General features: G+C 37.9%; 4 protein-coding genes across 55 annotated transcripts in view; 2 read left to right on the top strand and 2 right to left on the bottom strand.

Annotated features, from left to right (window-relative positions):
* ACOX3 (acyl-CoA oxidase 3, pristanoyl) overlaps nt 1-35,464 on the top strand; it is a 50,956-nt gene extending 15,492 nt beyond the window's left edge. For 4 of the 12 annotated variants that reach the window (XM_032444153.2, XM_015862691.3, XM_085547447.1 and 1 more), the window contains exons 8-18: nt 50-146; nt 539-721; nt 2,058-2,180; nt 3,702-3,822; nt 4,446-4,565; nt 5,195-5,308; nt 5,936-6,051; nt 8,759-8,933; nt 9,412-9,479; nt 9,931-10,017; nt 14,541-15,756. In XM_032444153.2, the coding sequence (XP_032300044.1) occupies nt 50-146; nt 539-721; nt 2,058-2,180; nt 3,702-3,822; nt 4,446-4,565; nt 5,195-5,308; nt 5,936-6,051; nt 8,759-8,933; nt 9,412-9,479; nt 9,931-10,017; nt 14,541-14,660 (1,324 nt within the window). In that variant the 3' untranslated portion in view covers nt 14,661-15,756. Of the gene's footprint in view, nt 1-49; nt 147-538; nt 722-2,057; nt 2,181-3,701; nt 3,823-4,445; nt 4,566-5,194; nt 5,309-5,935; nt 6,052-8,758; nt 8,934-9,411; nt 9,480-9,930; nt 10,018-12,104; nt 12,394-14,540; nt 15,757-20,955; nt 21,127-28,660; nt 30,097-30,822; nt 30,858-35,140; nt 35,174-35,193 lie in introns of those variants that run through there. The other 8 variants (XM_085547445.1, XM_085547446.1, XM_085547440.1 and 5 more) reach the window with 6 other exon arrangements.
* A 30,150-nt stretch (nt 35,465-65,614) lies between these two features.
* On the bottom strand, nt 65,615-87,165 carry HTRA3 (HtrA serine peptidase 3). Its single transcript, XM_015862900.3, has 9 exons — nt 86,425-87,165; nt 78,381-78,480; nt 76,939-77,161; nt 75,797-75,991; nt 73,110-73,142; nt 72,308-72,422; nt 68,323-68,371; nt 66,864-66,959; nt 65,615-66,634 (listed from the first exon to the last, which is right to left on the bottom strand). Exons 1-9 carry the CDS (start codon nt 86,840-86,842, stop codon nt 66,469-66,471), a joined length of 1,395 nt encoding a protein of 464 aa, XP_015718386.2. The 5' UTR covers nt 86,843-87,165; the 3' UTR covers nt 65,615-66,468.
* A 29,188-nt stretch (nt 87,166-116,353) lies between these two features.
* SH3TC1 (SH3 domain and tetratricopeptide repeats 1) lies at nt 116,354-142,063 on the bottom strand. 7 transcript variants are annotated; one of them, XM_015862922.3, is made up of 18 exons: nt 141,980-142,063; nt 137,504-137,773; nt 135,584-135,658; nt 133,768-133,895; nt 131,142-131,247; nt 130,485-130,628; nt 129,612-129,789; nt 129,189-129,262; nt 128,145-128,340; nt 127,173-127,300; nt 125,985-126,026; nt 122,898-124,589; nt 122,061-122,241; nt 120,044-120,194; nt 118,485-118,607; nt 118,058-118,208; nt 116,974-117,170; nt 116,354-116,754 (listed from the first exon to the last, which is right to left on the bottom strand). In XM_015862922.3, the coding sequence occupies exons 2-18, from the start codon at nt 137,727-137,729 to the stop codon at nt 116,524-116,526; spliced, it is 4,023 nt and encodes a 1,340-aa protein (XP_015718408.2). In that variant the 5' UTR covers nt 137,730-137,773; nt 141,980-142,063; the 3' UTR covers nt 116,354-116,523. The 7 variants fall into 7 exon arrangements, with proteins under 7 accessions (XP_015718408.2, XP_085403507.1, XP_015718409.2 ...); XM_085547381.1 differs by having other exon boundaries at nt 124,206-124,589; XM_015862923.3 differs by having other exon boundaries at nt 142,010-142,063.
* An 8,852-nt stretch (nt 142,064-150,915) lies between these two features.
* ABLIM2 (actin binding LIM protein family member 2) lies at nt 150,916-284,742 on the top strand. Of its 35 annotated transcripts, none has more exons than XM_015862871.3 (22): nt 150,916-151,148; nt 187,756-187,899; nt 202,860-203,043; nt 210,949-211,064; nt 215,248-215,374; nt 216,699-216,792; nt 228,967-229,054; nt 232,366-232,424; nt 236,652-236,729; nt 241,522-241,668; nt 243,422-243,454; nt 246,153-246,273; nt 247,951-248,049; nt 253,599-253,700; nt 254,721-254,774; nt 258,918-258,970; nt 259,419-259,566; nt 264,350-264,408; nt 266,788-266,842; nt 268,727-268,791; nt 269,012-269,092; nt 282,971-284,742. In XM_015862871.3, exons 1-22 carry the CDS (start codon nt 151,106-151,108, stop codon nt 283,082-283,084), a joined length of 2,064 nt encoding a protein of 687 aa, XP_015718357.2. In that variant the 5' UTR covers nt 150,916-151,105; the 3' UTR covers nt 283,085-284,742. The 35 variants fall into 35 exon arrangements, with proteins under 35 accessions (XP_015718357.2, XP_085403538.1, XP_085403534.1 ...); XM_085547405.1 differs by lacking the exon at nt 150,916-151,148 and adding an exon at nt 151,375-151,469; XM_085547406.1 differs by lacking the exon at nt 150,916-151,148 and adding an exon at nt 179,739-180,110.
* Nucleotides 284,743-288,358: the final 3,616 nt, after the last annotated feature.

Below are 288,358 nucleotides of genomic sequence, written 5' to 3'. Positions count from 1 at the left end.
ACTCTACTTCAAGGTAGATTTTACTTTATTTGCATACTTCTTTGACCAGGTTTGCCATGTTCCACAATGTCAGGATACCTAAGGAAAACATACTGAATATAAGTGGAGATGTCTCACCTGAAGGAAAATACTCAAGTTCTCTCAAGGTAGGGATCAGTTTTGTTTCATTAATGTAGTTCATTAAGTATACAGAGGTTGAGCATGTGGCCCTCAAAGGTTGGGATGTGCTTGATACCTCAACCTAAACAGCTGGTGAAGCAGTTTGATGTGAATGCTGATATTCAAATGGCCTTTCAGGGATGACTCAACTCACCTAGTTGGTTTTACTGATTTCCTGCTATTTAAACCTCCTTGGCAGTCCCATAGGAGCTTAGAGAAAAACTACTTTGGATTTGTTCTGAACAGCTTAACTGAATGTGTCCATAAATGAAAATTTCCCAGTCCACTGGGCTTCTGATCATCCTGTCAGAATTGTATCTTCGAGGCAGGCAATGAAGTATTAGCCTCACCATTTAGGCTGTGCCTTTTATTTGTTTAGGATGACAAGGAGCGTTTTAGTGCAGCTCTTGGATCCTTGTCCACTGGCAGAATTCTGATCACAGCAGTTTCTACGACCAATTTAAAGCTTGCCTTGTCAATAGCCATTCGCTTCTCAGCAACTCGCCATCAGTTTGGACCAACTGATGAAGAAGAAATACCTGTCATTGAATATCAAACACAGGTAAAAACTTTGCACTTCGCACCTATAGGCTTTTAAATAATGACACACAGATTTAGAGCTATTGGAAGTCACAATAATGAGGCTGGGGTTGGTGACATTAAAGTTGTCTTTCTCATCTGAAGTGTAGATCTTGGAATAGCTAAAATACAACAAAATATTCATATCTCTATGAAGTACATTGAAACATCTGTTTTGTGAAACAGTAAGCTTTTCTGTGAAATATTCTTCTTTATGTGCACAAAAAGGTATTGATGAAGAAAATAGCATAAATAATGTCAGTGCATCTTTTGCAATATCCTATTTTTCTCTTTTTTAGACTTTATTCTTTAAAAGTATACAAATCAATGCCGTTCATTGTGGTTATATCCCAAGCCATCACTAATTTCGAGAGGAATATAGCCAGTATTTTTTTCCAAAGAATATGTGGATGAAAAACACCATTTCATCTGAAAAAAAAAATACAACAAGAATAGTTATACTAAATTGGGAAATAGTGAGAGCTCAAATCAACTGAAACAGAAAGTTTACCACAAAAGAAATTTTAACAATAAACTTATCCAGTTTGTCCTTGCAAAGTGAATGTGTGTGTGTTTTCTTCCCCCCAGGCTTTCCAACTAGTCTTGCAACTTGGGAAGTTTCCAAAGCTTTCAATGAGCTTTAGCAAAATCTGCTTTCTTTCCACCTTACTTGAATGAACCTTGAGCAACATCTCACTTCCTTAAGCCTCTGGTTTGCTCAGGTTCATCCTATTCTGTAGGCTATGCTTGATGAACCTCCCCTTCTTGCTATACCACAAAAGCTTCCTTAAGCAGCTTCCCTTTTCCTTTATGGATTTCCGTCTGATTTGCACATTAAGATGTCATTTTCTCTTCTATCCAGACCTGAGTTTCTTTTTTCACAGAATGCAGCAAGGACGAACCTACATCAGCAATTAATAAAGAAGTAAAACAGTTACACCCTCCGTGGTGTTGATACTGAAGAAACATATGAATCATGACTGGCCCCTGGCATGCCAGACATTCTATAAACACAGAGAAAAAATATGTCATTGGTCCCCAAAGCTACAGTGAACTTTTGCACTGGTTTAACAGGATGTTTATCAGAAATTCATAAAATTCATGGACTGAAAAAGCATAACTGTAATTAAATTATAGACTAGTTACACTTAATTATGTTTATAAATAGTTACTGCTCAGCTGTCTTCACCATAAAATACAGTTCTTCAATTTGCACAAAGTAAAAATGAATGGTGTTTCAAAATTATAAGATATCTATGTGTATAAAACTGTAAAGTATATGTTTATCAATTAGTAATCAAATCTAATTATTGTTCCAGCAATGGCGTCTTCTTCCATATCTAGCTGCTGCATATGCATTAGATCATTTTTCTAAATCACTGTTTGAGAACTTCGTGGAATTTTATGCAGGCTTATTGACAAGGCAAAGGAGTCAGAGACAGGTGAGATATTTACACATTTCCTCTTAGCTGAGTTCTTACTACAACAGACTGGAAACTGTTAAAGTGAAGGACCTAGTTAGAAGTCATCTTATGATCAAGAATGACATCTCAGAAATGCGGTAACGCAAAGCGATGGATAAAGCTGCATTCAGAAGAGCACCCAGATGAGTTTTGATGGAGTGTTTAAAGTTTTATTGGCTTCACTGGTATTTGAGATTATGTTTCCTCACAGAACTGTTTATTGTAATTGTATGATAATATAAATTCAGTTTATGACTTTTGTGAATATGGTACTGCAGAAGGTATTTATCAAAAACTTTCCAAATTGATGCTATTATTAATTACTGTACAGACAATGTAAGTCTGGTTTGAATTTGCAATTCATATTCAAGCACTAAAAAATACTCTTTTGGAGAAAAACATTAAGATTTTTGAATCTTAATGCTGAATTTCTCAGCCACACTTAGTCCATCAAAAGTTACCCTTCATAAATGAAGTAGTTTGATGTATTGGTCTCTGTGCAAGGACTGATTCTCAGCCAAAATAACTGCAGAATGAATTTTTATAGCATATAAATTATATACATGTATTTAAATCTTGACAGTTTTAACTGTTAGGGCCTACACAGTGGCTGTGTATTGCTAAGATCATTTAAACATTCATATTTTTCCTGCTAAAATAAGGTCTGTGATGGATTTCTGTGCTCATGGTTAGATATTCTAACAGAAGAAGTGTCTTTTTGATTGTTTAATGTTATTTGATTGTTTAATGTTTTATCTGTAGAGATCTCCAGTGCAGTCACTAATGTTAGGCAAAATCCTGGCCTTCAGAGACAAACTGTAACAGAAAAAAAATCCATTTTTTGACAATTATAACAATTTAATCCATATGAATTCCTTCTGTTCTAGAGGAGATCAAAAGGAAAAAGAAAAGAAAAAGAAACAAACAAAAATGGAGAACTGCTCTCAAATTGCCTTTGGTATTCTTAACCCAACATCTCCAGAAACTCTTTGTAGTGTTGGACTTCCAAACATTCTTTCAAAGGAAGGCCATCATTAGTAGTGTAAATGCAGGCTACAATAATTCTTTGGAACTTTGGGGGGGACCATTGAAATTTTCAAATTCTTGGCAAAAGTGGTGCTTTAAAGATCAATGAAGACCATGGAAGGCAGTAAATAATGTAAATATCCCCTTGTTGACCTGAGTGAAAGGGATTGTTTATATCACAGAGGAGGCAGAAGCTTTCTCCGGATATGCTACCTTCAACCACCTGCCACTCCATCTCTGGGAGTTAATCAGGGAGTTATCCCATGCAATGCCATGTCAGCTAGCACATCCCAGCCACCTAACCGTATGTCCATTGCCTGGTGCAAATGTTTCCTGTCCCATATGAGAATGTTAGTATCCAAAAGCTTTTTGTGTCAGGCTACTCTGGGGGGAAGCAAAAGGAAAAAAAAATGCTCTGCACTTACATAGATCTCAGAAAAATTATCACTGACTTGTAACTTGATTTTCACAAAGGCTGATTTGGGACGTGAGATTCATGCCTTATCTGCTGCCAGCAAACCACTGTCTTCTTGGACTGCTCAGCAGGCAGCCCAGGAGTGTCGAGAAGCTTGTGGAGGACATGGTTACCTTGCCAGTAAGTCACAAACTGCTACATGCACTGATCAGAAGGTGAATGTTTACTTTCACATGTAATTTGACTGCTGTTCAGAGAGTCATAGAATTATTTGGGTTGAAGAGACTTTAAAATCATCTAGTTCCAAGCCCCCTGCTATATGCAGGGACACCACCTACTAGACAAGGTTGCTTATAGTCCCAACCAGCCTGTCCTTGAATGCTTCCAGGGAGGAGACGTTCACAGCCTTTCTGGGTAGCCTGTTCCAGTGTCTCACCATCCTCAGTAAAGAATTTTTCCTAATATCTAGTCTAAATCTGTGTCACGGTGTCTGAATTTTAGGAATATGTTTAAAAAGGCCTTTTTCCCCTCACATCTGTTTTTTAACATTTATTTTATACCTGACAGTACCAAAAAAAAAAAAAAGAAAAAAAGAAAAAATGTCGTTTATATTTCTTTTATATATCTTCGCAATATATTCATTTTCACAATCTGAATGGTGAAATTCCAAGCTCAAATGTTGGTAAGAACATCTGTACATACAGGAGCAGACAACTGTTTTACACTTTGTCACAGAACAATTATTTAATCCCTCATAGTTTAGACTGATTACGTATTAAAATGTGCACTTTTTTTTTATAAAGTGAATCGTCTGGGTGAAATCCGGAATGATAATGATCCAAACTGCACATATGAGGGAGATAACAATGTCCTGCTTCAGCAAACCAGCAACTACTTAATGAGCTGGATGAATTGCATTAGAGGTAAGTTTTCATTCTGGAATCATGTGTTGGACTCAGCAGTGAGTAGATAATGGAATTAAGAGGTATTTTCTGTCTGAAAGCAACTCATAATCATTTAATCATTTTGTAGAGCTTAAATAATGTGCTACAGACTCCATCATATGATACATTCACACATACACATATATGGGCTGCAAGAAATGTTCTGAGTCTTGCAGAAGCTGGTTAGATGTTTAGCAATCCCTAATTAAGTCAAGTAATATTTATTGGGAAGTGCAGTTTAGTTCAGTGAAACTACTCGTAACATTGCTATAAGCCATATCAGCTGACTTTGTAGCAGTCTCCTCTGGCAGTACATTTTGTAATTCTGTAGATAAATGATTTTGTTTCAGTTTTCTAGCAGTGTTTTTCACTGGCTAGAAAAGTTAGTGATAGGAATTGAATCTTACAGAGCTCATAGACAGAGATGTCAGTTTCTTCACCTCTTGTGCACCAGGTCACATCAGCCTGGGGTAGGCCATAATAAAATAAGTATTGTGTCTTAATTGCACATGACCTATCAAGAGGATGCATGGCTCTATAGTAGGCTTTTAGTTCCAAAGAGTGATTTGTTTTCTTGTAAGTAATTTTCATTTTCTTTGGTTTTTCAGATGAAGTGCCTTTTGAATCTCCTCTTGGAACAGTAAACTTTTTGCAAGACTACCACCATATCATTGGCTGGAAATTCAAAGCCAATAGTGTAGATGATTGCATGGACTCCTCAGGTAGCCTTTTGGTGTTGTTCAGCTCATAGTAGATCTTAAATTTCTTTCAGATTCAAAGATCTGAGATTATTAAGTATTTGTCAGAACACTATTTGATGACTTTCTTTGTATTAAGTGTATTAAAATGCATTTCCTTTTTAAATAACACTCTAGAATAGCATTTGTGATCTAGGCTTTTTGCCACTATACTATTGTTTTCAAGTGAAGGGGTAGGTTCACAAAATGTAGATCTATTTCTATTCCTGTATTTTTAGAAGAGACTAAGTAGCCTGTAGATCTAAGTCTTAATACAGGAGAGAATATAATAAGGTAAAAAGCTTCATGAAATCAGAAAATACTTGTCTCAGAACTGAACTGTGTATATACCTTGTCTTTTAGATTTGGTTCAGTTGGAACTAGTGTATGGACAGGCATGATATATCATCACTGTATCTTTACAATCTATCTTACTCAGCATTTATTTATTACAGCTGCAGTAATAGCCAAAGTGTTACATTAATGGATTAATTAGCAACACCTTCACATTTCATCTCAGATAACAAATGAGACTGCAGCAGAATCTGCATGTCAGTTGTAGCATTATAAATGTTAATGTTAACAATTCTGGCTTTCTTCCCTTATGCACAGTTCCTTTAGCAGCATATAAATGGCTGGTTTGCTACTTGCTCCGAGAAAGTGACCTAAAGCTGAGAAAGCAGAAGCAGTCTGGGTGCAGTGATTTTGAGGCAAAAAACAACTGTCAGGTAGTGCTTATTCAGCTTTCCTATTTTACTAGCTTATTTTCATCCACATTTGCCAGATCCTGTTGTTTTTTATCTTGTGTCATTAAGTAAAATTTCCTCAAGCACGAAGCAGTAAATCATCTAACTAATAATATATAATTCCCGTCCATTTGCATTGTACTGAACGTGATTGAAAGAGGACAGTTATGGTCAGCAGAAGTTTTCCAAGGTATATTTCCTTTCAGAAAAGCTGCAGGCATGTGCTGGGTGGTGTATGTAAGTATGGTATCACAACTTCTGAAAACTAAATCTACTACTATTAAATCTACTGCGGCATCTGATTATTACATCTCCATCTGCTCTTGTGGCCAAATACATACTATAGGAAAAAATCTTGCTCTGGCAGGTAGGTAAACTAGATGACCTAATAGGTCTTTTCCATCTCCAATTTCTATAGTGCAAAGTACTCATGAAAGATACCAGACTGACAGCATTGGAACCTGAAAAGGAAACATTGACAATCTACAAATAGCAGATCCACTCTCTCACAAGAGAGTTTTAACAGCTAGTAGTGGCTTAACTCCAAATTTCACTCTATATCCCTAAAGTCCCCAAATTCTTCTGTTACCTCCATGAGAAACTGGCTTGTATCCAAGAAAAGAAAACTTGCCATTTGTCACTGAACAGAGAAATCTGTTCCCTAAGATGGGCAGTGTGGCTTACCTTACCTGCAAAGCTCATTAAAAGTGGGAAGGAATATTCATCTCATCACCTATGAAAAGCCAACCTGCCTTCAAAAAGGGATGGTATGTACAAAACCAGCGGTGGAGGAAACCGTTCCTATTTTAGCCCTTGAAGCAACCTATTAGGGGTAACATTTAGGGTCAAATTCAGAGAGTTGCCTTCTTGTTGAATACAAAATAAGATTTAGAAATTCAAATCTGATTGCTTGTCACCTGGTCAACTCTTTTAAGGCTGATACCAGAGTCAGCATGTTAGAGAAGATGGCCTGCACAGCAGTATGAATGTTATTCACCACACTTCTCTTTTATGTGCATTGTGCTAAAATGTAAAGAAATGTAGGCACACAACTGTTTTTCAGATAAGCTTTGATATAGCTCCAGGTCATTGGGTTTTCTTTTTTGTCCTACAATTTGTCTCTGGGACAAGAGGATTTGTTATTTTAAACAACATACCTCAAAAACATCCAGAAACGATTTCCAATCTGTGCTTTAATTCATATTTGATTTTAAAGTTTCTGAGCATGAAGAAACACCTCTGTCAGCCCAGTGGCTGACTAATACACAGTGTTTTCTCTTGGTACGGTAGATCTGGAGGAGATTCCTAACCTATGTTCCAAGGCAGGAAGTGCTTTATATTACTTCTCTTTAATGTTTCACACTGGCTGGAAGATTGCCAATCTCAGAAAGTAGGAAGATCCATTTATTTTCAGCCAGGATATGGATAGAAACAATACAGAAATGTAAGTAAAGGTATAGGAGGAAACAGAATTTATAGGAGAGAAGAAAATTGAATTAATTCTTAATGCTTTATTTGGAATATTGAGACCTATTTCAATGTCATTAGAGAATTCATATTGCAACATTCTGATATAAATAAGTTCATCTAGTAAAGGGGAAGTCATCCCTAAACTTGCAGGGAGTAAACATTTTGCAATTCAAACTTGCATCTGAGATTGAACCAAAGTATGCCAGTGTACTGTTATCAAGAAAGAGACAGTGATCTTTGGAACATTCCTTTTAAAATCTAACAATAAATTTAAATGTAAAGGTGATGCAAGTATTTTTTAATAAAAATAAAAGGAAAACTAATTGAATAATTCTAAATGATACAAACTGAATAAATGAGCTAAAAAGCAAACATTGCTTCTTATCAATTCAACAGTCAGCCACAACGATTCCATATTCCACTTCTGTTCATCAGGTCATATGTTTTCAGTCAGTCTACTTTATCACAGGACATGCACCTTAAAGGTGAAGTATATAAAAGTAGACAAGTCTTTCTATGTGAGTACAATCACTTAAGGTTATATATTTCATATTAATAGTGACTATGAAGAATTGACTTGCCTTTCTGATCAGGTAGTTGTCAAGGATTAGTTGGATAGTTCCTTCAAAACATATTGCACTGAATCCACTTGTACTAACATGATCAGATTTTATTAATTGAATGAACTGTAGTAAGTTTTCAAGGGCTTACTAAACCCATTATCGTCTTTATAAATTTCTAGAAAAATGTAAGCCTGTTTTATTTATTGTAGAGTTGTGTAGGTTTATTGAAGACCTTAAACTGAGCAGATGTGATTTTTCCTGGTCTTCTCTCTAATATAGCTGCTTGCTCCTCTTCAGTCTGGGTGCAACAAGCACTGCCAAACTACTGTTTATGTTTGAGTTGTACAATATGTGTTCCCTTTAGATTGATAAGAAAATACCCAAAATGGAAAACAGTAGAAAATTAGGATCTCGTTTCTTAGGGATGTTTCACATGGCACTTTATGACTGAACTTTGTGGAGAAATTGTGGAAAGGCTTTACTCCTAGAGTTTCTTTTTGGACTTTAAAAAGAGACTTTAAAAAGTCTCAATCTGTATCAACAGATCTAAGTCAAGAAATCTCCATTGATATCACCACAGAAACACTATTTTGCAGCAGCTGGGAATTGTTTCCTTGTATTTTGTTGCTCAGTATCCTTCTCTGCTTTTTCCTAAGGTGTATTATTGTCGATCATTAGCCATTGCTTTTATTGAACAAACAGTCTTACAAAGATATCACGACTACACTCATGATCCCAACATACCATCTACTCTGCAGCCAGTGCTTAAGAACCTCTGTGCTCTCTATGGACTCTGGTCTTTAAGTAAACATCTGGCTGTGCTCTATCAAGGTGAGACAACTCCCTGAGTACACTGTGCATGCCTTTTTATAATAGCCTTAACTTAAAGTTTAGAAACTATTTCCCATGTTGTTTTTTAGCAAGGGGAGGGACACATTATTAGGATTTAGAGGATAGCATCTTCTTATTGCCCACATAATTTAAAACATTCATCCTGGACAAAATTTTCTGGAGCAAGAATCTGGAGCTAGAAATTAAAACAGAATACTCTCTCTTAGGTTAGAGATGATGGAGGGCTCACAAATTTCATCATGATTAAGTGTGTGGGGTAAAAGCAGAAGATCCAAATGTCTTAGCCTAACGGTTTTTGCAATCATCTCATTAATAAAAGGCAGTAAATGCAATTACGGAGGAGCATCTATTTAGTCACAAATACTAGATGGATAAACTCCTTAGTAAAAGGGTTTGATCAGTGTAATCTTAATTGCTGTAAGCTTTTTTGAAAACTTTATTGTGAATATATTTGCAGGTGGCTATGTTTCGGGTGAACAACCTGGTAGACTTATTCAAAATGCTATTCTGGAGCTTTGTAGCAGGGTAAGTATTTCAATATTGTTTGTTGTCCTTAAACAATAATATAGCATATAAAAGAGACACAACATTTATTCCATACTTGGAGGAGTAAGTTAGGAGGATATTGACTCAAGAGTTTCTGAATAACTGGATGTAAGAGATTAGTAACTGATTGACCCTAAATCAAGTCCTATTTCATTTACTAGAAAACGAGAAAAATATATAACTTAAAAAAATAAAGATCTTTAATTTGTTGCCATTGGAAAGACAGCAAAATGCTATTTATTTCAACTGTTGTGTTAACTCATGAATTGGTTTTGTCAACTAAAAAGCTTGTAAGACTGCATCATATTTTTCTTCTGTAAGTAAAAGTTAAATAATAATCTAGAAACCATCTTTATGCTGCTCTGTAGTTTACAGGTAAACATAGACTACTGCAGAAGTTGCCAAATTTGTGTGTTTTCTTTTTAAACAGTTGAAAGATGATGCAGTTGCCCTTGTTGATGTCTTTGCTCCTCCTGACTTCATTCTCAACTCTCCCATTGGTAAAGCTAGCGGGGAGGTAAGACTTTATGTGCTTTTATTCTTGTGTTATTCATAAAGGGAATGTGCACAAAAGGACAGAAGCAAATTTCCTGTTCCTCATTTTCTCTTTGTATTCTAATGCTACTAGAATTTTGCTGTCTGCTTCAGATGGGAAAATTTGGTCTACAGTGTTTTAACTATCTGACTTCTTTTGGTCCTGAAACGATTGTACCAGGTAGCCTTTCTTTTTCTCTTTTTCTTTTCTTTTTTTCTTTTTTTTTTTTCCTCTCTTTTCCCCCCATTATCTAATCTTTTTAAATAAACAGTGCAATTCCATCCACCTATGCTAAAGCCAAAATTCTCTCAGCCACTGATTGTTATGACTTTGCTTGGCTTTGAGGTGTATCCATGTAATAATGTTATTTATCTGAAGCATATTTTCTGCTCAGGAGAGCCTTGAGTTCCTAAAAAGAGTTCTGTTTCAGACTTCTACTTACCAGACTCTGGAAGAGTGAGGTCCAAATTCCATTTTTTTACCCAGGCAAATTTGTGAATCTGATCACAGAACACATAACATCTGAATGCACACTTAATTACTGAAAACAAACCATCTCATAAATGATGCTAGAATACACAGAGCTTCACAAAGGAATGTATAGGTATTTTGTACCTTCAGTGGAAGAAATCAGAATGTTCCCAGTGGTTCACACCTGTGGAATTTTAACTGAATCACTAGAGTGTTTTTCCCAAAACACCTCTACTTTCAGCCTAGGGCTTCTCCTCATAGTGTTGAACTGAAGGACAACTGAATCCTTTGACCTAAGGTCTTTTGGGAAATCTATTTAGCTGTTTATGTGCATTTTCAGGAGTCCAAAGTGCACATAGATTCCCAAAGAAAAACTATCTGTCTCATTTAATCTTGGGCACACCTGTAAATCCATCAAGAAATAGCACTTGTTCTATCAGAGCATTTGTAATTCTTTGGAACATGACTGTTTGAGGTGCTTACAAAACAGTGCTGTGAACATCCTGTCATCTTCCCTGAGCTGCCATTGCAGACTTCTGGTGTATAGGTTGCAATAAACAAGCAGTTCCCTAGTCACTGTCCATTTGTGACTTTGAAACGTACCTCCACTTGAAGAAGACACTGATTTAGAGTAACTGGAATGGTGATTGTGTGGTCAGGAACTCAAAGTACAGTGCTGTCTTTACAACAACAGTTCTCAGAGTGCCTTTGCTAAAATGCACTTTTCACATAGCAGCTTCCTTCCTGTCTTCTCAGTCATTCCACAACTGAAGGAAAATTGTAAATTAGCACAAACACGTTGCTCTTTGTACTCATGCCTTTGAGGAGAGGCAAGCTATAATCACACGAATTGCATAAAAACAGAAGAAAACAAAGCATAAATGAGAGTATTCGGGGTAGAAATGTTTCTACTGTGGACTGTGCATAATTCTGAAGAACTTCAGTTATGCATAAATAATTTTCTGTTTGGGGTGCAATAACTGAGCCTCTTAGTAGAGCAGGAAACATTAGTGGAGTGTTCCACCTCGGCATAGTGACTTACTGTGGCTTAGTTACTAGCCTATAGGAAGGAACATTTAATGATAGATCTATCCTTTCAATTATTCAATTATATTTAAATATTTAAAAATATAATTATTTTTCAAGACAAAAAGAAGTTGGTTCATTTGTTTGTTCGTTTTACTTGATTTGTGATGGATTCTATGAAGTCTGCATCTCTTCCTTACTCTCACTGTTCTACTCTGCTTTGACCATCCCAGAATTACCTGTCAGAAAGTGCTTCCCAAGTGCTATCCCATGCAGTATGTTGCAGTTTGGTACTAACCAGTACAAGGACCAACATTATTATAGGGATCTCTGATTTTAATACAAATTTGAATGAACATGTTTTGCCAGCAGCCCTCCTTACTTTAATGAGTGTATAACCTATCCTCTAGTTCTACCATATCCTTTCAGAGGTGTCATAACCAGACCTACGAGTAGAATTCAGGATGTGGTTGTACCATGGATTTGGCTTTGTGAGGTCATGGTGCCTCTCTGCTTTTTTTTTCTTTTCTTTTTTTCTCCTGACATATTTGAAGAGCTGTGTTTCATTGCAGAGCCTCAGCAAACCAACATTCTTGCTTACTGGCCAACCCTATTCAGCAGGCCAAGCTGTGGAATAACTGTTATGTAGAGACTGATGTCACAGTACAGCAGTTTCATTTAGCATGGAGAGACCCTGCAGAGAATCACTGCAGCCTGGGGAGACTGCCAGGAAGTTTGACAGGATTGCTGAGTCAAGTGTACACAATGCTTTTCAGTACTCTTTGTCTGTGTCTTTATGTCTAAAGTTGATCATTGTTCCCATGGTGATCAAGAAATAAAGAAGGCAGCCCAGATGTTAAAGAGACGCTGACCTAACAGAGTGATTACTCTGGTAACCCAGTCTCCACAAATAAAGGAGGAAGGGCTTGCTCTGTATATCAGGCCACCTCAACAAAAGGACTGTAATTATCACTGGGAACCTTTTTTTCCTTTCTGTAGATTTTTGAGGCTTAAATTAATGAACAGTCCCAAGGTAATTCTGAAAGAAGGACCATCATACAAAGACTCTAAAAACATCTGTATTGGCCAAAAGCCCATTTGTACCTAATAGTCTCTCTCATGTAGAAGTTGTGGATGCTATAGCCAAGAATATCAAATATGGAGTAAATACACAGTAATCTGATCCTGAGATACTACCCATTCTCTAACAGTCAGCTGGAGATTGCTTATCAGTAGCTGATAAAGCTGTCATGTAATGGATTTGGCTCGCCTCTCTTTGGGTTATTTTGTGCACTCTACCAAAAAAGTTTGGGTTGATTTCTTCCACTAACAAAAGCCATAGGGACTTATTACTGTTAGGGATTAGTATTAGGAATTTGGGACTGTTTTATTTCTACGTATATCACTGAAGTTAATACAATGTATACACTTCTTACAGAACTTCTTTATTTTATTAAATCAATTGTGAAAGAGTGATGTCAATTTATTCTATAGACAATGTATCTTCAGCTCAGCAGCATGGCATTTTGGGACTTCTGAAGCCATCAGACAGCCTTACCTGCATTAATTGCAGTACAGACTTTGAACAATGTGAGACAAGCAGATAGGACTGCAAACAGCACAGATTTCCTACTGTACTAAATACTTGCTAAAGTCTTTGCAAACTTATTAAGTCATACTGAGAAAGTAATTTCAAGCCGTGATATCCAACCCATCTTCTGTAGAATTCAGGAAGGATTTCTGAACTGTCTCTAAGTCCATGGCTTTTAACATGTGCAAATATTTTCAACTCTAATTTGAAAGAGGCTACCAGCCCTTCAGTCAAAGATAATACTTAATAAAACTTCTGTCTCCTAACTGTGTTAGTCCCTATTCACTGCTATCTTTGCAAGTTATCAAAAATGAATGCAATCATTTTAGTACAAGTTCTGGAGTGGTTTGTGCCACAAGCCACAGATAATAAACAGAAGAAAAGTTTCCAAATTTATAATGACCAGTTTTATTAATAAGAATTCAGATTTTATTTAAAAGAAACTTTAATAATCTGGACAACATTTCCCCATAGAAGCTTGGACAATCTCAGCTTAAATATGTTATCCCCATGTTTATTTCAAGTTTAAGTAAAAATTATTAAATAATGAGCTTGGAATGGATGAAATACTGAAATTTAGCCAATGGAATCACAGTGAGAATGTATTTAATATTTAAGTGACTTATGTTAATTTTTAAATAAATTACCACAAATGCACAGGGCCAAGCCTTCTTTTCAGGTAGGTGAGAAGCTTTCTACTTTATATCAGTGACCATGTTTATACTACATACACTAATATGGTATTGTACTGTACTCAGCCTTTCTGCTGAAGATACAGCCATCACCTTTCTTTAATGTTATTTAAAGTTTTAAGCCTAAGTGAATTATGACCTGCAAATATTTCTAAACTCACATCTCTGCAGAATTGACTTCCTGTGTACTTTTTATAACCATTCCACATTAAATTTCAAATTGATGAAGAGTGATGAGCTAACAATCTGCTTCGAAGAGAGGAATTTATGTTCAGACTGAGCAGTCCACATCTGGAAGATAAGTTATGTTACGTTTCAAAGATGTATTGAAGTAAAGGTAAAAGCAGACATGAGCGAGTGCTTTCAGTCTTCAGGTCTGGACAGAGCAAAGATTAGCTTAGTGTAACCTTGCTTACAGGATTCTACTCTTGATAATACAACTCATGTCAAATTGCAAATAAAAAGTTGTAAGGATTACTGTTCTTAATCCAAGGATGGTGGAAATGACTTATACCCGATTCTCACAGTACTTTGAAATCTTGAGCTTTATCTTTGCATTTACTCTTATCTGTGCATAATTATTCACACTGATTACCTAAGAAACAGCGGTTCAGCTACAGTCTTTTTTCAACCAGTGTGTTTGATAATCTATAATTCAGAAATTTCCCCGGTTTTATTTTCTGTGTAAGTTAGTCTTCTTTTTTGTTGTTTTGGATTTTTTCCAGTTATATAAAAATATGTGGGCCGAGATCCTTCAAGGCAACAAAGTTCTGAACAGACCTTCATGGTGGGCAGAATTTTGTGTTAATAAACCTGTTCCAGGAAGGCTGAGTTCAAGATTGTAAACCAAAGGACTTGAAAGAGGCTGGAGGATAGGCCTGAGATGGACACCATATTTCAGACATCAGGAGGAAATGTGTCTGTGTGTCAAACACTGATAGAGATTTTCATCAAGAAGTGCCAAGTCTTAAAGTAACTTTGAAATAAAGTCCAACTCTTCTCAAGGATTCTTAAAATAATAATGACAGGAGTGGGAGCAACACATCTGCAGGCTGTTCGTATTTACTCAAATGCAAAGAATGAAGATTCGTAGTGATTATTTCTTTGAAAAGTTTCTGTAAGTAAAATGTTCCAATCATTCCCTTCTCTTCACAGGCATATTATAGAAGTTAGATAATAAACATTTCCATTAGGGTTCATGAGCAAGCTGAATAAAGGATTCTATTATTCTAGGATAATATTATGAAAATGAATCTGAGGGAAGAAAGGAAAAAGGCATCAAGAACACCAACAGTGAAAACCCTTTAGAAGGGGATGGGAATCATTTCCCACAGCTGTATTAAGTCCTCGAGGCACTTCTGATTTACTTCATATGCTCTGCGTTAAACAAATGGATTGTCCTTTCAGTGCAGAAGAGGGCTGGATTTTTAGATAATCTGCCTTCATATCGTGTACATACAAGTAATTGAACGTGACTCATACATACATTTTAAAATGTATGATAATGCCAACAAAAAGCTCTTGAAGTTGTTCTTTGCTGATTGTAACATTTTCTGTACTGCAGAACTAATGTCAAGCTTGGGATACGGTGACAAACAGAAATTGCACGTATGTTTTGGGTCAGAATTTACTCAGATGGGTTGTAATAAATACAGTGTTAGATGAACACATGACAGTGATAGGCTTTATTGAATGTATTGGGATTTTTCTCTTTCAGCTATGCTTAGTCTAAGATAATTTTAACTATTAGACTTTTCTTCAGAAATTGAACAGACTAAGAAAATTTTGAAAATTTAAATATTTGATGCTGTGAAATATATTTAATATATGCTATGAAAACCTGGTTCCTGTTTTCCTTTATTATGTCTATGAAGTGATGTGGTTGTTTTACCCAAATTCTATTTTCCTTTTTTTAAGTAAACAATATCAATTCAAAGCAAATATTTATCATGTGCAAGTTGAGTATTACTTATGATTAATTATGGCTGATTTTTGGCTTGGGATGCTAAACAAGTGTGAGTTACTTGAGTGTTGAAGTTGACTTGAGCAGGATCAGACTCATGGAGTTTTACAGTGTCAGTATTTGAAAGTTTGTAAGGAAGTATTTACACACAGTGCAGTCAGGGAGTTCTGTAGGAACTTCTGCAGTTCCATCCAAATCTCACAGAGCAAAGGCAACATTTATTTCATAGAATCATGGAATTACCCAGGTTGGAAAAGACCTTGAAGATCAAGTCCAACTGCAGCCTAACCATAGTACTCTAACAACCCTTTGCTAAATCATATCCCTGAGCACCACACCCAAACGGCTCTTAAACACATCCAGGGATGGTGATTCAACCACCTCCCTGGGGAGCCTATTCCAGTGTTCAACTACCCTTTCTGTAAAGAAGTGTTTCCTAACATCCAACCTAAACTTACCTTGGTGCAACTTGAGGCCATTTCCCCTCATCTTGTCACCAGTGAGAAGAGACCTGCCCCATTCTCACTGTAAGCACCTTTGACGTACTGGAAGAGGACAATAAGGTCTCCCCTCAGCCTCCTTTTCCCCAGACTAAACAGCCCCAGCTTTCTTGGCCTCTCCTCATAGGGTCTTTGATGGAGAATGCATTGAAAGGACAGTGTTAGAATCTCTGAGTACCTGGAGGTGCTGTTTTCTCTGAAATATTTTGCTTTCCTAAGAAAATCCAATAGGTGGCATCTTCCATTGGGGAAAAAAAAAACTCTCAGCGCTCTGTAAGTGACACAGTCTCTTCCTGCCTCATTCCACATGGCTGGGAAGAAGGAAAATAAAGTGGCAGAGCTATATATAAACCTCCCAGAGCTGAATATAAACCTCACATACAGGCTAGAAGTCTATTTGTGAGGCCTTTGTAGCCCAGAATAAAAGGAGTGCTGGGTCCATTTTCTTAATCCAAAAAAAAAAAAAAGAAGAGAAATCAGCTGTGTTGCAATAGAACTGAAGACACAGCAAGCCCCACAAAACACAACAGGAGGAAGAATCATATCGTCTCTGTAGAAATATATCCCTAAACAGTTCCTGCTAACTTTATTTATTACTACTATTTAGTCAGCAACCATAAGACCTGATGAAAGCTGAGCTGTGCTGCGCTGATAAGGACTGTACAGAGTGACAGGGAAGTGTGCTGTTTGTACTGTAAAGCTCCTAACCTTGACTAGAGCAAGTACTGCATGGAGTCCATCAGCAAGAATATGATTATGGGCATTTAGAATTGCATACTCGCTAAAATGTGATGCTTATGGACACTAATATGAACTGTGCAAGTCTTCCACACAGCTTGCACCAAACTAAGGGCTTCAGCATGGTCCTTGAATATTCATACAGTTCACGGAAGGAGTTGGCCACCTGAACATTTTACTGCATTCTGGATCACAAAGTGCCAAAGCTGGAATAAGTAAGAGTGAAGCAGGTGTACAAGAAAACCATAAGAAAACCATAGGGAGCTGCTCTTTGTAACACCCCACATCTGTGTACCCCCACGCAGGGACTTTGCAAGCCAGGTGGTCAGCAGCTGCTGGGCTTTATATGCTGCCAGCAAAGGCTATCATCTCCATTTATTCACATTCAGTACAAAGCCATAGTGCAGCAAGAGGCAGGCTTATTCTGTGAGCTCAATAATTATTAAAGGCTTAATATATTTTAAATGAATGTCTACATGGAAAACATTCTTTAATCAGTGAATACTATGAATTTCTGACTTGTTATGTTAATTTAGGTCAACGAAAACAGATAAGAAAAATATCCTTTTCCTCTGAAATCAACTAATCCAAAAGTTCCAGAGGTCTCCTATATCAGCTTTTTCAAAGCAGATGAAATTGTGTGAACTTGCAGAGTTGCAGCATGGGGAAAGAAAGATGCAATGAAATTTGGCATCCAGTTCTCTTCTAAGTTGTAGGCCAATACTTCAACACCTACCACAAGATGTCATTATTATATGCAGTTTGTTCCTCTTTACAGGGCATTAAATAAGAGACCTCTGGCTGAACAGAAAAGTCATTTCCTTCCAAGTTCATGTGCCAGATAATATTGGATGTAACATTTTAACTTGGTTAGGGCACTGGGTCAAAGGCTGCCAAATAGCTTCAGCTCAGAACAATTTTGCTATGGGAATCTCTTCTTTCACGTGAAGGCAGGCAGCAAAGTCTGTCGCCAGAAAGCTGATGCCAAGCAGATAACTAAAGAAACCCTGAATTACAGTTATTAATGTGCCCATTGTAGCTTGTCTCCTGGATGGTGGCATTTCTTTTCCTTGTGACTCTGTCAAGCATCCTGCACTCCAAGAGTATTTCAAACTGGTTTCCACTGTGTTGTGATTTTTGTGCTGATGAGACTCAACTAAACCAAAATGTTGTTTCATATCAGAAAAAACCAAAGTGTTCTTGGGCAACAGGACACTGAATGCACACCCTTCCTTGCTGATGTGGCACAATACGTAGATGGACATTCCACATTACATTTTGCAGTAGCAGTGGTGTCAGAAGTGGTGATTAGGGAGTCAGATGGGATCGTACCAGCTTCAGAGCTGCAGATGTGTAGATTCAGCTTTCCACATGTGCCCGTTTTCTGCACAGAGGCATGAACACACACACTGCTGTTTCTGTCTGTAATCCTCATTCCCACAGTAGTAACTGTTTTATCTTGTGTTCTGCAGTATGGTAAGTTTCTCTGCTGTTTGTCTTTATTCGTGTATTTTCCTTTCTGACCTAATGTGTTTTCAGACCTGAGTTGTGATTTCACTCCAGTACATACTGCTGTCAGATGCATGAACATCCTCTTGGAGTACTGAATTCCACAAGTTTTGCTAGTGTTTTGTTATTCCTGAGTCTCATTAGGCTGAGATCAGACTAAAGCTCCGGATTGTTTTAGCTCGGTTCACTGGCCTAAGGAGAACTGTGAGCAGAGGGGAGATCACAGCTTGAGGCAACCATGTGATGCTATAATCTGAGGCAGATGGATCCAGCCAAGGGTAGGACAGCCATGATCACAGCAGGCTGCCCACAGCAGTGTCAGTGGGAACAGAAGCATCAAGCTTTACTCTTCCCCAAGCAAGTCAGGCCACTGGTTTATCAAACACAAGCAGAAAATTTCACATCATTTCCTTTCAGAGGCAGAAAGATAGAGAACTGCAATGTTTGATGAAAGCAACCTTTTTCTCTCCGAATTTTGTAGCAGGGCTGCACTTGTTCAGTCTTCCCACAGCTTGAATTTCCTTCTTGAACAAATGCAGCTTCTATCACAACTTCCTTCACTGTGTTTGTTAAAGAATAGGCTGGCGGGTGTGTGGCTAGAACAACTTCCAGTGGATTTCCTGAAACAGTTTACTGGTGTAAACTTTAGTATCCAGCACCTGCTGAGATTTGCAGAAGACTGCAAAGATGAGAGGCTGTGGTAGATCACTCCCTGCAGTCCCATGCTCTTCCTTCCTCCCACAGGGCACCTTCCCCAGCTCATGTCACCTACTTGTTACCTTCTCTGCGTTCATAGTTTTGCTGTAAACCCATTTTTTGCCAAATCATAACATATCCATCGTTATTCCTCCTTTTCTGCAAAGAACATCTTTAAGCAGCAGGTGATTTGACAGAGAAGATGCCTCGATCCATGATGATTTTGTTTAGAAGGGCAATTGCTTGCAAAGTACACAGAGAGGTAACCTGGAGTTAGAAAATAGCCTGGGTAAGGACCAACACAGAGCCCTAATTCTAGCGATACAATATATAGAGCAATACAATAAATATAAATTCCAAAGTTCATACCAAATAGGCTTTGTCAGGCAAAATTGGTATCATTGTTGGAGAAGTTTCTAGTGGTCTTCAAACTAATTTTTATTAAACGCATTTGAGAAGCAATATGCATACATACCTCTAAAGCACTATAATTGGTTTCACATTACATTGTGGTTTAAAAAAATCAGGATTCCATGCACAAGTAGCACACATAAATTGGATTAAGAACATCCTAACTGACAAGGTCTCAGAAAGCCGTCAGTGAGGACATTATTACATATATACAGAAAGCTGTAGGGACATTATTAAGGATAATTCTATACCTGTTACTGCTTATTATTTTCATAAGTGAGCTGGGAAGTATGTGTAAATTCTCTTGTATTAAAATGTGCATAATCGGTGTACTGATAAATAAAGCTTGAGATACAGCAGTGGTCTAATGAGATACAGTGGTCTAATAAGTTTAAATCAGCCTTTTTCTGCTGATCCCACTATTGCAACAGCTCCCTCAAAAAACAGGGGTAGAGATCGATTTTGTCACTCTAGGTCAGATAAGGCTAAGGTGAAGTTTTCCTCTCCACAGTGGCTGACTGCTTTCATCAGCAACTGCTCTGTATTAATGTATTTGGGAGCGAAGTTTGTGTTTACAACTTTTAAAGGTTACAGAAGTGTTGCAAGAAGAGTGAGAAAAGATCCTCACGTTTTTTCTTGTCCAGCCTATCACATCCAGACTTAGACCCATAAAAATGCTGGTCTGCCTGGAGAGTAGAAACTGCGTGGTGGATAATGAAGATTTATTTATAACAGCAACTCAGAGCAGTCAAGGTGGGCAAGCAACTTGGTGTGGTCTCCTCATGCGACGCAGTAGCAAAGACTCACATAACACATTTTAGACATGGCTAACATAGGAGAATGGTGTGGAGGAGGGTAATTTTGTCTCTGTCTGCGCTCACAGACACCAGATTCCAGACTTCTTCCTCAGTTCAAAAACCAGCAAAGGATGCAAAAAGGAGCAACAATATTGACTTCAAAGCTGGAAAAAAGTATAGTACAAGGGGAAGGAGGAGGAACTCAGTGTTTAGCATATCAAAGAGGAGATTAAAATATGATGCGATTACAACGTTAGTGGCTTGTCCAAAAGTGGAACAAAATGTTGGATGTCAAAACAAATCTAATTTGTGTCCAGCAACTAAGAAGAGGTTTAAGGAAATGGTTTACTTTGAAGGAAAGTGTGTGCATAATCACATACTATTTGGGACAACCAAACAATGGCCTATGGTTGCATGCTGTACAGAGTAAATCTTTTCAGAACAGCTGGTGCCATTTGAACTGCCGTCTCCAAATGTACTTCTGTGAGTGTCATTAAATAATGATTATTTTTTCTTTTCTTTTTAGCCCACACAAACCTTTGGCTTTTTCCATCTAGTTTATCAATGATGAGTGTTGGAAAAGTTCAAGACTGAGCACTGGCTGAATTACACTGTGTGATGGAGGAGCCAGAAAAAACATATCTCCTGAGGAGTATTCCCACTTGCAAATTTATTTTTGATACATAGAGGGTGGAATTGGGTTTTTGTGCTTGTTTTGATTTCTTTACAAATTGTTGTTGAAAGAATGTCTTCCAGTTTCAGAGGAACTGCATATTCCATTCCAGTGCAAAACTATGGACAAGCTCCACAGCCAGAAGCATGGAACAGGGGTAGCACAATTTTCACATAGTGTAGAAAAACTGCCTCCATCACCCAAGGAAGGGTAGTGCCATCCAATCTTTAATGGGATCATAAAAGGGAAGCAACACTCAAATGTGTAACAAAAACCAAGCAACCTGCAGCCCGGCTATTTGTTCAACAGAACTCTTGGGCTGAGCTGTGCAATGCAGCAAATAAAACCAAATATTGCTTTTAACAGCAGTTGCATGGAACATTGTTTATCTAAGGCACAACCAATAGGTATGGATTCATCCAGAGCTGCTATATGGTTTCACCTGTGGGCTTAGTTCCAGGGTAGCCCAGTGACAGTCATCAGATGGTGCACCACTGTACTACATGCTTCATGAGCGAGAAATTCTCTTAGGCCAGCAGGATGATAGTGAGAGCACAAGTTCAAGGACTGTCCTTCTGTGTTTTTGGCTCAGTTCTTGTTTTTGGGTTTCTTTAAGGTTTTTGTTTGAACCTTAAAGAGGATCAAAGAAAATTTTACCTTTCGATCTACCAGAATGTCTGTTTTGACAGGCAAAGAAATAGAGACAGCACTACTTAGCCATGTCCTATCATCCTCAGTCCATTTTTTTTCTGGTTTCTCTTCACTGTGAGTCCAGTTCTGCAGCAAAATTTGGACCATTTGCAGTTTCACTTCTGTTGCCAGTTCCCTGTTCATTGTGGGAGGATTCCATATGCAAGCAGAGGATGAGTTACCGTGTGTTAAGAAATAATCCTGGCACTCAACTGTTTGAGTCATCTCTCTGTTTGCTTGACTTCTCCCATAATACTTTAATCCAAATCTTGATTCACAAGCTAATCTCGCAAGACAGGATTTTAGACATTTTGAGAAAAAAAATGTTTTTTTTTCTTTCTGACCTGTAAATATTGCAGTTGAAAAAGAATATTTTACTTCAACTGAGATTAGAGAGCAAAAGCTTCCATAAAATATTTGTTTCTGAGATGTTTAACTTACAACATGAACAATTATTGCTTGTTTTATATGAGAGGGACACAGTAGCATTGTGGTTAATAATGAGGTGTGTTTTACCATTTCTCAGAGCCATCACATTACTTCTGCAGGACAGAATCTTTTTCTCCTATGCATTCAAATGCTCATTCACATATAACAGATTAAAAAGAATCTATTAAAAGTTCCCATAAAGATATTTATAGATGTTCCCTCATCACAGGACTTCAGGTGACGCAAGATCTTATCTGATCAAATGCTGTTCTTCAAGACAAGATTAACTGTATCTGTGTAAGTCTTTAAATTTGACCTTTTCTCAAGTACAGACTCAAAGTTAAGTTGTAATTAACATTCTGGAACAGTCTAGTGTGGTTATTGTTGAAGTGTAGTATTTTTTTCATCACATGTTTTTGTAGGATTCTTGGTGTAGAGAGAAGGAGGGCTTGCTGAAATGCTTGAAGTTACAAACCGGGGTCCCACCATCATAAATACTGTACAAAGCTCTCAGAAACAAACTGCCCATTATCTTCAGCCCATTGCAGTATAAATAGCGGGCAAGAAATAATGCATTATGAGCACATTAACATCAATACAGGATAGCAGTATATACAGCATTAGTATTCCAGTTCCCTATTTTGGCCACATCTTCCTTATATGCTCAGTGTCATGGGAGTTTAAAGGGGAGACTCTAAAAGTAGTTGTTGGGACAGATATCTGGAAGTTTTCAGAGACCTTCCTAATTCAGAAAGGAAGGTTATGAGAAAACAGGTAACCAGTACTTGTCATCAAGGATGGCATAATTGAGGGTGGAGTACATAAATTATCAGCGAATGAAAGATTTCAAAAGTAGGATTAGGCTTTGATGAACCTTGAGAGTGAAGACAAGAAGTCACATTTAATCTAGTATAGAAGACATTGGAAAGATATGAAGAACAGGGGACAGTGCCAAGTTCCTGTGCTAATAGAACGTGCAAATAATTTCTTGGATTTGGCATGGAAATTATATGGATAAAGCTTCATTTTTCAAGGCCAGAAGAAAAGAAATAATGGATTCATAGAAGATTGAGTAAGTTTTACTGTGTGAGAGACAAAAGTCAACAGTTATTGCATGAAACTCCTTAAAAAACTGTTGAATGCTTGGACATAAGGTCCATACTGTCTCACAGTAGGTTTTCATCCATAATGGAAATCTCTGCTTTAAGTAATTACATCTGTGACATTTGTTTTTCAGTTATTTTTTGCTTCCATATGTATCTAGGCAACACCTGGAATAATATTATTCTCTAAAAACATCTTAAAATCCAGCGGTTTGTTGCAGCATGTTGCAACATTTACAAGATACAGATCTCATAAACACATGGACACAGGCAGATACACCAACACACACATTTATTTACAAGCCAATCTGTGCACATGCGTACAGACTAAAAGTAAGTGGTTTTTAAGTGCTTGGATGAAACTGGCTTAGCCAAGTCATTTTCCCTCTAGGTGTTAACTCTTATTGTCAGAATTCAGCTAGAAATGAATGTGAAAGGTTAGGCACATGTGTATAACTGAACCAAGTGCTTTTTAACAAGGAGTCATAATATTATCAGAGCAATTAACACTTTATTAAAATGTTATGAATGGCAAAGAGGTAAGGAGCTATTTGTAAGGTGGTGTTAACTAGCCATGTTTAAAATTAAGGTTAATAAGACTATTATCTCAAGAGTAACACTGTAAAAATGGGAGAGGGAACTCTCTTATTACATTTAAGAATTGCAGCAGAATTGCAAGCATAGTTACATTTTAAGTTTATGAGAAAATTTTGGATCATTTCATTGGTCTAATGAAGTTGCAGTTACACTTTTGAGTAGTAAAGTCACAGAAGGGATTTAGTGTCGCTTTAACAAATGCATCCGACAGAAGATATTATACTTCTAATTATCTCAAGATGACTAGAGCTCAGAAACAAGCTATTTCATTTTAATTAAAAATCAGAGGACCTAATAGCAGTGGTATGCCTAAACAGCCTGGGGAAATCATTCGTTGTTTTGTGGTTGCTATGAGAAAACTCAGAACTATATAATGTCCATGGATTAACATATAGGGATGTAAATTCAAAATGCTTTTAAGAGCTTGAAGCTTTCATGCAAACTGCATTTTGATGCATACAGCTACTCTAATTGCTTAAGCACATTTCATTGTGTTTTAAATGATTACATTATACTGTTTCCATGTTTCAAATACAAACTCACTCTAAAATCCTTCCTTACCGCACAGGATACAAATTATGCTACAGTGTGCACCTATGCAAACTCTAATGTGTCTCATACAGATTACAGTGGTAAAGCAAACAAGTCAACATATAATAAAGAAAATGAGAAAAAGGGAAGGGAAAGAAGGGAAGGGAAGGGAAGGGAAGGGAAGGGAAGGGAAGGGAAGGGAAGGGAAGGGAAGGGAAGGGAAGGGAAGGGAAGGGAAGGGAAGGGAAGGGAAGGGAAGGGAAGGGAAGGGAAGGGAAGGGAAGGGAAGGGAAGGGAAGGGAAGGGAAGGGAAGGGAAGGGAAGGGAAGGGGAAGAAGGGGAAGAAGGGGAAGAAGGGGAAGAAGGGGAAGAAGGGGAAGAAGAAGGGGAAGAAGAAGGGGAAGAAGGGGAAGAAGAAGGGGAAGAAAGGGAAGAAGGGGAAGAAGGGGAAGAAGAGGAAGAAGGGGAAGGGGAAGTAAAAAGATGAAGGGACCAGACTGAGATTTTCAATTCCTTATTTATTTACCCTAAAACTGTTTAAATTGGACAAAAATCACATGCATGTGTTAATTCTTATCACACATGACATGAATTTTGGAAGAGGTGGGGGAAAGTGCTGAGAAGACAACCTGTGGTTTTTTTTTCCATGCAAGAACAAAGTGCAGGACATGAACTGAAAGCAGCATCTCTGGCAGTGTGCTGGGCCTGCACCTGCCCATCTCCAGTGGTCCAGACAATAACAGCATCTGTGGAGGCTCAGGCTGAAACATCTGCATTTTGCTGTTTACACAGTTCACCAAATGTTACCAAATTACTGAGGCAGTCTGTGATTCAGGAGAAGGGCTTCTGGTGAATGTATGGGAAAAACCTTTTTATCTGTGCTGAATAATGACCAGAAGCAGTTTTATGATTGCACTGGTTTGTTTATGCAGCAATGGAACAGCTGACACTGATGTTTTCTCCTCCCACACTGTTGAAATTCATTTTATTTCTGGTTATTTTAACATTTCCATTATTTTTATTAAATACATTTTACCATGCTGCATTCCTACCTTTTGGGGAGAGTCACTAAGTGCAGAAAGAAGGCTGTGTTCAGAGCTACCAATTTGCACAGCTAAGTCATGCCCTCCAAGGACATTACAGCAGTGGCTCAGTATGATGGACCTGGGCTCTGCCTTGTCTATCACCTCACCTAAAAATATTCCTATCTCCAGGAAACAACATCAGATAAACAGCCATCCATCTGCTGCCAGCTAGCATTTCAGTCTCAGTAGGAAAGCCAAAGGGCAGCCACTGTGGCTGGACAGCAAGATTTGTGTTTTGCATGCAGTTTTGGTCCAATTTGAACAATTACCATGTTTCTTTCTAATTTCCCACAAACTACTCCTCAGAAAATCAGCTGCAGAAACACTGTTATATGGTCTTCCAGGCACCACATTCCAGAATCCTCCTACTCCTTTGCAACTGGCCTATTCCTGTGTGAAAACATTTCAAAAGCTTTATCTCTGGGTAGAACATGCACATAATTGAAAATGATTTGGGCCTTCTCTTGTCTCTTCTGAGCATTTTTACACCTTCAGCTCTATACAAACTCACCTCACTTTCCCAGACAAGGCGGGTGGTAGGGCCACATCCATCACTGTCACCTGTAGCAGCACCAATAGCACTGTATTGGTGGGACAACCATTCATGACTTCTTTCAGCTGTGTTTCTCCTGTCATGACCTTATCCCAACCTGTAATGCGCCCTCCAATGCCTTAACTTCCCAACATGAGGCATTTGTACACAAAGTCACATAATGAGGCAGCATGGTGGGATTTTTATGCCTCAGATACAAATCTTAGGAGCCTATCTGGCACAGGAGGCCAAGAGATACTGACTTATTCAATGATGAAGCATTGCAACACAGTGCAATAGGTGCTGTATGTAGGCATCTCAGAGTGCACAATCTGCTTGCAACACTCTCAGGTCCCATGTTAGGGTGCAGAACTGGATTCAGTCAGCCTACAGATTTATGAACCACTATAGCATAGGGGTGGTAAAATATCTGTATTGCTGCACTGAGTGTGTCTGAGATGTGCTCAACAGGATGCAGGAATCTCCAGGGTAGTGTATCACTGGTTTCTGGTATTTCAACTTGTATTCTGCCTCAGCAGTTCTCACATCTGGCCTATCTGAGAAGGAAAAGCAGGAATTTAATTCACTAAGTTAAAGTTAAATTGATTCAGGCTTCATGTTGAAAGAACATGTGCTGATATCCCATAGCACCAAGAGCTGTGAGGTAGCCCATACCACCTCAGATACACTGCCCATGCCTCAGAGCAGCTTCTCTGGCATGGTAACATTAAGCTGTCTGCACCTCTTTGCTAAAACTGCATTTGATATAGCTTCCCTGAAGAGTCAGAATGAACAGTAGCATCATCTTGTTCACACAAGCAAATAATAAAAGAACAACCCATGAAGAAGCTGTCACCATTTTTCTTTCTCCTTCCACTCACTGTGAGTAGAGGAGGAAGAACTAAGAACCCCCTAAGTACCCCTTTGCATATTACAGATATTCCTCACACTAGAAGCCCTGGAGGCACAATGAGCTGAAATTATATCCCCATACTTGAAAATCTAAGCACTTGACTGTACTGCATGGCAATGAAAGCATAACCAACACAAGAGCACTTTTTCCAGCATCTTTAAGTAGCTGAACACTGGGCTAAGAGTACATAAATTGATAGTTTCTATGGCAAGATCTTTTTTTTCTCCAAGATAAAGGTCAAGCACATCTGGAAAACATAATAGCTGTGTCCTATAGAGACTACATCAACTATCGTGCTGCCAAAATCTACTATAAACAGGCACAAAGGGCCAATCTGCTGATTTTCCCAGCTGTCACTGGTTTATTTAAGAGGCTAAGTCAGTTTTCAATTATCATTCTGTTAAGAAAAATGAAATCTATTGTGGAAGATCTGTGCCAAATTAGCACTGCTGCATGCTACGTTTCCTTGAATCTTGAGTTCTTTTTCTGTTGTTCCATTTATCTCCTTGGATTGTTTATGATTATTAAATGGTCCCTAAAATCTTTAGCTGGTGTCACAGAAAAGGATCAAGTATCTCCTTGAAACAGTTGTAGCATGGAACTTGCTTTAAATGGGACAGAGAACATCTGTGCCAGTCTAAGCTGTCCAATGGATGTTTTGAACAAGTGAATATTCATCCTCACTGTAATTATGCTACTCAAAATTGATTAGCACAACTATGGGTGAAAAAGGTTGTTACATGCAAAAGAATAAACATAAGAAAATATGTATAAATATCTATTATATATATATATATATATATATACACACACACAAATATAAAAGCATGCTTCTATAATATATGTGTATATATTGTAAATTGGAATGAGACAATGCTATTTTAGGGGAACAACTTTTAAAAACAGTATTTGAAATCTGAGCAAAAAAGGTGAATTGGAGCCTTATCTGTCTGGTCATATATAATGGAACTGAAAATAGGAGAGGAGGAGTCAGAAGGGAAGATCATAAGCAACCATAAATGCACCTGAAGTTAATACTTGGCTGAAGCATGGTGTGAAAGAGACCAAGAATATGCCCAGGAAGAAACTGCCATTGCTTCTTTTGTCACTAGCAATATCATTTCCCTGAGGAAACAGAAGAGAAAAGGGGAGTCAAATTAACATTTGCTTGTAATTTCTTCCACACATTAAATGAAAAGATAACACTTGAAAAAGCTACCGTATGTGTTTGCTATGGATTTACAGCACAGCCCTGTGTAGTTGCTGCCCACATACTTCATCATGGCCTCAGCTAACTTTTAGACTGCTGTCTCACTAATTGGGCCCTTACTGGACTTTTCTTTGGCTCCAAATATATTTGATTTACTGGCAATGTAGACATACAGAATGCATGAACACACAGATGTATACATAAGGAACAAACTTTCTTCTGCTTATCAGTCAGCATCTCTATAGTCTCTGGTTGGCTACACTTTGTTATAAAGAGACAAAACAGACACATATAATGTCTTCATAAGATTCTTTTTATGTCTTTATTTAATAGACTAGAGAGAGTTAAAAGTTTGTGAAAATGATCAGCTCCTTCATTTACACAGAATCTTAGTAGATCAGTAGAGACAGAAAATGATTAAATGTCTGCCTTGTAAGGTGGCTGAGGAAGAGTGATTTGTTTTCCTAGGAACCCTGAGTTATTGAAGATGATGAAGTCTGGCCTCAGACCCAGGAGAAAGGGAAAGAGTGAACCAGAGTGCAAGGGGAGAGGCTTGGATGAATCAGCACATCTGGGACAACAGCAAAGTGATACCACAACCAATATGTTAACTGGAATCTGGTGGAGCAGCAGGTGCACGTTAGTCAGCATCTATCAGGAATATTCACAAACAAAAGTCTGGGCAGCTCCAGAATTAATGGGCTTCTCTGAACATGACTCTGTCTCCTGAAAAAGTGCCAAAATAGCCAATTTTATGGAAGGAAGGAGATCTTCCCGAAAGTTCCAGAAATACTAAGCTCTGTGGTGCAGTCAGCATGCCCAAGGGACAGGATGATATCCAGAGGGACCTAGAAAGGCTCGAGCAGTGGGCTCAGGTGAACCCCGAGCACAAATCCAGGTGTGATGCCTCGCTCCTGGGTCATGGCTATCCCTGCTATCAGTACAGGATGGGAGAGATCTGTAAATCTACATTTGCACTTCAATTTACATTTACATGTCTCCAGATCTGAAGCCAGCCAGCCTCAGTGAGACCTAGAAAGTAGCCTCTGATATCCATCTAGGGCCTTTGTCCTTTACAGCCATCACAGGGAGAAAGAGTGAGGCATTCCACTGATGGAGATTTCCTCTGCTCCCAAACTGCTGTTTCTGAGCAAAAATATGCACATAAGCCAGAAAGAGGGGAAGAACATGGAAGCAATAGCATTTCAGATTAGTTCATTTTGAGTATGTCTCAATGCATGAAAATTTAGGTGACAACTAATATCATTTGGGGGGTTATTTATTTACTGAAGCTCTGTATTGGTTATTGGACTTTTTTAGCATTTTAAACTGCCAGTTCAGTAGGACACAATCTCTCATCCATAGTCCAACACAAGAGAGATGAACCAATTCCATTCCTCTCTAAGACTTCTTATCAACAGAAGATAAAAGCACACAAATCCAATCTGCAGCTGCCACTGAAAGGCACTGTTTCAGACCATGCTGTACCTCTGCTACTAAACCAAGCAAGTTCAGAGTGCTGTTATGCACCAGAGCCAGCTGGCACAGATGGATCTGTCTGCTCATAAGTTTGCATCATCTCCAGGATGGCGCAGCTGTGAGTAGGGAATGACCCCAGGAGGAGCTGGTACACTGCTGGGGAGCACTGCCTGGGGCGACAAACAGAGATTTCAGCAGTAATTTTCAGAAATGAGGTAGCCAATGGTATACGGACTCATTCTTTGGAAGCGGCCACATGGAGTGAAAATCTCTCTATTATACAATGAATTAATGCTATCAAATTCCCTGTGATCATCAGAAATGTGTGACAGTAAAGCGGACTGTCTTTCATAGTCTGTAAACATGCCTTGACTTTAGAGCTGGAAAAATATCCAGTGCTCCAGATGTGGAGCTAATTGAAAAACATTCTATGTTTGTATTTATTTATTCAATCTAGTGGTGTCCTTGGTTGCCCAGAGGAGCTACTGAGAGTAGTTTCTACTGTGCTGGTGGTTAGAGTTAGGTTACACACACTTTCAGAAATTCAGCTCTCTGCCACTAATGAATTGTTCAGCGTGGCTTCAGGGTAATGACACAGTTAGCAGAAGCAGGCCAAATCCGTCCCAGGTGAAAATCCACTGATGTCAGTGGTTTTATTCTCGATGATGCGCTTGTTCCAGTGCGTGTAGAAAACATGTAGAAAGAAAAGCCTTGCACAATGACTTACATGGATTTCCTTTGCCTTTTTCTAATAGTAATCCTACAGTACGCTGGGTGAAATGTAAAATGTGAAATGCATTCACAGCAACAGCTCATTTCTGTGGATCAACTCAAAAGTTCAGTCTATTAATAACTGTTATCTGTTTTTACCTGTGTCCTTTACAATTGCACCTATAGGTATATAAAACAGGAGCTGTTCCATTCCCTAACCACATGCTATTTTTTTTTTTTTTTTTGAATGACCAAAATCCAATTACTGTCTGTTTCATGCATGGATTTTCTTCAGCCAAACCCATGTCTAGGGCATGGCAGGCCAAAGAAAGGCGAATCTGGACTTCATTTCTGTCCTGAATGGGGCATTGTATATAACAACCTAATAGGCGTTTCATGCCCAAAAGACTCACACAGTCCCATCCATCGATTATTTACAGGCAGGCTTTTTGCAGTGATGCCACCACAGCTGCAAGACTTCTATCCTAAGAGGTAAGAAAGTATGTGCAGATCAAAATTAAAAGTACAGGACAGCTGTTTCACTCAGGAGATGTAAGGAGTCTGTGTCAGAGTTCCCAAAGCATTCTGATTCGGGGTTATGCCATTACTTCTTCCAGGCTTTCCAGAAGAATTGTATCGCTGTTGCCCTCATAGCAAGCAAACCTTGGTACTGGTCTTCCTAGGCAGACAGGCTGCCTGAAGCATCTCCTTGATTTAGTATCACCATCTGAGATGGGTAAAACCCAAGAAAATCATGGTCCTGGTCAAGATTTTTTCCAGAGGCCACTAGTGGGGGGTTAACATCATAAGTAAAGACATCTTTCCTATTCCTGTTGCTTTCTAAATCATAATGGCAATGCGGGCAAATTTATTACTATCTTTCTAATATACTTGATACTAATCCAAAAAGTACAACCTTCACTTTTATTATGTCCGGAAAAAAAAAACCAAAAACACACACACACACACAAAAAGTGTTTTTATAATGGTCTGCTTAAGTGTGACCTCTTAAATTATCTGTGCTAGTGGGTTGTAGCAACAGTTCCCCAGCTGTGCTGTTATTCATCAGTAACCATAGAAATTAAAGTGCTGCCAAGTATGTGCTCTTTGTTTTTTTCGAAGAGCTGGAAGATGATGCAGTGATGTCTTTGCCCCTCCTGACTTAATTGTGAACTCACCCACTGGCAGACCTGATGGAGAGGTAAAGGCTAAGCTTGCTTTCATTGGAAAGCTCAGTTACCAGCAGGCTCAGGCAGTAACACCATTTATGTTGGTGCATTTTTCAAAAAGCTTCCAGTTAGAAATAGGATGTGGTAGAAAGTCATATCCTGTTATTCAGTAATTGTAGTCTTTAATGAAAATCTTTGTTATTTGCTTATGTTTGTTTGTTTGTTTTCACTGGACTGAAACAGTGTTGGTATTTTTAGCCAACTGATTTATTTTGGAAATAGTTTGAAAATCAAGAAAATACCACAACACACCACACTGGTTCAAATAAAGAAATGAGTATAAACACCACAGTGAAATTGCCAACTCAAGATTCCCAACAAATTAAGAAGTCTTTATTTAGCTCCTACTCTTTCAATTATAAAACATTTCTTGTTTTACTTTTCTCAGAGATAAAGGAATGGCAAAGGACAGCAAGCAAATGATTCCGGCTGGTGCTTTTACAGGACCTACACAGTTGCTACTCAAGAGATTTCTCTCAAAGAGATCTCAGCGTGGGCTGATTTCCATCAAACAATTTATCCTACTAAGGTACCTGTCACAACTCAAGCAACTCTTCCCCAGCTTTTGGGGAGGGTGGAAGTAAAGGGCTCCTTTATAGAGAAGTAGTTTTTCTCAGTTGGCACCTGACTTCTTAGATGATACTTTGTGAACGGAAGAATCAAGTCGGTCACACCTTGAATGAGAGACACTGAACTTACACACCAGGCCTGAACATTAAGAGAGTATTAGTCTCTTGGAATCTTTATCCCAACTATTCAGATTTTCATGAAAAAATTGCAATTCCCTAACTGCACATTGGAAATAAAAGCATTTCCAACCGATCATAAACCTAAACTTCTTTGCAAAATGCTGGGCATATGGTGCATGCAGCCTGCTGAATGCCATAGAGGATTTCAAATTTACCTGTACTCGAGAAGCAAAACAATGTGTGGAAAAAGGAATAAAATTCAGTCCTCTTGGTGGTAAATGGAAATGGCTGCAATGGATAGAACAGTTTTTCTATTTGCTAAAAATGCAGTTCAGTTTTGTAAGTAGAAAAATAAATTTCTTAGCAGCTGGTATAAAGTGTAATTGAACTGATGGAAAGTTTGGCTGGATGATGGAGATATGGACACAAGCTGTGAGCTTTCACTCAGATTTAAGCCAAGATGTGAAGGTGTTTGGGCCTCAGAAAGCCAATTCAACACTACTAGAGTGTTTTAGTTTTACCACTCAGCCACGTGCATGGGGCTTTTCCAAGTTCAAGGGAAATTAGACTCATCAAACTTGAACTTAACCAGTCCAAATTTGGCCAGACTACGTTTGGCTCACTTGCCTGGTGTAATTAGATGAGCTCTCATAGGATGAAGTTAGGAAAATTTAAACTGGAATAACATTTCTACTGCTAGAATGAAATGGGATTCCTCTGTCCGAGGTCTTTCAAATATGGACCACACAAAATCCTAAGTACTTCTCCCAGGAACAATCATCCATTGGCAGGAATATGGAAGGGATGAGGTAATAGAGCATAGATATCAAAACCTCTCTTGAAGGTACAAAAAGGGAGTTATATATCCCCAGTACTGAGCAAAAGATAGGTGGGGAGGTTAAAGGATAGCTCCAAATAAAGTCAGATATAATTGAGTAATAAAATAAATTCATAGGTGTGATGTACAAAACTCTCATCCAGCTGCTGTTAATCCTGGCAACAGCAAAGTTTTGCTATTAGCTCAGCTTTTCTCTATAAATGCTTCCAAGTGCACATCCACGCTTTCCTCTCCACAGCAGCCCAGAGGCAAAGCCTGACAAGAAGCCCTCTAAGTTTGCAAGTAAATTTGAAAACCCTCAAAAAGTTGTAAGGAAAAGAAAAAAAAGAGGGGAAAATAAAAAGAGAGAGAGAAAAACAGTTCACTTGCCTCATTTCCTATCACATTATGTGGTCATTAGGAAATGACCGGTAAGGTTAGCATTGGGTCAGCTTTCTTTACCTCCATATAAACTTGAAACATCAACTCTGAAGTTGTGATTTTGAAAGACTGAGTTCAATCCTGTATGCTGAATATGGAAGTCCAGGTGATGCATCCTAGAGGGGTAAGAACACATCCCTTGGGCTCCAGTTAGGCTCTCAGAAAAGTCCATGTAAGGGCTCTGACACTCCATGGTTTCCAGTGCCTGTATGTGTTATATGTGTGCTTCACTTCTCACAAGCTTCATTCTGTGTTGCAAGACCAGTATGTGTCATCTCCAGCCCTGCCAAAGTTTAATAAATTCATTAAGAAGTTTGAATTTCAGTCTTAATTTAGCTACTCCATTAAATGGGGATTAAATCTCCTGTTAGAGCTGCAGACAGGATGAGAAAAAAAAGTGTTACTGTATATCCACATAGACATAGTGTTACTGTATATCCAAATTCAGTCCTAAGTATTAAACTACTTAACTATACTGGAGCATGTATATACAAGCTGTCTAGCAGTTAGAAGATAAATGCTAATGTCTTAATGTTTATATGAAAGTAACAACAGTTTCTTCAAGAGACTAAGAATAGTATAAAACTTATAATACAAAATGATTACTAGTGTATTTTGGAAAAGAATGATTTAAATCATATTTAAATTCTTCTTGATAAGAAGGCTAACAGTATTATTGGATGAATTAGGCATATTAGCAGCAGACAGTGAAGAGAGGTGATTCTTCCTCAGCATTGGTGAGGCCACATCGGGAGTTCTGGGCCCTCAGTACACAAGGGGCATGGATATAATGGAAAAGATCCAGTGTAACCAAGATGATGAAGGGACTGGAGCACATCTGCTATGAGGAAAGGCTGGGATCATTCAGCCCACAGAAGAGGAGGCTTGATGGAATCTCATCAATATCTATGAATATATAAAGACAAGGGGAAAAGAGTACGGTGCCAGGCTCTCTTCAGTCATGTGTTGTGGTAAGGTAAGAGGCAATGAGCACAAAGTGGAGTACAGGAGTTTCCTTTTGAACATCAGGAAAGACTTTACTGCATAAGAGATGGAGCACTGGCACAGGCTGTTCAGAGGTTGTGGAATCTCCTCCTTGAAGACCTTTAAAGGCTGTCTGGGCATGGGCCTGGGCACCTCGCTCTGGGTTGCCCTGTTGAAGTAAGGGATGTGTCAGAGGGACCCGGAGGTTCCTTCTAACCTCCATGATTCTGTCGTTCTGACTCTTTTCTAGTCAGTATTTAAACACACAATTATTTTTGAAACAATGTGAAAATTAAGAGGTCAGCACAGCAATACATTTGCAGCAGCACAACTCAAAAATAGCCAGAGAATGAAAAGAGTCTTTCAGGAATATGAAATATCTTTTTAATAAAAGAAACAAACATGGGGGGGGGGGGGAAAAAAAAAGAAAAAAAAAAAAAGAACAAAGAAAAACAAAACTGACAACTTTATTGTGACCACAGACTTTAACTGAATGCTGAATTTGCACTTGCAAAGATATTTGTTTTGTGAAATATAAAATTTACTGTGGTCTGTTCTGAACTACTTATGACTATCATAAGTACACTATTGTTTTCAGTGTTCAAATAGCATCTGATGTTGCTGATCCCTTGGAATATATTTGTTTTGTAGAGCTTATCCAAGTCCACACACCCAATGATATCCAGAAACTCCTTCTACTCATATGACAGACTGATTTTTCATGTGGTGCAACAAATTCCTGAAAACATACAGCAGACTGGAAATCATCCTAACTAAACTGCTGCTTCTCGGAATGACACGTACTGACTGACTGAATTATGAAGGCCTGAAAATATACAACCACATTTTGTAACATGTTGTCCCAAAACCATTTCTCCAACGATTTTTACTCTCCTCAAACTGATATCACATATTCATTTTATCTTGGGTTGAAAACGGAGCAATATAATGAACCATGGAAGCACAGGCACTGTGCATGCAGAGTTACTAAGAGGTTGAAGCCAAGACAATGAAAAGAAGAAGCATCACAATGAACTTTGAGGCTGATCTTGAAAATCTGACAACTATTACTGCTTTTTCGCACAATTTAAAAAGAAATTAATTGGGTTTACATCTAATGAATTCACTTCTGAGAGCAAAAGTAAGATCACTTGAGTCATTAGGAGTAAAATTCCCATTATTTTATGATTTTCTCTACTCATAGATGGATTCATGCCCAGCTTCTCTTATCTATTAGTTGGTTGTCTGAGTTGCAAATAATGCCATGGAAAGATAGGCAATGAATCCCAGTCATTATGGATTCTTTAGAGGCATCTTTGAGTCACATCTCTTCACTGATTCTCTTTACAGACATGACCTTGTTGATTCTGGTGCTCAACTAATTCCATGTGTTAGTGCAGAAGCACTGCTGGGTGAAAGCTGTGCTCTCACAGGATAGTACTGGCCTATGGTCCAGTTGTGCAAGAGTCAGTTCACATCCATGTGTTTCCTTTTTCATCTTTTAATGTCCTTGACATTCATTACCCTTCAGCCGTCTCTCTGGCTGCAAATGAAATAGAATAGAGTTTTATTGACTGAAGTTCATTGTTTTCTTTTCCCTAAAGAACTAAAGCATAAAAGATTCATCAAAGCATGGCTATGCTTGTTTTACCCAATATCAGATCACAAACAACACATCTGTAAGTGCTAGTGTCAGACTACCAACATCAAACACTTGGCACACTTGCTATAACTTGCCTTTGAAAGCACTGTGCAAGAATTGAAGGTTTCCAATGCCTCTTTTGGAAGAAAGTCATCTCTTGAAACATGTTCACTTAAGGATTGTTCCCCAAATGTAGGGAAGAAAAACTTGATTTATAATTTATTCACAAAAAATGTTCAGATTTCTAAACATTAAGGTATTTAGGCGGGTGTCATTTTGGTGTGCTCTGAAGAGATGAAAGACTTACACTTGCCTAGATGAAGCACTATCCATCTTCAGCTGTGCCTGGTAATGGTATAAACATATCTGTGCTTATATGTATACATTTACACTTGTATAGATGATTTTAGCCAGAGAAAGAATTACACATGCATAAAAAAAAACCCAACTTGTTATTAATATACATTTTTATCTCTCTCCAAACCAGCATTATGCCAGCATATATACATTGGAAAAATAATAACATTCTTAAGCAATCCCAGTCTCATGATTATAAGCATTGCCTGTTTCCTTTGGTGAGTATTCAAGCAAATTTTAATCTCTCCTTTTATTTCAAGGATGAAACATAAAAAGCGTATTGCTCTCTGTTTTCTGCAGAAAACAATGTATGGTATGATCCATTTAATGCCTTCTAATAACATTACATGAACAAAAAGAAGTTGGATTTGGCATGTGACACACTCAGCTTTTCATTGTATCAAATCTTCCATTATTTTTAACAGTAAGCTGATGTTGCAGCCCTTGCCTAAAGTCAAATAATCTTTTAAAATCATGTACCATTTCAAACAGATATCCACAGCAGGATCTGGTTTATTTTGCTACATTTGTTGTGCTTTAGAAGCTGAGAAAAGTCTTCATCAAATGCAAGCCAGCAAGAGAGTTCCCATAGAACTTCAGATGTGTTGGCAGCTATTCTACAGGGCAGGTGCAAGCAGGTGTGCATTGTCAGGTGACTTTCCAGGGCAGAGCAGTCAGAAAGGCCCATTCACCTTTCCTTGCTTTTTCCATCCTCAGAAATATCTTTGCATATTAAGATGTCTCCTAAATCATTTTTTTGCTGATTGTAAGAACTGCTTAAATTACTAAACAATAAAGCATGAGCATAATGATCAAACCTTCATTTGCTATTGTTAGGAAGGTTATTTTCTAGGATTTTTTGGCATCTTAGAAAATTTCTCTTGCAGCTGTGAGTACTTCTATTTGAACATCTGAAATTCCATAGCTATCAGCACATTAACTCAAGCCACAGTGACTCGTAAATCTTTCTCAGCATTTTATTTCAGGAGGTCTGAAGGTTCAAGCATTAGATGGAAATTACATTTTGCAAAGAATGGAGTGGCATGACTTAAGGAGAGGTAAATGGTTTTTTACTTTAGAAGCTTGTCCAGGTACATTCTAGGGACCATTCAGAAAAGCAAATATGTGTTTTTGCTAGACAGACTAGTACAGCAGGTCTTTAACAGAAAAAAAAGGCAGAGACATTTTTATCATCAGTAACGACATCAAACACCAGAGATATCCAGAGATCCAAGACAAGAACACATTGTCTAAAAATCCAAGCTTGAAGGCAGGCACAGGCCAGAAACAGCATTTACCTTGCCAAAAGCTGGTGACAAGCAGACCCACCCACCCAAAGAATGCTGTTTCAATTCCCACTTCTTCAGACTCACTTTAACACACCCTGCAGACAGTCAGATGGCTGCCTGCAGGAATTTTAGGCTGTGATGGTCTATATGAGCCTATGTAAGTGCTGTATAAACATCCATCCCAAGTTGACCTATGACATAGGCGGTCCCTGGACATTGAGAGCCATGAACTACTCATGCTTGTTTAGAGAGCCATGTTTGTTTTTTCTCCACATCACTATTGCATGAGAGCCTTAATTCATTCTAGCACAACCCCCGTGGGCATCGAACCTTTGGATCTGACACACTGAATGAAGAGGAATTGTCTTGGGCTGCATATGAAATGTTTAAAATAATTAATGCATATAAGTAATAAAGGTGCTTTTACTTTTATATTTTTAATTAAGATGTAGGGGGGTAAAAAAAAAAGAGGATAACAAAAACATAAAACTAACAGATTGGACATCTATATGACTATTGGTTAGGGATGCATGGACTTGAAACTTCCCAACTTTAGAGAATCTAGATCAAATCTTCTGCATCATCAGCCTATACATTAATTGCTACATTGTTATGTAGAGGTTTGATCCCCATAAGAATAATTTTTGCCTGGAATTAAGCTCAGGTAGGCCCATCACTCTTCTCACAAAGCACCTTAAATGAAGATGAAGCTGTCTCTCAATGACAAATATCAACACCACCAAGACACTCATCTGAATAGATAAGATAGTTACGTATTATCTCTACACTAGGTATCAGGTAATAAGAGACACATTTTCCACAGCTTTTCTCCACAGTCGAGTGATTTTTCAGTAGCTATGCACAATGCGGTACTCCATCACAAAACCCAATGGCTTTTCAAACCCAGTGGTTTGAATCCCTTCTGATGAGCCAACTTGCACTTCGATATGCACTTGCTCTTTGAAAGAAAGTCTTTGCAAAAGATTGAGGGAGCAGCGGATGGGAAAGGCTTCAATGTCCTCTGTGAGAATAGGTATGTATAAACAAGGATGGCTGAACTGGCGAAGCAGTGGAAGGATTTTTGTCCCTGGAGTACTCTGTCAAGGATTTAAAAGAGATTTCACCTCCTCCTTATGATTTGCTCTGCACAGAGTTGGAACGTGACTGGATCAAGAAGAACCACGGGACAGGGACCTCATGACAGAGACTTATAGAACTATTGGAGCCCGAGAGCCCTAAGAGAACTTAAATGCTGATCTGCAATCAGGATTTTGAAAAAAAAATCCTATTTTCAACTCTAGAAATGTCAACATCTAGAAATCTGCACTGATGGGAATCCAATTTCTGTGAAAGATATGGAGAAGCTCCAAGAATCTGTGTTTGGGATTTAAGTACCTTTTCAGGCTTTGTCCATTCCTTTTTTATCTCTGACACAGACATTATTCACAGCTTGCAGATTTTTACAGCAAAAGTGGCATAGTCTACTATGTACAGTCAATAAAAATTCTATCAGAACTACAAAAAGCAAAAGTCTTTTTGTTTTATTTGATCTTAAACTATGAACAGGAATTCTGTATTATATAATGGACTACCCAAAGGTGTAGGGAATTGCTTTTGGCGCAGGTAGAGGGGTCCCAAACTCCTGCATTTATTCAAAGCATATTGTTTCCAGACAGATACAAAGCTTTCAGAATCAGTAACAAAACTGATGTAGATAGGTAGCCTTTGGAGATATAAATTCTTCACCTCTGCTTCCTGAAAGTCATCTCTGGAGCTTTTATTGATGGTGGGACCACCCCCTACAGTAAACTTTGAGGGAAATGCAGCTGCCAGCACGTTATGCTTTTGAGAATAAGTGATAAAATGTCAGATGTGGGACACAGGTTGCATTTAGGTGCTTAACTCCAAAATGGTGGGCCTCTGGTGCCTCCATTTGCACCAGCAACTTACAAACCTGGTCAGTACACTCCATATATTCTCTAGCACTGACAATGCAGAAAAGTCCCAACACATCTGTTAACCCAGGAGATAACACATGTATACTTTTCTATCTCTTATAAATTAAAGACTTTTTACAGCACATCTACTGGACAAGGTTCTTCATTGAAATGCCAGTACAGGATTTGCCAGTTCTAGTGTTGGTCTGTCATCCATTAATATGGTGGACAGAGCACTCTCACAGACTATGAAACACCTCCTTCTAGTTGTTTTCTTAGCCTAAAGAATATCAAATACACGTGTCCCAGGAATGGGATCTAAACATTGAAATGCCTGAGAATGACTTCATGCACCACTCTAGCCAGCTGAAGTTATAAAAGAATCACTAGGCCAAGTGAATATTGTTATTTTTTTTAAGTTTAAAGAATTCCTTTGCAACACTGGACACTGGTTTCACTTCTAACTGTAAGCTGTTTAGGGATCTTGTCTAGTTTCTATGGATGTTGTAGAAATAGGACGCACAGTCCTCAAATGCAGTAAAGTTAGAAGTGTCTTCCCATCCTTTAGGGGAGGTACTCAACCACTAGATTAGTGTGTTAATTTCATTATGACTTCTGTCTTCCATTTTTCCTTGGGCAAGCCCAAATGTGATCAAAACTTACTACAGTACCATTCTGAAACACATATTATTTCTTTCATCTTTAGAGGGCCACATTCATATTTAATTTAATTTCTAATTTACCAATGCCACAGGCACAGTAAAGGACACAAACCACAGCGTGCTCTCATTTTTTTAAATAAAACTAGTTGAAAATAATGAAACTAAACAGATAATAAAAACGTCTGAGTTTACTGAACTTTCGTTCTCTCTCTTAGAAAATATTTCTTCCAAAGATGTTTATTGTTAAGCAATTCGTTTAATACTCAGCTCAAATTTATGCTGAGCTCATCCTCCTTACTCATGTCTGTTGGGCTATCACTCCCCATGTTGTTTTCATCTTTAAATAAGTGAGTTTTCTTTTTCCTCTTAGTCACCCTAAGGTCAAACTTAATTATCTTAACACTTTCAATATAATTTGTTGATCTAAACATTTGACTTCTCATTCAACAATGTTGCTCTTCAAATTCAGCATATTTTTAATTATTTTTGGAATTTAATACCTTGCTGATTTTTACATATGTAATCCTAATACATTTGATACTGTTAAAAGTTCATTTTCACATTTTGATCCTTGTTAAAACTTCATTATTAAAACTAAGATTTCAAAATGTTTTTCTCCAGCCAATTGTCACGGGACAAAGAAAATCAAATGGGAAATTTAATTTAACCCTTTACCAAATTTAATCTTCTTTATTCATTCTGTAAGCGGTTCAGTTATCAAAGTACTGCATTTGGTTGTGGTTTCTGTAATTCTATACAAAGTTGTCTCCAGACAGTCCATCCTTGCTCTTAGCCTGGTAATTTCTTGTTTGAGTTACCTCTTCTCTCCATTTTTATCAGGAGAATTTAGAATACTTTCACATTCTAAGGAAGCAGTGCCTAGATAGCTCAGTATCTGCAAGATGACTTCTCCATCTTCCTCAGGTTTTGGCAAATGCTTTGACTTCAGCGTTCTTCAGTTTCCATTAACATAAATAATGGCTTTTAGTAAAGCTGGGCCTAGCACCAATTTTCACAATACTCCTTATGTTCATCTTCCCTTCCAAATTGGTACATCGCCATTATCATTAACCTTGATTTATGGTCAGCTGTCTGCTTGCCAACCTACTTGAAAGTATAGTCATCCAAGTCATTTTTAATTCATTTCTAAAATAAGACTCCATGCCATGCTATTGTAGAGTCCAGATTCAGCACATATTCCAAATTCCTATTGTACAATAACCATGCCACTCCATTTTACCAGAGATGTCAGTTTGAGAAGAACACAAAGCCTAAGCAGTATTAAGAACCAGAATTCCCAGAACAGCAAGAATTTCCTGTCAGAAAAGCCTGACAGGTTGAAGGCATTACTCTAGCAATCAGGAATACTCATATGCCTTTTGTGTACATCAGTAGAGACCTCCTACTTTATTATTATGCCAAGAACCCAGCGCAAAATTGCCTTTATTCAATTTTCTCAAGAAATCACAATCCTAAGGTCCATTAATCTATGTTATTAAAAATGTAGTTCATTTCTATTGGTATTTGTCTTCTAAATACCTTCAGAAGAGTTGGCATTCTTAGAGTGGTTTAGTTTAGTATGCTTACTCTTGATTTATTCAGTACAGTTTTGTTGTGCTCTAAGGACTAAATCTTCCTCTTTTTCAAAGCATTCTTTTACAATAACAATTACTCTCAAAGGTCTTAAGATTACATTAAAGTTACCCCACACCACTACGCCTTTTTATTTTATTTTATATTACTCTTTAATAAGCAGTAAGATAGGTGGTTAAGCCTTATCCTTACTGAAAATCCATCTCTGCTTTGTCTATTTCTATCTTTGAGAAGAGGAGGTTATTGCAAAATCTAATTGATAAACAACAGAGTGCAAGAACTCTAAACCTGAGCAAAGAAAGGCATAACTCTGCAACAGGAGAAACTGAAAACACAACACCCCCACTGGAAAGTGTAAGAATGCACCCACTGGCAAACATCATCCACAGTTTGAATATCACTTTCTGGCTGATACCCGTCTAACAAAATAATAGCTCACTGACTGATGTCCTATCAGCAATACAACCACTCACCACCTAAGCCCTTACAATCCAACAGCTGGTTACATGTTAACGTAACCACTGCCCAAGCAACTCCCCACAGTTTTATGGTCTTCCACCTGGTAGGGAATAATCTTCTGCCTAATTCAGGCCAGTTGTCCTGGCTCCATCCCAAACCCTGCTGCCACACCATAAAGGCAATAGTTCTTCCCCACTGAATGGTCTGGCCTTAGATGTGCTTCCATTGCTCACCAATTACCAAAACACTGATGTGTGCTATTTGCAGCATCTCAGGTGAAACCAGGACTGGGGATTAGCTGAACTTGTTAGAAGAAACATGATTTGAGTACTTCAGGCCTGGGGCAATGAGTGGTAGGAAGGTGTCTTAGTTTCCTGGTTGATCTTGAAGTATGATGAGAAAGTTGTGGCAGCTCAGAATCATAGAATCATAGAATTACCCAGGTTGGAAAAGACCTTGAAGATCATCAAGTCCAACAAGAAATATGTCGATTTCAGGACATTTAATTATCTTTGACCAATCATTCTGAGAAAGTGGGAGAGAGACAGAGAGAGGCCCATTATTATGTTGTTGGTTTATCTATCAGCTTTGTCTATGAACGAAATCCTGGTTTGATCCCTAACTTTTTTTCCATTTTCCCTTTCTTTGTCCATCAGAGTTTCAGCATTCATTTTAGGAAACAGTGGTGGACCAATTTGTCTGAAGAAAACTGTTCTCATCTTTTTTTTTTTTTTTTTTTTTTTTCTTTTCATCCCTTTAACAGCTGCTTTCAAGTAACAGAGAAAAAAATTAGGCCTGTTAGATGTAACTTATTACACTACTCTCTTGTTCCAACCTCCACATGCACACCCTGATCCTGATCTCCCTTATCATATAAAACATAGAAATTATAGTACAAGGCTAAAGTTACAGTAAAAACATTTCTACATACAGAGGTTCTTATTCAGCTATTGCTCAATACTCTCTCAGGGAAGCTTGACTTCAGTGGGAGTTTGTCCACGTAATGGCTGAGCAGAGATTTCAGGGCATGAACTGCAGAGTGCAGGAACTCCCATGGAAATTTTGTTTAGGAGATCAAGGTAGTGAAGGTTAGCCAACAGGCTGTTGTGGGAATTAGAGAGACCACAAGTGAAATGCTTTGACTTCCTTCTCTTCTTAGGATGTATCGCCAGATCAGAATCTAAATTTACATATCACCTTATGTATGTAAAACTTTTTACAACATTTCAGATTCTATATAAAATGTTTGTTATTGTTTTAGTATTACTTTTACCATGATCTAATTTATAGACCTAATAGTAGATTTAAGATATATTATAGGTGGAGTTGGTAGCATTGCCTACTATTAAACTTTCCTAACACTTCCACTTATAAGACTCTTTATTCAACAGCTGATAATATTGCCAGGCCTGAACAATTTGTGCTGAAATTTTACACGTTGCATGGAAAATTTAGCCTTAGGCTGAATATAACTGGAAAGTATCAGCCAAAATTGTGTAACTGTTCAGATTTTTCCAAGAATAAAACTGAGAAAATAAAATATTCTTTGTGATGTTAAAAGTATACGGACATTTTCTCAGGGAGCTTGCAAACCGACAGTACAATACGTATTGGAAACATGGTGAAAAGGAGGCCTTCTTACAGAGAATGTTTTCACTGTTTTCCACCAAATCTAGACAAAGTTTTACAAGACATTTATTTCTATGAAATCACAGCTCAAATAGGCTAAGCTTCACTTTTAAAAGCTAAATAGCACCAACTTTCCTTTTAACTTTCTCATAATTATGGGCTTTCTGAACAAGAAACAGTGTTCCTGTCTACTCCAGATTTCCCCCTTTTTAGAGTACAGACATTTCAGTAGGGAAAAAAGGAAGTTATATGGGCGAGGAGGAAATATGAACTTGTATGTGAGGAAACAGAGAGGAGAAACTGTCTGCAGAGAATGGGAGACAAACAGACCTGGGAAGGGAAGGAAACTGAAAATGCTTGAACAAAGTTTTAAATCTTTGCTGGAGAATGAGAATCAAGACTGAATTACATGCACTAAGAAGCTCAGGAGAATTAATGCAGTCATCGGAACATGTTGGAGAAAGCGAGACACAAAGTGAGAAGCAAGGGGTCAAAATGTATTTCTTTTAGCTTGCAATAGTCACCCGGCTTCCCAAGTCTCATCCTTCTCTGTTGCCAGATAGTAGCTGTGAAACTCATTGGTAATCTATGTGTATTTTCCTCCTCTGCATCTGGTCTCTATGGATGATGTCAATTTACCTCTGCTATAAATTATTAATCCACTTGACAGCACCCTGCTGAGTTAAGCAGTGACATACAATGATATATCTGTATTTCTTTTACAAGAAAAGACATAGGAAGTCTGGCCTGTCCAGAAGTGGTTAAGGTAGTTTAAGATGGCACTGCCCACTCTGCCAAAAAGTTGATTATTTTTTATCTTGTGGTTTTATTTGTCACCACAGTTGAATCATCACTAGTTGAAGTGTCAAAAATTTTCTATTCCACGTTATTTCAAATTCTTGCTGAAAGCTGCTCAGACATGATTGATTTTATACTGAACATGGCAAAGAATCATCAAACAATCCATTCATGTCATTTATAACAGTAACCTCCAGCTAGGACATGGCCTTAAGCATAATGAATAACAAAATAATAGTACATAGACCAAAAACTCATAAGAAGGGGAAAAATTATAGGCCTTGTTAAATAATTTGGTTACATAATGTTGTAGTGGGCCTATGGGAAAACTGCATAGTTTCAGTAGAAGAAAGATGTTTGTGTGTAAAGAATAGTATCCTAGGATTTGAGAGCCTGATTTTGGTCTATATTTTTATCAGTAGCTTATTAACATATTCTGTGTGTATCTACACATATCATAGAATCACAAAATCATCACCTTCAGAATCAAGTCCAAACATCAACCTTACCTGTTGAGTCCCATCACTTAAACCATATCCTTTAGTGCCTCTAAGCACACAAATGAGGATTTGGAAGGAACAAAAGATGCAATTCCCAGAAGCCTCTGGAAGTTCAAAAGCACTAGTTCAGCTGGTGCTTGCTATCAGAGCACCACTTGATTCACCTCAGAAGTCTTCAAGCACTCAGAACTGTTAAAAGTGAGGCATCATACTGTCCAATGCCCATGTGGGATATAGAAACAAACAATTCCTGCCCACAGAGGTCCAGGCAGCTAATTCTGAGAGATTTCTATTTGCAAGAAAATCCTGATCCTATAAAAGGACAAATTACTCGTTGTGTAGTTTGTAGAAGTTATCTTCCTTTACTCTGTTAAAAGAACTTCTAGTACAAATTTTAGCTATACTGAAGTTCACCTCCACACTGAGCACAAGCTGTGTACCTCTCTGTCTTTGTTCCCTTCTGCACTGTGAATTTCTTCTGGCACAGTGGAAAAGGAAAGGGAAAGCTCCAGCTGTCCACAGCAGAGACCATTTATGAACAATATGGTTAAATACCTTACATTCAGTGCCTATGTGGACCAGTAGTCTCTCATATTCCCTGTAAGTCCTTAAAGCATATTATTATTCAGAAAAAGAGCACCACTTTCATCTTCATGACTCCTTATAAAAGAAAAGCAAAGTCTTATTCTTTCAAAAAACAGATGTAAGTGTCTAGCCATAGAAGACACTAGGCACTAAAATGAATGGATACACCATTCCATGGGCTGTAATCCAGGGCCTGTGCTCTGGAGGGGGATAGTATTCATAACATATAAAGACTCTGTTCTTAGTTTTTCCTATTGGTTAACATCAATCTTCTCTCTGCTCAACACACGTTATGCATTTTCCAACTTGTTTAATTTTCCCCTGCTGTTCAAAGGGGGCCTAGGTACTTCATATACATTTCTTTGTACTCATAAGGTCAGTGAACTAAGAATGCAGTATCTATAGGTACCAAAGTATTCATAGTATACCTACCTGAAAAATTCATAGCCCGAAGACTTATCCTCAAATATGACAACCAGAATATTTACAAAACATATTACACTATCCAAATACTCATCTTTTGGACACAAATGGGAGGCATAAAGGCCCTCTACAGCAGTCACAGCAAAGCACTGGCTGGAGCATTGGCCACTTTGCAGTTCGGATTAAACACTTTTCCATCCGCCTGCTGAAACCATCCAGCATACTCCACTGAAGCCTGTGCAACTGATTTGCTCAATACTGGCTAAACTAGCTCAATCTATTGTAGATTATCCTTAACACAAATGAGACTACAGAGACAAATACCATTACACTAGATCCATCCACATTTTCCAGTTATACTCCTGTTACAAATTCCTCACCAGAAGAAATGAAATTTCTATTTCAGCTTCTCTCAACAACATTAGATTTCATTCTAGAATCACAGAAATGTTGATTGTAAAGGAACTTTGAAGTACTCCTGTCCATCCTCCCACTGAAAGAAAGGTGGGTATCAATAATCAGGGTGCCTTCTCCAAATTTGTCTTGGAAGCCTCTGAGAATTAAGACTCTACAACTGTGATGTGAGTCAATCTAACCAAAGTTTGTCAGTTTATCACTGAGTGGAACTCATCATCCCACAGTGAGATCTGAGAATACTCTAAAGATTGAGAATACTTAGCTAAAAGCACCTTTATTCCTGTACCCTCTAATGCCATTATCTGGGTTCATTAATTAAACAACAGCCTGAAAACTGTGTTTGAATCATAATCTTTAATCTTATGCTATCAAGAAAGACAAATATTCCAAATTGAGATCTTAATCTCATGGATCAAGACAGAAAAGTAGGTTGAAACACTTACTAAGGATTTAATTAATGTTCATCTACTACATTGTTGGTTGTTCTGGGTATTCCTAAAAATTGTCCTATCTCTAAATATCTGCCTCTTCATTGGTAATATCACTGCTAAGATGCTCCAGTAATATTTACCCAATTTAAAGTTGAAATCTTCTTACGTCTTGCTAACAGAAGTCATTAATAACTACTCAGATTTAAAAAAAAATGAATTATACCATCACATACTTGAGGTACTTATATTAAAAACAATGGCTCTGAGCAATTTATACAGTAAAGAATTATAATAAATAAATAAATAAATACAATGCCTAATTTAACTATATCGTTTAAGTGGTGAAGTAATAGTTACTTTGCTTCCAAATCTTTGAAGAGCAGATAATAAAACTGGAAAACAGAATGCATGTAAAATTATGAAGGTAAAAAAATCTGGCAAAATCTCTTTTGCATCATTCTCCTCTTTCTGTGTCTGTATTGTTTATACACCCTTTGGTTCCTCCTTCCCTGACTCAGACATGCATCACCCCTATTTCTGGGAAAATATTATTGACATTTAGTCCTTGGTTGTCTGTCACTGGTGGGGGCAGGGTGAGACTATTTAATGCATGGAATGTAGGTCATGTAAAGCTGAGGGCATTCAAGATGTTTTGTTTTTGAACCAGAAAACAGCTCTTACTGGAATGGGAAAATAAGAAATTAGACAGCTTTTTATGATTTAATTTTAGATGCTTCATTGAAACATACAGCTGCTTCCCTGGTAATGTCTTCTCTGGAGACAATGAGCTGTATGTTCTTACAATGGCATACTGCTGGTAGGCAAATTGGGCAAAATTCAGTAATTAAGCATAATGCCTTTTCCTTTCTTTTTTTTCTTTTCTGCAGTGTTTTTTTGTTTTGTTTTGTTTTGTTTTGTTTTGTTTTGTTTTGTTTTTTGTGTGTGTGTGTGTTTTTGGTTTTGTTTTTCTTCCTTCCAGAAATATGGAGACTCATCTCTCATTTTCTCTGGTTCATCTTTAGTGCATATGAAATCTGCTAGAGACATGCTGAAGGTTAGACACTACCTCATCACCTCCAGCCCAATCCAAGGTGACAGATACAGAGTACTCCACTTTACTAATGAAGGAATTTGGGACAGTTGGAAAGTACTTCACAATTTTTTCCCATTCCAGTTCTTTCTGGGCAGTCCTTACCAGTGCCTGCTTTAGGCTTTGGCTCTTCTCTACCCAAAGATGGACAAAAAATCTCCAGTTACATAAAATTTGCCAGACACTTCTCTGTTCTTCAGACATGTTCTTCCTTTTCACCATGTTACCATAGATATCCTATATTCCCAATGGCATTTCCTCCCCTCTGTACTTCATCAAATTCACTCCTCATCTGTCATTATCTCTATGAGATCCTTAACATAATAACTGTGATTATTTTGCATCCTTAACTCTTGCTTCTGGACTCCAAGTTATAACAATATTGTTCTCTCCCTTATCAAACTCAAACAGGTACTTAACAAGTTACAAAGGAGATATTCATATCTTAACTGTCTGCACCTACCTTAGGAAACTCATTTTTCATACAGTCAGTGGAGAGTAACAATTTTTCAAACTTGGTTGTGTAGTGGGTACCCTTAAATAATCCAAAATAGGCGACACTGAAGCCTTAGAAACATTAATGTAGGAAATATAGTTTTCTTCTAGGAAAACAAAAACCTCTTTTCCTTGGTTCTGTATTCCTGTTAAATTTTTGAATAGTGAAAAGGAGTGATGACTTGTGATAAAGAAATGTAATGCTATTGATTCTTGCTAGTAGTCCTTCTGATGTTCTGATCCTGTCCCTCCACCCTTTTTGAGTGATGTGTGTAGAGCATCCCTCTGGCTGCCAGCTCAGGTGTTAGTCATAGCTTGGGCATGATCCCGAACCCACAGTTCCCAACAGTCACTCATGTCCTGAAGTTACACTTCTAATTTCTAACGGTAGCTAGGTGGTTACTGAGGATTTTGAAGACTTCTGAGCCTACTGATGTCCAAACCAATGTTTATACAAATGGGAGGCACAGGATGTTTAATGTCTGTCTGGTACACTTCAAGTGCAGCTGCCAGAAATCATGCAAAACCATGCAGTCCTCTATCATTATTTAATAGCTTATTTGAGAATAATAAGGTGATTCCCTTTTCAACTGTTGTGGCCCAGAAAGCATAAAATCACTTCATTCACCTATTGACAGTTTACAGGAGATTTAGGACTTTGGAGGTAGAAGATTCTGATTGCATAAGTCTAATTTTAAACCAAACTGCCTAAAACATCCTCAGGAAATAAGTGACATACTTCAGGAGTCACAGACAAATGTATATTGCAGGTAATTCCTCAGAAAAAAAAATAAAAATATTACAAATCTTCGAGTTAGTCTGCAAATGTAATAATGTTAAAGAGAGGAAACAATGCCGTAGATAAATGACACACAAGGATCTCTGTACTGGCAGTGAGGAAAATTATACCATTCAGTCATCCGAGGATATGCGTTGTTTGGCCATGTCATATTTAGTATAACGGAAAAGGATCAAGAAGAATAACTTTTAAAGTGGCAATTCATATTTACTATGTTATAGTAGATTAAATTACTTCTTACACGTACTGCAAGGATGAAGTAGATCAGTGTGTTATTAAAGAGGAGGAATAGAATTCACATACAAAAATCACTTCTGAAAATAGCATATCCAAGTCATACACATTTCAGATAACCTGTAATATTCAAAGATAAGTGAATGTATTAAGCTGACATTCAACCCAGGGGAAAAAAAATTGGGATAGAGGCAATGGTTCAACAGAATGTAGCTGCAAAGATGAGTGAGGCTGTCAGCGTTTTTCTGGATAATTAATCCACAGAGGAGAAAAACTTTGAGGTAAAGCAATTAGAAACGGCTGCAGCAAACTGGAGAGAGAAGTGAGGAAGGTAATATCAAATATTACAGTTACTGACATAATTATTTTTCATATATATTTTATCACTTGGGTTGGTACCAACAAATAATCTAGCAAATTAGATGTATTAAGGTCTGTACAAAATGTAAGATAGAGCTTAATTTAAAAAATAAGTAATTCCGATTTGGCTAAAATGTGATACTTAAAACTCTCCAATTGTTAACTTCTATCCCATTTGGTCTGCTGGAGCTTGAAATGGAACCTCTAAAAATTAACAGACACCCACAGGAATGAGGAATTTCAAACTACAGTGCTGTTGCACATCTTTTTCCACTCATCTACCTGATATAAAACTAATAGATTAAAGCAGGATTGCATAAGGGCTCAAGTTTTAAAAATCTGGAGATGTTATTAAATGTAGACAATAAGCAGTAGCAAGCAAAGGGGGAAAATTCTGCAATTCAAGCCACAGTTCTTCTTTTTAATAACATTTTTGCAGCTCTTCTCATTGCACAGACTGAGATCCCTCCATTTCAGGCTATTGTTTCTGTAACTCTCCAGCACTGTAGTCTGCAGGCATGCTAAGGGCCAAAGCCCGCAGTCATACATACCCATACTTGGAAACTAAGCCTCCTTCAGCTCTAGAAAGGAACAAGTGTGACAACACCAACTGCTCAGGCCTGAATAAGGATGCAAAAAGGATGCTCTGAAGCAAAACCCTTGAGCACTACAGTCATAATGAAACCATGGCAGATACACACGGTGGGACATCAGAGCTCGAACACCTCTAAATCGGTTTGTATTACATAGTTAATTGGCGACATCTTTCTTTAAACAACAAATCTGACATCTCTTTTACTTGGCTGAGTATCAGGCTATCCAGTTAAAGAAAATAAGTGCCTGCAAGACTGAAAATTCTCAAACTGATAAGGGGTTTACAAATAAAACAACTTCATGCCAGATTTCACTGCACAGAATGCACGCAATAGATCAATTGCACATCTGTTAATGGCATCCTTCAACTGTTTCACTGTGAATTATGCTTTTCTCTCAAGACAAAAATCACAGATTTTTAGAGTTTTATCTCTAGAAACTTCCCCCTTTCCAATTACTGATTTCTGAATAAAATAGAAAATTGCTAGCTGACAGGGGCATGTCAGTATGTATACCTGGCTCTAGAAAGTATGTAATCAATCTTACAAGTTCTTGCCTCTTTTTCTCCATTTTCACATATAGTTTCTCCATAATAAAGCTGGAAGGCACTGCGATTTCTCCCTGACTGCTTGCAGTGTCTGCACTACGGAATGAACGCAGTCACTGGAGCAGCAAGATTGGCCACGGCTTTCATGCTGAAACTAATGAGGTTCCTGGTATAATTTCCATACCCCCTCTAAGCTGATGCTATAAATAACAACCAGTGCAGCCTTACATGGCTTGGTCTTGATAAAGTTTCTGATGGTGCCAAAATATCACATTTCTCTGTGTTCCAGATGCTTATAATAAAGCAACTTCCATCAAATGGAACTCTGTTTGCATTACTCTCATCCCTCTGAGCTGCTTGCTTGATGGTTACTTTCAGGTCAGCTTTTATCTCCTTTCTTGCACTTTTATCTCTGTCTAAGCAACAGCATCATTACTCTCTGGAGCCACCCACAAAGCGTGTGTACATATAGCCTGTTCCTCAGCGCATTACTCATTGATTTAGGACTTTGTTCCATCAGTAGAGCCCACTAAGGGCTCACTTTAGGAAAAGCTCTTTAAAAATTTTCAGTAATTCAGTAAAATTTAAATAAATTGGGTGAAAAGTCACTAAAGCCAAAATTAACACAGGGATGTTGTATCCAAGTGACCTGCTGCAAAGTGCTGTTACCAGAGCAGAGTCCAGAACTCTGTGCTAGATCTCCAGAACCTGAGGAGCATCCCACTTACAACTATCTTTGGATAAAATTTATGCATTGTGATTTATGAAAACAATCTGAACTTAAAGGTCATCTGTTCTGAATTGAACTAAATCCATTTCCTATAAAGGAAGAAATCATAGAATTATGGAATTCTTAGAGTTAGAGGTCATCTAATCCAACTCTCCTGCAATGAACAGGGATATCCACTTCAGCTTGCCCAGAGCCCAATCCAGCCTCACCTTGAAATTCTCCAGGGATGAGGCACTCACCACCTCTCTGGGCAACCTCTTCCAGTGATTCACCACTCTCACTGCAGAAGGATTTTTCCTTATATTGAACCTAAATCTACCCTCTTTAATCTTGAAACCAATTTCAACAGAGAGGAGAGGAGAGGAGAGGAGAGGAGAGGAGAGGAGAGGAGAGGAGAGGAGAGGAGAGGAGAGGAGAGGAGAGGAGAGGAGAGGAGAGGAGAGGAGAGGAGAGGAGAGGAGAGGAGAGGAGAGGAGAGGAGAGGAGAGGAGAGGAGAGGAGAGGAGAGGAGAGGAGAGGAGAGGAGAGGAGAGGAGAGGAGAGGAGAGGAGAGGAGAAGAGAGGAGAGGAGAGAAAAAGGCAGCACAACAAAGCTTTTCCATGTTAGTTTTTCAAAAATCTTGGTTTTCCACAAAGTACAAAAGTGAGGCAAATGCTGTTCCTTCCTGCTCTTACTGAGTGAGGTTCAACCTGACTGTAGCACATTTGCTGTATGGGGTGCACTGACAGAAATTCCTGATAGCCCACACTGGGATAAGGTCTTCAGGGCAACATCAGGGAAGCTGAACTGGAGATGAGGGCCTGCATGAAAGTGGGAAGAACTATCCCATAACTGCTCAGTCCATGGCGTTTTATACTTATCAGCTTCTACCTCTGTGGCTCTGCAGTTACACTCTAGTCAGTTAAAAATCTTCATAGATTAAGCCTTTTACTACTGATAAACAAAAAGCAGAAAAAACACAACTGTATTCCTACACTGTTGCTTGTGCATTAAGCCATATGCTAGATCCACAATAATCTCAGATGGGATTCTCAGAAACTTCAGGAAATATATCAAACCACAAATCCAGGCTAAGTGTGTGTGTGAGAGTTAGTGCAGTTCTTCAGAAGTAGCTGGGTTTGGACCATGAGCTTCAGATTGCAAATGTACAGGGGGGTCAGCTGTCGCTCCAAAGAGATTCCAATAGGAAATAAAACATATTTCTTTGCCACATATTGTGTATGTAACTATGCCACATATGCAACAGTTACATGTCTAGTTGTTAAAAGTTGCATTTTTATTTTTGTCCTAGAAAGGAAAAAACTAACATTAGATATATCAGAACTATATCAACTTTATTTAGAACTGGAAAGTGGGGTTGTATAGGTTATTTTCTGATATCTGATAACTCTTTACTGAAGGATATAATTTTATTGCACGCTGCTGACAATCAGATTAAAGCTATTCTATGGGAGCCTTCTAAATCTTCCATTATTGGTTATATTACCTTCTGCATCACCATAAATGGATTTAGAAAAGTAAATGGAAAGAAAAAAAAAAAAAATCTGATCTCATTGCAGAAGAAAGCAAGCAGAGATTCAACATTCCAGGCAACAATAAATTGCTATGGGCTATTTTATTTTTTTTTTTCAGTTTTCAGCCAAAGATTTAAGAAACCTTTCTGAAAAAAGTCTTGTAAAAGGTCATCACTGATTGAGAGATTCTCCCAGGGGAACCAAACATCTGTTGTAAAGAAACAGTTGTCACTAATTTGTAGAGTTAAAAAATGTATTCATTCCATACTCAAATCCTATATGAACAATAACGCACTGTTGCAAGAGATGTCATGTAAATGATTTCAACATGTACAAAAACCATGTCTTCAGGCTCTATGAGACCAAGGGTTATCGCTGGAGTTAAATCTTGTTATTGGCATGTCCTACTGCACAAAAACCATTATGACATTGACTTTCCCACTGGCTCACATTTTATCTTGCTTCAGCATCAGTATTGGAAAACCAATTCTGTTAGTTCTATGTTTATTCATCTCAAGTAGACCGACAAACGCTCAGAGTACATGAGACTGGGATGAAAAGTTGCTATTGCACTTTATTCTAAATATTCATTTCATCTTGTATTTCAAGTAGAAGGGTAAAGGTTTTGATGTTTTTAGATATGCCTGAATCAGCCTTGGGGTGAAAAAAAGAAAATAAAAAAAGAAGATAATTAAATCTAGGCTATTTCCATGGGACAATACGTTCTGTTTCTCTTTCAAGTACTCCCAGTTGCATGTGCTTTTATGTTTCTAACTTCATCAGCAGCAATGGTGTTCTGTCTAAATACCTTCCTCCCTAAGGAAAAGTGCAAAATACCACATCCAATCAGTGACATCTTGGGTACAACACTGACTCCTCATGTATTGGAAAAGAAACTCAAGTCTCCACTTCCTTTCATCCATGATGGTCAATATCTGAGCTAAGTGTAAAATTCAGGTTACCTAAGCTCTTCCAGGATTCGGATTGTTCAGGGTAAAACTCTTCTGAGTTAATTTAGCTAAAAAACTACAAACCATTGTATAATCATGTTATGTTTTCAGACTGCATGTTCTCCCCGAGAAGAGTATCAGAATAACTAGTTATGACTGAACAGTCACACTTTCATTTCAGAGAAGAGAAGAGAACCAGCGCTCCACATTTTTTCTGATATATTTTCAATTTGATTCTTGCAATGTTTCAAAAGGATCTGAACACTTCTGACTTGCTTAGGAGTAGAAGTAATTATTTATATGGATCCTAAAATTGGCTGTATATTTTCCGTCTGGTCAGCTGGATCAAATCCAGGTCACCTCTTCACATAAAATTATAGCTAGTATGTGACAAAACTAAGAGTCCAGTTCTCAGCAGTTTATGATTGTAATCACAAAGAGTAGTACTTTGTCTGTATTTAAAAGAAAGAGGAAAGTGATAGATTGGTATCTGGATTTATTTTCTGCCTTCTTCATATTGCTTCTCTGGGTTACTTCTGGAAACAGTGTTCAGTAGTATCTATCAACTTACTTACCTCTACCCTGCCAAAAAAAAAAAAAGAAAAGAAAAAAAAAGCCTGTCTTGAGGAAGTTACTATTTTCCATGCTAAGATAAATCACTGCTCATGTGGTTTCATTCCACAAGTGCCAAATGAATAAAACTTGTCTTCCTTTCCCTCTGATTTACAGTATTGTACACAGGGAATAACAATGTTGGAACCCTTGACAAAAAGTACTAATTTCTCAGAATTTTCTGCTCTGAACTGCTCTCTTTATTTCTACGAGATTTTCCCATGCTTTTCTGCTGCAACTATTTGAGAACGATGGTTTGGCAAAGGGGAAATGTTGGGAGTGGAAAGTTAGGGTTTGTGAGGCTCGAAGCTATTCAACTTGACAGCCTAACTTAAGTGGCGAGGCACATGAAATACAGTTCCAGTATGATCTCTAATGGACCTTCTGAATGCTTTAGTAGCAGGAAGGCTGGATGCTTTCTTGCATCTTGAGGAATCGAGGAAATTGACATAAATCTTCCTCCTGAGCACCGACTTGCTCAGAACTTTTGCCAGTAACCAAATGGCTGCCTGACGAGTTTATACTATACAACGTGCACAAATTACTTGCCTTATATTAAAGTCACCTGCTGCTATATTATTTTGTGCATAAAAATAGCGAATGCCAGTCCATTTGTGCACGATCTGTTTCTCCCAGATTTACGAGGCGGCTGACAGGTGACTTGCAGTCGGCTGCTTCCAGCGCACCCTAAAGCTGTCAGCTGTTCCTCACAGCACAAACACCAGATCTCCAGGATTTCCAAACAGCTCCCAGATGTCTCCAACCTTCCAGAATAAAGTGCTTTGTTAACGTGAACAGATTTTTATGAGGATTTTTCCTGTTCATGGATGTTCACATGTTGAGTTACTTTGCAGCTGGGCCATAATGAAGGTTGCTTTCCAAAAAAAGCTGACCATTTCAGACAAAATCTGCTATTGTTGTGTGGATTGTTGTGTAGATAACATCTGTCAGCACAGTCATAACTTCGGCACAATAATGCTTCAGTCAGGCCTGCTTCCTACTGGCCATAGACAGTCTGCTTGGCTAAGAACAAGCTAGGTACACAGCATCTTTTAGGCAATGGATAGGCATGAGTAAAGCATGGACATCAAGAACCTCCCCTTTCATGCCACCATTTGCAAAGTTGTGGCAGATGATAATGGATAAAATTGATGGGCCTATGTATCTACATATTAATACAATCTTGTGTCATAAGTTACTTAAAATATTTCTTATCACATTGTATCTACATATTAATACAATCTTGTGTCATAAGTTACTTAAAATATTTCTTATCACATAGTACCAAGAGCAGCAGGCCACAAAATATCTCCCATTGGAAGGAAATTTCATTTAAGGAGTCTTTTCCTTCTAATCCTATAAAAGTGAGGGGCATATTTACCATATGGCTGCCTTCAGTTTTTATTCAATCACAGGACACTTCAGCTGAAAAGTTGCAACAGAGTGGTAGATCTACAGTCAAGGCTGAATTTATCTTGTTTTACATAATAGCTTTGGGTTTTTCCTGTGACCAGAAGTGTGGTATTGGTTTATAGGCTTAAAAAAACAAAACACAAAAGGGTTCATTGGATATTTTCATTTCCTTTTTTACAATTCTGTCTTTAAATTTGAAGAGCCTTAATACCCTGTTTGATTTTTTATTTTTATTTTTTTTAAGCTGAAAGTTGACATGTAAACCAAACTGAGATAAAAGAAAGAAAAGTAAAGCAAGAACCTTTCTTATAAAGGAAAAAGAGAGCATGATTTGGAGCCAGAAAAACAAAACCTGTTAGACAATGGATGGTGACTTGTCAAGATTAAAATAAAATAATCAATGAAATTTAAATTGTCAGCTGAAACATAGTCCAAAATAAATACTGTGAATCTTACAGACACCACCCTGGGCAACTGGGCGCGTTGCCTTTACCCTGCTGAGACACTGAATTCAGACATGTATAAATGCACACATTCACGATCATGAACTATGGTTTCAGTGAAGGAACTGAAAACCAGAAAGGAGGCAATGTCCATGTAGACATCTGTCTTATTGCAGACCACACAGGATCACTGAGTCTTTTTAATATCACAGAGACAGTGATTGCAGTTTGATAGTGCAATATTTGCCTGAGTGCTTCATGTTAGTAATAGTTATCAGTCACAGGTAAGAGACAGGACTGAAACAGAAGTGAACAACAAATCCAACATGACAGTCTATTCAAATGACTTGCAGAAAATATTTTCTCTGTACTATAATATAACCCTACCCACCTCCTCTTTAGCCATGCTTCCACGTGACTCATTTCTGTGGTCTCCACAAAATGAAATAAAAATCAGCCTTTTCTTCCAGGCATTCAGATCAGTTTATAATTTCCAATTTGAGCTTATGTCAGCTGATAAATTATTAGCATGACTTAAAAATCCTGTCACAATCCACTCTTTAATGCTTATTTATATCTTCCTCCATTAGAAGGCCTTAAAAATGTCAGAGATCTCTCAGTCTTTCTTGGAGCTATTGATGGAGTATCAGCACATTTTGAAGGTCTATAGGAAATTAACACAAACCATTAGATAGTTTTCAAATCAGCTGTCTACAGCTTTTTGGAAGCTGCTGATAAAATGAGAAAAGGAAAAAAGCCCCACAAAACACCTCTAGATGTAGTTATCTTCATCTTGATTTACTGTTAAATTGAAAAGTATTTCATCACTATCCTATGAACTGATTGCCACACTTGCCACTTGATAAAACTTCTGCACTACTCACAGAAGGAGATAAAGTCAGACAATGCATTTTCTGCACTAATGCCAATACGTTCAGCAGGGCTTTTTAACTGACAAAAGGGTCAGCAAGGACATCTCTTTCAAAGTATCAGGGTTTCTAACTACAGGTTTTATAACACAAGCCACAGAATTCATCTTTCTTCTTTACATTTACCTAATAAATATTTCTGCATTTTCTTGTATATGCATTTCCCTTTTTATGTGTTATACATGTATATATTCGCATGTGAAATTAATCTATGTGAATGCATTGTATATGTTTTACCATATACATGAGCTGGAGTTAATTAGATTCATGCACTATGTCATTGTCACCCATGAAATCAGTGCTACCATGAGCTTGCTACCAACAGCAGATGAAACACTTGTTGGACCAGCAAACTGTGATCATCCACTTGCACAAGTTTGGAGGGATGTTTTAATATTCACATCATTTGTTTGGTCCAGCACAGACCAAACATTTGTGTTCACCAACATATTAATCACGTGCTTAACTTCAAGTATATGTTTTGCATCACAGATTTTAGGATCTGGCCCTAGGTTTCTAAGGTGCACTTGTGCTGGACTCACAAACAGGTTGTTCATTAAGTAGACCCATCTCCAGTCACTGGAACTCTGAGTGAATGAGTATTTAATTTAATGGATAATTAACCTACACGTGTTTGTTTTTTTTCATTCAGTTTCGGAGTTGCACTATACCGACAATCATTCTTCCCTCTCAAATGAGCCGGCATGGTGTTTACCAAGGCTCTGGAGACTTCACAAGGAAAATGAGTAGTTATTTTGATTCATTGCTGTAACAGATTGTAAACCTCTCCTCTGTTTTTAGAAACATTTACCATAGCAGCTGAAAAATGATTTTTCAAAATACTATTGCTAGAGCCATGGGATTAAATCTTGGGTTTAATCCAAAGCAGGATTTTTGTTTTTTAGGGGAGATTTGCAAGTTAAACCAACCTTCCTGTGTAGCATGTTGCAATCAATATGACTTTCTGTTTGTTGATGTTGGCACAGGAACAGGTGAGGAATTATCAGTGAAAATGAGCTGAATCTTTTTTTTTTTTTTTTTTTTTTTGTACTAACAGCAGAAACATTTCTGCTTCACTTTGTTAATTTCACTTGTTTAATTTCATGCAGTTGTTTCCTATTCCGTGTAAATTTAAAAGCTGGAAATGAAGCAGATTCTTGGAATGGTGCAATTTTGGTTTAAGACTTTTGCTAGCGTGAAATTCCATTTTTTCCTTATTTTTAACATATTCCTTTCATAAAAACCTGACAATTTGTGTACAATATCAAAATATAATTGTGATAGCTGTCTTTTGTTTAATTATACAAGTGAAGCCAAATACAGGTAAGACCTACTACTCATATCTAGTGTGCGATTCAGGTTTATCATCTACTCAATAACAAACTTCTGTGCATTCCAATAACTGCCCATACACAATATAAAAATGCCTCTCCTTTACTTGTCTTGTTCATGTAATCTGTAGGCCCTGTGTTGTAAAGTATTCTTTCTGACTGAGCTAATGGGTTTTCAGGGAGATAAAAACACATTCAAATGTTTCACTGTGATTGGAAGTGTCAAGATGAAATGCTGGGAAATCATACCACCAAGAAAGATGTTTAAATTCTGACTTCTCCTCTAAATCAGAATGCAAAGCAGTGCTGTGGTGTCAGAAATTGCCACACGCATACAAATTTTGTCTTATGGTCAGTCTCTAGCAAATGTGGTACCCATGAGCCACACACAGTGAATTGCATAATCCATAAGGTATTCATGGCATACCACCTACATCTTTTGGAGAATTTGGACCTCAAAGGCCAAATGAATGGGTCTATAAAAGCACACACACAGGTAAAAATCTGCATCACCCAACCACTCTTAATCCCAGGAAGAGCCTGTTGACACTTTGGGCCATGATCACATTTCTTCATCTTCTTCACCCATGCTTATAAGCGTTAGAAAGAGCTCATAAGCTGGCTTTTAGGTGCCTTTTAGAAAGCCACTGTGCTTTCCTCTTCTATTTCAGAGCAAAATCCATGCCATTAGGTTTGACAGTGTTAGCAATCAGCTCTGTTGGGTCAGATTTCCTCAGTACTATGCAAAATAAATGTTGTGTACTGAAAACACTGCCTGTCAAAAAGAATAATCTTAGTCAAAATTCACACTTCTATTCAAAAAATACTGATTTTATTTAGTTACCTATTCTGTTCTTGGGGTAAAACAGTTCTAATAGTATGTTTATTGCTTCTGGTTAAAGCAAATTTGTAATGTCTAACAGTGTTTAATGTGTACAGATTCCTATTTTCCTTTTCAATACAAATATTAAATTACTTCAGTGGTATAACTAAGACAAAGAAAAGCTTGCTTTATTTTAAAGGGGTGGGAGTGATTTGCTGGAATAGCCAGGCTGCTTTCAAGGGCTGCTCTTTTTCAATTTGCCAGCATTTACTCATGTGTCTTTCTTGTTTCTGCAGCTGCTGTTACAGATGTGAGGCCAAAAAAACTGAATAAAGTAAGAAGTAAATAAGGAGATCCTTCAGCTTTCATAGAACGCTAGATTTCTGTTTGTGGTTGTTTAGCCTCACACCAATAACACTAATGATATTGGTTAGCAAGAAGTCAGAGAACTTTTCCTCTAAACAATCACACTAGCACTCAGACAACTTATTGCAACAAACCTAGCAAAAATACAGACAGTATGTACTGATATTCTGGTAAAAAAGAAATGTGGAACAACAGTTTGTGTTTATCGCTGCATCTCTCATTACTTTCTCACACTCTGTCCACTGTTTTCTCCTCTTTGTATAACATCTGACATCTCAAACCACTGAAAAGCTGTAAAGGGCTTTTCAAAACACCAGAACTCCTTTGACTTGCCACAAAATTTTTCCTGCTTTCCCCTAAATGTGAGATTTCATTGCGGGATTTATGGGCCACAACTGAAACATTTTAGCACACCAGAATGGCAATATTTAATCCCAGAGGAATAACATATTCCAAATGTTGAAATCTTTTTGTAGAGACATAGCTGCTCATGCCCTTAACATAAGCCATAGCTGGTTTTCCAGGGGGGTATACAGCTTGCAGTGGATGATCTCAACAACATGCAGTGTGAAACAGAGCGCTGGTGTCTAACCAAAAACTGTACAAGCATGATGGACTTTCAAGCTCAGATATTTTTATGTACATAAAAAAATTATTTTATTTGGTTTTTTTTGTGTGTGGCTTAAATGTGCTTTTCTTATGTTCCTTGCACCTGGACTTACAGATGGGAAAGAAACAGTTTTAGAGGTAGCAAGGCTAGAAAGATGGGTGTAATTAGTGCATTTCAAACTCTGATGAGATAACTTTTGTAGATAGCTGTGTTAGGCACATCACACTGTAATGACTTCAACACATGTGTAGGGCAGAAGCCATTATTTCATTACCTTCCATTACAAAATGTTTCCCATGCTCTTACAATACCATGAAATACTACTTATTACCACACTCTGCATTTGTTTTTCCTATTGCCCCAGAGCTTTATGAATTACTTCTGATGGACATGAGACAACATTCAGAACTTTTTACTTTTTGGAAATTAGGATTGAAATTGTGCCATGAATCAAAGGGAAAACATTAATTATTCTGAAACCTGCTGTAAGATCATTGGGTTAATCACCCTTCCTTGGGATTTGTAAAACATGGACACATACATAAGTTATAGTCATCTGAGGCATTCTTTACATAAAAGAGGCTTAATAGTTAAGTATTTTTTGGATGCAATATTGGGACCTGTTTTGCACTTCTAATTTTATTGCCCTGATGTTAAGGGACATCTAGACAGGTAGCTGGGATGAAACATCTGGCAGTAATGTTGGCATTGGTGCTGTATCTTTGTATCTTCATGGCCAACAGAGAAGCTAGAAGGTGATATTAAAAAGCACTGCCACTAGATTCTCCAGTTTTTCTGTCTCTCTTTGCCATTTAGAATCCCACTCATTGAAAGCTTCTTGCTTCTTGTTGTGTACTGGGTTAGTCATCAGGGTTTTGTTTGGTTATTTTTCCCAAGTCGCTCTAAGACTTCAAGCAGCAAATCATCATAGCTAGCTATTAATAGCTACAGAGGTAGAGGATCTCTTCATAGTGGAACACAGTTTCAGATGGAGGCAATCGAGAAGTCATTGAACTCAGCAGCTGTGCAACTGCGTCACCAAACCCCTCGTGCTGCCCCATTATTTTCCTTGGCGACTCCTTCCTTTAAGAACTTGTTTTTTCCTGACTGTTCATCAGTTGACTGTTTACAGAGGCCTGGCTGCTGTTTGTTGAAGAAAGAAAAAGTGAGCAGTTGTTTCTGTTATTCTCCAGAGAGTTTTGCAGGGAGAATGCTGTTAAATATTGATATATTCTCACAGTCTCCACAGGAGCCCTTTGACTGAGAGGAAGAGGAAGGGAGGCTGGGAAGACTTGCTCTGTCTGGCCTTATTGTCCAGAGCATAAGAATCAAAAGAGAAAGAATAAATATCCTTTTCTCCATTTTTTGTTTGTTTGCTTGTTTGTTTGTTGTTTTTGTTACTGTCATAGCCTGAAGCTCTGCTCACCTGTCCATCCTATGTGCTGCCCAAGCAGCAGTTCATAGAATCTTAAAATCATAGAACCACAGAATAACCTGATTTGAAAGGGACCCACAGGGATCAAGTTCAACTCCCAGCTCTACAGAGCACCACCTGAAAATCAGACCTTCTTTCTGACAGCAGTGTCCAAACACTCCATCTCTGGCAGCTCAGGGCTGTGCCCACTGCCCTGGGCAGCCCATTCTATGCAAACCACCCTCTGGTGCAGACCCTTTCTCTGACCCCCAACTGCCCCTCCCCTGGCACAGCTCTGTGCTGTTCCCTCAGGCCCTGTCGCTGTCACACAGAGCAGAGCTCAGAGCTGCCACTCCGCTCCCTGCGAGCAGCTATAGCTGCCATGAGGTCTCCCCTCAGCTCCTCTGCTCTGGGCTGAGCAAACGTAGGGATCCAAATGGAGGGACCTCAGCTGCTCTTCATACATCTTGTCCTTTCACCATTGATAGTGAATTCATACTTGAGGACTTTTTGACAGAAGAATGCAGTGTAAGGTTTTCCTGCTTGTTTGCCAACAGAGAGAGAACTGAGCCAGCCAGTAATGTCTTCTAAGCAACTCTGTGTACTTGCTCTTCTTCTGTCTAGGGAAACACCCCATTGAATGACCTTTATGGTTCTCTACCCACCAAGCCGCATCTGCTGCCTCAAGCACTGAGAAGGTCTGGATAAGAGACTTCTATTTGTGGAACACCGAAGTTTCAAAAATAATCTTTTACTGTGGGAAGAGGAATGGAAACAAACACAGAGCTGGATGTTTTCTCCAGTCTTCTTCAGATAAATAAAGATTACAGAAAACCAGGTAAATAAAGGCGATAAAATAAAGTAAACATTCTACACCACCATTCCTTTCCCTTTTTTAGGTCTTCTTTCTACTTCAAAGCAATCCAGAGACTGTAGTCTGAGATGTGGGTACAGAAAACATATCCAGACTATCCATGTATACAGCCTTTGGGATAAGCTCTTGATCTTGCATCTTTGAAAGCCAGTTCCAGGGTAGTGATGTCTAAACAGAGGCAGCATCACCTTCTATATCCAGCAATGACTTCATGTTAAACAATTTTTTCACCAACCTACTGCCCTCATATTATGGACTTGAAATGCTCAGCAAAGCACTCCAGACTTCAGAGCTTGGGAAGAAAAAACTCAGTCTCTTCCGGATTTCAAACCAAGAAAGCACTGAGAAAGAAACAAGCAGTCAAAACAAAATTAAAAGAGTGGGTGACTGATGTCTGAGATACATATGGTGGTGCAGAATAGCTGGTGCAAAACCACTGGAGAACAAACAGAGCAGCTGCAGAGAAGGGCAAAATGCAGACATGTAGAACAGCTGTGGTGGAAGAAGCTGTGCAGAAGAGCTTTGCAGAGAGCTGGTGTAGGATCAGTCAAATCAGACACACAGAAAGGAGAGACTGCTGGCTGGATATGTGCAGAACAACAAGCAGAGCAAAGGGGCCTTCAAATGCCTAGTTCAGGCAGCTGTACAGCAGTCTCAGCCAAATGTCATGCTTATGTAATTACATAAAATAAACCTTTTCTTTAAAAGATCTGTCTCCTGAGGGAAATATTCTTGATATTCTGTGTTGTTTTCCCCTCTTGTTTTCTATTTCATCCATAATTTGTCTTCCCAGCAGCCTCCATGCCCTTTTATGTGTTTGCATAGTTTCATCCCACTCCCGTCATCTAACACACATAAAACGTGAGAATTTGTCTTCCACTTTCTCAGCCCCACAGCAGCCACAGTTGGTACAAGGGGTGAATGAGAGCTCGGGGGCAGCAGTGAGCCTGCTCCAGTGCTGTGCAGCTTCCCTGTAGCATGGAAAGCTCCTGAAGTGCTCACATTCTTTGGAACATTATCACTGATGTCTTCCTTATGTTAGGGACATAGTTTACTGGGCAATATTGGCAGGAGGTGGCAAGTTAGACTAAATGAACTTAGAGGTCTTTTCCAACCTTAATGATTCTGTGATTCTACAGTTTTGCTGTCTCTGCCTTGTAGAAATAATGTTGTAGTTTTAGAAATTGTTCCTAATATTAAAAATATTAAAAGGTTCTTGGACAGATGACACACCAAAAATGTTCAACTTCTTGACTCAAACTCAGCTTAAAAAAGCTGAAAAGCTGAAGCTGCCTGTTTCTTTGAAAGACTGAAATAATACTTTAGTTGCCTTTTTTTTTTTTTTTTTTAATGAGTGACAGACAGTAATTACATACTCCAAAAAATCTGCCTGAACATTTCTTTTTGTAGAGACACAGACTGCCATTTTACGCTCTAGAGATCTTATCTAAGAAACAGATAACAAGCTTGTCTTAGGGACCTAATGTTAACTGGAATCAGTAGGTGCTGACTTTGTCTTCTAACAAAGCAACAGAACCACAGAATCACAGAATGACCTGGGTTGGAAGGGACCTCAAGGATCATGAAGCTCCAACCCCCTGCCTGGCAGGGCCACCAAACATCCACATTTACTAGATCAGGTTGCCCAGGGCCCCATCCAACCTGGCCTTGAACACCTCCAGGATGGGGCATCCACAACCTCCCTGGGCAGCCTGTTCCAGGACCTCACCACTCTTCCAGTAAAGAACTTCCCCCTAACATCCAACCTAAATCTTCCCTTTTTCAACTTAAAACCATTTCCCCTTGTTCTGCTATTATCGGCCCTTTCAAAGTGTTTACTCCCCCCCTGATTATAGGTTCCCTTCAGGTACTGAAAGGCTGCAATGAGGTCACCCCGCAGCCTTCTTTTCTCCAGGCTGAACAAGCCCACTAAACATTGCAGCACTGACCGGCATGAGGAGGCAAGGGGTACTAAAAATTTACTCTCCTATCTTAATGGTTAAATGACATAGACACTATTTAGCCCAAAGGAAATTGCTGCTGATCCTTGTTCCGTTGGAGTGAAGTCTTTGATGCAAGGGCACTAGAGACCACTAGATGTGTGTGCGCCAAGACTGTCAGAGAGAACTTAGAAAGAAAGGAAGTGTTGGTGAAAACACCAAAAAATTAGTAACATACTTTAACTAACTTGTTAAAGAAAGCACTTTTTTAAAAAAAGAAAGAGGTTTAGACCAGCATTTTATTTGTGTAAACTTTAATCTCCTTACAGTAGAAACTTATACAGTACAAGCCAAAAGTGGTATAACAATTTTACAGCAAAGCTTACCAGTAAAATGCAAAACTAATTTGTATAAAAAAGAAAACCAAACAAACAACTGTGCACTTTCTCAAACTTAACTTTGTTCAGCACATTGTTTTGATTTATATATAATAAGGCATTAATTCTATAAGAATCATTTACTATATTCCAAAATTGCATGACCTAGGTGTAACACTCTATAGCCTGATACCATTTTTGTTCCTTTCGATATTTACAGATTTAGTCTGCCTGCATTGGTATGTAGCATACAAGCACTAAGAACAAACACAAGCTTTGCCAATATTAGTTTCACATTGAAAAAGTTTTATATATATATATATATATATATATATATATATATATTTAAAGCTCACTTGCAATAGCATGATTCTGCATGACTAATTTATGACTATTTTCCTCTGTCAGCATATTTCCTCAACTCCAGTTGTATTTTGGTCTTTCCAAATGAGAAAAACTAAACCTGCCCTGAAGTCTGCTTAAAACTGGAAGTGGAACTCATTTCCTTCTGCTACCCAAACCTTGCTCTCTTCCCCCTCCCCAGAACACCAATCTTAATTTGCTTTGAAAGTTAATTCTGCAATACATGGTATAACTGAATTCACTCTAGCTACTATGTACAGAAATGGCTCAGGCAATTAAGTTAGTCCACCTTGTCATTAGTCAACACAAAGTATAATTACTGTAAGCTGTAAAGGAGGTATCTAGTGTTCCAGAGTAAGTGTGTTTAATTACGGTGGGTGTTTTCTCAGTTCTATTTACATGACAATTTCAGGCTCAATGTTAAATAGTAAGTCATCATTTCCTCTTCGAACTTCAAGTAGTAGAGGTGATTCATTCATCACAGCCTCCTGAAGGTCACTGGAAGTCAGCAAAGGACGCCCATTGACTTTAACAATGATATCTCCATCTTGGATACCTCCTCTGCAAAGAAGAAGGAAACAGACAGTAAAGAAAATGTACCAAGTCTATTTACCACCGCTTTGACTGTTGTGATAACTCTTGGCAACTTTGGGGATAACCCAAAGGCACAATTTTAAGTTGTTTAAACACAAATCATGGCATACTAGGATATGAACAGGAATACTACCCACTAGTATCCATTTGGAGATTTATTTATGAAGAATCATAGAAAATAAAGCGCTCTACACACCTGTGAGAAGGTGAATTTGGAACAACTTCATGTACGTAAATTCCACTCCTGACATCAGGAAAATCAGCATTATTGTGTTTCAATTCTTCCACCAAGCTAGAAGAAGAAATACAAAGCATTTCATTTCACTACAAAAGTAGAAGCATTCAGAAATTCATATTTACTCCCTAATATATTTATTCTTAAATTTTTGTGGTAAAAAAAAAATGAGCACAGCACAGTGATAATAGCACTCTCTGACCTATGTGCCAAAAGGACAAAAGACATTCCTGTCCCCCTGTCACCTTATAAATTTGCTGATGTTTTTACTTCTTTCATCTTGGAAAATATTTTTAATTTGTCTTTATCTAAAGCACTATTGCTTTTGGCAGCATCTGGCATCATATAGGAGATAAGAACTGTGAGTTTTCCAAGGAAACTACACCTTCCTCAATTTTTTTTCATATATAAAATTGCTTGTGCTCGCCTTTATAAAAAGGACAGGAACCAACTGCAAAATAGAGATTCTGAAAACATCCTCTCACTTCTGAAAAGATCACATCATTTCAAGTCTGTGTACAGTGTAGGCTAAGGCCCTCTTTGAGAGAGATTTAAACTAATGAATTGGTTTGCTGCCCATCATGAAAAGATGGGGACTCTCAAATGGAAAGAAAGCTGAAATGTCTGAATACAGTTTTGCTTCACTTTATTTTTTTATTGAGGAAGCTAATACAATTAAAAGACTTAAACAAACACAGTGGAAAAAAATAAAAATAGTTTTTCCTGAAAAAAAAAAAAAAAGGCATGGAGATCTTGCACTGCTTCATTGTACACCACAAAACCAGTGAAATCTTGCATTGTGTTCATATCATAGTTACACAGAGAACCATTCAGAACTCCTCTTTGTTGGTGGTGATCCAGAGATGTTAATACCCTTCCACTGATTTATTCCAGCTGAGGATCTGACCCTTTAGGGAGGACTGAACTCAATAAATAAAGAAGGCTTCACTACAACACCAGCTGGAAATTGTCTTGTTTTATTTTGTAGTCTACTGCCACTTTGGAAATATGCCTACTGCTCGGAATGAACACAAGTGTTAAAACCCTCATCTATAATTCCAGTATACATCCAGGTAGCAGCAAGATATGAAGCAATAAGAAAGAATATATAGAACTGGAGGAAGGCGTTCATATTCAGAGTTTGTTAGTATGGAAGCAAAAAGGTTTGAACTTTAGCAACTACTTTCCTTCCAGTTAGTGATTAGACAAGAAATCTCACATCATATGGGCACTACTGACACTGATAAAATAGCTATCAAACCCTCCAGAGTCACCTGAATACAGCAGCCTGTTTAAACAACACCTAAAACCTGCTATCACTCCAGACATGTTTGTCAAGAACCTAAAGAAGTACTCAGGCCCTTCCCAATTCTCTCCATATTTCACACGTTATGCACAATCACCTCTTTGAGATACTTACGCAGGTGTTATTGTCAGCATTCGGATACCAATGAAACGCTTTTTGCTATCTGAAAAGAACACAACAGGCATTTGAGAAATTATGGCAAACATGGACAAAATAGCTACTTTGTTGACCCAAATACCTGCCTATAGAAACAGGAAGTATCATGACAAAAGAAAACCAAACAACTAATCACAAATCATGCAGATCTACACTGAGGTCATTTATTTTGTTTAACCTTGGTGTATGGAATTACAGTCTTGCTCCCTGCCAATGAGAGTAAGAGAGAAGCTCATTTATTGTATGTAAGACTTTTTCCTCAGCAAGTTCAGGAACTATTTAATGAATTATTATCACTTGACTTCAGTAAATAGAAGATCTCATAACCAACTGCCAGTTCTTCTGAAACTGGTCAAAACAGAGTAATCATACATTGTTCTCATTATAACTGTAGAAAAGGGATTAAAAAAAATGAAAATTCCCAACTTTCAGAGAAAACAGTCTTATACAGAGAAAAAGGAAAGGCTCACACTGAGTTATGTTCCAATGAATGAAAAACAAGTTAAAAAAGCCCAAATGGACAGGCCTTATTCAGGACTTTACAGAAATTTAAATGGTAGAGATTCACTCCATCAGGAGGAGAGCCACATTTCTGAAGTTAGCTTTTAGTAGTCATGATACTACACAGCTGTTTAATGAACAAATGCAGTTTGATGACTTCCTGGAGTGCTTTGGTAGTTAGTTATGTCCGGTATGAAATAAAATTTCCCCTTACTTGTTCCAGCGTAACTATCCCACAATTTCTTTGAGTTTCTCCACGTTCTCGTGTGAGAAAAAATATTGTAAAGGAGATGTATAGTATCCTCTAACTTTTGTTCTTTCCAAGAAAAAATAGTCCCTAGTAAAAGAGTTAGGCCTAAATCTTAAGAATGTCCAGTACTCCCATTAGGGTCACCAAAAATGCTAAGTACTAAAAAGTTGTATTTTCTCCACTGGATAATCTTATGTCTGTATCTCATCTCTGCTTTTCCCTGTAAACTTTTGGCTCTTGTATTTTCTTGTATTAGTAAAATTACTGTGATCAAAATCAGCAATTAAAGTGCCAGTAGCACAATTACTTGAAAATGTAGTCTCAAAAGCATTGGGCACGGCCATGAACACCCATAATTCTTCTCAAATCTACATGGCAAATACAAACGCTCAAGTACGAATTTTCACTTTTATTTTAAAAAGCAAAACATGGTAACTCTGATAAATAAAAAACAATTCCCCCTTTCTGTGATGTTAGGCAGTTAATTGATGAAGTTGTCTCCCTGAGACCACAGTTTAACCACACAGATAAACACTCTGCAAGCAGTTTACTGTCTGTATTACGCATTTGCTGCTGGTCGTCACCTGTGGGATATTGAAGCATGAATACTCTGGGGGACTGAGTTCAAAATGTTTACATGGAAAGAAATGAAAATAAGAAAAGGGACAAGAGAAACTGATCTGGAAGAAACAAAACAACAAGGGAAAGACTGGACAACAGTGTAGAAATACTGTGTTAAGAATGCTGATCTAAAAGGGAATTATTTCCCCAGTGGCTAATAATATAAGCAAAAAAATAAGGCCTTGGAAAAAGTAATCTGGTAACTACATGCTCACTGTTAAATAAAGGTCTCAATTCACCTTCATCTTTCAGCAGTTTGATCTTATTATACCTTTGTTTATTCAAAACAACTTTCAGCCCTCCCTCTTCAACAAATTTGACACACTTCAAGTAGTGGTCCATACTTAACCAGTGAACTTAAACACTATTAAGTGGTTCACTTAGTACAGTCTATGGTATTAAGTGAAACTGTTAGCTGTGAGCTATGGGTTATTTTGACTGCAGAATCTTGATTCCTACCTTCCCCAGTCCACGTCATTTTGAACATCAGAAAGCTTCAGGTAAGAAACGTTAAGTAAAGAAACTTCCTTCCATTTAATTTAACTCATGACAAAAATGCTATACATAAAACATTGTTTTCATCAACAATAAGTGGAGGGATTAAAATTGATCACTTTTTTGGAAGTTCCAGCAGAGACTGAACGAGCAGTTGTACTATTTTAACACAAGGGGCCTCAGGGAGGACATGTTGGATGTCTTTACTCTTTTAATATTTTATCAAATTAATAACATGCTATCTTCTATCCTAGAGGATTTATGTTAAATACTTCCTGGTTTTATTGTTCTGTTCGTGTCTAAAATAACTAAAGGTATAGTTAACAGAGATAGGACTAAAGGTGAGAAATTCTTGCCCATTACCAGCAAAAGGCAGTGGTTAAAAAAGAATAAATCAAGATATAAATGGAGACACTTAATTTCATGTTCTGATTTAGGAATTCCTTGCTATAAAAGGAGTTTGATGTTATTACTTAAATTCAAAATTAGCTAAGAATTTCAGACCTTTCAAGCAGTAAGCATACATAATGTAGTAAACTGCTGGTCAAAAATACATTAGAAAATATTATTCATCACACATACTTAGGAAATACAGAATGTTTAGACAATAATTATCAATGTAAATAATTAATTCAAGCACCATTCTCTCCTTATATTTCCCCTTCCCTGTCTTATACTTAGTTAAATCATACTTGCAGTTCTTACATGTATGGGACTTCAAGAATGTACACCTCCTATATAAAATTGGCAGCTATCTGATCAGCTGAGATTTAAAAGACTAAAGTTCACGTTTATTTAATAATATCCTGATCATCTCCTATATGCTAGAGTTAATCTGGAAAGAGATTTTAGAATTTTATCATCTTCAGGCAATGTGATATTTAGAGCAAAATGGTAATACCCTTAAACTTACTTCTATGACCTAATTGTACCATAAGGGCGGATCCCACTGAAACTACTGAAATGCAGTTGAAGCAAAATAAAACATGATAAAAGCATCACAAAAATTTTGCTTACATAAATTCCTTATGACAAGAAATAAGGCCTGTACAACAAAAACGAAAACTACTGCTGAAGGTCTAAAAAAAAATGCAAAATTAATTTCAGATATTATGAAAATGTCTGCTAGAAGTCCTCTTCCTCTGTGCATCAAGAGCTCTAAATGACGAATCTTCTGCTCAAAGTTCTTTGGTGAGTTAAAAATAAATAAAGAAATAGCCTATGCAGAGAGCATGTCAAGCAGTGAAAGTCACTAATGTTAAGAGAAAGTGTGAAACCTTCACCTTTGATTACACAGTAATGAGAACGTTGAAAAAACAGGCAGTACATGGAAATCACTCTTCCACTTTTAAGAGCTGGATAGGCAGCATTGGTTAACAGGTTCATCGCTCTGTAGAAGCAGATGTGCCTGAGGGCGCCTAGGGGAACCAGATGGCTTGTATCAATGGTTACATACCCACCTTCTTAGCCCCAACTATCAAGAAGTTACTGACTGGTTCCACTGGTGCTGAAACTCCACTTGTGGACTTCCACTGGGTCTACTTGTAGGCATGGCCGTAGAGAAGCCATTACTCTGCCTTGTCTTGAAATGAGCAATCTGATTTTCTAGGTTATCATCACCACCACTACACACTGCCTCTCTCAGAAGCCAACAACAACAAACCTAAACATAAACAATTTTTGGACTTGCTGGCTGAAACAGAATCATGTCAGCTACCTTGAAACGTATAATTAACAAGTATTTCCATCAGCTTATTTTCTGAAATAAATAAGTGAAGACAACTTAATTTGAGGAATGTAGCAAAGACCACCCACGTCCGCAGAGGTCCTTCCTCACAGATTTTTTCTGGTAAAGTCTACTTTTTAGGGCTGTGAATAATAAAATGTCACTTCTATTTCTGTGAAGCTGTCTTCTGTTTTCACGTCCGAGGCATTCTATACTAATTAGAGTATTACTAAAGTAATACTGAGTTCTTTTCAGTAGTAGAATCCCAGACCCATGCCTTTTTGCATTTCATTGACAGGTTAAGGTAACGATTGGCAGATGACAGCATCACTGTTTCTTGCAGACTTTACCTTTATTTTGTTTGTCAAGCGACTCTGTGAGGAACTGCGTAATGCGGTCTGATGGAATAGCAAAGGAAATTCCAGCTGTAACCTTCAAGGTGTTAATTCCAATCACTTCTCCATCCTGTTGGGAAACAGTACTCAATTAATACGCTCCTAAGTGGCAAGGTTCAGCTCACTTCCTAGCATTTCATTTTAAAAGCTGGCGTAAGTAATTCTGGAGCGCTGTAATCACTCAAGAATTAAACATTACTTCTAAGGGAGGATCTGGGCTCTGATTCACAATCCTTCTCACATTTAACAGGGTTGATCAGAGAGATTACAGCACAGTTTGTTCATCCAAGACCTATCCAACCACTCTGTAAGATATTCCTTCTGCCAAGCAGGTGGTGGAGTCACATCTATCACTACAGCCAGAATTCAAACTGCAAAACCAGGCCTGGTTTTAAAATCAGTAACATAGATTGCCCAGATCTCATCTTAGCCCTTCATCCCAGCTTTCAGAGTGTGAAAGAATGTAACTTCTACCAGAACATATTTTCCTATTTGCTGTATAAAGTTTCCTGTACCCTATAATGCAACATTTCTCAAAGACATATGAACTAAAACCCAATTTGCATTGTTTCTATTAGCCTCAGGTTATCTGTCCATCATTAGCGTGAATGACTAGAAGCTGATATAATCAATGAACCTTTTCAAAGAAAAATCATCCCACTTATTTCAAGCTAGCTCTTAAAAACAAACAAACAAAAAAAAAAAAAACCAAAAAAAAACCACCACACAACAAAAAACACAAGTAATCTCAACTTACCAGATTAACTAGAGGTCCTCCAGAGTTGCCATACTGTAAAAATGACATAAAGGAAACAATAAACTGGTGCTTTACAACAGGAAATGAAAACTGTATTTGAAGCAGTATTTTATTTGTAAGCAAATGAAAGAGATCAAGGCATTTCTTATGCAGCACTGAAGGACACAGTTCTGATGACAGAAGATTACAAGTAGGTCCTACCATATTTGTTTACACCTCTTATGATTAGATTTCTCTTTTCAGTAGCAGGCCTTAAATTACCAGCAGCAGCTTAACACTCAAAATAGTTTTGCCTTAAAATTAACAAGAATCCCTAAGTAGTTAATACAAGCGTTTCAACTCTGCTAAATACTGTTAGAATGAGGTTTTAAAAAGTTTTAAAGCTATATTTCTCTAAGTTGCATTCAACATATGCACAGTTTTGAAACAGTTCTATTAATCACTTTGGTTTGTAACACTGTAACTCTTATTCTTGTGCTGGAAAAGAACGCAGTGCTTTGTTTAATCACAGCATTGCTATGAGGTTGGTACTATGTGACGTCTGATTTAATAAACAACGAGGTGCATACACCCCTAGGGAGAGCAAATTGCAATTCTGAGCAGTCTGAAATTACCTAATATTTAATGGCTTTCAAAAGGAACGTTGAACAGGACTACAGGAAGTGGGAGGTTGAGAAATTCCTTGTTCATCTTCATGTTGGCTCAATAAGTTTGTTTTTGAGTGAGGCCAGAGTTTTCAAGTAGATCTACTGAACAGCCAAAAGCAGCAACTTACCACTCAAAACAAACCAAAGCTAAGTGATGCATGATAGCAACATGAGCCATATAAACTGTTTACACTTAGATAGCACTGGGCAAAACTTACAGATTCTCTTAAGAATAAAACAGACATTAAAGTTCCAAAAACATCACTGAAGTTTGTTTAATAGAGACTGGTTTCTTATATTGCATCTTCTCAGCTATCAAAAGCCACACTCTCGATTTTTATATTACACATACAAAGGAATTGAAATTGTCTTTTCAGCCTTCCTCAGCTACCATCTCTCCTTCACTTTTCCTCAGTTTAAAGGATCTACTTATGGAAGGAACATTGGTATAAGCAATACAGCTCCACTTAGGAACTTATGGCTGTGCTTTCTCCTGCTCCACGTTCCTGCTGTCCTAGCATTTCTCAGAAGGCAGCTGTATGCACATTCCTACAGGAAAGTCTTGGCTGAGCCACAGGAATGCTCTGAGTAGACCAGCACACAAACTCCTCCCATTCTCAGGAGAAAACTAGCACATTAGCTAAGTACACAGCATCCCTATGCCAGTGACTGCATCCATATTTTGTGGTTTCATGTGACAAAGCAACTCATATGTGTTGTCATTTTCCTTACCTCCTTTACCATCAATATTCCATTTGCACTAGTATCATCCAAAACACTTTGCTAACCTAAACTTGCTCACTAGCTTTTGAGGGCAGTGAATGCCTAAGAATATGCAAGAAAACAGTTTGATCTTGAGGAATGTGCACAGGCGTGAAGTCAAGAATCCCATGTTCTAATTTCTTCTCTGCAACCAATTCGGAGTATGTTTCCAAGTAACACATTTATCTTGAATTTTGCAAACTTTTTTTTTTTTACATATTAAAAAACTAATTCCAAATCAATGTCTTCGGAGCTTCAGCTTCTGTATTGTTATTGGAACTTCTTGAAAAAGCAAATTTTTATGTCATATCTTAGCACAAAAAAGTATTTACCCTTGTTTGTTGTTTTTTCTTGCTCAAAATTTCTCTCAACAGGTCTGTGAGGATAAGCATGTGCCAAGAGCTTTGCATGTGTGAAATGCTAAGCATTATGAGTTTTCATGTGAAAACTGGTATTGAGCTCCAGCAAACAAATGCTCAATACATTTTTTTTTAAAGTGTAACAGATTTAAGATGTAAAATTTCATGCCATTTTCTACCTCAGATACACACACAGTACTCTTTTTAGACTTGCTACAAGTTATATGCACATCCAAGGATTTCACTGAAGCACTTTCAACATCTTCTGGCTGCTCTGAAGGATATTGTTTTCATGCATTTCTATACAACGTGCAGTGCTAGAGGGATGTGTAAGTCTATACAGGATTTCAAATTTTATATAATTTTAAATCTAGATTCTCATTTGAAGTGTGTGACACACAAAGGGAAACAACAGCCCCCCTATCTCCTTAAAAACACAAGAACAACCAAAAGCTCTCCCTAAGATCTTACCTAGCTGTCCTGACATTAAATTCAAGCAGATGCTATGAACTTGACTGCTCCATCTGCTTCTGGTGGATGGAGATGGAAGAAACTTTTGCTCTATTCTACAGCTTGCTGGACCAGACCAGCTGAACAAGCATGGAGAAAAATGTGTTGATTTACTGCTGGTCAATATAATCACATCTTACTGCACAAGAGTTACAGAATGAGAGGAGTCTGTCACACATCATTGCAGACAACAAGCTCATAGAGGTCCATTTTATTTAATATCCCTTTCACAACATTAATGCCTGAACAAAACTGACAGGCACTGTATAGTCTTCTACAAAAATAAGAGCCTATCACTGACTTCAAACAAAGCAGCTTTTATTTGGTGGATTCATCTCTCTGCTGAATATGTGGGTATTTCAAGGTCCCAGGACTGTGAAGCTCAGCTTCTCGCATACCTAGTACTTACATTGATAATAGCATCTGTCTGAATGTAATCCATATCCGAGTCCCGCAAGCCAAGTTCTTTGCCATCTCGCTGAGCAGTGCTGACAATACCTGTTGTCACAGTGTTCTGTAGGGCAAACGGGCTTCCAATCGCCACCACAAATTCTCCTGGTCTTAGATCAGCAGAGTGTCCCAGTAACAATACGGGTAATTTTTTCTTAAATAAAACAGAAGAAAAAAAGCAGTCATTAGTTTATAATGAAAATAACTAGAAAGATTTTTAAAAACTTGTTAGAAGTTAGGAACATATACTTTCCATTATATTAATGCATCTCCCTAGAATATGATCCCAGAATCATGCCTGATAACATTAATATACGGAAGGAGATTACTGCCTTAAACTATCAGAGACAAACTGCCATTGGCATTACCTTCCAATTTCATCCAGAAAATGCAAGCAAGATTCTGAACAAGATTTCCCTACTTTCCAGCAGATTCTTCTCTCCTCCTCCTAGCAATAACATACAAGCCTGCCACTTCTCCCACATTTTCTACCAGTAAATGTACTGAACATTAAAATACAATAAGTAATCAGAATGGTCTGTGTCTTCAGGGAAAGGTAGCCAAACCTGGCCATGTGTTAGCTGAGCTGCTTCTCTTTTATAACAGCTCCTTGAATCATTTGAATTAGAAGGGACCCTTAAAGGTCATCTAATCCAACTACCCTGCAATAGGTAGCTAGATCAGGCTGCTCAGAGCCTGGTCCAAACTCACTTTGAATGTTGCAAGGGATGGAGCATCCATCACCTGTCTGGCAAACCTGCACCAGGGCTTCACTATTCTTACTGTAAAAACTTACTTATATCCCATCTAGACCTCCTCTTTTTATTTGAAACCATTTCCCCTTATCCTATCACAACATGCCCTGCTAAAGTGCCTGCCCTCTTCTTTCTTATAGCCATCCCCTGCACAGAAGACAAAGTTATTCAGTTCTAAGATGCAACAAAAATTCCAGGCCTATAGAAACAGTTTGTTCAGTACGTTGTTATCTCCAGGCACATTTCCAAGGAATCCCTAAGCATATATTCCAGCCAGTACGTCTGTACTCAATGAAACTTAGACAAGGTTACCAAATTAAGTAATTCAGCTCTTTATACCACTCACCTTAGGGTGGATTTTTATTGTTGCAATGTCAGATTTCTTGTCAATGTCTCTGATGGTTGCTTCATATGTATCTCCATTCTGTAGCTGCACTTTCAACTGCTGTCTCCCTGATATAGCATTGGTACTTGACACCACATGTGCATTGGTCACAATTAAACCAGAATCAGACATAATAAACCCAGATCCACTGGAAAGTGGGACATTTCGACCAAACAGAGGGTGCCTAAACAAGAAGCAAGTAACTGTAACTCATAAGGCAAACATAATTTAAAGAAGATTGCATCAGAGATCATTTACCATCTTTCAGCCAATAACAAAGCATTTGATGACCAATGTTGAAATCTTCACAAAAAAAAAGAAATAAAATTAATTTCTTTCTGAAAACTGCACACTGATTTTAGTCAGGGAGATAGGAATTGGTTTTTATTTTATTTATTTATGTATTTTGAAGGCTTTTTCCTTTTTCTTTGATTTCCTTCTGGTTTCCTGCAGAACAGCTCAAAGATAAAAATGGAAGGAAGAGAAACCCATCTGACTCAGAAGCTGTTCCTTCCATATGAGAAAGAAAAAAAAAAAAAGGAAAAAAAAAAAAAAAAAAAGGATGATAGAAAATTGTAAAGCTGATAAATGGATAAATGGACTGATCCTCTAATGGGAAAAAGCTGATGAAGAACAAAGAAGAAACCTTGTAGCCGGGCAGAGGAGGAAACATAGAGGGGATGTCTCAGAGAATCATGAAGCACAAGGGCAGACTGTCAGAAAAAGATGTCTGGGGACTAAAAGGATTGGGAATGTCAAAGACAAAAGAAATGAAAAATACTAACAACAGGTACTTTTGGAAGGGAATTATGTTCACTGCACTACAGACAGGACTTTATAAACTGTTTAAAGTACTATGACTTTTCTCTGTGAACAATTACAATTGCTTAATGACCTTAGATTTGTTAGAGGAACAGAAAATGCTGCAGAAGATGAGAAAAAGTCCACAAATTCTTCCTTCTTTTAAGATGTGATCCTTATTAGGAAATTGTTTGAAAGTTCCGGGTTATTCAGCAGTAAAGAACTGGAGTCAATCCCAGGCAGAAGGCAGTATAACAATTAGCACCAAGGCTGCTGGAAAAACATTTTCTTATAAAGAAAAAAAAATACCAACAAAAAAGCCTTCATATAGAATGCAAATATCTTAAAAACATTCATTTGTAACGTTCTCTCAAAATACTAATCACAAATTGGTAACTGTAGCATTCAGGAGATATCTCAATTTCACAATCTTTGTATTTTCCTTCTCCAAATAAATGAGTTTGCTATAATGTTTCAGAGTATTCTATGAACATTAGAAACTCAAAGTCAGTATGTTCTGTTTAATTGGAAAGGGAAGAAAGAAAAATGTTTGTAGACTTTTGTAAAACAAAGCAATTACAACTGAAAGAATTAAAAGTTACCTGAGGAACAGTTCAATGTGCACAACTGCAGGTGCAATCTTCTCCACCACATCTGCTATGAAGTTGAATTTGTATCTCGGACTGCTGGACTGTAGGTGACCTATACTAGCAGAAAGAATTGGATATGTTAGTAAGACTATACCCTTTTCACCAAGCAGATAAGATAAAAATAATTTCAAATCTGTTTCTCCTACCAAGAGAGCTTTCAACTAGATACTGGAAAGTCTGTGGGTACTTGTCCCACTGCTCTGCTCACTCCCATGAGACAGAAGTTTCTTATACCCTGTCTGAATCTTTCTTGTAGAAATTCATGTTTCATCATGGATGGTCTCTCATCCTTTCACTACTTGCAGCTATGAAGAGCCTGGGTTCACTTTCTCAATAACTTCCTCACAAATACCAGAATGCTGCTGTTAGGTCCTCCTGAAGCTCTCTTCTCCAGGCTGAACCAGCCCCTGCAAACATCTTGGTGACATTCTGATGAACTCATTATAGTTTATCAAAGTCTTTCTTGTATGGAGAGGTCCAATAGGATGTGGTTTTCAATCTGTAGTCTAACAAGTACTCAGTAATATAGCTGCAGCATTTGGGAACTTCTTTTACAGCACAAGTTTGGAGTTTTTGAAGTAGATACACTAGAAATTTGCTGTAAACGATAACCTTTATACCTGGCAAGCTCACAATTAAGATTTAAGCTGTCACAAGTGGTTTAACACAGCAACAGTTTACCATATGATAAGTGTTTATCTGATAAAGCTATGTAGGTCAAACAGCATTATGTAGAGCAGTTAGAAGTACAGAATATAATTCTGTGGAATAGAGATCTTAGAGGAAAATAGCATCATGACTTCTAATGTCATAACATCACAAACAACAGTATTCTGGAAGAATGCCATGTTTATCTGCAGTCCTACTGCATGGATACACATCACCACATATCTTAAACATATGCTAGGAGACATATCACTACATTCAAATATCAGTGTTAACTATGGGATCCAGGGCAGAGAAGGTAGAGAAATTGTGATTGGATACAGCAATAGCATGTTTTGCTTTTTTCCAAATCTGGTGCTGCAGGATGCCATTTAGTCCAGGAGTTCAGATTCTATTTGGTGAAGAAGTGCGGAGTCTACACTTTAACTCCTATTTTTTAATGTCTAAATGACACCAACTATACAGAAGCAATGCTTTGTGCCAACATGATTTGCTCCAAGTTCAGCTCATGCAGAAGAATGAGCTCACAGTAGGTCTCATACTATTTTGTGTAATTCTCAGTTCAAAGGTTATTTTCACCACTGTAACTAAGGACGTGAAGCAAAGACAGTAGCTTTGCAACTTTTGGAACAGACACAACACAACTATGAATAAAAAGTATTAAAGAGATCAGACTAAGACAACTAGGTATTTCTCCATAAAAATCTGTGAGTACTTTTCCCCATTACTGGATATGAAATTTACTTTCAAGGGGAAAGAAATCATGCTTACATTTAGCAAGCTAAATTTATATGATACGGTATAAACAGATGGAACTTGGCAGGACTAGTTTCAGTCTATTATTTCTATGTACATTCTCACGCACTCTGAAAAATCACTCTAAACAATTGAATACATTTCTTTCAGTACTTGGCTTAAAAGAGATGATACAAGCAAGAATTAAAAAGTCAGACAAACGTAAGCACAATACACTATCATTTATTTTGCTTTCTGGGGCACTGAAGACTGATCTTAGCTTCAGCTCATTAGAAGCTTGCCTGATTACGCAGTATATCCTTTGAAGTCTACTAACATGACTTTAAATGCTTGCATACACAGCAGTGTTCACTGGTAGGATGCAACATTTTCATCAAGTGTGCCTTAACACAAATGACTGCACATGTATGAAACACAGCTGGACAGACCTTTGGTCACTGTACAAGAATTGAAGTGCATGTGGGAAAGGCACTATGAATGCAGGCATTCTGTTGGTGTACATCAGAGTGGCTCTGCATGACTAAGGGCAACTAAATCTCTTGGTATCTTCTGAGTGCTGAATTGTTCCAACCCATGCCACATTGTCACAGCACTGTACAAGGCCAAAAGCCAAGGAAGAAGCCTGCCAAAAGCTCAGCGTCACACTGCTCCTAACCCATCACGAGGCAAACATTATGAATGGCTTTCCAGGTATGATGTGGGGGTAAGTAGAAAGAAAATCTGAATAAGACAGCAGATGAACATAAATATTGAAAGAGTGAAAGAAAATAAAATGCAGTAAAATAGGGATGAAACTGTAAAACTGAAGCAAAGCTTCTCTTCTTCCCATATAATTGTTAGAGTATTTCTTGGTCTGAAAACAAATCCTGAGACTTGCTGCTGGGATCAGAAAATAGCAACTCTCAGACCTAAAGGTGAATCCAAATTGGCCTTCCCTAGTGGAAGGGGAAAATTAAAACAAAGGAGGATTAAGAATAATACACACATAAGCTCTGTAAGAAAGGTCTAGTTGAAAATTGTTGGGCTGATGAGAGATGAGCCGTCCTTATTAGAATCTGCTGATGGCTAAATACTGGTGAAAACTGACTTACAACCTTGATATACTTGCATAGAAACTCTTCAGTCCCATTCTGGAAGCTGGGGGTGACAAGAAGCTATGTGTCAGACCTTCAATCTATCCTTTGATTTGCATTACCTGGTAGAGAAATGCTACTGCGCCTACTAAAACATAGCATTAAATGTACCTTTTTCATTTTCCTCTCTCCCACCAGGCGTTCTTGCTGCCTTGCAGTTCCATGCAGCTCTCAGACCTCTGCTGGACTGTGACTGTAAAAGCTCTGAGTTTCATTTTTTTTGACCTATTGACCTACTGAGACCTGTCGCATGTTTTTCCAAAAGTTTCTCAATAGCACCCATTATTCTCCATGTTGTTACTCTGTGCTCAAAATCATTTCACATTAGCCAAAGCTAATTTATCTTGGCAAAAAGAAACAATGTAAGCCTATTAACTATCTATAAAAAAACCAAGACATTAAAAAGTGCTGCAAACCTGAAGCAAAATCAAATTTATAGTCCTAAGATTTCTGTATTTTTCTTATTAAAAGGACTAGATTTGTCCAATCCATGCCCTCAAATCAACCAGATTCAGCAAATCTCAACTCTCATTCCAGCACCTCTCACAGAGCACTTAAAATCCACACTTGGGAATAGGTGCATAAACTGCAGTTTAAATTGCTCAGTCTGTTTTGTTAAATTTGATCTCATGGTTCCAATTCTATGGGCTCTGACCACATTGGATTTATATATAGCTAAAGCTAAGTGACAGTCAGGTAGGAGTCACTTACTTTTAGCCAAAGACTTGGATAACAGCATTACCTACAGGATATGAGTTCATTTAATAGCTTTATGTTTACTTTCTTGCAGAGGCAGTAAACCCAGTCCAATCATATTAACACTGCTGTAAATCAGGAACAATAACGAATTTGTGGAGTTGAAAAAGAACTGGGGGTGGGGGGGAAGGGAAAGTGAAGAAAGAAAAAAAAAAAAAAAAAAGCAGAAATAAATTGTCATTATCCTTCTGAAGACAATAAAATTAGAACCATTTAGAATCTCAGAAGACTGGAAGTTTTTGAGCATCTGCCAACTTACCGTAGAATTGAATCAAATCACATTCAGTGCTTTCTTAAAGACAATACTTTGTGTTAAGAGCCACAATTTTAAATGCATTAGGAATTTGTGAGCCTGGGAGACTTATTCTTTTGAGACTGTTCTCTCATTCCTCTTCTAAAACCAACTTCAGAAAGGATCTGTATGTTCAGCAAAATTATTATGTCTAAGAAAAGACTGCAACCTGGCAGATCTGATCTCTGGGGATAAATATTGTCCTTACTGTGCTTTCATGGAAATAAATGAAAGACAAATAAAAGATTATAAAGTCTCTACTTAAAAAACAGAAACATCTGCTGGAAATGTAGGTTCATGGGCAGCTTTTCTGATGAATTCAGCATTAAGATCAAGTTGCATAGCTGTGCACTGACCATAAAGCCTTGATGGCTTTAATGCCACTCTATGGTTCAGGCAACTTGTTTATACAATGGATGTCTACCATGAACAGATGAAAACAATTTGGTAAACCAACACCAAAGTTGCTTTCTTGTGCAATACAGCAGTCACAATGACTAGACAGAAAAACTAGCACATGCCTTCCATCAAAGGTACTTAACCAGCTCACTGAATTCAGAAGCTTGTTATTCCACCTTCCCAAGTGACTCTCACTCTGAGACACTATGAGAACATCTCCTTTCTGATGGGTATGAAAGCAATAAAGCACTGTACTCTCAAATATACCAAGCAATGTACAGGATTCATCCTCACCTGCAGGAACTCAAAACAATATCAGACATAAGGAAAACAATCAGTAAAGAAATTTAATTGGACTTTATTTGTAGCCAACACCTTGCAGCACATTTCCCTAAATATAGCTGGAGTCAGTTGCAAAGCTTTGATGACAGCACTGCTGGTAGGAGACCTCAGTACATCTTAATTGGGCAATTTCTCAGAAATGAAAGCAATGACATACTTAGTCATTTACTCCTCTGTATCTTTATGGTTACACACTTGCACATTACAAATGCCTCAGGCAGAATTACCTGCATTTACACTCCTTAGGTTAACTGTATTTTCAACTGTGTTTTTTTTCAGGAATTTAACTTCTAGGCTCCTGTCAGCCAAACCTTTGCAAGACAAGGGTAAGGCTTTACATCACGCCCACTTCGCAACAGCAACTTCAGTTATACAAGGCAGAATCCTTTAAAAGACCAGTGTTAAAGCCAGATGGCCATGTTTCCTGGAATTCATTTTTTCAAAGGTTTTCTAATCAGTCTTTTGGATTTTGTCTCATAAGGCAACCCAAATCCTTTGACATTTGAGCTACCTTCCATAAGGAAAATAACGCTGCAAAGAATTATTAACTGTACCAATAATGCAGTATTGAGAGCTCATGAACATTCCTCTGTGTAAGAAAATATCTGAGATAAATTGGCCATAAATCACAGGTGATTTCATGAATACTTTGGGTGAGGATATTTTAATAGTAGATTATGTGACACTGTAAAATATTATATTTGTTACAGTGGGAAATAGAGCTGTGTAGGAACAGGTCTTTGACTACAGAGTTTGTCTTCCATAAACATTTATACCATTACATTAGTCTGTACAACTTTGTGCCATAAAGTGACAAAAGGAAGGAAAAAGCTAGCTGTTTCAGTAAATTACCATATAGTATGATATCTTGAGTTAAACAGGTGGGGAAAAAAAGCACCGTCACAATTATTTGTAACATACAATTTAAATATGTCCAGAAGTTCTGCATACCATTTATAGTAGTGTCTTTGATAAGTTTATGCATCTGCTTAGATGCATAAGGCTAACAACATAGGTAGTGGCTTTCAGGACACAGGCATATACTGAAGAATATCTCATTGCAGCCTTATAGTATTTAAAAGGAGATTATAAAAAGGAGGGAAAACAACTTTTTATGAGGTTGAGGGTAATAGGACAGGGGAAATGGTCTTAAGCTCAAGGAGGGAAGGTTTAGATTGGATGTCAGGGGGAAGTTCTTCACAGAGAGAGTGGTGAGGTGCTGGTACAGGCTGCCCAGAGCAGCTGCGGATGTTCCATTCCTGGAGGTGTTCAAGACCAGGTTAAATGTGGCCCCTGGCAACCTGGTCTAGTGCCAGATCTGGAGGTTGGTGACCCTGCCTGTGGCAGGGGGCTGGAACTTGATGATCCTTGAGGTCCCTTCCAACCCAAGCCATTCTATGATTCTGTGATAGAAGCAGAAGTATCTAGAGCTGCCCCTCAGAGACACTGAAGATTCTGAAAAGAACTAAGTCATGCTATGTAAGGCTACTATTACCCATGATTATTTTAATTTATGCATAGTTAAGTAAAACTGGATTGACTTTGTAACTAGATTAGGCCTCCAAACTCTGAGTCATCTGAGGCCAGATTTCTTTCACCAGTGGGGAAAATAGAGACACTCGACAGTAATTTTAAACTGTTGATTTTCTTCTAAAACCTTTCATTACAGACATTGCATGTTGTTGTTAAAGAAAAAAAAAGAAAGAAAAAAAATACAACGAAAAGAAGTACCATAACTGAGTTCTATTCCTGGCTCAGCCACCAGCTCAATATGACCTTGGGCAAGACACTTAGATTCTCTGAGCTTCAGTTTGTACAGCTGTAGAACTGAGTAAAAAAAAATTAGAACTTCACAGAGAACCAGATGCTTCAACTAAGCTGAGGTTAACCAGAACAAAACATAAAGCCAAAATAAAGTGAATACTAAAAAAGTTGCTTGAAAAAAAAGCATTACTTCTACCTCAACACTCTGAATTCCTAAGCCTATTAAACAGTAGGGTCAGGAGGATTTCTTAAAGAGAATGTCATACACGCCAACCCCCTGACAGTATGTTAGCCCCTAGATGCAGGCTAGTTCACTCATCTTGGGTAAACACTCTAGATATGTCGAGTGGATCAGTTCCAACCAACTACTAGGAGTACTAAAGCTGATGGATGCTTATGGGGAACACAAAGAAACAAACAGCAATTTATAACTGCAAAATACAGGAGAGACTGATCATCACATCTTCAGGTTAGCATCCGAGTAATTCTGGGCTCTGAAAAGATACATGCACTAATACATGGTTTAAAACCCTGCTACACATATGATTCTTCTTTCCAGGAACAGTATGCGAAAAGATGTATAAGTACAATCTTAAAATAATATACAAGGAAGTGTGTGAAAATAAACTAGAAATGTTAACACTTCCATGAAGTGACCAATTTTAGTAACATTGACAAAAAAATAAAATAAAAAAAGCAATGTAGGTGGTTACTAAGCTTTTTAAAGTTATACCATCCAGCCTGAGGTTATCACAAATTATTACAATAGCCTAGGACAAGCAGAGGCCGTAGTATCCTACTGATAAACAAAGGACTATCTGATCTGATTTTAAACCATAAGTAAAATTCATAGGCATCCATTCCTTTCAATTCCTCAAGACTACAGCTACAGGATTTCCTGTCAGAGGAAAATAAAACAGAACATGTGAAACATAGTCTTCTATCTGGTGCTTTTTCTGCATAGTTTGAGCAATACAGCCTTAACCTGCACTTCTTGCTAGAGATACTCATCTGGTAAATACAATTAACATCTGCTAACATCTCCAGGGAAGGTCTCAGAGCACACTTGCAGGCTGTGCTCTGTGTAGGATGTGCCATAATGGCTCTGCAGGGCAGCCCAGGCATGTAATGTCATTGAAACACATCAATAGCGAGTGCCAACCCTGGGATGGTTCAGTCTAGAGAAGAGGAGGTTCAGGAGAGACCTTATCGTTCTGTACTACTCCCTGAAAGGAGCATGTAGTGAGGTGGGGGTCAGCCTCTTTTCCCAGGTAAACAGCAATAAGAGAAGAGGTACTGGCTTTGAGATGTACCATGGGAGGTTCAGGTTGGATGTTAGAAAAACTTCTCAGGAAGAGTAAAGTATTAGAAAGGACAGCCCAGGGACGTGGTGGAGTCACCATCCGTGGAAGTTCTCATAAAAAAAAAGACTTGACAATGAGGGACATAGTCTAGAGACGTTGCAGGCATAGGTCCATGTTTGCTCTATATGACCTTAGTGGTCTTTCCAACCTTAATGACTTTATGGCTCCAAAACAAGAGTGATGTGAATGGTTTCAGGGCAAACTTGTAGCGCTGCCTAGATGATGACTGTGAAGGGTGTCAGTGCTGCACTGATCTGACAGCTGTGCCTGTGGTATCCACAGCCATGCCACCACCGTACAACCTTCCCAGCTTCCACCACAGGATCAAGAAGACGGATCTGTGCTGTTCACAGAGAACCCGATCCCCTTCACGTGCCCCTGATCCACACCACAGTGATAACCAGCAACAGGGTGAATTGCTTGGCCCTGGGGGAACCCCCAGCTCTCCTAACCAACCCAACCCTCACCTCTTCCCACCCCTGCATGAAGCCCTCGCCCCGCATCAGGCCCCGCCATGCTCCTACCCGATTCACAGGCTCCCTTCTGCACCTGGGCGACAGCGGGCAGCCCGTGCTGCAGCGCCTTGCGGCTCACAGCCTTCAGCTGGCAGATGTTATCGTAGGTGCGGCCGTCGCTGCCGCACACCTGAGCGCTGAGCTTGCACTGGCAGACCCCCTTGGCGAAGCGCTTGCCCATGGGGTAGCGGCAGTCCAGGCTGTCCCCGCAGGGAGGGTCTTCCTTGCGGCCACACGAGTCCCCCTCTCCAGCGGCGCAGATGAGGCAGCAGTTGCAGCGGTCGGGGACGTATCCGCTGGGGCAGCTGGGGCTGGGGCACTTGGAGACATCGCAGCGGGTCGGGCACTTGGCTCGGGCTGCCGGGAGCTCGGCGAAGCCGCGGCTGATGCAGAGAACGAGAAGCGAGCTGAGCAGCGACAGCCGCATCCTCGGCGGCAGGAGGGGAGCGAGGAAGAAAGGGGAAAAGTGCAGTCACGGTACAGTGAGGAACGGGAAAGTCGAATAGTGCACACACGGGTGGGGAAGTCCTTGCAGACAGCAGCAGACGGGAAGGCGGAGGCTGGAATACGAAGCTGCGGGACTAGCTGGCAGCGCTGAGGGGCCCGGCCATGGCCCAGCGGCCGCAGGAGGCAATGAGGACAAGCTGGGACGAGCGGAGCGATGAGGGTATATGTGGGACGAGCCCGGGGCCGCCGCCGCCTCCAGCAGCGGCCGTCGGAGCGCCGCCACCGCCAGGCCCCACCCCGGGCAGGGAGGGACCGCATGTTCCCCTCGGGCGGGGACGCCTGAGAACTGGCTGCCCAGGGGGAAGGGCCGAGGTCCCCGCTGCAGCAGTCTGGAGGTGTGAGGCAAGAGGATGCTCTAAAATAACGATATATATATGTTTGCGTGTGTGAAGGTGTATATCTGAAGTTGTAACTTATGGGAAAAGAGGGGTAGAAAACTATTCTGTCTCCCCACGTAGAATCATTTGAGTTGGAAGAGACTCAGAATGTTCATATAGTCCCCTGTAATGAACAGGAACAGCTACAGTTCAATCAGGTTGCTCAGAGCCCCGTCCAGCCTTGAGTGTCTCCAGGGATGGGACATCCACCACCTCTCTGGCCAATCTATTCCAGTGCCTCACCACACTGTCAAAAACTTTCCATATATATGATCTAGATCTCCTCTCTTTTAATTTGTAACCATTTCCCCTTGTCCTATTGCAACATTCACAGCTAAAGAGGCTGTCCCTTTCTTCCAGAAGCCTTACAATAACTTAAGAAGAGAGACCTCGGTCATAACTCATCCAAAGACCAAACGAGCATGGCAAACATTCCTTGCTGCATATGACTTACCCTTCACTTCTGCCCATAGTTCCCTTATCACATAAGAGATACTACTCGTTCAACTCTGAAAGGTAGTGCCTTGGGCTTCCTCTTGATACCATCCCACTGACTGGGTGTAAGTAGGCAGTGGATGGCTTTAATTTACTGACCAGCTGCACCTTGTTTCACAGTCATTTGAAGGGAGAAGTGAAGACACGTTAGTACTGTCTTCTAGTTAAGGACCTTGAGTAGAGTAGGGAGAATCCTCAGCTACAGAAAGCTGAGGGTATTTTTGTTTCTCATGTTATAAGGACAGGATTCGAGACTGGATTCTGCAGAGAGCTACAGTCCCTCTTAAAGAAAGTTATAGGTGACAGCTAAAGATATGTTGTGGCTTGAGATGAAAAATGCATAAATTTTGCTGCATCTCAGCAAAGGTAAGACAGGCTGTTTTGTTTGCAAAGCAATACATAAAGTATGAAAAAGAAGTCTATATTTTGATCCCAACTTGCTCTTTATGGAGACAGGAGATTCCTGAAATGTTCAGTCTGAAACATAGATCAGAAGGAAACAAGGGCTCTGTGTGTATAAAACATGAATGTTTTCATTATTTGTGATGACATTTACAAGGAAGAGCTCGGGGAAAGTATTTCAGATTATGAACAAATAGCAGTTTCTGTGTTATTGCTGTTAGAATACAGAATTTTTTCATAGCTCTACTGATATTCTTATTAGTTAGCTTCTTTTGTAATTGCACATGAAGATTTCCTACAGCATGTAGGAAGTACAAGATAAGTACAGAGATGAGTAGCAGGACAGGCTTCCCAGGGAGGTGGTTGAATCACCATCCCTGGATGTGTTTAAGAGCCATTTGGATCTGGTACTCAGGGATATGATTTAGTGGAGGGTTTTTAGAGTTTGCGTACTGGTGAGGCTGAGGTTGGACTTGATGATCTTCAAGGACTTTTCCAACCTGGGTAATTCTATGATTCTATGACATCATCTGAAGTGTTTGAAATCTAGGATATGTACAAGAAGTTTCACAGAATCTTTCATGGATAATTAATTTGAAATTTATTGAATAATAATAAGTCTGAAAGGTATTTTGATTGCTGGCTTGTAGCCAAAATAAAACATAATTTGTCTCTGATAAGCTGTTTAAGTGAATCACCAGTTATATTCTGAGGAGTACTCATCAGGGTCCTATTTATTACAAGAGACAAAACAAGAACTACAGGGGGTACATAAGTCTACACAACCACTTTTTATATTTTGTTTTTAATTTCATTATTCCCACTAAAAAAGAGTGACATGGAGATCAGGGCTAGGAAAAAAAATGAAAGGTGTCAAATATGGTGTGATCCTTTTTAGAACAGCAAGTAAGAGGTTTCATGGCTCAGTACTACTTGTTGAACTTCTTTCACTTCAATTTGAATTCATTTAAAAACCAATCAAACTGTAGCTAGTTCAATGAGAGTTCTCTGCTGCCTGGAAAAATGACTGTTTCATAGGTTCTGAATCACCTCCTGGTGAATATGATGCTTACTGCATAGCTGGAAGGGAGGTGTCTGAAGCAATGCAGGAAACGTTACTGGTGACTCAATGGGTATCTGTCCTCTTTCTTAAAGGCCAAATTGTGGTTTTATGCAAGCCCCAAAGGACAGAAAGTATGTAGCTCTCTTGATCCTCAGAGAATACTATGAGTTACTACAAAGCTCACCTACTGCGCTCTAAATCTTCTTCTGTATCTCAGAATAGGAAAAATATCCTTGCTGACTTTCTGTGGTATAAATCATGCTGTTGTGCCAGCTCACTTCCCCCCCTGGTGTATACATGAGACAGGTATGAGAGCCTTGTAGAGATTCTGGAGCCATGGATACTGGTCTCTTCTGGGCTGTGTAGTCCACATAGTTATGGCAAAAAGTCAGGGCATCGCATCCCTGTACAGAATTCACAATTAAATGATGTATCACCAAAGTGCTGCAATAGAGATCAATTTTGCTGCTGGTCAAGGGAGAGCCATTTGAATGATGTTTTAACACATGACCCAGTAAACAATAAAGTACATTTTGAATCATTGGAGTTTAAGAATATTTTCCACTTTGGCTTGTCCCAGTCCAAACTATATAGTTATGTATCAGCTAATTTAAACCTCTGTTTATTTGCCTGTCTGCTTGTCTCTCTTAGATTAAATTGCAGCATATTTTACATCGTGCATTGTTCTAAATCCTGTTATTCTAATTCATCTTTGTGTATTCATAGGTCTTATAAGCTTCTTTGGAAGCTTTCTTTTTTTGGTAATTAAAATTTGCTGTTATTGTTTCTTTAAGATAGTTATTGTTCAGGGACCTTCAATTGCATTACAGCCTCACTATACAAATCAAGTAAGTTAAAGACCACTATGACCTTGACACTGAGATCTCTAAATAGGAGCACATGTTTAATATTCATAGTCAATTCCTTGTAGGAGTATTTTGAAAAGAAATCCAAAGCACAGTTTAAGCTGGAGAAATAAACACTGTTTGTTTATCAGATTGTCTGCATTTCATTTCCTGAACTAAACAGCTAAAGTCTGTTTGCACTTCTGACGTTGCAAGTCTCACAAGCTGATCCAAGAGAACATCTGTCATTTTGTTTTCAAGACTGGACATTGCGGGAGAAAAGGAGTGGGTGAGGAAATTAGACATTAACAAACACATCAATCTGAGCATAGTGAGAACTTCCTTAGCTGCCTTCAGTGGCCAAGAAAGTTGTACCTTAGAAATGCACTTCTAAGGAGCTTTACCCATTCTCTAACAGCAGTTGTAGAGCAAGGAGTCATTTTTCTTCTTTATGTTCTGCTCAAACCAATGCCAATAAGTACTTTTTTTGAAGTGTTTGTGAGTCCTAAAATGTATTCCAGCAATACTTACTCAGTGTATACCAAAAGCTAATTTAAAAAAATCAGGAGCTCACTCTCCTTTAACATGAGCTACAACTATTCTGAACTCATTGTGTTTGGTGCAAGAAAAAATAGGTAGGATTTTGGTGCAGGCAAAGGATTATTTGAAGGAAATACCACAGCTTGCTCTATTCTTTGCTGCTTCTGGCCAAAAGAACAGTTTGTGTTAGTACATTTAAGGAGAGGAAATTCAGATTGTTAATAGCAGAACTGGCTTAGAAATCTGGCTTTAAATTCTTTCTCAGTTTTAATAGTTTTTTGTTTTTTATTTTCTAGCAGTTGAAGAGGGGATTCAGTCTTGAACTTTAATCATTAAAGGATCTGCAATGAGAGGTAACGTGCATTTCAACAGAAGTCTGGGATAAAACTGTTATTTTTTACTAGAAAATAGTGATTCATAAAAATGAAGGGTATTCAGAGGAACAAAACGTGTGCTCAGGAGAACTGTTTGATATGTGATGGTATGCATAAGTAAGGCGGGTAGATCTGGTCAAAGAGTGTGCTTGAAGAGGTGGGAATAGAGAATGAAAGACTGAAGGAAAAGACCTCCTTGCCTTTCCCCTCAAGGATATCCAAGAACCAAATTGTTGAGATTTTCTTCTGAAATGTAGAAGACTCAGACTCAATATTTTTTCCTTTGTAAACATGAAAAGGTAAAGAGGTAGGAGTTTAGTGTTCTTATGTTGCAGGGAAATATTCCATCTGCTGTGGAAGATATAGGTTTCTTACTTAAAGTGTAAGAAAAGCAAAACAAAAATATCAAGTGTTGCTCAGGGTTTATGCATTGCAACCCACCATCCTATGGGGACTTTCATGTTGTTCTGTTAATTGGGCACAGGTAGTGTATGGAGAGTCTCTTGAAAAGGGCCATTTTACTGTGCTTGGAAAGGTCTCAACCATCTGTAAGATTATAAAGATCTTGCATTAGGTGTGTGGGTGCAAAATGCAAGTTCAACTAGCTGCTGAGCGGGGTTGTGTGGTCTAGGCAGACCTAAGGACGAGCCATTGCTTAGCAGGTTATGTATGTTTGTAGTTCTCTAAAAATACCTCTGTACTGTTTCTTACTAATTCTCTCTTCAAAGATAGATAATGTGACACCAACTGCTATCAGTTTAGCATGCATGGGGATATGTGAAAGAATAAGAAATTTCCTTCAATTCAAACCACACTTTTGTGGGTTCTTCAGACAAGATGTGTCGCCAGAGCCCCACCACAGTCTGCTCCAGTACATAGATTTGTGTTTGTGTCTTGATTTTGTGGAATCAAGAGTTGCATGGAAATGATCATGAGTCATAGAAACTCCTTATTCTTCTAATAAACAGCTACAGTGAGGTGGAGGAAAACACAGACGTAAGTGAAATTTTGTTTCTTAGCTGCTGAGAAACTCCCTAGAATCATAAGGAACCTCATCCCTACTGATGTGTTTGTGGATACATATACCATGCAATACCATGCCACATGAAAAAGGACAGTGTATTAAAGAAAGAGGACTGAATATGAATAAAATGAGTTAAGGCAAACAGTCACTTTCAGATGTTTTCTACTCATCTGAGGAGAATTAAATTCACCTTAGGATGCTTTTAATATTCAGAAGCAACCTAGAAGTGCAATTCATAGTAGTTTGAAAAGAAACAAGCTCATAAGCCACCAGAAGACAATGCACAACAATTTATTAACAATTAATTTACTCAAGTAGGTTAAGAACATATAAAGGCTCAGCAACATAAATTCATCTGTAATAATAATTTAAAAAATGGAATTATTGAGAGGGTACAAGCTGTGTCATATAAATACATACATTAATATTTTTGATACTGCATTTGATAATGTCTTTGTAAGCCAAAAGTGAAATACAAATCTAGTGAAAATTCATGATGTATAATTTCTGCAAACTCTGTTGTTTGAAAATTCATATTTCCTTAATTGTCTACATGGAAGGATGTGTCAGGTGTTTCCACAAGGTCTGCAGAACAGTTTTTGAGCTTATGATAGACCATCAGCCTGCACGCTGAGTGTGGGTAAACATACCAAAACCAACAAAGCCTCTCCCCTCATTGAAATAAGTAGATACGTTGTGTGTTTTACTGAAAGGAAAAAAATAAATAAATCACCTTTCCCTTTATCCTGGTAAGGTCTCAGCTGGACCCCTGTGCCTAGTTGTGTATGTCCCACTTCCAAAGAGATGTGATTCAGTTGGAGAGAAACCCCAAGACTGTAAAATAAGTAGAGGTCTAAAAATGCACCAAAAGACTGAGGAAACTGAAATTGTTTAGTCTTAAAAAATAGAACTGCAGAAAGGGGGTATGACTTGAGTCCTCAAATATGTAAAAGGTTGCTGAAAAAAATGAGGGTAACAAGTTGTTCTCCATGTTCACTCTGATGGGACAGAAAAAAAGCTGAAAATGCTGCTAGGACTTTAGGACTGTTACTAGGAATGACTTTTTTAAATAGGAAGATAGAAAAGCTCTGGAACTGAGTTTTCAGGAGAAGATATAAAACATCAGTTTTCAAGGCCTTCTTTATAAAAAAACTTATTGTTCAGAAATTATTTAGTAAGAATTGGCCTTCCTTTGGGTAGGTGAAATCTTGAGTTCCCTTCTTACTTTCTTCTGATTTCGTGACATTAATTCATACAATCTGCCTAAGTGTATAAAATTAGACAGCAAAAGCTCTGCAAATAGATTAGGAAGCTAACTTGGAGATTCAAGATAAAAGGAAGAAAGAGTTGTGTTAGAATTGGAGATGAAGAAGGATTCAGTTGAGATGATTTCTGGTAAGCAGTTTCAGTAGTGTGATAAAACCGCAAGGCAAAACCTAGATGGAAATACAGTGAGATTGAAAGTGAAAATGATTGTATAGCTATGTGAATGAGCACACACAAGGGAGTTTGAGGTCTAGAGATGATCACAGGATAAAATGCTGGGGGTGGGGAAGATCAAAGAGAAATATATAACAGATGGAGGGTGGGGGAAAGAGAAACATTTCCTCCAGATGGCATGTATTATCTCCTTGAAAGATTGGCAAGATTATAGAATCTTGCCAAAAGGAGGATGTACTGTGAAGAAAGGTATAGCAAGTGTATTCTATTACATTCTATTCAGATAGCACTGAAAGAGTCTAAATATACAAATTCTTTGTCTTAATCAAACTTGCTCCCTGTGTGACTGTCATTATTGGTGTCACTTAGTATTTAGCATATAACTAGAGATATTATGTCACGTATCACAAAACCAGGCTCCTTCTGCCTTCCTTCTATTCCTTAATCTTTCTTGTTGGTACCACCCCATTTTCCATGACTGCTTTTTTCCTTCCCTGGCAGCGTAACAAGATTTAGGGGCCTGCAGATTTTATGAATCTTTTTATGGTGTCTTGGCATTGCAGAAGGATGGTGTGAATGTCACTGGATATCAGCCAATCCTTCTGTGAGAGGGTCTGCAAAATGGGTGCCAAGTGAGTTGAGGATCGGAAGGCTAAAATAGAAATATAGAAGCAATTGTACATTTGTTTCTGTAATTAATTATAGAGATCAGGGTAAACAGTTTAAGTTAAAGAAGAAAGCTTTATTCTACTTAATCCATGAATGGATAAATGATTCAGTCTTTGAAAAGACTATGAGTTTTACCAAGAGAATATTTCCTGGTGAGGGTATACAAAAAGGCAGTATATGACTAGATGCTTTTCTCATCAAATGTATCTAATTAATCAATGTAAAGGAAGATTGCTGAAGAAAAGCAGGCTTAGGAGTACTGCCAGTTTTAACTTTCCAAACTTCTGACCCTATTCAAAAAAGAAATGTTAAAATTAATAATCTATATTCTATTTCTTTTTATAAGCTCAGAAATTGTGTTTTTGAGCTCCATCAAACAAGAGCTGGAAAACTGTTTAACGTGAGACTCTCAGGTTACTACAAGAGCAAATGTTTTAAGAAAAACACTGCATTTTCGAGTTTCACAGTAAAACTATGAGTTGGAAAAACTGGTTTAAGTTAGAGAACTAGAACTTGAAGGTAAGTAGAACTACTTGTAAGGAGTTAAAGAAAAAGTCAACTTCTTAGGAAAATTATAGCAGTGCCTGAATTTTCACTGTGAAGGCTGAATGATGGCCAAAGAGAGCAGCTAGCAGAACTTCAAAGCTAAGGTAGCGAAGTTGATAGCATGGCAGAAACCATAAAGTGGAGAGTAATGATTCATGTGGGGAAGAGATAAGAACACAAATGTGGTATTAGATCAGTCTAAAGAGCTGATGTTTTCTCATTTATGATGATTTACAGCAGACCTCTAAAGAAGAACAGGGCAGGCCTGAGCTAACGTTTGCCCACCCTAGACAGTACTGATTAGAGTAGCAGCAGTTTGCTCATGTTCTGCCACAGTCCTCTAGTACCTCTGCTAAACTTTATACTGAAATTCTCCACTAATGCTGTGAGCCATGATAACTTTGAGTAAGTCAGTTATACTGCAAAGGAAGATGGTCATTAGAACATTTCACCTGACCTGTGTGCATTTTTCTCTGCTGAACCCTGTGAAATAATTGGCCAAAGCAGTTTAAGAGGACAGGTGTCACTGTTATATTAATCTGTTTGCCATAGGGTTTTATTTGCTTACCCTGGCACCATTTATATGATGTCAGCACACAAAGAATGCTTCTGCAGATAAAGCTAACAGCAAATGACTTCATGAGCGTGTTTGTGACAGATGTGTGCAGTGGGAAGAAACACTGTAGCACAAACTGCAGTACTCATCAAGATGGTGTTATTCCAGCTCATTAATCACATTTCTCTGGTTTGTCTCCATGGATGACTATCTGTGTAAACTCACTAGCAGTCATGACAAGGCTTTCTGCTTGCCACTCTCTCTACAAAGATCCCTGTTGGAATTCTGTGTATCACTGAGCCAGAATGAAAGACGAATGGGTGTTCCACATCTTTCACGTCTGCTTCACGCTCCTTTTGCATTCAAGGTCATGTTCTTTGCTGTATTTGACATCTTCCACAGTTTTTCATTACTAAGAAAAATGTTTTCATTGGTATTCTCAACAAACTCTTTTTCTTATGTTTGGTTAAAACACCTGTTAATCTGCAAAAATTTTGATGATGATTGGAGACAGAGCACTCTAGATAAAGTCGCCTTATGAAATTACTGAATCATATTACTGCAGTGAAATCAGAACATAAAGTGTATTTGTAGATGTGCAGAAAAAAAGAAGGATCTATTATGATATGAGGGAGGAAAATAGGAGATGCCTTCTTTCTCTCTCTTCACTCCAAAGAACCCAAGGGAATGAACGCCATCTCCCAGACTTCTGTGTTCTCCTGGCCCAGTCTTTGGAAAATTTTACTAGTCAAGTAGTCATGCATGCCTGTTTTCTCATCCCTTACTTGTCATGGTACAGCTGCATTTTGGAGTTGTGAGAAAAGGGCAGTGACTACATATGGAAGAAAACGGGATGGATATATCAGCATTTGCGGTGGAGATCATATCTGAAAAGAAATTTAAATAATGTCATATTAATGGTTGCAAGAGAAAACAAGGATTCAAAAATTCTATTTTTAGCAGTACACATATTCAAGAAGCTTTCAGATGTTTGGCAGGATGAGCCTCAGATGGAAGGACAGTTTCTTTTTCTCATATTGTCAATGTCATCTTCATTCAGCGACTACCACAATGAGCCAACATGGTCACAAATTGACTACATTTCTCTCCAGAAAGATTCCACTCACCTCCAAGTCTCAAAGTCTCTTTATGTTTTCTCAGGCTGCTGGCCTCTTTTACGAGAACTTATCTAAAATAAAAATAGGCTTTAAAATACCACTCAATATCTTTGTGTGTATAAGGGAGCTAGACAGTGTTCTAGTGGGTTTTGTTTGTTTCAAATTGAGCAAAAAAGTCAGAATTTAATTCTGTCAAATCTTAGTAAAGGGTTGATCCACAGCAAAATCCATGTTTGGGAGTGACTACTCAGACCACGAATTGCAAAGTAACCTGTATCAACAGTGGCTTAGTTTCATTTATTACTAAACATTAGGTGTTAAGGAGATCTTTTAGACTGTGTCCTCATAGTCAGTGGTACTTGCTGTTGGTGCAGAATTTTGCTGACTTTGTAGCATTACTACCTCAGCTCCCTATGAATTATTCTCAGGCACGCTTGACACTTCCCTACTGCTGGCCTCTCATTATACTCTCCTATTTCTTGTCCACACCTCTTAGTTTCTACTATAATCACTCATCTAAACACAATTAGCCATTCCAATATGTTCTTGTGAGGTTGCCTCACAAAAGCTACTTTAACCTCACTTTTATCTTCTTATCTTGGTTCTTGCAGAATCCTCCTCTCTCTCTCTGTCCCCTTCCCTCTTTTCCCACATTCAGAAAGTTTTCTTATCCCATGTATTTGACTTTGTTGCAGGGAACATTCAAGTAAAATACATTATTTGTTTAAGTTAAATCTGTTCTTTTTCAATCTTTAGCTATCTTTCCCCAGGTTTTTGTGCAATAATCTCATTTTATAGTGTTTCATATTAACCTGAAAAGTTTTTTGACTGGTAAAATCTCCATGCAATAATGAAAAAAATACTCCTACTGGTATGTCAGCTAAGGAACAAGTTGAACCTTTTAGGGCATATTCATGCTGGAATCTGAGATTCTTAGTGTGAGTATCCCAAAGATTTAGTTTGCCAGAATAATCCATCAAGTCTGACTGTTGCATCCAGAATACAATCAGTCAATTGAACTGTGACCATATTTGTCCCTAAATTTCATATTCAAGATATTAAGAAGCTTGGCTTGTTCAAATTAAGAGAGAGAGAGAGAGAGAGAAAGGGGAATGAAAGCCTTTATCATGTTGAAGTGTTTTAATCAGCAAATGGCAACTCATCTGGTATAAGTGTTTAGTAAGAAAATATGATTTAGCTGCACAAACCTAAAAAGTTTTTGTTTTGCTCCTACCTTCATGGTGCTCTTTTCTTGGAATACACTAAGTGTACACTAAGTGCCAGCAATCTGTTTTTTATTGTAAATGATGCTTTTTTGCACAGCCTTATTAATTGTGCTATTCTAAAACATCTGCTTACGGACACAGTCAACTGGGATTTAGCTGGCTTCTTGATTTCCACTTCTGTCTTTGGAGTTCAAATACCTCCCACTCAAATGACAACATTAAAACCAAAACAAGACAAAAAATGATCTGCTTCTGGTAAATTTCCCAGTGCCTTCTCACAGTTGATCTGAAAGGGAACTGATTCTAGAGCCAAATTCCATGCAGCTTTAATCCGGTGGAACTCATTTGAGTTCAAAAGACGCCAGGAGAGATCCAAGCACCCTGCTCTGAGCAAGGAATGCACAACTGGATCCAAAATGTTCGGGACTTGATTTTATTAATCTTGTCTAACTTGACCAAAAGGCAGAGGTTAATGTCTTTGCACGTGCGTAAGATTCCAAAGTCAGTAATAGTCAGGTTTATCTTTGTCATCAGTACAGGGTCTCTATGAAGCACACCAGGCACTGTTTTAATGCTGAACATAGAGGGAATCACAACCCTCCTTCTTTTTTGATAGAACAGCCACTCTTTTATTGGAGTGTCTGGAAGCTCCTTGAGATCACAACCTTCACTCAGTTTTTAGCCTCTCAAAGCCTGTGTTGTCTTACAAGATCTGGAAAGATCATAACTAGTATAGTGGCTCGCTTGAGCAATGTGCTTTAAAATTTAAGAAATCTTTAAATAGAAAACTGATAACTACATTCCTTATTATACAGATAGCTGGCTAAATTTTAGCCTATGTACAAATTCCACCAGCAAATATAGCTTTCAAGTTGCAAATGCAAAGATCAAACCGATCTATCTTGTCAAATGGCTAAATATACAGGTAACTTATATATCTTATTCCAAAGTCTGTCTCTTGAATCCAACCTCTCCCTTAGACAGCTAAATCTATACTTAAATTGACAGAAATTTACTCATTTGGATGCAGATACAGAAAATTATATGAGCTGGTGAGACATAACAGTTCCTAGGAGAGAAAATCTTTGTATTTTAGACTAGACACAATGAGCAGAGAAATGAAAACTTCAGTACAGTGTTGGTGGTCAGCCACAAAACCCAGGCTTTTTAGCTGCTTTTACTATTATGGACTATGAGTTACAGAATAAAAGAACTTTTAGTTCTTCTTATCAATATAGTCAATAGGGTATGAGATGCAACTGATTTGATCAGATCTGAGTGTCTACTGAAGGATTAGACAAAACATTCCTTGACCTTCAGCACTAAAGTTTTCTGCAGTCTCGTGCATGATTCCTGCTTTGACTGACCACAAAGTGCTTTATAGCTTCTCATTCCCTCTGTGATTTGACTGTATTGTTATTTCTTCACACATACTGTGATCAGCTGATGTCTATGGCTTTAATTTTATTGTGGGTGGAAGACAATAGTAAGAGTAACTGAAATAATTAACTGAAAGTTCCTTCAAACATTCTTTTGAAAAAGAGCTTATGTATGAACTAAACATTTTGCTTTTTCTCTTGTTCTTATAGAGTTGTTCACACAGGATAATATGGGCATTGTTCACATGGGAATTACAAGAGTTATAAATATCTATGATGTATGTGTATATATAAGGAATATGTATAGATCTGATAGTAAGCAAAAAACACTTGATGAATATAGTCAATGGAGTCTGGGGCACAATTAATTTGATCAAATTTGTCAACACGAGAACTGAACAAATATTTCTTAGTATTTAACTGATGCAGTAATTCTACTGATGGTGTAGGGAAGCCTAAGACACTTGAGATACCAGTAGATATGTGCTTTGCTACAAATTAAGACTCAATTCAATTGAACACATATGGATCAATGCCATTTTAGGTGCTTGAAAGTATTCTGCCCAGCCTCCAAAAGGACTCTGACACCCCAAAAGAACATATATCTGTCATATCTTCTTGTATCATGCAGCTCTGTGTAGGTGTCTTGAATAAATTACAATCTTAAAAATCACAGTTTTTTCCTGGTATTTCACAGAATTTGAGAATGGTTGGGGTTGGCAGAGACCTCTGGGTGAGCCAGCCCCTGCTCCAGCCAAGCCAAAAAGATCAGGGTGCCCAGGCCTGTGTTCAGGTAGTTTCTGAAGATCCCCAAGGAGGCCCCACAACCTCTTTGTGCCAGTGTTCCATCACCTGCACAGTAAAAATCAGCTGAAATGCAATAAGCCTTATTTTCTCATTAAAATATTTTATGTGTATAAGATTGTGTTGCCTGGGATGTGTATGATTGTGCTGTCCTGACCAAATTGCATCTCTGTCTCCCTGATAGAACCTCTTATGATTTGCAACACTTCATTCTAAATTTCTTTGATGCATATGTTAATAAACATGTTCTTATAGGTACAGACAGCAATGAGCACCAGCCATCATCACTTTCATTCATTAGTCCTAAATGCATGGGAAGACTCATAGAGAAGAATTTGGTTTTAGCAGCAAACCAATATCTCTTTTTCCTTTTGTTCTAACTGTATTTCAAATTTGGCTTCTCTTTGAAAGAAGAGAGTAGTAGAATACATAGGGTTTATGAATTGTACCTAGAAAACTCGTTTAATCATTTAGGTACATTTTTCACATTTGAAAATAACATCTGCTGCTTCCCCCTTACTCAGTAAGACTGTTTTAGAAGAAATTAAATGGAACAATTTTCTAAAAGCATAGTGTAGTGTGACAGTTGAATGAAAAGCTTAAAAGAAGGCAACTGAAAAAGAAATGTATTTCCAACCATGACTATAACTCATAGTTATATTTTTTAGGGAACTCTAAAAAGCTAATCCATCTGGTTTTGGTTTTCAGTCATAGATGAACTAATATCCTCTCATTTAAGTTACTGTATGAAACCAATGTGAGCTTAAGGAAGCATTAGACATTTTATTTGCATTCAAAGGGTTGGCTTTTTTGAGTGTGTAAGGAGTATCTCTTCCCTTAATAAAGAAGCATAGCTGGAATAGCAAGGATTACCAGAGAAGCTGGAAAATCTGCGTTAGCTAAAAATAATGATTACATAGACTCATTTGGTTTAGAAAAGGCTCCTACTGTGTCATCAATTCCATTCTACTGTACCAGTATGAAACTGATAATACCAGCTAGATTGTGGGACTAAAGAAAGCATGATTTCAGAAAGAATGAACCTAAATAATATAATATAATAATAATATATAATATAAATAATTTAAATGTATGTGTATAAAATTAATGACACTGAACTTTTCTGGTATCTCTCCTGCAGAAAACATTAGCAAGATTTGCACCACCTTTTCCATCTAATCCAGTAGGATACTCCCCAGTATCCTATTTTGATATTCAAATTCTACATTTTTAATCTGAATAACTGTCATCTCTTTTCTCATGATCTCCTTCAAGACTGTTAAAAGAAGCCCTTCAGTAAGCAGTTGACTAAATTGCTTGAGATGTAGGAGTTATGCATTTGCTACAGAGAAAAGGAGGTGATGTAGGATCTTCAATTTTTCTGCTTCATTAAGGTTCACAGCAATTAATGTTTCTTATGAGAACATTTTTTTTTATTATTTTATTTTTTTTACTTATTTGTCGACGTGTGCATTCATTCAAAGAAAGCCATACCTTAAGGAACAAGCTTTATTCACAACAGACTTCCTCCTTTAAGGACTATTCCAACTCTCCTTAATGGCTGTCCTAGTTTTTCCATTACTTCTATTGGTATTGAATCAGCCCTCTTCACTAATGAAAGAATATTTATTCTATGCAATAATAATTCCAAAAATTACCATGTTATGGTGGAGCATGAAGAAGAATTTTGCTGTCATAGGAATTCTGGTCCTTCATTTTGGTTTCGACCTAGAAATTATCTGACATGCTATAGACTAACAAATTGCTGCCAGTTTTTTTTTTTCTTTGTATATATGGTTTTAAATAGATCTCATGTTTACTTAAGCAGATGGTTTTTAATATGCTTTCTATTTTTTAATGTTAGCTTTATAATCCCTTAGTCCAGTGCTATCATTATAGATTTCATAGAAAGGCAGAAATTATCCTAAAAGTAATTTTCAAATGATGCTATCATAAACTTACCACTAATAGGTTCTTCATTTGAAAGAACGCTGTTTTCTCAGAGACAGATAGATCTGTACTCAGCTGGTCTCAGAAGTGTGTTATCTCTTAGTAAATACATACCTAAGTGAAAACATACCTTGCTTTCCCATGGACACAAAACCAATCAGATACATATACCTGGCAACCCACATTTTGTCTCCCAATCTGTTACACTGTAAGACTTTTCCAAGGAACTGTAGGAGATAACAGCTTTGATCTCAGTCAGCATTTTTAGGACATCATTATGCGAGGTCTCAGTGAAGACAATGTGTCTGTCCTCCCAAAGATCTCATGGAGAATGTTACCTTACGAATAATTTAAATCCTACATTCCCAGATTGCTGAGTGAAAGGGCAAAACCATTTTCTGTAGCCATAAACTTGTGAAATACTGATTTCTCTGGTACGTCATGGCACTTCTGGTGATCATTTCTTCCATTCTGTTGTTGTTTCCATAAGTTCCTTACAAATTTTGCTCAGTAGTGGCTCTGTGACTTTCTTAGAAGCTTTAGTACAGTGTGAATTCTTCTGTGGGTCGCATCTATCATCAGCTGCTATTTGTAATTCTTACTTAGTTGTTTCATATTTGCTACTATCTTACAACTCGTTGGAGCAGGGAATTGAGGTCTTCACTCTACAGAAATATTTTTTTGGATGGACCCAGAAGTGCACAGGCATCCATGTCAAGGAATTTATCTTAGAATTTCAAACATGACATTTCTGATTCTCTTTGCGGGCTTCAGGGATCTCTCATCTTTGTGGTGTCTAATCTGGTATAATCTGGTTAAAATTGGTAGAGATCCCAGAAACTGTTTATGTGGGAGGTAAGAAACTTGTTTACTTCTTCCCACAACCAATTTCATAGTTCTCTGTCACAGAATACATGTTTTGTTTTGCTTAGCTTTAAGCTTCATGACATAGGTCAATAATATCCCCAGACAAATATAATCAGCACTGGTATCATTTCAGTGCTTTAAATGACTCATAAATCCACAGAAAATTTCCATCAGAGAAACATCAAATCATTGTCAGAAATCCATATTTGTCAAATATGGATAAAATATTCTTGAAGGCATCTCATTTTCCATACAGGATAATAGCCATTTTATCTGTGTGTGTGTTTGGAATTTTCAGATTTTCAGGTTAGAACTTACTAGAAAATAATTAATTTCCAGTGAAAATGGAAGTGTGAACAAAGCAGTTCCTTGATTTTTGGTTCTCTGTCCTCATTAAGAGGCCAAATAGGAATATCCATTAAAATTAAAGGAGCTTAGTAGAAGTAATTAGAAAATAGTAATTAGGTTCAAAGGCTTCTGAAGGGCAAATTCTCTCTATAACAGCAAACAAAATAAAACTGTATCCAGTAATTAAAAAAAAAAAAAAGTCTAAATTAAGTCCAGCACCTGTGAAAGATAGCAGTCAGCAGCCCAGACTGTAAATTTACTACTTTTTTTTATCCACATAAGCAATTCTCAGTTCTTGAAGACTTGCTTCTTAGCTTTGCCATTACCTCACTGGGGATTTGTGCTCACGGGTGTGTTTGTGTAGCAGTGGAAATTTTTTTTTAACAAGTATGAAAATAAAGGCTGCATGTTTTTCAGTTTTGAAAATATTTTCCTTGGCAATGAAAGTGATAAACTCAGTGGCTAAAAACGGGTATATTTCTAGGGTAAATTTTTTGGTTTATACCTGAAATAGGATGCCACACTCACTGACAACAAATCTCTCAGCTGGCAAAATTAGTACAGCGCAATGGACTCTACCAATTAAACACAATAATGCTGACATTAGCCTCAATTTTTTGAGGTATTTAATGATACAGATGATTTATTGTTCCTATTGTTGATTTGATGGCATGGAATAGTTGATCATATCTTTGTAAACTTCATGATGTTACTGGCATAAATACCATAGCCACTGAACAAAACAGTCATTTTTTAGCCTTTAGAGTATTTGCCTGAATTTTCATCAGCACCAAACCACAATGCCCAAAGCTGAAATGCCAATCAACCATGCCAATTGGAGGTGTAATGGAAGTTTACAATACTAGCAATTGAGACATGGCAAGACTAAGTGTACAGTGACTACCTCACTGTTTTGCTGGTGTCCTTCCTCTTCCAAACTAAATCTTTTCTTCTGCAGTTTTGGAACTGCTAAGTCCACATACATTTGTCTGGGGTCTTGGGATAAGTACTAAGCTATTTAGTAGAGGTGATCATATTTTTATGCTAAAGGCATACTACTAAACCACAGAGACTCCACTCCACTTATTTCTCAGTCTTATTGGTCTTTCGGTGACATGCTTATCTCATTGTCTATTAGCTCTTCTCCAAAATTAACAGCGTTTGATTGTTACCGAGAGCAATCTCTTCTGATTATTCTTTTTGAAAGTAGTCATTTATTGAGCAAGTTTTAAACTGTGTTCTGGATTCTGTATTCTCAAACAAAATAGGCAAAAGAATGTCTTGCTAGCAGCTTCCAAAGGAGTTTAGGTAGTAGAAACTTTTTGAGTTCATCATGATGTAGGAATTATGTATGACAAGAAGAACATCTAGTCAAGAGAATGCAATGGTCAAACTTATGGATCTCATATCTATGGATTTCAGACTGTCTTAGTCAGCTCATAACCAAGAGTTTGGAGGACTGCATCTTTCATGTCTGGTGTCTAATATTCAATCTACTTATTATATCTAACACACTCTCTGGTACTTTGAAGTATTTTCACTGAGAATGACAGTTGGAAAAGAGGTGTGTTCCAGCAGAAATATGTAAGAAAAACTGTTGGATGAGCTGGTGTCATGTTTGACTTGCTATTTAATCTGATTATTCTTTATAAATACTGTAAAAATCTGGATCTGTATTTTTCAGTCAAAATTAGTTCCCTAAATTCTGTTGAAGTAAAACTGTGTGAATAAAATAATTCTGCTTATAAGATATGTGGATAATAAATTTCATAAAAAAACAGTAAGAGGCAATGGATGTTAGCTTCCTTTTCTAAATTATGGGCTTACATCTTGTCTGAGATGTCAGTGATAGCTGTTTAACCTACACTCCTTTCAATCTTATTTGTTAGTAGATGGATGCCCTTACCAGAATCATCCATTTCTCTAAGTAATTTCTGCTTCAATCTGAAGACTAAACTGTTCTCTCTTAAACTGAGAAAGTCTGTTAGCATTATTATTGCCACTGTAGTTCACACTGTGCTTTTGTTGATAAAGAAATCATGCCTGTATTTTCTGCTGTTATATCTGGTAATATTCACAAGCACTAATCTTGTCTGAGCACAGCAAAATCACAAGGATAATACAATGAATATGCTAAATCTCCCAAAATGATTTTGTATTGCTTAGCTTTAGTAGACCAAAACCCACTCAGTCACTCCAGGACACAAGATTCCTTACTAAGCATGTACCCAGTGTTTTCGTATAGCCAATATTCAAAATCTCAAGTCTTCAATCAAATCCTACTTACACTTACAATTTTTAGCACTGGTCATATGCACATCAGCTCTGATAGTGCCAAAGGAGCATCTGTATCTTTATAAATTGACAGAAAACAGTTTTCCTCTACCTGTCACTCCAGTGATGTAAGCATGGTTTACCTCTGCAGAACACAACCCAATGCTTTCTGCAGATAATGCCCTGATACCTAGAGGTTGAAGGACCAGACATGAAAGACTTTGAATCATCATCTCCTTTGGTTTATATCACTATGCTCCATGACTTTTACAGTTGGATATTTTTTAATCTCTTCATATTTGACACTGTTTTATTTTGTCAAAATAAATCTTAAAAGCATGTAAGTGTATGGGATCACAATGATCTCTTAAGGATACAGTGCAAATCTCTTGCACAGAGGCAGGAATAGGTATAATCAGGTTATCAAATAGCTGAAGATATTTACCTAATCTGTTTATAAAAGCTGTAAAGAAAGAAATCCTCATAACACAACAGATCCTAGTGCTTCATCACTCTATTATTATGAAAATGCACAACATGCATCTTATTTTTCTTCCTCTTGCAATTAAGAAGAGCTGTCTTTACAAGACACGTTTACACTGTGAGGACAGTTATATCTACACTCAGTCTGTTCTAGACTAAACAAACATAGTTCCTTCAACCCTTCTTCAAAGTTCATATTTTCTAAAGTTTGTATCAATGTTTTTGTTCCTCTTTGTGCTCAGATTTGTCAACATCCTTCTTGTAGTGTATTGTGCCAAAACCGGGCAGGATTCTTTATCCAAGGTCTTGAAGGACAGAGAATAATTTTCTTTGTTGTCCATGACACTTCTACTGATTGGAGTTTGCATTTTTTGTGCCATTACCCTTAATAGTGCACTTAATCTCTTCCAGTTTGCCATCTTCAGATATCTATAGACACTTAGATTTCTTTGAATAATTTGAAAAGCCCTTTTCTTTTTTCTATTTGATATATTTTTTTCTATTTTGCTACTGTGAAGTAATTTTGCAATTTTAGTATATCACTTGTTCAATTAATGGAAATTTTGAGACCACGTTCCATATACTCAAAGAGGAGAATGTGTGATGTGACACTGTTACGCCTAGTTTGGCATTTATAATGTAACTTTCATCCACTGTTCCATTAGATAAAACAGTTAGACTAAGTAAACTGGGGGAAAGAAGACGAGTGGGGATCTGATTAATGTTGATAAATATCTGAAGGGAGGAGGGAGGGAAGTAGATGAACCAGGTGCTTTTCAGTGGTGTGTAGTGATAAGGAGTAATGGCCTGAAACTTGTACAATGGGAGTTCTGTACAAACATGCGGAAAAACTTCTTTATGGTAAGACTGACAGACCACTGGAACAGGCTGCCCAGGGAGGTGGTGGAGTGTCCTTCTATGGAGATACTCAAGCCCAGTCTGGACATCTACCTGTGTAGGTAGATTGTAGGGTTCCTGCTTTAGCAGGGGAGTTGGACTCAATGATTTCTGGAGGTCCCTTTCAACCTCTGCAATTCTGTGATTCTGTGAAACAGAAAACACATCTTTTTTTTCTTTCTTCTTCTTTCTTTCTTTTTTTTCTTTCTTTCTTTTTTTTTTTTTTAATAAATAAATCCCACTTCTGAAGTCCTTGGGGTCCAAAGGAAGGGTGGCTACCTAAATTTCTACTACAAATTTCACAAGCTGCAAGAAATTAATTTAGAAATTGTAAAGTTGTTGTCAAATCCAAACTGTTTAGACTTTGTAGTTTTGTAGTGAGATACTTACAGTAATAGTTTGCCTAAGTTCAGGTTTCTGGGACTGAATCAGATTTGGAAATTCTCTGGAAAAGGGTGTGTGAAACAAATCTGTAACAAGATATTTTATTTTAATAAGTTCAATTGCTTAGAACTTAAAAATAAGTACATTCACTTATTTCTAAGTGATGATATAAGTATCTGTAATAGTGAAACATTTTATTTGCATAGTGAGTTTTTCCAGGAAATTTTATTAGTTTGTTTTTATTCATAAAAGATGAAGTTTGGGAATGAACATGATTTTAATGTGAAGTTCAGACTAAATGAAATGTGATATTTGACACCACCCAGTAAAGAAGAGCCATATCCTCTTAAAGGGTTGAGAATTTGAAAGAAAGAAAAATAGCTTCAGGTTATTTGCAGATGTTTTCTATAATTGCTTGAACTTTATCAATCATGTTCCTTGCCATTTATTCAAAAATAATGCCTGAGGATACAGATGATGGGCTACAACAACTAAGAATACTAGTAAAAACTCAAACATTGGCCAAGATTTATTCCATATCTGAGAAACTTAGCTGACTGAATGTGTGGACCTTGGCAGTTCACAGGATGTAACTCTGGTATTTCATTTTTGAGATAGAACAGTTATTTAGATTTTCATATATATTTTCCCTCAGTAATCCAGTCCTCCTTCTACTACTGAAAATAAAATCTGCACTCACTTAAGCAAAATTAAAATAGTGCTAAAAATCTTACTGTGAATTATATGTTTGTAGGAAAAAAAAAAAAAAGATTAAAAAAAGGGGGAAAAACGGTAAGCGAATATAAGTATCTAAGGTCTTGAAAACAAGTTGTCCCAAATCTTGGTTCTTCCATCTTCTTATGGTTACTTTTTGTACACGTATTTTTTACCCAAGTCTGTATTGGTGAATGTAGCTAGTAGACACTTGAGTTGGCCTACTCCAGTTAACAATTTGAACGACTTCCCTGCAGATAGATAGTGGTGTGAATGGCTTTATTCTTTTCTTGGTCTTACCTAAATAATAAAAAAAATGAGAAAAATTTTTACTTTTTTTTTTTTTTTTTTTTTTTTTTTTAAGATGAGATGAATATATAAAAAATACTTTGCCCTCCAGTGCTTGTCTAGTTCAAAATTTTAAACATTTTTTAGACTGAAGGGAACTGTTTTGAATAATTAATCCTAGACCTCTATGCTTGATTGAGAGAAAGAGAGAGAGAGGAAGGATCTCCAAGTGTCCTGAGATTGTTTTCCTTTTATTTGAGTTCTCCAAACTACTTTTACCACAATGGAAAAACACTGCTAAATATCCCACACACATTGTTACTTTAATAAAATACCAGACTAGACACATATTCTGCTTGATGCTTATAAGACCAACTGAGTGACTCAGAGAATATATGTACTGGCTTAATCTGAAACATTATATTAAGCTGCTTTAGCTAAAATTACAAAAGCAAACATGAAAATATGCCTTGATTGCACTTTTGAGAGAAGAAAATTATTCACAGTTTCCCTCCTATCCCAATTCAGGGGAACTGGAGGCTCGATTTTACAATTCCCTTCTTACAAATATTCAAAATTAAATGCAGGATAACTTTATGATCTCATTAATAGCATATCAGTTATTGACAAACTGAGCAAAGTTTCCGCACAATGTAACTAAAGAAGCAGAGAAGAATCAAAGTAGTTTTTTTTTTTTTAAATAAAAATATAGTCATATCAGCCATGTATCAGTTTAACAAAAATGGGAACAAAGCAGACAGTATCATGGCTTACAGTACATGGTATATATAGATATGACATTGAAGGGCTACAAACTTTTTCAGTGGATAAGACTAAAAAGTTCTGTAAGATCTCGAACAAGTAGGAAAGAGAGAGAATGATTTTAGAGCATGCACTTGTAGCCTTCTTTCAGAACTAGACCTTTCTAACAGGTCTTATAAACCAAATGCTGCAAAATGTGTTCTGCCATAGCCCTATTTCTAATAGAGCCTTTAATACTCTGCACAGCAGTGAAGAGGATAGAAGGGTCATGGAGAGAACAACCAAGGAGGAGGATTTGCAGCAATACGCCAAAACTTGGACATACTGTGTAGTCGTGCATGGCTCAATGCAGACATGATGTGGAGAAGTCTGTCCGCTTTGGCAGTACCCATACAAACTATTGCTCCAGACTCACATGGGAAAAGAGCCACACAGCAGAGCTGTTCTATGAGATGGGAGAAAGATCTGATGTCTCAGTCCACATCTAGTTAATATTTCCATGAGTCCATTCAACTTGGATCCTTATTCGCGACCTCAGCATTTCGCTCTAATCTCTTGTGGCAAGAGAATGTCATGTTAGATATGGCCCTTGAGCCAAATCTCAAATTGTTAACTTAACCCAGGACTGGAGCTTTATTTGAATGGAGCTTAGCTGATTTATGTGAACTGAGAAAGTGACCCATTGTCCAAATCAAAATTCCATGTCTCAGCAGCTGAGTGAAATAAAACCTTAAATTGTGAGTGCGGAGGTCCAAAGACAGCAATCTAAATATTTCTAAATGCTCAATCTAAGTTTATATTAGAATTAACTTGTTGTAAACCATATCCAGTACATTTTTAAACAGGGGCAAATAATGGATTATCAACATTTATTTAAAAAAATAGAAGAAAGTTCAGAAAACATGAACAAATACATTTGGGCAGTCCAGGTACAGCTTTAAAAGTAAAGTTCAGTAGTACTAAATAAGCAGTTTGAAAAATTGATGATATTTGCATGTTATAAAGACTAAGACCATGGAGAGGTATATTAAATGCACTGCTTTACATTTCACCTCTTGCCGACTCAAAAAGATGCATTTAGGGCTAAATTCTGAGGTTTCTAAGATGTAATTGTAGGAAACTGGATAAAATGCATCTCAAAAGTAGCATATTTAAATGTAGCTCCCTTCCCACTCAATCCTGGGATCTTCTACTTCAAAATTAATATCAGTTGGAATATAAGGGGAATGCTAGGTAACACTAACGTACTCAAATAAGTAAATATTTACGATATATCTATGGTCTATATATGCAATTATGAAGCAACATTAAGTACTTAGAAAATCCCCAAAATAACATAGCTTTTGCATGTTTACTATTGTTTAATGTTATTTGCACATTGTTTACTGCCAAGATACAGTTTTTGGCATCACAGTAAAATATTTTCCTCTGAAATTCTTCCATATTTTGGGTAGAGGTTAAGCATTATTCCTCTCTCAAAGTGAGTCACTTATGTATGGCAAGGCTCCCAGCTATATTCCCTTTACCCTTGAAACAGCTTGAAACATACACATGGCAGATCCTACTGAATTACTAAAGATGCAAATAGCTCCAGATTTCTTCTAAAATTTTGGTAGCACATCAGAACTTCTTTATTATACAAGTCATAATTCCAATAAAAGCTTATAACAGGGATACTTTTAGATGGGAGAAAGACCATCCCTAAAGAAACCCCACTTTGCTGGTAGATCCCTGCTTCTCATTGCCAAAGCTTTGTAGAGAACAGGTAACCAGACTTCACTTGGTTTAAAATAAACATTGACCAATTAGTGCACTTTTTTCCAGGCTAATTCTTAGTAATAGAAGTCATTTGTTTCCAGCTTTAACTGGTATGTGGCAGACACCCAGGATTCAGCAAGGGAGATGAAAAGTCTGTCAGACCTAAAAACAAGTAAAAATGGTTTCTAAAAAAAAAAAAAAAAAGTAAAGCAACAGAGCGAATGTAATTAGTAAAAGGTGTAACAAGGACAACTTCTCTCTACTTTAATAAGAAATTGTGATTCAGTGACCCAGAAAATCCCAGATGTGAACTTATATCAACTAGCAATAAAAGAAACATAATCACTTTGTTAGATTATCTCAAACGATTCCACATATCTAACAAAGAAGAAAAAATATGTTGGAAAGAAAATAATTAATTAAAATGTATTAGGACAAAATCTTAGGCTAAGATACTTGCTGACACACACCTCAATTTTCTTGAAACTTCTTGTAATTATGAGTCTTTCAAGATCTTAACAAACCTATAGCTGTCAACAAGTAAGATAATGTCAGAACCTTAGAAAAGAGTTTATGATCTGAGATACTTCAATATTGTTAACATCTTATCAATGTGGTTATCATTACTTCATGAATAACATTTACTCAGTTGTATGTTTGTGTAGAGACTATTGTTATCTCTGGCATGCAAGAAAAACAGAAAAATAAAGATATTTTTAATACAGTGTATAATTAGCAAACCTGTAGCAGAGCACAAAAGAAGATCATTTTTCAGATGACTTAGTAGGCACTGTACACATTTTTTCTTCAGTTTGATCCATCAGTATGAACGTGTACACATTTGAACTGCCTTTATGCCACGTAAATCTTAACCAATATGAGACACGACTTTGGGATTCAAGAAAATTGCAGCATGTATCACATTTAATCTACCAGAAAAATAAATGCAGAACTATGCCTTGAGTTATAAATGCAAGAAATAATAGTTTCTATTGTTCAATAGACAGTGGGTATATATTTATTTTTCCATCCTAATTCTTTATATGTTAGTTCATTCTGCCTGGTTAGTACTAAAACATGAGCTTTGAAAACATGAACAAAAAATTGTAGAATCACATTTTACAGTGATGCTCCATTCTTCAGATATGAATTGAGAATGAAATTACCACTGTAAACAGCAGGTTGTTCAAGGCTGAGGATGTTCTTTAAAAGGAAACTACAAATAATTAGAATTTACTTCAGAATGCAAAGCAAATATGGATAATTTGCTTCACTGACACTGAAAAACAGCAGTTAGATAAACTTCAGATAAACTTTAGAAAACATTCAGAAATAAAAGATATTTTACTTCTAAAGAAAGAGAAATGCTCCGTTTATCACACTTTTATTCCAACTTCCAAAAAGAATGAAATATTTTCCTTGCAATCATGAATTTCCCCTTCTGTTGACTTGGCAAAGAAAGAATTACTTGAGCAGATTTTGTACATGTGCCGCATCAGGAAAAGCACCTGCTGAAAATTTTCAAGGGTTTCCCAGCAAATAGCCATCTTAAAAAAGAAAGCCGCTAAATAACATACAAGTTTAATGTTAAGTCAGATTAATCTTATTTAGTTTGCATTTTCATGTGAAGATACAATCCATGTATTATGTCATTGCGCTACAAGAGAAACTTAACCTGCCTTTTCAGTGCCAAAGTGCTAGATAGAGAAAAATCTCCTGGGAAATTCAGTGTTATCTTTCCTCACTTCATTATCTGAAATAGCAAAATGAAAGCAGAAATATTTAGGGGCACATCTGCTTTGAACATCAGCTGAGAGTAACAACAGGGAAAAATATATAGTAAAACTTGATAACTGCTAATATTTTTTGTATGTTTTCAAGAAAAGTGGTATGTCTGGCTTCATATGTTAATTATGTTGAGTATCACGGCCTAGAGCACTATAACACCAGGCTCCTACAAAACAGTTCCTATGACTTTTGTCTTGGTACATGTCAGAAGTTTACCATTTCCAGGTAACACCAACGTTTGCAGTGTCTGCCTGCCTCTGGCATCCTTTTCTATGTTTTTTCTCCATCAGAGTATTCTGTATTTGCACTCCAGATGATAACTTTATCTAGGTTGGATGTAGATAAGAACTTTAAGTATTTTAGATGTTGCTTAATGTGATTACTTGCTCCTTCCAAGTGCCCCATTGCTTTCATGGAGCATACTTCTCTCATTGAAGAACAAGCTGATGCTTGTCTGGGGAAGGACAGTGTTTCTTTCTTCCTAGTAAGGAGACTTTATACCATAAAAGGACTCAGGCATAATTTTAAAAGGGTTTGGTTTGATTTTAGTTTGATTTCCTTTGCTTGGAGAGTAAGAATGAAGCATGCGCAACGTGATGATTTGTATTAAAAGCCAGAGAGCGCCACCGTGTGGCTGCAGGCGTTTAGACAGTCAATGGTTTGTGTGTTCGTCCTGGAAAAACTAAAGTCTTAAGAATGAATGGAATAGACCTCTCTAAGACCAGCGTGAACTTATCTAATGTGGCTAAAGTTGCTAATATAGGGGGATGAATAAAACGACGGAGCCCTTAGTCAAGTAAAAAAGAAATAAACAGATGACTGAACACCCAAAATCCAGCAATCCCACGTGCTTATTTCTAATCAAGAGGCTGTATTTTATGCAGTAGTGTTTAAACCAAGTCTTTCAGAGCACAGGTGATGTAGATCAACCTTCTTTTACACCCTGGTGAATCTCTTAGCCTAGAGAGAACAGTGTTGTTCTTCCTTTTTACACTTCCCCTGGGGGTACACATGATTTGGCATACCATTTTATCTAACCAGGAGAGATGGACCCAGCCTTCTGATATTGATTCTCTGTATTTTTCTCTTCAGCAATGGGAGCTTCTCCAGGCTGAGGAATGTATGGAGACATCAAGGAGATCTTTTTCCAGTAGTTAAATATTCTATACAATGGCAGTAATATCAAGGACAAATGAAAAACATTATGACTCCCTTCTCTCTAATCCTTCTTCCTAATTCCATTTTTAAAATGCAGGAAAGACACCAGGAAACATATGTCCTTCACGAATGAGAAAACACTAATGTATGGCTTGGCACCTGACAGGGTTTTAGGTATGCAGCCTGCTCACCAATCCATGCCTTCCTGTAAGCAGGAGCTTGTTCTTTTCTTAATTCAGGCAGAAATAACCTATGTGTCAGAGCCTGCAGAGCTTTTAACAACACATCAAGATTTTTTGGCTCATTAAATGAGTATCAAACTTTCTTTTCTATTCCATGGCTATATAACTGGTGCTAAGTATAAGCCCACTGAATCTATATCTCCTGTGTCTTTTTTCATATGACATCCACATGTTCTGTTTCTTGCTGTCTTTTTAACAAACACACTGCAGAGGTGTGTTTTTTATACCACATTTAAGGAGGCATCCGGATACCATGCTGTTCCACCTTTTTTGCTCCATTAAACTTGAAGAATGTTCTGCCAGTCACCTAGCCAAAACTGATCATTTACAAAACAGCTATGAGAAAACAGAGCAGAAATCTGATTATTAGAGACATTCTCTAGACTTGCACCAGGAAACATGCCAGGTGAGATTCATCTGACCCTCCTGTAGAATGTTTCATTGTAAGCTGCTGACCATTCCCTGAAGCTAGGAGGCAGTATGGCCTTCCGCCACGTGTCCTCCCAAAAGGAAGGTGAATCCTACCACTCCCAATCAAAGGGAACAAAACTTAGTAGTAAAACTCATTAGCCCAGATTCAGTTATTCCCAGAATATTCAGGTATCACATTTCTTACTGCAGAATTATAAAATGATGTTCTGTTTTTGAGGGACAAAGACATATTTGAAAATCAAACAGGTTTTGAAGCAACTTTTGGAAATCTAAATGCCATTTAGACATTAGGCAGAGATGCAGTTCTTTGAAGTTCTATACCTATTCCTTGCTTTAACCACATTAAGTAGGAAAAGTCATAATTTCTGTACCATCAAAGTAAGGAGGGCGTATTCAGGTGCTGCTTTTTGAAATCTGACTACATTTTTCATGCTACATACCTGGCTTGAAGGCAGTGCCCATGAAATCATGTGCTATAAACTGCACAAGCTCTATTTAATTTTAAAGCGTGAATTAGTGACAAAGAACTGTATTGCCTATGGAATTCTGTGGAATCAAGTCAAGAATATGAAGTAGCATTGCTAGAAAGAATGTAGGCTTTATCAGGAAAGTAGAATTGTGGATTAGGAAACACAGCTTCCCTTCCCAGCATACAAAGAGACTGCCTGTGATAACAGTAATCAGAACCAGAGACGCTGCCAAGCACTAAGAAGCAAGTTAATTAACAGAGAAAAATATCCACAGTTTTCCCAGCTCTACAGACAAAATACAAGACTTCCGTTGAATTTTCAGATCCAGGTAAGGAAGAAAACATGAAATTCCCCATACTTTTTGGGACAGCATGACACCAGTCTGAATCTAAGTTCCCAAGCTACCTGCACATTAAAACTTTCAACTTTAATGCTTAGGTCAAGTCTGTGTGTTCAGGAATACTGTGTGCAGAATTGCTTTCATCAATATACACTCCTGCAACCAAGATGTTAAGGATCATACTCACTCTTCAACTTAAAGCTTTTTCCTTTTTAAAATCAAAGTGCTGAGAAATATTTGACAAGTGCCACATATTTACAAACAACTGATTATCACATTCATAATTTTTAGCATCTAATACTCTGTGTGAAAGTGAAAACACAGGCAACATATAAGTTCAGCTGTCTGATATATTACTAGTTCTTGATGCTCTCAGGAAGAAGATACTCTTGCCACGTCTCTAGAAATTACCCTAAGTGTCAATCTATCCTCTTGTATTTAAGTATACTGTACTTCTTCCGTGAAATAAGTCAATAAACTGATAGAGAATTCACAAGGTCAGGGAGATGACAAATGCCAGAATGCATAAATAAGAAGAGTTCATTCAGCTGTGAATGATATTTTAGTAAATGAAAGACTCCTGGGCAAAGAACCAAGCTATTGAGAATATATAGCTACACAGACCAGAACATATAAGTTGTTTCAGTATGAACTTTTTCTTGCACCTTTCACTTTTCCCCATAAGTTTCCCCAGGTTTGACAGCATAATGTATATAGCCAGCAACTTCCAGCTGATTCCAACACCTCTTCCAGAGAAAATTCTGTTCTTCATAAAGTCTCTTAAAACCACAGTAAACTGTTTCTGTATGAAGTTGTTCTACAGACAGGAGAGATGATTTCAAAGTTTCTCAAAATGCATAATTATATCAGACTTGTTTTCCTAGACATGCATATTCAATACATGCAATATAATCTACTATGTCATTTCTCATATAGCTTTGATATGAAAGTGTTTTGAGGAACAAAGAATTCTAACTACTGTCCAAAATTAACAGTGTTGTATTTTTGCAATTAATGTGAAGGAGCGCATTTTTCTGGCAATAATGTAATGATATGTGATAAAAATTCTGTATTAAGTCATTGCAGACAATGCTGACAGCTCTGAAAAAAAAGGTAATTTTAAAATGTCTTTGAAAAGGGAAGGAGAGCCTACACACATCTGCTGTAATGAAGAGAATTACAACTTACATATATATTGCCAGAGACTTCATTTCTGGACACTAATTAGTATTTTCAGGAATTCTGGGATAATTAGATTCTGCAGTAGATGAGTTTGTTGAGAAATGAGGGATGATGGCTGAGGTACTTGATCAAACCAATTCTACATCATCAAGTAAACTAGATGAGATCTTTCAGAAGTATTTACAAAAGCATATTCCATAGTGAGACCATATATAAACAAGGTCATACAAGGAAAGTCAGTGCTGAATGTTTCTCTGCAATGCTTTATTAAATACTTTTCATTCATATATGTATTTATCATTTTCCAATATGCAACTAGACAAAACCAGATAGGTTTTCTTTACTAACAGTGAAAAAGAAAAGGCCTTTTTATTTTTCATACTAAGATGATAGTTTTCAAAGATGCTTATAAACTCTTATAACACTGATCAGGAGCTAGATTTATTCTTCTAACGTTCAGCTCTGTTGCAAAGGTTCTTGCCTTTTGATAGAAGAAGAGAGACATTTCCCGATCCACAAGGAAGTTGTGGTAGATTATTGCAAGTCTTGTGTAAATCTTCAGTTGAGCTTTCTTATTGCCCAAGTCCATGGCAGCAGCAAGTGCCAACTGATAATAGCCTGCTGCATCAAAGGGATCCTAGAATAAAAGAAAGATAGTACTCCCTGTAGTACAGTTGTGTAAGAGTACATCCATAGTCTGTTTGTAATGCACCAGAAAAATATAGTTACTGAACTTCAGAAAGTTCTCTCACCTTATTATTAATATTCTAAATGCATAACAATGATTGAGTAAAATGATACAAAAAAACATCACTGTGCGTAATGTCTTTCCACAGCAGTTTTTAGTATTTTTTACCTTAAGATCGTAGAATATGATGTCTCCTAAGTTCAAGTACACCTTGACGTAGTACAGAGTTTCCTCCTCAAACTCCAGAGGAGAGGAACAGAGGGACAAAGCCTTTAAATAAAAATGTTCAGCTAGTTCACAGTGACCCAAATGATGATGGATGGCAGCCAGGCGATGGTAAGCTATTCGTTCATTTAGCTGATTTCCTAATGAGATAAGAATTAGGACAAAACCAAAGAGACAAAGAAGTCAAATTATCTCAAGCCAGGAAATGTCTAGGGTATTTTGTTGTTTGTTTTATATCTACATGGTATTTTATTGTATATAACTATCTGACCCCAATAGATGCATGCCCTACAGCTATTCTTTCTTTTAAATAGAAATCCCACAAGAATTATGAATTTCAAACTTCTGTATTTCACCAACACTGGGATTTTCTTAAGAAATAACTACATCCATACCTTTTGTGTATAGATATATACACACAGTGCATATTTATAGAAATATAAGTAGATTATCTTGAAAATGTAGTAGATAATGGGATTAGAAACTCTCTTATCCTTGTCCGTAAAAACTTTCTATCAGAAATTATGTCACAAAAAACAGTGATCAGACTGATCAAAATGACACAACTCTGCGGGCACAGAGGAATTCGACCATTCTTAGTCAGTTGAACATTTCTCAAAACTTCAAAGACTATTGCTTTGGAAACAAGCCATGTTGTTTTTAATTACTTTTTCCTAGGTGTGCTTACTAGCAAGTCTACTAGCAAATCTGAAAAGAGCATATTGACATTTGAAAGCCTCTTGGCACAACATTCATGAGTATTACAGATTGTCTTTCAGCACGCACATTGAATTTGGACTTGGAATCCCAGGCTTAATTCTGTGCTGTACCAAAGATTCTCTGTACGATCTTAGAGTTTGAAGGCTAAGTTGTTCTTTTTTTTCGAAACGAAGCAAAAATATCAATGATAGGGTTATTATGAAATCCTGGCAGTAAATCAGAGAATTTGTAGAAGAAAATGTTTTTAGAATCCTGCCTTAAACTGAAGGTAATTGTAATATCTAGATGTAACCAAAACTGGTCTTACCTAAATTTACACTGAGCATGAGAGATGCTTTTGCATATTCCATACTTTCCTCGTAAACCTTGAGATTCACCAGCAACTCCGCCAGTTTATTGTATAATCTGAGTTCAGTGTTTTTGTTGCCAGCCTCAACAGCAAGGGGAAGAGCCCTGTCCTGAAATGCATAAGAGCAGCTTATGTATTGCAGAACCACAAGATGTGCACTGACAAATCTCTATTGATGGAATGCCAAGTGACTTCTGGTTTTGTTTTACTTTTTGAGTATTCTATGTCTTAAACCCAAAAGAAAGGTTCAAAACAGGTAAAATCTATTAACACCAGGGTGTTAGGTAAGTCTCAATAAGTTTGCTAAGAAGTTCAGGATTTCTAGAACACCTGCTAATGGAAAAAGCATGTAACTATCAGTAGAGGAAAAAAAAACTGCACAAACCCTGTAGAAAGGCACTGCTTTCTCCTTTTCCCGTTTACCATTAAAAAATATGTCTCCAGCTGCTTCAAACAATTCCATTGCTAAATTTGGGTCTCCTGTGCACTGAGCAGCATCTTGAGCAACCTGAAAATGGAATTAGATAAAAGAAAGTTTTGGTTACTTCTTTGTTTAAAATAAATGAGTATATACAAATATTAACAATTGGAAAAAAAAAAAAAAAAAAAAAAAAGATCTTGTTAACAACTCCTTTCTTGTTAAAATGTTGACACAATGTTTTGTTTTTCTTTCTGGTACATGCTCTTTTTAAGTAGCTCAGTGTTGAAAAAGTACGATAGGGACCAGGACACATACATGGGTATGGTCTCCCTTTCTCTGGCAATAGTCTTCTGCTAGATTGGTCACCACACAGACAAAACACAAAACAAAAACTAAAACAGAACACCAGTAGTGTTGTCAGTAACTGCAAAATATTAAATTTGAGATCAACTTTATCATAGGAATAAATTATAATTACAAGTTAGTTATAGCTAATAGAACAGTTTTAAAAGCCTGTGTATATTTTAAATAAACACAACTCCACTATTCTGCTGTTCTAAACTAAGTATATTTTGCATCAGTGTGAAGGATATCTGGAGAGGAAGCATGCATGCATTGGCTCCAAAGCAAATGAGTGTTGCAAGGACACTCCAGTACTGACATTGATAGGAAAGGGGACTTAGACACAAAGCACAATGATTCTTGCTTTGGCTTTGTGATTTCTGGTTTTAGAATTGTGTTACATAAATGTAAGTCCAGCTCCCTACTTCAGCTCAATATCAGTGATCCTTTTCAGCTTATTTTGGCTTCAGGTACCATAAGAACTGTTGTGTCATATTTTTGGAAGCTGTACATCTTAACAGTGGGTCTCAGTTTATTTTTATTTTATGACTGTATTTTTGTTACCTCTCAAACACCAGCCAAGATTCAGATCTTACTAAGGTCAAATTTACATACATGCTGTTCTACAAGCACTCTCCCTTGCATTGGAGAAGTATTTTACCAAATACCTACACAATTGGCTGGAAGCAATACAGACCATTTTAAGGCTCATATGTATGCTGCAGTGTGGCTCTGGTAGACACTAGATGATTCTGTTTCAGCAGTCACAAGGGCTAGATCAGACCAGCTTACAGTCTGCTAACACAGCAATAGAAGTAGCAACAGTTTTCCTGGGGATCTGGCCTACCAGCCTGTACACTGCACCTACTAGAATACAGCAAGCATGTACAGTTTGCTTGCTGTGCTCTTGTACACCTGGTAGGCAGTAATGTAATAAAATGAAGAATTGCACAGAACATAGAATTTGCATTGAAACAGGCAGTAAAGTTCACCTCTCAGAATCTTCATGGAGTGAGTCAAGCAACAGATCAGACTTTCAGCTGTTAAGCTTACTGCATAAATGGTGGTGTTGTGTTCCAAAGGTCAATTGGTAAAAGCTCTGGGAATGTTAAAATTACATGTTACCTTACCATGCCACCTGCAGCATGTCAATGACATGTGGAATGGTGTTGATAACGTACCTGAATATAGAGATCCACAAGCTCATTCTGCCTCAGAACATAATATATCTTTCCTGCCCGTAGCCAAGCATATGCCTCTCTTTCTTTTTTCTGGAGATCTATAAATATTCCAAGGCTTCTTTTGGTATATTCAAGAGCTGATCTGTAAGCCCTGAAACAGGGAGAAAAAAATAGGGTGACTCTTCAGAATCAAGAGTTTTTCTTCATAGTTAACAAAACTTAATGTTAATGTAAAGCAATATTTCCTACATTCAGCGTTCCTCCAGTCAATTTCCCAACTATCCTCTGCTAGCAACTAGCATCTCAGTCTTCTTCCTCTTTCATTTGGTCTATTAGACAGATAGTTATCACATGATGAGGGAAAAAAAAATCCTCATCTTAAACTCTTCTACAGTTTCTGTTTTTTTTTTTTCTTTTAAGACTCAGAAAGAAATAATGTCTGAAATACACTTTTTCTAAATATCACTTAGGCTCCAACTTGAGCACAGTTCAGACAATCTGCACTTGTAGACAATTTTGAGGTGAGATGTGGAGTGAAACACCCAAATTACAAGACCATTGGGCAATACAGTTTTCTTTAGCTGTAAGGGCACAGCATTTTTAGAAGTGCTCATGGTTCTTGTTGATAAGAGCTGCCAGATTGGCTGAACTCCAAATTTATTTATTAAATCCTTCCCTATCCATCTTGTCATAGACTCCCATTGCCTTGACCCATTGCATTTTCCTCCACTAGCACGATAAACATTTTAAAATGTACCATAAAAAGCAAAGTTGCTTTCACAGCAAGTGGAAGCATATAGTAATCCAAAATGCAGAACAGCAGATGGAACAGGTCAGGCTGCATCTAATGTCATATTGAATGCCTGCTATCATTCGGTAGTGTTCTCAAGCCACAGAACCAATGGTCTTTGGGAACCAGAGTCTTAGGGTGTGTAAATTCCTTACACTAGCTGAATACAAAGCAGCAATTTTTCCCACCTATTTTAAACCTTCTACACATTTCAGTTAGACTGAAATCTTAACCAGCTCCTTTGTATTCAGCCTTTCTGAAGTATTTATTTATTTATTTATTACCAACTATATAGTTCAGCCGCAGTCAATGAAGCAGAATATTTTGGACATCAATCTGAAAAATTAGAGGTTTCAACTACATCAAATAAGCACCTCCTCTCTCTCCCCACTAGTGGTAATTATTTTCCTTACCCATAATGAGGTATACCTAAAAATCTTCAAAGAAAAGGTGATTCTGTGATATAAAAAGTAAACACACAAACTTAACAAAATCTTTTTTTCTCTTTCTTTCTTTCTTTCTTTCTTTCTTTCTTTCTTTCTTTCTTTCTTTCTTTCTTTCTTTCTTTCTTTCTTTCTTTCTTTCTTTCTTTTTTTTTTTTTTCTTTTTAAATAAACTTCGGCATTTCTATAGCACTGTAGTTACTGTAGACCCCTGCAATCTGTTTTTTCTTTAATGATAAGGAAAAGATTGGTATAAACAAGAACAAGAGCAGAGTAGACACTTCTGTAGACTGATGTGTAGTTCCATAAATAGTCTTTCTGTTCACAGAAATTTTGATAACAATTTTCCTCAAAGAAAAACATCCCCATAGAGATACTGTAATGTCTCACGTGCTTGGAATATGTCATTTGGTTTCCCATAGAAAAGCTGTCATGTGAATACAAATGAGTAATTCTAAAGACGTTACAGTCATCCAGAGTTGCATAGCATATACATTTTTTCAGTCTTCTTCTTAAATTTTAAAAAATAATTTCTCTTTCAGAGTGGTGTTATAACCCCTACTTCATATCTTGGTTCCCTTAAGAGATTATAGTTCTTTAAAAAAAATATTTTAAAGCAAACCAGAAGTCTCCACTACCATATGAGTCTTTAAATATAGTGAAGTATGTTGGCAAAACAAAGTGAAAAATACTGCTCATATACTACTACTGCAAAGACTCAGAGTCTTGACATGATATAAAAGTTCAAATCAGGATAAAAACAAAGTTGTTCAGCATGTCTCACCTTTCTGTTCCTATAGACAAATAGAGCTGACTAATGGTTTCCAAAATTTGTCCCTCCAGGACTTTATTGGACATCTTTCTAGCTAAAGATAGTTGATATTCATTGTAGATGACACATTGAGGCTCATTGGGAATGACTGTACTGTAGAACTGACACAGCAGTTTAATTGCTTGAAGTTGACCTGGGGGAACAGACGCACAATACTACTATGAATCTCTATTTTAAAATAACTTGACTTTCATTTTAAAAACAATTCATTCCTATTGTTTCACACTTTCTGCACAGTCAATGAATAAAAATAGAAGCAATGACAAAAAGATTCCACCAGCAAGTTCTTCAACCTCTTCAGAATTAACAAAAGCTAGAAGTTACTTCATCTCCAGAATAAAATAAATCTTATCATTAATGTTTAGGCTGCCTAAATCACAGTAACAAAAATGAATATAGCATGGCTCTTCTACATAGAACTATTTTATGCAAAATTAATTCAGATCACCCATTGTTTCCAGATGTTTAAACCTGATTCTAGTTCTTTTTCTGCTACCAATTATATAGTTGTTATCAGTATTACTGAATATAAAAACGTATGAATTTTATTTTATTTATTTACTATTTAGTTCTTTCTTAACACATTTTCTACATCTCCTGATTTCTGACAAACCTAAGTACGAAAAGAGCAAATAAACATGCATTTATGTCTTCCCCATTATAGAATGGAACAAAAGTTCCAATCACTTTGATAGCTGTCAAACAACAGAAAATAAAACATCAATTAAAGAAAAACAAGTTGTAATATATCCCTATAACAAACACTCCCCCCAAAACCCCAGCACTTACTTTCCAGATGACTTATCTCCATTGCAACTAAAAATGCCCATTCATAATAAAACCTTCCTTTTTCTCTTTGAGTTCTACTAACATAGTAACATCCCAACTGAAGGAGGGTTTGGATAAACTCTTGACCACAGTCCATACTTGGAAGCCTGGCAAATAGCTTCACTGCTTTGATATAATAATGCTCTGCCAGCTTACGAGCTGCTGCATGCAGACAGAGCACCCCAAAATTAGCCAGGGATATAGCTTGGTTATGAGTCATGCTGGCTTCTTCAGAAAGACGCAGAGCTTTGTAGCAGCTTTCAGCAGCTTTCTTGGTATTATTTGTTCTTTTCAAAGCAATACCAAGCATGTTATAAGCAACACCCAGCTGTTGAGGATTGCTCCACGAGGAGTCCACAACGGCATTTAAAATGGTTGCTGCCACACTATATTGCCTGTAAAGAATGTATAACCAAGCAAGTGAAACCAAGTAGTTAATAGTTTCCTCTGGTTTAGCAGAAGTATCAGAGTCCAGGGCTTTCATCATGTAAACGATGGCTTTTCCATACTGTTTGTGGTGGCTATACAGTTTTGCTAAACTAAGATAGATGGTGCTGCATAGTCCTTGCTGTTCATTTGTAAATGCAGAGGAAAGTGCTTGTGTGAGGTAAGGAGCAATTTGGGATGGAAGTATTTGTCTGAGTTTTCTCAAGCCATAGAGTTTGGGAGCATTTTTGATGACTAAATCAATCCTTTTCAGGGAATCCATTAGAGTACTTGAGTTCTGGGAAGAGGAGACTTTTATGCAGCTTAACACAATGTGTGGCAAACACTTCTCATTGTAGGATTCTGCTAGTTTGAAATAACAGTTTTTAGATAAGTTGTTCTGTAAACCCAACTCATTAATCAACAGTTGCAGCCTTTCTAGGAAGGGAAGTGCCTCTTCATGTTGTTTGCGTGCAGTGTAGTGTTTTGCCAGTAAAAAACACGCCCTAGCCTCTGCATGCTTGTTCTGGCTCAAAATCGTCCTCTTCAAAGCATACTTTAGAATATCTGACTCCAGGTCAGCACTGCAAATGTGGTTGGGAATTCCCAGGAGAAGAGATGTAGCCTTGTCAAAAACATGAGAACATTTTTCTTTGTTCTTCTGTGTCAAGTAGATGACTGTTAGATTTGTGTAAAGAGCAATTACAAAGTACAAATCACTAAATCCTCCAGTTACTGCTCCCAGTGCTTCCTCAAAATAAACCCGAGCTTGGGAAAACTTGACTTTTTTGACACTCAGCCTGCCTAAGAGAAAGCAGAGCCTTGCCAGTGCCCATGACATACCTGCTTTCTTTGCTAATTCCCTTGCTAAACTAAAAAAATTGAGCAGTTCATCTTCCTCTGAAAAACCATAAAACATGCTATTAATGAATGTATAAGAGAAATCATACAGGTTTCTGAAATCACTCTCATACTCGTTGCTATTTAGGAAGAGTAACAATGACTCAAAGACATCAGATTCTTGACCATCATCTTGATATATGTAGAAGGAAGGTCCTTCAGGTGAAGGAAAGACTTCTTCATGTGAAGAACTGGCAGAATCCTTCCCTTCTGTAGCTGGTCTTTCTGCCTGAGTGACCTCTAGTTTCTTGAACTTCTCCACAAATTCTTCTATCTTGTCTTTCTTCTTGCAAATGGCTATCATGTCAGAATGTGGACATGGAATTTCTGAAATTCAAAAATAAATCACAGATCACTATTTAATGTGTATATACACACAAAGGTCTTTCTTAGACAAACAGGACTATCTGTCAGTAGGAGACTTTATAAAAACACTAGCTGTTAGGAAAGCAGTATGTTAGGGTGACAAATGAAAGGTAGAGAAAGAGAAATCAAGATGTGCCAGAGAGGAACAAGAATGGGAAGTGGAGGAATGGGGATAAGAGGAACCTGCCACATGTAAACAGGTTGATTATCAGTATGCTTGTTTCACCTACACCCCATCACCAAAATCTGATATATTTTATTAAACTGATCCAAAATTCTTCGTGTTTGAGTATATACTTAAAACATACACTTAAGATATATATCTTCTGTTTTCTCTGCTTATTTATGAGGGCGAGAGAAAAACCTGCCAGAGAGTTACAGTTCAGAGTAGGTGATAAGCAGGAGGATCACCAGAATCTGGAAATATTTAAGGTCTGAATTAGAGGTTGGATAATTGACCCAAGTCTGGGCATGAATTTAGGAAGGATTTAACGTCACAAGGAACCCTAAGTGTGGGCATGTGAGTAAAATTATCCTTAAATTGTTCTAGGAAACTAAGGCAGATTAGCCACAGATGGTAAAAATTGAACTAACTGTATTGTTGAAGTTTGAAGCAAGAGCTGTTTTGCGGGTAGAGATTTTGTGCATGGAATTACAATGTTTTATATCAATGTGGTCACTGATATAAATTCTACTAGAGTGTTATTGCTGATATTTTCCAAATACAAAACAACAAAAAAAACCAAAAAAACAAAACAACAACAACAAAAAAAAAAAAAAACAAAAAAACCACAAACCAACAAAAAAAACAAAACCATCATTTTTCAGTTTCCCCTTTGTTATGATGTTGTGATAATAATGTAAAGCTACCAGCTGAACACCAACAGTAGTTTATTGAAGGTACAGATTTATAGAGCTTTCCTTAGAACTCACCAGAATCAGATACAAAAACTGGCATTTAGAATAATGCAGTAATAGTAACAGCTTAGCAACTAAATAGCAGTTGGAAATAATTCTGCATTCTAAATGTATCTCCTTTGGGGAATACATTTATGGGATGTTTTCTAGCACACTGAAAATCAGCTCAAATTTAAACTATACTCTTTGTAGGTGTCTCATAAACAATGAAGTGTAGGGTAGTCATGGCAGTAAAAGTTGTACAGTTGACAACTTGATGGCAAGGTCAATTGGATAGAAAGGCATTTAAGCCTCTATAGCAAAACCTGGTGAAAACTTAGAGAAGCAATGGCAGAAAAAATAGGAATGTGGAAAGACAATACAAAGAGAAAAGCTGGCAAAGATAGCAAAAAATTGAGTAACATTAATTTACGTAGAAAGCGTATGCATATTTATTACCACATTCACACGTTTTCTGAAATTCTTGTTCTTCTAATTGGTCTGTAAGAAAGAAAAAAAAAACAAAAAAACAGGCCATGCAAGTTATGGTATCTTGTTTCTTTTTCAGCCTTAAATATTCTAAAATAAGACTTCAGTTCCTTACGATGGAAAATTTGGATATGTCCTGTAAATATTAAAAAGATGAATTTCCTAAGTCTGACCCAAAGCTAACACACTTGACCCCCTGTATGTAAAATTCACTGCTTTTTGCATGGTTATCATTGCACACAACTAACATTGCAAAGCATGTTGTGTAGATTTATGCATATAGCATTAGAATTAAATTGTCAAGTCTAATTGTTCAATTGTGGGACACATCACTGCTGCATTAAACCTGAATGCATATACTGTCTGTTTACGAAGGGGCAGTGTAGATACAGTTATTCCCTACATCTCCAAAATCAGGTACAAAAATACAAAATCCAGCTAGTGCGCGTCAAACCTTCAGCACTATCTCCTTTCATGTTGGGACCTATGGGCTCTTCAGAGCCATCTAATGGTGATAAACCCTGTAAGATATTTGGGAAGTGTACACATGACCACAGACTGACCTGTGGTTGGGTAAGAAATTGCTGCTCCTAGTCAGCTCAGTGAGACAGGTCTGTTACATTGCCTTACACTAAGCCCGTAAAGAGGAAATCCCAATTGTCTCAACTGTGTTATGTGAAGCATGAGAGAGAGGATACAACTAATATGTTATTTCTTTTGTTATGTCTTTGATAGTTAAATAAAACATGAAGAGGTGTATGTTTGCATTAGCTGTCAATAACATGCCACCTTTCCTAAGAGAAACATAAAGCAGACCATATTTATTTGAATGTGCTGTCTTGTCTAATACACCACTCTAATGTTTAAATGCTTGAAAATTTGTTCAGTTCAACAGCAGCATTTGAAAGTCCTATTGTTTGGTTCACTTAAAATGGACAAAAGAAGATTTGTAAATGCTCTGCAGGGAAGTCACACATCAGCAGGAAAGTAGCAAAGATTATTTAAATGCCATCTTGGTGATCAAACAGAACACCAGCATATTTCAAAGTAGCTGAATAGCTGGAATCTCATTACAAGAGAGATAAAGTCACCTATAGCACAGATAGAGGAACTTCATGTATAACTAGTGCAGTGAAAATGAGCAAAACTCGCACTTACCTATTCTATACACAGAACAAACATCTGTTATAGAGGTTTGTTTCAACAAATGTACCACTTCTTCCACATTTTTTTCTTTTGGAAAGAAAGATAACTCTTCTGCTTTAAGAAAATCCAAGTCTTCTGCTCTAACAAAGAAAGGAGCAAATTAGAAAGCAGATTTGGTCTGAGCAGCTCACTGTGGCACTGAAGTTTGATTTTGTTGGAGATACTAACACAGGATTTGCAGGTTCTGTTGTGTTCAAAATTGGCAACAGTTGTGCAAAAACTGATTATATGTATTCTTGCAGCTAACAGTTACTGTATCAGAGTAAATTTTGTCTGGCATTTTGTGAAAGAGTTTATTAAGAGCACAGATATTTAAAGACACTGTAGTGCTGATCATTTATTTATTTATTTTTTTAACAGGTCAAGGCTACATATTAAACAGAAGTGCTACTTAGCAACATCTGAGAACTCCTCATTTCAGCATTCAAGAAACCCAGACTTCTTAGTAGGGGCAGCCAATGTGTACTGCATATGGTGCCAACACATGCTGAAATACATATTTTACAGGTTTCTTTATGGGTTATTAGCAATTATTTGTAAAAGGAACCCCATGTGAAACAAATTGAGGCCCATAGTGAAGGTACTAGGAAAGAATGAATTTGGATATTTTAACATAGATCTTGAAATCAGAAAAGAAAAAGGAATCTTTTGAAATAGTAAATACCCTCCAATTTTGTGATCCAAGGAACAGAGTGTGAACTGGATATAAGCAACTACAGATACCTCCCTTGCCCACTAAGAAACTCAGGTTCCCAACACGTAAGCAGATTTCATATTCCAATTGCAATGAATTTGTTCCAACTGCTATATGCTATAGCAATTTTCATCAAAACTAAACAGAACCACCTAAATTGAACATTCAGTAATTTAAAGCTGAATATATTCTTCGTAAGACTATTTGGGTTTCCAAGTTATGCCACTTACTTATTTCCAGGTAAATCCAGCTTCACATGACTTGTCTTTACAAAGCCTACGTGGCCAGTAAACAAATGTCTTCCAACAAACCATTCCATGCATTCAATTAAATAGCCAAGGATCTCAATTTTGTCCCCTTCCTGGAAACTAATCTCTTCAGGCACAGCACTATCATAATTCATCACAGCTAGACAGGATCCTGTTGCTGTGTAATAAAGAGACAAGTAACATTTGCAGTAGAGACAGTAGTTAAACAATGACTCGAATAGAACAGCAACTTGTCAGAGAAATTCACATAGCAAAAAACATTCCTGTAATCCCTCAGTTGCACATCCAACACAGCAAGATGCAAAGCATCTAAAGATGATAAATTTTGAGTGATTAACATTGTGAAATGCACAACATAAAGCTCATGGTGGCCATTTCCCAGCTGTTTTAGATGGCAAGGTCTAAAATTAACATTGTAACCTATTCCAGTATGAAGAGACAGTTGGAATTTCTTGGAAGTCCCTATTCCCACTTCTTGAGAGAAGCATTAGCATCTGAACTGGCTTATAAAATTGATATTAGATAAAATGCAGTTACATACCAGTATTAAGACCAACATATATGGCAGAAAATAATCCATATTTACTTTCTAACCTGAGCCCACCTCCATGAGATTTATTTATCAGTATTAGATAAAGCACTACATGCGTGAAAAATAACAAAAATAATGTCAGTGAATATTCTGATTTTAAAGTTTATCTTCAAATCTATGGAGGCAAATTAATTATTCTTTTCTACTTTGCATGTCTGCTTTACACAATATTTAGGACAAAAAGAAAAGGAGAGAAGCCTTCAGAGTTTAAACTCAACATGTCCAGCCATATAGTTTGTAAAACTCCTTTGCCATAGGCAGAAATTCATGCCCTCACTAATTTGACTGCAATGCAGTTTGAAAGCTACCCTAATAAAATGGGAAAAGATTCTGAACACTTGAGAGGGTGTTATTCTGAAAGCATAGAATAAGTTAATTTTCTGAAATGTTGATATTTTATTGGAACATCTTACCAACTTGCCTGATGGATTTAGATTCAGTTTTGTATGTAACATCAATGGGATCAGAATACACTTTAAGAAACCACCTGAAAGTAGAAAGTGTAGTTTGTGTGTGAAACATTTAATTAGAAGTTGCAACAGCAGCATTGATATTTTAAATCCATTTATAAACAAAAATATTTACCTCTCCCAATCAGTATCTTTCAATTTCAACACCCTTCCTTAAATGCTGTACTACAGGCACATGGAATTCATTTCTGTTACTTAGTATGGAAGAAGTATGGAAGAGCATTTGTTCTATTGTTTTTCCATTAACTTATCTGTTAATAGAAAAGGGATGTTCCACAACAAGCTGCCATTAGAGACACCTCTGTCTCAAAGTAGGTGCATGCATATAAAACAGATATATATATAATAGCTGAGTCAGGTACCTACTGATGAAAAGGGATCAAGGGCTCCGGAGAAACATTTGACGGCATCGTCACATCACCATCCATGGATCCACTTGCTACACCAGCAGTAAAAGCCCCAGTCTCAAAGTAACTGTTTATTTCGCAGTCTGTAGCCATTATCTTTCTTACCAGATTGTCAGGACCTAGAACAAAAAATGCCCCTAAAAAGAAAGCGGTGTAGCAGATGCCATTTATGTAATGTTTTCATGTCATACATGCTTAAAAACTTGCTTTGAGCAGTATTCTGTATATTAGCAGTATATTAAAGTTTAAAAATCTGAGATTTCACAGGTATTTTTCTTTCTGATTACTTGAGAGATTTTCACGCATTTCTGTCTGGTTTCTGTTTTGGGATAACAACGTCCTATGAAGCATAGAATCCTCTACCACCTTCTTTTTGCAATATTTTGCAGAAGATTACCTGGATATATGCATTTATTTTCTCTAAGGGATACAAGAATTGTTCCTATTAATTTGATTGACAGCCCATCTACCCTAGCACGCTGCCTCACAGATGATGCTGTTTAGAAAAAGCACATGAGCCTGGCAACTAACTGTAATCTCTTTTATTTCTACAGGATCCACAAGGATATTAAGTAAATTGAAATCCCTACACACATCCCTATCCAATCCTTTGGACATCAATTTGTGGACCAGTTGTACACAATTTTCACTAATTCACCTTTGATTCTACTGAATTCTTTTTGCGTTTGTTCTTTTCTCTGTGTGTTTCTATTACATACATTAAAAAGATTTAAATTTCAACTTCAGTAAGTATCAAAGTGAGTTTTAAGATTTGCTTGTAGGATTTTAAAGGAAAATGTTTCTCTCAAATTAATCTTAGAATCCTCCTTACCTTCCTGTACTAGCAGACTTCTGTACATTAAATTTAATGATTTTTCATTTATACAGACTTCAATGCCTGCTTCTTCCTCCTCTTGAGAATACAGCCAGAAAGACTGATCTAGGAATAAGTTTTCCATGCAGTGATTTACAAAACCTAGGGAAAAAAACAAACAAACAAACAAACAAAAACTTAAGAGCTTGTTTTCCTTTCAGTATTTCTATATTATACAAGAAAAGATGATGTTGTATGTCAGAGTTAAGTAAATCACAACACAGCGCTTGATCTTGGATACTGGATCTTTGTACATTACGACTGAAGGTATTCAAAATTATATCACAGTTACAGGAACATATGGAATGGTTGTAATAATCAGCATGCTGTAGTTGGTAAATTATTTAAAGGATCTGAAACATTAGCTCATAGTTTGCGTATAAAGTAACAATGAATAGGGAGGGTGAGCAGTCATTGAAGTGCTATTCCGAAGTTCAGAAGATGACAATTGTTACCCCCTACCTTATCATCAGTAGCAAGTTCAAGTGCATTATTTACTGTTATTAGGAGTTAATATAATAAGAATCTTAAAATACTCTTCAGCAGGTTCCCAGTCAAGCAGAAATTCTGTGCCGAGGAATAAAAAGGCGTATCTATATGGGGAAATAGCTTTACCCAGTGAGTGGTAAGTTAGAAACTTCCATATTTCTTCAAAAGTTTTGAATGTCACCACTATTAGATCTTGATCACTGTGAATAGAGAGCAATCTAGCAGAGAGCTCCTAAAGAAAATATAACAAAAAACAACATTTTAATTATAGTTTTACCTGAGTTGAACACAATTTCTCACTAGTTAACACATTTACATACCATGTACTAAGAAGGACAGAAAAATCATCCAGAATTTTGCCTATATAAAATACCTGTTCTTCCTCACATACAGCAACAACATCCAGCCAGCCAAATTTTAATTAGATTTATTCTTAGCAGTTATACCAACAATTCCAGTGAGCTTAGTTTACAAAGAAATTAGGACTGACTGAGACTAAATGCCTCTCTGTTTCAGATCTGCCTCTGTACAGTGGCCAATATTCTCTATGTGGAGCATGAGAGCCAGGCAAGCATCCAGCGTTACTTTCCAAGAATACCCTCCTAGCCCAAAGCAATTTGCAGCCTAGGAATTACTTTTGTCAAAAGTAAGGGCATTAATAGTAAATAGCAGAAGGAATTTTTTGCTGTTGCTGTTATTATTGACAGTTTAAAACATCTCTAAGTCACCTGAGCTTATCATTTAGGCTTCATATAGTAAATTTTTAGATCTGAAGCATCCTTCTGCAGAAGAATGCCTCAGAGTTCTGTATGCATATTAAAACATGCTCTTTTTGTTATATCTTTGAACTTGCTACGTGTAGCACTGGTTCTGTGCTGCGGTAGACATGGAGCAGTCATACTCTAGTTCACTCTTTCTGTGTGTTAAGACTAAAGAAGTACATTTGAATATTACTTTTAAAAGCATACATTAACACCCCTTTCTCCTCAATTGTAAGAGTTCATGTTGCTAGGGAGACATTAAGTTATGACTTTAACTAAGATGAGAAATGATGATTGTTATAAAGTTGACTGTTACAAGGTGAGAACTAGATCAACATTCAAATAAGTGCAAGAAATGTATTTTCAAACATACATTCTAGACAAAGACTCTTAATATACAGGCAAGCTGCATATTAACTTCTTAAAAATGGGGCTCTGTTGATATTGGTCATTATCTTTCAGAAAAATACAACTGTTCAAATTTAACTCGAGTATCTGAAGCGACATCTTGGAAGTCGGATGCACAGCAGACCTGTGTCATTTTACTCTATCATTTTCCACTGCTGGACCTTTGATTTGGGCACATCATGGAACTGAAGTGCATCTTAAAAAAAATGATAATAATCCAGAAACTGATTTTAAACCTACAAAAAAAATTTTGTCAAACTCTTTCTGTAATCTGAAAAAAAAAACAAAACCAAAAAAACCCAAAAAAACAAAAAACCAAGAGAGCTTGATCCACTGTTTCTGACTTAAATAATTTTAAAGATTTTTAAAGGTCTCCAAATTAATTCTGATTTATCTGTGTATTTGTAATTCACACAACAAGAACAGATTAAAATAGTAACTCCTATTTGAAAATACATCTCCACCTCAAGCCTCTTCTGAAAGGCACATCTCATCACTGCTTTGATCTTGTGAATACTTCACCAGATTAAATATTAACGAGAGCCTGAAATCTATTAATAAATTGCCAACACATGCAAAAATATCTCAGCCGCAAGGGCTTCACGCACTGCTGAATATCAAAACAACGTTCTAAGGAAATTTATCATTATAAATCTTGTTTCCTTTAAAGTCCTTTTCCCAAGTCTCTTTTTAATATGGCCATGAGTCTAGTCTATTTGCATGCTCTTTCCTTCCCCTTCTTACCCCTCTTCCTCCATCTCTCCATCTCCTCCTTAACAAAAGCAGGAGCAGAGCAGCAGGAGCACAGACTGTTTTCACAACCACAAAATCAGCAGGCTGGTGACAGAGGGTTCATAGAAAATTGTGTAAAAACAAATACATCTAAGACAGTCATAAAGTCATAACTAATTAAGATGTCGGTGGTTGGCTTGCTAGAGATGGAGTCTAGGACAGGAAAAAAGAGCACCAAACGTCAGATTGTGTCAACCTACTTTTTCCATTGGGAGGAAAAAAGAGACTTTAAACTGTATTTCTAGCAAACCTCACTGGTAGTACACAACAGGGTTTCTATATAAAAACAAATCAAAGACAGTAATAAAAAATGCCTAACCCTTTTGTGTGCAGTTTCAACCCATAGTTTTCTAGCATTAGGAAGCCCAATATTTATACTATTCTCCTTCAGATTTCCTCTTTGGCTTAGCTGTGTTCTTTCCTGGTAAATTACATGCCAAATGACTGTATGCAACTGGAAACTGAAAAGTCAGTATGAGGTCAGATTAAGAAAGCAGACAAAAAACAGTTTCCAGTGATGCAACTCGAAGGAAAAAGAAAAAAAAAAAAAAAAAAGACCTTGAAATATCTTATTTAGCTTATTTTGCATAAATTCAGTGCTACCACCTCTTTCAGTGATTTGATATTTCTAATGATGATTTTGGGAACCAAGTGGAAACTCTGATCATTCAGATTCACTGTACATCAGTTGGACAGAAACTGAACCCAAGAATCTCACAGATGAGTTCAGCAGCATAGATCTATGCTCTCTGAATAAAAAACACCTGTTAGTTCCAAAGCACTTCACTTACACTGAAAACAGCTGTGACTTCCCTGCTGTCATTTTCCAGAAGACGGAGATGTCCTCTGAGCTGCTTTTGGAGTCTGGGATCAGGATGTCCACTCTTGCGTCTCACCATTGTTAGCTTCAAGGAGATATCTGGAGAAGAATAACCATTTAAAGTGCTAAAATTTGGTCACAAAGAGTCAGATTTGTAGAACCAGAAAATCTCTCAAAAATCAAGTAGTCTATGTTAAGGAACACTTTTATAATTTCAGAAACAGACACACAGAAAACTAAGCTGCTGTATGGGCTGACTTTTTTCGTCTTTTTTATCATCTAGCAGAAATAATGGCCTAGCACAAGGCATAAGATTTTTCTCAGTTTTGTATTAGAGGCCTCAACTACACAGAGGATCTGCAAGCCTTTAGAAAACTTGTAAAGCAACTGTCAAACTTGGAGATGCAGAAGAGAGAAGAGGAGAAAAAAAGTCAAGCAGATTGTTAATCTATCAAAAACAGACAGCTCTGTGGACATTAAGAACATGCCTAGATTTCCAAATTTTCTGTGCATATTTCTGAAGTCAAGGCACACCTACTAGAATCTCTGGAAAAGAAGAAAAAAATAAAGGTCACAGTATATTACAATAGATCTTAATGCTAATTTTAAATTCATGGCTATCAGACACATCACCCCTAATACTTCACAAGATAAACCAAACATAGGAAAAAGCTGTTTCTCAGCTAAACTTGATGAGTAGTACAAACCAAGATAAAGGAACAACTACATGCATCAGTACAGGCTAGATTCTGACTTGATGGAAAAGAGCTCTGCAGAAAAGGACCTGGGCCCTCTAGCGAACAGCAGGTTGGTCATAAGGTAGCAGTGTGTCTTTGCTGCAAAAAAATGCCAATGGTATCCTGGGAGGTACTAAAAAAGAAAGCGGCCAGCAGCATTAGGGTTGTGATCCTCACCCTATACTCTGCCCTGGTGAAGCCACATTTAGAATACTGCTTCCAGTTCTGGGTTACCCAGTTCAAGACAAACATGAATCTCCGTATGGGAAAGTGTTGATCGCAGTCTGAACCTCTGATTAACCACTTGAGGCAAGCAATGAGTCAGCTGTGGGAGCACAGGTGAAGATAATTCAGCTTGGCTCCACCTCTCCCAGATCTCATTTAAGGGCTGACTGCCACTAAGGCAGCATCTTTTTCTCTGGAGATTGCTCCTTTGTGGAGTTTACTGCAAGCCTTCTACACTGGTGAGCATTTTCCATTTATCATAGATTATCTTTCTATCATGATAATCTTTTATATGAAGCATCTGTTTAACTTCTGTTTATCTATTGACTGTGTAATTGTATGACTGTACCTTTCCCAGAAACAGCCCAATGAAGGGCAGTAAAGGTAATGAGGGGCCTGGAATATCTCCCATATGAGGTAATGCTGAGAGATCTGGGACTATTTAGCCTGGAGAAGACTGAGAGGGGATATTAAAAATGCTTATTCTTATGTGAAGTGCATGAGTCCAGGAGATGGGTTCAAGCTTTTTTTAGTAGCATCCAGCAACAGGTCAAGGAGGAACAGGCAAACTAGAACACAGGTGTTTTATCTGAACATGGGAATGATCATCTTTACTTCAAAGGTGGCAGAGCTGTTACTAAATACTTTTCTGTTTTTATGAGAACTTTTCAACAAATCTTATGTAGAAGTTTCGTACTTCATAGGTATTCGTGGATGTCCATGAAATGTCAAAGCTAGAGGAACAACAATGCTAGCACTGTTTATTTAGTTGTCTCAAGAAAAGCCATGAGAAAACATTGTAAGATGTAAAGGAAGATTTCTTACCAGTTGGAATATTCTCAGCTTGACTGAGAAGGGTTCTGGAACTGATGTTCATACATTTTTCATTTTGTGGATAATCTATTATGATAAATGAACAGTTAAGCGCACTTTCAAAACCCACATGCAAACAAATCACAGTGACATTTGATGTGTTGGAAAAGTACTAGCACAAACTAATTTTTTCTACTTCCTGCTGTGAAATTCCCTAAAGATATAAAAAGTATCTGAAGATCAGGTTGAGGTTGGACTTGAGGATGTTTTCCAACCTGAGCCATTCAATGATACTATGATCGTTTCTTGCATATCAGGTAATTAAATCTTGATTTCTATCATTTTAATGTGAAGTTTCAAGACAACAGAACTGATGGAAAGGAAAACCGACATCCAATTTGAGGAAGAACAAGATTCAGGTATCATTTTCTTTTCATTTACACCTATACCAAGTAGTGACCTCCATTTCAGCTTCAGTGCTATAAATAGGAAAAAAAGCATTACTTATAAGGAAATTTGTATATATCCTTAAATTTTCTACTCTGCTTTAAAAAAAATAAATAAATACTTGTAATATAGTTGGGTGCAAAAATATCTTCCCTTTTGGTGCATTTGCTGTTGTTATGTGGACAAAGACACAAAATAAGAACACATGCACAGCATTTTTTTGCTTCAGGGAAAAAAAGCCATAAAAGAGTCAAATTTAAGGATAATTATTGAATGATACTAACATTAGTGATTTCAATTCCCAATAATTTCATACTGAGGGGAGTACCAGATGTAGACTTCTTTTGTAACTGGTGAGATACTGAAACACAGTAGGTAATATTTTATGCAAAAACTAAACCTGGTGGAAGTGAACAGTACAAGCAAACATTTTATTACTCACAGGAGTCTAATTACAAATAATGGTTTACTATTAAATTTGAGTAAAAGCATGAGTTACTGCAAATATATTTTAAACATTTTCTGAAGTTCTATAGTCAGATTAAAAAGCTTAGCATGCTTTTCATTCTCCTTTCCTAATGAAAGGGATAACTTGCATGTTTCTTGGCAAGCCAAAGAGAATTTAAACTGCCCTGGGATGCTTGTATCTGGTATTCCCGGGTGTAGGCAGAGCAGAAACTGTGACAGAAAGAAATCATTTAAGTAATAGGACATATAATTTAGAATGAAACAGTTTCTCATAGGTTCTTAAAGCATCTTCATGTTCAGAATGTTGCATTCAGACCTCCTATTAACTAGTGACCATTGGCTTTGAAAAATCTATGCCACTCCACCAATCCACCCAAAAGTGTTTCTAACTTACACGTTTCCTCTGCATGCATCATGTTTTCATTTGCAGACAAGACAGTATTGTACAATGGAAGCATGAATTCTAACATCTTCGTTTCCAGCTCTTTGAGTTTATAGCAAAAAGTGCTACGCAAAGTTCCTATATTCTGCTATGTTTTTGCTCTTGGGTTCTGATGGGGGTTGGAACTAGATGGTCTTTTAGGTCCCTTCTAACTCAAGCCATCTTGATTGTATTTCATAATTTCCATCTTATCTTATCTTCCATAGATAGCTAGAACATAGACTGGATGTTGTGTTGAGGGATATGGTTTAGTGGGAGTTATTGGTAATAGGTGAACGGTTGGACTGGATGATCTTTTAGGTCTTCTCCAACCTTGGTGATTGTATGATTCCATTTGTCTGTCCAAACTGATTTTCATTATAGCTTGTTTAATATACCACCTTGTTCAGCATGGGGGAAATAGAATAATTTGTTTTGTTGCATTTCACAGCTGTAAATGTTCAGCAGAAAAGCATGACGGCTCCCTGCTTGCATAGAGCAAGGAATGTTTAAAAAAATAAATAAATAAATATCAATTTAAACACAAAGAAGAGTAAAGAGCAAAGTAACCAAACAGGGTAAGATTGAGATTTTACCCATTTGTTGTTGCAGTGTGTCTGTCTTGTCTCCACCCCCGGCAGCACTCACTGTTGCACTGGCTGCCTCACATATCCAACCATGCACATGCCTTCCCTGCTGCGTTTCTTTCCTCTCAAGGTTGTTGTCTTGCTTTCTTCCTAGACTAGGAGCAGGAACCCCCAACTCCATGGTGGCTTTAGAGTTGAGCACAGATGCAGTGCCTTCAGCTGCCAAACTTGACATTACTTGCAGTTCTTCACAGTGATCCAATAAACATTATCAGCAATCTGAGGAGTGGGGAAAAATAAGAAGAAAATCAGTACACGCATTAAAAACAGTCTCACTATACATGCACATATTCAGGAGCATTCCATCTCCTGGGGGAGTTATTTTTCATTATAATATATATTGTTGTTTCATGGCCCACCAGGAATGAAAACTCATCCTATTAAGTAATGGAGGGGAGAAAACAGAATAAAGGAAGGAAGATAAAGCAGAAAATGCGATTACTATAGCAACAGCAGCGTATTTTTGCTTTGTTGCAAGGGACAGTTGAGCTGGCTATTTGAGATAACAAGGAAGGAAAGAAATGCTTGGAAGTAGAAGCTGTCTGTGTAAAGCTCTTCTGCTGGTGCTCAAATCTGAAAGATACAGTAGTGATGGGAAAAAGAAAGGAGTGCTTCCCAAAGCCAGCTGTTAAGAAATACTTTGTGATAGATATCCAAGTTCCAGGTGTGGGCAATCTGAAGTGTATAGATGTCATATCCTCATTGTCATATCTTCATTTTAAACAGGACAAGATATTTTACCCTGTAAACACCTTGGAAGTAGGTTTTGACTAGCAACAACAATCCAAGCCCTGAAGTGAAATGTACTTGTGCCCAAGGCTAATTATTTATTCCTGTCTGGCTTTAAGGCAGAGCCTCCAAGGGGAGCATCATTCACATTAACAAAGGCAATGCAGGGGAAAAGCATCTAATGAATGGGCACTGCATGCTTGACTGAAATAAGCAGAGAGATTTTTATAAATCCAGTTAAAGAACGGGTCCTCTGGAGGAATTCAATGTAGGAAGTCTGGTGCACAAGCATATGAGTATTTCCTTGCAGTACATCAGCATCAATCCGCTGCAGCCCAAGGCTGCCTGGCAGCAACCCTGTTACTGGGACAAACGCTGAGAACAAGGAATAGAAATGAACATGCAACACTAGTTGCAAGCTTCACTGCTTCCTTCACAAGGCACTGACTTGAAACATAATCCAGGTCACGATTCTTGAGCGCAAGCTACTTTCATTTCAGAAAAGTGTAACTAGGCATCACTGAGTGCATCTACAAAGGCTTTGACTCTTCCAAACAGGGTCACCAACTGTCACATTGAAGTTCATTTTCTCAGTAGACGCTCCTGTACCTTTTTTGATTGATTTCATAAAGTCTCGGGATAGATTTTCTATTAGTGCTGTCACTCCAAATTGAACCCAAATTGCACTGTGCTTATTCCAGTTGTACTTGTTAACAACCTGCTGTCATAATAAGTGTACTGAGCTTGTAATCTTTGTGAAATTTCCACTGCTACTTGTTTTCCAGCAGAAATTGGTCAGAACTGAAGTTGATGATGGAAAGTTGCTTTTCCAGAACTCGGACCAGTAAGCTGAGCAATCTCGTCCTTCTATGATCTGCTCCTAGATCAGTCTGGAAATCTCCCCCTTCCCTTTCAGTGAGAATAATGACCTTGTTACTTTAGCTTTCTCTTTCAAACAAACGTCTTCCAACACTTCTATCCCTATCAAGTGTCGTAAGTCTCTTCACCTAAAGAAATGGATGGCCCATGTGACCAGTGGAACCAGCCTCCAGCTGTATGCCAAGACAGTCTGTTATGCAGGACAAGGCAGGGATGTGTTTGCACAGCTCTCACTCCATCCTACAGTAACTTATCCTGTCTTCTGTATGAGAGTCTGCATGTCAGTAAGGGTAACATAGGTTAATTCAGAATCCTGTTTATAGGGGACAGTGCTGCCAAAGTAAGAACAGGTGGGACTTTTGAATGAATCAAGATAGATATGATATGCTGAAGAAGTTATAGCATCTTAGACCTAATCCAAGGGAAAAAACAATAAACAAACAAAAGCAATAGCAGAAAGCAAAGCAAAAATGATGTGTTCTGAGCAATTTCCTCATGTCTTTTCCAAAATACCCAGAATAGAAATTAAGATCTCAGAAATATTTGACAGCTATATGCAGCTCTACAGTTTCTTTTTCAAACTTCAATGTTCACCTTAACCAGGGGCCACCCATACAAGTGCTGAGAACAAGCTAGTAAATAGCCTCCCTAAGGCTAGGCAATCTCTAAGCATCTTCATTTATCTTAAGGGATACAAATTTAGTTCTAAGTGAGAAAAATTTCATTGAACTTTCCATCACCTATCTGTCCTTTAACATGATAACACCAAGCACAGCTGGAAAAGCCTGCCTTCAGCTGTTCTCAAACGCACAGTTCTTCATTTCCCTACTGGAAGTTAAATAGAAGATTTGCATTATCATGCTCTCTTCCTCTGCTGCTGCTTCCTTTTCTTCGAATGCCTGTTAGCTGAAACATAGCTAAGCAGAAGAAAAAGCATATCTTGACCATTTCCGTTTCCCTAATTGTGTAAGTTGAGGGTTTTTCCTTCATTTTTGCTGTTCTAAGAGGAATTGTAGATGACAGAAATACCATTTATCACTCCAGTTATCTTCCAACTAAAGCAAGCTGAAGAACAAAACTAACATCTGCTGAAAATGTTCTGTTTATTTAAAGGTGTGTTTCTAAGTGTGAGAAAGGTACTAAGTATATGAATTAGGTGATCTTTGAACTTTTCCCCCAAACCCACACACTATGCAGTATTTCCTTTTCATTGATTCATTTTGATCTCCTGCCTTTTCAGAGGCTCAAGACAATTTTCTAACACCTAACTTCAGGTTGCTAGTAGTAACCGTAATCATTTTAATTTTACAGAGCTGAGAATCAGAGACTATTTGCTGGTATAGGGGAGTGCTGTAGAAGTAGTGAGGAGTTAGCTAAAGAATCCAGAAGTCAATGTGAAGTTGAATCAGTTTATCCCAAGAGGACACCTCAGGCACTCTGGGTACCTCATGGATGGTACACCATTGCTGTCATTGTTCCTCTTATGCATCTTTAAGTTAAAAGAGTAACTGCTACTACCTGTCCCTCCTCAGATCACCTGAGCTCCAGCTGTTCACAGGCAACTGTTCCACATTAAAAGTCTCCAGCCTCTTCTGCACCTGATGCAGTAGGACATCAGTGGCCATAATTTTTACTCCTCTCATGCTGTGCTGCATTCCTCTGACACTGCAGACCAAATGAGGCTGCTAGCAAAATCTGTATTATTCTCAAATGAAGCATATTTGACTGCATTTATGCTCTTGATCTTGTCGATCTACTTTGTCTCCTGTATGCCCTATGCATATGTTGCAAAGTGCCTCAGACTTGTAACAGTAATATGGTCCAACTACATAGTTTTTCAATCAAATGCCCAAGTAGTTATTTTAATATTCCTCCTTCTGTTTCTCCTAACCCACACTTGCCTCACATCTTCTCTATTAGGCTAGAAATATCATACAACTAACACCATTATGAACCTTGTCTTTGGAGTGAGACAGCCTTGATCTGCTTGAAATTCAGTCACGGGCATGAATTAAAAACAAAACTAATACTGTGGGCTGTAGAAGCAACATTTAAAACAGTGAGCTTTCTTCCTTCACTGTTACACAGAAAAGCAAAGCAGATCTGTAAAGTAGTCACATGGACTTAGGCATCTGAGTGGAAGACAGTCTTCTTTATCACCCAAGTAACTTTAGTTTACTAAGAATTGATAACTTACCTATGTTGCAAGTAGTATCATTGTTCGTGTTTAGACTACAAACAAGTTCCAGCAAGCTTCAAGTTTGAAAACAGATTTCCTCAGCAGGTTTTAACCCTCTCGTGATTCATTTCCCTCATACTCCAGTAGCACTGAAATATACTTTCCACCCACACTTCAGATTTGAATGCTCAATATATCCAAAATTCCTGAGTTTTGAAAGCATAGACTTAGAACTAATATTGCTGACTAAAAATACATGAGTTTTTGGATATTTCAAAAGAAAAATCAGTTTATTTTTAGAAAACTAAACATCTGTGAATCTCAGCACTTTGAATGATAGGTGGGACAGCTTGGCCTGTGGTAGCTAAAGCAGGAGGAACGCTTCCATCGCAGGACAAAAGCTCAGCTCATGAAGTCCTGCCCAGAACAGTGCAGGAGCCTCCAGTAGCTCCTCATAACCACGAGAGTTCACATACATACATCTTTCAGTCATTTCATTATTGGTACAAAGGAGGATTATCCCCCTTAAGTGGCCGCAATTCTAACACAATGACAGTAAACCAGCAATCAAACACTAGACAACAGTACCTATATGACAGCAAGACATACATGTAGACAGAACACTGGAGTTCTCCTACCTTTTCCACATCCAATTTGCTGTAACATACCCGTAAACAGCAGGCAGCTCCATGCATTCCTCAGCTCTGCTCAGCACCGACTCCAGCACAGCTCTTCCTGTTTGACCTTCTTATCTTTCCTGTTGATTGCACAGCCCAGCTGGGATGTGGTAAGTACAAAAAGTTGTCTATTAACTGATACTGTTAATTGAAAAGCTTGTTTGGGGGAGGAAAGACAACAACAACAAAAAAAAAAACTTTTTAATAAGCATGGAATTGAGCTACTAAAGTTCATTATACAAAACAAAAAATGTATCAAATGTGCTGGAAGGCTCATTCACTTACTCCTGCTTTTCAAAGCATTAAGTCATTTCTGGCATTTTGCATTAGCTACTAAAAGCTTTCATGGGACATATCCAAGCCATTGTGCTAAGCAAGCATTGTTCAGACAAAGCAACAAATAGACCTTCAAATGCAGCACAAGGTCTTGCTACCATTTGCTTTTGACCACAGATTTTGATTTTTTGTCATTATCCCACCTTGAAAAAGCCTTGTGAAGAATCCCAGACAGTGATCTTTATCACCAGACTTTGTCAATGATCCCCCACACCACAGAGACAAGGGAAGGAAAAAAGAACCCACTATAATCCAGATTTGTTGGATTTTTTGCCCTCCAGACTGAGAGGAAGATAACTTTGTTTCTACCCTTTTTTTCTGCCTTATGTACTGAAAGTTACACACACCGTTGTGTTGTGGGTAAGCACTGGGTACCTCAAATAGCTGTGGTATGGTCTGTCTTCAGTATCTCAGCAGAGGACAGAACAAATAGTGCCTGCCCACGACCTGGCTTCTCAGACATCTTTAGTCAGCAAAATTGCAGCATGCGCATAAGTTGCTTTTAGACTTTGTTTAAAAAAAAAAAGAAAGAAAGAAAAAGAAAAAAGAAAAAAGATTAATTACAGATCATACTCTCATTTACCTTACATCACCCTCTTGTGCTAAATTAACATGAATTATAAATGCAACTTCACATGGATCAGCCAATCTGTTCCTGCAGTGTGCTTGGGAACAGTTCATCCTTCAAGAAATTATCAAGTTGGAAGGTATTCAAATGATTGTACAAATCACACCTAACCAGCCATCCCGCATGGCTTTTCTCCCATTGGGACTGATTTGATATTGCTGTGTAACACAGTACACAAGCTTCTGTTCTAGTGCCAAATAATTTGTATAGTAGCTATGCCTAGAGCACAAAATATCATATTTCTGTAACTATTTTACAAACAAGTTTCTATTTCTTTTTCATATGTCTAAATCTTTTTGTCACATTTGTATCATTTTTATACTATAGAATAATCTTCAATCATGTTTTATAACTTCAGTTCTTCACTGGTATTCCTATCAATATCAGCCTTCCACCCTCTGTTTCTACAGTGACATCACTGCAGAATCTGTAGACATATACTCCTGTTTTGTGTGTCCCTAAAGATTACACAGTTCTTTTAGAAAAGTGAAATCAGGAGACAAATATCATCTTTAAGGAAACATACAAATATCAACAAATGTGCTCCAGTTACCTCATCTCTCTGTTAAATATTTTCTTCTTCAGCCATCCTCTGTGATTTTACTCTGCTGACACACAGACTACTACAGGAAAACAAAGTTTTCAGCTTCAGGATAACACTATCAAATATTTGTCCTTCTGCCCTCTGAAAAACAGAACCAACTTGCTTTACAGAAATGTAACTTGATAGCTTAACTGAAGTTATGCTCCATGAGACATATACACCATAGCAAACGGATAAAACAAAGGTATCAGGGCAGTTTCTGAATCAGTGATCACATCCAGTAGGCTACATTTTAATCACTCTGCGATTTGCTGCCTGTGAATTGTGCCACCTGCTCAGGTTTCCTTACCTGAAAGAGCAGGCTTCAAAATCTTCATTATCAAACTTAAAATTACAGGCTGACCTGATGGGCCTGTTTACACGTGTTTTCCCTGTTCTTTTCAGGATTATTAAAAGAAGCTGCCAAGAGGACATTGCATATGGGGAAAAAAAGGACTTCCTCTAATTGTCTCACTCTAGCACTGCTGTTCATCATCCTGTTTGTCTGTCCTTCTGCAGCTGCGTGTTTGTCTAACAGCTTTTCATCACAGCAGTCTGCACTGCGAAAAACAGCACATTTTAACATTCAGGCCAGGCTACACCTTCTATTGTAACTACTCTTCCATCACAGCTGCAGACACATGCATAAAGAAATATTTTGGCCCTTTACCAAAGGGACCGAGTTTAGCTCTTCAGGACATTGAAATGTAACATATTTAAACCCAAATTGCTAACTGATAGCAGAGAACAAATCTAGGCAGAAAAGAGTTTATCTGCTTCATTAAATTGCTGCCTGATAATCTTTCATCTCAAGCCCACTAAATGTCACAAAAGTCATTTTTCCTTGCTTAATGCTATAATAAAATGATCCTCTTCTATACAATGCTTTGCTCAGATTACTACTCTTTACTACCTATGGCTGGCATGACAAGCTTGGATGCATGCAAGATACTGCTTTCTTGCCTAAACCAACTTCTTGATTTCTGTTTCATCCAGCAGCCAAGATATACTCAGTTAAAAACAAACAACCAAACATACAAACAGTATAAACCAACAATGTAATGCAATCAGAATTACAATCTGAAGAGAAACACCAGCTGAGCACACAAATGTGAAATCTATACGCTTTGCAGTGTGAAATTACAGTACCAATCTTGCCAAAATAATTATATATATATATGTATATATATATTTATCAGGCTTATTGATATTCATGGATGTTATTGTGTTGATGTTTCACAGGTTACACAAAGCTTCCATAAAAATAGGTTTAGCCATATGTTTCCTTTTGATTAAGGCATTATCTCTCCATGGTGACTGCATGTGTAGTTGGGTAAGTAGTTAAAGTGTTTTATCCTGGAGTCCTGTCATCTTTTCCCCTGCCTGTTTGGAACTAAATAGTTTTACTTTCCTCAGGCCTTGAAAAAAAACACCATCCCAGCTCCACAGGCTGGGCTGGAAAGTTAAAACAGAAAACATGAAAAGAAAAATATACTTTCATCCATCTGCAAGGAAACACTGTCGCCTTGTAGTCTGCAGGAAAATGCTGAGTCAAAACATCCAGCTGTTGCACTGCTGAAGCACTTTTCCTCAGCTATTTACCTAGCTCACCAAACAGCAGTGCAGAGTACTTACAACTATCATATGCTAATAATAGATGTTATTAAGCTCACTATTCCTAGCCACAAGCCACAGTTTGTCACACACCTGGCAAAGCTTCTTCCTTAGTTTAACAACTCCTGAGAGTCACTGCTACCGGCTTGAGGGCATTTTTGGCCAAGGACCAAAAAGCCAACACTCTCCTCCTACCAGCAAAAACATTCAGGCTCCTGTCCCAGGCCAGAAGGTCACAACATGATAGGACTCCCTAGTCTATTTCAGACATGACATGGATTTTAAGCTTCCACACATCAGAGAGAGAAGAAATAATAATAATCACCACACCAAACCACATACTCCTTCTAGAATGGTCTCATCAGCTCATGATAAAAGAGGGCAATTCACCCTTACCACTTGGAAGATATAATGTCTCCTTCCTTTACTTTCTGGATTGCCATGATTCATTTTCCGACCTACAGGCACAACAACATACTGTTATTCACAACATTTTTAGTCACATGTACCACATAAAGCTTTTATCTCTGCCCCCAAACCAAAGCCATCAGTGTGTGTACCCACAAGCTCCAGGACAGGGAATGAGTTTTTCCTAATTTATCATTGCTGGCATTATTATTATTATTAATTATTATTATTATTATTATTATTATTATTATTAATTGAGTACCAGATATCTTGTCTTCACCAAGAGAATTAACAAGCCCTATTTAGGGCTATTATTTCCTTCTCATAGAACGTATATCATAGAACACATCATAGAATCACAAGGTTTGTATAAACAGGTGGACTGATTTTTCATTGACATTTCCAGCTGCTTGAAGTTTTCTCATAGAAATAAGAGTAAATTCTTATGGATAAAAGATAATAAAAGTAACCTTCTTGTAGTTACCCAAGAAATAGTTCTGTGATGATATGTTGATTTCAGTATATCTGAATGTATTTGTTGTGAAGACTGAAAACCAAAGTGGAAAAGGACATGGTTTTAACAAAAGATGAATATTATAGCAGAATGAGGAGTGGCAATGAATAATTGCTCTGCTTCAATTCCTTTCCCCTTCTAAGGATTCATATGGAAGTGTAACTTTTAATAAACTTTTTCATACTTCTCCCTATGAATGAAAACAAAGGTTTGGTTTGGGCTCTGCATGTGCTCTGTAAGAGAATATACCTGAGGAAATGCCTGGAGGACCCAAAGTGATGGGAAGCCACCATTCTAGTTATGGTGGTAAAACTGATTTATTATCACATGGTCTTTGTGCTACTCATGAGATGCAGTGTAGTTTAGTGTAGGTAACTTCTGTGTAGAATGGAATGAATGTGGATGGCATGCAACAGGAAGGTTTTCCCTTTGTTCAGGGTAGCACAAAGTAATAACTTCTTGGGATTAATGTCTCCTGTCCCTGAAAGATCTCCAAGACAGAGAATCCTACATTGACAATCCTGACTTTAACATATAACCATGAATTTCTGCACCCACGTAAAGCCAGCAGAGAAGTTTGGGATTTTTCCAAAATACTGCTGCCACCTAGTTGAGATCTGAATGAAGGGCTTGTGTGTGCAAATCAGTGCCCATTCGTGGTAGCTCTGTTCACAGATCTGAAGTTACAGCTTCTCCTAGGAACATTTTTCCTCTTATATGCATTTGGCCAAGGATCCCACAACTCAGAATTATGAAACAATGGTAACAAACATAACAAGGCCAATGCTTTCTGCTACTTCCATGTCTAACCTTGATGTGATTCATGTGGCATTTTCTGGAAATAGACTAAAATCTTTAAAGATACAGCACACCAAAAGTCTTGTGAACTACGAGTAAAGATATTCTATTTAATAGAGAAGATCTGAGGCACAGTGTATGACTTGGTGATGTGGATCTGAAAATCATCAGAACTTGAGGTGCTTCCAACATGGATTTCAGCTTTTGAACTACCTTATGGTTCTGTTTATGGACTTTGATTCAGTGAAAGATACTTTACATAAATATAAGGCTTTCAGTTTTGAGGGTGGAGGGGCTTATTATTTATCTCTGTTAGTGACATCATAAACCACAGTTATGTTAAGGTATGACTGTGTGGGACATGCTATGAACAGATTTTGACTAAATTTACTCTCATTCAAACAAAAAGAAGATTTATAATAAGCATTAACACATTCTGGGCTCACTACATTAAATATACACTATGTGTCTTATCATAATACATTATATTCAGTGATGTTTTTTCAATTTATTTCCTGTACCTGGGAATATGTACATATTATTTTTCTGTTCTTCCTTATTTTCCTGTGGATTTCTCTGCATACACTCTCCACCATTCTCAGCTGTGGCCCATAAGCAGTATTTCAGGTAAGCTTGGCTCGAGTCATTACCTACAGACCGGGAACTTCAGCTTGTATCATTGAACATGGGAAGCAGTACTGATAGCAGACGACAGCTCTGCTGCAGCAGGGGATATAGACAGAAGTGTTCTGTCACAGCAGCATTTTCTGTGGGCTGATGCTTTCAGGCCAGGTATATTCCCTGGCAGAGAGTGGTGAAAGCTTCTGTAAGCTGTCATGGATCTCTGGCAAAGCCTCACTTGCACATGGTTCTATGCAAGAATTTTGTCACCCAGTAAGAGCCTAAATTCTGCTGACATGGCTCAGCATTTCTTTTACAGTAGAACTGTTAGAGATGCAGTGTGAGATTAGCGGTGGGAAGCCAGCATATATCAGCCAGTACTGCAGAGTACAGAGTTATATTATCCCAAGGCCAGTGGACTGTACAATCATATATGTGGTGTGAGATGCTGTAGCTTCACATAAACAGCAATTTTATCGAGGAGTCACAGCTGCAAGAGATCACAGTATGCTTAAAGAGTGCTAACCTCTCTGCAACAGGCACAAAGGGGACAGTATAAGGCTTGTCACTTTGCTTGCTCCAGAAAGCACAAAGTTATTTACAAGGTTACAAGCAGGAAGACTGGTTCTGCTGGCTACGCTGATTGTGTAACGTTGCACTGGAATCCTTGCAGATTACATTTGCTGTTCTCAAATTCAATTTTCCTCAGTGTTTTTGCATGTGCAGTTGGGACTTTTCGATTATTCATGCCTTATCTTGGCTCTTCCTCAAACCATTCTTTGTTTTTATGTTTCTGCACATTTTATTTCTATAACCTATATGGTTGTCGTTCTCATGTATAAACTGCACAGTGATGCCAGCATTACCTGCTAGACTTCCTGTCACACACAGCAGTCTCCCACATCACAATTTATTTGTTCTGACCAACTTCCCAAAAGCTAACTGCTGACAAGAGAGAACAGTCCTTGATTGTCTCGTTGTAACAGAGATTTCTTTCATCCTCAGCCATTGCTCCCTTTGATGTTATTCCATTCTTTCTGTTTGCAAAGTTTGCCTTGGAGTTGTATTTCACCTACTGATCATAACGCATTTAGGTTTGCAATGGGTAATTGAATTCTAACTTAAAACTGCTGATGTAGTATTTTTATTCTGCCCACAGTGAGAGGAGCTCTACATAAAAGTTGTTACTGACATCTTGATATTGCAATACAGACAGCTCTATGTAGTGCTCTGTTATTATTTCATTACAGCAGCTTCACACTAATTCATTATTTCTAAACATGTGTACATCTAGCCTTGCAAATAGTCATACATTTATTTTCATAGCCAGAATCTCATTTGCAGATCCCAGCCTGCTACTCTTTGGAAACTTCAGCTTAAACTTCTGATTTATTTACTACAGATGCCCACAGCAGCACACGACAATCCCATGCACAAGATAGAGAGGTACCCACTGCCACAGGCACCCACAGATTGCAAACATGAGCCTGCAGATTTTGGCAGCTCTCCCACAGCCATTAATTTTCTCATAAAGCAGCCTGAATATGCTAGCCTGAATACAGAACAATTCATATCTTAGAATCATAGAACTGCTTGGGTTGGAAGGGACCTCAGAGATCATCCAGTTCCAACCTCCTTCTGTGGGCAAGAACTTGAATTGAAGATTAGACATGCAATTAGAGTTGCTGAGGTTGTAACCCAAAGCAGTCCAGTGCTGAATTCTTGAGAGACAAGACAGGAAATAAAAGCAGAAATATTTTTAACATACAGATATTTAGGGAGGTTTCTTCAAACAAAAGAGAGTTAGCAAAACCCAGTAGTAGGCATTTGCGAAGATTCCATAAGAGAACAGGGTAACACCTCTCATAGACCTGAGGTTCTCTCTGCAGTGAAAAAAGAAAGGCTTTAGTAGTCTCTTCCACTGAGCAGCAGTGCATGAAGAGTCAAACTTCAGTATCCCTAAAGCAGTTTTTTCTTGTTACATCCAATACTGACTGAATATCCACTGTCTTTGATACAGTAAGTTATACCTCATTGAGCTTTCAAAGCAACAATTCCACATAGCCACAGGCTTACCAGCATCACTCTGAGAATGCCTTGAACTCATGATGGTTATTATATGCAAAGATATTTCATGATCAAATTATTACACAAATTGCAGTGATGCTGGAAGCCAGATCTCATTAGCATGAATGCAGAACAAAGACAAGACGAATGCTGCACAGCCACAATTGAGATTCTTTACACATTTCTGCTAGTGTGATACAGAACATATATAAACACATGGATATTCATGTATGTTATGTAACTTCATGGGACTTTACAAGGCCAACAGCAACACAGCTGCTTCAGCACAGCTGGGCAGCCCAAGAAAGTTTTCCATGGCAAATGGGTGACAGATGGCTGGAGGATGGAAAACAGGTAATGAAAGCAGCAAGGAAAACATGCTGTTAAAGAGAATCAATGATTCAGTTAATGATAGGAAGTGACAGCAGCTGCTGAAGTTACAAAACAAGAGTTTTAAAGGAGGAGTTAATACATTAAAAGAGTGGAATCTGATAGAGCAAATCCATGAGTGGCACTGAGAAAGTGAACAGGGAACATTTGCTTTTTCTTCTAATGAAAATAGCAAAAAGCACGTTGAGCAAAAAGTAGATGGCTCTTCACAGCAATACATTTCAATGTGAAATTCCTCAAGCAGGATGCTGTGGCTGCTGTAAAGTGTGCATGGATTCAAAGAACAGCTGAATAAGATAATGGAAGAAAATGCATGGAAGTTTCTTTAACACAAAGAATGCACATCTGGCTCAGGAAGTCCCTTCTGTTGATATCCCCTGCTAGCAACTGCTATAAACAGGACACTGGATTCACAGAATCATAGCTTAGGTTGGAAAGAACTTCAGTCTAACAGTTCTAACACCCTGCTGTGGGCCACCCAGGCTGCCCAGGGCTCCATGCAACCGAGCCTTTAGCACCTCTGGGATGGGTCATCCATAACCTCTCTGAGAAACCTGGATTGTCCCATCCTCATTGTAGGTTCGTAGTCTCTGTGGTGGTACTGATTATCTCCAGGTGCACTCAATCCTAGATTTGCTTCATTTGAATGCAGAGCAACCTTACCCACAGTGCTGATTCCTTTCTCTGCAACACTGAGCTGCCCTGAACCCTGAGCTCCACATAAGAGGAGCTGTGCAAGGCTGTGTTATGTAATTGCAGCTGGACTTATCTAGGTTTCTTAAAATGGATTTATTATTATTTTAACATAGTTTCTACCAAAGCTATAGTAGTTAATTTTTAGACAGGTGGAATACTGGGTTGGCTGATGTCTATAAACCACTATGAATCTTCATTTCCAGTACGAAGGATGGGTGAGAATTCACCTGCTCCAGAAAGCACTGCCTTCCTCCTTAATAAACCAGCCGTGCTGCCAGACAGCTGTGGTGCAGCGCTGCCTGGAGTGCAGGCCGAGCGGAGGAACAACATAAACACCCTCATCTTCATTCTCCAGGCGTCGGGGGACATGCTAAAGCACCTGTGCGCTGACTTGCTTTGGCAAACGCATCAGCCGCGCACCAGTAGGGCAGGATGATGCAGAAGACGATCTCCCCCGCGGAGCAACGGGCAGCAGGTGGGAGCAGGCTGCGAGCAAGGTGGTTTTGGGTTGGGGGGGTGGGGGGGGGAAGATGCAGCAGCGCTGCCCGCAGGAGCAGCAAGGCACGGAGGGGGATGTAGTCCGTAGGGCTGCCTACACTTCCCAAGGTGCCCGCTGCGCCGAGGCCGTGTAGGGGGTGCGGGCACCTGGCGATGGGGCGGAGCCGCCTGCCCCGCTGCGGGCGGCGGGCGGGGATGGGCTCGGTGCCGCCCGCGGGGGCGCCGTGACGGCGGAACGGAGCGGAGCGGAGCGGAGCGGCGGGTGCGGCCCCTCTGCACGCCATGAGCACCGGCACAGGTAGGCGGCGAGCCCTCCACTAACCCTGCTTGGGGCTGGGGAGGGAGCTGGGGTCTGTCGCGGTGCGGGGGGAGCGAGCTGAGTATTGTCTATTTGGAAGATAAGAAAAATAAATGGGATGTCTGTGTATCTCCGGAGGGAGCTGTCGCAGCGCAGGGGAAGCTGCGGATGTCGGGAGAGATCGTGCTGAGCCGGGTGCTCCATTGGGGCTGCCGTCGCTCCGGTCGCCGCCCGCAGCCCCAGTGGGAGCCCCCCGGGTGGGCTCGGCAGCCGCTGCCCCCCGGTGGTGTGTGTGGCTGCGTTCTCCGCCTGCCCCTCCCGCATAACCGGGGCTATTTGGGTGGGGGTATTTGGGGTGACAGTTCGGCCTCTGCTCCTGGCCGAGCGTGTCGGCAGTGGAGGGGAAAATCACGGAGATTTCATCGGAACCTCGGGTAGGATTTCCACGCAGGAGATCCAGTTGCCTAGGGCGATGTGAAAGTAATTCATGCCGTGACACAAGCAGTATTTGAGAACTGGCTCAGAATTGTGTTTTCCAGCGATTCAGCATTTGTCTGCATCGGGTGGCACAGGGGGTGGTTGCTTCAGAGCGCAGCTGATGGCCAAATATTACAGTTTTTAAGGCAAATACAGGCTTATGCTTAGGGAAAGGGGAGGCTTTAAGAGCTGATTGTATATTTCATTTTTGAGCAGAACAGTAGAGGCTAAATATACCCTCTGCCACAACGACAAGGAGATGTGGAATAGCTGCAATTACGTGCTGACTCTGTATGTCAACACGCTTAATCACACCACATCCTCTCAACAAGCCAAATGGGAGCGCAGCACGAACAACGAAGGGCATTGCTCCCTGTTAGAGCAGTGAGAGACCTGGGGTCAAACACCTGCCAGAGACCTCAGATCATAATGTAACTTTCCATTTCCTCTATTGGAAGTATCAGTATTGTCCTGCTTTTCTGTCAGCTGTGCTCCTGTGTGGTCTATGTTTCCAGCCCTGGGGGAGAGCTATGGCTGGGGCAGGTGCATAGGGGGCACAGGTGGAAGCAGAGTAGGAATGGAAATCCTGAGCCTTTCCTCTGACTTTAAAGGAATCTGGATGGTTAACATAGATGGTGACATCTGCATTAGAAATTATTAAAGTCGCACACAGAATCATATCCTGTTACCAAGCTGTAATCTTCAGTGGAAGAATATGTAATACTATGAAACATTTAAATTCAGTAGCAGTTGAACTGAGGCTGGTAGAGGGAGTAGAAAATTCTAGAGTTGTATCTCAAGGATGTTTTAAACACAAATTCAATAGGTTGCAAAGTTATAAACCCAGAAGAAGAGTTAGCGGGTAACAGTACAGATGAGACTTGACACAGTTCTGTCTCTGTAATTGCACCAAACATGATGTAAAGAAATAGCAAAAATGAACAGTGCCAAGATAAAAATAACAGCCTGAGTATAAGGGTGGAAAAAACCCCCGAGAGTTCTTAGCTCTCATTTGAAAGTATAACTGGTAGTTTAGGCACACTGGTTTTCAGTATCACTTCAGCTTTGATGTTTCCATATTTCCCTTTTGCCTGTCTATGTGGACTGAGTAAACAACTTACAGTCAATTTCTACAATACATCAAATGTGAGGATCTCAGCCATTCTCTCTGAAGTTGGTTCAAATTTTCCATTTACATCAATGGGGCAAGTATCATACAACAGATTTAATGCCACAGCTTGCTTGAGTAGAATTACTGTTTACAAAAGTTTTCCACAAATATTACCCTGGAAAGGCTGTGATTCAAAACTTGGTGATGGCGCTGTAACAGGAGGATGTTTCTGTCTCTGCAAAGAAAATGAGGGTGAAATTTGGTAGCAAAAATCAGCCCCATGTAGGGCTTCAGGAATCCAGGGCAGATCTGAGTGAGATGAAGCCAATCTTTGTAGATCTGTGCTTGCTGCTCCAGAAACCTTTGCTCAGTCTATGTCTTCTGTATATATAACATTTGGCTTTAGATGTATAAATGTTTCTATTTGGTAATATGATAATAATGGCCCAAGAGGATATACTTTGAAATGTTATTCTGTATTAATGGACTACAGACTCATGGCGTAGTTTTAAGTCTAGAAAATATATGATCATGTGGCTTAGAAAAACTCAGCTCAAATATAGTATGTTTATGTCATAATTAGATGTTCTTACACATGATTTCTCCTCAGCTGAATTCCATGTACTTCCCCCTGATTTTGGCTGAAAATACGTCAAGCAAAGGCTCCCTCACAAGCCTTTTTACCTAGGAGAGTTGCATTGAATGATTGTATACTCAGGATTCTAAGTGTAACTCAAGAATTTATGATAATATGATCAGTCCGGTAGTTCAGTTCTTTGCTGTCTTGAAATCATAGCAAGATGAACAAAGTAGGTTAAAAATTTGGAATTCAGGAAAAACTAGGTTCTCATCAGGTCCCAGAAATAGGCTATTGTGGTGTCAATTATCTGAGTGCAAAAAGAATCAAAGCTAATTATGTACAATGTGTATTATCTTAGATTAATTTAATGTCATGACACAAATTCATGTGGATGTTTAGTCTCTAATCTACTCCATCAGTGGGGAAAATTTGGTTGTGTCAGAAAGCAGGTGAAGGGAGTTTCACAACCCAAATAGGGCAAGATTACAGTATTACTGGTTGCACAGGCTGATGCCACAGGTTTAGTGTTCTGGCAGGAGGTTTAATTCCTTTTCAAAGTTCACATGCAAATATGAACAGTACGAACAATAGCATGATTGTTTTAGGCTGTAGTATATTTTACAGTTAGATACACTGTTTTACTTTCTGCTCTTTGCTTTGAGCACTGGTAGAAGAGAGCATTAAATTACTGGATGGGAGAAGCAAGAGGTCTCCTTGCTTTAGAGTTCACCAGCTAATGAAATATGTATGTGTGTAGATCAAAATGCACAGTCCTTGATGTTTTGTAGTTAAAAAGAATTAGAACTACTTCATTTCGTTGCCATTTTAGCCATGGTACAATACTGCTGAAAAAATAAGCAGTGGCACATGTTTCCTGATGGTAATTCTTGACATGAAATTAAATTGCATGGAATATACAAGGAAGCTGTATCTTATGGTTCTAAAAGATACTTTTTTGGTTGAAAATTATTCTCTATAACATCATATTTTTAGCTGGTAAGAACACAGAGCAGTGTGCTACAAGAAGATGAAATAGGTTGGAAAAGGTTATCAGGGGATATCTACCTCAGCTGAAACTTCTGATTGCAGGATGTCCCAAGCACTGCTCAGACAGGAAAGGTAGCCAGTTCTGCTTCAGCAAACCTGGATGTATGACTCTGAGCCATCCTTGCTTCTTGCCTGTCTGCAGTGTAGTACCTGTGCAGAGCTGAGCCCCTTGTGTGGCTGCATGTCTGCCTGCAGCTGGCTGCTACTTCTGCACACTGGCAATGTACTTCTGCTTCTGTTTCTCAGGGCATTAATATCTTACATACGTAATGCTCAATATTCTACTTTCTCATTAAATGGAGAGCTAAGAAAAGTAAAGAGCTTAAAAAAGATGTTAAAATCAAATAAAGCATGGTTACTGAGATAACTTTCTCCCTCTTTTCCCTCATTCTGTGCTGTGGACTGGCCAATATCAGGGAAAGTTATGAAACTCTGGTTGCAGTTTTCCCTGCTTTGGCAAATCATTCCCCTTTTTACAGCTCACAGACCCCCCAAAATCCAGGCTGTGGAAATCTCCCTCCTTACTGTTGGTAACTGGAAGCTCAGTGCAGCATTTTCCAGTCTTGATGGGGGACATTTTTGAGCAAAGCAATCACTGTAGTGAATTAAGAAGTGGAATGCTGCTGCTCCTCCCTTGTTCATTCATGCAGGGGGGTGGAGAGGTCTCTGAGATTATTGGACAATTTGCTGGCTCATTATATGCATCCCTAATACATACTTTGGGCAAATGTTTCTGAATTTAGATGATTTCCCCATGTCAGGATCTATTAGTGGTGTGTCAAGGCCCTGAGCTGTTACCATCTGAAATGTTGGAGGGATTTATTCACAGCTGGTTAGCTGATGCTTGTACTGTGAAATTCAGATGGAGTCATCTTTTGCAAGAACCACAGTTATTTACTTCTCCATTTTGGAAAGGATTGTGGGAGGAATATAAGCTCCATTCAGTGTTCAGTTCTGTCTGCTTTAGGAGCTATTTTTCTCCCTTTCTCTGCAAAAACTGGCCTTAGTGAAATTGATCAATATCTCTGTTTTGGAGATTTTCCTCCAGCTGTAGTATGAGTTGATTTATCTATGGCGAAGGGGAAAAAAATCTAACTTCATTTAGCCATGAAAAGTAAACACTTCTGAATTATATCATTAGAGTTGTTTTTAAAATACTTTAATGTTCCCATAACATGGTGGGGTTTTTCTAAATAGAAACCATTATTTTTTAGGATTAAGTGATTTTATTTGTTTTTAATTCTTTTTTCTTCAGTAACAGAACAAATCTGGTCCTCATGACACATATAGGGAGCAAATGTGGCACCATAATTACACAAATACAGCACCCAGTTCCTTGTTCCACTCCTTTTCAAGAGTCCCTCCCTTCATGTCATTTCTAGCTCAGGTTGGTCCAATGAGGAGAGAGGATGAAACATGAATGTCTTGTGTTCTTCCCCTTCTCTCTTGTCAAGTGTTTTGTGGGACAAAGTATATACATACATATATAAAGGCCCTCACTCCTAGTGGCTTATAGAGTGAGATAACAGAATACAGAATAATTGTGGAGCAGTATGCACGCAACAATTGTTTTTCTTTGAGTCTGTTTCAAAGGATAACAAAGCAAATCCCTAAGATACAGTTCATATGGTGAAATCCTTAGGGAAAGAGGTAGGAGTTCAGATTTGCTATCTATCATATGCAGAAGAAGTCAAAGAACCTGTTCTACTTGGGTATGTCATGTGTGAGTTTTGCCACTTCAGAAAATAGGTCATTGTAGCTCATTCCCCTCTCAGGTATGTGGCTTGTGGATTCACAAGTAGCAGGAAGCCTCAGAGGTTTTAACTAGTTGCTCAGAGGCATTTAACTAGTTGATTTCTAAATAAGCACTGGGATCTTACCCTCTAAGCAACATTAAATGGGGTTAAATTATTAATAATAAATAATGATTTATATTAAATTAATATAATAACATATATAATATATATATATATATATATGCACTTGTTTATATATATATATGCAACATTTAATTCAGAGAGTTCTTGATCTAAGGACAGATTGTGTTTGATTTGTTGTTACTTTTGTCAAGAGTTCACTGAGGTGTGTTTATAAATCCCAGTTTAAAGTGATGTGAATGCTCTAGAAGTCATGAAAAATATTTTTCCAGTTTCATCTTTGTTTTCATCTCAGTTCCTTTTGTTTACTTTGCTCAGTTTACACATTCTCTACAGCCCTTTTCCTTTCCTGTTGGTGCAGACTTTTCTTGGATCTGCAAGTCATTTCTGTTCTTTACCTTGTAATGGAGCAGCAAGGGGCTTTAAGAGAGTTCAACTGACAAGTTCACTTTCCATAGCCTAGTAGTGTTTGCCTTGTTCCTGTGTTCTCTTGGCTTTGCAAACCAGCAGCACTAAAACAATCACTTGGTTATGATTTTGGATACAGTGCAGATACAGGGGATCTAATCTTTGAGGCTGCATGTGTATGATTGTGTAGGGCACAGAGACCAAAGTGAACCACAGAAGCTGGCTGTGTTGCTAGTGTTACCCTTGATGAGAGGAAGGCAGGAATAGAAAAGGATTTGCAGCCAAATCACATAAATGGAACACGAGGCAATCTGGAACAGCTGGAGCCTCGTCTGTCTGTGCTGCAGCCAATGTCTGGCAGCGATGGCAGCACCTTGCCCTGCAACTCGCACATATGCTATCTGTTCTGCTAACCGGGCCACACAGCAAGCTCTGAGTGCCAGTGCTAGGGATTATGCTTGTGGTCTGAGTTCCAGTGTGCTCAATGGTTCCTTCTCTACTCAGACTAAACTGAAAAAATACCATGCTCTGCCCTTGGAGTGGGACAGAACTGAGCCTGGGCTTGGGCTGTAGGTATGTGATATTGATAATTGGTTAACATGGAGCTGTGTGCCCCCTGAAGCCTACCCATGCTGGATGTGGCTTGGAATTAGACCTCTAAGCATCCTACTCAGCTGCAGATTTTCTGTGGTTATCTTAATGGATCCTACAGCAAGGCTTCAGAGCTCCTGTGGAGGTGCTGCAACAGGCAGGTTCATCCACGTACCTTGCTAATTGTCACTCCTGCCTCAGGAAGTTGAGTAAAGGAAGGCATAATGTAAGAGTATTTGCTACTTCTGCAACAAGAAGAGCATTTATGTACTGCAGACCTGTTGAGCAGTTGCCTAGAAGATGCAGACTTTCTCCCTTGGGCTACATATTCGTAGCTCCAGGGCCCCTCCACAACCAACACCAGCCTGGTTTGTTTGTGTGTTTTTGGTTTTTTTTTCTTTTTTTTTTTGTGAACATCTGGCTTCTCCAGAAGCACTGGGACTGGGAGAAGTGCTAAACATCTGTCACCTGTGGGTGAAATCAGTGTGAGATGCTGTGGTTGTTTTTTCCCCACCCTGCAGTAAGGCCATTTATTTCTGTGGTTGTATACAGAATTAGAAATTTCAAATATCTTTATTCAATATCTTTATTCAAATAGCCATAGCTGTCCATGATAAACTAAGATAACGTGTCAGATACTGCCTTAATATGTCATTGCCTATGTGTTTACTAGCACAAGACTTTAGTAATAAGCATTACTATTTTGTCTCACTGTATATCATATTCATTGACTTCAAGATCATAATGATGCCTGCATCAGCCTGGATTAACCATCTGGGGCCCTGTGTCTAGCAGTGCCCATTGCCCTGATTTGAGAACTGTGGGTAACAGATTTAGCAACATCTTACAACATGATCAAATTGTAAAAGACTGGGATGAGAATGAAGTGATACTTCACACAAAATACCCAATTTAATTGCTTTTTCAATAGCTGGGCCTAAATGTCATTGTCTGCAGAAAGCCAGCAAGGTAAAAAACTTTAGTATACATTTATGTCTTAATAGAGCTACCCTGAAAAGCAGATTGGACTTTGTCTGTATTATTAATTAGAATTGTCCTAAGATTGAAATCCAGCTTGTGCAGAAGACCCTTGATACACAGTTATTTCTGAACCTTGGAGTTCAAAAGAATTAAGTTATATACTGCATTTTCAGGAAAATCTGTGGAAGCAGGCACTTATTTCAAATTCAGATTTTCTTCCTTAGAGAAATTTCATTTTAATTTGTGATAAGCCACAGTTTTTTTCAAGGTCAGTGTTCATTTTCCATAGGAACAACGTGGTCAGTGTCGCATATGAGCAGGAGACTAACATGAGAGTGATGCTGCCAGCTTTGAAGAAATGCTCAGCTGGGTTTTCTGCATATTGTCTCTGAAGCACATAATGTCTATACAGATCTAGAAGCGTGCCATAGTCATGGCTATTTTGGAAAGCTGTGCACAGCTCTAACTGCAAATGGAAGTTGGCAGAATAAGCCTGGCTGTTAAGCTAGAGCTGTCAGAAGCTGCTATAATGTTGGTGGGATATGTGCTTGAATCACCCATTCTGGGAAAAAAAAAAAAAAAAAAAAATCTTAGTCTAGTTTCTTAGTCTACAAAGGTTCTTAATAGTTTTGGAAATACATAGGGGGCACTCCCAGCTTCAGCCCTGGTAATTATCTTGTACGTGTTTCCAGAGTGCTGCTGCAATCTGTTCAGCAGAGGGATGGGTGCTTGCAGCACAGCTATTTGCACTGTGGACATCAAACAGCTCACCAACTTCAAATCTGGAGTTTAGATCCATCTTTCTGTTTGATTCTAGTTATTTGTTTAAGCTATTTTAATGGCACTGTACAGTCTACAGATCAAATTCAGTTGCTTGATCACCTGCTACTTCTCTGTGTAACTTTTTGTTTGTGCTCACATATGTCACTACTGAGATGTCAGGATGAGCAGAGCTGTCTTCCCTAAAGACAGCAGAAGTTAACAGACTTATCACTTTACCTGAGAGTCCTTTTTTATACCAGTCAGTATTCTTGCTTAGAAAGTACCATTCTCTTTTATAGTTTCAGAAACACTGGATATCTTCTCTGTTTGCTTTAAATGGATCTGTGAAGGCATTGTGTGTCCAGCATTGCTTAGTGACTTCTTTGCGGTGGGTAAATAGCAAAATGTGATATGGCTGAGAAAGCTATTTGCCCCATGACTCCTTGCTGTGGTTCTGGAGGGCAGGATGGCTGTTGTTCTCTGGGCATATTGGAAGATGAAAGACTGCAGGTTAGCTGAAAACCTCTATGATTTCTTTAGAGAAATTTCAGTAATTATGGTATGGAACGAAAAAGTATGGTATGGAAACTATTTTTGCTGCATTGACACTGTGGTATTATGAAGAATCAGCAGTTACCAAAGATCCTATATTAGTCTCAGGCTATTTGACATTTCAGCTTGACAGCTATGTATAGCTCTTGAACGGCAGTGAGCAAGGGTTTGTGATGGACAGCGAGAGCTCCACGTGCAGGAGGGAGTGACTCAGACTGGTCGCTCTGTATGCTCCACTCTGTCTTGCCTATGGGCTGTGATCTCTTCAAGATTGCTATGCCTCAGATGACTACTATGTCTCACTGTTAGCTTACAAGGTTTCTTTTTATCAGCTTCCCCACACTGTTTGTTGCATACCTCAGTGTAAGCGTTCTGAGATATTATGCCCTAAGGAAGTCATTAATGCGATAAAACTTTGGAAAGCTTTTCTACATACAAATAGTGCAATCAAGAGGGTAATTAATGTTGTTACAAATTTTCCCTATATTTCATCTGGCTGTGATTTATTTAGCCTGCATGCTTTCGCAAGGAGGCTCTGTGTCATGTACTGCACAAACAGCTGTACTTTTTTTATTCCCAAAATGGAAGGAAACTCCAGAATTTTCTCCTGCGTTTTCTCTAGAATTCCTTCAGTTTTTGGATTGCATGGCTTGCTCTTCACATTTATAGTGTCAGGATTTCCTTTTGGTAGAATTTCATTATAGCAATGTTGATGTTGCATATTTTTATAAATGTAATTAGATTTTTAATAGTACACTTCATCATTTGGATGCAGAGCTCTCACAAGAGAAGTGAGTTGTTAATTCCTGTGTAGGGAGCTGTGGAAGGAGCTCCTCCTATATAGGGTAGCTGAGAATAGATTTGTGACTTGTTTGGTAAGACTGGTCAAGAGGAAAAGTATGAGGAATAGCAAAGCCTCACATCCATTGAATCACTTGGTCTTTCTATGTATAAGCTCAACATGTTTTGGGCTTTTTCTGGCACTGACATAAGTGACTGACGTTTCTCTTCAGAAGTAAGAAAAGAAAATTAACTCTTGTTTGTTGCTTTCCACCAAGTTCGGAAAATAAAATCCAGTTTTTAGGTTTTCCAGTGGCTTAAGGATGAACAAAGAAAAGAAAGAATTGGAGTTGAGTATAACTGACTGCAATTAGGCTGACTTCTGCTGTTAATGCCATGTCCTAGGCAGCCCCGATATTCTCTTTAAGTTTTGTTTCTATCTGGATCATATCCATGAGACTTCATTCCTATAAAGAAATCAGGATTACATCCAATGTCAGTTGTCAAATAAGACTGCACATAAACCAGTTAAGAAAAAAAGTTCCACAAAACAATTCCAACCCTGGAAAACGTGAGTTTGTTTTTTGCTTTATTTTACACGCAAAGGCTGCCTGCTCTGGCACCAGAGCTGCAGCTGTGCAGCCCCACCAAGGAATCTGCAGCTCGCAGCACACATTTCCCAGCAGAGCCCTGCCAGCAGCTGCCACTGTCACTTGCCTGTTGTTTCAAGCTGTTTAGAGGTGACATAACATCAAGGAGATAACATGCAGCTCTTTGCTCTAGGGGCAGGGTTAAGCTAATATTTTCCTCACGCTGAAGGTCAGTGCCTTTTGCAGAAAAAGGGCAAAGCCCCTGATGTGCTTATCCATTGCCATTTCCTAACCAGTAAGCCAGTATAGCAATAGGAGCAGGATGCAAACACTAGGCTGGGTCAGCAACTGAAACAAAATGATGCCTGTGCTTTGCTGAAGGGTGTCAGATGGCTGAAGATCTTCATAGTCCAACTGAAATAAGATGAAGAGCTAATTTCTTCAGTTTTCATCAGTTGTGCTCGCATTAATATAATAAGTAACTTGGAAAGTATTTTTGATTCAGACTGATAATACCTCTAAGCTTTTGACCTCCCCAGTGAGCTGAGAGCTTAGTTACTGGGGGGAGATTATTTCAGTCCTGAGGGCTTGTGCTGAGTCAAACTTGTTTACTGGGAAAATCTGTCTACATAAGGTGGACCTGCTCCAAGCCACACATAATGTTTCTGTTAGAAATTAGTTGAAGCAACCACAGGGTTTCAATGAAACCGTGACCCAGGTGCATCACACTGACTGTCACCTAACGTTTCCTACATAGGTGTGGCAACATCAAGATCCTGTATTCATGTGTTTGTCTTCAGGTTGTGATCACTTTGTATCTGTAAAGAAAATCAGGTATCTCCTGGGGACAGGAATGGTTTGGGTTGGAAGGGATTTTTAAATCCATCCAGTTCCACCCCTCTGCCATGGGCTGCTTATCCCCTCACCCATCCAGCTCAGGCTGCCCAGGGCCCATCCAACCTGGTGCTGAGCACCTCCAGGGATGGGGTACCCACAGCTCACCACCCTCTGAGTAAAGAATTTCTGCCTAACATCTAACTAAGGTCTCCCTTCTTCTAGCCATCCCCCTCGTCTTCCTATCTCTATTGCACTGTGTAAAGAGTTAGTCTTCCCTGTGTTTATAAACTCCCTTCAGGTACTGGGTGGCAGCAGTGAAGTCTTCCCAGATTGGATGGGGCACTGAGCAGCCTGACATATTAGGTGGCAACACTGCTGAACATGAGGGAGCTGGAGCTAGATGATCTTTAGGGTCCCTTCTGATTTAATCCACTCTGTGGTTTTTCACAGGGCACCCTTGGCATCATACACATAGTAAGCTTTAACTGGGCACAAAACAGGAATATATTGAAAGGTAAACTCCAAATTTTGTAGAATTTGCAGTTTGTTTTAAGAAATAACTTGGAGCTTATCTTCAGAGCTATTCTTGTGAAGCCCCAGATGAAACAAGAGGCAACCTTCAAGCTTTACAGCCCCCATAGGGAATGGCTGTCAAAATATGCTGTGGGAGAACATCAGAATAAGGCGCTAGAAGACTACATTTATCTTATGCATGTCCAGAGAGTCTCAAGAAAGCAAACATTCTAATGCTAGGGATGCTGACTTATCAAAGAAGTGCAGCTTTATTGAAGAGGATTAATTTTACTAATACATGCTTCAAGTTAATAGGGCTTCAGAATCTCTGCCAATCCACAAATGCATTAAATTTAGTAGGCATTTTATTGTGCCTTTGTTTTGGAATGGGCATTATTCTTGTTTACTGCTTGACCAAATTCCTCATTTTTAGTGCTCATTGTGATGCTTTAAAAGTTATTCATCTCAAAAATATTTGAAGAATCAATTTTAGAATAATTTTAAAATTCAAGACTGGTTGTGTTCTTTTTTGCTTATAGCCCTACTGAATTATGAGAAACTATGATAAATTCCGGCTTACAAACTGCTGTATTTATTAAAAACTGTTCCGTGTGTTAGACTTTAAAATTTGAAGAACCTTTTCTTTTTTTCTGAGAATGTTTGACTCAAGTATTTTAAATGTTGGAGACTTCAGTGTTACTCACAGACCATTGCTACATTGCTTTAAGTTCCTTCTGCAGGTGTAGATACCGAAATGTTATTCTTTACAACTGAGCCCCCTGCCCCTTTATTTATGAAGTACTCTGTTACAAATAATTAGCTGAATAACCTCTTCTGGAAGGATGCAGGTGTTTATGTCATTTAATGCAAGCAAATAGTAGATAAAATATGCTAGGACATTAAATATTTAAACATCGTTTTCAGATAATGGTTTTGTTTATTCATCTTGAGAAAACTACAGGGCACGTTAGAAGCACATAAAAAAAACTGTAGCTATGAAGCAAGAACAAAGTTTGATTATTACTCAGAATAAAATTAATAAGCAAATAAATCTACAATAAAGTATGTCACTACATTGGTATTTTAAAAAAGGAAACTATTTTGAGTGTGACACATTTTCCACATCATAATTAAACAGATAACCTAATGCACTATGTCATCTCAGTAACATCTGTTCTATCTGTTGCCTATGGGCTAGGAAATTAAGCATTGTGGCAAAAGCTGTGCAGGCAGACCCAGCAGCTCAGAATTTAATGCTCCAAGTAGATGGGGTCAGTTTTGGGTCTTTCTGTACCTGTCACGCTGATGAGATACTTCTGGCCCCTTGATCGCACCCAGGTTTGTGGATGTTTAGTGCTGGGCATGTTGCTGCTGCCCTGTTTCTCTTTCTCCTTGTAACGCTAAAGTTGATAAGTGGCATGAAATGGATTTTGCTGGTGTTTCTGGTGTGTGCCATTCTAAGTCATTACCAACCAGTAATAGGAATATGGTAATCTGTAAGTTTTCTTTCCTTAGATTATTCTTCCTTTAATATCCTGGAAAAGTGGCTGCATGGCAACATTAATGTGTTATTCTTCCTCTGAACAAGGTGTTTTAGTGTATCACTGGAATTTTAAATGGTTTTGTATTTTACTCTATGCTTACCCCTGAGATTGAGCTATCAAGTAGAGCATGTGCGCATGCAGGAAAATTGGAGGAGAATGCACACACAACATTATTTATGTTTGTAAAGTAAAATATGAAGTGGAGCCTCTTTTCTTTTGCTCTTAGGGCTTTGTGTTGCTCATACATGGAATGAGATGAGGAGATCTAAAAAATAGTGAAATTTTCTAACCACTTTCTGCAATTAAAACATCTACAACTAGATTAAATAAAAAAGAAAAAAGATTTATGCATCTTAGATCTCCCATTGATGGTACTTAATCTAAAACCTCAAGTATTTTGAAGCTGTTTCAAACTCCCACTTCCTATGTGGAAGAGTCAGCCAAATTTCAACACACAGGAGAGCAGTACTCCAAGCATCTGAGTTGAAAGGGAACTACTGTACTGTGTGAATAATAAAGCTTGTGCCTAAGATTATGCTCCATATCATATGTGGTTTAGTGGGGTCTGTAGTTACTGTCACAATAAAATTAATACTTTTCTAAGTTCTGGCCCCAGAAAGTGCATTGTCAAGTGTGTGACTTTTAAGCCAAATCAGTTTTTTCATATGTTTGGCATATGCATAAACTTAAAATGATGGCATTTCTCCCCTACTTCACTATGACACTGATAGCACTGTGAGATAAGAAAGTTATTTATGCATCTGAAAATAATAATCCATTTATTAGAGTGTACCCAAAGTTAGATTCTGCTTTATAAGAATCCAGAGGTTTAAAACTACAAGTTCAGAACAGAAATGTTGGCTTTCCCCTTCTCTGGAAATCCCAAGTACATTATGGCAGTTCCAGAGTAAAGTTTTACTTCATTAATTGTGTAGTAAAATGTTATGATGGAAAATGGCCTTGTAAAAACTGAGATGAGCAAAGATGCTGCCAAACACCTTTAACTTGGAGCACTGAATGCCAGGCTACTTTTCCATGGATGTTAAATATGAATTTGGGAGCCTGATTGCAGTCTCCTTGCTGTAAAGCATCGTCATGCACTTGTGGGGATGTTCATGTTAGTAGTTTGAGACAGAAGATTTATTTGTGGGGGATGTTGAAGCACTGTCTTCCACTCCTTCCTGGTGTTCTGGAAAGAAGATGGAGGCAGCCTCTTCCTATGACAGAAAAAACAAGAGTCAATCTGACAAGTCTGCAGTATTGGAAGTTCAGACTGGCATAAGAGGCGGGGGGGGAAGCCCCAAAAGTAAAGCACCAGAACAGGTTGTCAGGGGAAGTCGTGGCCTTCTGTCCTTCCGTCAGATCGGAACTAAGGAACCTGATCTAGGGGAATCTGTGGAACGGGAGGCTGGGCACAATGACATCCAGAGGTGCCTCCCAGCCTATGTGATTCTGTGGGTCTAAATATAGTCTCTGTGAGTGCTAAATTTGATTTTGGCATGATTAAATTTTTATTTAAAACTGGAGCAGAAGAACAAGGCAACACTTCTGAAATTCTATTGCATCACTTACAAAAAAAACCAAAACACCTGTAGACAGGCTTTCAATGGAAATAATTCTTCTGTAGCACAATGATATCTCAGCTGAGAGCTAACATGACTGTCTTAAAACTGTAGCCATGTCTCAGGATGTGTGTGTCCATGTTTTGTAAGGGGTCACACTTAATTTTGCACGTCATTAACTGAACAGCTGAGAGGATTCAAGAGTCGTATTTCCTGTTCTGCAACAGATAATTAAGAGATGTAATCTTACAAAGCTGACCTGGGGAAAAAAGTCAATATATTTCCAACGTTCTGTAATTTTTTTTCTGCAAAACAGAGTACCCAGCTTTTAAATTTTGATTTTATATGTTATTACTACAACTAGGCTGCTTTTAAGATCATGTATTGATTTCAAGTTGAATCTCGAGACCAGTGTTTTCCTGTGGAATGAATGTAAAACAAGTAAATTCTTAGGAATCTATCTAGGAGAGGTAGAATCTCATAAACATAAAAACCATCTGTGAAATGATTGTGAAAGATTATAGAGAAGATTATCAGTTTTAAATATATCAGATTTTTTAAAATTTTCTTCATAAAACTAATAACTGGATTTAATACATGACAGGATACAATACAGGATTAGCATATAGTCATACTGAAGTCTTTGAGTGGACCTGAGTGTATTTGAAAGGGTTTGGGTCATTTTTAAGCAAAATAAATCTTGCTGTGTAGGTAGACAAATGCGTTTTAAAGCAGTAGTTATAATGCTAGCTTTGCACATGTTACTGCTTTAAAACAGGATGTACATTGTGAATGAAAAAAATAATCTCAGTCAATTTCAGCTTAATTAAAAATAGTTTATTTTCAGTATCTTGCTAGTTTCCAGTAATTATTAATAGATCAAATACAGAAATGGGAAATGTGTGGCAATGTCATTTTGCTGGAGAATCCTTGGGGCATTGTTGTCATACTGCTTTAATAAAGGGCAGATTGGCTGCATATCTGGAGAAGAAACAATTATAAGCCTTGTTAAGTGGAACTCAGAACCAGGGTTGGCCCAATCACTTGGTAAATAAATGTTGAACTCTTGAACGCCATACTGAATTCCACTGTACTGCTGCAGTTATTAGTAAAATATTACCATACTTATAGGAAACCTCCAAGACACCACCTTTACGAAAGGACATTTTATCAACAAATTGTGGATTTTTAAAGTAGTAGCTATTCATCATAGAATGATACGACATTGATTTTTGGATTATCATTTTTTTTAATATATTTTTTACTGTTTGCAAATGATTAATCAGCATTTAGGCACTTCTTTTGGTTAGGAAGAATAATTAACAATATGTTAACATAATTAGCAATAATAATATACAACATAGTTAACGATAATTAACAATGTTAACAACTATTAACATAATAATGGTTGCAGGTGTTCCTTCTGAAATATTATTTTTTTAAGAAACAAACATGAAGAAAAAACATTTTTTGTTATGAATAGCAGGCTCGGAGATCTCCTGAGTCAGTCACTGCTTTCAGTTATTTCTTCATTGCAGGTAGCCTGTAAATCTTCTTTTCTCATGGAGATTAGACTTGGCGTGTTTTTCTTTCCCCTACCTCTTTCTCTCTGTCTTCTGGGTGATGTCTGTGTTTGCCAGCATCTTTGTTTTTTTTCCCCCTCCAATTAATCTATAAAGATTTCTTAAGAGTCTACATTAAAGACATGGTTTTCATGTGAATTAGCATTTACTTCTTGAATATTCAGAATGTGGAAATAAGAGTTTGTAACATTGTGGGAACATTTATTCAGAGAGAGACTTCCTTTTTCCATCACCTAATTTTAAAACTAAGAGATTAAAGATATTTCCTGTTCATTATATAATGCTAAGTATTGTTAGTTTCTGCTCAAGAGGGATGGATGCTTAAACCATTATAAAGAGTACCTTTTTTATAAATAAAATATTGTTACCTGGGGTGTTGTACACTGTGGTCTGGCTGAGTGCTTTTGTTTGTAAATTGCTATTTTTCTGAGTAAGCTTCCATTGCTACTGTCAGTATTATTTCAGCAAACAAAAACTGGCATCATATAGTTTATGTGAAGAAATCGAGCCTTTCTCCAAAAAGTTGGTAGTTTGACCTGCAAAATCCATTAGGATAGATATCTATTTGAAGGTCTTTGACTTTAAACATTGGATTATTTCAGTTGACTTCAATACAACTGAAATATTGCACTAAATTTTTTTTATTCATCACTCATGTTCATATTGCTGTGCACTCTATTGGTACAACCATCCAGAAACATGGAAGACTGTTGTTGGGTTCATGTTTGCAGAGGAAAATTAAATAGCCAGTAATTGAGATGATTTGTAATTAAAAGTTCATAATCATCTAGATGTATGTGAAGGGGAAAAATAGCACACAAGTCAGAAGGTGTTACAGTGCATTGATTCCCAGTACTCAGCACTGGTGAGACCTCACCTCAAATATGCCCTGTGGGTAGAGACTGAAGGAACTGGGTCTGTTTAGCCTTGGGAAAAGGAGGCTGAGTGGAGACCTTATTGCTCTCTTCCAGTATCTGAAAAGGTGCTTACAGTGAGAGCAGGGCTGGTCTCTTCTCTCACTGGTGGCAGGTGACAGGATGAGGGGAAATGGTCTCAAGTTGCACCAAGGTAAGTTTAAGTTGGATATCAGGAGAAACTTCTTTACAGAAAGGGTTGTTAAGCACTGGAATAGACTCCCCTGGGAGGTGGTTGAGTCACCATCCCTGGATGTGTTTAGAAACCATTTGGATGTGGTGCTCAGGGACATGATTTAGCAGAGGGTTGATAGTTAGGTTAGTTTGGTTAAGTCATGGTTGGACTCAATGACCTTTAAGGTCCAACCTGAGTGATTCTATGATTCTATGGTAAAGTGGTGGATAGAAAACTTGATACAGAGGTGTTGGCAACCTCCATAGGTTGTTGTAAAATCTACCTTCTGAAAGCCATGATATTGGTTTAATTGTTTATAGTTCTCAAATTTTTGTGTGGTTCAAAAGCTGTTTTTCTTTTCTTTATGGGGACTTTGGAATGGCAAAAAGCATGGAAGAGGAGGACCAGGATATGTTTGAATCATCAACATGGTTTACATTTGTAACAAAGGAATTCAGAGTCCCAACAATTCTAAACACACACAGAAAGCAAAGAGCACTTACACACTCTGGTATGGGTTTATCTCATAATTTGAGGTATGTCAGGCCTAAGCTGATCAAAAATTCTGTTGGAAGGAGGCACCTCCAAAGGGGCTTCTATAGCAGCTGATGGTTAGTTGGTGTCTGATGCTGGGGATCTGCTTGCATGCTGGGAAGCTTCTGTTGCTTGAATCATAGGAAGGCCTGGGTTGGTGGGATCTTTAAAAATCATCCAGTTCCATATCCCTGATATGGGTGGTATTACCACTCACTAGGTCAGGTTGTATGGGGTATTTTAATGCAAGCCCACTTTAACAGCTTTCCTAAGTCTTAGTTGCCTGAAGTTACATGAGAAGGCTCCTTATCCCAGCAGACAAGGGAAGACAGAAATTTCACCTTTTCATGGGGTGAAGAGCTGAAAACTCATTTTTTAATGGTTACAGTTGCGATTTGAAATATTAGTCTTTCTCGTAATGCTTTGGAAATATAACACTGTCTAAACCATTGACATTATGAAATCAGTGATATTCAGTATAGTATAAGCCTGTCTGACTTTGGTTGTCAGTGTGGTGTAGGCTGGAGAAGCTGTTACATGATGCGGGTAATTAAGCTGTATGGCTCGGGGCATAAGTGCATGTCATTCCCATCTTTGGCTGGGCACTTCAAGTCTACTTTAACTCAGTGCTAGAAGAGATACTGCAATTGAAATAGCACTGGGATTTCCAATGCTTAATGATATAGGAAAGTACTGCAGGTAGAGCAACTTAAAGAGAGGGGACTGATTTGTGACTGACAATATGAAAAATGTCAAGAGAATGACTGACTCTGGAAGTTAGTTCAAATTAAGGGTTTCTGCAAGTCACGATGACTAATTTAAAGATTTATGCTTTTGGCACCTAGCATCTCACTGGCTGAGAGCATGGTGGCTAATGAGCAGAGAGAAACACTTCCAGAAGATGGCTCATTTTGCACAGCATCAATGACAGCTGTCGCTAAATTATTAGAAATGTAAGAATTTGATTGGATTAAGGAATTGCTCCTAGTCCTGTGCTTATTTAACATGTTAGCCCCTTACTGTGTCCTTTTTCTAGCTTTTATATAAGGAACTGTATTTGCTGCGATAATTCAATCACATCCTATCATTTTTCATACCCTGAGGGCCTCGTCAGTCTTTTCAGAGTTAGATATCGTGCTTTGAATATGAAATTGATATTCACTTCTTCTAGCTTGATCAGATTAACTTCATTAGACCCTGTTTTTCTTAGGTAGTTCACATAGAACTATGTTCAAGTCCATTTTTTAAGGAAATTTTTGAAATTCATACCTGTTCCTAGAGAGATGCTATTAAAAATAAAAGGCTTTGAAAACTGATAGTGCTCAGCAGTGCAGAAAAGCAAATCATTCTAGAGTAAATGTTGATATTATTCATCACAAAGCAGATTTGTCTCTTAATTCTGTAGCTCTAAATGACAGAGAGAACTAGGATGCCATGGAATTGGTATTTACCATCTTAGTCATCATTTACTTTGGGTGTTTGGCTTGGGAGGTGAATTATCTTTGCCTATATTCTTTTTTGTGTGTGAAGTAAACACTAGAAATGTGCTGCAATAGTATGGATTACTTGATCTTTCTGGGATGCTCTCTTATTAAAACCTGTGTTTCTGTGTGATATCTGGGGAGTAGAGCAGATTGTGTCCTGATATGGGGCAGAGTAAAAAGAGCTCTTGTGTTCTGCAGTGCTGCAGGACAGTAAGGCTGTCAGGTCTCATTCTGCCAAATATAATCTCTCCAACTTTTCCAGAATACCAGCTGGCCAAGCATTAAGTATCAAGTGTCCCAAGCAGAGTCCTGACTGGCTATGTCAACGACAGCAAAACAGAGACTCCTTTCAGCAGAATATAGGTCAAGGAATAGCTACTTGTGTCCTACATAATCGTCGTCTTAGTACATTGTCATTACAGACTTCAGTCCTTGGGATTATTGGCAAGTAGAGCAGACTGTGAGCAGATGAAGCTGACTGTGCCTTCCTGCCGTGTGACCCACATCTGCTGGAGGGTTAGGTAGTGATCACCAGCCTCTGCTTGCAGGAAATCTTGGCTTCTCTTTGTTTGGGGATAGGCAGAAGGTGAGGGATCTCTTGAGACAGAGAAAAATAAAGGTTTGCTTGTACAGCTTGTGTTTACGAGGCCTTGGCTATGATCTTAGGTTCATCTTGAAAGAGGACTTCAGTTACAGCCAATTCATATTAGAAGTGTCTTAAAGTGGATTCCTCTGCTTTCTTTTGCTTTGAATAGAGAAGTGCACTTCAGTTCTGCCCTCCAACCATATTTTACAGTTTTCCCCTTGGTGAATAGAAACCAAATTTTGAATCCATCCTACAGTACTGCATTTTAATTTTCCTTTCCAGCAAGCTGTAGTAAGCTAATGCAGATAATGTGAGGACTGCAGGAGCTGGAGCTCAGCCAGCCCTAAACCAGACCTTTGTCACCAGTTTCCAGCACTTCCCCAAACAAGATCTCCCTGCAAAAGCAGCCAGGATGCACAGACTAGATGGAAATTTGCAGCTCCAGCATCTGCTGTCTGCATAATACAAGCACCTCTCTCTTGTTTCCTTGTCACAGTGAACATAGTGACATTTTCAAGGACTATTGTTGCAGCTCAAAAATGTGTCAGAAGGCAGCAGAAATGTTGGTTGCAGAGCTATGCAAGATGTAGTACGATGGCTCCAGGCTTAAGGTTGTGTTTACATGACACTTCTTCTATGAATGCAGTGCTGAAAGACAAGAGTCTGCAGAAATTGTGTAGCCTGAATGTGAAAATGGAGGCAATGTGATGCTGTTTCTGATGGGGATGAAGAACAGTTTGATTCATATCAATTTAATTCTATGCAAGATGTTCTCATGTGTGACTTTAGCTTCAATAATGTTAATACCAATATATATTTGAAATAACTATATCACTGCAATAAAATGGTAATTATGCCCTCTTAAAGCCAAATTAAGCATAGCAAATAAAACCAGGAAGAGTTCATTTTTATGTTGCAGCATTAATTATTCAAGACATTTTTATAGTCCTTGAAAATAATATATTAAAAAAAGAGAAACCTTTGGAAAAGTCCTTAAATTATTGTTTTAAATGCTTATAGAAGCTCAATTTCAGATAGTGTTAATGGAATGTTAATACATTGTAATGTAATTAATGATTGGTGGTAATTCATTGTGGCTTGACTAGCAAGATAAATTACTACTCTATGTTATTTTATTTTGCTTTTGCTTTTTGGTGTTGCTATAACAAATAGGCATGGTTGTTGTTACTCTAACAGGGAATGGGAAGAGAAATGAGCCATGGAAATTTGTTCTGAACTGTTTTTTTCTGGTTCCAAACACTTGTTCATTTTCTAGCCAGAGAACATACTTGTTCCTCTCCGCTCTGTGATGCAGATGGAAGCAAATATCAACATGAAAAGGGCAGGAAGGATGCAGGAACACTGCCTGGTTGGGGTTGCAGATCTGGTGGTGGGAGTCACAGCATCACAGAATTGTGGGGATTGGAAGGGACCTCCAGAGATCATCTAGTCTAACCCCCCTGCCAAAGCAGACTCCCTACAGCAGGTTGCAGAGGTAGGCGTCCAGGCAAGTCTTGAATATTTCCAGAGAAGGGACTCCACAACCTCCCTAGGGCATCTTTGGGTGGTTGGGTATAGAGCAGTTTCCCTAGGCTGGTGGTTATGGCCCCAGGCTGCCAGAGTTTGAGAAGTGTTTGAACAATGCTGTTGGACATAGGGCTTAAATTTTGGTTGCTCCTGTGTGGAGCCAGGACTGTCCCTGGAACAAAGGATGTTCTGCGCTGTTCTACTCTGTATTCTGTTCTAGCCGATGTTCTCTATGTTTTTATGCCCCAAGGACAAGGGGACAGGCAGAAATATGGCTCCACTAACTTCTGGATATACTAGAAATGATTATAGGACAATTAGGGAGCTCCAGCCTATTGTTTACTGCCCATCAATTGCACCCTGTGTTTGAATCTGTCTGACAGCACCTGCCTCCTCAGGGCACTTGTATTGCGAGACCTTTCCAGGTTACACATATAGAAAGCTGTGGAACTACTGAATAAATTTCCTCTAATGACAAATCAGTGTGTAGTATTTGAGTGTTCTGAGGTTTCTGGTTATCTCAGGTTCCTGCTGATACACTGATAATAGAGTCCTGGGATTCTTAATTATCTCTTGAAAAAATGAGGAAGTTGTGAATTACAGAGCTACTTAAGCTAAAATGGAACAATAAAGAATATGAGTTAAAGTATTAAAAGGAAAAAGCCTTTTGCTTTCTTTCTTGGTATTAAATGAGATCTCAGAGACATAATTGCATTTCAGATGCTGCTGGTGAGATGTTATAACCTTACACAAATAGCAGAAAGACTGAACTTTGATAACTGAATGGCTGAGATCAAAACTTAGCTGAGATCAGAAATTAATTCTTCCATCCAAATCAATAGCAGTTATAGTGGTGGGCATTACTTGGAGCAGGGTGAAGTCCAACAGTGTCAGATTCCCACTGATTACATGTTTTTGTTGTTTTTTTTTTTATTATTATTATTTTATTTTCTTTAATAGCAGCAGTTCATACTGTTGGCAAATTCCTCAGTGATGGTTATCCAAGATTTAATCTATTAAAGCAGGCTTTGGATCTGCCCTGCTACTTTGCAACTACATCCCTCTATAGAGCATGGGATTAGGAAAGCAGGCAAAAAATTCTTTTCTGGTATGGTCATTGTGAGCTAGTATCGTTGGGAGTTCAGTGCGGTGGGCATGGAGAGACTTTGTCCTGAGCATAGTGGCTGAAAGTGGGATGTTTCTCAAATCCCCTCTGTCCTCTGGGGCAGGTTTCTAATTTATGGCTTTATATTTGGAATTCACAAATTTTAGTACCTATGCTTGTCTTTGAAAACCTGAGCAGTGCTGTTCTTGCAACATCAGGTCATATGTCCAGCTGGAGATCTCATTTAGACCTATCAGGTTTAAACTCATCAATTTTTCAGATTGCCACAGTCAGGAGGCTATAGCTTCTTCTTTGCACAGTGTAGTTTCTGTGTTGCCATGGATGTCTGTCCTAGTGGTGCCATGCAGCAGGGATGCACTAAACTGCATGATCTTGCAGCAAATCCCCAAAAGAGCAGAACACCTGAAAAAGCTGTTAGTTTCTGTAGTCATATTTTCTTGGAGAACAAAGAAGTAAACTCTTGAAACAGAAGATGATCAGATCTGTTGGGTGATACAGAGTAAATGCCTTAAAAATGCTTTGAGTTGTTGCTCTACAAGTCTTCGTAGGGTTCGTGTCACTTATTCCAGTTGTATTCCTCTTCCAAGTGTTCGGGCTTCCCAAACAAGAATGTCTGTGTGGTCATCTCTGGGAAGCCCCCAGGTGTCCATCCAACTGGGTGTGCCTAAACACCCCCCAGAATCACCTAGTGTATTTGGGAGAGGAGATAATACAAGAAGGGGAAAGTCTCTTGCTGCCCACCCAACCTGAAATGCATCAGACTGGAAGCCTTTCTCCTATTTATGGCTAAGTTAGTAGGAACTAAAGTTGCTCCCTTGCATTTCCCAGCTGTCCGCAGTGAAAAGTCAGCTTGCAAGTCAGCCTGCTCTATTACTGGTCTCAGCAAGAAACAAGTGTAAGAAGGCTGCAAGGAGAGATTTTCAGCCTTGCAGATCTGGCCTTATATGTGTGATGTTTCAAGTACAAGAATCTTCCCTTCCCTTTAGTCCCAGCTCTCTCAACTCTCAAAATCAGTTGCTTCAGAGCGTGTGGGGTTTTCTTGGTCGGTCTGTCTGTCTATCTATCTATCTTTATCTTTTATACTTTTCTGAAATTAGTTTTCTATATTACAGTAACACGTGAAAAAGTTAAGCATTTTTTCTTTCCTACAGAACACTAAAACCACACTATTGTTTGATGATCCTGTACAATAGGTAGCTTATAAATGCAAAATCATGGAAATACTTATATAACTTTCCAGAAGAGAATGAAGAAATGAAGACCCTTTAAGTCTAGTTACTTAGTTAATAATTAATTTTATTCTCTACTTAAACACTGGAAATTTTCATGCATTAAAAAAAAATTGAACTATTTAAATGCCAGCTTTTTGTGTAAAACAATGATAAATTAATATTTAGTGATCATCTTCTACTTATGTATGTGTAGCATCAGCCCCCCCCCCCCCCCCCCCCAAAAAAAAAAAAAAAAAGTCCATAAAAAAAAGTATCTGTTCCATGCATTCATCTGCTCCCAGAAGAAATATCCCCAAATAATCTTGGCGTCTTTGCAGTGCCTGTCATTTTTCTTGCACTATTTGTGATCCTCACGATGTCACAGTTCTGTAGTTTGATTCCTCCTGTATCCATGGATATAAATTACCTCTTCTAACTTCCAAGGTTCCCTGAGAGTACTTTCTCATGATTGCTGTCATTTATTGCCTCACTCTGCTCCTGTGATCTCCCCTCCGTAAAGTTCTGCACTCAGATTCTGAATTTTATCTGGGCAATTCTTATTACAGCACCATGATGCCTGTCCTGAACACAGTGCATCCTCTTTTCCTGACTGCATTCCTTCTTAGTGCACTCAGCAGAGTGTTTGAGTTTGAGTTTCCTTCCCTCTTTCTCAAATCCTTGTAGTCCCCTGTAGTGTCCGACCTAGTAACTAACACCCTTTGTTAAATGTTTGCCTTGCACGTATATATTACACAGCACCTTTTCTGCTGTGTTGCCTTATAACCTCTACTTAAGCATCACATTTTTTTCTCTGATGTCTGCTCCATTCGTTGGTAGCCATCCCCATTGGTAGCACAAGGCTGGCAGATTCCCTGTACTGTGGGTCCATTTCTAAAATGTGTGATATAGAGTGGCATCTCCGTGGCTCTCTTTGTCACTTGCTGCTAACCAGAATGTTAAATGTCTGCTTTCACTCTGACCTTTATAACTAAGCAAACTAACTTCTGGATGTGTCAGTGTGTTATGGCTTCACTATGACACTGACCCACAGAAGTTGTGGATGCCCCATTCCTGGAGGTGCCCAAGGCCATGTTGGATGATACCCTGGGCAGCCTGATTGGGTGGGGGGCAACCAACCCATAGCAGGAAGTTGGAAATGCGTGGTCTTTAAGGTCCCTTCCAACCCAAGCCACTCTGTGATTCTATGAGATAGAAACAGGAATTTTGTTTGTTTCTTTTATTTTAGTTCTATAAAAAAATTTCTTTATACCACATTTATTTGTTTATTTATTTTCTTGTAGTACTTTGAGTCATTATGAAAGCTCTGTTACAGGCATTGCAGGCTGTGCTACTTTCCCTCACTGTTTTGAATGTCTTAGTATGTTTTTCTGGAGAATTCTGGAGCCTGGTGTAGTCAGGGCACTGAAAGGGGACAGCACATTGTTTATGGTCTTCTACAGGGGGACCCCTGTGAGAAAGCAGCTGACATAGGTGTTAGCTCGGTTTCCTTCATCTGATGGGCTGGCCAGCAGACAAGGGCTGTCAGCACCAATTTCAGGGATGAAGGACACTCTTTATTCTGAACAAATATCAGGAAGCAGAAAAGGACTCGTGACCCAGTTATCTCAGGGACATGCGCCGCTATGTGCCATCCTTTATGCAAAACTCAGAGTGGAATCTCAACCTCATCTCCCATTTGAAGCTTTTCTGCATTATAAATATGCAGCACATTCAATACCTTGTACTCCAGTGCCTTGTACTACAAAATAAGCCAACACAAAAATTGTTATTTTTCTCTGACTTGCTGCATGTGTTCTTCAATTAGAGATATTGGTGTCTACATCTCATTGCTATGCAGATGATTGATTGCTCATCCGTGGACTTGAGGACAGAAGTGCTGGATAGCCAGCAGTTTGAATTTAGGCTGCTTCTGAGCAGAACATATTTGGCAGGGTTGAACTGGTCCCAGTGGGTGTTTGATGGCATCAAGAAAGGATGGGCAGTAAGTTGGAAGACATGGGTGTAGCTGTAGATGCACTGCTTATCCTACTTTATCTCATTAAACCTTTACCCTCTTACTGTTTGTTTTTACTTCTGCCATATGTTTGTCCTCTTTGTTTGGATCTGTGTGTGTGCTCAAGGGCAAGGATTGTGCTACACTAGTGCCAACTTGGAGCACAACCACTGTGGATTGCTTCAATTCAGTTAATAGACAATGATAATTAAAAGGAAACTTAATTTACCTTAGTTCTAGTGATTGAGCATTACCAAATTCTGTATCGTTACACAAAGAGATATGCTTAGTTTTATCGCTTTTGTTGTCATTATTTGAGATCATTCTGTTCTTAATGGAAAATCAAACGTTGCCCTGGGTAGAGTTGCAGCCAGTGACTTAGGAAGAAAAATACCTTAAGACATGTTGAGAAAAATCTATGAAATATGATGCTTTATTGTATTTTTCCAGCATACTTAAAGCAAAATTTGTTAATTACAGATTGCTTATAAGAAGTAATTTTTTTATACGTGGTTTTTTTTTTTTTTCTAAATGTTTTCTAAGGCCATGGAAAAGAAGCTGAAATGGATAAAAAAGGAGCTCTGAGCATGGGAGAGCAAGAAGAGCATTAGATTGTATACTCCCTCCATTCTACTGCACTTCCCTTTCCTTGGGAAACGGGAAGCAAGTATAGGAAAAAAGCAAGTTAATCACGATCAGATCTGAAATCTTTAAAAAAATACCATTTACAACCAATGGCACCATAGGCTATAGAGAGCTTGCAGCCAGCTAATCCATTTCAGCATGGCCTGGATTTGTTCTTAAGCTGTCTGGTTGTCATTTGCAAAACCATCAGTAAAGGCACTGACCTCGGCTATGTACCTTTGTTGAAACAAAACCTAAAGCAGAAGGGTGGTGAGGATGCAGTGAGGGCATGGCTATGCCTTCCAAAATGGGACCTGAAATTGCATGAGGATTCAAGGGACTTTCCTATAGCAAGGACAATGAACTGTTGTTTGCATTATGGCAGGTGTTCAACTTTGAGATTTGAGAAGCCTATTATGTTTTATGGATCCTGTATACCAGCAGTTCTTATCTGCCTGGCTTGTGTTGCCATCACTGCGACTTCTTGCTATTGCCTTCCATTGTCAGTGGATTACAGAATTGTGAAGCACTGGTCTATTGGGTTGTGTCCATGAAGCCAGATCCTACTGTTGAAGTTTCACTGCAACACCATCAAAAACCTCACAGCTACTGATGTAGGAGTCTACCTCCTCCATAACCAAGTTATGAGACCTTAGGAGAGGCTCTAAGCTTACAAGCAGAACTGTAAATGCAAATTAGTGCACTGTTCAACTGTGTTATCACAGAGTCATTAAGGTTGGAAAAGACCTCAAAGATCATTTAGTCCAACCATCTACCACCAATGTTGTCCTTGTGTTATGATTTTACAGTACCAAAATGTGGGTTGCACAGTATTTAGCCTTGCAAAGAAGAGGGCTTGGCACACGAAGGGAAAGGCTGCAGTACAGCTCTGTAGCTTTTTCTGTCTATTAATTTACCTTCCTTCTGAGCAGTACTACTCAGCAAAGTGCCTTCTGTGTCTCTGCCAAGATGAGGTAGCCTCTGGGAAAAGCACAGGAAGTCAAATCCAAGTAGTTCATTGCATTGTTTGGAAGCTGGATTAGTTTCAGCGTGCAGAATTTGTGTTCAGGAGTGGAGATCTTTAGATGTGCTTTACGTCCATGTCAGGCAGCATCCCTGGGAAGCTCTGGACCATGTATCCCAGGGAGAGCATAGGGATCTCTAAGTCAGGGCTCTTTAGCTGTTGGTATAGACAGCCTATGCCTTTCCCAATTGTCAGCACAGGATGAACAAAAAAATGCTTTCTTATTTATCTCTTAAGAAATGTAAATATACTTAGTGTAAGGAAAAAAAAAATGAATAACATTCTGAAAATTTGGTAGACTTACTCATTTTTGCCTTTGTTGATGGGCCTTTCAGTAAGAACCATCTGACTCATCCTCGAGAAACTTTCAGATTTGATCGTAATTGCATGTTAATGCTTTAGAATCATTGATGGTTTTGTTGTTCGGTTGTTCGATTTTTTTTTTTTTTGAAAAAAGAATGGTTCTTCACTCACTTTGTCAGTAGATTTCAACAAGATTCAGTGCAAAATATCCTTTATTCTGCACAGTGAGGTGAACTTGCTATGCCTCTTGTGCAAAGTGCTGCATAATTTGCTGCTTCCCAGCCCTTCCTCAGCAGCAACACATGCTATTTTCACATTTACACCCCTGAGCTGTTTCTGTTTGCTGAAAGAAAGAAGCTGTTTCTTGGCTGCTTTGTAAGAGTAGAGAGGATGGGGGAAAGCGGGGGGGGGGGGGGGGGGGGGGGGGGAGAGTAATGTTTTGTTAATGACTGCAAGAGAAACTAAAATCTTCATGTAAAAGAGAGATGCAGCCCTGTTCTTGCCTCAGTACTTTCTTCCAAGTTTACCCAGGCTGCTCCCCAAGCTATTGGTCCCTTCCCAGTGCACGGTCTACCTTTCTGCCTTTACACAAAGTTAGTCAAAAGCAAAAGGTACAGATTTTTAACCCTCGCAGAACATTCACATGCTAACTGAGCAAGCAAGTATTGCTTTAAATAGCTCAATACATCACTGTTATTCCAGAGATGCACAGTCCCAGCTCCATATGAGGTAGCAGGGGACAAATCTTTGGCTGCCAGTTATGACAGTGACTGCCTTCTGGAGAGGGGTAACCTCTCAGCATCTCCTTCCGAAATCAGTGCCGTGCCCTCCTGCCCATGGTGATAGGGCATGGGGACAGCCTGTACCAAGGGGGACAGCTGGAGGTGCTTCTCCTCTGATGCCAGATTCCATATTTTTAGCTTATCAGCTGACTATGTTTTTCATTCCTGGCCTGACAGTTTGAAGTTTTTCCTTCTTTAAGCCTTTTTTCCGAAGTGCCACCCTACAGTGCTATTGAAAGGTGCTCCTTCCTTGTCCCTGCCAGAGGTGGACCACCACTGGATGCCCTGCGGACGTGCGAACCTTCAGCTTTCTGCCGGGTGCTATTTTTACATGAGGCTTTGGCTCGCCTCCCGACTGTGCGTGGGTGCTGCAGGAGTCATCTGAGCCCCAGCCGCACTTGTGCCGGAGAGGCTCATGACCGCACTGCCACAGAGCCCTCTCATCCCACTGCGTGCCCCCAAGACATTGAAGCACATGGTGGGATTGCTCGTGTCACTGTCCTGGTAGAGCTGGGTTAATACAGGCATGCCAGAGGATACAGGTATGGTGGGATGACTGCGGGTTCTGGGGAGCATAGATCTGAAATGAGTTGTTTTTCATCTGGAAGTGGCGTCACTAAATCACTGGTATTGACATGAGAATATTTATTTGAGGTTTACCTGGAAATGCTATAAAGAACGCTGTTTAAACATTTATTTTAGATTATGCTTTATGTTCATGTAATTATATTATATTAAGTTTGAAGTTATGATGATGATGGCATTTGTTAGGTAACAGCTCAATCTGAAAAATTAAGATTTTTAAAATATTAGTTAAGTACTTCATACTGGAAGACCTCATAATACTTTAGATTTAGTATTAGATTGTAATGAAAAAAAAGGCTCTATTCCTTTATGCAGATTTCTTACTGCAGTCTTACTAGAAGTCATACAAAAATAGCCTTTCTATTGCTGCAGTAGCAGTTCCTAAAATTCAGCAGAGATTTCTTTCTAGCTGCACTTGGATTTGGTAAATATTTTATTACAATGATGAGGACAGGAGGTTAGCTTGTTCTAAGCTTGTTTGTGTGATGTGAATTTTGCATTAAGCATATGGTAAGACTTGGAGTTCTGGTGTGCTGAGTGCTTGTGCTGTATTGCTTATCTTACATGTTTGCGTTGCTTTGCATTCTGCTGGATAACACTTCATCTCTGGTGCCATAAATTAGCAGAAAAATCATGGGTTATTTCACTCTTCCTGCTGTCCTGTATCAGCTATAGATTTTTTTATTTGATTTTGGATCCTTAGGAAGTGCTGGAAAAGGCATGTTGTCCTCTCCGTTGTGCCAAAGGCACTGTGCAAGCTGTTGTTTACAAATAATACCAGCAGGTTTGTGGTTCAAAAAGGAACACAAATCTCAAATGGTCCTACTTTAGCTTTTTAGACCGTGTTAGTGATTTTAACTAAATAGGGACCTACTGCATAAAGACAGATTGGATTTGCTGAATTGCTTGACCTATGGAATATGAACTTAAGAGGGGAGCAGTAATAGCCTGTTGCTGCAGGGCTGCAAGAAGCAGTGAGCACCTGTACCCAGCTGGTATAGCAAAGCCCTCTTGAGAGGGCAGCTCATTCTGGAGCTCTGGGTGGACACAGCTTAGCCATGAACAGCTTTCTAGAGCCATCGAGGGGCTACGTGATGGGGAAATGCAAGAGAAAGCTTCCTTGGCTTGGCTTTCTCTTTCCCCTTGTGAACTGTCCGTGTTGTTGTGATGTATGAAAGCAGGTGTGATAACAAGAAGGCATCGCTAAGCATGCAAAGGTGTTATCTTGAAAAAAGGGTTGTAACACAAACTGCTAATTGAAAAACGTGTTAAAGCAGGCTGCTTCCAGATACTTAATGTGCTGTTGAAGAACCATAAAGATCTCACGCCCCCACAGTGCTCTGTAATGAATCACAACTTGTTAGGGGAAAAAAAAACACCAACAAAGCAAAACTCTTTGTCTAAGAGAAATTTTTATCTCATGCACACATAGTTCTCCAAACACTGTGTATTACCTTATTACTCTCTTTTACTATCTCTGAGCCTATGCCAGTGCTACAGGTGCTCCTAGTCACTATATTTTACACTCAAACACAAGGCAGGGAGGCAGCGAGGCAGCTTCAGGCACCTAAAACCACAAATAGTGCCTAACAGGATATTTACATGCACTTCAATGCTTATTTCCTCACCTTTCATCTGGTGGTTTTACATCCAGCCCTGCATGCTTTCATTGAGGCAACACCAAAAATGCTTGACAAAATAACAACTTGAGCTCCAATCTCTAATTCTCATCTGATTCTCCTCTAATCCTGCTCAGAGAAGATTGCAAATTTAATTCCTCTCTAGGCTGTCCTGCACCACACCCTCCCCAAATTCTAAGAAACAGGATTTCAAGAATCAGTGCTTCTGTCCTGTTTCTCAAATATTTATTGAGTAAATCCTATTTTTTTTCTGCTATTTGTTTGATTTTCAGGAACAGTGTCTAGTTACAGATGTGACAAGTTTCTGTATCAAGTCTTTTGAGATAATTTTCTTTTAATCCAGTTGTGCGGAATAATATTCATTATTATTATGAATTCTTAATGATAATGTGTGCTTTTGGCTTGGAGTCCGAACATAGACTTAGGTTTTTTGTTTTGTTTTTTCACCAACTAAATAACTGATATTGATAATATAAGGCATTATTAACTCTCTAGATTTATTTTCTTTTGCTCATCCAAAAGGTTTCTTTTTCGTGAAATGAATGCAATGGGTTGCTGAATGTACTTAAGGAGTCAATCGTGCTGATAGTTTTTGTGGGAAAACTCTTGTAGATTGTCTTTGGATGGAGAATTGTTATATGGGCCCAAGGTGAAAGGATTGCCCCTTTTGTACCCAAACTAAAGAACAGGAGCTAAAATAAACAAACACCAAAACAGTATGAACACAATAAATCAAAAACAGGAGAGGGGAACCACCTCCACACCACAACAAATTCTTCCTGTTTCTCTTATTTTCCTTTTATCTACATCTTCTGGCTCTTGTCCTACACAATCCTTCAAAGAATCTTTTTGAAGAAATAGCATTTTCCCTGAATTGAGACGTAATTGTTGGAACTGCTGAAATCTGTTCTTTAGGAATATTTATTCCCATCAGTGTTGTCTATGTATTTAAATTGTTCTGTTTATTTCACAGTACTCTTTACAATGTCTGAATCAGAGAACAGCAAGCACCTGTCATACCACTTACTAAATTGTGTAATTAGGTCCTTTGTTATTTCAGGCTTCTATAGTGACCAAGAGCAGGAAGTCTCATACACTGGGGTTTTTTTTTGTTTGTTTGGAACCAGTTAGGTAATATGGAGTAAATGAGAGATGTAGCCTTATTTGTGTCCATATACTGATTAAAGCAGGTGAAAGTCTTTAAAAGATGAAGATTCATATCTGAGGTTGAATATATATTCCTAACCATAACCCTTTTTGACTGTTCAGGACTTGGTTTCTAGGCACAGTTATGGCTTCTGTGGTTTATTGTGCTATGTGAAAATGGAGGGTGTGAAACTGAAAAAAGCATTAGGGCTATGTCAGTTTGTGCAGTTTTGAGCCATATGTTTCTCCATAGGGTTTGCAATCTTCCATGCAGATTTCTATCATTTGGCTAAAAGATAGTCTGGTAGTGAAGTGGCTTGCTGTCATCTACATGGACCAGTCCTACAGGATGTTTTTGCCAAAGATTAGATTTCTCTGTTCTGGGCTCCAGGGCAGAGTATGACCTGGGGACTCATAATCTTCTTTTCTTCTGCTGCCATCAACTTCATTGGTGCTACTTCCAAAACACTCCTGTCTCAGCCAGATCTCTCTTTCATCCCTCGTACCACATCTGCAGTCCTCTCTGCTGCTGAATTCTAGTCCAGCAATGCTGAGTGAGATGGGTTTGTTCTGAGGGTTTCTTCTGACCTCATATTTGAGATTTTCATAGAGCTTTGTACCTGTCATGATGTTCATCCTCTTGACAGACTTCAGCCTTTACTCCTAAGTACTTCTGAAATCAAGATGCTGTTCTTCCTTTTTAACACTGACAAACAACTTGTTTTATCCTGTTCTACTTATGAAATGCTTAAGCAATTTGCCTGAAATTTTCCATAAAGAACTGAGCTTCAGAACATTAAGTGTGAAGAATGCAGATATAAATGAGTAAAGCTTGGCAAGGACATAAACACGCTGAAAACATGATTTTACAGTTGCACTAAGGTGTGTAATGTAGCTTTAATAACGTGTGATACCATTATCCTCTCTTTCTCATAGTGCATACAGCAAGTGCATTTGTCTAGAGCAAACAGAATGCTGTGAAAGGCAGTAATTGGAAATCAGGCATTCATTTGTATTTCCAGACAGAGACATTTAACATTTAGAAAGAAATTTGTTGTCGTTCAATTCTGCAAATCAAGGTGTAATGTACTGTTTTAATTTTTAATGAGCTCTTGTCAGTTGGGATCAGATGAGTTGTCTGAGATCATTTCACCATTAATTCACTATTTTACTCATTAAAGATGTTGATTGTAATGTCTCCTTATGAAGACTGATGTTGATACATAACGGCATGAAAACAGAATGGTAAAAATTACCATGTGAATATAGGGTAAATCACTCAAACTGCACAGAGTTTAAATTTCAAGGTGTTTAATACAGTTTCTCAAAGTTGTATCAGTCGTTGCTATTTGGACACAAAGCATAATACATTTAGAAAGAGTCTTCAAGTATAAAACAGATAATCATTTTTGTGTCATTTTCTTAGGAGAAAGAGCATTTATTTAAACAGTTTTCCTAAGTATAGAGCCTGATGGCCTTGTATTTCCTGTTGCTTGTATGGTTAGTTAGGTCTGAACTGAGAAGAAAGTAATTATTCACCTAAATTTTTTAACTTGTAATTTCTATCTGAGGGTTTTTTAAATTCTGTACCTTGATAAGGAAATATTCATAATGCAAAGTTCTTATGGTGTTTTTAAGAAGCACAGATGTGTAACATCAAACTGTCAGGTATGTGACAAGAGAGTGGGCAGGTAGCATTATGCTCTCGGTGCCAGAAGGATGCAGCCAACATTACACATACTAAGAACATCACCAGTGTGCCAATGTGGGGGTGTTCAGGGGCACCTTGGCAGAGGTTTGTAGTGATAACGTGGCACTCTGTGGACTTGGATTCTTCCACAATGACAGGTTGAGTGAGCTGGGCTTTTTCAGCCTGGAGGAGAGAAGGCTCTGAGGAGACTTGATGGCATCCCTTTGGTACCTAAATGAGGCCAACTGAAAACTGGGGGAGGGGACTCTCTATTAGTGTAGTGATAGGACAAGGGGTTATAGCTTTAAAGTAGAAGATTATATTAGATATTCGAAGGAGATTCTTCACTATGAGGGTAGCGAGGTAGTGAAACATGTTTGACATGAAAAAATGAGAGGAAAGGGTGCATGTGCATAGGCAGAATGTCTAAGCACTTTGAAGAAGAAAAGTAAAGTTTTCTCTGAAACAGTGACAATATATTGACTCCATTATTGGAGCAATAGGTTTGTCCTTGCAGACTGTGGCAGAGCTTCCTGCCAGTTTATCCACCACCTCTGGAACTCTCTTCTAGGCCAACACGATATGGGTGCAGTCAGCTCTTTTCAAGTCTAGTCTTTGAATTAAATGCTATAAATTCAATGCTTCTTTATAGTTTTGGAGGAAAAACCCTCTTTCTCCACAGCTGCAAGATGCTGCTGCACTATGTAGCTCAAGAAGATGCTTTGTTTCAATTTCTTACAGAAAATGTTCTTCCATTATTTCAGGGTGGATAGTTTGGGACAGGATGCATTAATGAGAAAATTTTTATGTCATAAATCGAATATTGTGAAGTTCAAAGTTTCATCATTATTCTCCTGAGGAATAATTATTAGCTTGAACTTTGCGCTGTTTATGTAAGATTGGGCATCTGCTTTTCTGTAAGCTCCTAATTGCTGACTGTGCTGTGTTGTTTCTATTGGATATGTGTTTAATTACAACCAGGGCTTCAGTAGTAGTTCCAAAATTCACATTGCCTTGAGCAGGACTTTTTGACAGTCAGGGAATGAGGAATTTCATCAGACAGGGAAGAATGCTAAAGGATGGTGGATACTGCTATAAGCAATTCAATTCTTTACATCTTCTTTGTATAAAAATTGAACGCATACCTCGTCTGCTTCTGGGAGTAGAGTCCTCCCAGTTTGGGAAAAACTGCCAGAAACTGCCACTGAAGACTGCATGAGGAGGCTGAACATCCTACTGAAACAGTGACTCTTTTAGGTTCATGGATAAGGAGGGGGGAATGGCTGTTTATGAGGTTGGGAATGGGTTAGGACAAGGGGGAATGGTTTTAAACTGGGACAGGGGAGGTTTAGGTTAGATATTAGGAGGAAGTTTTTCACACAGAGGGTGGTGACGCACTGGAACAGGTTGCCCAAGGAGCTTGTGGATGCCTCATCCCTGAAGGAGTTCAGTGCCAGACTGGATGTGTCTCTGGGCAGCCTGGTCTGGTGGTTGGCAGTCCTGCACATAGCAGGGTGGGTTGGAACTGGATGATCACTGTGGTCCTTTTCAGCCCGGGTCATTCTATGATTGTGGGTGGTGGAGTTGAGTGGTGTGAAAGAGCAGCAAGAACAGACATTCCTAAACAGAACTGAATGGGGTTTCATTACAGAAGTTGATATCATTTCTCATAGAATATGCTTATAGTGGCAGTACCATCAGAGCCTCTATTTGTCAACCCTACATATGGTGCAGATTCAGGCATTGCTTGGTTTTCTTAAATCATCTTTTTGTTAAAATAAATTGTGTCATTTTTCCTTCTTTTTTTTCTTTGGGAAGTCTTTTTCTTTCTTTTCTCCTGAAATACTTTGATGCTGCTGTAGTAATAGAATCTAAAGATAGTGACTAATCTGAGTTTAACTCAGCATTTTATAAATTTATTAATCAAGTGGCAGCACTCTTACAGAGAAATCTCATTCCAGATGGATTTTTCAGTATTAATGATAGAAAAGGATGGTCCAGCGGTATCATTGTCCTTTGATTAAATACTGAAAGGGAAATACAACTAATTCCTATTCACACTTTGTGTAATGGCCTATGGAAAATTACTTAATGTTGTTAAGTCTATTTTCAAGTAATTGCATAAAATATAAACAACAGGAAAAAAATCATGTGCGTATATATATTGATACAAATATATATATGTATATATAAATCACTTTGAAATGAGCAATCCAACCTTAGAATAAACTTGCTTCATTAAAGAATATGATTAACCATATAATTTACTGGCTGGATGTCTTAAATTATTCTGTTACTAGTTTTTGTTCATCTGCAGAAAAAAGGGCTGAGTTGTAGTTCAGCTTCATTAAAGTTAACAAACTTGATGTTGGCTCTCTAGATACTTGCTTAGTGCATTGCAGTTAAAAAAAAATCATGTGTACAGCAGCTGAATTGCAAGAATATGGTCATATCTCAATTGTTCTGCATAATACATTGGAATGCCAACTTATATGGTTAAATTAATGGTCCAATAAATGCAATTTCTAATTTGCATCACAAGATGGCAGCAAATTTTTAATTCATTTCATGTTTGATTAGTCTCGAGAAACATCATCTCTTGAAATCATTTTTCTTACAAAATAGATTATTTAATCATCATACACACATGTATTTATGGACATGTTAATGTTTTGAGGTAAAAATTCAAAACATTTGCAATATATTTCTGTCTTAACATCAATTAAAAAGGCATCGATTTGAATTGCAATAACTCACAGTGTAGTAGTTCTAAATCTAATTAACAGTATTTTGCATAAAAATAATAGCTTTCACCTATAATTTTTGACTTCCTGAAAAGAACATGCCACAGAGCATTTCTTGAAATGTAGGCAGAATCTCTCAAGACTTGAACATCTGGATTCTTTCTTCTGTTATTTTATGATTTAAATATTTGCAGGCATTAGATTTGACTGTTACAAGAATCTTGGCTTGTTTAGCTAACACTATAAGTTAAAACTGTTTGATTCACGTGACATGATTTGTTCTGTGTATTAGCTGCCATTATTTGTGAGTGTTAAAGATGTTTTTGTTGCAGTTATGAATCTCATGGCCTTTAAAACCTTCTACCTTTTGTCTTTCCCGCAGTTTCACAACCGCAGGCTGTACACAGCCAACTGGAGAAGCCATCAAGTACTGCAATTCTCTGCAATACCTGTGGAAAACCATGCAAAGGAGAAGTTTTGAGAGTTCAGAACAAATATTTCCATATTAAGTGCTTTGTTTGCAAAGGTAAGCTGTTACCATAAATAGTGTATTAAAGCTGGGAATATGACTTCATGGTACTGGAGACTTCACAAAAATATTTCTCAGTGCAATCCATGCCTGAAAGAATCTACTGTAAACTGTACAATTGCCTACTGTAAAACTGTAAACATGTTAAATCCAAAAAGTGAGGTATGTTTTGAATGGATGTAAAGCTATAGAGTTTACTGTGCAGTTGGGATCTGAATAAGAGCAGTTTGGTAGAAGTGATAGCAAAGCATAGTACTGGGCTTGGAGAAACTTGGAGATTAGCTCTCTTCCAGCTTTCTGTTGTATTCAGTGGGTAAGCTATTGCTTGACTTTTTCAGATGGTCTTATGTCACACTGATGCTTGAACCCTGTTGTAACTTGACTGTGCTTTTCCTTTCTGGGGGATTTGCACTTTGCTTATCCCAGAATGGTGCCTGGAAATGATCTAATCTTGGCATGTTGCAGATGGTAGAAGTAGTGAGTGTCTTGCAAAGAGACTGGGGATTAATAAATAGGCAAGCATTATATAGGTACATGGAAGATTACCTGGAAGTTCTATTTCTTTATTGAGTATACAAATGTTATCTGACATTTATTGGATACCTTACTTACATCATCACTAAACTGCACTTAAAATGGTATTTGTAAAATGGCATTTGTCCATTCTTTGAGCACCGCTTAGAAATACAAATGTGACTCGGCTTCTAGCTGTGCTGATACGGTTATTCCCAAGTGACTGTAACTCCTCAGGATAGAAACAGCCTAGGGGGGCAAACATAGGAGAACTGTGTGAGAAATGTGATGAAGTGATTTGCTAATGATGTCAGCTAGTAACTGCCAGATCAAAGTTTAGTAATTCCTACATTGCACATGTCTACCAAGTAGTTTCTCTTTAATGCTGCTGAAAATCTTATCAAAAGACTGGAGGTGGATATTAGAGGAACCAATCAGGAAAAAAATCATTCTGTCAACTACATGGAAATTTTTATACATACCATAGAACAAATTATATCACTTCCAATATCTGAGTCAGTTGTTTCTGAGTAAGATAGGTGGTATTAAATGTCCAGCTCCTTAATTGCATTCTTTGCAAAAATACACAGAAAGAAATGTAAGCATAGTGCGCTGTCTTAGCAAAAATATTTGGGTTGTCTATTCAGAACTAAAATGGTATTTAAAGCAGTACACAACCCATGCTTTTTTTTTTTTTTTTTTTTTTTTCTCTCTCTCTTTTAAGTCATCTGTCCTTTTGGCTAACTTTATTATCAAATTAGTTTTGCAGACCCAGCTCAGTAGGAGAACAGGTAATTTGCTATTCAGCAGCTTTGTTTTCTGCATAAAGTATAGTAACATACTGGTATGTGCTGCGTATAAGTACCTTAATGAGACACAAGCCCCCTTTTATACAGATATGACACAATAAACTGACAAGTCCTATGGAAGGAACCATAAAAAGAACTAGTTATTCATGTATTCGTTTCATTTTCATTTACTTTCATGGGCTGCCAGATCACCCACAAATGCAGCAAGCTGAGCCTGAAACTTTCACTGATTCCCAATCTGGACAGTGCTGAGGCTCTTTTTTTCAGTACATGATTAAAAAAAAAGAAAAGAAGAAGAAGGTTTTGTAGATGCTGTATTGCTCCTACCTACCTGACAGAAATAAATAGTAGTTTATTCACTTCAGGCAGACCTCCAATAAAATGAGAAATAAAAATCACCCCAATATATTAATAAGCAGTAAGTTGGGTAGCTTCTGTCAGCTGCACATCAAACTCCAAACTAGCATGGGAGATGATATAAGAGATGTATGGCTAGATAGCATCTTGGTATTAATTCTTTTGCTAAGCACAAATTTTGCACACGTGGATTTATATTTTATTTCTTCCCTCTCATTAGCAAAAAGTCATAATTTGTTTTAGCACTTTTTAGGGACTTCCAGCAATTAGCTAACATGCTTCTAGTATCTGTTCTTATTTGACTTCTGGTTTTATATGTTACTTGAGAACCTCAAGTTACTTTCTGGTATGAATTTATCTTGTTGTGTAAATGAGATTAGAAAAAGAACACATCACTGAACATACATTTTGCTATATAATGTAGAGGGAAAAAATGAGATTAAAGAAATATGATTTGGATGTTTAATCATATGCATAAATCAGTGGATGAATAAAATAGTTAATCTGCTAGGATTTGGCAAAAACAAAATGTGGTGATCAGCTCCCTTGATCAGTTGACCATTTACATGTTTCTAAACTTGAAGAATAGATTCATGCCACAATCCTTTTTATGAACCCCTCCTCTATCATGTCACTGGTCATAGAATCATAGAATTCTTAGAGTTGGATGGCACCTTTGAAGACCATCTAGTCCAACTCCCCTGCAATGAAAAGGAGTATCCACAGCTAGATCAGGTTGCCTAGGGCCTGTATGTGTGGACAGGGTAACTTCCTTGTGAGTGTATTTATGTTACAGTTGACTCCTCCCTGGGATGAATAATTTTGAAGGTATTCAGTAATGCAGTTGGCCCCCTTTAGCTTAATCTGCAACCTCAACAGGGCATAACTGTCCAGTGTAGCAGCAGAAGTGTCCCAGGACAAGGAATCCTGGGTGTGGTCTGGAAGAGCTGTGTGCCTTTTGTTCTTAGGTCAACTGCCTTCATATTTAACCACTCCATAGCCTTTGTCAGACAACCTTGCTCATGTTACATGTAGGCCTGCAGAAAATTGTGGGTTTTTTCACATGTGTAGATTTTGAAGATCATAAACTAACCAAGGGATCGTGAGGAAGTACAGTTAGGCATGTCCTGTGAGCTGACTAGAAGTACTGGAAGTGACTTTGTGTCATAAATGATATTACATAGAAAGAATTCGCATGTAATATTTTGAATGTGTGTAAACTGTGAAACCATTTATTGGATATTGTTGGAGTTCTGTATGGTAGATATTTAATTATTATTATATTTTTTTTTTGGATGTGAAAGGTAGTTTTCTATATTGCCATATTGTCATCTGATTATTCCTATAAGAATCATAGAATGGCCTGGGTTGCAAGGGACCTCAAAGATCATCTAGTTCTAACACCCCTAAATGGTTGTGAATTCCAAAAAATTATCAGAATGGTAATAGCATGTAGGTAGGCACCTTTCATATTTAAATTATGTAACCGTCCCAAACTAAGGAAGGTTAGTAAAAAAGGACTCATTTCCATCAATTTCTTTCTAATCTCCCCTGATAAAACTTCTAAAGAAGCCTAAGAGAAGCTGTCAAGTGATGATTGATTCTTGTGCTTATTCCAGAATGTGGGATACTCACCCAGATGAAAAATTCTGCTGGCAGTTCTGTGAAGATCTACTAGTTTTGCGCAGTCAGAAATAAGGCTTATCCTCATGTTTATTTATATACATTATTTATTGTTAAGATGCACAAGTAATCTGCTAGTAAAATGCTGTAGGGAATATGCCATCAAGTCTCGCATAAAATTTTTTAGCTCAGTCTTGAAATTTTTTTCCACTTTAATCAGGTCAATAAAAGCACAGTTACAATAGAAAAAAATGGCTTTGAAATACAAGGCAAATATTTTATTTGTTAGATTTCAAAAGCTTTGGTTCCTTTATTTGCTAATTCCCGTATTATTTCCTACTGCTGTAATGAAAGCAACGAGAAAAATAAAAAGAGTTGATAAAATATTGACAGTCAGTTCAGACTATCAAACTCAACCTAATTGAGACGTCTGCTTCGATCTGAAGGTGTCTTCCAGGGCTGCTTCTCGGACAGCATGTTGTATTAGGCAATTTCTCACCTGATGTTCATTTACAACAGCATAATTTAGCAAGCCCTTAGAGGCACTAACATTAAATTCTAGATGCAAGAGTTGAATAGCTAGAAATTTACATGTTCTATAAGTGTTTCTCAGTTGTTTTTTGTTGTGTTTTTTTTCCTATGGTGTAATAGCATCCTAGCATTCCCAAAGTAGCTTTAACCTTTGTCAAACACAGTATTTAGGAAATCTTGGAAGTCTGAATCAAAGCTAGGATAAGAAGTATGGATAATATGATTGTTATAGCTTTATATAAAAAGCTGAAAACATTTTACAGTATTTTATATAGTCACTCTAGCAGAACAAATAGCAGAAAATCCATAGTGTGTCTGCAAATTTTTTTACCTGCAATTATCCTGCAGCTTACACCTTCATTAAATGTGGAAATCCAGCAAAACTCATCTGTAAGATGAGCCATCACTCATATCTGTCCTTAACTGGTTCCATCTTCAGTGCAATGAAGTAAGCTTGATGTGGACACTGTGCTAGGTCAGCTTCACTATGAATGTCTTTGTAGCTCATGTTGCTCGACCTCTAATCAAAATTCCCTGGATTGCTGTCTTGATGTGCTTACAGTCTTTGACGGTAATCATGGCTGGTCAGGTTCAAGAGTATTTTTTTCCCCATGTATTTTTGTGTATTTGTTTAGTTAACCTGAATGTTTCATATCTTCAGCTGGAGTTGGATAGATGAGTCAATGTTTATCTTGAGACATAACAGCTTCCTGGGAATTGTGAAAGAACCCTGGGCTGGATTTTTATATCATCATTAAAGCCCTCACAGACATGCTGCTTTCATTAAAACATACAGTGCATTCTGAATTCAAATCATTTGTTCTGAAGCCATGTTAATCTGAAGGTCTAAAACAGGGTATTCAGTGAAAAGGTTAAAAACATCAAGTAACTTGGTAGTAGGAGTGATCTGTCTGTTAGATCAAACGCATCTGCTAGGATATAAATAAGTGCGCTGAAAACAGTGCTGTGTAATCTGAGGGACTGGTGTTTGGACATAGCAAACGGGTTTCACATTTCAGAATGGAAGTCATTTACGGGAAACTCACCAGTGAGATTTCTGAGTGCCAACTTTTGGCAAAGCAGTGGCGGTTCGTGGCATGTGTGGTATCTCGGGCACTGGGATGAAATGTGGTGGCTCTTGTTTGTCAGGTACTCGGCAACGTGCTCATGCTTCCCAGCTTCTTTAGGATCTTGTAATCCCAGATCACACTAACTTGGTATAATAAGAAAAACTTACATTTCCAACAGCATGGTAGGTATGGGGCTGACTTACCAACGTCATGCTATCCTTACATTTTATATCACTGAAAAAAAATATATATTTTTACACTTTTTATACTTCTGCTATTGTAAATGTGATGTGATGCAGTGGCCAGTTGTTCTCTATTGTGGTTCTGAGATTATTTTAATTTAATATTTAGCAATTTTTAAAGTTTAACTCCCTAAAAACAACTCAGTTATAAATTATGCTTATTAAATATGAAAAATAGTTATTGAACTCTCACTATCACAGAGTAATTGATAATTTTTCTGTTGTTTTAATCATATACTCATTAGTTGCAACCGTTCTTCATATTCATGAAGAACACTCACTAGCCCTGAATGCGTTGGTAGTACAGTTCACAACAGTGTTTCAGCAAAAGTTATGTTTCAAGGCATATATTAAATCTAGAAATTGGTGATTTATATTTTTAGGTATCATTCATGAATGTATCTAGTATTAGTAAAGCATGGTGAGAGAGACAAGGTTAAAAGTATCATGGTTGCAAGGACTGGAAAAGGAGTATCTTTAAAACATTTCAGTTGAGGTTATTTCACAGGAACCCAGAATCTTGTTATTTCCACTTTCCCTTCAATTCCTTTAAAGACAGTTTCTGAAGTTTTACATTTTTTTAGCATATAGTAAAACTTGCTTATTTGCTTGCAGTAGTGTTTACACCAAGGATATTATATTTTCACAAATAGTCAAATATATTTTACTTTAGTCTTTCTATTGGCTTTCTTTTGTCCTTAGTTTTATCTTGCAGTCCAAAGACTGAATGGTTATACTTGAAACTGTATCACAGAATGGCTTAGGTTAGAAGGGACTTCAAATATCAAGTTCCAAGACTCTTGCCATGGACAGCATTCCCAATAGCTCAATCAAGCCATTGCCCAGGGCACCATCCACTGGCCTTGAACATCTCCAGGGACACAGGGCCTCCACAACCTCACTGGGCACCTTGTTCCAACATCTCACCATCCTCTCAGAGAAGAATTTCCCCATGACATCTAAATCTTCTCTCTGTTAGTTTAAAATAATTCTCCCTCATCCTATCACTATTTACTCATGTAAAAAGTTGATTTCCCTCCTGTTTATAAACTCCCTTTAATTAATGGAAGGCTGTAAAGAGGTCTATCCCCACAGTCTTCTCTGGACAAGTCCAGCTCCTTCAGCCTGTCTTCATAGCGGAGGTTCTCCAGCCTTCTGATAATCTTTGTGGCCCTCCTCTGGACTGTCTGCAAAAGCTTAACATATTTCCTGTGTTGGAGGCCCCAGAGCTGGACGCAGTACTCTGGATGGGGCCTCACAGGGGCAAATTTGAGAAGGACAGTCAGCTCCCTTGCCCTGCTCGTCATTCCTCTTTTTGATGTTGCCCTGTTGATACTGTTAGCTTTTTTGGCTGTAAGTGCACACTGCTGGCTTATGTTAAATTTTTCATCTCCCAAGACAGACCCCTAAGCCTTCTTAGCAGGGCTGTGGTGGGAGACTATGCCAGAGACCTTTCAGAAGTCCAGGTACATGACATCAGTTGCCTTCCTTTCATCCACTGATGCCATCACTCCATTGTAGTAGGCCACCAGATTGCTCAGGCACAACCTTCCCTTGGTGAAGCTGTGCTGGCTGTCTCAGATCACTTGCTTTATCCCTCATATTCCATAACACATCTTCCAGGAGAAACTGCTCCATGACCTTCCTAGGCATAGAAGTGAGGCTCACCGACCTGTAGTTCCCCAGTTCCTCCTTTCTCCTTTTCTTATAAATGGGAGAGATGTTTTCTTTTTTTCCAGTTACCAGTGCTCATAAAGCATGGATGAGATTTTCAAAGAAGTAATTGCTGATACTTATGGGGGACGATCCAAACCACAGATACAGCCATGTGCAGAAATGCTCAACTGAACTCATTTAAAAATGATGCTTGATATTCATTACTTTAAGTGGTGGATGGAAACATAAACTTTGCAAGTGCTAAAGCTGTTGTTCAGATGAGGCAATTTTGAGCATACATAATTTCAGCCTACATTAGATATTGTCATCCCCATGAAGAGTTTGCAATTCTTTTGAATTCTTGAAATTCTCTTCTTAGGGTAGAGTTTCTACCCACACAAAAGATGTCACTGCAAATTTTTCATTTACAGAGGGGAACTTTCTGTCTGTAGCATACACTGTCTTAGGGGAGTACAGCAGGGACACAGACAATGCACTTAAGTACTCAATGGGCATTTCAGTGTACCAAGGTGAGGTGAAGATTGCAGGGAGACGTGAAAGCTGTTGCATAAGATTTGTCACTGGTGGTGTTATTCCACCTCCTGCTTTTTGCATGTCTCATTAACACCAGACCATCTGTGCATAGCCAGACTAAGCACTTTATTTGCAAACCTGTAACTGATACCCGAAGCATGATTATAGAAAATTAGAAAATATTGAATAGCTTTGTGTAAAGCACTACTATTGTGGGGGGTTTTTTTGAGACAAAAGAGAAGAACCAGCAATGACACAATGACTTAATTGGCCTGGCAAATGACAACAGTATTTTATTAGAGCAGCCAGAGCTGCTACGAGTTAGAAAATGACTGAAAGAGCATTATTCTGTTTCTTTATTCTGTTTCTTCAGTCTATTTAGTTTTCTTGTAAATTAAAAATGATCAGAATGATTCCTTAAAATAGTAAATCAATATAAAACAGACTAATGTTCTGATTTTCCTGGAGGTCGTTCTGGTAGCACTGAATATCTATGTGTATAGTGTTCTCTTTCACTGATGGCACCATGTAAGAGCTTTTATTGAGCTATTACACTGTCTTTAAGTTTATGTGAAACTGTTTTCCAAGAGGGAAATGGAAAATGGATGTGTACTTTCACAATTTTTTTTATATGTAGATATCAAATTACATAATGCACAGGAAAATCCCCACTCTCCTCCATTTAATTAGTGCACCTGAATCTTTAATGTTTTATTAGTCTCTCAAATTCATTCAGAATCTCTCAGGGTTTTCCTTTGCTGCACTGTGTGCCCACAAATTAGTTGATGAATATAATAGGCAGACTAGCCTGGGAGCCATGCTTTCTGTAATGCTACACACATAAGGGGGAACATTGCATGAGGGATATGATAAGTTCCCACAGTTCTATTTTATCTGCTCCAGAAAGTTCTGGTTTTACTCTTCAGAGCTGTCTGCCTGTGTGTTCCTGTTTGGAGGTTGGGGAAGGGTTCAGCACATTGGCAGTGTTTTTTGATGCTGCACCCTCCTTCTATTGCTTGCCAGATACTGTAAGAAAACGAATTGATATAATAGTTGGTATTTCAGGTATCATAGCTAAAACACTATAGGAGATTGGCAAGCTTGAGTATTCTTGATACTATGGACATCTACATGGAAAGTTTTAGATACAGTTACCTAGGAAGAGTGGCTGGATTATGGAGAATATATAGATTAAACATCATTCCTTCTGTCTTGCTTCTGCCTCACCTATAAGCAAAGAATTTAAGTTGGGAATTGACTAAAACAGCAAGTGGGATGATACTCACACACAAACTTTGTGTGGCCCTTAAGCTTACAGATGAAAGTCTTTCCATCAGCCTTTGTGGAAAGCTTACCTGGACTCATCAGCACCAGAGCAGAAAGACAGCATCTCAGGCAGTTGTCTTCTGGAAATTAGTCTGAATTGCTGCAAATTACTTGCAAGTGAGTTTGAAGTCAAAGTGGTAGCAGTGGAAGCTTGCCAGGTGATTGCTATTGTTTTTCATGGACAGAGTGTCCATGTGAAATACTCAAGAAATAACTGGCTTTTTGAAGAATAAGCTCCTAGATTGTGTCAATGCTATTTTCTGCCCACAATAAATGATGTCAGTAGCATACTCAGTGTTTTGTTCTTGGGATTTAGTCAGCCATCCATTTCAGAGCTATAAGAGAAATACTAGAAATGAACTTAAACTGCAGTGCTGAGGAAGACAACTTATTCAGCTGTTGGACAAGCAGAGGTTCTTTCCCTTGCTTAACGTACAATGTTATGATTGGCATTTTCTTCCTTCTTGTGTCTTTGGGCAGTTTACCTCTCTCTCCTGTGTTGGATTGATGCTTGCTTGCTTACACAAATACGCAAGTAAACAGAGAGGGTAAACAAAGCTTTTTTAAAAACCAAAACAACTTAATACATGTGCTTGCAGGTTGATAATAATACTTGTTTTTCTGGCAGGCTGAAAGTTAAACATTGCTGTGTGAATTACAAGGCAACCTGTGAATTTTAGTATTACAGCTGCTGTAGCATAGAGCAGCATGGCCTCTTGGCACACAGCACACAGCCAAAAACTTAATCTACTTTCACTAGGCTCATGTGAAAGCAGGGAAGGTAGAGATGTGTTCTATATCCGTACAGTGCAAATACAGTACTGATGATACATAGTAGTGGGGCTAGCAGTGTGCTTAAAGTGCCCTAATTAATTGGTATTGCTGCTATTTATTTTCATAGACTGTAGCACTGATGTGATGTGCTATCCATAAAGGATTATGGAGTTAGATTGCCCATGAAATCACACAGCATAAATGGCAGTGCTCAAGATGCTGTTACGGACACCAGCCTGGGGAAACGTAGCAACCTTATTAACAAATAGACAAGCCCCTTGGGTCTGTGTAAGTTATTTCAGAATTGGTCACTGAAAATTTCATGAGTAGAAATGTTGAGCTGTCAGAGAAACCAACCTGAGCTACGCTCTGCAGAGGCAGTGCACCTCCCATCTGTTACACATCCCCCACCACATCCTGGTGATGAATGGCTGCCAAATGCCCTCACAAGAGACAGATGCTTATTTATTCGTTACTTAAAAATTGCTCCTGAAGCCAGTGACTGTTCAGCATAGAATCATTAAGGTTAGAAAAGACCTTTAAGACCATTTAGTCCAACCATCAGCTCATTGCCATCATGTCCCTCAGTGCCACAGAGTCAGTCAGCATGGGGCACTGCCTTGAAGTGAACGGTAATGCCAAGACAAGCAGATGAGTTTCTCAGCGTTTCTTTCCTTTTATCTCAAGTACTGTGTTTGCAATGCTTTCCTTGCTTCACTAAGAATTTCTGTAATAGTGGGAAGATGCTTCTAGGTTTTAAATAACCCTACCTCCAGATACTCATTTTGGATGACAAGTGTTGGGTGGGCGTGGATCTGTGACATAACACTGATTTCCTCTCCAAGAAGAGTGAGAACTAGTAGTTGCCTTTGAATGTGCTCCACAAACATCCTTCAGGTTTCCCTTTAGGTTCTCTTTCCCTGATTTTTCATTTCTGTAGCTGAGCAGGATCAGTCCAGCTTGGGAGGGGCTCCCTGCCCACATAAAGCAGTAGGATAGGGGAATGGCATTGCACTGAAGATAGGGCTAATAGGTCTATGCCATAAGCCCACTCTGCTCAAATTTCTGTGCAAACAAACAAACAAAAAACAAACAACAAAGTAAAAACATTAATGGCCTTTCTTATTTAGGGTTTTTGCTTATGGTGAATTAGTTCAGAAGAAATTCTAGAGAGACTAATGATCATTGATGAGAATTTAAATTAAGGGGACAAACATAGCATGAAGACTTGATAACGTGACTTTTGAATGCTAAGACACTGGAAAACTTGTATTGAAAGGGATATTGCTGATGCAGAAAGAGAACTGTTGTGTGATGGCTAAGCCTGTTTGAAAACTTTTCATCCCAGCTTTTCCCTATGAGAAAGTATTTTAGAGTGTACGTGGCACTCTTGCATGAAAAACCTGTCTTCATTTAAAAGCAGAAATGGTAACACTGTAGTCTTTACAATTTAGATTGCACTGACAAAAGAGCAGCTTGGTTTATGAAAGAAATAGGTAAGAAAGTTATAACCCTCTACTGTAAATAAGTTCTTGAACTAAATTGAATCAGTAGTCATGTTGATGTACCTCAGAAGTCATAGCCTTGGGTGAGCGGAAGAAGATATCAACTCTCCACAGAATTATGTTGGCCAGTAGTAGCAATTCAATTTGTTACAGATCTAATTGTTTCCAAATACATTTTTGCTGTAATCTATTTATGTCGGTGTATTTCTATTATGATAATACACAGAAGCTAGTATACTAAGTGGAAAAAATAATGAATGTGGCTTTTTCCCTACTTCCTATGCACTTTCCATTGTAACCATAGAGTTCAGGAGCTTGAAATGTTTTGCTTTGCAAAGGAACAGCTGAATAAAGATGTTCAGGTATTTGTTATATGGTAACTTTTACTGACTGCTGATTTTATAGGGGATGCCAGATGCGTCTGTGTAATTAAACAGGAGTATTAAATGAAATAATTATATTTTAAAATGTTGATATTTTCATTTCATGGGTGGCACTGGATTTGAAGTGTTGAATATCCAAGAAATTTAATATATATATATATATTTATAAACATATAATTCTAATACTATCTGGGTGTGTCTCTCACTTTTTTTGGTCCCATGGCATCTCTCTTGTACTTTAAAAAAAAAAGCCATATTTAATGATGTCCTTTTAATATTGCTCAGACATCATTCTGAAGCCAGAGAGATCTGAGGCCATTTTTTCCCATGTATTTTCTTTCTTACTGGAATGCCGTTCCAAAGACTTCCTCTGGCGGTTAGAAACGTTTCTATTATTTTCAGGCTCGATTTGTTTGTGGTCAAGGTTTCCTCACTTGTTCTCATATGAGTGTTCTTGCTGGGTTTAAATAGGTCTTCATCTCTTCTTTAGCTTACTCTGTTTGAACCTCAGATATATGTTAAGGTATTAGCTGTTTCCCAATGTATGGGTTTTGGTAGGCTAAACAAGCCAAGTTTTGCTAGTTTCTTAAAATAAGTTTCTTTCTACATGTCATCCTGATAGCCACACTTACACCTGCTCTGGTGTGAATCAGTCTTTTGTGAAAATAACTGAGCAAGTGCTAGATGTCTCACAGGGTATATCATTTTTGATACTAGCTAGCTCTGCAGGACTTGCTTGGCACAATGCATTCTTTGTTACTGAGATCATTAATGACTTGTAGTTCCATCACTGCCAATATTTGCAAGTCTTCTTCTGACACTCAGGATTTTTGTTGTTGTTGTTCATGTTTGCATGGAAGACATTTCACATTGTGTCTTCAAAATAAATCCATTCTTGATGTCTCAAGGCATCCAGTCTCTCGATTCCCCACTCTGCATTAATGCCATCTGCTGTGGAGTGGTACGTAAGTCAAGGTAATTGCAACCTGTCTGTGGGAAAATAAAATACATAGGTTACTCTGAAAGTGTATGCTTAGTGTTTATTTCCATAGAAATCAACAGTTACAAGGAGCATGATAACACTGTTTCACAGAGAATATTATCAGCTACAAAGCACTGTTTTTCAACAGAGCCATCGCCATTAACTGTTCATTTTCCTCAGCAATGGACAAGAGCCTGCATGTGTGCTCATAAAAACCTGTACCAGCTGAGGTGCTCCACTGTTTCACAGCTGATATGGTCATATTGTTGGGAAGATTGTTGCCCATGCAGTCCAACTCATTGTGCTTACATCCACTGTTTGGTCTCTGCATTCAGAAAGCATCAATGACTGTCAGTGGGTGCCATTTTTTCTCTATATCATGCTTGTTCTTCACCTGTTCTTCCTTGCCAGAAGCCATTTTGTCAGACTGTCCTTCTGCTGCCATCTGTCACACAGCAAGAAAATGTAAGGAAAAAGTAGTGGTCCATCCTCTACCACCATACCACCAAGACCCACTTCTCATGTCCTTGGACAACAATATAAAAATAGGAGTCATTACTTTCTGAGCAGCCCTCATATTTTCAGGATGAAACAGATCCCTATCTAGCACTAGTGACGGGGCTGTCACCACCCACATTTGCTCAGATGTCTAATTATGTCCTTTAAATGTTTTCACTCATAGTCTACTTGACAAATTGAATCATCTTGAAACCACAGTTGATTTGTGCTTTTTTTTTTTTTTTTTCTTTTTTCTTTTTTTGATCTTGCCAGTACATACGTAGGTGAAATATATCAACTGAAGGAAACATGTAACGCTTAGTAGGTCTTGTGATATTTGTGAGGAGTCTACAGAAAGCGTATCCTTTACTACACACTGGAGCAGGGACTTTATGTAATGTTTAGGAAGAAAAATGTTATTTCACAAATACTAAGTTTGTGAAGTAAAGCCCATGAACGATGTATTGCAATACAAACAATTCAACCTATTGTTGTTATCTCTGGCAAATGTAATGTAATTGGAATATTTGGTTTACAAAGAAGAAAAGTTAATTAACCTGGGAGTCTCGGCCACATATTAAAGCATTATCAGCATGATTGTTGTTTTCTGTAATTTAGTGGTTAGGATCATTCCCATAGAGCAAGATTATAATATAAATGCCAGGATGGCATTAAGCCACCAGTGCTAAGAAAGGTGATAAAAAAGACAGGCGGTTGGATTTAATTTTAAATAAAAGATGACAGGATCCTATGCTTTCTAGGGTTTTCTATGCTGTGAATATTTTACTTTGTACCTTAAGCATGATTGTTGGACCTGTTTCTCGTTGTTTAGATGCAAGATGACAGATTCTGATATGGAAAACGGGCTTTGTTATGAATAGAGATACTACTTTTAAAAAGCATGTCTCAAATAAGTAGTGCTCATGACAGTGCCAGAATCACCATTTTGAATTACTCCTTGTAAGTCAGTTTTGGTAGGTTTTCAAATATTTTGGTCCATATAGATGGGAGCCATCTTCTGCAACTCTGTCTACTTCTTTGTGACTTCAACCAGATTATTGTCTCTTTCCCATTTCATAATCTCAACATGTCAGCCTATCTGCATTCTGGGTGCAAGGGAGAAAGCCTCTTGCAAAGTCTCACCAACATCTGGTCAATCAACTTTAACTCTTTCCTACATATTCAGCTTTAAAATGATAAAATAACAGATAGGATTAAAAACTCTACTTTTGCCCAGAGCAGCTGGTTGTGGCTATCCCTTCAATTCATATTTGCTGTGTGACACTTACCAGGTAAACATAAGTTCTAATTTAAAATATTCTGTAAGCTGTCATGGACATTGAAAGCAGTTGCCTTGCACACCAGACCCCATTCTTAGTGGGAGCAGTATTTCAGCACTGTATGTACACAGGAAGTCTATTGAGCAATTGTATAGTAATCTCTGAGACATTTTCTTACCTAGAGGGTGATGATACATTGGCTCAGGCTGTCCAGAAAAGCTGTGAATGTCCCATCCCTGAAGGTGCTCAAGGACAGGTTGGATGGGGCCATGGGCAGCCTGAGCTGGTGGGGGGAACAAGCCCATAGCAGGGGATTGTAGCTCAGTGACCTTTAAGTTCCCTTCCAACCCAAGCCATTCTGTGATTCATTTCAACTTTTGTGCTTTGGATTTTGAAGGTTTATACTCATTATGTATGTTCTTAAACCTATTATATGACAAGTATTGTGTATGTCAGCCCTGTACTTTACTCTAAAAGACTGTACTTTGAAATAGCAGCATCTGCACTGAAGTTAGTGTTTTTGCAAAGATTAACTTTATACTATTAGCGTACAGAATAGATGACTGACATAAAAGCACTGCAAAAGCAGTGTTTTTCAGATACACAACTGTTCTGTGATCATAAGGCCATGTACATGTGTGTGCCCCGGTGGCGCAATGTTAGGAATGACGCTCTGCTACACAGAGGCTCGAATCCCGGGGGGTTGGACTCGATGATCTCTAAGGTCCCTTCCAACCCGCACGAGACTATGATACTATGATATAATGATACTGAAGTACTAAACATTCTGCAAGGTGATCGACTGATCAGATTAATCTTGGAGAGAACTCTTTCCTTTTTCAGCTTTCTGAGTCTGCCTTTTTTCTTCCTGCAGCTTGTGGATGTGACCTGGCTCAAGGAGGGTTTTTTGTGAGACAGGGAGACTACATCTGTACTTTGGACTACCAGAGACTCTATGGCACACGGTGCTTCAGTTGTGATGAATTCATTGAGGGAGAAGTGGTCTCAGCCCTGGGCAAAACCTATCACCCAGACTGTTTTGTGTGTGCTGTTTGCAGGTATGTGTTCTATGAAGTTGTATTTCATTCAAAAAAATAGATTTTGAAAGACTAATACCAGGCATTCAAACTGATAGCATATAGATTAAATATATATATACATATATATATATATAAAATTTCTATTATATTTGCTACTTTTTAAAGAGCAGATTTTTAAAATCCAAATTCAAAGTACCCTTTCTATTTTTTAATTCTATTTCTGTTTAATGATATTTTATATGTGAAATTTTTAAGGTATTCAAGAAACTGCCTTTGTCTCTCTAGTCAGATATTTTGCCCCAGATATTCATCCCGATTTCTCTGGTGTTTGCTATTTCATGTTTTGTTGGCTGAAGTTTACACAGGATTTGGATATCAGTGCCTGCTGTCCCAGGCAATCCAAGCAGATACTGTATGAGTAGACTTAAACCAAAATATCACAGTTCTGCCTCACAGGAATTACAGTAGTCACTTAAAATAGGACAGAAATGCCCTGATCTCACAAACATTGGTGTATGTGTTGAATTTCACCAAGAGTCTCCAGCAGGAGTGTAGGTGACAAGTGACAGAGCACGCAAGATGTCCCCTCCATGAAATGCCTGTTGGAGGTTGATAAGATCATTTCCCACTGTGATCCAATGAAGATGACAATCTTTACAGGCTCTGAAGTACAGACAGTTGATGTTTGTTGGAACTATGTCTTGATTTTCTTCTATGGAAATAACACAAACTTAAGGAAGAAACTTTATGTATGCCAGACTTTCAGGAAACTTCAGGAACAGGCTACCCAGAGACATTCTGAATGCTCTTATCCCTGGAGATGTTCAAGGCCAGGCTGGATGGAGTTCTCTGCAACCTGATCTAGTGCTTAATCTAGCAGTTGGCAACCCAGGGGTTGGAACTAGATGATCTTTGAGGTCCCTCCCAGTGCAATCCATTCAATGTTTCCATGAAGTGTGCTGTTGTGGCAGTAATTTGAAATGACTGCTTTAGCTATGTTTCTGTCAAATTTGAGCTTGTACCAACACATGAAAGCAACTCCAAATGGTAAGAAAAAGTACAGTCTGCAGTGCTGTGACTAACAGGGCATCAAGGCATGACATTATAGATTCTTTATCTTCTGGTGCTGTATTCACATACTTGGGCTGTCCAAAGGATCTCTGTCTCTGTGGCCACATGGCAACCAAATCTAACCAGTTCATCAGGTGGATGAGCTCAGATGTCCTCCTGTTCTGATACAGAAACAGAGCTTGCTTTAAATTCCAGAACAGTCATGTGTCATGGCAAGATGTCTGTGCAGCTTGAATCTACTAACTGCAGAAATAATTAATTAGTTGTAATAAGGGGAAGTCTACTAGCCTGACAGGCTTCTGTTAGATTAAATTGTGTCTGTTCAGATTCTGCAAATATTAGTAGATTTTTCCTTTTGGTTAAACAAACATGAAAAGTAAAGATAACAAACCTGAAGATATGTGTATACTTAATAGGAGGTAGAATGGTTTAAGTGTCTAATTGTGACACTCATTAGTTAAATGTGGATTGCACAGCCTGTCAGTGTAGCAGCTCTTTTACAATTCTTGTTAGTGCTGGTACCTTCCGTGTAAGGTGGTGCTTCTTTGACTAAGAGGAAAAGAATACCCACTGATTCTACTTTCCTGTCAAATGTGGTGACATTCTTCACCACATCATTAGGGGCTAGTTCACATGCCTAGTATATGCCTTTGCTGGAACAGGCTGCCCACAGAACCCACAGGATGTCCCAGGCATTAGGTGGCCTGGTCTAGTGTCTGATTTAGTAGTTGGCAACCCACAGTTGGGGGTTGGAACTAAATGATTATTAAGTCCTCTTCCAACATAAGCCATTCCACGATGATTCTCTGCCTGTACCTAGCAGCTTAGTACCTCACATAGGCTTGAGGGAGGCTATTGCTGTACAGAAGTCTTGCTGTATTTAGCCAGTCCTTCAGCTGATGGTTTAGAGTTTTCTGTTAAAATTTGTCTCCTTTCCCTGGAAAATCAGAATAAGTTTTCATGATATTAAATTACATAAGTAACTAACAATTCATGTTAGATGAATTGCAGTATGGAGACAGTTCTTACTGGAGCATGCTACTAATATTCCATGATGCAGAGATGTTCTCTAACCTTCTTGAGTAACTGAATAATTGGATTAAAAGTGATTCCACTAATAAAGTTTCTGATTGCTGCTATGTGAAACTTCATTAGAGAGACCCAGGTTTGCATCCATTGCTTTCCTTTGAAGGACACACAAATTCATGTTGTCTTCATCAAAGCCAACTAACATCCAGCTGAGTAGCAGGATTCAATTAGTGTCTCCTAAGGGGGTTGTAATGCTGACTTGTGGCATAGATCAACAGAAGAATCCCATCATCTGTTCATATTAAAAACACTGGACCGTTTTCTCAACTTCTTTAAATCAGCATTTCTTCAACTACACTAGTCTTTGCAAGCCAAATGTAATTCATGTTCTTTGTGGGAAAGAATGTCCTATCTAATCATCATCTGCATTTATGTTATTAAGTGATACGTCAGCAAAAATATGGTGAGTAGAGTACATATGTTTTAAGCTGACACAGAATTGGGTGGGTTTTTTTCCTTAAAAAAAATGAACAACAACAAAATAAAACAAAGGAAACATGCCAGACAGAAAGAAGGCCTTGAGCCATTTGGTTAGGGGTACAATGCTGTAAAGCATTTTTACTGGGCATTTGCCTTGGAAGAATGTGTCCAGAGTACCATTTGTGTCCTCAGTTCTTAGATGGGTGGAAAGATTAAATAACAAGGCAGCTACATGATCATGCAAACTGCATCTGATATTACCCCTTACAATTGGACTGTCATGTAGGCTCTCTGTTAGAATTCTGACTTCTGGAATGGGACTAACCACCTTTCCTACCCTAATGGGAACCAAGCACAGCTGTTACCAATTTCATTAGGATAAACAAAATTTGGCTGCTGAAGGTTTGCACTTGTAAAAAGGGTCCTCAAAACATTGCAGTATTGTTAAGTGCTTTACATGAATACTTCTGTAACCTGTATTTCTGTAGCTGCTGAAATAAACATTCCTGTGTCAAGTAGTAAACCAGTGATGTTAGCAGTTCCTTTTTTATTATTTTCACAGAAGAGAAGATTTGAATTGAAACTAGTAGGAAATGTATCTGGATTCAGATCAGTGAAAAAACCTTATAGGCACACAGCTAGCTGGAGCAGTGGGGAAAATGCCAGTCGCATAGCTCCATTCACTTTTTGGAGCCACTGACACTGCTCCTTTTGAGTGCCATGTGAACCACTGTCATACAAAGCTGTATTCCCTCTTGCAGACTGCACTGCGTTGATAAGCTGCTCCAATGCTCTGTGAAAAAACTTGTGTGTCAGAAAACCAAATCCTTCCCTAAGGCATCTGCTGGGACTCAAATGTTCTTGCCCTGCACTGCCACAGTTCAGTAATTGATAGATGAGAAAATGACTGTTAAAAATGCACTGTATCCTAGCATGCTATGTGATGGTCTCTATCTTGCACTGACCAGTTGGCTTCTAAACAAATTCAGGTTTGAATTGCGTGTTTGCTCTGCTGGCATAGTTTGAGGGCTGTTTGTAGTCAGTGTAACTGTTTGCAGCTGTTGTATTTTGTGATTTTATTGCTTAAAATCATGAAAGAGTAGAAGAATAATAACATAGACTCAAAAAAAACCCCTGCAGATCGACTACTTACTCTGAACTCCCAGCAAGTGAGTAAGCAGTCCTGTTACATTTTTGTGAGCTAGAAGGGCCTATGTCCTACAGAGGGCTACCAGAAATGTTTCCCCTGAAAGGTCTCATGTTTGTAAAAGTGAAATAAAAAGAGAGAGGTAATTAAATCTATTTGTATCAAGAGGGGCCAAAGGCTATTGAAATTGTTCATGGAATTCTTATATGGCACTTGGAGACTTGGATCACCAGAACAGCATATTCAGGATGTAAAAGGCCAGAAAATGGAGTGTTTCAGAAAGCAATGGGAAGTTATACTTGTGATGAAAATAAATGCTTTTTAAAATGGAATTTTTGTTAGACATAAACAACACAAACAAGTTAGACATATGGTCTGCTGTATGTAGACATATGGTTATACTATACGTGGACACTATGTTGGATTTCAGTGTTACTGACGTGTGCACATGGAATCAGTATGCATTTTGGTATTATGGTTTTTTATAATTAATAAAGTTGGGATAGGAGTTGTCTATTCACCCATTTGGAGGAATGCATGTAATCATTATCTGTTTAATGAATGTTTCAGATTAATAACCAAACAGCTTTATGCTTTCTTTACAGATCTCGACCATTCAAATATTGTGTTTTGTCTGAACTTAAAAAGTTTTCGCTTGAAACAGTCTATTGGCAGAACTTGAGTGCGTGCCAAGAGGTGAATAATGAATAATAGAGGAGTGTGAGGCATTTTTATGCTGTTCTTCAATGAGCTTGTACTAAATCCAGATCTAAAAACTTCTCTCTATCAATTTATATTTTTGTTATTTTCAAGAAAGAAACTAAACATATCCAAGCAGTTAGATATAAAATTTCAGAAGACCTGTTGGAAAAAAATATATATATATTTCTGGTCCTAAATAACACTGCTAGAAGGACAAGCTACTGACTAAAGTTCCACTTAGTGTCCATTACATCTTTTTCTGCGAAGTACTACCCCAAACATGTAAAGATGCATGGGATTATTTCTCCTCAGGTACATACTTAGCATTTGCCCTTGCAGAACTTCATGAAGACAGAAAATAGCAAGTAATGCTTGCTTTGTCTTATCAGGTTTAAAATCCTCAGCCAAATTCTGCCACACGGAGCAACCTTGAGGGATGTGATTGTACCAGGTGTGAATCAGAGCGCAACGTGATCCTGTAGGTACTCAGGTTGCAGTCTGACTTTGCACTCGACCCAGCATAACTGCAGGTTGCTTCTGAAATGGGTAGCCTTGCTCTCCCCACATTCCTGACCATATGCTTATGTTAATCTTCTTATATCAAATTCAGTTGATGGTTCTGCCAAAAAGTCAGGTCAGCAACTTAAAGAACAGAAGGCCATGAGCTAGCTCTGTAAAAAGAAAAAAAAGAACATGTTTTTGGCTCAGAAAGCTTGAATGACTTGCCCCTCAGCTGCAAAGGCTGAACCATGGTGCAAAGAAGGGAGAAACAAGTGCCAGGCCTTTCAGTGTCAGCACACTGTTGCCCTGAATTAGGCTGATGCTGCTTTATGTTTTACAATATAGTTTGGTCACCTACCATCACTGCCAGCTACAAATACTGGAGGCAGATGGATAAAACAAAATTCACTGGAAAACGAATCATAAGAGATACACTCAAAACCTTACAAGTCATTCCAAGGAGCTGCTTTAAAGATACTCTATTCTCATTTTAAAACTAGAGGAGTGAACTGTGAAAATCACACTGAATGTTTTTAAGTGGATGAATATCTAATTAAATCCCATACCTAGTGATATTCAGTGGGTGACTGGTTGTGAGATGTCATTATAATAAAAGGCAGATACACTGTTTTTAACCTACCATGCTATATATAGTCCAGCTTACAAGTTAAAGAGCTCAGAAACTGAAACCTTGTTAATTGTCTGTTATCACCTTCTGCTGAGCTTTCACTTGTACTGGCATCAAAAACCTGGAGTGGAATAGCTTGTGAAAGGAGGTCAGATGTTACAGAAATTCTGGTGATTAGTTACTAAACTTTCAGAAAGCATACCATTTTAATGGGGTAGTAAAACCTTCCAACACCCTCCCCCTGAAGTATGCTTTCTGGCCTCTTACAATGTGTGTGAGTGCTGGTGTGTTTTGTGGGTGTCATCTACCAGCTCTGTTTTTGTGCAATAAGAGGTCAGATATTCTATTCTCTTCCAGTTTAAACTGCATCTTCTGATTGTCCAATTGCCTAACATAGAAGAACCCATCCAAAGATCAGTACATACTTTATTTAATGTTTGCTGCATTTGTTTTAGATGGGCTTCTATGTGCAGAAGCTCAGATGGATTTTTGCAAGTTAGATCAGGTATTAGATAAATCAACTTGCTACTGACTGCTATTCCTAATATAAGTTACAAGAATGCTCAGTAGTAGCAATGCTTCTTCAAATAAGTGAATCATTTATGGCTTGCAGTTCATCACTGTCTGTAGGATTAATGGTGCAAAGCTTTCAGTTTTGCTGATATCTCACACAATGGTCCAGTTAGGTCATTCATTTATTCCCAGCCTTGTTGCCATTGAAGACTATGGTGAACCACAGTGAATGGTAACATCTTGCTCAGGGAATGCAAAGGTGCATGAGTATGAAAGATGACAGGGTAGTTGTGTGATAGCATCTGTGGAGCAGGTTATCTTTTTGTGGAGGTTTAATTTTGAGTAGATTATTAGCAATCTTCATAAATCTATATCTGTATCTTTTAGGCCTCCTATTTCTATGCTAACATGGCTTTGGGACTCCTTGTACCAGAATCACTCCCCATCCCTGGAGACATTCAAGGCCAGGCCCAATGTGGCTCTCAGAAGCCTGGTCTGGTGGTTGGTGACCCTGCACATAGCAGGGGCACTGAAACTAGTTGATCATTGTGGTTCTTTTCAACATAGGCCATTCTATGATCTGGTCCTTTTATCATCCTTACTTACTTAGGTTAGTAAGAAGGAAGAAAATGTTTGGAGTATTAAGTCATTAGTAAAGGAATAAATAAATAAATGGAAAGCAAAATTAATAATGAGATTTCCAAAGATATAATGATATTTAGGCCGCATGTGTCCTCATAATTTTTAAAGTATTACATGTGATCCGAAACAGATGACACTGCTGAAAACTTATCTCGATGGTTAAAATGAATTTTAGCAACAATATTAAAAAAACAAAGGATAACATTACTTTTGTTCTCTTTATAAGTAATTAAATAATGGTTATGCTTACCAAGCAGTATCTGTGCAGCTTTTGCAGCAAAGATATTATCTCATTTAGTATAAATTTGATAGCATTTGTGGGGGAATGTCGTACAGAGTTCTAATGAAATGTTAATGAATTAATCTGATCAGATACACTTCATAAGGAGGCAGAACGCTTGCAATATGTTTATGCCCCAATTAAGCCATATTTTGATATCTTGCTAGTGATTTAGTTGAGCTTTTGGGTGGAAAGAAATGTGGTTCTAACTCCTCACCATCCTTTGCTTAACTGAAAATAAAATAAAGTGATTTGTCCATCTGGTGCTTTTAGAAATAGAAAAATCTTTGCATTTTCCATTCCTGGACAATAAAGATCACAGCAGAAAGTTTGTTGTTTTAAGGGCATGGATTAAAAGGTAGGATTTAATTAAGGCTAAGTAGTAGTTATTAGGGTAAAACAAATGAGTAACTTAGACTATTGGTTTTTATAAGAGGAATGTACTTTCACTGATGAGAGTCCACTGATATTTGCTTTCTGAGTAAGTAGGTTAAGAGAACAACTTTGGTATGATCAGTGTTGGGGGGACAAATGCTGTCATCTTTAAGGTATAAAAATCATCACTCTCATGCAGGATTTTAACAACTTAATAGCAGCTCCCCATAATTCCGACTTAATTTTCATTCTGTAACCCATCCTGTTAGTGATCAGTCATTGCTGATGATATGTTCCTTATGTACACAAGACCTTGCACTTGAGTGCTCAGTGTGTGTATCTTTAGGTCTTGTTTTTAAGTAACTGCAGTGTCTGCATTTGTGGTTGTCTAATATGTTTCTTCAATACTTTAGCCTCTAGTGGCTGAGATATTGTAAAACTGATCAAGGGGGGAAAAAGCTGTCAGAGCAATAATGAGTTCTGTTATGGAAATGCATTTTACTTCAATAAGGGCAATTGAATGTAACTTGTATGCTTTTGTTTCTTCTGTTGTAGGCTGCCTTTCCCTGCAGGTGACCGGGTAACTTTTAATGGGAAAGAGTGCATCTGCCAGAAATGTTCCCTGCCACCTTCCAGCAGCACTGGCTCTTTCCCTGCACAGAACTTGCGAAGTAAGTAGGAGTTGTGCTGTGTTCTGTTGTTACTTTCTAGCTTGCCCATATCTGAAGAACCAGTTTTACACCAACCCTTGTAACTGCTATGCTGCACAAAAGCTGTCAACAACTACAGTATAATGATGTAAAGAAATATACAACAGTTTTCTAAAAAAGGCTAATACTTAAATGAAACACAAACAGCACCTTTGTAGAATTAATAATACACAGAACCTCTCAGAACACTTGATTATAATGGCAGTAAATTGAAATGTTTGGAACAGGGCATGATATAAATGTTAATAGATTTATGGGTTTAATCCAACTGCAACTGAAATAAAATCCAACTTGAGATTTCATCATATGTTATTTGAATCGGTCCTGGAAAACAGACATAATTATTGTAATTTCATGTCTGAATACTGCAACAGGGAGCGTATACAGTGTGCCAGAGAGGCATTTGCGTTGACCTTGATACTACTGTGTCCTATCAGAACATACAAACGCTACAGAGAAGCTTGGTCTTTTCATACCAAATATTTTCAGGAAAACTGAGCGGAGTGCCATTGCTGCACTGAACTTTCTTGCTGAACTAATTTGTCCATGAGAAGCTGCCATACTTTAACATTCAAACGCATCCTAAAGAGTAACTGAGCAGCAAAAGTAATCTAATCAAGTAATGAATGCAGAAATGTTCTTATTGACTGTCACCTCAAGCTGAATTTGGCATGACTGAGGACAGAGCACCTAGATTCTGCGTAAGAATCTACCTCACTTAAGGGAGAAATTACTCTTTTTTTCTTTGTTTTTTCTTTTTTCTTCCTCCAGATCTTTCTTTTAGCAGTACTTTTCACCATTTCCCTTCTGTTCTTTGTGTGTAAATGCAGTGCACAACGCTACACTGAATCCCCTATTGCTAATGCCATTCTCTTTAGCAGAGGCAGTGGCTGTCTCTTTTTGGTTCTTCCTTTTGTTGTTTATTTGAGATGGATAAGATACCTGGCTGAGGATGATCCATCTTGCCTGGCTGCATTTGTAGATCCATACTTTAATAGCCTGTTATCTATTTGTCTCCTTTTCTTATGGGAAAACTGGCTTTGACTTTAATGGAAATTATTTCCCTGCTTAAGTACTGACAGGGCAAGTTTATTTGATTATCTGTAATACAGAATCCTTTAATATACTTTAATCTGTCTACACACACATGCTACAGAGACTGCTTGTGTTTTATTTCCCCAGTTCATTTCCCTCAGGTCCCTTCACCATGCCTCCCCAGTGCATGGCTACAGCAGCTCCTTACCTGCAGACCCATAGCAAACCACGTGCCTCAGAAAGAATAAGCCCTGGAAGAATGCCTTTATGACAGTGGCATAATTCCTCCTTAGGGTAGGGAATATAATGTTTGGTAGAGAGTTACTCTGCAAGGAATGCCTCCAACTTTATTATGTTGGCCCCTGATGTCAGAAGCAGATGTTGGTGGGATATAAGTAGAGATTGAATCTTCCCATCAATATTCCATTACATTTTGTTGCTGTGTGACAGTTGACAGCAGAGGGGCAGTTTGATGAGATGGTATCTGACATGCAAGTGTGCATGGCACAAAGATGCGTCAACAAATGGCACCCACTGACATTCATCATTGCTTATTAAATGTTTTTGGAGATTAAACAGAGGATGAGGCAGTGGGTAGTGAGTTTCTGTGGTGGTGATAGTGACAGTGGATCACCTCCACTGGTGCGGCTTTTGCTTCGAGCAGCATGCAGGATTTTGTTCATTGCTGGTGAAAATTCACCGCTAATGGTTGTGACTGTGTTGAAAATTAGTGTTTTGTAGCTGAGAGTTTTCTTTATCAAATAGTGTTACTGTGCCCTTTGTAGCTGTTGTCATTTCTGTGGAAATAAGTAGGAGGCATTACTTTAGGAGTGACCTACTTATTTTTATGGAAGACTAGTAGTGCACGAAAACATCTCCTCAAGTAAACTGAGTCAAGGACCAAGTACTACACCAATCCACTGTTATGCTGGTTTTATACTTGTCTTAGAATTGCCTGCTATGTTTTATGGAAGCTGTTTGTCAGCCCATTTCTCTCTAAATTGAGCTCAGGAATGCTCTCATTAGAGTTCTTGGGACCCACTGAGCTCCCAGCAGGACAACCCTCTCTAACCAGCCCTTCTATTTTCCTCTGGTTTTCACCTCTTTCATGCATTACATTTGGAATAAACAAAGAATGTCGAATACTGACTTTCTGCCTGAGCTCTTGAATTTTTTATTATTATATAAATAACTACCCACTTGTTTGTTTAGTTTATAAAATATTAGATGTGAAAGCAACTTGTGGCAGTGATAACATTGAAAGAATACTCTGGGGATAATATCAGTATGTAGCAGTAAATTCATGTGTACTGCAGAGTTATTGGATGAAATTAGGTGAGTCACCAAAGGATGCTGCATCCAAGACAGGAAAACAAGAACATCACTCAAACAGGAACTGTTGGCATAGAAACCACAGTGTTTGTTTTTACTTACCTGGAATTTAACAGAGAAAGCAACAGATAGCAATAAAACAGTAGCCCACAAGACATTGTTTTTTTTGCCCACCCAGGCTTAAGCAAGATGGAAGCTGAATGACTTCTGATCGCACTTTGTTGTGTTAAGTTGGCAAAATAAGCATTCAACCAATAAGATTAAATTAGATTATCAGATAAACTTCTAGTGCATAGGAGCTCTCAAACAACTTTCTGATTGCAGTTAAAGAATGCATACTGAAACATTTATTGTCTTATGGGACCAAATGCAGGCACGTACCCAAATGTTCCCTTTTATTAGCAAAACTCCAGTGTTCTGATCTGTGCTGCATATGCTTTTGTGCTGATCTGTTTCCACGTATTGGTTCTCTACAGAGTGATACTAAAGAGACATACTGTTTCTCTCTTAATCCATTCCAAATCCACTAAAGGAAAATAAGATTTACCCTTTATTGTTGTGTGCTGAGAAATTAAATATTTTCAATTGCACTAACAGAGTGTCTCATTAGGATCACATCATCAACTAAATAGAAGCTTAAGTCAGAAACTTTTTAAGAGGACTGTTTAAGTCTTTTAATGAGATCCTGTGTTTGGAGCTCTTTCTTAATAACTAGATAAATCTTTTTTTATGCTTTTTGCATATTTTCTGTTCCATGCAAGATGTTTCTGTTTTTTTTGTTTTTTTTTTTTCTTCTCTGGAATCACTAAACAAAGCTTTAATGTGTCTTTGGATTGTCTTTTCCCTAGCAAACTGTTGGTATATTCCTCCAAAAGAAAAAATAATAAAAAATTATATCAAACAGAAGATTAGATTGATTACTGATATTGATTCTAGAATCAGTTTAGCAATGATGTTTTCCATGTACTGTGAATCTGAATTTTCTAACATTTTATGAGAGAACTGAGAGACGGGAAACTGAAGAGAATGAAGAGAAAAAGTGAGCTGGACTGTGTAAGATATTTGAGGGTTCATGTAGAGTATAGAGCTTCAAATTCCATGTCTGTGTGGCTTGACGAGACAGGGTCATGAGCACATAGTGCCTAGGAGTGGCTTTATGTTTTACTAACGTAGTTGAAAGTATCCAAACTATATGTGATTTTCTGTAAATAATGAGTATGTAATCAGCCATCAAATTCACATGTTAATTATCCAACGTCACAACTGTTTGGGAACTTGTAATGCCTCTCATGTTTTTATGTAGTTTTCCTGATAACAGAAGTTCAAATCAGAATTTCAGCTTAGTTTGTTTCCCGAACTGCAGAACAAATCTGAATTATAAATTAAACTGTTGGACTTGGAAGCAAAGTCTAACAAAAAGAATTAATAGTTAATTTTGGTCTTGTAAATTTTAGCTCTTTTTTTATTAATCTCATTGAGCTGATTTGCAATATTTTAGAGCTCAATGAGCAAAACTTTCACATTTTTTAGACAGTATATGAAGACTAAAATATAACCTAGGTCACTAGAAATGTAAGTTATCAGGGTTTACTTCTTTCTTTGTTGGATTATTCATGCCGTGTAGGACATTAGGGCAGGACTGCTTGTCATCCATTTGTGAGCAGTCAGCAGCAAGCTTTAGAGCATGTTCAAGCTGTTACTAGGACACAAATTGATTCTTGTACTGCAGAGTGTTTAAAGCATGTGATGCACTCATTGGATTTTTTCTCTCTTGCAGATTGTGGAGGCTGTGGTTCAGAAATAAAAAATGGGCAGTCATTGGTTGCCTTGGACAAACACTGGCATTTGGGCTGTTTTAAGTGCAATACATGTGGCAAGCTACTGAACGCAGAGTACATCAGCAAGTAAGTTGTGTAGGGAAGTTCAGAGGGTTTTATTCAGCGTATTTCTGATACCAAATAAATACTTCAGTGTTGCATACCCTTTAGTTTGTCTTTATAAATGTTTGGGAGGTATAAAAGATTACCAAGTATTACTCAACTTGTATTAAAATCACTTAAAAAAAAAAAGATCAAATGAATAAAGCAGAATTTGTCATTTTACCTTGAGTTACCAGAGCATCTATGCTAAAGGAAGCCAATGGGTGGAGGCTCTCCAGACATGCCCTTTGTTTTTTGTGTTTGCCTTTGCTGTATGTGATTCTGTAATATGAACAAGCAGATATTATCCTTTCCACGTGTTTCACATAAGTGTTCATTAAAGTGTTATATACTGGGGTTCTGTGCTGCTTGACACTTGTGCTATCAGATTTGGACAGAATTTGATGACAGCAATAAGAGTTAGCACAAAGCACACACGGAGACCAAGTCTCATGTCAGCACTCATATCAGTCTGGTGAGATACAGAGTTTTCACTGGCCAAAGCAACTGGGATTAATTTCTGCATTGGAGAATTATGTTGTTATGACAAAATTTTCCTAAACAGATAACTCAATCACCAGCGCCCAGAGACTCAGAGATGACGGGGCTTCACAGCCAGTGTCCCACTGACTTTCAGCAGTTCCTTGGATTTAGATTAATACAAGTTAATTTCACAGCATGCACTGGAGATTCAGAATAGAGTATTTAAGAAAAGGGTGTTCCCAAGTATAGTTTCACATTGTCTTAAATCCCATTCTACTCTCTTGAAAAACTAAATGCCAAACAAATAAAACTGAAGAAACATCCATTTTTCAATCAATTCAATTATTTTTTGTGATTACTCATAGGTTAGTCTCTAGCATTCTGACTTGTCTGCTACAAAATATGCTGTTTATTTTTCCTCAAGGAGAAGCCCAACAAAATTGAGCATTTGCCATCCAATCATGGGTTCTTCTAGCATATTATGAACTAATGCACTAAATGAATTTTAACTATGCTTCGTTTGCATTTTACAATATTAGAATGATCCCCAGGTCTTCTAGAACAATTTATTTTCACTCATATGTTTGATGATCTAAATGTAAAATTTTGTGAAATTGTGACCCAAGTGTGAAATTAACAGGCAGGTTTGTTTTAATTTGTCTAAGTTCCCTGATTCTAACTATTTAGAAAAAGAAACATTAAACTTTGATTCTTATTCTTCATATTTTTCAGTTGTAACCGTTAATGTATTTTAGCAGTATAATCTCCTAGAAAACCTCTAACCCCACATAAAGCAATCTCTATGTTGTCTGTCCTTGCTTTGTAGAGATGGCATTCCATATTGCGAAACGGACTATCATGCAAAGTTTGGTATCAGATGTGACAATTGTGAAAAATATATAACAGGAAGAGTGCTTGAGGTAAGGAAGATCTGTCACTCAAACAAATCTTAATGTATGCAAAGAGAATTTCTCTTTGCTCTTTTTTTTTTTTGGTGCTCACAAATGAGCGTTAACACAAGTTTAATTATGAAATCATACGCATGACTTTTTTGATTGTTTTTGTTTTATCTTTTAATAGTTTTATATTTAAGTTCTTAAATGAATAAGTATAGTACTGGAGAACACTCAGATGGAAGAAGTGGGAAGTGAATGCATTATCAGATGCATGTAAAAGTAAAATGAGTAACTTGAAATGTATTTTTGTACCCAGAAGCAAGCTATATTCTTCTGTTGCTTTTATTGGGTTTTTAGATTTGTTTTTCAGAGTTTGTTGTTCTAAAACTGAATGATGTTTACTGTAGGTGCTTTTTTCAGAACCAGATTTTCACATAAGTAACCCAGCATCATTTGATCTAAATAGAGTTTGAGTCTGTCTGTAGTGATCCAGTCAAGCCGTAGCAGTGTTGGAGTTTGGAAGAGGTTCCTCAGATCCCTGTTTGTTCCACTCAATTCTGCAGTTTAGAGAAAGTGGTCACAACAGGCATCCTCCAAAGCTGCTAGAAGTTGTGCACAGAATAATTATCCAAATGGTGGACAGTAGTAGCTATGGAGGGGGGATCAAGAGGCAAGCAGAAGGGAACAATGAGTCCATATTTGTTGGCATCATGAGGTGTTTCAGATAATGCATGGAAGGCAATTGTTTATATGAAATGATTTATAAAATCTCAGAAAGTAAATAGACTTGTAATAACATATGTACAAAAAATACTCTTTTTTCTTGATTTTTACCCACAGTTTGTTTCCTTATTTTTGCTACAGATTTAGCAAAATACACTTTAGACAAGATCATTCTTTAAAGATTTTGTAGGAATTTGACCATAACCATCCCTGGTTATGCAGGTCATTGTAGTTCTAGGTGAGGTTTTGGTCAGTGGATATTTGGCACCTTTAATTGTCTCCCGTTTTGCCACTCATTTGCAGTGTTCCTCTGTTGGAAAAAAAGATGGCAGCATTGATACTCTTATTATTTTGGTACTGATGAAGGCTGGAGGCAATGTTGATTGAAACTTATGATATTTAAATGTGGCCAAAAGTACTGATGCAGGATTCTGTAAACTTTTTTAAAACAGAGAAGAGATAAGTAGAAGAGAGGACTTTTGTAACCTGTAAAATCATAGCAGCATCAGATAGTGTCACTTCCATACAGGAAAGCCTGAAGCAGGCAATGGATTACAACAGGTACATTACTATTCAGCATCTGAATCTCTCTGAGGGGCCACTTAAAATGGTCACTGAGTTGTAGTGTCAGCAGTGAAGAGTAGCTGGATAAGGAAGTAGTGCGTACCTTGTATCATGAGGAAGAGAGACTAAAAACTCACGACTTAAGCAAACCAATTTGAAAGAACACAGAGACCACATCTATTTCTAATGCAGTTAAGTTTTTGCTTGCCTAAGGCAGAAAGATTTATTCCAGTGTGTTGGAGTTGAGGCTGATCTTTTCAGTCTGGCCGGTGTCACATTCATTGTGTGTTTGTCTCTGGTCAGGTTGTTGGGACGCTTGCATGTCTCCTCATCAGGAGGGCAAAAAGAAAATATATCTGTGGCTGCTTGTCCTTGTATACATTTCCTGGTAGAGCTGCTTGAAATCCTGAAGTATTTTTCAATGCTTCTGTACTCATTTCTGTGGTGTCAGATATAATCTGGAGAGACATAGAAATAATAGGGTAAATTGCTGATAAGAAGGGGGAAAAAATCTTGTCTGTGATACTTCTTAGCCAGAGGAATAGTCCCCCAAGGGAGCTGCTGGAAGCTATCACTTAGATCATGTTAAAACTAGATTGGACAAGGCACTGGAAAATCTGCGTTAGGGAACAATCCTGCAATGACAAAGGGCGGGACTATATGACCTAATAGGATTTTTTCCATCTCTGATTTCTGAGATAATGTCAGGAGGACAGCTGCTTCCACAATTGTTCTGTGCCCAGATTTTAAAATGCTGTCGCCCTTTCCAACACTTGTTCATTTAAATTGTTTATTCAGCAGAGGAGGAAGGGAGAGTCAACTATTGTGAATTACTGATAAATTATAAAAATATGGTTGCTTTTGGAGGCTGCCAGCCAAATACAGTGATGATTTAGTTAAATTCTTCATTCAATGCATTTTCTTAGGGCCAGCTCCATTTCATGTAGTAAAGAAACTCAAACACAGGATAGCTATGTTTCTAACTTCTTCCTCATGTCATCCTCTTCAATCCACCTTGTCCTTTCCCCAGTCTCCTCAGGGAACTCGTACTGAAGAAGCTACAAATGAGGCTAAACTGCTGATTTATAGAGACCATAAATTATTGTATTGCTTTAAATGGCAGCATTTTTTGCTATTCTGTTTACAAAAACTCTTCTCAGCAGTGCTTGTTTGGACAAGGTTTAGTTTGAAAACCTAAAGAGCACTTCTTCATGCAGCATCCACCCTGTCCTAGAAAACTGATACAGTTTTTGTCTGACCACTTATATTGGTAAAGCTACCATCTAAAATGAGCAGCAACATATGGCTGTAGTTTACTTTGTAGTTCGACTTAAACTACAGTGCAACTAAAAGCCTTTAGGGTTTATCCTTTTGTGCTACAACTTTGACACAGGGCATGAGCTTATGTTGTAGCTCTGTTCCCCATCCAGCAATAGCAAACCTCAGACAGCAGCACAGAAAAATAAACACTATTTGAAATAATAAGCTTCTGACTTTAAAACCTCCTTTTCCCCCCCATTTTGTTGTGTTTCATTGTATTTGACACTAAAAATATATTTTCTCTTTTGTAATATCATAAGCAGTTATTTATTATCAACTTGTGCTAATAAACATATCATAAAAATAGACAAAATAAGTGTAATTGCCTTGATATAAAAAATACACTGTATTTCACATGGAAACTCAGGTCCTGGAACAAACTCCTTTCATTCCAGAAAACAATTTGTGTTTATTTAATGATCTTCAGTCAGTCTCCTAGTTGAGTTCTGCTTGGAGGGGACAGAGGCAGGTTCCCTTTCTCCTGTCTCCCTCTTCAGATCAGCCTGTGTAGCCGCTGAGAGAGCTGATAGAGGGGTTGGGTGGCAGCCAAGTGACACATTCCAGTTCCCTTCAGGGAATCCTGCCAGGATTTCTGTAGCTGTTAATTAGAAAAATAATCTGAATTCCAGCATCTCTCTATTTGTGTGTGGTCAGTCCATAGTTGCTAGTTCTCCCCATAAAGACTGATTTTTAGCACTTTTGATATTTTCCTTTTATTTGAGGAACTCTAAGAAAAACTTACAGAGACCAGTCGTAGTCCCCATCAACTTCAATTCTGCTAAAATGAACAAGCTGAATTCTTCTCTACTCCTAAAAATCATAGAATCATAGAATTCTTTGAGTCTGAAGGGATCCCTTAAGACCCTTCATCCATCTAGTCCAAGTCCCCTGTGATGAAAGGGACACCTACAGCTTGTCCAGATTACTCAGAGCCCCATCCAGCCTGACCTTGAGTATCTCCAGGCATGGGGCACCCACCATCTCTCTGTGCAACCTGTGCAAGTATCTCACCAACCTTCTTGTGAAAAACTTCTTGCTTATATGCAATCCAAATATCTCCTCTTTTAGTCTGAAACCATTTCCTCTTATCCTATCAAAATCAGCTCCAGATTCTTATTGTGATGCTGGTAGTCATCCTGAATGCCCCTGAGAATCCATGCATCTCAGCATGGATGGACACAGTGCTCTGGACGATGTCCCGCCACTACCTTGGCCAGTGCTTAGTAATTCCATTTCTAAGGAAAATTGCTTCCCTTAGACATCTCGCTCTGAAGGTGTTTTTATCTCTGCAGCTTTATTACTACTTATAGCCCCTTGTAAGAAATGGCTTGGGGAGTGTTTCTGTTCATCTACTTTTTCAACTAATGATTTCTTAGGTCCTTAGATGAAACCTTCACAGCCATAGACAGCCTCTGGAGATATTTTGATTACAAATATATTGTGGACTGCAATAACTGGATGTGATTGCTTAAATAGGCAACTGCAGCAGTTCTCACCAGGCTGATTTGCCTCTTAGCAGGCCTCCATGTTCAAGATGATTCTTCACTGCCAGAAGCTGGTACTTTGAGTTTAATGTGGACAAAAGCTGATAGTGTAAAATATTGGAGAATTATATATTTCTGGAAAGGTCTCCTGAGGCTTATTTCCATGCAAACCTATTACTGCTGTAATTCATGATCTGGGCTGTAGACAGGGGGATATTTTCAGATCTTGACTAGACTTCTGTCTACCACTGTCCTCTGATTTACAGCTATTGCTGTGGTATGTGTCCCACTTGAGCTGGTGAAAATGACCATATCATTTGCCAAACATGAAGATGGGTCCAACTGCTCCCTCCGAAATGGCAGCATGGTACTCAGTATATGGGGGAAGGAAGAGTTAACATTTGCTGTTTTACATGTATGTGTAAATGTCTATAAAATGTAATCAATATTTTAAAAAATCTATTCATCACAACCATATGCTACTTGAAAATGAAGGAACAAATGCAGTACACTAGACAGGAATTAGACTAGAAATGTCAATTATGTATATGTCAATTAAATGGCAGTTATACCTCAGCGACTTATTAATTAAAGCATGATTATTTGTTTATTTATTTATTTAGTAGTTTGCTTTTTGCTTTGCCCTTAGGGTTGAGCTGTTTGCAGCCACATCTACTTTGTAAATCAATTGCCTTTCCCTATTCAAAGTCTCAGTGCAGCAGAGAGACGAGACTAATTCTTTACAGCGGGGTGCACGAATTTCTGCCCACAGTGTGGAATAAATGGTTTGTTCTGAAATGCCTGTTACCCTGCTGTTTCACTTACAACAAAGCCTAGTGATGTGTGAAAGGTGCTCCAGCAGCTTACAATGCAGGCATTAATGCTGAAGCATGTAGTAAAAGTGACTCTGTCTATGTGCATGAAGTATTTCCTGTAGCATGATCAGCCTGGAGAAGGCTGTCAGAGCAGCAGAAGGATCTGAGTGTCTGTACTAATCCTTACTTAGATACTGCTCTGCATGACAGTTCTCTCCATCACGAAAGAAGGAAAACTGTTGGAAAAGATACAGCTAAATAAATCAGCGTTAGCTCTTGCTCAAGGAATCCGCTGAAGGTAGGAAACATTAACTAGAGCTTTCAATGACTGATGCTTACTGAGATGCAAGACATTTTGCACTTTGAAAGCTGTCTCTGTTTTGGTGCTGCGTGCATTTGTCTGGGGCTGCAGGTTTGCAAGTGCAGGTTAATCATCGGCACACTGTATCTGAACTCAGGTGGGTGAGTGCTAACTGTCAGCTGAATGTTTTCCTTTAAAACAGATATGATTAGAAATACAATCAATAAGCATGTAAATATTGTCAATCTTTTAACCTTTTCTGTAGACCAATTGCAATATGTTGGGTTCATTCACCTTATCTGCATCCCACCCTCATTCTTTCCCTTTTGCAACGGTCTGTTCTCTCCAGAAGGAGATACAGAACTATGCTTATCCATTACTATTATCTGGACTGCTAAAACCTCACAGAAGTCAGGAAGAACTGGTGTATATCAAAAGGAACAGTTTGCAGAATTTTAACCCTGTAAGTCAGTTTTCAGGGTTCTTGAGTAAGCACGATGAGGAGCTTTAGTTGATAGTTTAAACCTTGTCAGAGTTTTACTGAAGTTAGAGATTCTCAAAACTATTTCTGAATAATACAAAAGAGAAGTTCAATATCTGTGAGAAACCAGTTCATACAGATGTAATAATTACTACTGCTTTATTTTTATTTTATATATATTTCAGTTATGTACTTTCTTTTCTCGTGAGAATTTGGAAAAGATCTCTGACAGAGTTGCTATGCACTTTTATCTGTGTGGGTTTGTATGTGATGGAGATTTACTGCATAGTTGTATTCCAGGCTCATGGTTAGGTCTTTGGAAAGCAAGTGAATGGTGTCCACTGCTGTGTTTTGATGCAAAAATGTAGTATCAGCTAACTATTGTAAGTGATCATAAGACAAACTAGTTTAGCTCATTAATTAGTTTTGTCTGTCTTAATTAATCTCTTCAGACAGTTTTGCATCAAAGTAAGTGTTTACCCTGTATGTTCTGAGCCTGAGATACAAAGTGCAGATAGCGTGCCACTTATAGTGCCCTTCTGAGCACCATGTTGCTGTGGTGATGCATTATTATCTCACAATCTTTGCTAGCATTTGAATATTTTGACAGTAGGAAGCATTGCATTTTGGAAGTCTTTGGTTTTTCATCCCTCACATAATTTCTGTCTTTTTGTGCCTTCTGATGTGTGGCTTAGATACTCTGCTTCTCTTCAGTGCCCTATAGTATATCCATGATGCAGCTTGCATCAAACCAGCATCCCTCCTGCTCTCTCCTGTCACAGTGACAGCGCTGTAGCAATACGTGCACTTACTGACAAGCGCCTTTGTTGATAAAGCATCTTGGGTATGCTCTGGCCCATATGACAATGTTCTGTGTTTGCTATTAGCAGGAAAGCAGCTTATATAGCTTTTTCCTTCTCCCAACTTTCTGCATATATATATACTATATATATATATATATATATATATAGTACTCAAAAATGTACAGATGGATATGAAAGCAGTGCTTTCCTATTTCCAGGAAGCACTATTACTGTCCATTCTGCACATAACAGTAGCATTTCTGGTCCCAGCTAAATCTGAAGCTCCAAAATCTGAGCCCTCGCTCAGGTACACGAGAGACAGCTTTTGCCCTCAGATATGTGCAACCCAGACCACCACAACCAGCGTGAGAAGATCTGTGTTACCTTCATTTGATACATTGTCCTTCCTCACCAGAGCTGTTCACTGTTGGTTGCAGATTCATTCTTCCTGTCTGAAATGGGTGGGCTAAATCTACAGCTGCAAACTTGAAAAAGAAGATAAATATGTCTGCAAGTCATCTCTCTCCTTCCTTTCTCTCTCTCCCCTATCAAGGGGTGGTAGAATTGAGAAACAGCTGCAGCTTGTCGTGGGCCACAAGTGAGCTCGAAGGAGTGGGAGAGGAAAGTTGAAAAGAAATGAAGGAGGTAATCGAGCAAATGGAAAACAGAAGCCTCTTCCAGTCTCAGTGGGTGGCAAGGCAAATCTGCAAAGCTGAGCAGAAAAAGACAAAAGGGGCAGATTACTCATTGCATAACAAAAGCAACTGAGTGCAAAATTAGTGATTGTAGGCATGTTCAACCTTTTTGATTTACACGATAGTATAACAAGGTCTGCAGAAAAATTGCTCTGTTGAACTTCTTCAGCTTTTGCCTGATAGTGGCAGCGCTGACATTACTCCTTAGTAAAAACTTGTTTGCAGATGTCACACAATGAGACTGCAGTTATCATAGTGCTCAGCCTTTTCTGTTGTTGTTTTTTCTTAATTATTCCCTTTAAAACTTTTATTCCTTTTTTATTTCTCCCTAAAGCATTAGAAACTTATTGTTTTATCGGTCTGATATATATAATAAGTTACTCTGATTCTGAGGTAAATGCCCCTCTTGGTACATTTGATTCTGCACTTTATATCTAGAAGAATAAAATGTGTGTGGGAAGGAGTAAAAATGACTCAAAATGTGGGTGGGAAGTCTCAAGGCTCTGCAAAGTACAGGGAGGATGAGCCAGCACCAAGACACAATGTGAAACAACTGTACTTGTGAGACATGCAAAGCTGTAAGTAGTGCTGTAGGTGCATGGGTTGAACAATTCAAATGACTGTTTCTTGGCACTGAATGGATTCAGAAATTAATCCAATAAGAAGATGAGGAGGATTAATTCAAAACATTAAACAACATTTACACTGGTGTAAAACCCATTTAAGACAGTTTACTTGCCTTGGCATGCTGCTGCAGTGACTCAGTGGTGAGTCAGGCCCACTGTGACTAAGAGAATTAGTAAGAGTTTTTCTCCACATATTTTTCCTTTTGTCTTGTGACTCTCACACTTTTCTCAGTGTTGTTGTATAACATGAACAATAGGTACTATGCTAAATATCTCTGCCTTGTTACCTGTCCCTTTGTAATCAGTAGATGACATGCAGCTGTGTACTAAGTTAACCATTATTGTATACAATTACTACTGAACAATTCTTTGGGTTCTTCTGTGGCATAAGCAAAGATCTGGCTTTACTATAAATATGAATGGATATTTTATATGACAACTGAGCACAGTCATCTACTTTTAGCAGCAATGTTTATCTAATTTCTGAATATCATTGCACTTATTTGAAAATAGTAAATGGATTCCAGTGTACAGGGACTGTACAGTCCACACACTGTGGCACTTTGTGCATGCGGTGGCAGAATTCTTAGCGTGTGGCTGATGAACAGCACTTCACTTCCTGACACTAAATTGAATGGTGTTTCTACTGCTAGCTGAATTATTAACTAAGCCTGCAGAAATCTCAGTGACCTTTAATGTAATCCATATTTTTGGAAATTAAGGAAGCTGGAGTCAAAGTATAGAAAAGAGAACAATTTATAGTCTAATTGAAGTTTTAAACTTCTGTCCATCAATACTACATAATTGTTTTCCTCTACCCTCCTACTTGAACAGGGAGCAGGTGTTAAGTTGTGTATTTAATAAAATCTTTGGTTCATTTCACTGTGAGAAGCTGTTTGATGCCAAGGTTTAGACCGTTGGATGTTTGTGCTTCATTCTGTTTTTCTCTGCTTGAACAGGTGGCTTTTTAGTGATGACCTAACTCTCTAGTGGATTTGTTCTATGTGAAAACATTTAACTAAGAAACCTCAACACAAGTCTTCTAATGAATTACTTTCTGGGTCATTCAGTTTGCTCCACGCATTCACCTAACCTTGCAGATTGACCTGTGTTATCTTTGGTCAAAGTAGAGTGCAGTCAGGACTTCATTTAGAGATTTTAGAGTATGAGGATGGTAGGATTTGGACATCTCAGCAAATGAGACTTAGTTAATATTACAGCAATCTATGTTGTATCTCCTTAACATAGAAAATATGTTTTCATGGTTTCATCTCAGTAGTCTAACTTCTTTTTCCACTTAAACAAGTTTTTGATTCCCTGTGTTAAAAGGCTTCAGTTGCTACCATGCATTTTGATAATGAGACACGTTTCCTTTCACTGTCAGGACAGCAATCAAGTAGTTACAAGTTTAATTATTTAACACATCAAATGGTTTTGTCTACTTTCTATCTTCTCTTTACATATAACTTTACTGAGTCAGTAACACAGTGAGATGTAATGTACTTATGCTTAACTAGTGGGAGAGTCATGAGAAATCTTGAGTCTACTTCCCAGGTCTTAGTTTACAATTTGAGCTCTGGGCCACTCTGTTTCCAATCCTTCAGTCCTTCAAGTGTCAGACCTTAAGTAGTTATTGGTCATCACCTGCAGTAAAAAACTACACCTGTTGTACTTCCAACAATGGCAAGAGACACTAGAATAGCAGTGTCATAATGGTAGAGTTTAAATTTCTGTATACATTCTTTTATATATTTTATGACTTCACCAGTTATTGCAGCCATTGCTAAAGAATGAGCTGAGGTTTTCACTGAGCTGTCTACAATAATGTAACATCTTTTCCGTGAGTGATGACAGCTAATTTAGAACCGATCTTTTAGTGGTTATTCTTTCTGGTACAAATTATGCTGCATGTTTCTCAGACATGATGTTCTTACTGCTCTCAGTTCCCTACAGACTCCAGGACTACTCCCCTAATTGTCTGGAAATTGTACTTTAAATTATGTGAATCACTCTTATCACATCAGGTTCTTTCATTTATTTATTTATTTATCCTTTTTGTGTTTTCAAGCCATAAGGCGTGTTAAATGAGAAAACATAGCTATAAACACATTTCTGCAAAGACCTGTCCTGCTTTCCTTGAAGCTTGGGTTTGCTTGTTGACGCGCTGTAGAACAGTCAGTAACACTGTGGTGCCCCTCATTCTTTCAGCGAGGAGTGTGGGGATTTGTCAGTCATCTACAATCGACATGAATATGTTCTTCATTTTGACTGTCCAAAAAACTTCACCAACTACACAGAAGAGAATTGCCATAGGAAGTGGTCCCTCTTACCAAGGACAAATGAAGTGATTCATAATGCTTTTTCTCAGAGTTTTTAGGACTGCCTTGATCCCATCTTTAAATTAAGCACTAAGATTTTGGCTCAGTGCTTGTGGAAAACTGGTTGGACAGTGCTCTTAGAAATGTAGCTTGATTTTTGTGTGGTCCTGTGTGGATCCTTGAGTTGGACTCAGTGGTCCTTGCGGGTTCCTTCCTACTCAGGATATTCTGTGTTTCTATGATAGTCTACTTCATGAACAATAAGAGATGCCTCAGAGATTAATGTTGCTCCTGTGTGTGTTGATATTTTGTTAAACAAAAACACTGAGACAACAGTCTGTCAAGCTGAGCTTTCAAACTATGCAAAGAAGTGGACATATGGTTAGGAATTTGTTTTCTGCATTAAACTCCCTTATATCATTTACAAAGATGTGATGTTTTAAATACTTACTGATAAAGAGTCTGGCATGACTTGTATTCTGTGCTTTGGTTAGAAGAGAAGTGTAACAGAATTTTGCATGCTACAGTACAGGTTATATGAGAATGTATTCTGACAGCTTATTTTGGCGCAGGAATAATTGAACTCCCTTGGATAGTGTTTACCTGGGATCTTTATCTACTGAATTATTGAGGCTATGAATTGCATTAGGAATGTTTGTGCAAAATGAATCTGCCAAGAAAAATAATCCTTCTTTTCAACATGATGTTATGAAATTATATAGTAGCCTTCTGTCCTTAAACACAGGTATTCAGGGAAACAGTTTAAAACCTGTACGCTTTAAACCCTATATTGATACTTAATGGTATGATAACTTAAGGTGTTGACATAGTAAGTTGCAATCATTTTCCATTTTAAAGCTGCAGAAAACACTCAGCAGTGTGCACAAACAGTACTATAAAAAGAATAAAAAGGAACAGGTTTTTTGTTTGTTTTTTTTTTCAATATAGTAATTCTGATATGATAGGTTTCATTTCAAGAAATGTGTCCCTGCTCATTGCAGCAGATCTGGAACATGGTGGTCTTCGAGGTTCCTTCCAACTCAAACCATTCTGTGAAGTAGAAAACAGAGATTCTTTAACCTAAAATTATAACGCTACTGTATTTGATATCATGAATGGCAAAATAGCCTCCAGACTCAGAATATGTTCTTCAGTATAAGTACCACTGGTGACTTCATTCACTTGGTGAAAAGCACTCAGTAGTAATTCTTGCAGTAACAGTGTTAAATTTCTGGTGCGATGGAAATGGAAGGTGTGATGATTTCCAAAGACAGTGGGACAATAATTAAGAGTAACTTGTTAAAGGCACACAAAGTTCTAATGTCTATTTCAACCTTCTCCAGGTTAACAGTTTATGAAACATTCAACGTAAGAACATTTTGTTCTATTGTTAGCTCAAGGGCATTTCTTCTGGACTCAGACTTAACTTTAGAGTTACTTGGTCTCTTGTTTTTTTTCTTAATAGAAGTGGCATTGAGCATAAGCCAAAAATCGTGGGCCATTCTGTCTAGCACTGCAGGATGTGGAGTCAAGGAGAACATAGAAGGTTTGCCGCGATCTGGCTTGTGGCTCCATAGGTGTTTTTGAAGAGCAAGGATTGCTAGGAGCATATTCAGGACCTGTTTGGGGGCTATTCAACATAACAAGGATCTGTTCCAGAGAGACCACATGAGTTGTATGCAAGAACTCTGGATAAAGGGGCGTGTGCGTGAAGGAAGAGTGGAGTGGGGATGAAACCAGGCTCTTTTCAGTGGAGTATGGTGCCAGGACAAGAGGTGGTAGGCACAATCTGAAGCACAAGAAGTTGTCTGGACATCAGGATACACTCTTTTACTGAGTGGGTGGCTGAGAAGTGGAAGAGGTGGCTGAGAAGATCACAGTTTGATTTTATAAAGTTAAGTGTATATAATAAATTGGTATTGCCAATGTACAGGAGATTCAACTAATTAAAATTCACTGATTTACTCTAATTATATTCTAGTTGATGGAAAAAGAATCCCTTCTCATAAAGAAGCCTCACAATTCACCAGAATGCTTACTCAGCTCTCTTTTTCTTTTTCCTGGGCAGGCAGGAGAAAAACATTATCATCCTACTTGTGCACGATGCGTCAGGTGCAGTCAGATGTTTGCAGAAGGAGAAGAAATGTATCTTCAAGGTAAAACAAACAAAGTCATAACACTTAGAATCATGGCTGTTCTGCTTATACCTGCTTTCATGACTGAGTTGTATTATGCGTATTCCCACTTTATAAGTACCAAAGGAAGTGAGGTTTGATGCATATAGGCTAGGTAAAAGCAAAACCAAAGCAAAAAAACACCTCACTACCTTCTCCTCCCCAGTGCTTCTTATTCACTATTACTTCTCTCCTAATTTCAATCAATAGCAAGTGTGAATCACTGAAAGAATAAGTAGTAGTAGTTATGTCCTGCAGGTGAAACTACTTGACAGTTTATAAAATTTTCCTTTTAGTGGAAAATGTGATTTTTCAGATATTACAAGTGGTCCAGGTGAAAGTTAATACAGACATAGTACAGTAGGTTCCCTAAAGCTGCCACCGAAAATTTTAGAACAATTCTATGCTCATTACCTATTTGCATACAAGGAGAAAATATCTTGCTCCTTACTTAAATTCTCTTCAGTCAGACCTAACTACCTCTGAAAAGAGGAGATAAAGATGCCATGGATCTGAAGCCCTTACCAAACAATAGATTAATACCAGAGGCAACCACAAGCTTGGACTGGAGAAATTCACTTTACTTTGTCAGAAAATTTTACTGGTAATAGTGAAGAATAGCTCTGTAACTTATTCATTAAAAATAATAATTAAAAAATAATAATAATACTAAAATCTGCATTTCAGATGTAGAAAATTTTAACTGAACTAAATTGAAAGTAAAAGAGGTATGCATGGTTAAATATAGGGACAATCTCCAGGGATAATGAAGGCTTTTGCCTATGTCTTTAATTGGCCCTATGTTCTCAAAGCAAGATAGAAAAGAGAAACAGTAAGATGTGGGAACCGCAAAGTTGTATGTTATCTCAAAATTACATGCTTGCCCAGATCTGTATTACAACTTATACAATTGCCCACAGTTTTCTAGAAGTGTACTTTGAAGTCATTCTTTAAGCTGGAAAAGTTAGACCTTAAAACACAACAGTAAGATCTGATAACAATTTAGTAGGTTATTCAAAATGACAATTATATTGTCTGTTTGGTTTACTACAAGAACTAGCTCATTAGAGGACATAATTGTCCTGGTCTGTGCTCTTGTGTTCTTTCACAAGAGCCAGAGAATTCTGTGGTTCTTCAAATTGCAAAGTAGCTTAGCAGTACTAAAATCCCCCAGGAAATCGGTGCTTTAAAAAAAGATATCATACTATGAATTTGTTTCTAGATTTCAAACCCTCAGAAACTCAACTGTATTCAATCTTTTTAAGTTCAGTTTATCTGAAGGATGACTATTAGTTTTTGTGATAAATTTTAGTTCAAATCATTACAAACTATGCTCAAGTCCTATTAATTTGAAGCCATCTTAACCACTGTATTTTCTGGTGCTTGAAACATTCCTACCAACTTTTTTAATGCACTTTTTGTCTTCTGATGAAGAGCAGATTCCAGTAGAAACTGGTGTTAATTTTGTGAATGGTCTGTGATTAGATATGTGGACTGCCTGACCAGATTTGTTAGCTAAAACTCAGGGATTTATGAGAACGTTCTTCACTCCTTTACTAAACTGATCTAAATTTACCTGAGGTGCTGCAGACCTTAAATCTTCAGAAGTCAGCCAGCAGATTAATTTGACCCTTTTTCTTCTACATGAAAATGTTTCTCAGGCAGTTTGTGTGACTTTAGATTGGAGTAAGTCATTCAAAGAAGTTAATCTAATTTCTGTTTAATAACACTGGGAAAAATGTGCTTGTGTGACATCTGGGGCAAGCTCTTTCAGTGGGCAACATTCATAATTGGAACATAAACTAGCATTGAATTTGAAGGTACTATTAAGCCATTTTTTGGTAGTTCCATCCTCAAAAAACTTCAAAAACTTAGTAAACTTAATGTATCCAGTTTGAATTTACAGATAGTCTTGTACTGACTTAGTCTGAGTTCATCTAGATTATTTTTGTGAAACAAATTCTGATGCTCTCCATCTGCCTTCTCTGAAATAGGCTTTCTGTTTCTATCTTCTTTCCAAAATCCACTGATGAAGAAAATTATCAAACTGCTGTGAAAACAAAGCATTTCCTATTGGTGTCCTACGCCCAGTAAAAATATTTAATATTTATGACACACAAGTTCTCAGCTTCCCATTTACTTGGAAAGAGCTTACTGTGTACTAATGTTATTTAAGTGTGTGAAGAAATGCTTTATCTTGTGTCATGTCCTACATCAGACCAGCATAAACATAAAAGTTCCTTCTTACTACTAAAATTTACAGATAAATCTTTATTTTATATGAGTACGCACGTTTCACTTCCACTGAATACAGTATCACACGATTATAATCATAGAAGGGCCTGGGTTGAAAAGAACTACAGGGATCATCGAGTTTCAGCTCCCCTACTATGTGCAGGGTCACCAACCACCAGACCAGGCTGCCTCATCCAGCTTGGACTTGAATGCCTCCAGGGATCCACAGCCTCCTTGGGCAAACTGTTCCAATGTGACACATCTTACTGTTGAATGTATGAAATAGCTCAGCTATTGACTTCTTTTTTTCTTTTTGACTGATCCAAAACTCCTGAGTTACTCAGTTTCTATTTCACACATATCTCTGGAGTTCATACCCTTCTCATCAGTAGATTTATGAAGTATAGATAGGTACATAGGTTCATGTATTTTCTGCTTTATCTAGGATGGATATTCCCATGAATTAAGTAGTTCTTTAGCATTTAATTTATATGACATAAGCATGCAGTGCAAGGTCAGTACAATGCAGAATTTTGAATAAAAGACTGAATTTTCAGCTAGTTTTAAGGGGATCAATGCTATTCCTTTCCATCACCATGTGTTGCTTAGAAAGACCTGGGCCAAACTATTATGTGAATATGCATAACAAGAGAATAGGGAGCTCCACGTTCATATAAGGAAATATAAAATTACCATGACAGTGCTGTGGGTCTCCATCCTTGGAGATACTCAGAACCCAATTGAGCACAGCTCTATGCTGCTGGAATTTGACCCTCTGCGAGCAGGAGGTTGGGCCAGAGGAGCTACAGTGGTACCATATAACATTGCTTAGGTTTTGATGTTAATTTTGCATGCTGAAATCCATGTAGCTTTCTGAAGTACACCTAGTTTTTAAAATCTTTTTTTCCGGGCTTACCAATATGGGGAAGTTGATACTTTTAGCTTTGGGAGTGTGCATGGAATTGTGACTGCAGAGGAATCAGTCAGCAAGTTGTTATTCTATAAAAAAACACTTATTAGGGAAACAAATTAAGCACAGTTTTAAACTTACTCTCCAGGTACATCCATCTGGCATCCAGTTTGTAGACAGGCTGCCAAGGCTGAAGAAAAGAACAAGGTAAGTTACCTTATTTTTTTTTACCCAGTATTACTTCATTGTCATTTTAGTTTCAATCTCTTCTTTTATTTTCCTTTTTTTTTTCTTTTTTTTTTCTTTTTTTTTTTCTTTTTTTTTTTTTTTTCAGCAACCGAACATAGGGAAGGGTTTTAAACTTTTACAATACTGGAATTTTAAACTTCAGTGACAAAAATGTAGCAGATTAGAGAAGCACTCAATATTCTGGTTTTACTTATGATTAAAGCTACAGCTTGAGGAGAACCACGATCTAAGAGCAGTACATATTAGTTGAACAAGAAAAGATGGGGAAATTAAAGAAGAAAAAAAAAGTTAATTAACTTCTCCCTGATTATGACATGATCAGTGCATGACTTTTTTTTGTGTGGCTCGGCACTTAAAAGATCAGAGGACTTTCACTTCATATGTTTTTACAAGAAAAAGAAAAAAAACACAGAAAACAAAAACAAAAAAACCCACCCTCTCCTTGGAATTTCATTTTTATTATTTGCATGTAAAAAATTGGCAAGCCAGACCCAACTTAATTTAATCTCTGGCTTTGGATACCTCCTTAAGTTGGATGATTTTGTGCATCTGTCTTTATTCAAGGGGAAAGGGGGAGTGTTCTGGCAACTTTAACATTAATTACAGGACTAGCAGATGAATAAGCTGCCCGTAGGAAATGAAGAATTAATCTGTAGCTGGGGAAATGATCTCTCTGAAGTGGTGGGACTGAGATGCAGTTATCTCATTTAATGCAGAGGCCAACTGCAGGGCTTTTCAGCTCTGCTTTTCTCTGATGCTCCAAGTGGTATCCTTGGTATCTTGCTCAAAAAAGCCTTGCTTTGAATCGAGTCTTGAGCACAAGTCACATGGGACACAAGTCAGAGCAGCAGGCAGCAGCTATAAAAAGAGGGTTTACAAATGTAGTGTTAGCAAGTGCCACTTGGACTAAATTACAGATTTGAAAAAATATTGTTTTGGGTTTTACCCTGAAGGACAGTGGCTGTAGTTTTTATAGCCATGTGCTGGAAAATGATTTCTTGGGTATTCCTTGGCAATCTCTGAATATCAAATAAGTGGCATTTCAGAATAATAATAAAAAAAAAAAAAACAAAAAACACTTTATTGTCAAAATACTTGAGAGTAATAAGTACTGCTGATTAAGTCTAATAGTACTCTGCAGTATTTCAGGCTTCCTGAGGATTTTGTTCTGGCTGAGTATTGAAATTGAAATTGCAGGGCTAAAACTCCATGTACTCTATGTAGAATATGGTAGGATTTTTTTTTTCCTCCTTCAATGATAGACAGTGGATGCTGTTGTCCTGGGTTCTCATGTGTAGCCCACCTCTCCCGAGCACTGGGAGTCTGCCCCTTCCTCAGCAGGGGAAGTTGCCTGCACCTGGAAGTCAGTGGGGCTTTTCCCTGAGTACAAAAAAAAAAAAAAGTAATAATAATATAAAAGCTCAAAGAATTTTCCAAAGACTTTTTTCTTATCCTTTTTTCCTTTTCTTTGGTGCTTTCTTTTCTTGAAACAGCCAAACAAAACAAACAAACAAACAAAAACCCTAAACAAACAACAAAAATAAAAAAACAAGAAAGGATGCTGTTTCAAAGAGGGCAGTGATAGAATTTCCAGAATACATACAGGGTGAGGTTGGGAATGGGATACCCAAGTTGATCAGTTTTCTTGTCAATCTTTGCAGTGTTGTTTTTAGAAGTATTCTCTCTGTGTTTTTACACAGACAGAAGCACAGCATGTAGCTAAAGTAGGTGACAAAAGGAGAAGAAGTAAGTGGCATCACACCCTTAAACTTTGGAGATGGAGTAGAAGGGAAAAGGAAGTTGTGAAAGAGAGTGACAGTGAGAAGAAAAAAATGAAGCGAACGAGATTGTAAGCACAAGAGATAAAGCTGGAAACTGCAGAGTAGAAATAAAAGAAATAAGTTGAATAAAGAAGTGAACAGAAGCAATAAAGTCCAATGAGTTTCAAGAATTTGTGGCAAAAGATGGAAGTTTATGTGCAGTGGGAAAGGAATAAGTATGGTAAAAGGGTGTAATGGATCATGAAGAGAATATAGAGTATGTGAGATGTAGAATGAACAGGTTTAAATCACCAGGAATAAAAATGGAACACTTTGAGGGAGTAGCTGAATAGAATAAGAATACATCAGAAAGATGAGACTCAGCACTTTTATTGCAAAAGTTAGAAGCTATATTGAATTGTAGTTTTTTCTTGAAAAGAAAATGGCATCTCTAAGACGAGGAAAAGCACTGAAAGAGCTCTGGGAATTTGTTTATGCATTATTAAATATATTCAGACATGTATGCTATGACTTTTATCTAAGTGTTGTTAACTGCTACATGTTAAAGCACATTCTGCTGATGAGCGTGAAAGGAAGAAGGTCTGAGACTTTGTCTAGGAAACCCTGAGGTTAAACAAAAACTGTTATTTGTCCTTAATGGGCTTTAAAACATTGGAATAGTATATACAGGACATTGGAGTAGGAGTTTTCTTTAGCTTTTTTCCTCTACAGCAATGGACATCCTGTAGTGACATTATGAATAAGACTTATAGCTTGCATGTGACATCAGTGCATTGATGACACTTTCATGCAATTCACACAATTTCTGGAAAACTGAAGCATGCTTTGGCCATGCAGCAGAGGATTTGTGATTATACCATTTGTGCTGAGTCATCATCTCAATGGGCAGCAACAATTATTTCTCAGATAATATTGTACTGATATTTTGCCTGGCCCCTGGAATTCCTGAGCCTTCTGAAAATGAGAGGAAGAAAAAGTTCCAAAGTCCCAGTCAGGCATTTCAATAAAACAGAAATCTTTTTAATATGGATGAGTATCTCCACATATATAGTCTCAGAGTAGGCCGTAGGACTAATTTGTGCTAAAGATCTGTGGAAGGGTTGTTCTGATTACTGAGTTTCTTCATTCTGCTAATACAGAACATTGTAGCAATGAAGAATTACTTCTCTTGTATGATTCATGAATATATATATATATTCATATATATATTGCTGTTAGCCATTCCTTCTTGCTATACCACTTATACTTAGAAATTCATATTTCCTCTGAAAACATTTAGCAATTACCATCAAACCATTTTAACTTTACCATGAATGGTTCACCTCTCTCTGTCTCTACTGCTGTATGCAGCTTCACTCGGCTTGGTAAGGAATTCTTGTACTAGATACTCATTTTAAAATTCTCTACAGACTTAACAATATGGACCTTGTTAATGCCTGTCATACAGACACCTCTGAGATAAGACACATTTGCACGTCTACTAAAAATTTAGCAAATATTCCAAGAGAAGACTGAAGTAGTAGGATGCTATCTTGACCTGACAGGTTAATAATGCTAAATCCTTTTAAGGATTTGAGCAGTTATAACCTCCATGTAAGAAGCATTTAGTGAGACAGTAAATAAAAATTATTGTGAGCAAATGGCAAAATACATACTTTTTACAATCAGAAATAGGTTTCTTCAGAGGTGAGAGGAAGTATCTTATGATGAATTAACATATATGGAAAAAAATAGGGTATGGAAACATGGTCTTCTCACTAAGATTTGCTTGAACTTCAGTTATAAGCATCAGGTCTGTTGAGTCATTGTTTATTTCATCGTGCCTCTTATTTAAAAGTAATTATATTTTTCATTACAAAGCAATCAACTAAAAAAAAAAAAAAAGCAGTATTTGCTGTGACTGGATGCTGCAATGATTGAAAACGGAGCAAAACTACCTGCATTAAAATTAATCTCTTACAATTAGGGAAAAGAAAGCAAACCTATTGGATGTCTGACTCAGTATCTTCTGCAGGATGTCGGACTGCTGTGACACAGTACAGTGATGCGTTCCAGAGGCAGCTACATCAGTTTGAAATTACAACCATAAAGTAAAAATGTTACAAACAAATCATCTTGTGACCCTGGATTCTCCAGAGCTGCTGTAACTTAAACTTTACCTCCAATAACCTAAGGCCACCCTGGAAGCCAAGCCCCTTCTGAAGGGTAGGGGGGAGGAGCAAGTTTTATCTGAAATCATTTTGTTTTTTCAAACTGTCAGTATAGAGATGGGTTTTTGGGGGCATACCTGTCCATTTTGAGCTCACTCTAACTTGCTATTTTGGCCAGTGAAGGTTATATTCAAAGAAGTGGCTCCCTCTTTTCTCTCTTTTCCTACTATTTCATGTCTCTTCTCCTACCATAGGAAACAAGGACTTCCTCTGAGAGTATAATTTCTGTACCTGCTTCAAGTACATCGGGTTCCCCAAGCCGTGTGATCTATGTGAGTATTTTGTCTTTGCAGCACTTATATTACCAATAGAGTGTGGTTCATACCACAGGAACCAAACTACCACAATCCTTTCTAAAAATATATTCTAAATAAACGCTACAGCCCACAGGTAGATTACAAGCTTAGATTTGAATACTACTTTCTGAAATCAAGCCGCCAAGCCTGCATCTGACTGCATGTGAAAACACGTGTGTGTGACTGCAGGAGATAGGCCTCAAAGAATTCCAGTCCTTAAACTCAGAGAAACTTTGGTGTGTTTCTGGTCTAATAAGTACTTACTCTGGAAAGTTCAGAGAGTTTAAAAACTGGACAAATATGCTAAAAGCTTATACTGAGTGTACTTCAGTTGTAGTAACTGCTGTAGGTAACATTCATGAGCAAAACCACTTGGTAACTATTATGTAGAAATATGTAGCATTCCCATTTCTTTGACCAAGTATCCCTGGGGAAGGTCAGTCATTCTCACTGAATGGTACCAGAGGGGGATTGCTGGAGATGTGACTGGCTTTATTACACTAAGATTAAGAGCTTGCATTTATTATACTGAGATGAGCAAAACAGTGCCTTGGAGCCAAGCTTGTCCTCATTCTTTAAACAGATATTATTTTGAATAAAATAGCCCTTTATATGAGTGAGACTTTGCTGGAAGTGAAGGAATTGCCCCTTATCTAAATGGCTATCAGTACTTTTGGAAGTTTTCCTTCCAATTGGGTGCATGCTGGGGATTAATCCCAATTAAAGAAAAAAAAAAAGTCATTTCCACAACTTCTGTGAAGGCAGTTTATTATATTACGTATTAATGTAATACAATAAGTATTACGTAAATGTTTTCTTTTAGTATTTTCTTTTGGTCTCTCCCACTCCAGACTTGTGCTACATCATTGTTTTTATAACCGTGAGCATTCTTCTAAGGTTTATGTATTTTAGTAATAGGTGGTAGTGTTTGTCTTAATGTTTGTGATTACAGCTTTAAATATGCTTCACAGGTTGGTAATAGTCAAGGGCAAGCCTGCATTTTCTTTCTTCCTTCCTTTTCTTTCTGAAGAATGTCATTAAATTAGCAGACAACCCTCATGCTTGTTACCGTAATATATTTTGGAGGCATCTGGGACTGTGAAAGAATAAGTTCTCTAGCAAATATGAGTTGATTAGGTTAAGAAGATTTCTCAGTGGGATACGAGTTCTTGCTCTGTCTCGTTTATAACTTGCTTAATTGTCAGAAAGCTTTGAGATCAATTAAATCGTATTTCATCCTATTTCTATGAACAGAAGAGAAAAAAAGAGTGTAAAATGTGTTACTGAACTTCTATATTGTCAAAACAATCCTTTGGCTATCTTTTCTATATTTTCTATTACAAGAGTCCTATGATATACAGACATGCTCAAGATTTGTTTAGAGTTTTTCATGATTGATTTAACCACTTACAAATTTATGCTGCTACTGAAAGGCGTCTCTCACACTTGATCCTGCCTTTCTCCAGCCATGTTTTCCTGTCTCCTCTTTGGTGCAGATGGGTCCGCAGATATATGTTCAGTTAGGTTTAAGACTATCTCCATGTAGAAAACAACCTGACTATTGTTTCCAACATACACAAATTTTTTTCTTTTTTAAATTGCTAGAGAATAACCCAGGAAAAAGACCCAACTGTCTAAATTTTATATTGCTAGCAAAGATCAAGGCAGGCAGAGCAGGTAGGAAATGGCCTATGGGTTGTTTTAAAAAGAGCGTGTCCAGCAGGTCCAGGGAGGTGATCCTCCCCCTCTATTCTGCCCTGGTGAGGCCTCATCTGGAATACTGTGTCCAGTTCTGGGATCCCCAGTACAAAAAAGACAGGGATCTCTTGGAAAGAGTCCAGCGGAGGGCCACTAAGATGGTGAAGGGCCTGGAGCATCTCCCCTGTGAGGAGAGACTAAGCAAACTGGGCCTGTTTAGCCTTGAGAAAAGAAGGCTGAGAGGGGATTTGATCCAATTTTATAAATACCTGAGATGTGGGAGCCATAGTGGCGATGCTGGTCTCTTTTCAGTAGTGCGTGGGGATAGGACTAGGGGTAATGGGATGAAACTTCAGCATAGGAAGTTCTGCACGAATGTGTGCAAGAAATTCTTTACAGTGAGGGTGACAGAGCACTGGAACAGGCTGCCCAGGGAGATGGTGGAGTCTCCTTCTCTGGAGATATTTAAGACCTGCCTGGATGCCTGCCTCTGTGACGTGGTGCAGGGAGCCTGCTTTGGCAGGGGGGTTGGACTCATGATCTCTAGAGGTCCCTTCCAACCCCTACAATTGAATGCAGCATTTTGTGGGTGACATGTTTCTGGTTCATGGCATACTGGCTAGCTATGCAGTGATTTACAAAGTATGTTTTTTTTAATGTGAGCATGGTTCATGCAGGCTGTCTACTAAAGTTGTGTATCTTTCATTCTTCTGTTGACATCAGTCTGTGTTGGCTTTTTGTTCTGAGAGGGCATAGGCTAATACCCTTTGAAGTTAATGGGAATCTTTTAATTAGCTTCAGTGATGGTTAGATTATATCCAGACTGAAATTTCCTCTACTGCAGACATTCTCTGAATCACTGCATACCATTTAAAAATTTACTTCCAGTTAATGTCTAGATTGTGTCACTAAAAAGGGCTTAAATAAAAGTCCTTATTTATAGTTATCTAAATTCTAAGGAAAATTAGGAAGTTCCTTCAATTATGTACCTAACTGGAAGGTTTAGTTTAGGTTACACAGCTGTGCTGTACATGCTTCTACTAGGAATAGAAATTGTATTACATTTATGTACCCAATCATATTTGCTATTATAAGATTGTAAAAGTAAATATTCCAAATGAAAAAGATACTCTAAATTTAGAGTGTGGTTTTAACAGAATCCAGAATACCAGATTATTAAGAAATAGTTTAAAACCTCTTAGCTGTAATTTGAGCCTTCTCTAGAGTATTTAAATTTCAGTCGAGTATTTGGAAGTAGGTAAAACAAGTAAAATAAAAAATGTAGGCTGAATGTTTGTGGAGTTCAGTGTTTAGAAAGCAACTGTATTTCTAAGGTGTTCTTTCATTTAAATTTGGCTATATTATGACGTTTAAACAGGAAGGAGTTTTATAAGTAGGTAAGTTTTAATTCTGAAGTCTTATGGGAGGACATCACATTGCACTGCTCTATGGAGAGACAGGGGCTAAGACTATCATGATTCACATACTCCTAATTCTGAACTTCTCTGAACTCACTAGAATAATCTCCACAACCTTGAATGCCTTTTAAAAAACTTTCACGGCCTCCGTGGCCTTCTTCATAGACTACAGTACTTCCCAAAGTTTTCCTGGAGCAGACCAGACAGACTCCTGGTTGTTGAATGACATGTGCCTGTGACAGAGGTTTCCACTGGCTTCCCAGCAAGAAAGGATTTATTTTCATTAAGGGTCTGTTTTGTTGCTCTTTAGTGACTGAAGTAGCTGCAAGGAAAATGAGATCACTGTGTCATCTTTAAGAATCAGATATCTGATTAAAATAAATTTTGTCGCTAGTTTTGAAAATATATGGTGGTTATAGTAGCTTCCTTAGTTAAGAAAAATCTTTCTCTTTTCCATGTTGCTTGTGTTTGCAGAATTCCTGCACTGTTTCAGGAAAAGAGAGAAATTAAAGTTGCCATGCTACCTTTCTCCCGCATGATTAATTTAATGAAAAACTTCCCTAGAAAATCTACTCAAATTATCTCATACAAAAAAAGAAGTGTACTCACTTCACACATAAATCCTTGATACTTGCAGATTATCTACACATGGAAAGCATTATTACAGTTTGACAGCTGATCATACTGAGATTCTCAGAGAAATGTGACATTCAGTCATCATTTTACTGCCAAAATAACAAAGAATTGATCATTCTGCAAAGCCTGAGGTACTACAGTACTGAGGAACTACAGAATTACACTGCCATTTTCCCCCTGCATATGGCTAATTTGTTGTTCTATCTATGAGTTTGATGCGTGCTGTGTACAGCTTTGGTGCAAGTAACTGTTATCCTAGTGATAATCTGTGAAAATATGGCATTCGATAATCTTACTTTTGGAATAACGATACTAGAAGGGGAGTGAAACAGCTGGCAGAGAGCCCTCTGTTGGTTGTGTGAATCTCATGAAAGGGTCTGATCTTTTTTTAAGTGGCATCTCTAATCTTCCAACTAACCCACAACAGTGCAAATCCATCATCTGCTGACTTTTGACCCATAATTAGGGCTGCTTAGAAATAGTCAGGAAAGGAGGGAGGTGACGTTGTGGTATACAACTGAATGGAAAGAAATTAAAGACCTGACTAATGTTTGTCAGCATCTGGAGAGTATATGTTGGAAATACACATTTGATTATTCACTGCTGCTTATGATAGGGGAACCCTGCGTACCAAAACCACTTTAAAATGAAAATTGTTTTGCCTGTGAAAAACTACCATGTCTTGTGGAATATCTTCTACAATGTCTTGTAGAAAGTCTTCTACAATGTCTTGTAGAAAGACTACATGTCTCTTTATACAGTTAACAATCAGAATATAACCAAAGGATCTGGGACCATGCCATGCTGCTTCTAATAGTATTAATGTATATTAAAAAGAAAGCAACAGTAAAATTTAGCATTGTGTATTAAATAAAAGGTATCTAAATTTGCACAAATACAAGAGTAGTTTATTACTGTGATGACAACTCTTCTACCTACATATATCTGTCCTTTTCTGATTGCCTCCTGACCATATTCATTCTTATTCTTACTTCTTTCTTTCCTCCTTTCCTCAGGCAAAGCTTGGAGATGAAATTCTTGACTACAGGGATTTGGCTGCTCTTCCTAAAAATAAAGCCATCTATAACATTGACCGCCCAGATATGATCTCCTATTCTCCATATATCAGTTACTCTTCAGATGACAGGCATAGTTACGGGGAGGTACTGAAACATGGGTATTTTTTTTTAATATGAATTTGAGATTTGATGTGCATCATTAAACATTGTTGAACACTCAAATGTGCAGAATTAAATACATATGTATTTTATAACTTTGATTAACTGACTCATGTCATCCATTCATTCACAAAGCATTTTAGCCTTCCAGAAAATTTTCATTTCACTTTTTAGTTCGTGGAACAGATGATGTGTAATTAGATATGCTTTTCTTTGAAAGGAGTAGTTCTACGTGCATGTGGTAGGAAACAAGATCCATTGCTAATCAAAATGGCAGGAATCAGCAGCAAAGCCAAATGACTTCCATGATTTTTAATTATTCATTTATTTTTTTTAAGTGTACTATTCTTATTTTCATAACAAAACAACGTTCAACTCACGTGTTCTCATGTCATGCATGTATTTCAGTCTGTTCATATACAGAGCTAATGTTAAGCGATTTGTTCTAATGAAATCTAATTTAAGGTAATCTTATTAATCCTAATTCTGGTTGTTGTTTTTGTGCTTGTGTGTGTATGTGAAACATTCATATATAACTCCTGTCATACAAGTTAGCTTTCATCCCTCATCACATTTACTCTTTTATTTCAATTTCTAATTTCTTCTGTAATTTTAGATACTTCTTTACTAATTCAACCTCTCAGAAACACTGCATTGATTTGTAAGATAAATACTATCTAGCATGGAAGTTTTTTTTCTCTGTGTATGCAAATAGATTGCTGGAAATGAATACTAGAAATAATAGCCGTGCACCCAAAGACCCAAGTGAGGCTCAGGACTGGGTGTTTGCTTCAGCACTGGTTGGTGGCATATATATAGACTTCTATTAAGATACAAGACTTAGCCTGAACTGTCTATTCATGGTCAAAGTATGAACATTATTTAAAGCATAAACTCTATTTCATGACACATTTGCTCTTCCCTTGGTGTTTGCACCACTAGGCCAAAGCATGCTTGGGTATGCCTGCTCTGATGGAGGCATTATGTCACAAAGACCTCAGTGATACCTTAAAAAAAATAAATAATAATAATAAAAAAAACTAGTATCTGGTTATCTCCTTTTAAATGCATAATCTAGTGAAGGGTATCCGGGGCTGCCTGCTTTCCATCCAATGCCAGTGTGCACACTTTCTTGATACTCCAAATATTTTACATCCTTGACATTGGCATGGTAAAATATATATACATATATATATATAAATATTTATATTTATATATATATATATCTCCTGGTTTTCAGCCTTCATCATCCTGGCTATACCTGCAGCTATGGTAGTTTCAGTAGATTTGTTCTCAAGTAATCAAGATTAGTGTTTAATTTTGAAAGGAAAATTATCAAATTGCAGGATGTTTAATTCTAAATGCAAGATGCAGGTATTTTTGTTTCCCTTGAAATCACTAGTTCTGAGCAACAACAATTCTAATCCAGATTTTGGAGGTGCTTTAGTGTAGATATAACTAGGCCTTATGCCTTATTTAAATGTGAGGTTTCTACCATCAGCACTCAGTGGTACAGGTACAGGCCACAGGATTTTGTAGTAACAATGGAAAGAATTTATGTCTCTTTCTTTCTTACCTTGATTAAAATGAAAGAATATTACCCTAACTCATTTGACAGGTGTTTTTCCTATTTATATCATGTTATACATGGATATTGATATTTTAGGAGTAGTTCTTCTCACAAGTAACATCATGCATGAATTTGTATCACTAATTTGTTGTGTGTTGCTGTTTGCAGTCACCTCAGTTGCTCTCTCCAACACTTACTGAGGTAATCCCCAGTGCCTTTCTTCGTCTGTTCTGACCCATTTGGTGATGCATAAACCTGGTCACATTGATAACCAGCAGCGTCTGAAATGTGTGTCATCTGCAGTGCATGGGGTTTTAGAATTTATGTTCTTACCAGTGTTACTTGTGTTGAATACATGTTCTGCTTCTGCATTGTCATCTGTATGCATCTATCTCTCCTGTCATCCATGTTTCAGCTTTCCAAAATAAAGGTTGTATTTTGGTCACTTCTTCAAGCTCTACTGAATAAATTACATTAAGAAACATGATTTATTTTTTCATTTAAAGCTGCCAGCATGAGTTGACTTGAATTAATGCTTGGTATGCTTACTCTTCTTTCATTATTATTATTTTTTTATTACTCTTCTATTGTTATTCCAAAGCAATTTAGAGTGTTTATACTGTTTGTACACATGTGCCATTAGGTTATATTTGCATACGTGAACTTCGAGGTATATTTTGGTGTATTCTAATGATGAATGCTAGTAATTGCTTCAGGAAGTATCACCTTTTTAGAAGCAGTGAAAGCATTTAATGTAACTCCCCATGTGTAAGGTCAGTTAAACATCTCAGGATTGGCTAATACCTCCATAATTCCCATTTTAGCACAGTTTTGGCAGTAGTGAAGAGTTGTAAATTCCTAGAAAATATTATAAATCATGAGCTTTGAACATTGGTTAAGCAGAGAATTTAAGTAGTGAAATGTAGTTTATTTGAAAATTTACAAATAAATACATGCTCTATTTAATATTGTATTTCATGAGCTTGACTGAGTATTCTTTACAGAGACCAAAAGTACACAAGAGGTAAGGTCTGAAATAATGTGAGGTCTTTCTTTTTAGCAACATTGCAATAGTTTGTTTAAATTAGCTATCAGTTCACTGTAAGGCATTTAGATTCCGGAAGTAGCACTGGCATGGAGACTGGTGCTGCCATGATTCATGTTGTATTGATTGTTCCATTTTATCCAGCTTTGCCAGTTTTTCTGTATTTCTCTAAGGAGTCTGTGAAAGGGACCTCAGGCATCATCATCTACAAACTTAACACTGGTTTGTTGAAGAGGTTTATTGACAATAATTGACTGTATCATTCAGCTGTACACTTCATAGACCATTGCATAACACTCATATGGTATTTATATGTAATTCCAAGACTTTAAAGGGACTTGATTGTACTGCCATATAGTTCTTTTTTGAGAGATTAGAATAGATATTAAATAAAGTTGCTATATATAGAGAGAAACATCTCGAACTCAGCATGGAGGAGTTGGTGGCAAAATGCCTATAGAATACTGCATGCTTGGGAAGGCACCAGTTGCTCTCCTTGGTTTGTTTGGGTTTTTTTGTTTGTTTGTTTCTTTTTGGTATTTGTCTTCTGATATGGATATTTAAGCAGTAATGTGATTTACCAGTATGGAATGATTTTCCATCTTTGAAAATGCAGTCAGTTAATCTGGAAGGGAAAAAGTACACTTCAGCCAAAGGATAGAAACTGATGAGTGAGGTGGGAGAACATTATGCATCTCTGGAATCAAGGATAACCCCAAAGTAGTCAAATGGGAAGCTGCAGGAGGGAAGAATCCAACCATGAATGGATTGATATAATTAAGTTGCCCTGATAGGAATCTGGGAGATGATGGTGGGGATAGCTAGGACCTGCTGTATGTTTAAATGATGAATGATCCAGTGGGAGTTAAAGATGCCTGAAGATTTCCCATACCACCTGCTTTGGGATAGCATGTTCTTCACTCACTCCTACTGGAACAGGAGGTGGTAGTATTTTTCAGAACAAGACTTTCCGTAAGGGAGCATCTGTAGGTTACATTGATTTGCTTTAGTTTAAGTTAACTCCAGCTATTTCTTGCTTGTCATAAGAAAGAAAATTGAATTTGCATTGTTGATAGTTTACAGAAAGTCATTCCCTTATCTAATTCATTCAGTTATGTTTTTCCTCTTAAGAAGACACTATGTGCAAATTACAGTTTAATTTAACTATGAAGAATAAGAGGTTTAGAATGGATGTACATTTTTTGAAGTCAGGGCTTTCATGGAAAATAGGTTGTGTGACTTGAATTGCACAGTGCTGCAGAATTAATTCTTAACACAATTTACATGAGTGGTTATTAGAGGTTACCTAGCTAATAATTACTATGTTTTGCTCATAGTATTGTGTGCTGGGCTATTTATAAAGCAGTCAGGTTAGCTTCTGTGATGTAATCAAGCTAGTAGATGCTGATTTTGTGGTGTCTATAACATTTATACTGTGCTATGCAGCCATCTTTGAAAGGACAAAATAGCTATAATACTGTCATACTAACCTGATCTTGTCTTTCACCTAACCAAGGATGTTAAATCATTACAGAAGATCAAAGTGAGTGGCAAATTATACTGTCCTGAAACACTAATTCTACAGTGTTCTTTACAAATAATACCATCACTCTAAATTCATGCATACACTGATTCTCCTTCAAGCATAGCCATTCTGTGAAACCTGGCAGTTCCAGAACTCCTTCAGTCATACTGCAGTTGAGGTGCTTACAGCTGAAAGCCGCTTTGCTTCATTGGGATTGCATGGAGCATTACAACAGCATAAAGTTCCATCTTCACTGCACAGAAATATCAGAAGTTCTAGCTGATTTGAAGATCTTTTCCCTAATGGTGTATTTCTTCTCTTCCCCTCAGGGTGACCAAGATGACAGATCCTTCAAACAGTACAGGACATCAAGTCCTAGCTCTGCTGGCTCACTGGGTTATGGTCGCTACACTCCAACATCCCATTCTCCTCAGCATTACAGTAGGCCAGGTAACTGAGAACCAGCGTTGTTTGATTTTTCTTGTACTTCATCTTATTTTTTAGGTAGGACAGAAACTCCAGAAACAGAGTTTTAGGTAGAGTAGTAGTTCATTACAGTGTACTGCTTGTTGTGAACAGACAGTCTGATGCATAGGAAGGAGAAAATTATTCTGGTATGAGCATCTAGAAAAAGAAAATAAGCACCTGGAAAGCTTGGTTTTTATTTATCTGTAAACTGAAGATATAAGAGACTTAATCCTTGTACCTGGAAGTACATAGGCAATCCACAGCTCTTTCATGGTGCAGTATGGTAGCAGCAAAAGCACAGAAAGCCAGGAGAGTGCTCAGGTAATTTATTGTCTCTTCTTGTACTTCAGGGTTGTGGTCCACCATGACTTTCCTGACCACAGTGAGGAGCTGGAGAACTAAGTGGAGGCTCTAATGACTAGTTTTTCACATCCATGTTGCTTCAATTGATAAGCTTATAGCAGTGTTACTGCATCCTGGATGTTTTTGTTACACAAAGAGGAATGATAACACCCCTTTTGATCTTTGCATAAGTCCCCTGTACAAAGGCCCCTTCCTATCTGGGCATTGTGAAGAATTTTCATCTTATCAATCAACTAATTTGCTCAAAATTCAGTGTAATTTTTTTACCACTCCATCATCTGGGCTGACAACACAGAATATTCAGTATTTTTCTATTATTTTCTATTCTAATTTTATTGGGGCAATATTATAATTATAAACTAGTTTCAAAAAATTTGAATCATTAACTTTCCAGTGGAAATGTAAATTGTGTGGGTATCAGAAGCAGTTTTTGCAGAAATTGTTTGCATTATGTCAAGTCTTCAGTAAATAGAGATGAATATCAGAGATTTATTAGATACAGGGAAGATTAGTCTCTGCCAAAGGTCTGGCAGCTGTGTCATGCCTAAGCTTAGCTGCAAACTATTATAAGAAGGAGCAAAGATGAAAGAAATTCCAAATAAAGTCTAAAGCCATATCTTTTCACTGGAAATTCACAGTAAATGCTTTTTTTAATAGTTGACATTAGACCTCCAAATGTTATGAGAACATTATTACAACAAAGTGAACACAGAAAGTTGACTTTCTGAGAGTGTTTTTCAAAGTACTTAATCACATGTCTAACTTGCAGAACGGAGATAACTTCAGGATGTTTCTTCAAGTGCTTAAATTAGCCATGTGCTTGAGTGTTCTGGTACACTGTGGACTAAATCCTACCACTGTACGCCAATGGCGTTGAGAACTGGACCTGCTTGTATGAGGGTTCTCATCTAAGGACAGGCTATCCCCATTTCATTTCATTAGATCCATTATGAGCATATATCATTCCCTCCTGCAGCTTTAAAATATGCAGAGTTTCCCTCAGAGCAGCAATGCTCTTTGTGGTGCCTTTTCTGGAATATTTTCTGATGCATTACATTATATTAGCATTTTATGCAGTAACTACTGAAATGCTGTGTCCATTGGCCAACACATAGTATGGCCACTGTGATGTTTTTAGACACAACAAGAAAAAGACTGTATATTAAACAAAAAATCTGTACGTTTTCTAAGCATCAGGAGGAAAATGTTCCCGAAAAAGAAGGATGGCATTGTAATTTGTGGCTTTCAGTAAGTGAACTAAATAGTTTATTTTCACTTACTCTCTGTTGCCCCCAGCTGGTACTCAGAGTCTTGGTACCAGTAGCTGCATCTCCCTGCCCCAACACCCAAGCCCTACATCTACATTCAGACATCATTACATCCCTTTCTTCAAAGGTAAGGTCCAGGAATGCAAAACCGTGCTGTGATACTGTAGACTTATTCAGATGTGTTTCACTTTTTTGTCTGTGCAAGCATGGCTTCCTCTTGAATAAATTTTGTCTTAATTTTGTGCAAGTGCTTTTTGATGTACTGTGTAAGTTTCAAGAACTGAGTGAGTATGAATTGTTTTATTTTGGCTTTATTTATCTATTTATTTATTTATTTTCCAGTGAGTGTTAAGTGTATTTTGAAGGGGTGGAGGAAAGGAATTAGATTTTGTAATGAAAATGAGAGAGGGAAATAATTTTAAATCTTATTGACTCTAAAAATATAGCGTTCACCTTTACCTGATTTTAGTGATGCCCAATAAATAAGCTTACACACTTACTTATAATAATACATACTTATATTACACACTTACAATACTCCAGTGTTGGGTCATCAACTATCTGACCTTCTAATTTTCATTTAGGGATTATCTTCATCATTTTCAGAATTACTAGAAATCTTGCAATTCAGAGTTTGTTAAACCAGTATAGCTGCTCTGATTAGCAAACAGTGCCACATTGTGCAAAGCAGAATAACTGAGCTTAGACTCCAAGTCTTTGTGTTTGTTTTTTTTTTTCCCCAGTAGATATTAACTGTTAATAGCTTCCACGTTGCAAACAGGAGGCAGTTTTGAGGAATACCAAGAACCTTTCAGGCAAAGGCTATTAATTTTATTATTATTATTATTTATCTAGCTATGTAAGTAGAGGAAAGAAAAGTCATTAACTACCATCTCTCCAGAAACAATACAAACTGGGGGGAGACATGAATGGCAAACATTTTCAGTGCCTGAAAATGCCTGACTCCTGTGTACCATTTGATTTAATAAAGTGAAAGTATTCACTCTGCCATTGTAACTATTATAAAAAAGGAAGAGACCCTCATCAGGAACCAGACTTAGATCTAAAATATGAACTCAAATGAATTGCATATGCTCATGGCCTTTTGGAGAAAATAATTAAGCTCTAATGTACCCAGAAACAGTTCTACTCAAAGTCAGCTGAATTTCACTATTGCAAATAGGAGCAGAGTCAAGGCTAGGTTGCTCCAAATGAGATACTCAGGAGAAAATTCTCGATGCAAAAGCTGATGAGATTAATCCTGTTGACATTTCAAAGTCTACCTGCAAAGCATCTTCCCACACCCCCGAAATACTCATACCCATATTTTTTGGAAGGTTGACTGACATGCCATGTTATTCCCTGAGGCACAGCCTGAACAATCTTATTATTTATTTATTTTGCTGCGTCCTTTAGATTTGAGCAGTATTATCCAACCTGATGTACTGAGTAAGAAAACCTCTTTGTGTGTTGTATTGCCTCATTTCACTGAACTGAAATCTGTTGTTCAGAAGCCCACTTGCAGTTGCTTAGCAGCATTCTTGCTAAAAATGAGTTTATTTTCAGTGCTACCTGCTGTTGCTCAGAGCAGCAGCAATTACTTATTGCTGCTGTTTGGAGTAAGAAATCCTGAAGTGCCAGCTGCTTTTGCCCATGCATTTATTAACAGTGATCAAAATTTTAAGATTTCACAATTCCGCAACTCTTTTTATTAAGGAGCTAAAATATTTTGCAAGCAGTAACTTGCAGTGCTTTGCAGCACTCTTATCACATAGGCAGGTATGTTTATAATCCTTATTTATAAGTAATCTTGAGCCCTGCAGTGGTGTATATTAGCACTGCTTTACACTGAGTTAATGTCTCATCCCAGAAAGCGTCATAAGATTCCCTTCAAGTTCAGTTCCTCTTCAAGTTCTCTGAATTCTTTTCACTAAGCTAAAGACTCTTTTTTTTTTTTTTTTTTTCCTTATCTTGTTAAGTCTTTCAAAGGTTAATGAAATTTTTTCTTTCCAAAGCAGTTGATGTGGGAAGAGCAGAGTCATAGGGACCATTTCTTTGTGTTCAGACTGAGGTGAATGTGGACACTTCTGTTTTTAAAAAATGGAATCACACTAAAAAAAACACAACTCTTATTAAATCCAAAAATACTGCACTGGTTTATAATACTAGGACAAGTCTTTGTAAAATTGGCTTTCCTCAGTAATGATAAAATATTTATTTAAACTTCTGGTAGAAATTTTGCTACTCTAATGAAAAAGATGCCAGAATCTTTCTTTTGATTTCACTGTTTGTATCATATTCTTCCTGACAAAGGGCACAGTTCATCATTTTTCAGCATAACTAATAGAACTGTGTTTCTGTTTTTAGTTCCATTCACTGTAATTTAGCATCCATGAAACAACATAATAGGATGAGCTGTTTATCATGCAGCTAAAATACTGTGCCCTTTTAAGGTTTTTTGCCTTCAAAATGTCTTTAAGATAAATACCGTAAGAGCTTTTTATCAAGAGAATCATGTTGTGTGATCTCCAAAATACCTGCATGTGGTGTAATTCTTCCTCTAGAGGTGATGCAGTTGGAGACCGTGCGAAGTGAAAAAATGCTTACTTAAACCATGGTGGAAACTGTCTTGCCTTTCTAGTGTAGAAATACAGGTTCCATTTATTTGGCTTTGAAGTCCTGAGGAGAGTTAGTCACTGGACTTCAAAAAACTTTGTCTCGCTCCATATTCCATGTGCAAACAGATAGTATAGGATCCAGTTTCAGGAGTAATCTCTGACATCTCTATTAGGCCAGTTCTGTTTATTGTTCAGATCCAAGACAGGGGACGTAGACTTACTGCAATTTCTTATCAAATTTCCCATCCTTTCAGATAAAGAAAAGCCAACAAGGAAGGAGGTATAAACAGTGTTGCACTCTTCTTGCCCAGTCCCTTGAGCAATATGGAAAGGGAGCATGGTTTGAGCTCTGGTCAGTTGGCTATACACACACAAGGTTCAAAGAGCAGCCTATCCTGTCAGTAGCCAAAAGACACAAGAAGGACTTTGTGGTTGATACTCAAGTTCAAAGTAAACTTTTCCAGATTCTTTCCAAGTTAAACAAAATTCGGGGAAGAGTTTGTGGTTCTGGTTTTTTGCCCTGCACTGATCAGGAGATCGGATCACATCCTGCAGCTGTTTGTGGCAGAAGACAAAACCAAAAGTCTGAAACATTGCTCTCTTCAGTAGTTTCATTTTCTCAGAGATCTTATTTGAAGTTCTTCAGTGTATGCCAGGAGACTCTTGAAAGAAACAAATTCTTAATGATGTTGTATTTTAGAGACTTGCTATAGGGTAGAGTAAGTGACTATCTGGAGCTCCTACATGTGAAAATTCTACACGGATCTTCCATTTACTTGTTTATCAAATAATTATTTTTGTATGCAAAATGTGAACTACAACTACTCTCTGTGTTTCTCCAGCTCAGTGGTAAAATATTAAGTATAATTTAAATGTGCATCAGCTTGTAGAAGTGGGCTGTTAGAATAACCTTTTCCCTCATTTCATGCACAATTCTTCTTCCCTTTAGAGCAAATTAAAGGTGATAGCTCTGCAAACTTCTCCACACAGGTGTTGTTTGCATAGAGAAGTTTGCAGATTTGTTGTCATCTGGTTTGCAATTGCTTCATGTTTATTCATCCTAATTAACATTTCCTCCTGAGACCCTGAATGTTCTACTGACATTCTATCCCTGAAGAACAATTCTATGGGAGTGCGATACCAGCACCTTGGGATCACTGCTCAAGGAGGTGGTTATTCATGCAGATCATATGTGAATGTTTTTAATATTATGCTAATTTTTAAGTAAATGAGGAATAAATACACTGTGAGTGTCACTTGAAAACTTTCTTTTTCTTTTTAAATTAAAAAAAAAGAAAAACCAAAAAAAAAAACAAAACAATAGTAACATCACTCTGGGATGAATGACATTGTAAGGTTTTTAAGGTTCTTGGAGTTATCAGGAGCTTTACTTAAGTAAGTAAAAACCACTATTCTTTGTATTCAAACTTGGAGTGAAGTGGAGACTTCTGCTTATTAGGGATGGCCAAACATATGAGCAGCGAGCAGCAAAGGAGGAATTCATAAATGTGCAGTGAAAATCTGTCAACACTGCTTTCCTTCCAAGAGTAAAGCAGGAATCAAGAAACCGAATAACCATCTGGTTCCTTGTCTGAGGACAACCTGACTGCAGGCTGGTGGTGGTTTACCAGATTTTTAGTAATTCCATAATTCTTCCCAAACTTTTTGGGAGGATCATAGGCCATTATCATCCACATTTCAATTTCTCAGCTGCTCTGATTATATTTTTTTCCAGTCAGAAGTTGCCATTCCTGTGTATGCAATGCTAATGGCTGAGTGGCTTTTAATTTTTTACCAACTGTGAAAATACCCAACACAGAATTCAGAGCTGATCCGTTAGTGTATTGTCGTGATCTCACCTGGCCTGCTTCCCCCACTGATCTCATTGGCTCTGCGCTATTGATTTCAGTGGAGTATGTCCGGGCTGTTCTTGATAACAGATCACTGACCATACATCCACTGCTTGTCAATGGAGGTTTGGGTTCAGCAGACACCCACTCCATAGGCATAGCCTAGGTTGCTATGGTAATCCAGTAGTTTCATTGTATGAAACTTCCCCTTTCTGAAGGCAGAACTTTGTTTTAAGTCTATCTGAGTCTCTGAGCTCCTGCACTTCCTTTCCCCCAGAAAAACTTGCTATAATTTCACCATTAGTATCCATTAAATTTGTGCTCCATCTACACTAAAACAATAACAGCAAATTAACAACCGTTTCATGTCAGAATAAATGTCATGTTTGGCTTCCAGTTGCTTAACGGTGCTGTAAATTAACTGGATTTTACAAGTCCCAAAAAAGTAGAGCTTTACTTTTTTGTTTGCAAAGCAGCACTATAATGCCATAGAGTGTACTCTGGGGAAATAAACTAAGAGGAAATTAATGGCACCTAGGGAACATTTGACAAAACAAGTGAAAAAATGTATGCAGATCAATATTGTACGTATCTTCAAACTTTGTCAAGTGACTATGGCATTATAGATCCATGACTTGATAATCCAACTTTGTTTGCATAAATATAAAATGCTGTGGCATGTTACCTGTGTGAAAAGTTTGCAATTAATGACCAAATTTCAACATCTGTTTTTGTTACTGATATATGCAGGGACATTTTACATAACCATTACTCCTGTTTTCTGGTCTAGTCCTGCTATGAGATATTTTAAATACTACTTAATTATTTCATTGCTAGTTTTAAGGGCAGGCTATGAGCCATAGCATTAAAGTTTTCAAAAACTTGTAAGGCTATGCAAAACACGTTACAAGACTGTGGATGTGGTTATCTGTTTATTCAGTTCATGACTGTTTTTGAAAGAGGAGCTTTAGTTTCAAAGACAGGATGCGAAGCTGCAGTTTAATCTGGTGTTATCTATCATATATTCATTGTTGTTTTTATGTTTGGCAATTGAGCCAATATGTTGTACTGAAAAATAATGAGTTTCACACTTATTTAAAACTGTTGGATTAACAAGTCATTCTGATAAGCCTTTATGCTTGAAATACTCTACTTTGCTTTCCATTTTTTTTTCCCTGTATCTGCTTTCTTTGCTCTTCCCCTTGGAGGCAGTGAAAGTGGTCGGAGCACTCCAAGCTTATCCATGTACTCAGACAGCAAATCTTCACCTTCTGTCTATCAGCAGGCTCCTAGGCATTTCCATATTCCAGGTAGGCAATCACTGTATAGCATTTGATCTTCAACTGCTGTTTGGTATATTGCATTAGATAGCACATGTTATTAAGCCTCCAAGATACAATTATTTATACTGTCAACGCTTCATGGGTTTTATTCTTTTATTATTTTCTTTATTCATCCACTTTCTGAATTAGAGAATCATATTAATATAGGCAGTGAAAACTGGTGAAAAAAGTTGGGCCACAATGGAGCTTGCAGTGTTGGTTTCTGTACACATACACTGTTTTTAAGTTCACATTCAATTACAAGCATTATAAATTTATATCCACACTGCTTAGCTTTTTGACTGCACAGAACATCTACCTGCTTGATGGAGTTGTTTGGTTTTTAATTATGTTTAGCTTCTGATATTAGTGTTTTTATGAGCACACTGTGATTGGGAATTGTATCTGCTCAGGACCGTAGTACTTATTTCTCACCTGGGAATGATTCAGGAACACTGGACTGTTGCCCTAGGGGCTTTCCAAAAGTTTCTGGAAGGCAAGGTCAGCTATACAACTCAACATATGGCCATGATGTGAAATTTCATACAAGAATATTAGGCATTTGTAGTATAAACATCCATACTTGACTGTGTACTTCCATTTTAACTAATGGAGAAACGGTTCCTTTTCAATTGTGACTGTTACAGTAGCTGTTCTACAATTATGTTAATTTTCTTTTAAATATTAACAAGCATAACCAGTTTATCTTTGTTTTCTAAGAAGTCTATATTGGTCAGGCAGCATTCAAGGCATCTGAAAGCATTTTGAGGGACTTAAGAGTGGTTCATACAATTTAGGTTGGCATAGACTACCTAAATATTTTAAATATATAAATATGGGTAAGTCTTCACTCTCACATAGTAACCATTGAAAGACAAATCAGTGATGTAATCTGTTGTCTTGCCTCAAGTGTTTGTGTTTTGTTGCTGTTGAGAGGAGATGAGAACAGCGTAGTCTGAACTGCTTTCTTATTCTTTTATTCTTTCCTTTCTCTTTCCTCTTCCTCAGACACTGGCGTAAAAGATAACATCTATAGGAAACCTCCTATCTACAAACAGCATGGTACAGTCTGCTTTTCTCTGTTGCAGTTTCCCTACTTCTCTCTGTAAAGAAATGCATATTGCTTGTGATTATGTTTGCTGTACTCTTTCCGTTTCATTATCTCAAAATCCTCATAATCTAAAATAGAAAAAGAAATAAAAGGTAATAGAAAAATGAAATAGCATTTCTTATAACATGATGGTCAGGGATTCTGTAAATTCTCTAAAACTAGAATTATTATATTTTGACTTGTCTTTGTAATTTAGGGCAGATATTGCCTTAGAAGCAGTTCTCTCATATATGGAAAGAAATAAAATATGTATACATAGGAAGTTGCTCTCCTGTGTTCACACCATGCCTTGGAATATCCAGGTTTTGCAAATAATTCTGACTTTGTTTTGCTGGAGAAAAAATGTTTATTGATAACTGATGTACACCATGGCGTCATAAAATATCCTGAGTTGGCAGGGACCTACAAGGACCGCTGAGTCCAACTTCTAAAAGAACTATCTGCTTATCTGCAAGCTGCATACTACTAGGACATAGTAATAAGATATAGTATTAAGATCTAATATAATCACACCATGACAGTAAAAAATGAATCTAGTAGCTGATAATGGTGGCAAAATATGATTGGAAAACCTTTGGTAGATCCAACAATAAGGCACTTTGTTGATGAAAGCAAGATAGAAGTTGTGCCATTCTTCATGACAGTGGCAGGTCTCTATTGGAGCAACTTCTCCCACCCTGTCATCTCCATCAGTATCTTCTGTGGAAAGAGGCTTCCCATGTTGTATGCAAGAATAAGAAGGCCTCACATATCTGTTCTCACTTATGCTAACAAATAGTTATTAGCTTTGTATGAGAAAGGTCAGTAAACTGGCAGATACATCACTGGCCTGTTTGAAACATTTTCCAGTTGTGGTAACAGAGAGCTGATTTTAAAGTATTTGATTAGCATAGTCAAAAATAAGCTTGTTTACTTAGTTATTTTTTTTTTTATATTACTTTCCATGGAAGATGACACTTCTGTTTTAATGGGATTTCGAGTTTAGATCCAGTAGAGTAGGAGTAGAAAGAATATGGACAAATGGTATGGGGGAGTCTACCTGCAGACATTTATTGTAACCAGAATGTTTCATGCTCAAGTAATTGCACATTTGAGCCATCGATTTTTAGATAACCTCTGTGATTATTCTGGGTATGTTTTTAAGTAAAGTCAGACTTGCTGATGTTTCAGTGCACTTCAGATAGATTATTTTTCTGCTCAGTATCCTAATCTTTGTCATACTAATGTTACCTCCAAGAGGAAAAGATGTCATTTGTTTGTTCTAATGCCTGATGTCATGCTATCCACAAAACAGTCTGCCCAAACTTTCTAATTCCTTCTCTTTACATACACAAATCATTTGTGGTAAGTTCTCAAGCTGAGCAAAAAAATAACCCCAAACAAAACAAACAAGCAAAAAAACAACTAACAAACAAAAATATTACAGTGATGTTTGGAAAGAGTGAAGGTAGTAAATGTCAGCACTTGATGTACTGTAAATCAGCATAGTTTCAGCAACAGATATGGCTCTGATCTCCTATGTTCTGGCTGTGTCATTTGATTGTACTGATATTTTTGGTTTGTGGAGTTTCTAAACAGCAGCTTTTTTTCTTCCAAGACAGGTATTTTATGTAAGTTCTTAGAGAAACATGCAGTTAAGGACTGCCAGCAGAAGTTGTATAAATCTTTCTGCTAAAGCATGAACACATGAGCAACTGATGAGTCAGCTCCTCTAGCTAAAGGGACACTGAGCCAGTGCATTCTGAAAGGGAGCCAGGGAACATTCCTTTGTTGAAGAGACCAAGTTTGAACAAACAAGTACAAAAATGTTCTTTAAAACAAAAAGCGCACGGAGCTTTTTCAAGACATTTGGCTTTGTATGGTTTCAGTTACAGCAGTGCCCAACAGATTTGCTATAACTACAGCTTCTGTGTTTCTATTTTAAACACTAAACTTCAGAATGAAAAAAAAAAAAATGTGGTGGAAAAGTGGCTCATAGGAGAGATCAGGTGAGAGCTGGAGTCAGAAAGTGAAGTGTGCCACAGCCACCATGGAGATCCGTTTGTGTGCATTGGTATTTCAGAAACATTTGAACACAGTTCAAGGTTAATAATAATAAGAGGTTTGTTCTGCAGTAATGTTAGCACTGATCTGTGTGAAAGGTAAAGTTTGCATCGGGACTCACAGCAGAACCAAGTGTTCCTTGTACCTGTGAAGCTAGATCTTAGCACAGATGAAATTTAGGCCGCATGGATTTATTTGCTGTAAAGTGTTGCATGAAGCACTCAGAAAGCTGAGAGGGGCAGGTCTTGTAGGGCCATGTTGATTTTTATTGGACTCCTCTAGATCTCTGTGTAAAACCTTGGTGTCCTGCTGTTTTGAAGTCACTTGATCTCATGAACCAGTGGAATATACTGAATCTCCAAAAAACATTTTGGTCTCAATTTGTGTTTTTTCTTTTCTTCTTTAAAATATGAATGTCTTTTATAAAAACAATCTAAAAAAGGCATCCAGTTCTCTACATGGGTATCTGAGATCCACATAAATAACCTGGTGATTTAAGGTATGCACCCAAAGTGTCAAAAAAAAACAGGTCTAAGACCTTCTTGCAATGTAGACACTTTAATTTTACATGCTTTTTTTTTTTTTTTAATTTATTTATTTATCACATATGTCACATGTTCAAATTTCTGCTATTTCTTTCTCAAAAAAAAGCAAGTTGTCATCTAAAAAAAAGAAACAAAACCAAACCAAAAGAACAAAAAAAAAGATGCCCTTGTCAGGATGCCAGTGCAGGGTTTGGATGTGAGCTGTGTAATATGAAAGAGAAGAACACTGAATTGCAGATGGTGGTGGCCTTTCCTACTGTGTTGTTTGGATGCAGGAAGGACACTCAACAAACTTGCAAGCTGAAAAAATAGAGAGTTGTTCCCACCTAGTTGGGAGTGTTGTAGCACTGTCTTTGAGCAGACTTATGTTTAATATTATTGTGCTACTTTTATTATTAATAAATATATTTTCTGGCTATGTTGTCGTTCATGGGGCTCTTGTGTTACCCTTGAACTCAGATGTTGTGGGCAATCCCCTTGTTATAACCTCACAAAGGTTTAAAGGTTTAAAATTATGCTATGTCATTACATTACCCCAGTTGTTTTACTCCACGCAACAGCTTCAAGTGATATAAAGGCAAGGGGCATTTAGATTTTGGGAAGTTATCTGAATTAGTGTGAAATTTGTCACAGAAACATTATATAAAATTCTATCCAAGGTATAAACCAGTCTCTGGTATGGTACTTTGGTAAAGAAAAGCTCAGAAAAACAAAACAAACAAACAAAAAAAACTTATTTAGTGGTTGGGATCTATCCTGTAACTTTTAGGTTTTCAGTGTTGAGATTTTCTCCTCAGGAAGTTGAAAGGTTGGAAGACAATGAAACAACAGGTAAATATTTTCTTCGATCAAAGGCTCTTGATGAGAGAATATAGGTGAGAAACATAATTGTGACTTTTAGAAATCTCTTTTGCTTTATCTGAAGCTTGATTATTGCAGCACTATGGGGCTCAGCAGCAGCTCATCCTTACCTGCTGTCCTTCACTCTCACTGTACTGACACAACCTTTCTTGCAGTGTCTTGAAGAGGTAATACCAAATTTGTATCTATCATCTTCACCATTACTGTGTATCTTACTGAAGAAAGTGAAAGGCCCAGATGTGCAGACCACCAAATAGCTAAATAACCAGATGTACTTTCTTACTCATGATAACAAAGAAGAATGGAGCAACGATTTACCCCTGCATCTGTCCCTAAGTTACAATCTGGACTTTTTACCACCTGCCATTCCCCAAAAGTAGCTTCCACCTAAAATGATAGCCTAAAAATTCAGCAAGAGTGGATTTTCTGCATTATCTACATGCCTATAGCATTAGTATTCCCATAATCTTTTCCAAACATTAAGTAATTTTATGACACCATAGCTCTTTGGATCCAATTTTCTGCCCAACTTCAGGGTTTTTTGTTGCTTTTTTCTCCTCTTGAAAATATGTAGAATGTGAAGACAGTCAAAGCAGAAAACAAAAATGATCTATCAGTTTAAGTTTAAAAATTTTGATCTTTCAGCACTAAGAAGATCAGAAGGGGAGGAAGGAAGTTTGGATCAGGACAATAAGAAGGTAATAACCAGAAAGAACAAAAGGTAGTTTATTTACTTTTCTTCAGGCAATTATTTTGTAAAACATGGTTATGTTTCAAGGTATTATTTAATATATCTGAAACAAATCTTACTGATTTTAGGTCTTTCCAAAAGATAACTTCAGATCCATTAAGCATAATCTCTCTTCCAAAGTGTTTAAAATCTGCATTTCATGGTAAAGAAAGCAATAGCAATAAGTACAGGGACTTTCATTTTATCTCAGTGCATGTATTGGTGAATGTGTTAACATACAAGGGTGTAGGCAATTTAATTAAGAGAGAAATTATCCTCAGCCCAGATGGAAGTTAAAAGTTTTCAGTAACTGTGGGGCTGTGACCATCGGTACAGGCTGTACTGAGCATAAACTAGCAAGTGATGTAGGGCATGAGTTCAATCTGGCTCCTATAACAGACTTTTATTCTCTTCAGCTGAAGACCAGTTGGCTTATTCTGAAAGGGGATATGGACACCAGAACTAATTCCCCAGATTCAGATACACGGTCCCTGTCTCTTACTTCTGGAACTGACAGAGAAAACTTCCAGAGAGCACAGGAGGGCACCACCACTATGTACTCCCGTGAGTACTGCATCCTGGGCAGCTTTATAAGGCCAATAGAGGTGGGGCAGAGGGAGGTGGCTGTAGGCTGTCCCTGGTTTGCTTTGTTCCTTATGTCTCAATAATGACACATATTTGTTTGGTTATGGCTTGTAAGTGATCAACATCTTCAGATTTCAATGTTGAAAGTATTTGTAAAGTTCTTGTAATGAAAGAAGGACCACTGCTTATATAAAGATATCATATTCCCATGAAGAAGAAAATTTCCTTACAACAAAAACCTACTTGTCACTAATACATAAAGGCACCTAGGTATATGTTAATTATTTTCCATAAGCAGGGCAGTAGCTTCAGGCAGATTGTATCAAGAATTAATTTGCATTTTGTGTATTGGTAGAGTCATTTTTTCAGTATCATGATGAAGTGTAAAAGGTGCACTTACTCTGAGGACTAATTTAGAGAAGGAGTTTTTATATCAGTCATAGCTGTAAGCTCACAGAAACCTTCCAGATATTGAGTAACCAGGTGGAACAGTGGGAAGATTTCATTTCTGAAAACTGATCTGAAGACCACAAAAACAAAAGAAAACAGAACAAACCCAGTACATTCTACATTTCTTTGCTCTGTGTTCCTTTACATTTACATTGTATAAATGATGAAAAATGGCGTAAGTGAATCTTAACAGATAGTTGAGACACTTCCCTCCTTGCATCCCCCACTTTATGCCATACAGCAGTAGAAGGTCATCTGGGGTGAGCAAGTTGGGGAAGCAGTTTTCCAAAGGAATGTATCCAATGTGAGGCATGTCTGGCAGCAAGGCCAGTATGTCAGTCTTGTGGGCATTTTGGTAATGTGATAGCTGGCTCCATCAACTTCTATTAAGGAAATTATGGCTTAGCTATGCAAGGAAGAGGAAAAACAGATGATGCAAAGTCTGTCACAAGGGAGTAACAAGATTAAAAAAAAAAAAAAAAAAAAAAGAAGTTATTTTGGGTAATCGGTCACACTGGTCTAACCTGAAAGGATTTCATTCCTTAGTCATCATCAAACATTGCATGATGTTTTGTTGCATATCCTGTGCAAGGAAAGCCTAGGTCTGATCACCTATGCAGCTAACACCTATCATTTGCATAGCCATTAGGCTTCTCTACCTATTGTGTGTATAGCTGAGAGTGCCCAGATCTTTAACTCTGACATTAAGCCCCATCTCTGTGGCATAGTCAGAAGCAGAGAAAATTAATTTTTCAAATATTTGTTTGGTGCAAAATTATTACCTAGAGAATGGAGGAGTCAGCAGGCATCAGACTGTGAACCTCTGGCTATGTATTCAGATACACCATGCAAACTTCTCTGCATTCGTTTGTCAACCTAGGAGCAAACTGAAGAAGTATTATTCTGCTCTAGAAGATATTTAGTCATATCTCTGTAGCTATGTGTCCAAAATAATACATTTGGACTTGTGTGACTGGCAGGTATCTAGAGTGGAACTTGCTTGTGTGCAGCCTGGTTGAAGACTAAGCGATAGTGGCAACAACTCCTTACATCCACGTGCATAAATGTGTCTTATTTCTGTATGCATACATTCTTACTAGTTTATATTTTAACATTAGTCATTGTTTCACATAGCTAAGAAGGCAGACATCCAACCTGGTTTGTAACTCTCACTGTTGATGTGTACCTGATGTACTGAAAAGCAACCTCACAATATTTAGGCTAGAGTGAATGTCATATTGGAAGAAGCATTAGCTATATCAGGTAGCTGCTGAAGTTCAGATAACACCTAATTAGAGGAAAAGAGTGCTTTGATTTTGCCAGTTTCTCAAACTTAACACTGGAGTCACTGGTTCTTTTCTTGATTAATCTGATGTCTTTCAGCTTAATTCACCTCTAGGGTTTTTTTCCAGCCAACCACATGATGTCGCTTGTGTTTGTGGATGTGGCTCAGTCCTGGCAGTGTGGGAGGCAACACTTGAGCTGCTTTATGCTGAAGTGATGTTTGTTTTCACATTGTGCTTTTTGCTTTTGAGCATTTTTCCATGATAACTTTGAAAGGTTATTTGGTGATGGAACAAATCCTACTCAACCTCTCATCAAGCCAAGATGCCAAGAAATTGCTGATGTTCAACACTGGCATCTTTTTCCAAGCAGGAGTATAGTTACACCCTTTGTCCTCTGGAGTCAGTGCCATTCAGTTAACAAGCAATGGTAGATTTATAGTTTCCAAGCTGGAAGAGATAAATGATTAATCTAATTTATCATTCCATCCCTGTATTATACATGGGAGCCCCCAGTGGGGCCAACAAAAGAAGTTCTGCACATAGTTGATACCACGTCTCAGATGACAGTTGATTATGTGTCTAAAGCATCTTTTACTTTCATCCTCATTTTGCTAGGTTAAATGTTGAGCCCATCAATCCATCTTTCTTATGATGAACTTCTGTTGTCCCATTTATCTGGTAGGCCTAAAGGCCTGGTGACTTTATTTAACCCACTTGAAGAGAACATCCTTTCATGATGTCCTGTCACTGCTTGAAAATATTGCAGTTATTTCCATATTTGGAATGTATCAAGACAGGCGTTTCCAACTTTTCTCATTTTTAAGCTTACTTTAATAGCCCTTGGTCACTTCATCATTGAGCTGTATAACTAAGGCTGGCTGCTTTCCTGTTGTCTCCAAATAATGAGATCTCAGCTTGTATGGTAGAAGTGTAGAGTATTTATTAATCTCTAAGTGTATGACTTTTCCCATTAATTATTAAACTTCATCCCATTTCAATTTCTCTGAGGTTTAAGATTGTCCCAGCTCCTTATGATGCGCCAGTCCTCCTCTACATTAGCAATACTTTATAACTCTGTGTAGACAGTCAAGTTTATTAGCCCATTACTATTTTTGGTTAGTGAAAATATTAAGCGATTTCAACTCAACACCAGTCCATGCTGACATTTCTCCTTCAGCGCTGCTTAGTTCGCACCACTTGTTTTTCATATTTCATTTTTTCCTTCCTTACATGCCCTATAATTCCTCTGATAAAAACTCCATGTCCTCTGGTTTTACTTTAATTTCCTGTGCAGCAACATACTGATTTTAGTAATAACTCATTAGATGAATTCCAATAAAATTTATTTTGCAAAGAAGTTATTTCTTTTAGTGAAGAGAGCTAGCAGGGGAGTCTTGCAACTTGTATTAAAAGAATCAAAATCAACATGAATATAACTGATTTTCTGTTTTTATTTGGTCTTAATAAAGTTTTCCCTTGGAAACAAACTGATAGGTTCTGAGTATCTTATTCTCTTCTTAAGCATAAAATTGTACTTGTTATTCTCTGGTGATTTAAGTTAATCTTCCAGTTTTATTTGAGCTTGTCAGTTTTCTGTACAGAGTGCTTTGAATTATGTCTCTATCACAGGGTGATTCATTTGCCTACCCTAATTGCGTGAACTTGCTCAGCACTCTACATTTATTCCTGAAAGCTGAAGTGCAATAGTCATTTAGTGTTGGAGCCCCACCTAGGTTCTCCTTCCCCTCTCCTGTGTAGTGACACAATGATCCCATTTCTTCTTTCCTTGTTCTCTTTTTGTTTGTATAGCTGGAGAACCTTTTGCTGTTTGTTTTAATATCGTTTTCAGTGTTTAACTCAGTTTGACTCCTGGCAGTTCTCACCTCATCTCAGCACATCCTAAGCTCTGTGCTGATCCATCTTTTGTTTTTGTTTTTGTTTTTCTTTCTGTACACTTATTCCTAATAATCTCCTTAGGGTACTGATTAATCCAGTAGTGTCTGGATTCCCTTCCTGTATTCCCCTTCGGACAAAAATTGCCAGCATTTTTGGCAGCAAGTAGCCTTGTACATTCAGTTCTTGAGCTAACTTACTTCAACTAACTCTGCCTCGAATTAACAAACTTTCTTTTACTGGAATCAGGAATGCTTATTACAGAACCTTTGTTTATCTTCTGCTTAATGTAAACTCATTCATATTATCACTTCTATACATCATTATTTTTTATAAACCAAAATCTGATCTGAAACATTGTTTGTACCTTTATCACAAAGGGATCATCCAAACTTTCTTGTTAAACTCCTGGTAGTAAAAGTAAGACAGTTAAGCTTTTCCCCTCTGACTATTTCAGTTGTTTCCTACTGAGTGTGCAGTTTCATCACTGTACTAGATTCAGTTTGTTCATAGTAACATCACTTTGTGAATTTCATCTGTCTTAAAACTTTCCCTCCAGCATTTGTCCTTTTACTTATTTCCACTGTAATACTTTCATTTTCATTTTAATGCAAAATGTGTAAGTTCATTGCTTGTCGGTTTCTTTTTATCTTTACTGATTGGTAAGATATCAACCCTTTTAAAAATCAAACCCCAAAATAGACCACGTACATCATGGTGAGAAGTGGAATAACTCTAAAATGATAGTACCTCATTTTTCAAGTTATGGTTTAGCACTGAGTTGGAGAGCTGAGATTTTACAGGCTCTCAAATCTGTTTTGCATTATGTAGCTTCATGGTGCTTCCATAAAGTGAGTCCCACAAATCTTCTGTTGTGCCCACTTCAGTGACTGTATCCTGCTGTGCTATGGTTTACAGACATTGTTATGTGTACCCATGTACATGACATAGAGAGAAAAGATGAGTACTACTCAGCTGTACTTCATCCCATAACTAGGAAGTACATAGTTACCCTGCAATTGATATTTCTGGCTATTTTCCTGATTTCTGCAGTTTTGTAGATTATAAAGGACTACATAAAAAATATAACTTTATATCACAAATGATGTAGCTGTCTATCATGTCTTTTACAGGATTTCCATATTCTAAATCTACTTCTCTACCTGGCTATGGAAGGAATGGCTTGCATCAGGTAGGTATACAATTAAATGTATATTCCAGTTAATAGTGTATCATAAATAGAAAACTAGATAAAAATTTACACAGTGATAATGCTTCACAGGTGTTTTGGCTACCAACCCTGCCTGACAACTTTTTAACCTGTGAGAGTTAAGCTTTGTCTGCAGGAGTCAGACTGAAGGTTTTTATTTTAATTGTGTGCCATGAGCATTAGGAATCTTGATTGTCCTCCCAAAACTAACCGAGGTCCAAAATGTGGACATTAACAGACCATAGTATATATTGAATTAATGATAGAGATGGTTAAGCCTTTAATTAGGCAAGTAATGATGTTAGAGCGAAGGTGGAGCAGCCCATATCCATAGCATTTCTTAAATACACACACACACACACACACACACACACACACACACACATACACACACATCATACAAGGCAGAGGGGAGCAATGAGAGTTTTCTGAGTGCTGGAGGAAAACCAAAATCACTCCAGTCTTCAAAAAGGGTAAGAAGGAGGAGGTGAGAAACTACAGGCCAGTCAGCCTCACCTCCATCCCTGGGAAGATGATGGAGCAGCTTGTTCTGGATGCCATTTCCAAGCAAGTGGAAGAAAAGAAGGTTACCAGTAGTAGTCCAAATGGATTCAAGGGGAAGTCATGGTCAGGCAACCTGGCAGCCTTCTGTAATGTCATGACTGGTTGGAGAGATGAGGGGACAGCAGTGGATGTTGTTTACTTTTACTTCAGCAAAGCATCTGATATTGTCTCCCACAGCATCCACTTGAGGAAGCTTAGGAAGATGAGTGGGCAGTGAGTTGGACTGAGATCTGACCAACTGGCGGAGCTCATTGGGTTGTGATCTATGGTGCTGTGTCTGGTTGGAGGCCTGTAACTAGTAGTATTCCCCAGGGAATACTGGTCTTGTTTAACATCTTTATCAGTGACCTAGATAGAATTCTATAGAATGCACCCTCAGCAAGTTTGCTGATGATACAAAGCTGGGAGGATTTGCTGACCCTAGAAGGCTGTGCTGCCATTCAGCAAGACCTGGACAGACAGGAGAGTTGGACAGAGAGGAACCTGATGAGGTTCAACAAGGGCAAATGTGGAGCCCTACACCTAGGGAGGAGTAACTGCATACATCGGTATAGTTTAAAGGTTGATATGATGAAAAGGAACTCTGTTGGGAAGGACATGGGCGTCCTGGAGGCCGTAAGCCAGCAGTGTGGCCTTGTGGCCAATGGTATCCTCTGTGCGTTTACAAGAGGGTGGGCATCAGGGTGAAGATGGTGATCTTCCACCTCTACTCTGCCCTGGTGAGGCCACATCTGGAGTACTGTTACCAATTCCAGGCTCCTCAATTCGAGAAAGACGGGAATCTTGTAGAGAGAGTCCAGTGGAGGGCTACAGAGATTATGGGGGGGCTGACATTTCTCCCATTTGAGGAAATGTTGAGAGATGTGGGACTCTTCAGCCATTTTGGTGGGATTAAACTCCACCAGTAATGAATTGAACTGAAGGTTATTAGAAGAAGCTACGAGAAAGTAATTGTCACAGAGCACCTAAACTGATTTTTTTTTTTTTTTTGTAGTTACTGAAGTTTCCATCCCTTTGAGTTAATATTACATTACTAATTGTGCCTGTTGATGTGCCAAGTACCTGATTGCTTGAGTTCTTTTCTGAAGAAACCAGTAGCAACAGAATGTAACCAAATTAGATTTATGAATTTGGGAAGATCTAGATAAACCTGTCCCCATTTAGGAGCCAAAGCCATCAGAAAGTGCAGATGCATTGCTTGGGGTACTTTTTGCAGGCTTAAGCCATGTAATGTGATGTGAAAGCAGCAGGTGGCAGTATTTGTCCCATCTAAAAGGTGCAGCCTGGTGTCTGAGAGCTGCAAGAAAGCTGAAAATCAAATCCTTTAGACCAGAATTCTTTTCAGAGTGCCTGCACTCTGTGTTGTAGGAGTATTTTGTGTTTTGTTATTTTTAATCAACCAACCTGGTGATATGTCATTTAATAAAAGCAAACAGTAAGAAGCCTTGCAGTTTCTCATGAGCTTAGTTGTGGGTACAACGTTTACCTACCAGGTGAAAAAACACCTCTAAGAGAAGCAACAGTGCTAGTTTGGCACACACTCATTGACAATCCATCCTCTGCTGCAGGCAGAGCTCCTTTTCAGTACCTTTAGACTGATGCATGCTGTGAGTGCTCTGGATACTGTCTTTGAGCATTAGGTCAAGTTCTAGTGAAACTTTGTTTATTTTCAGTCTCCCTAGGATCTTTATCTTGATTTTCTGTTACCACTTGTCTTCTCTTTTTCCTCTCAACAGTGTGCAGAGGGATACTTTGTGTCTGTGTGTATTTTACATTGCTCCTTTTCTTCTCTTCTAGCCTGAAAATATGGGCCCGTATGAAACAGACCAGGAGGCAAGCTGGGGGATGAAAGGTACATTGCAGTAGCATTTCTACTCCATGTTTTTTTTTTTTTCTTCTGAGGATGCTTGTTTACCTCTTGCCCAAAGGGTTACTGCTCTGTTATCTTCTCATGGCTCATGTAATGATGGTACAGAACCAGCTCAGTATCACATCCATCACGGAGAATCTTCTTTTTATCTGATTGAATATAAAGGTTTGAGTGACGTCCTGAATTATACAGTGGTTTAACAATGTTGAGTCTATGCCAGTGTCCTGAATGTGTGCAAACAGCCCCAGTGGTTCTCTTTACTGAGCAGGTGGTGTTCTCATATCAAAGAGAGGAAGAATCTGATGTCTTGAAGGCCTGATTAGTTTATCTGACTGGGAAAGGAAAAAAATAAAATCACAAACATTCATGGTGCTTCTTGCTTGTCCTGCAACGGTGCTGAAATTTTCCAAATTTAAAGACCAGAATTTCTTTTTATGAATTATTTAGATAACAGTTTAAGAGGACTGTGAGCTTAAGTTGGTTGGAATTTGCAGAAGAACTGAGAAATTTAGGAGCATGCACCTTCTGATGGAGAAGAGAAGGATTTTGTTTCCAAGTCACTTAACTTTTTCTTTTCGTCTTACTCTAATGCTTCACTTGATGGCTCTGTATTGATAGAAACCTTTGTCTGAATAGCCGGCAGTGTAGATTTTGAAAGAAAAATAGTCTTATCTCTGATTTTCATTTCAGATCACAAAAAAAAGTCTGTGGAAACATACTGGCAGTCCTGGTCACATTTAGTCATCATTATATATGATAATAGATGACCACATGATAGTCATATTTAGTAACACACTGCCCTGACTAGAATACTCTTGTTTGTACTACTTCAGATCCACAAGCAGTTCCCTTAGTAAATAAATAAATAAATAGGAAAAGAAGGAAGGAAGGAAGGAAGGAAGGAAGGAAGGAAGGAAGGAAGGAAGGAAGGAAGGAAGGAAGGAAGGAAGGAAGGAAGGAAGGAAGGAAGGAAGGAAGGAAGGAAGGAAGGAAGGAAGGAAGGAAGGAAGGAAGGAAGGAAGGAAGGAAGGAAGGAAGGAAGGAAGGAAGGAAGGAAGGAAGGAAGGAAGGAAGGAAGGAAGGAAGGAAGGAAGGAAGGAAGGAAGGAAGGAAGGAAGGAAGGAAGGAAGGAAGGAAGGAAGGAAGGAAGGAAGGAAGGAAGGAAGGAAGGAAGGAAGGAAGGAAGGAAGGAAGGAAGGAAGGAAGGAAGGAAGGAAGGAAGGAAGGAAGGAAGGAAGGAAGGAAGGAAGGAAGGAAGGAAGGAAGGAAGGAAGGAAGGAAGGAAGGAAGGAAGGAAGGAAGGAAGGAAGGAAGGAAGGAAGAAAGAAAGAAAGAAAGAAAGAAAGAAAGAAAGAAAGAAAGAAAGAAAGAAAGAAAGAAAGAAAGAAAGAATTGTTCTATGTTCTCCTTTCTATTGTTATTTCCACTGCAGTCAGTCCAAGTGCAGGATGTTGGCATCTTGGAGTACCTGCATTAACTTGATGATTTTTGTGTATGTTCCCAAAATGACATACCTGTAATTATCCATATATTGTAACTGTTTTCCATAAAGAGAAATATGGGTGGAACTTTCAGATGACAGTGTGACTTAACTGTACACAAAATTCCCAATTTGACCAGGCATATTCACTGAGTGGCAGCAAGAGATGGATTTTCTGTAATAAACCGTGGTTTTTGGGACTTATATAAGTGCTATATGGAGTCAAATGCTTCTAACACATGTAGTTATCCAAAACCTATTGAAAACCATAAGAGAAATATAGTAGGATGCCAAATAGGATAACAGTGTACCTAAATGTTCATTATGGTCACTCTGAAAGAAGCCTATATGTTCTAAACTGTGAATCTATTCTCGTTCTCTTGCAGAATACAAGGTAAGAAGGGCTTTTCCAACACTGGAAGAACAATCAGATTCAGCACTTCCTAGCAAGGTTACATGTGTTTATTTTATTATTATTATTATTATTATTATTATTATTATTATTATTATTATTATTATTTACTTTATTTTGTCAATTTTGACCCAGTGAAATACTTGTCAGATGAGGATGCAAGTATGTACCATTGAAATTAGTAAGTCCCACATGCTGTCATTTCCACATATCAGAATCAGATTAGGCTTGAGTTCATATGCTTTTGTCTTTTTAACAGATTTATCCTTATGAGACACTTATTGTAACAAACCGAGTTCGTGTGAAATTGCCCAAGGATGTGGACAGGACCAGACTGGAGGTAGGAATTATATTTGCTTGATGGCTTTGCAAGGCTTTGTCCTTTTTGTTTACCACCTTCACTATTCTTATACCCAATGAAAGAAGAGAGAAATAGCACTATATGTTACATTCTTTTTCAAAACACTAGTATGTAGGCCATTTGAAAGGAACAGAGTGGCCAAAACCAGGCAATTGTGTGATAAAACAGTGTTTCACGGAAGTACTAATAACAGCCATTAGTTTTTGGATGGTTTTATGGGATACTGAAAGTCCAAACTAGATGTGTAGAAACCAGTTTTTTTAAGTTCCTGTTATAAAAGAAACTGTTTGAATAACCCGAGAGTTAAACAAACAAACAAACAAACAAAACCCTTCAATTTATCCTGCAAGTAAATGGATCAGTCTCTGTTTCATTCTCTCATTCAGTCTCCCCTTTGGCTGTGTGGTACATAATTGCTTAAGCATGTATTATCCATTTACAGTAGCATCCACCTCTCTCAAGGAGTAGTAGTGAAATTCAGAGTAATACAGACATAACTTATCATGAAGGTTAGTTTCCAAAGGCTGTATCCTGAAGTTGATATTCAGGCAAAATTCATGAGATATATTTTTTTGCCTACGCAATGACAGGACTGAGTAAAGACTCATCAAAATCATTAAACTTTTGTACCTTTGTGTGAATTACCATTAAAAAGAAGAGAGTTCAAAAAAAGCCCGTGTACTTAACAATGTTAAGACTTTTGGGAAACTTTATATTTAAATGAATTTAAACTATTTTAACTTGATCACTTGAAAAAAAAAAAAAAAAGAAAAGAAAAATTAATAAACTTTAATAGTATGTTTTGGACATGCTGTACATTCCTTAAATGCTTCAATGTGTTTGTTGCTTGAATACCCAGCAAGTGGTATGGATTTGGTTGTAAGGGATAGAGAGCCTCAAACATACACTGCTTTCAGCTGGGGTATAGCAAGGCATCAGATCCATAATAAAAGCTTAATGAATCCAGAAGAAGGAACAGGGAGCTGGAGGGGTATTCATCTGGATGCATCTTATAAAGGATTCTTTTATGTACATACATGTTTGCATGTCTATTAAATAATAGAGGCTTTGTTTAAAGACTTTGAGCTGGTCTATATGGAAAGTGCATCTCTAGCTTGCTTTCTTAAGAAGACGTATATAGTTTGCTTTGGATGGATCATGCATGTGCTGGCTGCCACTATGAATACCTCTTGCACTGTCCTCAGCTGAGACTGTTTGTTTAACACTGGATTTGCTCAGTTTGCTTCACACCAGGTGCAGCTATGGGCCTCATGGCTTAAGAAGCCTGACCACTTCAAAGATCTCACAGAGCTTTGCAAAAGAACAATAAATAAGGTCTGCTTCCAACCTGCACCAGAAAAGCGATAAGAAGATCAGGCTGATCTGCTGATTGTTGCACTGTGTTGAACATTTTGCTCTGCAGAAAGAACTCCTTTGTAGATTTGTAGACCATCTTACATTTATTAGGGATGGGTAGTTTTTTTAACAATTAAATTAGCAGCATTTTAAAAGGATTATAACTACTGGAAAAACATAGGCAGCACTCATCTGAGCATTCAAACCATATGTGGAGTTGAAAGACAGGAGCAAACTGTTGCATTCTCTGCCAGCATCTTCTCCTCTTCCCTGTTCGCTTTCTTTTGCATTACAGAATTGCTGAAAGTAAGGAACTTTGTATAGAAACGAAGTATAAAGTCATTTTGTCTCAAAGTATCTGATGCAAAAGAAGAAGATTGTAATTTAGCTTCTGTCTTGAGCATTCTGCAGATTTCAGGGCTGGGCATGACCCAGGACTTAGGAGCCCAAGACCACATGGTTTCAAAGGTTTTCCCAGGAACATACCAGTATTAAACACACATGCACACACATGCATGTACCCTGTCCACTAGTAGAAGACCCATTTAGTAGTTGTTGGTATAATTCTAATATTATAGTTTTATTAAGATCTGTTTTGCAGACTTAAGTCTTATCTTCTCACTGCTTCAAATCTCAACATCATGGTTGTGATGGATATGGACAAGATAGAGGTGGTGTCGGTGGAAGGGTATATAGAACATTTGTTTCAATTGACTGTCAGATCTAAGAGTGATTTTGTCTTGTACTGAATGTTTAAAATCTTATCTGTGATGTCTTATGTTTAGTCTGGAGAAGAGGAGGAGTAAGGGGGACCTCATCACATCTACAACTTCCTGAAGGGAGGTTGTGGTGAGAAGGGGCTCGGTCTCTTTTCCCAGACAGCAAATAGGATCTGAGGAAATGGCCACAAGTTGCATCAGGGGAGATTTAAATTAGGCATAAGGAAAATCTTTTTCTCGCAGAGAGTGGTCAGTCACTGGAATGGCTGCCCAGGGAGGTGGTGGAGCCGCCATCCCTGGCAGTGTTTAAGAGGCATCTGGATGAGGAGCTATGAGAGATGGTTTAGTGGCTTGTGGTAGCAATAGTTATGGGAGGATGGTTGGACTAGATGATCTTGTAGACTTTCTCCAACCCTGTGATTCTATGTGATTCTCTAATTTCCTGGTCCTACTTAGCAGTAATGAGACAAGTAAATCTGTATAAGATATATTTCTTCAAGAGTTCTTGCAAATTGACTTAAATAAAACTCCTCTATGTGAAATAGGGTTTTGAACTTCGAATGATCCATCATAGATGTCATGGAGAAGGCACTGTTATTGCTCTCTGATGTCTTATTACAAGAGAGATCTCCTGCAGTGTATGATCTTATCTTGAAAAGTTAACTCACGTAAAAGGTATTAACTCCTTGGATCAAATTAAGGGAGGAAGCAGTGAAATCCTCAGCTAAAGAACAAGGATTATAGGAGGGTGGGGTTTTAAGGTTTGATAGTGTTTGGCTAACTTTACTCCCATTTTGAGTATTTTTTAAATTAATTATTGTGTAAGAAATCCATTTCATGGCTTAGAGCTAGTATTTTTTTGTAAGAATGCATATTTTTCTAGGCCCAAGAGGCACACAGAGATTAGAAGGGCTCAACTGGTAATAAATACTTTAAAATAATAGAAATATTTTCTCCATAACCGCATATATCTAACCGTAGAAACACTCGGCATGTTTTTGTTTGCTTGTTCTAACTCAGCAGTAAGGCAGAAGTAGCTCAGCTCTTTGTGCTCCTTGAGGAGATGTTTATGCCAACAGTGAGCTAATACATACAACACTGAGCACTAGTTATAATAAATGACCTGCTGATTTTTAAATACATTACCAGCACTCTGACTTTTGAATGATTATCCTGGATCTTTGTTCACTATAAGCTGATTAGAAATGCAAGGAATTTATTAAAGATAAGGATTTGGTCTAGGAATTTTTTGAGAAGTTTCCCTTCACCACACTGCTGTTTATTCTGATGTTAGATGAATAGAGCAGCATTCCTCAGGCAATTGTAATGAAAAATGATGAAGAACAACCTAATTTAGGCAATTATGTAGGACTGGAGTATACAGTATGGGGGAAGAAAAGGAATTGTATCCTCATCTTGCTTGAAGATGACAAACTACAGGGAGCTGTTGCTCTGGGGAGCAGCACCTCTACACCAAGGGACAGGCCAGTGATCTAAATATGAGTTAAATTTCTTCCAGCAGTGTGCCCAGGTGGCCAAGACATAGTTTATTGGGGAAGTATTGGTGGTAGGTGGACTGTTGGACTAGATAATCTTAGGGATCTTTTCCAACCTTGATGATTCAATAATTCTATTCTGTGACCTCATGAACAAAAAATCCAGATGCCTGCACTTATGATGGAATAATACTGTTCAGCAGCACAAGATGGGGGGCAGCTCTGCAGGAGACACCCTGAGGTCCTGCTGGAAAACGAGATGAATGTAAGTCAGCAACATACTTTGGCATCCTTCTCAGATGTAGGCCCTGAATTGCCAAAATGCGATTCAAAAATTGCAGAAAAAAAATTACAATTAAATGTAAGGGGAAAGATCTGCATTGAGAAGGCCAGAGGAGGGCCACAGAAATGATCCAAGACATCGAACACCTCCCCTATGAGGACAGGTTGAGAGGTCAGGGGCTGTTCAGCTTGGGTAAGAGAAGGCTGCGAGGTGACCTGATATCAGCCTTTCAGTATTGATAGTGAGGCTACAAGAAAGAAGCTGACAGACATTTTAGCAGAGTCTGTTGTGAAAGGACAAGGGGGAAAGGTTTCAAACTAAAGGAGAGTAGATTTAGACTGGATATATGGAAGAAGTTTTTTACAATAGTGGTAGTGTGACACTGAAACAGGTTGCCCAGAGTGGTGGGTGCCCCATTTCTGAAGACATTCAAGGTCAGGCTGGTCGGGGCTCTGAGCAACCTGATGGAGGTGTAGGTGTCCCCCGATTCATTGTGGGGAGTTGGACTAGATGACCTTTAAGGGTCTCTTCCAGCATGAATGATTCTATGATTGTGTGATTCTATGAATTCAGCTAGATAAGGTGCTCCATGTTGTGATTTAAGTCAACCCTGTTCTGAAGATTTCCATAGCTCCTTAATTTGCTGAGCATTACATATTCTGTGTAGACACAGATTCAGTGTGAGGAATTTACAAAATAGAATTCTAAGTTGTGTTTGCTGCAATAGCATTTGAGAAAGAAGGTAATTTGATCAGTATTGGAATATTTTATCTAACAAATCATTTTATTATGCAAAGGGTTAAAAATATGCAAAAGGTTCTGGGGGTGACATCACCTTTCCATGGTACAAATCAGCACATTCTTTATCTGCTCTTTTCCCAGCACTGTTGACATGATCTTTCTTTTTCCCAACAGAGCTTATGATTGTGGGTGCTTTTGAAAATCTTATTGACACTTTTAAGCATTTAAATATCTTGGACTCTTGATATAATGCACTTGTTATTTTTATCTTAGTTTGGATATTGCTTTGCCAGTTGTTGAGTCACGGAAGTTTGAGTTAATTTAGTGCCTTCACATCCAACTTGACAGTTCATGCACAGCTGCATAGATCTGATTTATTTCTTTCTCTCCGGAAATTGCTTTTATCATACAGGATAAGATTTCTTTCATGGTCACAGGCTAGTAGTTTTGAAAACCAACATAGTTAGTCTTCCATTTGGAATACATAATTGAGATTTTTCGTCTTATTTTCTTATCTAGATATATCTTAGTTTCTTTAGCCTTTTCTTTTGAACATCAGAGAGTTAAAAGAACTACTCATTCATGCCTGTGAAATACGGTAGTTTTTTCCACTTTTGTTTGAAACTGCTTATTCTTTACTGAAACAATTGCTAATGAAAAAAAATACTCTGGAATGTCAAGTAGAAAGCTTTCCTCTGCCACCTAGTTCTCTTGTAAATAGAAATCAGAGATTTAAACACGGGTGTGGTCTTGTTTGAAGAGAACGCTCACATTAATTCAAATACTGTTTTCCTCCTGACGCTACTTGTCTGGATCTGTTTTAAGCTAGCTAAAACAGCTCTTCTTCAATAATTGCCCTGGGTTCTACCCATTTGAGCTGTAATCATTTTAGGAAAGACTTCCAGTAATTCAGCCTGAGTTTAAAACAGCCTCAGCTTGTAGATGTCAGTCGTACAAGTAATGTTGTGTGTCCCACTTTCTCTAGTGGTCAGATGAGGAGTATATGAGGAAGGCTAAACCAAAATGTTGAGTATTATAGCACAGAGAAGCACAGTTTGTAGTTTTGGACTGAATTAGTGATGATCAGAGAATTGTAGAACCATAGAATGTCCGGGGTTGAAAGATCCATTCAAAGATCATCTAGTTTCAACCCCCCTGCTGAGGGCAGGGTCACCAACCATTAGACCAGGATGCCCATATGAGCTCTTTTGGAATGAAGTTCATATCCTGGTATGAAACAGTGCTCTTCACAGATGTTAGTGGAACTTCACACTATTTAAATCGTAAAACCTTCCTGGTGGGTTTTTGTTTGTTTGCTATGTTTTATTCTAAGCATATGGTTATATTGTGATCAGTGATGGATGTCTATATCAGTTTTCGACGTCCTTATGAAAGGAGCCACTGTGAAATGAAATTGCACATTAGAAATGACATGATACACGAAAAAGCTAATTCCTACCAGAGTGAGAACAGTGTGAGAGTGAAGGGGAGTTAGATCTAAAGTATACCTAAGAAAAGGAAACTGGAAAATCTGACTTATGAACAAAGTATTTTGAACCTTAAGTGGGTGCATGTGGAAAGTTTCATGTTGACTTCAGTGTACTTTTTTTGGATCAGTCCCAAAGACCATAGATATATCACTTGAAACCAAACCTCTGAGCTCCAGCTGTGCATCTGGGACAAATATCCAAGCAAGTGCTAGCACCAGCATCCATGAATACATGATAAATTATGTCATTGGATTCTACAATTTAGTAGGCATTGACCTCTACTTTTTTTAAGAAAACTGCACCTATATATATACTATATATTTCCCTAATTCACAATGAATTCACAGTTTTTGTTTTATTTATGAATCATTTTTTAGTGACAGAACATTTTTATCAGAAGTAAGTTGAGGGCAATGACTTAGGTAATGGGCAGTATGAAAAAGTTCATTTGGCTAAACGATGGTATAATGGCACAAGTTATCCTCAGAATGGTTCTACCGTATTCTACTATGTAGTAAGATATTATAGGTAAGGTATTGATATCACTGAGTGTAAGTGGAGTTGCCCTCATTATTTTAACATACTTCTTAAAGTTCATTAGGTAGCAACTCTTGCCTTTTCTTAACTCTCCCCATTCCCCATCATATAACTATTACTTAATAGTCTGAAATATTTATTGAGCATGAAGTTTAACTATTTGGAAGAGTAGAATAATATTCAGTACTCCCTTGGGAATGTGGCATATGGCTAATTACAAAATTGTAACTAGCTACATGGCAGGCTTAGAAGAAGCCTCTGAAGAGTCTGCTGAGCCCCAGAAATGTGGCAGAAAGGAGTGGAAATGTTCTGGATACAAAATAAGGATTTGAATTTAGTATGTCAATGAGAATTTTTTTCAAAACTTATTTTTAGGCATCTGAAAGTTATATTTGGTGAAAAATCTAGAGGCATAGGAGAATGGAATGGGAGCAGGGGAGGAAAGGAGAAAAAATGGAGGGCCATTTTTATTTCAAATGTTCAGATACTTCTAACATCATAAATTGTAATGTAAAAATAAATGTTACACCTCACTTGTACAGACTCTGAACTACCCTAAAGAGCTAAAATGTGGTTATTTACATGAATGCCTGCTTTCCTGTGGCTAAGTTTTTCCCAATAAATCCCAGCATAGCTTGGGTATTTTATATTTTGGAGGCTCTAGAAGAGATCCTTTGGCTTTTGGTTTTGGCTTTTGTGGATTCAAAACTTTGAAATGTTACAGTGAGTCAAAACAATAAATAATTTAAGTGGGAAGCTATTAAAATTACACACAGCATAATACGCTCAGCACAGTGGAGTACTGCAGAAAGAGTCACTATGGATTCACTCAAAGGCAATATTATGTTCAGCTGTCACTTCCTATGTACATAAGGTAACAAAAATGAAAACAAAAACAAGAACAAAATCAAACTGGAAGCTTTAAATAACCCCTAGGAATTAGGACTTCGATTTTTTTTTTTTTCTTCACCTCATCACCTCCTGCCATCCAGTGTGTTGGCTCATTGGTTTGGTATTGACTCATGAGGAAGTATGATATCTGAACTTCCTACATCAGCAGGTTTTCAGTTGTGGACTCCCATCCAATTACTGGCACAGAATAAACATGCATTGTGCAGCATGACCTGGTCACAGCTTAGTGCAATGCAACTATAGGTTAATTGAAATTTTCCCATACGGTGACTTATTCATGCTAATGCCAGTATTAACTTTGAAGATCTCTGAATGTCATTAAGAGCACAGTTATTGTTGTATTAAAAAAGTCCCACTGAATTAAATAAACGTTATAACTCTATTTAGAATGATTAGCAGCTTTTTAACATAGCACAGAAAAACAGACACAAGCCTTGTTAATTTACAGCAAAAAGTAATGCTTCTTTCTGAGTTAACACAGTGTAGCAAGTATTTGAATGTGCAGTTAATTACTTTTCTTCAGGGAAATGCAAAAATGAGCACGTATCTGTACCGCTCATTTTAATGATCACTGAATGTGAGGATCTTCCATTATAGGGTTGCAGTGCATTGAAGAGGTTTAGCTCAGTCCTTGATTATATATTTCTGTATCATACCATTAAGGAATTTGTTTTTTAATACTTCCATTGTGTATATGTGTTGTAGGAGAGCTAGCTGTGTAATTATGACAGAGGTACGACTACCCTTCTCATGGTGCACTGTCATGCAAGTCAGGCCTTATGTATGTTGTACTTCACTGAATTTGACTCTGGCAATCTTTTTTCTGATTTCCCATGCAAGCTGGCACAAAGTGCTATCCAGGACAAGACTGAGTGGTACTGACTTTACAAGCCTCAGATTTATACAATTGTTTTAAAACAACATGATGCAGTAGTTTGTTCTAGTGTGATAAATTAACTCTTAAATATACTGAAAATGTTTGATGTTGCAAGCTTCAGTCTAGCAGCCATTTCAGTGAATAAGTGTCTTGAAGTTATTTACATAATCTTTTAGAAATGCTTTTAGGCAGTATCTTGTTAACACCACTGTGCAGCTTCTAATTTGAGATAACCTAAACACATCCAGTTCAGAGTGAGGGTAGAAAAAGACCTTGGTCTGGTCCTGTGGTGCTTCTGGAGCATGTAAAGGTTGGAGGCCAGCTGGGGCATAGTGATCATGAAATGATAGATTGTTCAATCCTTGTTGAACTACAGAAGGGAGTCAGCAGAACTGCCACCTTGGGCTTATGGAGGGCAGACTTCAGTATCCCTTGGACAATGGTTGAGGGAGTCCCTTGGGAGGTAGTTCTGGAGGGCATTGGAGCCCAGGAAGGCTGGGAATACTTAAAGGAAGTTATTTTAAAGGTGCACGCCCTGACCAACCCCATGTCACAGGGGAAGTCCAGTCTGGCTGAACAGAGACCTTTGGCTGGAACTCAAGTACTAAATGAAAGTTTATGGTCTTTGGAAGAGGGGCCAAGAAACTTATGACGAAGCCGTGCAGGGAGAAAATTACAAAGGCCAAAGCCCAGCTAGAACTGAGCTTGACCACTAAGGTGAAAAGCAACAATAACTATTTCTATAAATATTTCAGCTGTAAGAGGAAGGCTAGGGAGAATCTCAGGAGCCATCAGGGATCAATTAAAGGTTGAACAGGGGATCAGGCTCAGTCAGCAGGGGTTTACAAATGATAGATCCTTTTTGACAAACCTGATTTTGTTCTATGACAAGGTAATGCATTTAGTAGGTGAAGGTAAGGCTGTCAACATGGTCTACCTGGATTTCATTAAAGCCTTTGACACTGTCCCCTACAACATCCTCATGGAGAAGCTGGCTGCCCATGGTTTGGATGGACATATGCCACTGACTGGACAGTACAGGCCCAAAGAGTTGTGGTCAGTGGAGTTAAATCAAGTTGGCGGCCGGTCACAAGCAGTGTCCTCAAGGATCAGTACTGTGGCCACTCATATTCAACATTTTTATCAATGATCTTGGAGAGGAGAATGAGTTCACCCTCACTAAGTTTGCAGATAACACCAATTTGGGGGGGAAAGGCACTACAGAGGGACCTGGATGGACTGGATGGATGGGCAAAGGTAAATTGTATGAGTTTCAATAGGGCCAAGTGTCGGGTCCTGCATTTTGGTTGCAACCACAGGCAACCCAACAGGCTTGGGGAGGAGTGGCTGGAAAGCTGCCTGATGGAAAGGGACCTTGGTGTACTGATGGACAGTCAGCTGAATATGAGCCAGCAGTGTGCCCAGGTGGCCAAGGAAGCCAAAGGCATCCTGGTTTGTATCAAGAATGGTGTGGTGAGCAGGACTAGGGAAGTCATCCTGCCCCTGTACTTGGCATTGGTGAGGCCTCACTTCGAGTACTTTGATCAGTTTTGGGCAACTCAGTACAGAAAGCACATTGAAGTGCTGGAGCAGGTCCAAAAAAGGGCAACAAGGCTTGTGAAGGGCTTGGAAAATATGCCCTATAAAGAGAGACTGAATAAACTGTGGCTGTTTAGTCTGGGGAAGTGGAGACTGAGAGGAGATGTTATTGCTCTCTTCAAATACCTGGAAGGCGATTGGTCTCTTCTCACCAGTGACAGGATGAGGGGAAATGGCCTCAGTTGTGCCATGGGATGTTTAGGTTGGATATCAGGAAAAAAATACAGAAAGGGTGGTTAAGCACTGGAATAGGCTTCCAAGAGAGGTTTAGTCATGATCACTGACTCTGTTAAAACTCCATTTGGATGTGGTGCTCAGGGACATGATTTAGTGGTGGGTTGTTAGAGTTAGGGTAGAATGGTTAGGTTGTGGTTAGACTTGATCAGGTAGGTATTTTCCAACCTGAGCAATTCTATGTGCCCCGGTGGCACAGTGGTAGAAATGCCGCCTTGCAACACTGGGGCCTGGAGTTCGAGTCCCCCCTGTGGTGCAAGTGGTAGAAGCTACACAGAGGCTCGAAACCCGGGGGTTGGACTCGATGATCTCTAAGGTCCCTTCCAACCCGCACGAGACTATGATACTATGATTCTATGATTCTGTGATTCTCGGTGTCCACAGTGTGCCCAACTTTGCCACTGATGAAGAACTGAGAAGCAGATTGAATTCAACAGTATGAATATGGTCAAATTTTGCCAAATGGAATTAGGAACTTGTTCCTGGCATATTGTATAAAACCCAGGCTACCTTAGAAATAAGGCCAGCACTAGTAATAATAATAATAAAAGAATGTTAATTTTACTAAAACTTGAGACATTCATTTCACGGCCCAATGATGCAGCATTGACTTAGCTGGATATGGATATTTTAAGCTGATCCAAAACCTGAAAACAAGAGAAATCAAAACTCAAGTTCCTGGCCTTGTGCATGCCTTCTCTCATACCTCAAGATTAATATCTTGCTCTATTTTCTATGCATAATTTTCAATTTCCTTTCTTTTGTTTGAGAAATGAGACAAGGCAGTGCTTCTGCATGAAAATATTTTGGCTAAGACCAATTAATATTCAGATAGCTAAGAAGAAAAAACAATCTAAATTTCCTTAGCCCTGTGTTCTCTGCTTTTGGTAACAACTTTGTCTGAAAGTTGCAGGGTTTAAGAAAATCCAAGAACAGTGCAGACAAAATTTAACGTCACATAAAGAAAAGCATGAACATAACCTTCCCACACTGGCCTATTCCCATGGTGTTTATACCCTTTAAGTACTTGTAGACATTTACCATATTTTCCCTTAGTCGTGATTTGGCTATGCTTTTACATACTTAGGTCCTTTAGTCTTTCCTCATAAATCAAACTCAGCAACCCATGATTCCTTTTGTTACTTTCATCTGAAGTATCGCCAGTTTGATGACATCTCTCTGGGATCAAGGGTTATTCTAAAATCTGTAGAGAGAACTGCAATCATTGCTGCTTCTAGGGTTAGTCCCAGAGCTGGAGCCCGAGACGTTTAAAAAAGGACAGTGAGTGCTTCCGAGATGCAGGGAAAACAGTGGGAATTATGCTATGCTGGGCACAGATCAGTATCCTCAGATAGAGTTCAAACTAATTTTGAATTAATTTTGCCTTCTGGAATTAATTTTGAGTGTGAGTAATACATTGATGGAGTAAGAAACTTTGCTAATGTTGTGGTCTGGTAGCATAGTCCTTAAAATGACTATTAGAAGCAAAGTAACTGCCTAGTGGAATGGAAGGTGAATGTCATCTGGGCATATGCAGAGGAATAAAGAGTGCATTTAATTTATATTGGCTTGAATAGAATCATGCGGATTGAAAGCTCATAGGCTCTGAGGGTGAAGTGAAATGATTGGAGAGAAGAGCAGATCTTGCACTGAGACTGGGGAGATTAGATGTAGCAAATGTTCAACATATCACAGGCAGGATCTGTGTCCTGATGTAGCACCTGCTGGCTGTCTCTGAGTTGACTTTTACTGTTGATCTGATGTGTTTATAGTAATTCTCAGGAAGAAATTTTGTGAAGTATCTCAAAAAGGAAAAAGAAAAAAAAAAAAAAAAAAAAAGATGAAAACATTCCTGTCAAAATTTTACTTTCCTATGTTTTTGAATCATGGTCAAAGCAGTTTTACCTGTAGGTTGTAAGCTTTCTGATTTTCTTCTAGGGTATGAAGAACAGTTTCTCATTAATTTCTCTTGAGGTGTCATTTCAAGTATTACCTACATTCTAGAAGAAAGATAAAACAAGATATGATCCATATTACTTATCCAGACTTCTTTTTAAACCCCACAGGCCATAGACATTATTCTTGCTTAGAGAAATTAAGCTTGCTATAATTTGTCTACTAGGTAAACAGAAAAATATGAACAAAAAATAGTGCAAGGAGAAGTTACTTTTTCTTTCCAGACCCCATAGAATTAAATTCTGTCAGAAATTGTTGCTAAAATACATTGTCAGATGTTGCTCATTTCCATGCAAAACAGGATCTGCTCTGCCAAATATGCATGGTGCATTTGTTCCGTGCTAAGTGTAGTGCTTATGTTGGGTTGTTCTCATTGGTCAAGAGAAAAATGAGGGCTCTGTTCCAAACTCTTAGTCACTGTGGCTGTGAATATGTGGAATCTCAAGGGGAAAAAAGTCTGTCCTTTTTTAAGAAACCATGAGGGCCTACAATGACCATTCAAGGTAATTCAATGTAGTGATATCTTGAAAACAATTTCTTTAATTTTCCTTGTGTAATTTACATTGCAAATTCATTGTTAAAAAGTGGAAAGTAGAATTTTCTTTTAAATTTGGTCAAAATGTAGCTTTGTAGTGTAGTGCCAGTGTGGTTGTGTCCTCTATTGTCAGTTAAACCATTGTGGGAATATCAGGATGTGTTAGCATGCTGCCTGCCCTAATTTTGGCTGATAACAAAATAATTTCAAGGAAAGCTTTATGGAAAAGGAGAAACCATCCTTAAAAAAACCCCTAAAAGTTGTAATTTTCACCATGTTGAATCTGTCACTTTTAGTTGACATGCACTTAACACAGGGGAAACAGAGAACATTGATAAAGCTAAAATGTATGAAGAAGTGCTAGCTCATAGCTGTCAGAAGAATTTTTTACAGTATTGTTTTATAATTCACCCGATAATACGTGTGCATATACTACTAGTTGTTAGGTAAACTTTATACACTTTCATAATCCCATCTCTTTCAAATTCTTAATGCTGTTCTCCCATTTCATATTCATACATATAAACATATAAAACATTAAATAAAAACATACTTCTTGGCATTTCAAAAAAGCTATATCAGACTTGGCTTTCTGATACAACTGAATAATACCCCATGAATAATAGCATTCTGGATTTAAGAGTTTATCAGTGTGCTCTCTCCTTTGTACAAGACTGCTATTAGCAGACCAGTGTGGTGTCCACCACTCTCATTAAAGATCAAGGACAAACAAATCCAGCTCTGAAATTATGCTGATATCGAGCTCTTTAAAATCCTGGAGTAGCTTAAATTTGTCTTAGTGTGCTCTGTCATCACACACCATGTGTAAACACATCCTTTTCCTAAAGATTGTAACTTCCTCATGGCTAGGACTCTGTTGGAAAGATTTTTATTCTTATTTTTTCCAAAATTCTTAACGTTAAGAATTTCATTTCCCAGCTGCTTTAAGCTAATATGGTTTTGATGCACTTTTTTTTTTTTTTTTTTTTTTTCCTCAGAACTTGAGAATTCATATGTAATTCCAAATGCACGATGTTGTGATGTATTTTAAAACTTAAGACAGGTAGAAGTATTCCTGTGCACAGAAGAGTTTAATAATACCTTTGTGTTTTCATTTTGAAGAGACATTTGTCCCCTGAGGAGTTCCAGGAAGTCTTCAAAATGAGCATCGAAGAGTTTGATCGCTTGGCACTTTGGAAGCGGAATGACCTGAAGAAAAAGGCCCTGCTTTTCTAGTCCCTCACGGATAAAATATGTGCTTATTCAAAACAGAAATAGTCTTGCCAGAACTATCACATGCACTTGCTGTTGAACCATTGTCCAGCTTCATTGTGTTAGTATGTGTTGGAGGAAACAGGACAGATTAGATGGCAACGCGTTGGAATACAAAGAATTTGCTAATCTTGCATTACCAGCTGGTTCTGTCAGTAACTCTGGTCGTACCCAGTTTACAAGATGCAAAAATCTAGCTTTAAATTTATTGTTGCTTGCAGTTATTGCTTGATGCAAATGGGTATTCTGAAGAGAAAAAGTGTAGCTGTGACAAAGGAAATCTGACATTTTGTTTCATTAAGTTTTAAAATACAGTTTTTACAAAATTAAATAATGAATACGAAATTCTGTACTGGAGGATCACTTGCAATTAAAAATGTGGTAAAAGCCAAAGAAAAGCATGTCCTCAAGCAATTATTGCAGCTCTTTATGTGTGGTACTTTTTAAGAATGAAAGGAAAATATGGAAGCACCTTAATTCTACTTCTTATACTTTAGACACAGCCTATTCTCTAGAAGGTCATTTTTGTCTAAACAGTAACTTGCTATCTTTAATTACAGCACAAGAGTTTTTATTTTATTAAGAATATATTGTGACATAAAGCACTTATTATGACTAAAATGTATACAGAGACCTACTTAAAAGTTTAGTCCCATTCATCAGGAAAACAGAAGCCTTATACAAAACTGGTGTAAGAGTGTATTGTGACAGTTGACAGTGTTTTCCTACTATCTTGGGGTATTTGGGGAACTTTTTTTTTTTTTTTTTTTTTTTTTTACATTTCATGCTGATATAAATGCCAGGTAATCTTAATTATATGTAGATAGATATTTCTATCTATAAGTTGTTTGGTTTTTTTTTTCTCATTAATATATGTTTTCAATAAAGACTTTTTTATGTTCTCCATTTTCTGGCTTTATATCATAAGCCATGAGAACGGTAATGGCAATTGGTAGGTGTGGAAGTGGAACAGTTCAGCATAAAATGTAACAAAAAAAAAGCTTGGTGTGCTCTATCAATAGTATATTAAATTATAATCAAATACATGGAGCCCTCATGCATTACTATTTGCATGTTTCTGTACAAATCAATTTTAAAAAGAAATCCCTATATGATACTGGTGCAGTACCTTAGAGCTCTCTTAAATAACAAGCAAAGCTAATAAAATCTGAGCATTTGGTATGAGCTCTTAATATCTCTTCCAACTGGAAGACTGTATTAAATTTAATAATTTTATATGGTCAGAAGTACGGTTGCTGACAAAGAATGATTCAAAGTGAGTTGCTAGTTTTGTGTGATACTAAAAGAGCATTACAAAAAAAAAAAAAAAAAAGTACATTTTTCAGCCACGTGTCAGTATTCTGCATTTTTACAGCCTTGAATGTTTGTACTCACTTCCTACTTCACTGTGTCTTTTTGCATAAGTAACTGGTTGATACGTGCACTACAACACACTGTTTCAACTGCCCCAGCATTGGAAAAATCATAACATTGAACATGCCTTCTTCCAACTAATTTTCAAAATCCATACTGTTGGAAATATTTTCTCATTACCTAAATGTTTTGTCTGATGATAGAAACGTTAAAAAAAAAAAAATCATTAAAACAAAGACATAAATGGATAACTGTGCTAATTGTGTATAATTTATTCATTGTACTGTTGTTCTGGATAGGTTCTTCCAATTACATTAGTGTAACTACTCTGTTACTTGCATTAGGTTTGCTCAACAAGGAGACAAGATATCTTTTGTTGTGAAGTGTACTTCTGATTGTAAATTTACTGCAAAGTTGTTTGTAACTTAAACAAACCATGGAGCAACTGACACATCAAGCAAAATTTTTGATAGAGGAAATCCATATATTGGTGCAGATCACACACAGGTTCAACATGGATCTTCATAAATAATGTGAAATTGCTTCACGACAGTAGTTATAGTACCAGTGCAAGCAAAATGCACATATCATGCAACACTTGATCAAGATCTCCACATTGAAGAATGTTACCCAGATCCTTGGCGGATGACAAGTTAGGACAGTCAGAGCTTGTGAGCTCTGTTTGACCCATTCATGCTTTTTTGAGCCAGTTAATCTGTTATAATGCCAACAGCTTAGAAGTATCTTCTGAAGGTCCTCATCCTACCTGAGCTAAATCAGATAAAATTCTCATTTTGCATACCCTCATGTTGATGTTTTAGTTCATGAATACCAGTTCTTGTGATTTTGTGATAGATCTATTCTCTATCAACCTAGGGTTGATACCACATTGTCTACTTGTGCATCATTTAGTTTTCTCTTTTATAGTCAGTCAAGAGATAACAGAACTTTGACGACATCGTAGTGTTGAAAACCAGTTATATGAATATCAGTTGTCACATTTCTGTCTACTGAATGTAAAGAAAACCAATCCATCTGCAAATGTGTAAACTACAGCTATTGAGTTTTAGATGAAATTAATTTTGTACAGGTGAAAGCAGTAAGCCAGCATTCTCAGAAAGTTGGTGGATTATCACTCACAACTATGGGCAGTTCACAGACCACATTATAAAATCACTTTCAAGACAACAGAATGGCACTTTGACTTGCACAGATTTCATAGAAGGCCTTAATAGGGTTATTCTTTATACTGCTTACCAAATAGGCATGTATTTGATGCCAAACACGCAAAAATGTCCTAGAAGACAGTCAGTTTATCAACTTTTGTTCCTACTGCCAGCTAAACCATAAAGGAATTTTGGCTTCCATACTCAAAATCTTTGCTGTTATATATCCTTCTTATTTCATTTTCCCCGAAGTTTGAAATGGTCTATAGATGTTTTTCAGTGCAGAGGTGGCACAACTCAATAAGCTGTTCTCTTTTTCAGATGGTACATGTCAGTGTATCACTATATTTCGAGTATTTACTGTCATGTCGTGTAGAGACTTAGTACTGCTTTGTAATGCTTTGGAGCATATCTAAATTCTTATTTACAATATGATCCTGTATGCTATATTTGCCACCAAACATCTAAACTAGTGTAACAGAGCTTTAGAATGAGCAGTATTGTCATTAGATATCACATATTGCTAGATCCTCTGTACATCATCTTAAATCCATAAGCCTGAAAATGGCAAACCAGAGAATACAATGTTAGTGTTTATAAATTTATCATATCTTCCCCATTTAAAAACTGTAGATCAGAATTTTGGTCATGTAGTCTACTTTCAGTAACTTGGAGTATCTCATAGATTAACATGTGCATAATCGATGTTCTGGTTTATTTCTAGGTTTCCATATGCTAATCTTAAATAGCATTATGAAATGGAAAACACATTTCAGAATAGTTAGATAAATCCTTGCCAGAATTTTCCTTCTAATAGTGCGGTCCAGCACTGGCAGAAAAAAACTCATAGTCTCAAAAAATCATTGGTTATTTTTTTAAGATTATGCTCTTTATCATTAGATATTTTTCCACGTCTTGTTTTCAATGAAGTTCTGTCTTTCAGCACTTTGGTAAGTATGGATGTGCCTATGTAACTCAAAAGGATCAGTGTAACTCTTGATGGAACCTATCTTGATATGTATTCAAGAATCAAGGGAATTCTGTCAGACATTTCATTTTCATACCTGGATCTGATTTGTATGTCTCAGCTGTTCATGACAACCCTGACGTGTGATTTAATTCTCACCTCATGTATTTTACAGGCATGTCTCAAATACAGGAATGAAAAAGCCAACTTATTTCATCATCATACTCTGAGACAAAGGAACACATGGATTTTTGTGGTCAACTTACTAATGCTAAGGCATATCTGACCAACAATTCCAGATAGGAAACCATGCATGCCAGATTACTATTAGAGCTGTCTGAGAAGGCTGGACATTTTTGTCTGACCTTCTGCTATTTCTTTTCATTGTGGTTGAGAACTCTGAAAGCTGGAATAGCAGAAACTGGCAAATAGACTGTTTTGAGAAGCTACCTGGAATCGAATGATCCCCTAAGACAAGGTTAGTTTTACAGGAACCAAAGGATGTAGCTCAGAACAAAAGAAGTACCATGCATTCTATTCCTCATTTTGGTGAGGAACCATCTATTCAGATTCCCCCAAGTGTGATCAAGTAAGACTATTAGTTTTATTAGCCTCTCACAGATCTGCAGGAAAATGCTGATCTACTATTTGCAGATGAGCTAGAGGAGATCTCAGGCACTGCCATCTGTGTGGCACATGGGCTCCAGAGTGTCACTGTCCTTGTATGTGAGAAACAGATTCATGCTCTTCTAAGCTTCTTACTCTTGCACATGTCAGATCATACTGGACACTTGCATTTTTTTCATATTCAGTATACCTGTGAGATATAGCCAAACCCTTCTCACTCTTTCTGCTCCAAGAAAGCTGTGATGGAAAAGGTGCTACTCAGGAACAACGCATGCATGAGAAATGGTAGGTCTCAATAATTTACTTCTCTGATAGTAAAGTTGTAAGCACACACAGCAAGCTGAAGTTTGTTTGTCAGATTATTGCAGCTGGTTGTTTTCTCCTCGCATTCATCATGTCTCTGATAAAGGCTTAGAGAAACTAACAACAGACAGATGAGAGCCCCTGTCCCATGTAGGCGTCATCTAAGTGACACCTATAGTGAATCAAAACTTTAACAATGAGATTTTTCTGTCTCATCTATGATATATTTAACATTTGTTAGAAGAAATCTGGATATCCTTGATTTCTTTTCCTGAATCTTGTCAAATTTGTGTCCAGAATGATTTGTGGTTGATCTGTCTTCCCCACTTGCTCTGATGAATGCCTTGATTGCATCTTCTAACTCATCTCTCTGCTAAGAAGTATAATATTTCCCACCTCTTTGAGATGAAAATAGTCCTGTGTCACTGCTTATTATTCTGCAAGCTCCTCTCTCTGTACCTTGAAGCAGGAAGTGGGCTGACACAGAGTAAAGGGATTACAGTGTTTTACATTCAACGTGGTATGTTGAATATTCTATTATTTATTTATTTGTTTGTTTTTAACAAGGGAACAAGAATGATAAGAATGGCTTTGTCTCTTTACTACAAACTTGCATTATTCTGAAACTCCGTTTGAACTAACCACATTATTGCAAACCTATTTACCTAAGTGGATATGCTTCTGAACTCCAAGAGTTTATTTTTTTCTACAACTATTCTCATGTTTCTTTATTAACTGATAATTAAATAGATAACAGGATAGATAGTAAATCAATCAAGCTAATGCTCTTTCTGAGTTTCC

Source organism: Coturnix japonica, chromosome 4 (genome assembly GCF_054131305.1).
Source record: "Coturnix japonica strain WE chromosome 4, WE-NBRP24, whole genome shotgun sequence".
Lineage (NCBI taxonomy): Eukaryota > Metazoa > Chordata > Aves > Galliformes > Phasianidae > Coturnix > Coturnix japonica.
This window is presented reverse-complemented; position numbering and strand designations above follow the sequence as displayed.

Coding starts and splice junctions, on each gene's coding strand:
- SH3TC1 (XM_015862922.3), bottom strand. CDS start 137,729: ATGTCAAGTTTGGCAGCTGAAGGCACTGCATCTGTGCTCAACTCTAAA. Junction 126,027..127,172: donor TTGTTCTGTGTATAGAATAG/GTAAGTGCGAGT, acceptor TCTTTCTTACAG/ACCAATTAGAAGAACAAGAA. Junction 116,755..116,973: donor TCATATTCTACGATCTTAAG/GTAAAAAATACT, acceptor CTTTTATTCTAG/GATCCCTTTGATGCAGCAGG.
- ABLIM2 (XM_015862871.3), top strand. CDS start 151,106: ATGATGCAGAAGACGATCTCCCCCGCGGAGCAACGGGCAGCAG. Junction 236,730..241,521: donor CCCCAAGCCGTGTGATCTAT/GTGAGTATTTTG, acceptor TCCTTTCCTCAG/GCAAAGCTTGGAGATGAAAT. Junction 254,775..258,917: donor TCCTATCTACAAACAGCATG/GTACAGTCTGCT, acceptor TTGATCTTTCAG/CACTAAGAAGATCAGAAGGG.
- HTRA3 (XM_015862900.3), bottom strand. CDS start 86,842: ATGCGGCTGTCGCTGCTCAGCTCGCTTCTCGTTCTCTGCATCAGCCGC. Junction 77,162..78,380: donor CACATTGAACTGTTCCTCAG/GTAACTTTTAAT, acceptor CTTCTTGTTTAG/GCACCCTCTGTTTGGTCGAA. Junction 66,960..68,322: donor ATGCTGACAATAACACCTGC/GTAAGTATCTCA, acceptor TTCTTCTTCTAG/CTTGGTGGAAGAATTGAAAC.